We start from the raw sequence: 258,363 nt of genomic DNA, 5'->3' as shown, positions 1-258,363 counted from the left end.
GACGCTGGAAAATCTAAATCAAGACCTGGGAGGGAAACACCGCCAGATATTATTCATACACACAATTTGGCACAGATGCATGTTTGAACTTTACCCTTCTTGGTTCCATTGTAACTACTCCATTGTTTACCTCAAGTCATTTTTGCACTGCTCATATTAGCTGGTAAATCACCGACTGATGTTGGATCAGTGAGTTTTAACTTCACACATTCTCTCCAGGACGACCCGTATGGGACTGATCGGTCCCCTGCCAGGGATGTACTCCAAGTAAAACTTTTTTTATCCAAGTTTACCCAACTTACTCTTATATAACTTTGTGACATAAATATTCAGAGATGGATATGTAATTATTGATGTCTCCCTTCAATAAATCAGTCAGTTTCATCCTTTGCTGATGTGACGACGATAAAGTTCCTCTCTGACAACAGCTGCAAGTCGAGACAATGCAGAATGAAATTGTATTTTCTTTGCCCAGCTATTCATTTCATCATACGATTACGTTTCCTTCATGAATTTATTACCCTTTCTCTGTAAAGGCCAACTGTATCTCAGACACCGCCTTCAGACACCGCCTATTCAGTGTTTGTGTCTCCAAACACTGAATCGACGGGGGTGTCTGCATTTTGCAGCTGGTAATCATGAAAGAATTTCATTAGTCTGACTTTCAGTGAGAGATGTGTGGTGTCTTGTGAGCGTCTAAATGCTGTTTCAGACTGCCTGCAAGAATGAAGTGAATGCATGATTTTGTTTTAATTTGAAAAATGTTGAATTTTGGCACCATAACTCTAGGTCTAAATGACACTGCTGTCTGAACATATCAGCAGCAACAGCTTTCAAAATAAATGAAATGCATACAGCTGCAAAGATCAGTCGATTAGTCAAGTGACAGAAAATTACTTGGCAGCTACAACTTTATTTTGATAATCAAATAATTGTTTAGTAATTTTTTAAGGCAAAGAAGCCAGACATTTCCTGGTTTGTTATGTATTTCTTTGTCATACATGATGATAAACTGAATAGCTTTGGATTTTTGGACTGCTGTTTGGATAAAGCTTACTATCTGAAAATGTCACCTTTGTCTCTGCAGAATTACATGGGGCATGTTTGACTATCTTCTGGCATTTCATCGCCCAAACAAGAAATTGATGAACTGAAAGCATACATTTTATGTTTCTTGAAGTAGTCCTGTTGCAAATAACAGCATCTTTATTCGTCAGTCCATCATTTGGTAGAAACTTTATGTCCAAAGTGAGTTACAATCAGTGCATTCACCTTCAGAGAAACAAGAGCTAGATGTCAACAAAAAGATATATATAAGTGCAGAACATTTCACTAGATTTTATTTGTTTCGTAAGTACAATTTTAAGAGATTAACGACATGCAATTAGCCGTGCAATTGGCTGACAAAACTGTCTAAGGTGTAGCCCAGTGGTTTTCAAGCTTTTTGTGCCCAAGGCACACCAAAGGCCAAGCCAGAATGTCAAGGCACACCTGTATCTTTATCTTTGCACAATAGCTTCTATAACGTGTCACTCTTAAAATAGGAAAAAATAAGACAAGATAGGAATCTTTTGTGATACTGTCCACTGACAGTTCTCCTTTCTCTCGGTGGTAGGTCATCTTCATTGGTGCTTTGTTGTAATTTGCTACATAATATACAGCAATCATTGTCCCACTAACAGCTTTCTCCTTTTAATTGATAAACATTCTTACACTGGCTGCCAATCAGGGCTTTTGATGCGTGACACGCTTATAATTCCCATACGCAAATGGCGAACAGTAAGTTCCCTGTGAAGGGTTTTTTTTAATCAAATTAAATTAAATTAAATTACATTTTTAGCCTCTTTATTGGGAAATGGGCATGCAAAACATACTGATACAGTCAATTAAAAATTCATCAGTAACTTTCTATATAGGCCCAGTTGAATATTGCAATAATAAAATGTGGTTATCACAAAATCCCATGGCACACCTGGACTGACACTGCGGCATATCATTTGAGAAACACTGGTGTAGCTTACCCCACCTCATGCCCAGTATCAGTTAAGGTCAGCTCCAAACACCCACGACCCTCAAAGGATAAGCAGTGACAGATAATGGATGGATAGAGGAAGCTCAGTTTAAAAATAGTAAAAAAAATTAAATATGTTTTTTTTTAAACTTACAATGGCCCTAATACACTATTGTAAATGATAATGCTTTTGCTATTAGTATTTATTTTTTGCAAGTAGGTTTTGTTTGTAACATGATCATTTGTTGCAGGGGAAGGTTTCCCCATGTTTTGTTTCATCATGACATCACTGGCTTCAAACATTACCCTACTTGGCTGTGTAAACACAAGTAGACAACATGATAACTGTTTCCTGCCAAAGTGGTTGGAAGAGTGTAAATAAACCTAACAGCTAAAACCAAAGGTCCTCTGCTATTGATCCTGAGGGATTTATCAGGGATAATCTTTGTTGGAGGATCCACTATCCACAGATCTAATATGCCCTAATTTAGACAGACTGACTAGACGGCAGCAGAATCGTGTGCTGAGCTCGTGACCTGCGTTTGAACTGTGGTGGGAGTGCAGCGGCTGTTTGCTTCATCCTGCAACTGGCTGTGGTGACAGAGGAAGTTGGCAAGAGGAGAGGAGGAAAGAAACTCACTCTATTAATTAGATCAGGATATTGGACAGGAAGTTAATTAACACTCTCACACACATGCCCAGTGAGGTTCAAAATGGGAAGTGGTGAAGTGAGAGGAGAGTGAAAAGAGAGGAGACAAAACAGAATAAGTGGAATGTAAACGAATGGAAAGACGCAGCCTTCAAAGGAACTACAACAGACTGATAGTCTGACTTGAAGTAACCCAATATAAGCAGCTCTTAATCTCTTTTAACTAAATGGGACCGTCTGAAACCTCCTTTGATTACATCTGTACTGGTCGTCTGGTCAGAAGAAAAATGTGTTTTTGTTCTAAACTCATTACAGCCTCTGAAATAAGGTGAGTCTGAACCACATGAAAACCACATTTATCTGTCCCATCTTAACACACTTACGAAGGGTGTGTCCACATACTGTAAGGCTGGGTTCACTGTGTAAAAGCTCCTTTTTCTCTCTGTTTAAGCCCTCATTTTCTTATTTTAGAAAATTTAAATGTCGAAAAATCCGTCCCTCAGTGGGTACTTTGATTTAAAGCTTGTGAGTTTGCAAACACAAATACAAACAATACTTTCAACACCACATTATGTCAAAAATGCAAAATTTGTGTATTTATCAAGCTATACAGGGTTAACCGACCATCACTTGTACTACAAATGCTTTTGAGTCTTTGGCTTCTGGAATAAAAAAGAATAATTGCTTCTGTGTGTTTTACATGCAGGCAGTCTAAAGCACATTCTTTTCATATGGGTCATGTTGGATGTCACTGACAAAAGGCCTTCTTCTGTGGTAGTCAAACAGCTGCCTGTGAGCCAAATCTGGCCCTCCGACAAACTTTTACATGTTTTTTTTTTTTATAAATATACTATAGATAACAATTCAAACACACTGCTCATGAAAACTCTCAGGCCCGAGCCACACTGCCTGTGTGAGCAGTACATGACGGCTACCTCACTGAACTGCTGTGGCTCGAACACTTCAAGGCAGCAAGACTGACTGCTGCTATAATTACTGTATTTCCACAAGTAAAAGCCAGTAGCCTACTCCACAAATATATGGAGCCTTGCAAGCCACTCCATTGTCCACAATACAGTTGTGCAAATATTTCACAATAAAAAGCCTTGTGTTAACAAATGAGTGAAGTGCTTTTATTTTGAAACGGAAACAAGAAAGGTTGAGCTAAAAAGTTTATATTTATATTTTTCATATCTGGAAAAAATAAAAACATTAAAGTAGTATAGTCTATTTTTGCAGAAGACTATGTGCGACATGCAGAAAAAATAGATGAGACATCTATTCTCTAGGTTTGCTGCAGCTGGGCACAGCTGAGCTATGACTGAGCAATGTTGTTCACTGGGGCAGTGTTGCTGCTCCAACTTGTTAACATGGGTGCCAAAAAAAATACAAGTTGGTGTTCATGCAGGCAGTGTGGCCCAGGCATCAGGCTGCATCCACACTGATACACTTTCATTTTAAAATGCATAACTTTTCGCGCCCTCACTACTCCACGTTTTGGCACCCCTAAAATAAAGACATTTGAAAACACTGCTGACCCCATTTTAGAGAGCCTGTCACTCAAAGCAGCCCGCCCTTAATTATGCATAACATTAAGCCTTAATAGAATGTAATTGGAAGAGTATATACAAATTCAGCCCCAGTTAAGTTGTCATGAATGGGGACATTAGCTAGAGAGACCAAAACTGTTTTTTATTTCCGGGCTGTAAACATGTTTAATTGTGTAAAGGTGGGCATTTTAACATGGGGGTCTATAGAGACTGACTCACTACCGGAGCCAGCCTCAAGTGGCCGTTTAAGGAACTGCGTTTTTGGACGTGGCCTCAAATCTTGCACCTGATGAAAATGACAATTTCACTGTGTATGTCCTTCCCATGGCTTTGCAATGGCACATAAATAGAGTCTACGATATCACACACCTGTGACTTCCAGTGTCACAGAGAGAACACTCACACACATTCACAGTACATCTCCTTCCTCTCGGACATACTGGAAATTCCTTGTTGTACATCGAGGACTGACAGCAAGCAACACTGTAAACCTGATACCCTTTCAACTTGTCACACACACACACCTACACACACTCACACACTTTACATGCACACTGCAGTCATTATTGTGAGGAGGGGTCGCACGTCATCCTGTCAGTGACAGCAGTGTGTCCCCTCAGTCTGTCAGTCAGTCCATACACTGTACATGAAGGTAAAAGGTCAGCATTTACGTGTGTGTGTGTGTGTGTGTGTGTGTGTAGTCCAGGAATAGCAGCACAGGGATGCCTGCTTCCTCTGTCTTGTCTCTGCAGGGAGGAAGAATCTACCGTGACCCCCGGCTTCCATGGCAACTCTTCCAGCCGTGACCCTGAAATGAAACACTGAGCTTCATGGAAAACAGTTGCAGTCTACCTTGGAAATGTAGGCAGATTTGGCCTCTGGTCAGTGATCTCCTCAGTTCAAGACATATTTATGAGACATTTTGTTACAGAGCATTACGAAACTTTACAGACCAGCAAAGGAGAGAAACAGAGAAAAACTAAGGAGACAGCAAACACATTAAAGATGTTTCGATTTTGTGCGAATGAGGTCAGGTGTGTGTACGTATCTTTCAAACCTTTGCTCAATTAAAGACACGTTTTACTTTTATAACACAGACTAATGTATGTACACACTAATGTTGAGTTTTTCACTTAAAGATCTTTGTTGTAATATTATTGCGTATCCCTGAGATGTTGTAGATGAGATGTTGTTCTGAAGAACTCTTTGAATCCTACAGCACAAACACTTTGTGACAGTCTAATAATACCATCACTGCTTTTAGACATTCAAAGTATTGGCATGTTATCCATCTGGGCATCTCATTGTGATGACCATAATTTGCTTTTACTGTCAGTACCCTTTGCAATCCAAATGACTTCTGAAATGAAACAAACAAGATAAGAATCACAATGTCGTGATGTGTGTGTTCTCTAGTTATCACGTTAAGAACTAAGCATAACTGTAGGAGCAGTGTTGGTGTTTGCAGCATGAGGAAATATGCGTATTTGTACTGTACATTCAGATGTTCATGGAACATGTCGAATTAAAAACGCAATGGTATTATTCACAGCAGTGTTGTCACATCTTAAATGTGTCTATGGGCAACCCAATCGCCAGAATAAATGTTGACATTTAAACAAACCACAAATATGTTACATTTGTCATTATTATGTAGCAGATACATTGAAACTTTAACCACACTGTGGTTAACATGTGGTTAAGTTTAGGCATAAAAATCACTCAGTTATGGTCAGGAAAAGATTATATTTTGGCTTAAAATACCCAATTCAGGAGGCACAATACCCACTGGAAAAACGGCAATGTCTTAGTAAAAAACTTTGCTGCTTTTCATGACACTATCTCATCAGGAAATGCAAGTTTTAGTTAAAACAACTGCTTTTCTTGCTTTAAAAAATGCAACAGGTTGCTAAAAAAACACCTTTATTTCGGGACTAATAGGCCACTGGACACACAGCAACTGGTTCCTATAAAACATCCACATTCAGTGGCTAGAAAGCCAGTGGAAACACAATGACAGGTCCCCTGAAAACAGTTATAGTCAGAGGCTAGAAAGCTGGTGAAAACACAGCAGCAGGTCCCTTAAAAACACACATGTTTGAAGGCTAAAAACTGTTGGAAGAAAAGCCACAGGTCTCTAAAAAGCACACAAGGTCAGTTACCAAGAAGCCAGTGGAAACACAGCGACAGGTCCCCTAAAAAATACTCAAGTTCAGTGGTTAAAAAGCCCCTGGAAACACGCCGATGGGTCCCTTAAAAAAACACTCACTTCCTGCAGCCTGAAAAGCAACTGGAAAAACAGCCACAGGTCGCTGAAAATCACCCATGTCTGGGGGTTGAAAAGCTGCTGGAAACACAGCGACAGCTTCCTTCGAAAACACCCACATTCTCGAGCCTGAAAAGCAGCCGGAAAAACAGCCATGATTCGCTAAAAAAACCACCCATGTTCAGTGGCTAAAAGGCAGCTGTAAACACAGTGACAGACCCCCTAAAAACATCCACATTCAGTGACTGAAAAGCTGCTGGAAACATAGCTATGAGGCCTGAAAAATCACCCATGTCCTGGGGCCTGAAAAGTGGCTGGAAGAACAGCAACGTATCCCTATAAAACACCCATGTTTGAGGGCTGAAAAGCTGCTGGAAACACAGTGACAGATTCCTAAAAAACACCCACAGTGGGTGGCTAAAAAGCCCATGGAAACACAGCACCAACCTGCTCAATAATTATGACTGCTTTTATTGTTTGTTGATCCTGAACATTTGTCTGCAGTGGTCTGCAGCTTGACAGGCGTCTTGCCCTCGGTGTCACACCGTCCATCGTCTCCTTTCACCTACTGATGACAAAGTCAGCTCAAATATTTTATCACTGTAAATGTAATGTATTCATGGTTTGCAGAAATTGCACAATGCCAACATTTTCCTCTGGCGCCTGGGCTGTGGTATGAGACGGCTTTAATAATTTCAAAGCATATTCTTGGTTTCACATCTAACACTACCCCAAACTCCTTTGGTATTGTTTTTGTATAACACTCTAACCGTTTGATGTTTGAAGACAAATCATTTTTGTGTGTCACGTGCGGTGTTGACCCCGTTGGCACAATTGAAACAGCTGATTAGTCACTGAGTGTAGTAAAGCGATTTCGAAATGCCGTCCTGGGATTGTCCAAACTTTCTGGTCCTCTTTGTTTTGCTCTGTTTGCAAACCCCCACCCTCCAAGAACAATAATCCAAACAGATTACTACAAATGCTAGTGTTTTTTGTTTGTTTGTTTTTTTTCTTTTTTTTTGGAAAACCATTTTCCCAGGTCTGACTCATAATTTCAAAAAAAAAAAGAAGAAGCTGGAATTACTGATGATGTAATGCACTCTCTGCATTTTACATAAGAGGAGAGAAACAGACAAAGTGCTGTTTCACAACTACTATCATTGTGCTTTAAGAGGTCCTTAATATTCCTCCTAATATTATAATCCCAAAAAGATTGCTCTTTGGTTTCTGGTATATTCAACAGAGTATTTATAGAGACCTTATCCTAATGATGCTGTCTTTGATCCAAGCGTTAACGACAGGGTGGCTCACCGACTGCTCTTACACACAGACTCACAGAGAACACAACACCTCATTTCACTTGGGAGAAAAAATAATGAACCTTTCAATAGCTTTTCATTACATACATTTCACATTATTATCATGCAGATAGGGATTAATAATCCGTATTATGGCTCAAAGCTTTCCCTTTAAGAGCACCCATGGGCGCTCAGGTCTACTTGCTCCTAATAAGGAGGTGGTGAGCCCTGCCTTCAAGAGGAGAGGAACAGGGGCCCTGGTGCAAATTTGAGGACCAGAGTCAAGTCAGCCACATGTGAATTTACACTTCCGGTAAAGGGCTTTCAAAATTAAAGTTTTAATTACTTAAAAATCCACATTGTCAGTGTCTTTGTCATTACAGAAATATAAATTGAAAGTGATACCTGAGAAGCAGAAAGTGATAAATGAACGCTTTCTTTCTGGTTTCATTTCCATAATATCCATATTAATTCCAAGGCTTAAATTCTGAGTCATATCGTGAGGCTCTAATTCATGCCAAATGGCCCAGCCATAAAATATTCAAGATAAAATTTTAGAATATAGAATTCCTTTAGAATAAAGTTTTTATTTATTGTGGAGTTTGTTTTAATGTTGCATATGTTTGAATACATACCTTTTTTTGTCTTTTTACTTTTTTGTTTTGCATAAATCACTTGAAATTATGTCAATCTGGTGTAATTACAATACACGTTTCTCTCATCCTCTACAATCTTATTTTGTCATACACATTTAATTCGTTTGCTAGTGTAACAACCTAGTTACAGAACAACTTCCACGCACATCCCAGTCTCTTCTCTTATTTTGAAAGCAAAATCGCCCCGTTTCCGGTATGATTCGCCTTTTCTCTGTCTGGCTTGATGTTTGAAACTTCAGGAGGGAGGCCCTGTTTGTATGTGGAAAAGCTGCTCACCGCTCGAGACGCAACCAGAGAGAGCGCGAGGGGCGAGAGCAACCTGACCCAGCGGAGCCGGTGACACGGAGAAACACCGGGACAGGGAGCAGAGCCAGAGTGAGACATACACAGGGAGGAGCTATCGATAAGAGACACATTTAAATAAGACAGGTAGCACATTTGCAATCAAGTGCATCGCAAGTGAGAGTGAGAGTAATGTGACTTTTGCAGCGAAGCTGAATTACGCACAAGCGCGCCATTCCAAGGTGAACCAACTTTTACGCACGGACCTTTGGAGATGTTTCACTTGTGAGGAGAATGCTGCATTTTTGTCACTTCTAACGGCAATTTTGGAACAGCAGCTCGTGATCTGGTCTTTTTTGAGTGGAGTTTAGACCAGACACTGGATGCATCGAGCACTTTGGCACATTTTGACGAACCATTTTTAAAAATCACACATTTGGAGACATTCTTGGAATCATAGCAGGGGCTTACTGGGACTCTCTGTTACACTGCAGACTGTTATAGTAGGAACTGCGTGGCTGCAGCCTTCGTGTATTATAACACTCTGCATTACGCACCTGTCTGTCCCACACAGTACCCTTGACGTCTCCTTTTGAGAGTTTTCAAAACAGCGCTATGGACACAGTCAGACGTCTAGCCTGCGCGTGAGTCAGCGTGAGCAAACATTCGGACAAGCGGCGCTTGTAGGCAGTGACACATTTGGGGATATTTAACAGTGCGTGCTTTGCACAAGCGGCAAGCACACGACACCGGGACGAGGCTCGGTGCAGCCGGGGGATTGGACGCCGAGGTGCTAAATGCCCAGCCGGTCGCTTGCGGCTCCTCAGGCTGGGCGGCAACATGAGGTCCTGGGTCCTGCTGCTGCTGTTAGCTGCGCTCTCAGCGGCTCGTCTGCGGCTCAGCAGCGCTGAGGTAAGACCGGGAAGATGTGCTGGTAAAACATATGACCTCTAGTCGGTGAGGGGAAACTAACAGACATGGATTAGAAATTCATTTTTGCCAGTCAGTTAAATATTGATTTTTGGATAAAAGCATTATGATGTAGTGGTTAATGCAAATGTGGTGATCATTGTAAGGTAATTGATCACAATATTAATAGTTCAATATCAGAAAAAAAGCATGCTCTCTGACCTCTCTTACCTTATGTGATGGTCCATTTTGTCAGTTTTGATTTGCAGATATCTATGTCTGTCACTTCTATGATAATATATACTGAGCCTCCACTACATCCATGGTTAAGTTGGAGGAAAGATTTCAGTGTGTGTGAGACAAACTGAGAAGGAATACATGATCAGATCCTGATTTTGGACCATTTCATGTGTCCCTGTCTTAAATTCTGTGCCTAGATGCCTTCAATGAGCTTTTACTAAACTGGCAGAGATGAGTAGCTCCAAAAAAAAAAAAAACCCTCAGAAAGACTGATTTCCAAAGAACCTAACAAAAAAAGGTAGTAAGTTCATGTTCTGACTCAGATGTGTGACACAGGCACTGATCGCTACAGGACGAAGTGATTTGTCGACTGGTGAGAACTTCCTTCATTCTTAAGGAGCATTTGCCATATACTGTCCCCTGAGGTGATTCTACGAGCTGTGAGGTGGATATTTTGTGTAACAGTTTCACTAGAAGGCAAAAAACATGTGTGTGACAGCCCGTACATCAGTCTTTCCAGTTTTTCCTCTATGACTCTGCGGCTTGTACCGAATAAGGAATCTGTTTCTCTCTTTGCGGTTGCTTTTCATGTTTCATAATAGTGATTCCCCTCAAGTGTGACAAGAAAGAGTCATTCTGTCATAGGCCGAGGGAGAAAGAGAGGGTGAGGCAGGGCCTTGGCTGGTGGCCCAGCAGCAGGAGTTAACCTACAGTAACTCCTGCTGCTGCTGTTGGAATAGTGTCACTGCAGAAGACAACACCATGCTGAGGTCCTGTTGTCACTCCATTGAAATTATTCTCTGTGGGACGTATTCTTTCAGTGCTGTCTGGGCTGTTACCTTATTGTGCTCAGTGTTTCCATTCTGACACCTGTTTCTGAAGCTTGCAGCCAGCAAATAGAAGCAATATGGTTGAAAAGTCTGCACAGAACTCCAACAGAGCATCTTCTGTATGGCTAGAATTGGTCAAACTGTCTAACAGCGTTGTTTATTAATGTGTGTGAATGGTTTTGCAGCACTCATTCATCTGTCAGGTGGATACTTATCCACTTCAGAACCTCATCTTGGCAAGCAGAGCTAATGTAACACACAGTATTGTCTTTCTTTAAGACTAAAAGATGTAATTTTTTGATATATACCAATCCTGCTGTTCACACCTCAATTTGATCATCTCCAACCCTTGTCTACTAAAATCTAGCAGGCTGTCTCTCTTGTTAAGTTTCAGGAACAAATACTACACAGTTAGATACAGATCAACACTGTGTTATGGTTAAAAATGTAGACTTTTGTTAAGAGAAGGGTTATGATCCATGGTCTGTGGTGTCTTATGCTCTGTAAACCCACCCACTCCGACCTAAGACGTTTTGAGATGACATACCAACATGTTGCTTCTTTGGCTTCTGCTTCTTACTTGTGTTACTCACCACTTAAGTAGGAATCTCACAGCATCTCTTCCTCAAAGGATCAACCTCCTAAAGCTGGTGGAACCAGAGCTTTGAGAACTCTTTGACATTCACATGATAAGAGTTCACACGGTGCAAATATGATACTACAAACACTCTATGGTGCTCATCGAGCTGCAGAGGGCGGGAGCTCAGCTCCTTGCACGAGGGCACTGTGGTTGGAAACTGGCTGTCATTGGAGTTAAACCTGTGATCCTGCAGGATAATCACAGAAACTATTAGCATGCTCAGCTCAATGTGCACGGGGAGTTATGACATCTTTTGGACATCTGGCATATTTTTATAGTTAAAAGAACACTGACCCGCCATGTGACCTGAGTGAGTCCAACTGAGACTCGGTGACACGCTAATCCTCTTCTTGTCACAATGTTCAGTCCAGTGATGGAAAAAAGAGACATCTTAGTTCAGTCACATCTGTCTGTGGAAAAGACTTCAGTTTGCACAGTCTCACACACACACATGCACACACACGCACACAGATTATTCAGCAAAGTCACCGCAGGTTCACTGAGGTTGATGTAATAACTACATCCAGAAAACATTATCATAGTTTATGAGGGAAAAATCCATTTCTATTTATTGTGCAGCTGTTGTGTCAGCAAGCAATCCAATCAAACCTAACTGCTTACACAATCTGTTTACAGAAACACACACACAAGCATGACTACACACACACACACACACACACACACACACACACGCATACAGCTGATTGGTGGCTTTTGAACAGGTTGTAGTCTGACTATTGTCTCTGCAGGCGGGTTTGGATGATTCGCTGCTGCCCGGCTTGATCCATTTTACATAAGAACAACAACTAATCTGCCAGGGATTTCACAGACTTTGTGTAGCAGTGTGTGTATTTGTGTGTGTGCACACATCTGGGCGCATGGCCGGGTGTAGCTGCGCAAGTGATAGTGGACATATGTGCTTGTGTTTTTGTGTGTGTGCAGCGGGGGTGCTGTGCCTCTGTGCATGCGTGTGTCAGTGTGTGTCAGATAGAAAAGCGCAGTGGCACATAAGAGTATTTGTTTGTAAGCCTCATGTGGTGCAGTATTAGAGGAAAAATCTAGTCAGAGGCACCAGTGGACAGTTTCAAATGATATGAATAAAAATCATAAATGATAAAAGTCATGCAGATTTGTGGATCACAGTTACTTATTTTTAAAGAATAGAAAATAACTAAATCACTGGATGAAAAGGTTACAGATATGAAGTTTCAGGGCTGTGGAGAGAATGAGAAAACATGTAATCTGTGTCAGATACAACATTGCAGTGGTGAAATCAGGATAAATCAAAGATGAATGCACTGCCCGTGTTCATTTGTGTCTGTGTGTGCTTGCAATTCTTATTTTCTGTATCAACAAATAACAGTTACGATATTCTGCTGGAAGAATTGCAAATATACAATAAATTTAGAGCAGTGTTAATTAACCAGTGAGACAACACTCCGGGCTTAGTCAAACACTTCTGTGACTGGCTGCTGCTTCACAGTAAAAGTCTTCTAGTGATGCCTCCTTGCTTTCAAGCTCCCAGCAGCTGGAAGGCTTTTACTTTGAAGCAGCTGTCAGCTAGCCTGGGACGCTAACTTTGATAACAAATCAGTTTGAAAGATTGTACAGGAAGTCTAAAACAGTATAGAGAGGGTCTGAAGTACCTTCTGAATATTCCACCAACCAACCCAGAAGACCGCATAGCCTCTGAAGGACCCACAGGAGTGTTTTTAAAATGAGCGCACTTGCCAGTGGACGATAGAATAGCTCTTAAATGCCTGCTTGTGATTGCTGTTTTAAACACATAGATAACGTTGTGAAACAGTTCCAGCTGGGCCTCCACCCACATCTGGCATAAACTTGACTTATTCCGAGTACGGATACAGATAATTTAGTTGGTTGAACAGATACAGACACAGATACAGACAATGGTGTACTTGCCTATTCCTACACGTGACACATGTCAAGTGCCACATGTACGTCAACATACCATGTTACATTCATAAAATAACTAACTAACTTGTACTATGTCGCCTGACTTCCTCCTTTGCCCCCGTAATAATTATGCTGCCTTCAAATGGAACTTTTGAGCTCCACACGGGAAGCCGTGTACGCGATATGCTCAGCATTCAGGCGGTAAAAGTACTGCTGCTAGGCAACAACAACACGGACACTACTGTTGGCATCTAGAAGCCACCAAGGCTAACAATTTAGCAAGCTAGCAAGATGGTCACATGTTGCAGGAAATGCAAAAACATAATGACGGATGAAAAAGAGAGGAATATTAACATTTTCCTCTATCAAATTGCCAAGCAGTGTCGTTCATGGCCTTCACCACTTCTGAAAACGCCAACAAATTTGTCACAACTTGTGAACTCGGAGTTTTCAGAAAATTTCCACCCATGAGGTTATCAATATAACAAGATGGGAGTGTTCATATGGACTCTTCTCATGAAAATGATAAACACAACCCCATTTGAAGGCAGCATTATTACTGCCAGTAGAGATCAGCGCCTAACACAAAAACATAAATATGGATCCCAATTTCTATCTGTAAAAACCATGTGGTCATATTTTGGAGAAATTACAGTCTAAAATTTTCAGTATTCTTTCAGAACAATTCCTTGTGTTGCGTAGGGCTGGTTTGGTCTAAGAAATGTCAGAAATGAGTGTAAAATGGCCATCACGATTTCCTGAAAGCCAAGGTTATGTCATCAAATTGCTTGTTTTCCATTATTCCAAAGATATTTAGGTTATTATAAGAATAAAATAAGTAAATCATCACAGTTTAGAAGATGGAGTTGCAGGGAACATTCAGCATTTTTGCTATTTGACCAGTTGTTTCAGCTCTGGTGTTGCTGATCTGTGTCTGTGCTTATTGTGGAAATCCATATTGCCATTGTATACCTGAAGAGCTCCCTCGGGTTTTAGAGGCTTTTGGTGATCTTATGATGCACTGAGCGGGCAGAGGGGTTTACTGCCTTGCTTCAAGACTCCCAGTCTGCTCCTCTTCCTCCTCGATTATTTTCATCTCTTCTGTACTCCTCTTTCCACTTTTCTGCTCGTCTCCTCTGTTGTCTTTCCATCCATCATCTGTACCCTCATCTCTGCAGCCGGGTGGAATCTATCTGTTCTGCTGATGTGTGTGTGTGTGTGTGTGTGTATGTATGTGTGTGTGTGTGTGTGAGAGAGAGAGAGAGAGAGAGAGAGAGAGAGAGAGAGTGAGTACCCATTGAGCTCTGCGAGTCTGTCAAGTTTATGCGACAGTATGTTGGCCATGTGCCATATCTCTGATAAAAGAAGTGTGTTGTGACAGCGCGGTGTGATTGTGAGTCACTCGTCACACACTTGGATGCAGTGTTTTTCTGTGTTTCTGTTTACTTTTTCAAGTCTGCGTCTCTTGTTGATAGCATGTTTGTATATGTATGACTCTGTGTGTGTGTGTGTGTGTGTGTGTGTGTGTGCGTGCAGTCAGCTGGCCCCATAATTACATTCCATTACATTCACCTTTCTCCTCAAACATTCCGCACAATCTCTTTGCCTTCCAGGCTTCCTCCAAGGCCCCATGCTGTGTGTGTTTTTGCGTGAGTGTGTGACCTGCTTGTAGATCATGACATCCTACCAGATAGTCTTCTCGCCTCAAGAGCTTAGCTATGCACGCTCACGCAGTGTAAGATATGAAACATGCCAAACTTTCCATATTGAGCAGAGAAGGCATTTACAGGCTTCACGGAGACTAAAAACAACAAGAGAGACCTATTTTAGTGTGTGTGTGTGCGTGTGTGTGTTCGATGGCAATTGAGGAACTTGTGTCAGATTTATTCTGGGTAATTTAGCTCTTCTGCTCACACCACTATTATTAGGTTGTTGTCCAACTCTTGGCCTTTTTTAAAACCAGCAGGTTGTTGTTTTGAGGAACTATTTCCTGTCTGTGTGCTCCACTCTCTAATTTCTATGTGTGTGTGTGTGTGTGTGTGTGTGTGTGTGCGATTGGCACTGTCACTGTAATGATAGCATGTAACAGAGTGAAAACTGTCTCTGTGCGAGTGTGTGAGGCTCTCTGGACAAATTGGGCGGACAGTTAAGTGGTTAAGCATCTGTATGTGAACTGGAAAAGAGGGGGCGAGTGTGTGCGTGTGTGTGCGTGTGTGTGTGTTTGCTTAACTAGGTCAGCCAATGGCTCGTGAAAGTCATCCAGGTGTCCTGAGCCACCGCCGCCCACAAAGCAGACAGACAGAGAAAGGGAGGGAGAAGGCTCGATGAAAAATGAACGTGGAGGGAGACATAACATGAAAAAAACTTTTTCCAAATAACCTCTCTCAGAAAAAAACATCCAAAATATGAACAAAAATAAAATTAAACCTGCATATATATCAGTATCTTCCCCTTTAAAGAATGCACGTGCCATCTGTTTGATAGTATACTACAGGGTTTGACCACCAGTACTTTTATATTTGAAATATGTTACGGATGAAATCTTCTCCTTCTCTCAAAAAAATCAAAGGTACAGACACACAACACAATACACCATTAAAAACGTCCAATTTTACGATGTATATGACACAATAGTGCAAAAAGGCAGGTAGGAGCAACAAATACATCTTACAAGAATAGTCGTGTTCCCTGGTACAGTCATTCTGTGTTTATTGCCTGTATGACATGGGAAATAAAGGACCTCTTATATATGTTCCAACTGGCTGTACGGACCCATCTGAGTGGAAACACCAGAAATGAAGAAAAGAAAGAGTCAAAAGTCTTAATGCTTAGCAAAGCTGCAAAATCTAGTGTATCTATGAAAAGTTATGACATACTGTACATAAAGCATATTACATTTAAAATTGAAATTCATTTATTTACTATCCATACCCTGTTAAGGGTTGCGGGGGGTGCTGGAACCTATCCCAGCTGTCATTGGGAGAGAGGCGGATACACACTGGACAGGTTGCCAGACTATCACTACCAAGCACAACTGGAGATGGACTCACGAAGCAGACTCACAGACTCAGATGAAAGTTCAGGGTTCTTCATAAGGAAAAGATCGATACACAGGTTGTCAGTCACATGGGCAAAATGATCCAAAAAAGACAGGCAAAAAGCGTGGTCACAAGCAAAAACGGTCAAAAACACATACAGAGGGGACACTAGGGAAACGGTAAAACTCTTACTCAACTGTAAAGACGATCTGGCACCAAACGAGGGGAAGATACCGACTTAAATAAACTAAGACAAGGTAGACAATGCGCCACAGGTGAAACACATTAGGGCGGGAAACCTGACAGGACCTGGGATCTGAAACGAGATGAGACAATGAATGCATGTTCTCCCCGTGTCAGTGTGTTTTCTCTAGGTAACTTCACGGGTCTTGACAATCACAGGGCTGACACATAGAGACAGACAACCATTCACACTCACATTCACACCTACGGGCAATTTAGAGTCACCAGTTAACCTGCATGTCTTTGGACTGTGGGAGGAAGCCGGAGAAAACACAAGTTGACACTGGGAGAACATGCACAGGATGGCATCAGCCAGTCTGTGGGTTCAAACCTGGAACCCTCTTGCTGTGACGTGACCGCGCTAACCACCACTGTGCAGTATTTTATGCACTATCAAATTTAATACTACATAAAACACATAATTGACATATTTCCGTGTCATTTTCCAGATCTTTTTTTTTTTTCCCTCAGTTGATGTTTGACTAATGGTCTTTTAAATACTTCACTCGACTGGAGAATTAGCAGAGCATGGATTAAATGCAGGTGTTGCAGATCGGCCTTTTAATCTAATCTCTATCATTTAATACATTAACTAAGCTGTACTTGTATTGTATGTCCAATATAATCACCCTCATTCATATCTGGATTTTACCCCCTAAAAATAATAACATTAGCTTTAACAACGGGCTCCATAGAGTTCAGCTGAGGTTAACCGGCAGTGCAGCTCATTCTCATACTACCATTCTGGGTAAACAGTAACCACATTGTGTCTTATCAGGACAGGGTAAGTGCCTGCAGTAGAAACCTACTTTGAATCTCTCAGGAAAGGAGGTTGTGTTTGGGTTGACATTATAGATTTTGTGTTGCATCAGGTTGAAAAAAAAGTTTGACATTCAGTGAAACAAATCACACAGAGGTATCAGAAATCTTAATAAATGCAAAAAGTGCTCAGACTGTTGATGCTGCTGATAATTTTAATGGAAAGTCACGTCACTAATAGAGTTGGCACATATCAGTAATATTTTTCCATTAAAATCAATGGGAGCATCTACAGTGTGGGGACATTAGCATCCATGAATATCGTTAGCAAAACCCCAAGAGGAGAAATGGGAAAGTTCTGACAGATACTCTGATACCACAAAATGAAACTGTTAGGAAATTATTTTGCATTTAAATATATAAATCCTCTGACTAGCTGTTTGCTACATCAAGACTCGTTTAATCTCCGTCTTTGGGGGGTGAGCCCTGCGTACATCATTAGAGGCCCCGCGTGTTTACTTGTAACACACTGTAAACATGTTATATGCATAGTCATAAATTTTGTATCATGATAGAAGTGAGCAAATGAACACTTTTACTTTTCTCTCAAAGCATCTCTGAGAGTTATCCCAAAATATTTTCTCCTCGCATTCTTAACACACCCTAATTTGTTTTGGCATCTTTCTGGCATGTGACTGCATCAAGTGATATTCCAAGTACTCCGAGATAGTATCAACTTACAGCCAACCAAAGCAAAATGTGACACAGAACACTGAGTAATCTGCCTCTGATCTTGATAAAGAAACCACATGAGTCTTTCCCTAAATCCAACCACACTGGCTCCATAATGAATTACTGCCATGGCACTCATTAAAAGTTAATTAAATGTCACATCCCTTTTCTTTTATCGAGTGATAATTAAATGACTTAGATTACTTAGTGATATCGATGATTTCACAGTAAACGCAGTGCAACTTTCAATGAACAATCTCGACCAAATCTGGGTTTTAATACAAGATATTGATCTTTTCTCCATGTCTGGTGCTAAAGCGTTAAACTGAAATAACACTGAGAGAACGACTGTGCGAGACAGAGAAAGTGAGAGGCTAATTTGCCGTGTTACACCGGGAGCAACTGCGGTGTTTGTGGGTAAACAGACAGGGAGAGAGTGACAACAGCAGCAACAAACACCAATCACAACCATCATTTCCTCTGCAGGAGGAAGTGAAACTGGAGCAAGTGTTGACTGGAGATGGAGAAATGAGATATTATACATCAGCCCTGTTTCTCTGCGTCTCTCTCTCTGTTCACTAATCTCTTTTTCTCTCTCTTACACTTTTGCTTTTGATTTTTCAGAATCATAGAAAAACAGATCTTTACAAAAACTTTACAAAACAAGTTCTACAAAGATTTATAAAAATATCCTCCTGCTTATTTGACTATTAAGAGATATTTGCATATAACTCGATTCAGTGGCTGCCTTAGTGGTAAAAACAATGTGATGATGATGTTTACATGCACAAAATATTCAGGTTTTTGCCCCTGTGCCAAAGAAAGACATTCCTACTAAGCTGTTAACATGTCTAATAAGAATGAATATTTCACTAGTAATCCTGTTGAGATGCTAACATATCGATTATCATATGGAAAAGTGGAAGGGCTGGAGCTGCTCGTCCCATTTTGCTTCTTTCTTTCAAAATAGGATTTGTTCAGAGTTTTCAAGTGGCGGCGAACGCAGTCTCCCACTTTCAATTCCCTCAATCACCTTCTCGCAAACATCGGCATTGCGATATTTGTGCACATCCAAAAACCTGTTTGTGGCTGTAGTTCCTAGGCTACTTAGTTTGTGAGGTGTTTCGATTTTGACTCATGTTCCTGTTCCTTTTCCACAGCACTCATATGAGGAAGGGAAAAAGTTAAACGTGGTTTATTGAGAATACAAAAAAGAGTCCTTGCAAAATTGCATCTTGTATGGTCCACTATCGATTCAATGTCTTATTTCTATATTCTCACAAATTACTCGTTATTTCACTTCAACACTGTGTAACACGATCAAAAACTTATTACGATCCAAACCAACACAAACTTCACATCGTCTTTTATGCACAACGTTGTCCACAATCTCATTTTTGTCTGGTGTAAAATAACTTGTGCCTTTATTCTAACACATAAATAACGTAAACCTAAATTAACTGTAGCATAGTCCAGTAACATACACTGTTTAAGATATACAGAAACTGTTGCGTAATCTTCAGTTCCATCAGAACCTATATGATATGTTATATCAACCAGAAATGTGGGCTTTTATTTTAGGCATGCATCTCTACCCCAACCTTGTAACTACTGCCGAGTTGGTTTGTGTACAACATGCAGAGCTGACCAGGCTGTGTGCTGAAAACTGTGATTAAAAACCCCAACTGAGATGCATATTCCAAACATGCTACTGTATATACATGTCCAAAGAATGCTACTGAAATCTGGATGATCCTGGCACATCCCATATCTCAATTGGAATGACTATATTTGGAAAAGGCCTTATTCAGAGTATCCAAATGGAATATGCTGTGTCATGACTCGTGTCCAATTTGTTATATTTTCATATTCAGAATAATAATAGAAAATTAGTGTGCATGTAAATGTAATCATTATGATTTTATGGATTGATGGGGACCACCTAAATGCCTCATTAAACAACTGATGGTGCACAATAGATTTCAGAGTACTGAGGGCTTCAAAGCACGCTGTGCGTTGGTTGTGTTCTTGGGATTCAAGCAGGAAATGGTTGCCATTTTTTGGCTGCTCTGGACGAGTCCGTCCATTATGATGTATTTGTTCTAGAGACACAGCTATTGAATCTGTTCACTCTAATAACATCTCAAACTTTATTGGCATAGCTTGCAATAACAGTTGTTTTCAAGGTAAAGTTAAAAATGCATTACAACTGTTTGTGTGTGTGTCTGCACAGGGTGATGCGCTTCCTTCGTCGCTGGTCGACCTGGTGAGGAACTCTCCCATCTCCTCTGTGGACGACCTGAAGCTGCTGCTGCAGCAGGAGACCAATGCAATAGGTACTAATGACCACCACACACACACACACACACACACACACACACAACACGGACGTGGAGGAGGTAAGCATTTGGGTGTGTCTACAGAGGCCTGAAGAGATAGGAATGCAGTAAGGGAGAGCATCAGTGCACATGCCAGGCACCATGTTAAGGCAATATTTATCCAAGACAGCAGCAAGAATGATGAACCAGCTTGATGAGAGAGGGAGAGAGAGAGAGAGAGAGAGAGAGAGAGTGAGTGTGTGTGTGTGTGTGTGTATGTGTGTGTGTGTGTGTGTGTTGCTGTGACCTTGGTGTGTTTTGGACAAACCGAGACACAGACAGAGAGAAACTTCCAGCACAAGGTCACTGCATTGTTCTCTCGCTCTGGATTCCTCTCCATGTTGTGAAATATGGATGTGTGTGACAGAAAGAGACCACCAGCCCCTCACCCCCACCCCTCTACGCCTCCACCCCCCAAAACAGAGTCCAAACAAACAGAAACATGAAGCTAGGCGGGTGATTAAAAAATTCATTAATCTTATCCCTCTGAAGAACCAAGTCACACATACATATATTAATAGACAGCCCTTTGATCATTCCATGTGCATAAATAACACGCTGACATAACAGCGACCACAGAGAGGAACCAACAGAGGGAACGATCCTCAGAAACAGGGCACGAGGAAGTGACTCAAAGTGTGTGCTTTTATCCAGAAACTTTTTTTTTTTTTTTTGGTTTGATGATGCCTGTGAATTTCGAAGCTTTAGAAAGTCTCTCGCAGATTTGAATTGAGGCTGTAGATAAGCAGGTATTTTATGGATCTTTTTGTTTTAGTGTTCTGTTTGTGTCCAGATTTTGACACCATAAATGTTGTGTTTTTAGCCATGCTAGAAACACACATGTTGACGTTGGCATTTAAAGGTCCACTGTGTAAGATGTGGGGATTTAGTGGCATCTAGTGGTGAGGATTCCTCTCCAAAACAAACGGACCTGGTGATTTAAACCAATAAAAATACTGAGTAAAGTGGTATCATGTTACAAATCAGTGTTTCTCCGATGCTGTTTGGCATGTTGGAGAAAGACCCCTAACCGAGCACCTGCAAATGTATGATCTGTGCTCACCTTTTTTCTCCTATAACTTAAGTTCCAGATATTTATGAGGCTTTTACTGGGAGCTGAATTATCTGCAGAGGTCTCTTCCTTTCCAAGAATGTACTGTACCCAGTGATTTAAATTAGTAAAAACACCGAATAAAGTGGTTTCACATTTAAAAAAATGGTGTTTTTCCAATGCTATTGGTGGTAGGGCCTGCTAACTATAATAGTCTACTGGAAAACGTGAATGGCCCTATGTAGAGCTAGTGTTTGGCTTGTCCATTCTGGGCTACTGTAGAAACACGGTAGTGCAACTGGGCAATCTCTGTAGATGAGGACCTGCTTCCTATGTAAATATAAACAGCTCATTCTAAGGTAACAAAAACACAACAGTTCCTATTTATAGCTGATTACACACTAAAGAAAACACACTCATTATATCATATTCCATTTCTGCCAATATATCTCCCGAAATCCTACACACTGGACCTTTAACTCAAAGCACACATGAGCCTAAGTGCAGCCTTGGAGAGCTGCTAGCATGGCAGTCTCTCTTCAATTAGTAGTTTCTTCTTTTTGAGGTACGCTAAGTTTTTCCTGTGTTTTATCACCATGCAAACAAAAACGTGACCGTGCAAACTTAAAGCACACCATGAAAAGATATGATTTACTGTGAGTTGCAGTTACATCACAATTGTTATTTGCTGGCTGGCTTTAACAGAATCAAATGGGTCACATGTTAATATATGAAAGAGGAAGAAAGGATCAAGTCTTACAAAACATTCAGAAACAGATAAATACACAGATAAAATTAGAAAGTAGCTTCTGAGAACAACAAGAAAATGTTCTCTCTCTGCACCAGGCAGTTAATTAGGGCTAACAGGCAACACTTTGTGCATCTTGTACACACTCACACACACACAGTGACTAAAAGCAATCCACACCAGGGATATAATTAGGACTAAGGGGCAACAGTATGAAATAACGACATATGTAAGAGGGCAAACACACACTCACAGATCTGCACACGAGCTATATTTAACAACTCCTATCTCTCCTCAACAGTATTCTTGACAGCGTGGGGACAAATTGTGGCAGAAAATAGCCTAATTGTTTTACCGGGAGGAGAAAAAATGGCTTCCTTTGTGCAGTGAACAATGAGCTTTGCTAAAAACTGCCCTAACGGCCTCACATGCTTTCAGATTTCTGTCGTCGCTTGTGAAAGTGGTGCTTGAATGTTGCCTTGTTTTCAGATAAAAGTTGGAAGGTATTAAGTTGACTTTATTAACTCTTTGTTTGTGTTTTTGTCTCACTCTCTCCTCTCTTACCTCTCCCACTTCTAATCTCCCCTCCTCCCCCGTCTTTTCGTGCAGAAGAGGAAGAAGACGAGCATGATTTTCTCACAAACCACACCCATGGCCGATATACTAGAAGTCTTGGTAGGTTTCCGCATCTATTTGTGTCCCTTCCTGTGTCTTTTTCTGTTCGTCTGCTTCTGCCATCTGTCTCTCAACACTTCTCATGCTATTTCTACCAAAAATCCCTCTCTTATTCTCTTCCTTCTCCCTCCTCTTTTACCCTATCAGTGGAGGCGCAGCCGGCCCAGCAGGCGGCGTGTAAAGTTCGGACAGAGGTGATGGAGGTGACGAGGTCCATGCTGGACCGCCGTAATGCCAACTTCCTGTTATGGCCACCCTGCGTGGAGGTGCAGCGATGTTCGGGCTGCTGCAACACCAGGATGCTGCAGTGTGTTCCTATTCTTACCTCCAGCAGATACCTGCAGGTACACAGTTCACACAGATGCCATGAAAAAGCTTTAGAGGTGCTGTTACCATTGTTACCATTAGACAGAGCTGGGTAAGCTGTTTCCCTGTGTTTCTAGTCTTAATGCTAAGCTAACAGGCTAATGGCTTAAGCTACATATTTACCATACAGATATGAGAATAGAAAATGTTGTCATCGTGCATTTTAGGAAGACATCAAGTGTGCATTTCCCAGTACATTTTTAACATTTTATGATAACGACCATTACAAACTGGTTAATTGATAGTTAATTAAACTTCAGTTAAAGAAGTATTTCTATGCAGTCTATGCAGAAGAAAGATGCAAATACTTTTGAAATAGGCAACACAGTAACATAATATTGGTTCATGTGATCAACACTGCTTAGTGTTACCCTTGAATCTCAGTTTTTTCAGCCTCTGCTTGTACGGAGGAACCAGTACGGTGCCCATTTCTTCACAAATTCTCATATTACAGCCAAACAGTGCACTACAATATGTCACTAAAGACATTTTTATACAAAAATGCAGAAGTACAACCTCTCGTTTGAGCAGCAGTCCCATGGATGTATAAAGAGACCTGGATACAGCGTTGGAGACGGGGTCCTGTTAATTCCTATAAAGTTTATCAGGGGCACATGAAGCCAAAAACGTTTAACTACCACATATTAAATTACCTGGATGATCGGCACTGCTTCTACTCTTCTCTTCTAGACTTTTTAAAAGTTATCAGACCAAATGGATCAAATCCTGATAGTGAAACACATCATTTTATGGAGGTTGTGACACTCAAAAAAATGTATCGGCTGATTTAGACGTCTTTTTCCCAATGAAAGTCCATGGGGAAAAGTCTTTTTGGGCCCAGTTAATAACAATTAACTGAAGTTTAATTAACCATAAATTCACCATATTTTAATGATAGTATTATAAAAGGTAAAAGGGTAGTTGTTCTACAGGTATGAAGTGTTTTATTTAATATAACGCATAACAGAAACCCAGTAAATCATGATAGTGATTTTGATTGTCAGGTCACATCAACAGTAATAAGCCCTGTGTTGTCATTTTAATACCATTGCATCAAGGGATGATTTGCACACTTGGGTAGACACTGCAACATAATAAGCAGAACCTAATTCTATATATGTATACACATGATGTTGCTTTGAGAACGAGTAATCAAACACTGCTTTGTTCAGCAAATTATACAGCAGAGGTCTTGGCACAAAGCCGTCAAATTTCATGGAATTGTTAGCTTGTCTGGAAACGTCTTCAACCAGTCGTATTACTTGGCTGCTTGTTGCAACAGGCGTCACTGCACATGCACAGCCACAGTATGTTTGTTTAAATGAAAGAAGCTGATTGAAGAAATTGATTTGTAGGAGTATGCATAGTTTCTGTGGGATTTTTTTTTTCCTATCATGTCTGGACCCAAAACTACATCAGTGATTCAAACTTTATGTGGATCAGATTTTGTGTGCTAAGGTTTTTGATTTTTCTTCTTCTTTTCCAGGTGATAAAGATCCAGTATATAAACAGGAAGGCTCACTATGACAAAGCCATCATCTCAGTGGAAGACCACGTCAGCTGCAGGTGCCAACCTTCCACATCTTCCTCGTCCTCTTCGTCCTCCTCTTCCTCCTTGACTGTTCCCATCCCTCGCTCCGCCACTCAAAGCAACCCCAACCCTCCTCCACCACAGCAGCAGCCTCCCCCATCTTCCCACCTTCCGCTGCCCCACCCCCGCACCGTCCACCCTGCTCCACCAAAGACTCATGCTTCCAAGGCCGACCTCCATCGCCACGACGACCTGAAGCATAACCAGCAGCACTACCACCCTGAGGAGCGTGAGCCAGTGGCGAGGCAGTGGCAGCAGGGCAGCTACACCCAGCTGGTGCACTGGACGCAGCCCAGGGTGCACCAGGCGCCCACGCACATGCAGCCGGGGGCACACCAGCCGATTGCTGGGGTGCTCGGGTCGGTCAGCAGCTGGCCATCTGAAGCGAGGGCAGAGCATAGCATCATGGGAAGTACACCGCAGGTTGGGCATGGGAGCGGGTACGACGGGAGCAGGGAGGAAGGGGGCGTGCATGTAACAAAGAGCGGTGGGGAGGTGCATCATCCAGATCACATGCAGAGGCAGCAACAGTTGTTACAGCATCAGCAAAGACAGCAGTTTCAGCAGCAGTATCAGTATCATCATCAGCCGCATTATCCACAGCAGTTCAACCACAGAGGAGCTGAAGACCAAGAGCTGAGGACACAATATCGACTCAACACTCCCCAATCGGACAGCGCCTCTCCACCTGACAGCCCAACACAGCCACCCCAGTTAGAACAACCCCCCACCCCTCTTCTGACCACCATTCAGAAAGACTCAGTGACCAGCCAAAAAATTACAGAGGTCACAAATCACAAACAGACTGAGGCTGTAACAACCAGTCATAAAGAAGGGAAGGAGAGGGAGGAGAGTGGGTCGGCCAATAGTGGAGACTCTGGCGGGGCCGAGCTGGCCAATCAAGGGAATGAAAAAGACTCAAAACTGACCAGCACGGTCAGTCATTTAACAGAGGAGGAGAGGAGACAGAAAGTTCTGGAGATGGTACAGAGGGAACCGGATCCACAGACTCATCTTCATCCGCATCATCCTCAGCAAAGACCAAAGCCGACATCATTTAAAACAGGTACGGCTAAGCTGTGTGAGAATGGAAGTTTGTGTGGATGAAAGTTGGTTTTAAAGGTCACTGGTTATATTTGCCAAATGTATTTTTTCATCAGGTGATCCAAAAAATAAAGATTGGACCTTCAGGTTGTGAGAGAAGCAGTGCAGTATTTAGTATAATAGGTGAAAATTAAGGCAGCAGAGGTTGAGATATCCTGACTTGTAGTCCCTATAGGCCAAGATCCACTGGATCCTACATTGCCCATAATGAAAATCAGTTAGACCCTCCCTGACAGCAAAAAAATGAAGACCACAATTGAAAAAAAGAGACTCAGAGTGTACCACATTTGTAAAATTGTCATTTTTGCAGCTGTGACGCCTATACTGATTAAGGGTGCTTCGAGACCTAGAGTTGTTTTGCTTTGGTCTGAATCAGGGACTAATTTTGTTACGAAGTTGCATAATTGCCTAGAGTTGGTTCGTGTTCTCAAGGCAACATTTACAAGCAGACCAGATCAATGCTTTGCATGAGAAAGCTGCTCTCGATTGGTCAGAATTTCCACGTGGGAAAAATCCAGGAAGTAAACCAAATGTTGAAGAAGAGTACACTTGCAAGATAAATGTGACACTTTCTAATGTCACAATGGAGGGACAACTACGCAGGTTGATTTTAGCGCTGCTCATCGTGGACTATATTGCTGTCATTGTTCATTTTAGTCAAACCATACAGTTTGAAAACGAGGCACAGCTCCAACTAGAAAATATGTGCATATTAAGGCAGTACAGGAGGAGGTGCACATTAATAATCCTCCAGGACTGTAACATGCTCATGTTTAACCCAAACAATGTGTCATGTGACTGCAGTTGGTTCGGACCGAGGTCGGAACATGTTCTCGCCACAAATGAACCGCACCAGAGTTTGTTTGTAACCGAGACCACCTCTTCAAGAAGGTCTCGGTTCGGTTGTTTTGGTGCACACCTGAGTGTGATTGCTGTGTTCACACCTGGCCAAATGAGCCACAGTCAGGGGGCAACAAACTTGAGTTTGATTGAACCAAACCGAACAAGGTAGGTGTGAAAGCACCCTAAGAGTAAAGGATGAATTGTCATTTTGCTCAGTCCAGTCAAATCTGATTAAGGGTCATCAACAGATTTCCAAACAGTAGCGACAGCTGCATAATTAATCAAAATATTGTCAAAGCCACCATATGGGTAAGTGCAATAAATCCAATGCAGTTTTTTTGATAAAGGTAAGCTGTGTCACAACATACCACTATAAATGAAGTACTGTGGTGCTACACACATGTCCCGGCCTACAAATCATATTTTAGATGTAAGGTAACCTGTTTGTTTGGTATAGACCACAAAAAAACACTCATTTTTATATTTTTTTCCAAGTGAAAATGAAATGCAATATCTGTCAAAATCATCGCAGTATGATTTTTTGCATATATCGTACAGCTCTATTTTAAACTTCATGTCCCAAGTTAACAAAACATCTCAACAAAGGCTTTATATCACAAATATGATGTCCCAAGCCCAATCTGAGATGACTCTGATGACATAACTATGACATCATCAGGATCGTTTCCTCAAACTAAAGAGAGCTCCTTTCAGATGCACAGAATACATTATGCAACTGCTCTCATAAATAGGACCCTTCATTACAAGTGGCCCTTTAAAAGTACTAGCAGGAAGACCACTTTGTTTTCACAGAGCACAACTGTCTCTCCAAGATTAGAAAAAGTTTGTGCAGCACTGGATGCACGACACGGACACGCAGAGTGGCGGACTTGTATTACGATCGCTGCCCTTGTCAAATTTAATGCAAGTCAGACAGAAGAGTAACCACCTCCTCTACAGCTACGCTCCAGCAGTCACGTGTGTATTGTTAGAGCATCTCTCATAATTTTAGCTTTTTATGTATGAGAGAATCAGTGGGAGAGTTTCCCATGCAGGAAGCAGCCCCACTGTGCATGTATGACTAAACATCATGGCCACATGTGTCCTGCTATTCTTCCTCGACCCCCCGAGAGCTCTGTAGTGAGAGAGCGTGACTTCCCACTGTTTCATGTTTGACTTAAACCTGCAGGCAGTCACAGGCTTTGTTACGCAGACTTCAAGGTTATCAGCTGACCTTCGGAGTGCAGTTAGAGCCACTACAGGAGCTACGCCCCTGTGTTTATTCTTCACAGTACTACACACTGCTGTTGATGATATCAACTGTTGTTCATGTGATGCATTTGTAACTTGGTTCCTTTTTTTAAATTCATTTTATGTTATTATGCATTTTTCTGTTAGTTATTTTTGTTTTTTTCTCCTCTGTGTGTTTGTTTATGGTCCTCCAGTGACAGTATCGAGTTCTCATATCTAAATGACAAAGACACAGCAGCATTACTTGTTCAACCATGTTTGGCCTAAAGTACTTGATTAAGTAAAGATTGCCTTCATGATAAAACCAGTATTAACAGTAGCTACTCAGTGGGCCACAGAACTAAGCCCCCAGGTCAAAGTCAGATGCTTGGCGTCACACTTCCTCCTGCTTTGCTGTTTTTTTATGAGCCGTTCGTACAAATGACCAGTTTTGTGAGCTTCCTGAGGACAGTCGTATTATTCATTTGCTAATCTTTGTCACACATGACATTCTTAACACTTATCAGATTCCGGTGCTCCTTTGGGAAAGATGTGAGCTGCGTTTTAAGTTCCTCAAAAAAAAAAGACTCACTGTTAACTTTTGTATTGACAGTGTCCTCTGCCTTATTTTTGTTTCTTTCAGCCCTCTCCACGGTGGCTCCCATCCCGCCCGCACCCCGTCGGGCCCCGTTCCGTCCAGCCTCTCCTCGCCGCAGGAGGAAACACCGCAAACGCATCAGCAAAGCAGCCATCAGAGCCATGATCATGTAGAGCTGCAGGTAAGAGATTGGGCCTGAGAGATGGAGGGAGGAGTGATGATCCATATCTTGTAACCTGAGGCAGGATGGGGCATAATGAGAGAAAACAATGAGCATAGCGTTAGTTCAGGCAGGACACGATGTGAAACTCAGCTCTTGTCCCAGCTACATCAGCTGATCTCAAACAGCCCAATCAACTGATGGAGCAGCTGATTGATGGAAGGGAGTCAGCTGATAGATCACGTGATTCCTTTCTATGCAACCCATTGGCAGATCTCATTCAGGGCGTCCTATTTAAACTGCTCTGGCCTGCCTACTGTTGCTGCTTCCTCTGCAAGCTGCTTTGCAACCCACCTCCACCCCAGCTCCTCCTTTTCGATCTGACTTATCAGTGTCATTTCTGTTTGTGATTGATGCTTGCCCTGTTCTGTTCCTGGGGGGGTCTTTACTGCTGCTCTCCCTGCCTTAGGCTTTCCATGTAGGCGCATGGAAGGGCAGGGAGGTTTGCTCTCTGCCTCAGGCTTTCCTTGTTTGCACGTGGAAAGGCAGTGAAGTGTGCTCTCTCTGACTTAAAGCTTTCCGTGTAGGCTTTCTGCGTAGGCCCGAAGAAAGGCAGAGAGGCCCCAGAACAGAGCCATACTGCCAAATATAATACTGCAAATAGAAATGAAGTTGGGGACTTGGGATTATCGTCAGAGTCATTTGTGCCATCAGTCATCTGATTCCTATAGCATATAACCTGACCTCTGACCTTATTGGAGTACAGAGAAAAATGTAATTATTTATCATGAGTGAGACAGAAATCCCTTTTAAAAAATATATTTTTACTGTTATTTAAAATATTTACCTCGAAAATGGAATAGCAAACTAAGTCTGCGATTCACAAACTTTTTTTTACCACTTTACCAACAAACAATCATCATTTGCACAGAAGCATGGAGGTGAAATGAAAAATATATGTACAGAATTTGTGTTTGTGGAGGGAGAGTACCACCAGTGACAACAGTCATTTGTGACAAAGTAAGACGAATTTATTTATGAATGTATAAATTAATTGAAAATAACCTTATTATTTTCTCTTTTTCTGACAGGAAATGGTAAAGCTAACCAAAAGCCAGACACATTGCACCAAAGGAATAAGGAGAGACAAGAAACATGGGCTTCTTGAATGTGGGATGATTGACTCTGTGAACGGATGCTGAGAAATCAACAGAGGTGATGGGACAGCTTTAAAGAAAGTCACCTTTCCTGCTCCAGAGCTGCCGCAGGGCGTCCAGCTTCATGGATATAATAAAAGTGCAATCTTATGAACTCTTTGGAATGGAGGATATCTGTCACACTAAACACTGGATTTCATTTGTTTGAACAAACATTAACCTGGATCGATGGAAGCTTATCAGACGCCCAAAGCTAGACTGGTGGTCTCTTCTTGCAGTTGGCAGCCATTGATTGGCCGCTTAAACACTTTTGACTTTGAGCTCAACTACTGATTGGCCCACAAATGAAGAACTGGACTATGACTTGGACTCAGAAGTCGTAATTAGGGGCTAAATGTGGAGCTCAAGACGAAACTGGAGACGTGGAGAACTGGATTTCTACACATGGGACGATAACTGGAAACTGGAGAGTGCAGCTCAGGCCTCAATGCCAAACATTACTGTTATCCTACGATGTCTGAATCTAACTTAATCTAACACTGGAGTAGCCATACACTGATCATACTACATTTACTAGAGAAGTGCTCGACCGTGTACTGTAGCTTAATGTACTGGAAAATATCGATAACATGCTCATTTTGTACTACTGCCAGATCAAAATGGAATAACAACCGAATGCCTGCCTAGATAACATGCTATGAATATCCACATTAAAGCAAGTCTTAAAGACCTGGCTTTTAGAGATCGCTGTGAGCCAGCTATAGCCAACACTGTATGTATAAATGCTTTTAGAAAAATGATTCGGGGGGAAAAAAAAGAAAAACTTTATTTCTTAACTTATTTAAAAAAAGGAGGATATGAAGTCCTCCAGTTCTCAAGTGTAATTATTGTTGCAGACATGTTTCAGATTATAATTATTGGTTGTACAACTGTTGCTGTTATGAATGTTATTTTTAATAAAAAAATAAAAATGTTCAACAAATATAAAGTTTGTGTGTCCACCTGTTTCAGATGATGTGTACATGTTTGCATGCACATGGATGTCTGTGTGATTAAAGGTCCAGTGTGAAAGATTTTGGGGGATTTAGTGGAATCTAGTGGTAAGGACTGCAGAGTGCAACCAAATGAAACGTCTCTTGGTTAGAATTCACATTACAAATCAGTGCTTCTCTGATGCTGCTTGGGACATCGAAGGTGGCCAACTAGCCTAGCACATGCTAATATGTGGTCACATTTTTTCTTAATAACTTAAGATCTAGATGTTCAGGAAGTGTTTACTGGGAGCCAAATTAGCGGTTGGTCTCTGTTGCTTGGCATGCTGGAGAAGGGCTGCTAGCCTTGCCCATGCTATTGTATGCTGACCTTACTTATGATTAAAACGTTCAAAAGTTTTTACGGCAGAGGTCTGGTAAAAACACTGATTAAAGCAGTTTCTCGTTAAAATTATCAAAAATATCAATACTCTCCTCTCAGAGTAACTTTTAACAATGATAGCCAATGTAAAAACGCTAAACAAGAAGTGCCCTATTTAGAGCCAGCGTTCAATTTGTCCGTTCTGGCGGTGCAACATGGCGCTGTCCGTAGATGAGGACCCACTCCCTATGTAGATAAACAACCCATTCTAAGGTAACAACAACCCAACACGTCTAATTTTTCACACAATTTCATGGAAAAATATGTGTGTGTTTTTTGTGCTGATCGTTGCAGAGGGGCTTGTAACTAGAGATGCACCGATCCAGCTTTTTCAGTTTTGATACCAATCCGGATGCTGTGGCTTTGAGTATCAGCCGATACCCGATACCGATCCGATACCATGGTTGACCTAAAAAGCTATATACCTTTACATGTAGAACAGAAAAGACTAGAGGCATCAGGCACTGATGACTACACAGTTCATTACTAAGATAAAATGAAACTAGATGAAACATTAATGCAATGATGAACTATTTATTTTTAACAAAAATAAACAATTGTGAAACAGCAGTTGAAAGTGTGTGAAATACCTCCACACAGCAGATTCTCTCCTTCGCTCCATGACGTATGACGTAGCTCACGTCGCAGTAGATTTAAAGGAAAAGGATCGCCTCAGGTATAGGTTGCATTTCCCGATACCCGATCCATCTACTTTGATGATATCGGGGCCGATATTCGATCCAGATATCAGATCGGTGCATTTCTACTTCTAACTACAGTGGCCATCATGAAAATCATGAAAAAGAGCCAGTGTGGTTTGTCCCATCTGAGCTACTATAGAAACATTGCATTGCAACATGGCGCTCTCTGTGGATGAAGACCTGCTCCATATGTAGCTATAAACAGCTCATTTTAAGGTAAAGAAAACACTATGATTCTAATTTTCAGGTGATTATTCACTTGAGAAAACATACTTATTACATTTTATTCCATTTCTGACAATATGTCCCCCTAAATCTTCCACACTGGACCTTTTAATGTTAAAAGAATGTAAATGCATGCATATGACTGCATGTGCACGTGCAGTGTTTGTGTGTGTTTGGCTATGTACGTGCACTCATACAGTAGACTCCTCTGCTAGTCTTTGCCCTGTGACTGAACGCCCCTGCAGCTCTGTCACGCAAAGCAAGGCAGGGGTCAGCAGAAATGTCTGGTTGCTATAGGAACTCGCCGACGGACGTGTCAACACAGAAGTATCGTATGGTGAAAGAGAGACGAGGGAGTGGGGGGGTGTCAGTCCAGGAATGGACAGAAGATGAACGACAGAGAGGGAGAGGGAGGAAGACAGGGTGAAGGCCCAGTTAGGGGTGGAGTGAGATGAAACATCGCAGTGAAGTGAGAGGGAGAGAAAGACGGCAGGGACAGAAAAAATTAAATGGTAATAAGAGAATAAAAGAAAAAGGCTATGAAAATATGCAAAGGAGTAGCGAGTGGAAGACACAGAGGTCTGTCAGAAAGATAATTTAAGAAAGAGAGGCTGCTTAAATGTCATTCTGTTGTGTAACAGGGTTTCCCCCTGCAAAGCTAATTCGGTCAGCAGATTGTCTTCTTTAAGAGTGATGACTCAGCGTGTACTTTACCAGGCCTCAAGGTACATAAACACACAAATACACACACACTTGTAAGTCTGCCTGGATATAGCTTAAATTTGCCATGAAGATGAACTCTAAATCCAAGTCACTATTTTTGCCTGAAAACCCAAACCTGTGATTCTGGTATGATTCAATTTAAAGGGACAGTTTGACGGGACAGACATGAGGAATGTCCCCGTTTTCAATACTGTAATTGTTACTATTTTTATAGCATCACAAGTCATGCCAGAGGGTGCAGTTCGGAGTCACAGTGAAAAAGATGGCACCAGTAGGAATCTTAATGTGATCTAATGTGAAATCTACCACAAGCATAAACACCAATGCTAAAGTTACAGCTATTAATAAGGAGGAGGAAGAAATAAGACAAGACGCGACGCGACAAGATGAGACAAGATGAGACTTTATTTATTTTCCATTTACATAGACACTTGTTCTGAGTCTAATAAGCCAACAGAATAACAGAAAACACATAAAAACCATCATTTTAAGGTCATCCTCCAGCAGTAAGTCAAGGACTCTGGATGGAGAAATTAATGTTTCTGAGCAACAGATGAGGGGTTTGGATGGAGAGGTGAATATGTGCAGGCTGGCTGGATGATCTTCCAAAACGAGTGACCACTGTCATTAAGTGTTCTCCCGTCCATAATGTTCAAAAAGCAACCCATCACAGTAGAAAAATAAGAAGCAATACAAAGTTATTTGATATTTCATTACATGAAACATGAATTTTGAATTATTAATTAATTAATATATTTTGGTTTACTTGACCGCAATGCAAAATATAAAAAGTGCAATAAAGTGTACACTTAGGCACAGTGAAACAGACCATTCATAAAGTGCAGTGATGGAAACCAAGCGCATTTTCTCAAGTCTTTAACTTAAGTACTGTTTTTGAGGTAACCCTAACCCTAACCCTTTACGTGAGTATTGCCATTTGCTATGACCTAATACTTCCACTTCACTTCATTAAATTATATGAAAATATTGTTCTTTTCATTCCACTATATTTATTTGATAACTTAAAGAAGAAATTGACAGAAATTGAGTTTGAATGTAAAGGTATTAGCCTGAAGCAGAGAGCAAACATTCCTGCCCTTCCATGCGCCTACATGGAAAGCCTAACTGTGCATTCACACCAAAAGCTTCATGAGCGCCAGCGGTCGCTCAGGTTGCTGGCATCGCGCTGCCTGGCAGCTCTGGCAGGGCTTGCAGAAGGCTGCCAAGGGGTGGGGCTTTCAAGCTGCACTGCAGAAGATCTCTTTCTTTCTTTCTTTCTTTCACTGTCCCGCCTTGAGAATATTCACGGTCTGCAATTGGCTGCTGCTCGCTGCTGCTTCGGTGGCGGCGCAGCTCATTTGCATAAAGTTGAGCTTCTCTCAACGCTTTTGGTGTGAATGCACAGTAAGGCAGCAGCAAAGACCCCCTGGAACAGAACAGAGCAGCATCAATGACAAACAGAAATGACATTGATAAGTCAGACACAACATGAAAAGGAGGAGCTGGGGTGGAGGCAGGTTGCAAAGCAGCTTGCAGAGGAAGCAGCAACAGTAGGCAGGCCAGAGCAGTTTAAATAGGGCGCCCTGAATGAGATTTGCCAATTGGTTGCATAGAAAGGAATCATGTGATCTATCAGCCGACTGCCTTCCATCAGTCAGCTGCTCCATCAGTTGATTGGGCTGTTTGAGATCAGCTGATGTAGCTGGGATGTGAGCTGAGCTACACATCGTGTCCTGCCTGAACTAACGCTATGCTCAATTATTTGTACACTGTAGTATTGCTACTTTTATTTAAGTAAGTACTCTACAGTAAGTACTTCTTCTACCATAGGTATGGTACAAATTTGGACTGAAAGCTGTTGCACACCACAGTGGTTGAAGCTCAGTGTGAGGCTTTTTTGGGGTGAGAAATCGGTCATATGGCCACAGACAGATTTACTCTTTGCTTAAAGGATAATGCAGTTTATTCAGGATTTATGTTGTCGCTCTGACCTTTATTTCTATCAGTTATGATGACATTGTACTCAAAAGTAACTGCTTTGTTCCGGGAAAGCATCCCTTCGACAAAGTCCAATGAAACACAAGCAGTCAGACAATGAGACATGAATGCAAACTAGCCACCAATGCTGCCATGTTGTCAGAGTTTGGCAGTTTACTTGGTGAGTATAATGGTATCATTAGTGACAGGAATGAAAATACGATTCATGTTACAGTTGACTGGAATGATACATTAACTGTCATTGATTGGCTGCTTCTTCCCTCTCCTCTCCTCTCCTCTCCTGAGATGCTCTTTTGTGGGTTGAGAAAATTCTCCAACCAGTTTTGCTGACAAAACTCTTTCAGGCACCAAATGGACTAAATGAAAAGCACACTGTCATCAAGATAAAATCAAGACCGTTTTTCTTAGTTCCTCTAAAGTGGCCATATTTTAGGATTTCAACCAAAAATCTTTTTTTCTTCTCCTTTCTTCCCTCTTATCCAGTTATCTTTGTTGTAATTATTTTCCTTCGCTCCTCTTCTGTCCCCCTGTTTTTTCTCCTCTTTCCTAAAAATTTCCATCTTCCATGAAATTTTTCCTTCTTGAATTCTTCGTCTCTTCTCCTCTCCTCCTGTAAGTCATGACCCTGCAGTTTGGTCCACCAGCCAATAGGCATCTAGGTGTGAGGTTGTGTGGTGTAATGAACCAACAAGGGTGAGCCAAAGTTCAGACAGGTCACTGAGGCCAGACAGACTCTCTGCTACTGATGAACTCTGATGTGTGTGTGTGTGTGTGTGTGTGTGTGTGCGCATAGGCAGGAGTGGGCATGTGCAAGTGGCTGCCTGCCATACCTGTGGTGTCCCTCTGACGAGTGTGTGTGACTGTGTCCGTGTGTTGTGAAACAAATGGAGAGTGTGTCCTCTGGCACGGTGTCCCCATGTGAGCGGCTTAATGAGCTGGTAGCTGGCAGCCAATCACGGCCACCGGCAACCTCCGAGGTCGCACCATGGCGTCATGTGTAAACAGTGCGGTCGGCCCGCCTACATTTGACGCACACCTGACAAGGCGCACTCACACACTTAGTGGCGAGGTCACAGCGGTTAGGGCACAGTTTTAGCAGATAAACAGACACAGATGCTTACATGCATATATGTAGACAACAGTCACAGACACAGACACAGACACACACACACACACACACACACACACACACAGACACAGACACGGACACAGACACAGACACACAGACACACACACACACACACACACCTTCCTGACTCACCACAGTGTGTTTGTGTTTATGCGTGTGTGAGATGTCATCCCTTTCACCTGAGGGGAGACACAGTAAAGTAAAGTAAAATAATGAATGAAAAGATGTCAAAGCACAGACGCTGATTTTGTCTTTGTGCCTAATACCTTCCCAAATTTTTCACAGCTCCCATAATTGTTTCAAAATCGCAAGGGGAGTAAAATAACATTTTGGCATTTAGTAGCATTAGTTTGCTCCAAAAGACCTTGGTCAGTATTTCTGTGAAGAAATAATATACACACTCACAGTCATTCAGGTAGTTCAGCAGGTTTATTGGAGGATGAATAGGTGGGTTTCATCAGCATATAGTGGTAAACTTCTGCACTCTGCCACTTGACAAAAATCTGTTTTGTAAGAGTGAGATCACACTTTTAATTTCAATTTGATTCAAATTAAAATCATGATTGGTTGTTGTTGTTTTTTAATTACAAGTAAAGTATATCTTGTAAATAAAAAGCAACATTGACTCAGATTTAATTCATTTGTTGGTCAGACTTTCAGAAAACGCTTCATCCTGGCTTAGTCTGCCTCTTATTGTGACAGACTGTGTCAATATTATCTGTCTGTCCCAATGGGGAAGTGAATCTCCCTCACTCCGTTTGTTTCACTCTCTGGAGGAAACCCAGATGACCACCCCACCCCACCGACAACCCTCACATACACAGACACACAGTCTCCCTCGGCCACAATAGTGTTGTCATGTGGTGAGAGTGTGTTTGTATGGGCAGAGCTGGTAGTTTGGTCTCCCTGTTGTTTGCTGTGGGGGTGTTGTGGCTCCATGTGCAGCCATGTCTAAACCCCTACGCTTTGTCCTCAGTCCACTCTCTGTCACAGGACACACACATGCACACCCATGTGCATGTTATTCTGAACACACAGTTGCAAATTCGACTCGAACACCAACTGGAAAGCACATTGTGGCTTTGCTTTGGACATAAGCTGAGAAGCTGGATTTGACTGTAGGGAGCCGTTATGGTCTTAATTTCAAATCTGTACTTTTGCATTTCTGTGTTTATCAAGCTGCCCCCTGATATAGCCCTTAACTTTAACTTTAACCATTAACGCTGCCACCTGGGAACTGCCCACTGGTCCGACATCCCATTGTTCCGACCATATTAAACCCATTGTTCAGAAGTCCATTCCAAAATCATCATGATGCCCTGTGGTTAAGGTCTGGTTAGGTTTAGGCACAAAAACCACTTGGTTAGGGTCAGGAAAAGATCACGGTGTGGGTTAAAATGAAAAAGAAAGTGGCAAACACATAAGCCGTGAGCCTGCTTCGCCTCAAGCCTTTCCCAGCTGACCCAGAGCCGGTCGCGGCGCACCATCAAGGTAGAAATATGCCCGCCGGGAGCCGTTCAGCACTGCGGACCGTCGGACTAATGGCATGTCGGACCAATGGGCTGTTGGACCAATGACATGGACCCCTGCCACCCAACCCCAGTCCTTACTCTAAACTTGTCTTTTAGGTCAAAGACAAGGCAAGTTTCAAGTCAAGGTTTCAAGTTATGTCCTAAATTGCTAAGTGCATTCTTGGTCCCCTCCAGGTGTTAGCCCCATGCATTCAATTATATGTCTGCATGTGTATATCTGTCTGTTGCAGCTCATCTACTAGACCCATCAGCCTTATAATTTATGTGCACACTTATGACCGCTTACTCAAGGACCTTTCATTTATTGACTGCTCAGTTTTATACAGCCATTGACTGCTGACTCCTCACTCCTCTTAAGTGGCCATTAGGGGCTGCAAGTGATGAACAAATTCACAAGGCATTTCCAGGAATTAGCTCGGCTAAAACCAAAAAGCCTTGGCCTTTGTCATGGCTCAAAAACTGACACCCCTGGAAAAAATTCATCTTATTTTGCACTGGAGACTGATTAGTTTCATATCTGATATGTTATGATCCAGTACAGTTAGGCATGATACAAGATGAATCAATCCCTGTTTTGGTTATCTTCGTTGCCATCTTGTCTTTAGGGGAGCCAGGAGGGACAACTGAGTGAGATTCAACTCTTCTCTGTTTGGGAGGTGGAAAGGGAGGTAGGGAGGGATTTTATTAGACATTGTGTCTCGCCTGTTCTCATTCCTCAACTCATCAGATAACACTGTTTTGTCAAGGATTTCAGCGTCAAACACTGACACACAAAAAGGCACCTTTCGCAGCAGTATGATGGGCATCCGTTTATAATGCTGCCAGATGGCGTCAGTCTGAAGTACTGTAAGTATCAATGTAATAAAAGGAGTTCCTATAGGGTGGGCGTGAAGTGAAGTGGATGGGTCTAACAAACCCTATTTGCTTCCTGTGTGAATGTTGAGCCAAACCATGATGTTTTTTCCTCAACCTAATCATGTGCTTTTGTTGTGAAAGGAAATAAATACAAATACAAGGTGTTTTACCGACATTGTAAGTTTATTTTAAAAATGACTGTTTGCATGTAAGGAGCAGAAACTGCTTTTCCTGTTAAAACTGGAGTGTATTTCTAAATTACACAATGCATATAACAAGTGTAAATTGTCATGGCATCCCAGAACAATAATAACAGACAAGGGAGGAGAAGTAGTGCATAATATGCAGATGTGAAAGTCCACTGACAGAGCAGCAATATCTAACAAGTTGGGATGAGAATGCATTGTTGTGTCCGAGGTTTGTCTACATATAGTCTGTCCATTCTGGTTACATCTTGATAATGCACTCTGCATATTGTCTCCCCTTATTTCCTGTACTGTTATGCATACACAGTGGACACACAGCCTGCCCTGCACTCCACACTCACAAGTTCCCAGACACACCTGGTTGAGATCCGCACTCTACAAAGTGTGCTTTTCTTGTTTTATGTCATAATTTCAATGTTCATCTTGCCCCAGTCTACCTAATTTTGTACTATAACAGCTTTGGGAAAAACTCAGAAATCAAAAATGGCTGCTAAAAGTGTCAGATTCCTGATATTTAGAGAGTCAGGTCCCAAGTAAGTCAAGTCTCACAGAAGTCAAAGTCCGATTCAAGTCTCAAGTCAATGATTTATGTGTGACTTAAATTTGGTGAGTCCGACTCTTAAAACCAAATCTTAACCGCCTAAACATCCTTTTAAAGAAGTGAAAACCACCCAAAATGACCTCATTTGCCAAAAATGTCCAAATTCAAGAAGTACAAAAGCACACATACAAAGTCATCGCTCCATATTTGTCATCATTTTAGCTCCACACACAATAGCTTGGTACTCAGTCTTCCCGCACATCATCCTGCACAATTTCCTGTTATTATCTTACAAGAGCTGAAGTCATAATTACTGGACGGTATGTGTGTGTAAGGAAAAATCAATAGAGAGAAAGATAGCCTTCTAGTCATCTATCCGTCACACTCAGAATCAGTTTTCTCTCCCACAATCACAAGTTACACTTTCTTGCTATTTCTGCACCTTGTTGGACCTGGACCTTTTTACCTATCTATATAATGGCTACAATTGTAAAAGGTTTCATAATTAATATATTTTTGTCCAAAGGGAAATTAACTGCGCTCCACTGGTTGCTCAATTCACAGGGTCTGAACAGGGTTTTGACCATGCCCTCATCCTTGGTCTGAAAATACCTGAAGAGAATTTATTTGCTCAGGGACCCTAAGCCAGTTGTTCATTAACCCTGATTTCAGTCCTTGGAAATAAAGCTGGAGTGGCACTAGAGCCAGCAGATCCCAGGACAGCTAGAAGTATTTTAAGAACAAGTTTATTTGTCCCAGGGCTCTTGGTTACGGTAACCAGGCATTAGCTCATTTCCAGATATCCAGTGAGGTTTACAGAAGTGAAACGAGAAGTGCATGCTCCACCATTTCTTCTCCTCGTCCTTTTGTTTCACAGAGAAGTGCTAAGATCCATTTTTTCCCCTCGTATATTCCCTCTTTTTTTTCATCACGCTGTTCTCATCACGCTGCTCTGCACTTGTCCCTCACATGAAAACTGGAGGGAAACAACACAGAAAGAGGAAATGTTCTTTCTCTCTAACCAGAACTATATTTGTCCCTGGTTTCTTGCGGGGTGTGGTGTAATGTGGCGCCCCTGTTGCAACATTTTGCATGTACTCACATCCTCAAAAACACACATACACTTTTCCTGATGGTATGTTATGCAGAAGTCTCACCATTGAAAATATTTTGTGACTAAATAACCGATATTAACCTCAATTCATGTTTACATCAGTCGTTTGGTTCCTTTGCTTTCATAGAAACGTGCCTGACTTTGTGAGTGTGCATTTTAAAAACCTGAAAATTTGAAAAATTACAACCCTGAATTGTATTTATGAACGTGGACAACTAAATGTTCTTACATGCTCATATACACAATATGGCCTAAAGTGATTGGATGTCCACATACTTGGTTTTCAGGGTTTGGGTTAAACCCCTTAGTTGCAGTGATGGTAAGTCTCACGGCAACGTACATACATACAATGATAATTTAGACAACAGTGTGTTTCTAACTTTGTGCAGCAGTTTGGGGAGGACCCTTCCCACCCCAGTCTCACTCCGAAGTCGTCGAAAACTTGCGGTTGGTCAGTAACTTCTAGTGTTAGACACAGAGGAAATTTTTTCACGTTGGCATGATATGCAGCCAATCGCTGTTATGTTTAACGCCATCTGGGGGCATCAGTGGGAAACACAGAGGGAAAGCAACGAAAGTTGAGCCAGCGGCAGTCCGAGTAAGGCAGGTCCAGCAACTATCACCTTTCACCCAGGATGCCAGTGTTTGCTTCACGTAAGATTGTAAAGCCAAACCCTGTTCTTTTTAGTTTAACAGCACTCGGCGTCAGAGGGAAACACAACGGGACAAGTACGAAAGTTAAGGTGGGTGGGAGTGGTCGTGGAAAGATCCAACAATCAACGACCTTCACCCAGCAGAGAGGTGTTCACATCCCATAAGATAGTAAAGCCAAACCCTGCTCTTCTTGCCTAAACCCAACCACATGGGCCAGTTGTTGAATGAAAAAAAAGTCAATTTCCTGTGAAAATGGAAGTGTATTTTGAAAGAAGACAATGCATGTAACAGGCAGAATTTCACACGGCATTATAGAACATCAACAACCAACACACCCAAGGCATCTTGTAAGACGTATGTGGACATGGAAAGTCCATGCCCAAATGTCTATATGTGACGAGATCGGAGTGAGAATGTGTTGGACCAGAGCATCACTGCTAACTTTGAGTGAACTCCTCTGTCCTTATAGGCGAATCAACAGTGATGAGATCTCCAGTAGGTGTTTTGCAAAAGGTAATGTTATCTTAACCACCTTTGTGACAAGGGGGGACTGTGGAGGACAGCTAATGCCCTAGAGGTTTTGGAGTCTTTTTTGTGTTCTAGTGTGGACAGGGATTTGTAAAAATGAAGAGGGGAAAAATAATTGAATACCAGCTGTGGAAAGAGGGCTAAAATCATTTTCTTTTCTCTTGCCTCAATCAGAGTACCTTATCTTGAAGTAACTCCGTCGCAGGTTTGCGTCTTTAACTTTGTTTCTTCGTACCCACTCACCTTCTCGTCACTCACTCTTTGGTTTTGTTATCAGTCCTACCTCACACTCAGCACTCTCACTCTGTAATGACCCTGATCTCTCTCTCACTCTCTGTCACTCTCTAATCCGCTGTTGTCCTCACTGGCCCAGTGGTTATTATGCTGTAGCTCAGTTGCCCTGTCGTACCCTTTCCTTATAGGACGTGTGTGTGCATGTGGTGTCCCATTTTCTGTGCAAGTGTGTTTTCTCTCTGATTAAAAAGTGCTCAGTGCTGATTCAGCGTGTCTACTCGGTTAAACCATCAACAGTCGAGTCACACACTATTAAACACACAAAATTACACACACATCTGAATAACAAGAGGCTGAAGCTCTTACTACAATATAGAAGGAGTTTGTGTACACAGTGTGTGTGTGTAAAAACAAAGCTGTGTTTGTGTGTGTGTTTTACGATTTTGGTGATGTGCATTTTGTGTTTGAATGAAACTGTACATAATGTGCGTGTGCATACTGTACTTGTGTGTGTGTGTATTTGTGCCCACACTGGTGAATTTTTGGGCACGTGTCTGTGTGTGCAGTGTGCTTGTTTGTACAGCATTACTGTTTGTTCACTGTACTGTATTTGCATGTGTGTGCATGTTTGTGTGTCTCAGTGTGTGTACGTTCATGCATGTGCCTGCATATCAGTGCGAGTTCAGTGCAGTGGAAACTCTGACAGCGGAGGTGTGCCACAGCCTTGGAGGCTTTAGCTTATGTAAGACGCCAGGTGTATCTGTTTATTATACACGCCCGATGAACAAACACATATAAACACACATTAATAGGTTTATCAAACACAGTGGGTGATATGAGACAAAGACTGACAAACACCTCAGCATTTTTAATGAATGACACGTAGCTGCATGAAGTGTCGAATACAAAAACGCTACTAAGATACTGGGCCAGATGGATAAAACTCTGTAAATTCAAAACTAAAACTGTGGGTACGCACAACGGAAGAAACATGCATACACATTCTTCAGCTTTATAAAGCCATGCATACGCCTGTTTCTGTTTTATGAATCTCCATCATTGTGGCACTGGGCGCACGCACCTTTTTTCCATACCCACAGTTCCCCATAAATGGATGCAGAAATACCCTTAAACATACGTTTACATGTCGATACTTGTGCCCCTGCACCACTCATTACACCTGTCAATGAGAACTGAACAACAAAGATGGAATGCAGTTCCACATGTTGTTACGTTTAGTTTATCTAATTGACATTTATTTGTCTTGAGCATGTTCTTATTGAAATTTTTATGTGTTTTATAAAAATTAAGCATAGCGTTTGTTCAAGCAGGACACGGTGTCAAGCTCAGCTCACATCCCAGCTACATCATCTGATCTCAAACAGCTCAATCAACTGATGGAGCAGCTGATTGATGGAAGGGAGTCAGCTGACAGATCACATGATTCCTTTCTATGCAACCAATTGGCAAATCTCATTCAGGGCGCCCTATTTAAACTGCTCTGGCCTGCCTGCTGTTGCTGCTTCCTCTGCAAGCCGTTTTCCAACCTGCCTCCACCCCACCTCCTCCTTTTCATGTTGTGTCTGACTTATCAATGTCATTTCTGTTTGTCATTGCTGCTGCTCTCCCATGTAAGCGCATGGAAGGGCAGGCAGGTTTGCTCTCTCTGACTCAGGCTTTCCACATAGGCACATGAAAGGGTGGAGAGGTGTGCTCTTTCTGCCTTAGGCTTTCCACGTAGGTGCATGAAAGAGGCTTTCTGCGTAGGCCTAGGAAAAGCAGAGAGGTCCAGGAACAGGGCCATACCACAAAATATAATACTGCTAATGTAAATTAAGTTTTCTGACTACAGTAGTCCTGACTGAACTGACATTTTTATATGTGACCTATTATGAGTTATACATCTAATGGCATGTGTTGTGATGTTTAGGTGTTCACTTTGCTTATGCTCATCTTAAACACATTCTCAGTGATGTATGTGTCCTGTTTTATGTGTTGTGTGTGGACGCCAGGAGGAGTAGCTGCAACCTTAGTGGCAGCTAACCGGGATCTGCATGAAGAATAAGATCATTGCCTGTGTCGCATTAGCGAAGTTCTCCAACCTTGCCAGAGCAGTCTGTGGACATGTCTGTGTTTGTAGCGTCCATACTGCATATTCATCACATATCTGCAAACCATCACCCACTAAAATTTCAGCCATCATTATCATAAAATGTCAGAAGGATAGTCAATGACTCATTCATAGTGCTCATGTTCAAAACTGACTTTACAAAGTAGCCAGCAAAAATAATAAGACAGTCAGTGAAATTGGCAAACCTGAAAACAATGTTATTCATCTCTCACCTTAGCCTGAATTAAATCTCGTCTTTGTCATATCACCTGCAGCGATCTCAGCTAAAACTGTGTGTATGCTCAGTCTGAAGAATGTGTGATGTGCACACATTCTCACCGCACACTCTTCCATTGTAAATACCAGTTGGAATGTGGTAAAAGGCGTACACATGGGTTTTGTGCATACGTATCATTTATTCATCTGCCCCACTTTCTTTTCAAATGTTTCCAATTTTTCTCATGCTTGTCGTCAGCCCCTTCTTTCACCTGCCATCAGAAATCTTCACCAGAGGGGTGTAACACATGGGATTAAAACACAATCTACTTGTCATTTCTCATCCCAATGTATTAAAAGAGGACATTTCCTCAATCTCACAAACTTCAAACAGATCATCAGCACTTCAGTACTTCACCACTGCACTTATCAGCCCTTCTCCCTTCAGTTCTTATCTCTCTCCTTCTCACTCCTTCGATGACAGCTGAAAAAATACGACGACAGGCTTTTCAAAGAGTCACAAATCAACACTCAACATCCTCTCTTTCTTTTTAACCCCCCCTACAGCAGTACCACCACACCCCTCACTGTCTGTTTCTCTGGATGTTGACAATGGCATTTTCTGTGACCAAGTGACTAAGACTCAAAGAATGCGAGTCTGTGTGTGACTTAGTGTGTGTGTCCCCCTCTCTGTACTGTCACAGGCTGTCAGGGCCAGAGAGAGACAGAGAGATGAGTCTGACAAAATGACAGCAGGACTGTATTTCAGTCCCCCATTGTGATCAAGTCGGGGTCATGGACCTGGTGTGACTGTGAAAAAGGAGGTGGGGGGAGAGAAAACAAAGCAAGGCTACTTTGAATGCTGTAGTGTGTGAGACAGCATTTTACAAAGGATCATTCAAGAAAGTCACATCTTATTTTATATCCCTGGTTTAATTTGGTTTTTCTTGTCAAAATAAAAAATGTTGTGAAGCACCTATTTGTGTTATATTATGAAAATATTTCAGGGTTAACAGGTCTTGATTTTCCAAAGTAATATATATTTTTCTCTATTTTCATTTTTCAGCAGACAAGCGACAAGTCTTAAAAGTAAACTGCATGATTTGTCAGATTACAGCTGCAACAACTGAGTTTTCACCCCTATGGTAGCAGCATAACAATCTGATATATTAGGTTAGGTTTAAAACAATCCTCAAACATACCTACAGGAAGGCTTTGTTACAGTGAATTTGTTGTGTGCCTACTTTTTATCCTTCTTTTATCAATTTTATTATTTATTTATTTTTATCATGCACTCTACTTTATCCAGTCTTAACTCATCTTAAATGTTTTTATTGCTGTTTTCATCTCAATGGTGTATATTATTTTATTTGTCTCATAAAGCACTTTGTAATTATGTTTTGAAAAGTGCTATACAAATAAAGTTTCTTCTTCTTATCATTATTATCATTATTATTATTGTATATTTATTATCCAATCCATTCTCTCACTATGGTCTCCTGGGTGAAAGTCCTGTTTTGTTTGATCCATCCACCTCCCCTCTCTCCCATCCTACGCAGACTTGTTTCACTCTTTATACTAAGCCAGTTGCCTGGAGCATCAAGTATTGCTGTGGATGGGTTTGAAAAGTTTGATTTAGTTGAAAGCCCAGTGCACCTCAAAGAGACACTAAAGGGTGCCTTTGGTGTTGATATCACACAAATGCAGAGTTGTTTCTGTCCAGTATGATTTCTGCTTTCAGCTCTGTTTTAGGCCCAAACTCCTCCTGGAAAAAAAAAAAAGAAAGAAAAAAAGAAAATCTTGGTCTTTAGCTGCCAGATGTTCCACTCTTTTTCATAACTCTGTTTGCCATTTGGTGGTACGAAGTCAGAGCACATTGGATATGGCAAGGATTATTTGCTGAAAACAGCAGCCTTTATTGTTGAAACAGAAAAGTTGACAATACCATTCGCCTTTAGGTCATGTTACCAAAGTAGGGCTGCCACGATTAGTTGACTCATCGATGACTAATCGACTATCAAAATAAGCTGTGACTATTTTAGTAGTCAACTAATCGGTTTGAGTCATTTTTCATAGAAAAGTATTATAAAAGTACCCTAAAATACTCCTATTGCAGCTTCTTATGTTCAAATATTGGCAGCTTTACACACTCTCCCATGACGGTGAACTAAAAGCCTTTGGCGTGAGTACGAAACAAGACATTAGATGACATAATTTTGGGGTTTGGGAGAGACAGACCGACATTTTTCAACATTTTAACACATTTTTCAATAAAATGATTAGTCGACTAATCGAAGAAATAATCGACAGGTTAGTCGACAGTGAAAATAATCATTAGCTGCAGCCCTATACCAAAGACTAATTCAATATAGTTTTTCTAAAGGAGTATTTTTAGTTTAGTTACCTGGACGAAGTAATACACAACTCCATATTCCTTTTTTTATTTTTGGAATATTTTTGTGACATTTTGCCATTATGGACAGCAACAGTCTAAGTGGCAAACAAGAAACATAGGGAGAGATAGAGGGGCACGACAAACACATCTAAAAGAAAATCAGTCTACAGTCACTTTTAAAGAACCCTTTTAATCCCATTTTATCTCCTTTATCAAGTATTCTAAATTAGAGTTTAGGTCAGATAGTGTTTTTTGCAGAGGCCTGATTTTGTGGTAATTATTTTTGCGTACCACATTGGCAGAGAGAGAAATGAAGTTCAGCATAAGTTCAGTCAGGAAGACTTTCTTTGTGCATTGTCCATTCACAATCCTCTCCCTCCCACACCCACTGCTTCCTCTAATCAGCTGATTATGGGTGTTCACTCTTCTAGTTATCCAATCAAACCTTGCCACGATCTCTATCAGCCAATCAGGACGCTACTGCAAAATTTTAAATCTGCTCTCTCTTCTGCTGCTGTCAGCTGTCATGTTAGGCAGAATTGTTACACCCTCCTCCACCCCGTTCACCTCCAGCCATCGTATCCAGAGTCCAGGACGAGCTCAAAGAAGACTCATTCCTCTACTCATCCAGATCATCAGCACTTCTCCATCTTCTTCTCATTTCCACCACCTCTACCATCACAAGCATCTAGACCCCAAGGGGGTTTTGTATTTGACTATGGATTCATCACCCTCCTCAAATCATACCATCTCTATGGGGTCTAATTGCTCTAAAGACTTTTTACATTTTTCAGTCTATGTGCACATGTTAATGAATATTCTTTTTCCTAAACAAGTCTCCTCTGATTCACATATATGTACATACAATATAAGTAAATCTGTTTATAGATTACACAATATCTTGTTTGTTTACAGAGAGGTATGGTTTTCTAAAGATGTTTAAACGGAGAGAAAAAATATGTTTTAGCATGTGCATGCTATTTCATTTAACTGCCATAATACATAACACCTGCACAGTGACAGTATGTTTGTATAGTGGGCATGTGTGAATGTGTGTTTGGGTGCACGTGTGTTATGCATCAGAGCAGTGTTTTCCAGCTCCTGGGACAGGAAGTGCTACCTTAGCGACATGAGGAAAACACAGGAAGTACAAACTGCATGCCTCGAATTCCAGCAAACCCTTACAGCAGTGATGGAGCGAGAGCCAGAACCAGACAGAGAGCCAGAGAGAGACAGAGAGAACAATGAGCAGCACACAGTTTCACCAAAAAGACACAAATGTTCAAACTGGAGTCACACAGATGGCTAGACACACACAAAAGGTCAATTATGAAGCCGTGGAAAGAAAAGGCAATTATGGCAGATATGGGCGAATACGCACGTATCTCCAGAAACAGTCGCAGGAATGTTACTCCAGTCTCACAGCAAAAATAAACTCATCCACCTGTAGGCCTACAATTCAGACAGACATTTCAAACCCAGGGAAAAAACAACAACTATCCACTCAAATTATAAGAAGATCAACATTTTTTGAACAACAGCGCATCATGATCCCTGTGCAAAAAAAGAAACGTTTCATTTTGGCCTGTCAGTATCAGATTAAGTTTGTTATACTGGTGAATTTGTACATGATGGAGGACCAAGCATTATTACATAAAGAAAAAATAATGATTTTACCTTCTCTTTGTAATAGAGGTAACTTTTCATGCTTTGAAAGTGGAGAGATAAACTCTGCTGGAGTTTGACCTTTTCAGACTTTTTCACTTCTCTATGCATCTTGGAAGTAGGTTAAGTTGTGCCGGAAATCCCTACTCTGCTTCTACATCCTTTGAAGGGAACTCAGTAAATTTTTAGGAACTTTGCCCAGATGGTCAGCTTGAGTGATGAGAGTACTTATGTTAAAGTCCTCCATGTGTCCCTGGTCTATTATTTGCAGAAATCTGTGCAGTGATAGCATTCTGTGTTGGATCACTGTTCTGAGGGTGTGAGTGAAAAATTACTGCAGATGAGTCGACCCTATGACTGGATCTAATGTCAGTTTTAAAGAATCCACTATTTGCATTGATCTGTAGGTCTATTCATCTTTTAAATCAAAAAGTTAAATACAGGAATGTAAGAAAGTGTAACGATAGTAATTAAAGTAGATATAAGTAAAATGGTAATTACTGCTATTCTGCTATTTATACCACCCCTGCAAAAGTCAATGCCACACTTAGGCCACTCCACTCAAAAAAACTCTTCCCTGACCATTTGAAGTTGGATTTTTCTTCCCCATCAGCCCAATCTCACTTTGTCAAAATCAGTAGGTTGTTCAGTGACTCTTGGCGTCTGAGTCCGACACACAAGGCAACCTTTTGTGTCTGAATGAGACATACTGGGCTTTCAGCTACCCCCAATGTAAACCTATAATGATGTAGTATAAAGCATAAGAAAGTCTAAGTAGGGTGGGAAGTAGGAATGGTTGATGGGTCAAACAAACACAGGACTTTCACCCAGGACACCAGTGTTTGTGCTCTGTGTAAAACAGTGAGTTTTTTTAATCGTTACATAGCAACACATTCTCCCTCCAATCTCATCCAGATACGACGTGCAAGTTACCCTGGGTGCATTGGTTGTTGACGTTCTGGGACGTCGTGTCAAGTTCTGCCTGTTAGATGCGTTGTCTTCTTTAAAAATACACCTCTGTTTTCACAGGAAATATACTGTTTCCATACAGTCTCCTTCAGAATAAATGCACTACTTGGTACAACACCATAAACTGACTTTTTTTTTTTCCCTTCAACAGCTAATGCACATGGTTGGGTCTAGGCAACAAAAACATGTGATTGGTTTTAGGAAAAAAGAACAGGGTTTGGCTTTATCATCTTAGCGGACATGAACACCGCTCTCCCGGATGAAAGTCAGTGTTTGTTGAACCCATCCACCACCTCTCTCATCTGCCCTACTCAGACTTTTGCTCTTGTCCCACCCCTTTTCCGCCTGACACCATCGGGCAGCATTAAACTAGCAGCTGCATATCATGCCGATGTTAAAGGATGGCTTTTTGGATTGGTGTCAGACGCCGCAAGTCACTGTTCAAATGCCATATTTCTACGAGTGACACCGGGTTGTACATGCTTAACATGAAATGTGTCATTTGGCAGACGTGATTATGTAAGTTACATGACAATCGTACTTATTTTTACCCAAATAATGACCTCTTTCTAAACCTAACCTAACCTAGTTTTGTTGCCTAAACCGAACAAACCTATGTTTCCTTTGAACATGGAAGTTCTTATTGAAAAGACACTATGCATGTCACAAGAGGAAATTGACACACCCTCCCTGAGCGTCCAAATCTGATGGTAGAAAGGTACCCAGAGCATCATAGCTTGCAGCATAAGGCCACTGACTAAGCTGCCATATTTGATGAGTTGGGAGTAAGAACATGTTGTTCCCTTTAACACTTCACACTTCAGATCATTCTTACAGTATGTAGCTATCTCTGAATCTTGGCTTCCACAAGGTGAGCTTGTCCCTTCAAGGTGTTAGATCATAATTCAGCATAATCATGCTTTACTTGCTGCAAAAGTAAAATTTCCTCAACCTTGAAACTTGATTTAAGATGCTTATAGTCACCATTCGTCCACATTTTTAAAACATGTTGATCAGAATCTTTTCCTGTCTTCCTCGCTGCATGGATGCATATGCATTTCTACTTGGATATGATCCAGTGTTTCAGGGAACTTACATGTTCATACATTACACTACAAAGTGGCCACAGGCATTTCTGTCCACTTCCAAATGTGGTTTGGGTGATCTGATTCTCAGTGCGTCTTTGGTGCATTTACACCTGTATTTTTAGCTGTTTGTAATCTGATTTTAAAGGCAGGTCTAAACAGTGTCTGTGTTCATAAGTAAGCTGGCTGACATGCTGATCTCCCAAAAACCTGCTCTATTCACAAAGTCCTCTTCCCTAAAGTTCTCCCTCTTCTTCTTACAGTGCTGTGTTCCTCCTCCTCCTCCTCCTCTTCCTCCATGTGGCCTTGTATCACCTCTCTCACTTGTCTTCTGTCTCTCACTCCATTGCTCTTTCGCTTGTCCTCCTCCTCTCTCTGCTCTCTCAGCCTCGCTGTTTGTCAGCCGAGCTCGTGGGTGACGTTATTATGTTGGCATAGATTATGCCGGGCCAAACACTGGCTGGATTTACTCCTCTGCTGCTCTCGCTCAACTCCCTCTCTCCATTCTTATCCTTCCCTTCACTCTGAGCTGCCTCCCTTCCTTCCTCTGCACCTCTCTCCCCCAGTTTGTATACCTCTTTATGTCTTCTTGTCTTCCTCCCTCCTTTTCTATCTACTTCCCTCACTACACCCCCCTTGTTAGTCAGCTCTCTTTCTCCGTCATTAACTTATTCCCCCCTTGTCCCCTCTTGACCTCCTCTGTACCTGTTTTTCTATTCTTTCCTCCCTCTCTCCTGACTCCCTTCCTTTCCTCATCTCCCTTGACTCCCAAAAAACCTTTCACCTCCTTTCACCCCTCCCTCCTCTCATCTCTCTCTCAGTTTTTCCTCTGTCCTTCCATCTGCATCCTTTTCTGCACAACATGGCCAGAAGTATGTGGACACCCGAACATTACAACCATATGTGATTGTTAATTCCAACATCATGGGCATTACACTAACGGCATGGAGAAAATAAGTTGTTTTTTTTTTTTTTTAGGAAATTTTAAAGGTGGGGAATATATATATTAGAGGAACAGATGATTTTGTTCTGTCCAGTTCAACCTACAGGAGTTTCTTGTGTAATGTATTTTGCTGTCACAGAGGAAATATTCCCCATATAAGTGAAAACAAGTGGAAAGTGTCTCCTGGTGTCTTCACTGCAGAAAAGCACAGAGGACAAAATCATCCATCAAGCTGCCAAGAATTTGCAATATCTCAAAATGTCATGGACCTCAAAAAGACTGACAGGCAAATTTACAAAAATGGATTGCTGCAGCAGACAGCACCCTGAATTGTGCATCACTTGTGACCACTACCTGAGGTCCAATTTAGAGGTCTAGAGGTCCAATTTACAAAAGACACTAACGATATTACAGCCGAGTGCAATTTGCCCTTTTTGTGACTGATTGTAACAATCCATGTGGCATTATAAAAGTCGCCTTTAGGCAGAATAATGACAGAGGGAAAATGACCTACAGCTACAGGTGCTGACCAACAAGGTGCAGAGTCATTCCTTAAAACATCAGGCAAGAAATTTAAACGTGACATGGAGAAACAGTGTTTTGGATTTAATATCCCTGTCCGTCAGTGCGCTTCAGTTATCACTAACTCACATTCTCACTCCGACCTTGTCACATAGACGTTTGGTCATGGACCACATCCACATATGACGTGCAAGGTACCCTGGGTGTTGACTTGTTGGTTCTGGGACTTGTGTGTTAACGTATTAAGTTAACAAGTATTGTCTGTTTTCAAAATGCCTATGACTAACACTTTGTCGGTACAACATTGCAAACTGACGTTTTTTTCCGTCACCACGCGCACATGGTTGGGTTTAGGAAAATAAGAACAGGGTTTGGCTTTACAATCTTAGGGGATGCGATCAACGGTCTCCCAGGTGAAAGTCAGTGGTTGGTGGACCCATCCACCACCCCTCCTGCCTGCCCTATCCAAATGTTTATGCCCCCTTGACTTACACTGTTGTCCCGCCGTGTTTCCCCCAACGCCGCCAGGCATTAATACAAAATAACAGCGACCGGTCGCGTATCATGCCCATATGAAAGGACAGCTATTTTTGTCGGTGTCTGACGCCAGAAGTCCCTGCCCAAGTGCCGATATCTAGATATATCGAGTTTGGAGTGAGACCAGGTGGATTTTAATGGATACTGGGTGTGACTAGTGCCAATCTTCGTTAATCAGACTGTTTTGAAATGAGTCTCATTTGCATAGAAAGGGGACAGTTGATCCAAATGTGTGTATATTACCTAATTAGAATATGTGCAGATAACAGTTAGGGGTGCATTTCACACTTTGCAGATGCTCGGAGGATTACACAATTTCTTTTCGTTTTATTAGTGCAGGTTAGCGGCCACAAAAGCCGCCCAATCCTTTTGTGATATCACCCATGAGAATCTTTTTTTAAACATCCAGGAGAAGTCCTTCTGATCGCCTCCAACTGTCTGACAAGAGAATCTAAGTATGTGGCTGATAGACAAGCTTTAAAGAAAGTGTTTCCCACATATCCTTTTTTCCTTATCCTTCTTTCATTATCCCTCCATCTTTTTTGCTCTTCATCTCCCAGTCCCTCCCTTATCCCTGCACTGTACACTTTAAAACTCTTTGAAAAAAGTTTCGTTCCTCAGCCTTTTCTCTGTACCTGCATCCCTCTCTCCCCTGTCCTCCTCCCCTACCCCACCCCTCCCTCGCTCTCTGTCTCTCTCTGTTCTGACAGTGTGATCCATGGGGGCATTATCTTTCCATTATCTGTCCATCCCATAATCATTTCCCTCACCTCGCCCGGCGTCTCTGGAGAATATTAATCAGCTCACAGACAAGTCTAATCACTGCTCTGGGGCTATAACGGGAGCTGCAGTCCATCAGGCACTAACCACACACACACAAAGACACACATGCAAGCACCGTATCCAATTAGTCTGTTAGTCTCTCCTGCTTCCTCTCCCACTGTGTTCACGTAAATCATAAAATAAAAAGTTCAGCACATATGGATGAGGCTATTATCAAAACTGAGATATACAAGCACCTGCAATTTGTCAGGTAAACGCCCTAACTTCACACAGAATGTACATTCCAACAGGTTATATATTACCATGGTGTGTGGTAGGCAGACAAGCATTAGTAGCATCAGTTAAAACTTCAACAGGCAAAACATGTGACCTTGAAGACACTGGAGATAGCATAATGGTTGTGCTAGGCATAGCATGTTCCAAACAGCTGTCATCTTGGGCTTTTCGTGTTGCATTAAGGGTTTACCGAGAATAATGAGAAAAGCAAACAACTTAAGAATCACTTTAAGAGATGGATGAAAACTGCTTCTAGATTCGAGAAGGCAAAAAGAGAAGATTCATGCAAGCAGTCTGGTCATAACCAGGCAAAACACATTCAGATTTAACACTAAAACATTAGAATACAACATGGGGACACATATTACAGTTCACTAAACTTTGCACCATTGTGATGGTCTGTTTAGCCCACACAGTGAAACTGCAATCCCTGAAGAAATATATCAAATTTTTGGAAAAACAAAAAAGCGATTTTCAGAGATAAGCAAACAGAATGGTCTTCAATATAAGGAATATATCCAGGATGTCAGACTCACTCAACAGCAACAAAGGGCAAAAAAAAAAAAAAAAAAAAAAGACTGAAGCTAAAGCCTTACATACAGATTACAGTGAACCAAACCACCACTTCTCTTACTAAAGCAGGTTAGGTCTTCATACACTGTTCTAATCACAAGAAAAGCAAAAGCAGCATGTATACACATTCAATAGGCTGTACCCTTAGCTCACTACCTAGCTAGCGAACCCTACACTTTTCAGGGGAAAGAAACGCCTATCTTCGTACAACCTTGGTATCACTATTACACCTACCCCACAAAACCAGCATGAAAATAAAGGAAATCTATGTAGCACAGCCGTGTAGTTGTTGGGCCCTTGTCAGAGCTGGCCAATGCTACACTATGAATGGCCATTCTGCGGTCAAGGGGTGGGACTTAGCGAAAGGTCAATTGACCGATCCAAAGTCCCAGACCCCCTTACTGTTGCCTAAGTCAGATAAGCTTGACAAACAAAATGGCAGTGCCAGTTCTGTTTAGCCAGGTGCCACAGAATATGTTAGACAGTTTCTCAGCGTGAGAAGTTGGCAGCAAGGAGTGGTGATGCTAGACCTCACAATGTATGACCTCCGTACCATGTGTATACCCAAATCAGTGGTGGCTGCTGGTCTTTAAAACAGGGGAAGGTCTCTTTAAGTTTACATCATAAAATTTGTCATATTGTAGCGAGGCAGTAACATAAAAGGAACATTTAATTGAAGCTGTTTTTCAACCACACTCATGCCGTAGAACCACAGCAAAACACACCTCAAAGATTTTCAGATGGGTTTAAAACGGTGAAAATGAGCTGTATGGAAATAAGGAACTCCAGGCGGCAATCTGTCAGAAGACTCCACTCGCAAATATCCGCATGGGACTGAGCTCGAAATGTGAAGCGCTGTCAGTCACAAAGGGGTTCAGCCTTTTAGACAATTCCTTCAATCATCATGCATACACCAAGCGTCCTCTCCCGCCTACCGCTCCATCAGGTCCCAGGGAAGCTGAGCCTCCCTTGAAGTGACGATTTTGTCGCATTTATCCAATGAGCGTCTCGCTTTGCTGCATGAAAAAAACCTGCTCAGCGCTGTCTCATAGGAATGCTTGGAGGCTCCGCGTCCACCATGCTGACACGAGAATGTATGACAGGGAGGTCGCGTTTGAAAACTGGTGATAAACAGCTGATGTTTGAACATTATAGTCATGATGTGAAACGCGTCCAGTGCACGTTTAATGCAATGTAAATTCTTATTTTAATGTAAATTCAATAGTCCACATTCTTCTATGAAATTTTAGGGGAAGGTCAGCCTCCCTTGTTGTCTCAGAGCAATCGCCCCTGACCTAAATGAATAACACCAAAAGTAACTTCAGGGTGGCCTTACAGAGATAATATAAACAACGAGACATTAGTCTTGAAATTGTATTTTCTTTGACATAGACATGTCTAACACAAAGCATTTCAATGTACAACAGGAAAGGGGGAAGTTGACAGAAGTTTTGATAGGTGCTTAACCGTTACTGAAACACAGAGTGAAAAGGGGCAGCACTTAGGAGGGTTTAATTGTTGGGTCAATCATAGCTATGATTTCGGTGTCACAACTGAGTGGAGCAAGTTTGACCAAATGTGTGTTTGTTGAAATAGTCGTTATGCATGGGGTTATTAATCAAGTGTCTCGTTTTAATGATTGTACAGTAACAGTTTCCAGCTTCAACATGCTTTGTCTCGACTGAACTACAACCAAAAACAAGTCAGGTGCTGATTCTGTTAGCTAAGTACAAGAAAACCGAGTCCCTCGTTGCACAGGGGCAACAAAACTGCACTGCTGAGGAACAAAAATAAAAGTGGTCTTGTTGGACTTCTTTATCTTTATGTAGAGGGAAGGATCCGTATTTGCCACAAGCAACATAAGACAGGCCCTACTTGGTGTCAGCAGCACATGCAGTCTGATAGTTTACTGGCACAAATCATACTATGTTCTTTAATTCATAGAAAAAAAAATAAGATGGACATATCCAGGATGTTTAAGTTTTTGGCTGTATCTGAATCAAATCTATATCATGTGTTGTACAAGTAGTAGAGCTTTCTGAGACAAATACATGATGTACACTTGATGGAACAGCAGCTTAAGGAGTATATAGTTTCTAAATGGTTCCAAGGACATTACAGCAACTTTTATAGCCATTTTTCTGGTTTTATTTCAGTGTTTTTTACTGCGCCAGGATCTCAACCCCAATCAGCACCCATGGGATGAGGTAGAAAGGGTTTACAACAAGACTGTGCAGCTGTCCAATTTGTAGAAATGCATTCATTTTGCATCTGGCATCTTGTAGAATCTACGTCCGGACAAATTCATGTTTCTCTAAAGGTTTAAGGGGATGCAATACAGCCTATTAGATACAAGACAGATGTACCAAATAAACTGGCCATGCAGTTAGATACTGTAATATCAAGGATGGAGCAACGTCGGCAGTTTTTCTCTAATGGCGACCCATCTCAAACCTACTGTATTTGATTTCTCTTTTTTCTTTTAATATTTAAGTCACTGGATATCTTTGTGCACACACACTGTTAGTATTACACTGAATCCACCAAGACATCAAGCCATGTTTTATCCCATAAATCCTTCTGCAGCACATTTTAATCCAAATGGCAGAAGGAGAAAAGGGCAAAAGATGAAAGAATAGAGTGTTTTCTCCCCCCAACAGACCTCTTTTCTTCCAGAATTATCTTGATTATGAATGGCTGCCCTGAGGAGGACAAGAGGAGGAGGAGAGCAGCGAAGAGGAGGAGAGAAAGGGAGGGATGAAAGGAGGAGAAGAGTGGAAGATCAGAGGCTGAGCAATGTTCGCCATGGGAGTGCACGGGCACTAAACACACATGAAGCTACGACTGTCCACATGCATGTGCTTGCAGATATGTACCCATAAACAGGCAGAAAAGGAGTGATGCAATTAAATACCGCTCACACACATGCCATGTAAAGATGTGGTGTGCAGAGGCAACTTAAAGGCTCCAAATTCTCCCCTTTAAACAGGTTGAGAGAGGTGGAGGACGAGGTAGGGAAGGTGTAGCGTGAGGTGCGATGTTATGGAAAGATAAGGGATGAGGGGTTACGTGAGGAAGTATTTGAATGTGTGTGTATGTGTGTGTGTAGATCGGCTATAAATCCCAAGGGGGACTGCAGCAGACACAGCTGTTTCCCACCCGTCCAGATGTCAGCGGAGAAAGAGAGACGGAGGAACATAGAGAGGCAGAGAGACATGCACAGACCTATACTGTACACATCAAAGACAGTAGAGTAACACACATGCATACACAAACACACACACGTACACATTGCAGATGGTGTTAGGACTCAATGAGAGCATCAGCAAAAGCTTTGAACTCTGTGAACAAGCTTTTCTGCTTCACTGCAGTAATCGTGTTGGAGACACAAACGTCGTCTCATACATACAGTAACTGCTGATGGAAGCTGCTGGAACAAAGCAAGATGAGAGTGATGTAGGTCTGAATGGTCGGCCATGTTATAGTAGCAGCCAGGTGGCCTGGTAACGTTCGCTGTAATAACACAAAATGTTCATTCAGTTCCACATGTTAAAGGGATAGTTCGGATTTTTTTTTATGTAGAGCTGTATGAATTATTTATCCATATAGTCAGTGTGTTACCTACAGTAGATGGAGGTCAACACGCCCCCAGTTTGGAGAAGCAGGCAGGAGTACTGACATAGTAGCTAAGCAATGTACTGCTGTGGACAGGGGTTAGCAGCAAAACACATTTTAGCCACCTAAAAAAAGGCCTACCAAAAAAATCAGTACAGATTTAAATGTATCCTATATTTAGAATACCTTGCTTTACCTTGCTGTCAGACAACCCTTTCTGATGTGGAAATGAAAATGTTACATTGCTCTTTTCAAAGCCCCCAGACTTTACTGACAGAGATAGGAATTCTACCTCACTGAACACAGGAGTTGACTTAAAGCCTCATTTGCACCGAGCAGTACGGTTCAGTTCAGTTCAGTTCAGTTCAGTTCAGTTCAGTAAGCTTTTCTTCCGTTTCCACTGTGAAAAGTTGTGGATGGTACCAATGGAAGCATTTCGTACCATCCCCATTTTTGGTCCCCCCTCTGTTGAGGTACCTAGCACACAGATCTGGTACTAAAAGGTGGAGCTGTGGGGCGTTGGTGGCTTAGTGTACAGAGCAGGCGCCCCATGTACAAAGGCCTTGTTCCTGCCGCAGCGTCCCGGGCTCGACCCGGCATTGGCATATATCCCAATCCTCACTCGGAGAAAAAAGAAAGCGTCATGGAGCGTCCTTCCTATGGGCTCAGGCAACACTAAACCCCTGAGCTTGCCTTGGAAGGACTAAATACACAAACCCTGCTATTTATTAATATCCCATGGAGAGAGACTCTCACTGCAGCCTGTTCTATTTTGTTCAGAAATGTCGGCGTGCAGCCTCGTTCTGTGGACAATAAACGAGGTGCAGACTGATAAAGGAGGAAATACAGTGAGTGCTGGAAGGAGCAGTGAGTGACAACAACCCCGCCCACATTTAAGAGGACTGTTTGTGGTGGAAACGCTAGGGTCTAGGTACCATGTCTGAAGGGTTTCAAAAGGTACCATACAGAAAGTGTTTAGTGGAAACAGGGCTTAAGTGAACCCTTTAAAACATCAAAACTAACTGATGGAGGAAGTGGAAGACAAGCAGCTCCTGTGCTCCGAGAGGTCAAATTAGTATCTTTGTCAGTGGAGTCTGGTTAAGTAAGTAATAGTAATGACTTGAGCTCTACATTTGCCGGTAATATAAAGCGGTAAAAATACTACATATAGCATACACGTAGACTGACATAATTTTTTTTAGGTGGTTAAAATATGTTTTGCTGCTGCCCATGTCCACAGCAGTGCATTCATTCAGTTATTCTTGTCGGCCTTTCTAAACTGGGGGCATGCCAACCATCACCTTACACTGACTATGGATAACCTACGTTTCCTATTGCTTTGATAGTTCATATTTTTTGAAGTGGTTACTCAACTTCAAAAAGTCTCTTAACTTGCTGAGAATCAAATTTGGCTCACTATTTATCACTCGTGTGCTAAAGATGGCCAGTGGACTGTTTGACTACTAGTGATGCTTTGGAGCTCATCAATTGAGTAGAAGGTCCTTGTTTTATTTGTATTCCTTGCTCTATAAGCATGAGAAGTCACATGTAAGGACTTGAGCATGTGAATAAAATGCTACAGTGTTAAATTGGTCCTGCTTTCTTTTCAAGTTGTCATGCTATCTAATGTTTATCACAAAGTCTTGTGCAATAGAGCGTGCCTCCCTTCAGGTTTGAGCATGTGAAATGCAAATACTACCTATGAGGGACTTTTCCAGTACACACTGAAAAATAACCCTTAATGATGTGTCTTGTGCTCACATTGTGTTATCGATCACTGTTTTAAGACCAGTGCAAACTACTCAGATTACTTAGGCAATGTACTGATCTGGGACTATTAATGAATTTCCTATCTTTAATGTTTTAAGTCACTATTTGACACAAAAATGAATATATCTATAAGCAGAGTGGTGCACAGTGGATCTGCTGGTTCTGCTGGAGAAACTAAGATGTGTTGTATTTTGTGATGGCGACACATCAGCTCTATAGCAAGGTGCAACAGCTCTGTTTACTCCTACTACATTTTTTTGAACTCACTGTAAAGAAAAAAAAAAGCATGCCACCAATAATCGCACTTGAAAAAGTAAATACCTTCATGATTATTTTCAAGTGCTGGCAAGATTGCTTTTGGGATCATGATCTGCCCATGCCCACCACAGTTTCAGAAAATTAATGCAAATTCTGAAATGGAGTTTAATACACAATTTAAATCTGTTCCTCATCACATTCATCATGAGAAGAGGAGCTGGTGAACACAGATTACAGGCAACAACAACTCAAACAAGCAGCTTCGTGTGCAGTTAAGGCAAAACCGAGCAGAACAGTAAAAAAAAAACAAAAAAAAAACAAGACCTAACAAAGACTGAACTAAAACCCAGGACTTAAATACAAACTTATCTGACGAGGGGATGAAACGCAGGTGGAGAGATGGACGGGGAAGCTCAGGTGAGGGGAATGAGGTGATTAGGCAGGAGCAGGGGCAAAAAACTCGAGGCTGATTAACAGCAGGTGTGTAAATGGGCAAAGGAGGGAAATGCAGCACGGGAGGAAACACACACATACACACACAAAGGAAAACTGGGGATATGGAAGACAGGAGGAGTGGGAAATGGGATATGCTCGTATTATTCAGGTTTTAATAGCGTTCTTTGAACATGTATACAGGGCATTCAGAATATGCGTCTCTGGGGGCTTTTACCGCAGTTTTGCAACACATGGACTCTTGTCTGTTTATGTCAGCCTTGTGTGTTGGCATGGGTATACTGTACACAAATCAGAGATGCATGCCCAAAGAAAAAGCCCACATTTCTTGTCTGAAGGAGAAACACGCATACCATTTAACAATGTGAAAGATGTGGATATCAACAGGTTTTTGGATATTTTTCCAGAGGGTGGTTGAAGGAATGAATGAGGAAGGCTGTTTTCACACGGTCGAACAAGTTTGCCACAGACAGGAGCCTTTGAAAAAATCCTGGCACAAGCAACAGCCGTTTCACTTTTTCATATTTTGAATTGATAAACGACATGTTAGGGCATGTGAATCGGAGTATGCACAGCTGAACGTCAGCTGGATTATTAGTGGAATATTCATTTTCATTAGTCATGTAAACACATGAGTAGGAATATTGTCCTTTGCAGATAAGGGGAAAAAAACAAAATATTTTGTGCATGTAAACATAGTCAGTGTTGGAGGAGGACACCAGTTAAAGGGCCAGTGTGAAAATGGGTTGAAAACAGTGACATCAGTGGTCAAATTCTAGATTGCAGGGCTCACTCGCTCACCCCTCCCGTTGGGTAAATGATGGCGGGCTCGTAGGGACAAAAAGCCTTGCACACGAGTTTTTCAGGAATACGTCTATCTAGCGACGAGGTGAATGTTTATTTAGAAATCTAAACCATGTTACGATATTGTAATGAATCCCTCACGAGCAGGAGACCAGAGGAGCGTTCGGGGAAAAGGCCCGTTTATTTGAGCACTCCAAAAACTCCGGTAACACTCCACTCCATCCCAAACTCTGACTCTTCTAGCGTAACAGACACACTTCATAACTTTACACACATACTCGTTTACAATACTAAGTGGGGACCCCCCCTCCCCTCTCTGCTCTGCCAATCTCCAGCCCGCACACTGACTGACAGCGTAGCCGGTAAACAGAGCTCAGCTGTTTATTTAGCCTAGCAATATCTCCGGACTATAGTAGCTGCAATGGACGACATTGAACGTGATTTTGAAGAGTTTCTTGTAGCGGACACAGACCCAGAGCCATACCTGTTTGAGCCGGAGCACACAGATGAGGAACTCCATGTATTTGATGGTGAGCGGGCGAGAAGACAGGGTGAATGCACAGAATGGGATTCGGTGCTGCTGCTACCATCGTTGGGGAGATATATCATCAGGAGGAAAAGCGCCGCAGAGAGTGCATCACAAGGAGTGAAGTTGTGTCTTCTTCTCCTCGCAGATGACGGTTCGGGTTCATTCTCTCCTGTTGCGTGGTAAGTGTGGTCCATTCACAAACTTTATAACTAAAAAAACTTTTCACTACTCTCTATCGACGAACTACTAACACTCTCTGCTGTTTCCTCCTCCTTCTTCCTTCCTTCCGCTGTCTTCGTTGGTTTATTTATACACGCGAAACGCGTTCTCTGGCTGGCTGGATTGTCCGCTCGGGCTGCCTTACATACATGGCGGCGCAAGATGGCGACCTCTCTAAAGCAAGGCCCTTGCTATATATATATATATATATATATATATATATACAGTACAGGCCAAAAGTTTGGACACACCTTCTCATTCAATGCGTTTTCTTTATTTTCATGACTATTTACATTGTAGATTCTCACTGAAGGCATCAAAACTATGAATGAACACATGTGGAGTTATGTACTTAACAAAAAAAGGTGAAATAACTGAAAACATGTTTTATATTCTAGTTTCTTCAAAATAGCCACCCTTTGCTCTGATTACTGCTTTGCACACTCTTGGCATTCTCTCCATGAGCTTCAAGAGGTAGTCACCTGAAATGGTTTCCACTTCACAGGTGTGCCTTATCAGGGTTAATTAGTGGAATTTCTTGCTCTATCAATGGGGTTGGGACCATCAGTTGTGTTGTGCAGAAGTCAGGTTAATACACAGCCGACAGCCCTATTGGACAACTGTTAAAATTCATATTATGGCAAGAACCAATCAGCTAACTAAAGAAAAACGAGTGGCCATCATTACTTTAAGAAATGAAGGTCAGTCAGTCCGGAAAATTGCAAAAACTTTAAATGTGTCCCCAAGTGGAGTCGCAAAAACCAAGCGCTACAACGAAACTGGCACACATGAGGACCGACCCAGGAAAGGAAGACCAAGAGTCACCTCTGCTTCTGAGGATAAGTTCATCCGAGTCACCAGCCTCAGAAATGGCAAGTTAACAGCAGCTCAGATCAGAGACCAGATGAATGCCACACAGAGTTCTAGCAGCAGACCCATCTCTAGAACAACTGTTAAGAGGAGACTGCGCGAATCAGGCCTTCATGGTCAAATAGCTGCTAGGAAACCACTGCTAAGGAGAGGCAACAGGCAGAAGAGATTTGTTTGGGCCAAGAAACACAAGGAATGGACATTAGACCAGTGGAAATCTGTGCTTTGGTCTGATGAGTCCAAATTTGAGATCTTTGGTTCCAACCGCCGTGTCTTTGTGAGACGCAGAAAAGGTGAACGGATGGATTCCACATGCCTGGTTCCCACTGTGAAGCATGGAGGAGGAGGTGTGATGGTGTGGGGGTGTTTTGCTGGTGACACTGTTGGGGATTTATTCAAAATTGAAGGCACACTGAACCAGCATGGCTACCACAGCATCCTGCAGCGACATGCCATCCCATCCGGTTTGCGTTTAGTTGGACAATCATTTATTTTTCAACAGGACAATGACCCCAAACACACCTCCAGGCTGTGTAAGGGCTATGTGACCAAGAAGGAGAGTGATGGAGTGCTGCGGCAGATGACCTGGCCTCCACAGTCACCGGACCTGAACCCAATCGAGATGGTTTGGGGTGAGCTGGACCACAGAGTGAAAGCAAAGGGGCCAACAAGTGCTAAACACCTCTGGGAACTCCTTCAAGACTGTTGGAAAACCGTTTCAGGTGACTACCTCTTGAAGCTCATCGAGCAAAGCAGTAATCAGAGCAAAGGGTGGCTATTTTGAAGAAACTAGAATATAAAACATGTTTTCAGTTATTTCACCTTTTTTTTGTTAAGTACATAACTCCACATGTGTTCATTCATAGTTTTGATGCCTTCAGTGAGAATCTACAATGTAAATAGTCATGAAAATAAAGAAAACGCATTGAATGAGAAGGTGTGTCCAAACTTTTGGCCTGTGCTGTATATATATAAAAGCATAATTATAAGGCTACGAAAACCAAACGAATTTTATTTTATAGCGATTATACACTTGTATAAACACATTAATGGGTAGAATATTCAGATTCAGATTCAGATTGACAATAAAACATGCCAAATATTACACACTGGCCCTTTAACCGTCACATCTAATGTCTGTCCAACTCGTCAGTCGTCTTTTACGTGTGCAGCACCTCGTTTTTTTTTCCTGACATTTGTCAAACTGATTTCCCAGAGTACAACGTGATCACAGGTAGGACGTGACAGGTTTAAATGAGCAAACTGGCTGAAAGTCTTTGCTGAATGCTCACACCTGACAAACCATTTTGGTAATTTAACTTCCTGCAATCCTGTGTCCTCATATAAGAACATTACATTTTGTGTGTAGTGCACCTCATACTTCATTCTTCTTTGCAAAGACCTGTTGTCCTCACTTGTGGACACTTTAATGTGCCATGTGTTGGTAGCAAACGCACAATACACTAATCACTGTAAAAACAAGATGGCGGCCAACTCTGCCAAGCTAGTTTACAACTGATTCCAACACAAAAGTGGACAGGGTACAAAACCTAATCAAATTTTACAGTTGAAACTTGTTTATTTATGCTAAATAACGTGGTAGTTTGATACGGCATACAAATTTGACCAATTTTAGCAATAGCAACAAGCTAAGACGCTTTTAATTAGGAAGCTCGCTTGAGGACATTGGGAATTTATTGTTGTATTTTTTGCAGCATTTCACACGAGCCAAACAGATGTGAATGTGTGAACATTAAACAAACATTGCATTGTTTGCTATTTTGTTTTTGCACAACAATGTTCAGGCATTGAAATAAACAGTTTTATACTCTATGAAACGCTCGTGACTATTGAAATAAACCATTGTCCCCATGTGAGGACATCTTATTCTCTTCAGAAACTACTCACTATTCAAAGACAACGCTTATTTCTTTAAACTTATCAGGAGAGATATAAAAGGAGATATAAAAAATTTGATGCAGCCCTTTCACCCAGCTTTGTCATTTGGGATCTAAATTGCGACAACCATGGAAGGAAGCAGCAAACTGTGTTTGGGTTGACAGCATGATTAATCTGGTGTCAGTGAAGCCTGTCGGCCTTGCCGCGCATCGTCTGGCTATACCTGGAGACAGGCTGAAACACAGAAGTAGGGCGGATTGGTTTTAGTTCATAGATCTCAGTCTTGTTTCTCTTTCTCCGAAGACTTCACTCCAGCAGCCTCTCTGCGTGATGTTTCACTTACAGATGTGTGATACCCAGGTGATTTTTCTTATTTACTGTGAATCTGAGAAGGTATGTATTGTAAAGAAAAAGCATATGCACTGTGATTAGGCAGCATTCACAAAACAAGTAGAGAGTAGGCAATTGTACCATGATAAGGTTAACAACATAGAATAAAGATTAAACAATCACTATCAATCTATTCCTATAGACCCTGCTCCTGTGGAAAAATAAAACCAGTTTTGTCGACCCAGTGTATGCAGGGCCTACGTGTCAGTGAGTCCTAATCAAAGTGTTAAAAGCTGTGGTGGTAGTGGAAGTGGTTTGTGAGTGAAAGGGGATCCTTCTACCATCAAGTCAAGTTGATGATAGGGGATGAATGCACTTTGGCTAACTCCTATCCTCCCCACACAGTGAGGGTATCACTGAAGATCGACTGTATCTATTTCCCTCTTCAGGATGTTTTGGAAGTGAAAGTGGAGCCTTTTCTGTCTTTGTTCTTGTGTGTATATGGGTACACGAACACTCAGACACACACAAACACACCAGCATCTTAACCTGCATCTGTCGCCTCTTTAAGTGGATATGTTAATATGGCGCAAGCACAGCTGCGTGTTGATGGTTGTGGGAGAAGACACAACACAAAACACACAAAGGTGAAAGTAGAGAGTCTCCTCCCTGAACCACAACTGACATTGTTAAGGAGTGTGTAACATTTTTTATGTTTTAGATAAAAGACAGAAAGTAGTCCCTTTTGTACTGTCAAACGGTGACAGCCATTGAGCGACTGTAGTGGGGAATACGAGTCTCTCAAGCAAACCTTTCTAAAGCATGCTGCTGAGGCAGAATATTTTAGACTGCTCTTTAATGACAGCCAATGACAGCCATTTGTTTCTTTTCAACTCTTGTAGGTATACCTACGTATATGTTAAACAGGCAGGTGAAGCAAAATGCAAAACAACATAATTTCCCTCTTTCCTCTAGTGATGTTAAGCCAAGCCGATAGTTTCTAGATTAATTTCTCTAGGTTTATAGACATCCATCTCTGAGATTTTGCCTGATGTTTCAATATGATGGAGGCAAATGGTATTTCATTAATGTATCTTGTGTCAGAATCAGATTTAAAACTTGTTGCTTGACACAATGAAACTGTGCTGGGTTTGTACATTTCTGCAAACCATGGATATGTTACATTTGTACATTATTATGTAATATTCAGCTCCCACATTAATGACTTACCACAATCATGTGTTGGAGCAGGTTTTCAGATGTATGCAGATGATGCAGTCATACATGTATCTGCTAAAACTGCTTTGGCAGCTTCCTAACAGCTGTAATGTCACTTACAGTCCAAAGCAGCATGGCTTGAAAAATCACTTCTCTCACTAAATGATAGGAAATCTGTGTCAGTTTGCTTTTCTGCCAGGGCTCGGTCATCAGCAGAAGCAAATGTGTTAAATCTAAATATTAATGGATATCGAACAGGTCTCGGAGGATAAATACCACATATTAGAGTCACAGCTAAAATTCGAGAAGCATGTTAAGATGGTGAGCAGGGTTGCAAAAGCAAACTTACATACATTTAGACTTATCAGAGACTGTCTTCCATCTCACACTGCAAACAGTTTCATGCATACTATGATTTTTTTCACATTTAAATCACTGCGTAACATTCTTCACCTACAGAACTCAAGCTGGATCCTGATTTTGATCACTATACAGTCAAACTGAAACAGTTTTTGAAGAAGAATCAGTCATGCAGTCATGACTGATTTGGTGCCTCCTATTCTATGGTGCTAATTTGGTATTGCAGTTGTGTCTTGTATTATTCTGTCTGTATGTTTATTCTTGTTTGTACTTTCCTCTGTTACTTGTATTCTTGTGCTGAGTCTTCTGTATCTCAAGGCCCAACTAGGGACGTGCATTTCAAATTAGCTTAGGCTATAAATGCTGTGGTATGTGGCATTTATGTGTGCTACATACTTGTCCCTATACAAATAAACATTAAATAAATACATTTGTTAAAGCTTAACACTAACAGTGCTGTTGTTAATGTATGTACGTTTAGGCACAAAAACCACTTAGTCATAGTTTGGAAAATTATGTTTAAGCAATATCACACGAGAGGGAGTGATGTTGTGCTGTGATATCGTCACGGCTGTGATTCGGTCATAGGCACGAGGCCGCAGTGCCGAAGACAATCACAGCCGTGACGATATCACAGTACAACATCACAAGCTCGAGTGTGATATTGCTTTTATACAACAGTTCAACAGTTAAATAAGCAAGGCTGATTAAGAAATGTTGAAAATGAGGACAAAATAGATAATTTAAGCATTTTATTTGTCTTCCGCCAACAAAAATAGTTCCCGCAGGACTCCGCTGTCACCATTGCTATGTAACGCAGACATGGTGCGCCAGGCGCTTACTCTTTATACACAATTATCTGCACGTTTCCATTAATTGTGCAGCCGGTGAAATAAGTCTCTGGTGACTGCATGATGGACTGTCGCTTCACAGGCACAGCCGACTCTGCCTTCTGATCTGACAGTATGTTGCTTTTCTTCAAGTCATTGAGCTCCGCTGATGAAACACTGACAAATCTGGATGTGTGCTCAGATGGATTCAGCTTCTCCTCTCCCTCATCTTCCTCTGATGACCATTCATAGTTCAATTCAAAACTTATTTTAGAAAATAAATCCATATTTTTGGCTGTTTGACAGTGGATGAATTAATTAGCCTATAACACAACTGCTGACCTAACTGACACTAACCGTCAGTTTTGATTTGATTGTTGATTGCAATCAGCTGTGAGGCGGAGTGATACATACACAGTGAAATAACCGTGATGTTGTACTCCAATATCGTCACGGTTTTACTGTCTCTCGACCAATCAGATTGCAGGGCCGGAACTAACTGTTGTATAATTATGCTTAAAAAACATGGGTTTGGTGGAACAATCACAGGCTAAGGAAGAACTCAATGTCTCTGTAAAAAATAACGACATTTCGTGGCACAACCCCAGCTGAAAATGCAGCAATGCCTTGGTGAAAAACACCCGCTTATCGAGACACTATGCTAGCAGAAAATTATGCGATGTCTCTACTTACTTACTTACTTACTTACTTACTTTCTGTGTTATATCCGTGGTGAAAACACAGCAAAAGATCCCTAAAAAATACCAAAGTTTATTGGCTAAAAAGCAGCTGGAAAACACAAGGACAGGTCATCAAAAACACCCACATTTGGTGGCTAAAAAGCTGCTGAAAAGGCTGTGTTATAAAACAACCAGTTTTGTTGTTTTTTGGTCTCAAACAGTAGTCTGCAGCTTAGCAGGCATGTCACCCAGGTGACACCCCATCCACCATCCCCTCCATGTCCACAAAGACAAAGTCAGCTCAAATAGTGCACCACTGTAGGAACATTGATTTGATATGTATGAAATCCTAAACAGTCATCATTCAACCTGACCCACTGTCACTGGCCTGGGAGCCAAGGCTAAATGTTATATAACATGATATGATCTGTTTTATGCAAAGCGTCTCAGAGCATCAGTCCTGGACTCTTCCCATTGAGCTGAGAGAACAATGGTATTTAAATTAAAGGTCAGGGTGCAGTTTATTCCTCCCTGACAATCCAATTGTACGCTGACGATGAGATTATTTTCATGAACAAAGTTTCCACCTCAGCCTGGCTAAAGTGAAACAGGGTCAACACATACCTTTTTTGGTTATCAAATGGCAATATAAGGATTACAAAATTATTGTCTACTGCAACAAAGTGTAGATGCATGATTTCACTTGGACTGTTTTCCTTTCCTCATTATCTTATGATGTTTTTTGTACATCATGTGCAGCATGTTTTTTGTCTGTTTGGCTATTGTTATTATCTGAAAATCACTTTGCAGAAGGGGACTGCATCAGCCAGGTTTACTATTACATGATTAGTATTGTGCATGGCAGTTTACACACCAAAGAACTCCATCATAGCCTGATAAAAGAAGTTGTGGATTCAGCTGTGTCGCTGTGAGGTGAACCACAGAAACCAACTCAAACACATCGCGGTCACTGGGGCGCAGATACTCAGCCGCCCCCAAACAACACTGGAGGTGTGAGTCTCTCAGTAGTTTATCCACACAAGGCCCATCAAGGGCAGCAGCTTTTGTATGGGCAAACCCTAATTACAGTTTGGACCGTCATGAAAAAGCTTCCGCTCTGACATCAAATACAAAGTCACTGAAGTACAAAGGCTTTCATTTTTTCCTTTGTTTCAGATGCCAGCACAGCAGAAGGAGCGGAGGACCGAAGGGGAAGCGGCGGAAAGATAACGGGATTTCGAAAGAGCTGGCAGAGAAAGAGAATTGGACAGAGACAATAGCGGAGACAAAAATGGCAGAGCGAGACCAAGAGACAGACAAGAATGAACAAAAAATGGAAACATGATAAGAGTGATGGAAGCAGAGAGAAAGAACTACACACGCACACACACACACACACACACACATCAGACCATTGGGAATGCCATTAAGTTTGGATGTGAATGAAGTGCTAAGAGATGAAGCAGATCAGAACAATGAAACACAAAGAGATAATTCCCAATTCCCTTCATGAGCAAATTCTCCCAGTTTCCACTTTAGCAGAATGTATCAGTCATACAGTGTGTGTGTAATTTTTAAGGGACTTTTCCTAATTGTTCTCCTTTCTCCGTCAGCTAAGTTTAACAATGGTCTATTCTGTGTTGCAGTGGACAGGAGACTGAGACACCCACACCCATGTCTGAACCCTGTCCAAAGTGTGTGTATTGTGTGTGTGTGTGTGGGTGTGTGTGCGTGTGTGTGTGTATGTGTATGTGTGTGTGTTGGATATTTTTGGGCAGGTTATTCTGATGAAAGTCATTGTATGTGATGATGATAACAGTTTATTCTTGTGTTTGTGACAAAGAAATTTGGCGTGTGCATGTGTGTTCCTGTTTGTCAGTAGATTGGACAGACAGTTTATACTGAAGATCCTGGGGAGGTGAGGATGTGTGTGCTTTTGAGTGTGTATGTGTGAGTGTGTTTAGATAATTGCCTGTGTGTTTATGAGTGTGTTTCTGTACGTGTGCACGCTTCTTCCACATAATATCCGCCTGTACCTTTGTACTTTACCTCCAAATTTGTCTCTGTTTTGTCTTCAAAGACGGACATTTAATGGTTGAGAAAACGATGACTAATGTCTGTCTCATTGTTGTGCGTTGACATTTTCTGTTGAATCTTCATTTAAAGTAAATGTAAAAGCAAAATAAGTTTAAAGGAATACTTCACCTTCCCCAAATGGTCTTTTGTATATAAATTACTTACCCTGTGTTACATTGAATTTGTGAAGAAAACTTCTCACGTCTCTGGTAAACAAAGAATCCAGAAATGGAGAGAATGCTTAATAAATGGAAGTCGTAGGGGTCCACATTTAACAACAGCAAAACCATTTGTTCACAAGCCCGTACACAACTTGTGCGGCATCATCCAAGTCTGCTTTAGCCAGCCTTATGCTCAGTACTTTCCAAACAGACAGCCTTTTCCAGTGGGAAACTGAACAGAAAGAAAATGTATCTCTGCTCTCAAATTCAGACTCCATTGACAAATACAGTAATTTTACCTCGCTTGACATGGTAGCTGCTGGTCTGCTGCTGCCTTGATTGGTAGTTAGATTGTATCACTGTGTGACTTTGGTGTTTTAAAAGGATAGTTGGGATTCATCAATGTCACACAATTACAAAAAACAAACTAACTGATTGAGGCAGTGGTGGACCAGTACCTCCCGTGTTCATTAATGTTCCTTAATTGCTTGACCTGTTGGGGGTCGCAGGGGGGCTGGTGCCTAACCCAGCTGACACAGGTCACCGGACTATCACAGGGCTGACACATAGAGACAGACAACCATTCATGCTTACACTTACGGACAATTTAGTGTCACCTGTTAACTAAGCCTGCATGTCTTTGGACTGTGGGAGGAAGCTGGAGTACCCAGAGAGGGCCCATGCTGGAGAACATGAAAACTCCAGGTTTGAACCAGGAACTTGCTGTGAGGTGACAATGCTAACCCCTGTACCATTGTGCCGCTTGTTCCTGTGTTCTTTCTTTTTGTCAGTGGAGGTTGGCTTTATAAGGAAAATGGATAAGTTTCACTTCCAGTTCAGATCGCCGATGTAAAGAGCTGTCTGTTTGGTAGATACTGAGCATACAACTACATGAAAGTAAATTTGCAAAATACTGATACGTAGCTACTCTTGGCTTCTCCTCTGATACCCCTCGTTTCACCACAGTGTTATGCTGATGATATAGGAAGCCCCACCCAAAAAAATTGACAAGATTGGTTCTTTAGGTATGTGACAAATGAATCCCTGGCTGTCTGAATCCATGTTTCTGAGACTGTCATCGGTGCACTGCAGGTCCACGTCCTCTGCAAAATGCTCAGCCATGGGGTTATAGCATTATTAATACTGTTTAAGTATTAGACTGATGCATCTGAGTGGTATACGTCCAGCAACTGCAGATTTAAGACGTGAGACATGACTCAGTCTGGATTTGAACCTTGCAAGAGGGTTCCTGGTTCGAACCCAGGGTGGGGGGGCTCGAACCCCAGGGCACGGGAGCCCTTCTGTGCAGAGTGTGCGTGTTGTCCCTGTGTCAACGTGGGTTTTCTTTGAGTACTCCAGCTTCCTCCCACAGTCCAAAGACATGCAGGTTAATTGGTGACTCTAAATTGTCCGTAGGTGTGAACGTGAGTGTGAATGGTTGTCTGTCTCTATGTGTCAGCCCTGTGATAGTCTGAGGAACTGTCCGGGTGTACCCTGCCTCTCGCTCAATGACAGCTGTGATAGGCTCCAGCCCCCCGCGACCCCTAACAGAATAATTGGTTATAGAAAATGAATGAATGAATACTTACTTTGAGACTTGAAAGACAAAATGCTCCATTCTCAAATTTTGACCTGGTAAAATCACAGAACAATGATAAATAAAAGCAGGACAGCAACAGGTTTTCATTGAGGGAGTTCAGGGACAGTCTTTTTTTTCCATCACGTCACTACACAAATCATTCATTTGTGTAGAGTCAACTAATTCATCCAGTAATTACAATGTCAAAACACAACTATAAACTAACCATCTGACGAATTTTACAATTCCTGCAAATCAAAACATCTTCAGCTTCAAAACAAAACTCTGGGGATTAGTTGGTTTCAGTTTGGCAAATTGTAGACACTTACGTGACAAAACAAAAGCTGAGAGGGAGGAAAACAGCAATATCCCCTGTGTGGCAGGAAGCAACAAGGTTTATAGGAAATGTGGTCTTAAACTGGAGCAAAACTAAAACTAAAAACAACACTTACCTGAGCAGCAATGACCAGAATGTAATGGCACTCATTCAGAGGTTTCTCAGTGACCTGCTTATATTTTACATGTAGATCAGCCAGAACACGAATGTGAATGCGAACGTGAATGGCTAATAACCTAGAGTAAAGAGGTCAAAGGTCAGAGCCAGACTTGCCCTCACATTATGAATCTGTGATCCTCATGGATGAAGAAATGAGCAACAGGAGATATTTTTTTTTATTACTAAGTAGTTTTCCAGGATTTTAGACTTTAATCATTTTTCCTCTTTTTTGCTGTTTCATTTCTCGTCAGAGGTTGATCTTTTTATAAAGAAAAATCCCCAACAACTCTTTCCCTCATGCACACACACTCGCACACTCACACAAAATAAACAATTTGCCCGGCTTACTGTAATCCAGGAAAACAGATTTGTTACTGTAAATCTCCTGGCGCAGCCTCTTTTTATTGTTGTCTTGTTTCATCAAAAGTCTCTGTGTTGCTTTTTTAACCGTCCATCCTGTCTCGACCTCTCACTCTATTTCTTTCCATTTCTCTCCCTCCTCCCACTTGTCTCAATCACTTACCAACTTGTCTTGCCCCCTTTTCATATCTAAGAGGGAGACAGATTTAAGATTCATGCAGAGACAAAAACACACCCCCTGACACCAAAACACACACACACACACACACACACACACACACACAGTATCCTCACACCAACATCTCAGGCCAAGTTCTTGACAACAGACTCCCAGCAGTCTCTGCCTCCTCCACAGCTTCATAATTGACCTTCTGTGTGTGTCTGGCCATCTGTGTGACTCCAGCCGCCCCGTTTGAACATTTTCACTGTGAGTGCTGCTCACTGGTCCATCTCAACTTATTTTCTTTGCCCTCTCTTTCTCCTTTCCTGTCTGCCTATCCCTTCAAACCCTGCAGGCCTAAATGGAGATGACAGTATCGACCAATTCCTCCATCAAAACTCCCCTCGTCTCCTCCTCTCTCCTCTGATGGAAAATTCACTGCAGTGTTGTGCAGTTTTATCCTGTCATGCTCCTGTCCTGACTGCAAGATGTTGTCAGTCATATATATATTTTCATTTTGGTATCCAAGTAAGTATAAGAAGAAGTAGTTTCAGTTGTTTTATTACAGACAGTCATGAAGCACAGAGGAGTCTGTGATGTGTCCTGTAATTTCCTGACTGCATTTCTTTTACCAAACTCCCAGAGACCCAAATAAAGCAGTGTGCAGAGCAGTAAAGGGTAACTTTGTTTTCTTTCCTTAGAATTGAATTTGCAGGAAGCTGCTAATGTTGATGATGATAATGGTCCTGATGCTGACGACTTTGATGATGATGATGATGATGATTATGTTGATGAAGATGTAATGTGCCTTTGCAGCATGCAGTCATATGACAGCTGCAGAGAGTAGATCAACAGCGCCCCTCTGTGGAGAGGAGCAAAAAGTCAAACTGAGAGAAAACCATGCTGCAAAACGTTCTCGCCGCAGGATCCATGTATACAGTCACATATTTTGTTCTTACTTGTTTATTGTTTTAACTATTAGCAACCATCCATACATATTGATGTTGTTGGCTTCTTGAAAAATTGGATTAGTTGTACACAAGAAAGAATTCTCTCTCTGACTAATAAATAAACTAATCTATCCAATCAGAGCTCTCTTCAGTTTCTCTGGTCATTTTCTTTTAGTATAGTTGTGCTGGCCAATGAAGGTCTAGAGATGTACATCAAATATTTCAAATACCTATTTTAGATACTATTTTAAATCCAATAAAGGGCATGTAACAGTTTTCACTGTAGGACCAAGAGTTGTTCTAATCATAGTCTGACTCACTGGATGTAGACTGGGGCTATAAGACTGCCATTGGACGGCTCATTCTGGCGGGCATTCTCCCTTCTTTCCACTATCTACATGTTACTGTTTCCAAGTCCCCTTTGCTACAGGAAACAACAACAACAACTCCCAAACTAACAACTTAAGTGCTGAAAATAGCAACATTTGACAAAGATTTGGATCGTGCAAAAGGCATGCCTGCTTTGTTATTTCTGTGTATTTTTGTAAAGATCTACAATGAATAAAGCAATTTGTGAATGTGCCTTAGAAAAGCCCAGACTCCATCTCGCAGGACTCTGATGCCCGATGTTGATCCAGTTTCTGACACGGACAGTCAGAGTTGATTTGCTGCATCTTCACACTCTGGCAGCAGCATGCGCCAGTGACATTGACTTCACTAATGTACCGATTTGTTCACTTTACAGGAGCTTCTGTGATATTGTTGTAATAATATTCTGCCAGAGCCACATACAGCTGGCAAATCCTCTCTAGTTTTAGCAAGTCCAGTAAGTTCCTGCAGAAAATACAATCGGGCTTCACCTCTGGGGCACCAATTATTAAAGGGATAGTGCACCCTAAAATGAAAATTCAGCCATTATCTACTCACCCATATGCTGACGGAGGCCCTGGTGAAGTTTTAGAGTCCTCACATCCCTTGCGGAGATCGGCGGGGGGAGCGGCTAGCACAACTTATGGTAGACAGCGCCCCAGACTAACGTCCAAGAACACAAAATTGAATCCACAAAGTATCTCCATACTGCTCATCCGTAGTGATCCAAGTGTCCTGAAGCCCCGACATAAAAAGTTGTTTTGAAAAACGTCATATGAACTCTGTTTTTAGCCTCACTGTAGCCTGTAGCTCTGACTGCTTCTCTGTGCTCTGCGCTCACGTGTGTGCGCTTGCGCGAGACCAGCGAAAGCATGAGCTTTGCTCACCCGTGTTTACATCACGTGACACGTGCACCGCAGCGAGAGACAACCATAACCACATTCGCTAAAAGATAATTTGCACTGCGGTCTTTTAGCAAAGGACAGCCCAACATGTCTGAAGACTTTGAAACTGAGGAGGAACAGCATTTCTTTGTTGAGCCGTATTTGTTTGAGCCCGAGTATACGGACGCAGAACTCAGGCTACTGGATGAAGCAGCCGCTGCAGCTCATGAGCCTTAGCCAGCCGCAGAATACCGGAGTCGAGCACTGGAAACCTGGTGGTGTAGTTGTTTCAAATGCAAAGCAATGCCAACGGATGAGGAAAGTCTTTGCTGCTCAGACTGGGAGTTGGCGATGCCTGCACTTGATAATCTGGACATCAGTACTGATGAGACTGCTGCTCTTCAGAGACCGTGCATCACCGATCACCCTGAGCGCGCACATGTGAACGCGGAGCACAGAGAAGCAGTCAGAGCTACAGGCTACAGTGAGGCTAAAAACAGAGTTCATGTGACGTTTTTCGAAACAACTTTTTATGTCGGAGCTGGAGCACACTTGAATCACTATGGATGAGCAGTATGGAGATACTCTGTGGATTCAATTTTGTGTTGTTGGACGTTAGTCTGGGGCGCTGTCTACCATTAGGTGTGCTAGCCGCTCCCCCCACGATCTCCGCAAGGGATGTGAGGACTCTAAAACTTCACCAGGGCCTCCGTCGGCGTATGGGTGAGTAGATAATGGCTGAATTTTCATTTTTGGGTGCACTATCCCTTTAAATTATGTCTTTTTTTATCACTCAAAGTTGAGTCACACAGTGACATACAATAGTAATGGTTTTTGTGGCGTTTCTTTTGCAGAGACATTTTTATGACAGTGCTCACCTCCCCATGCACAATTGTTTCAACATAACAAGTTCACCCCTGACACTATTTTGCAAGCACACCGTTGCTGCATTCTGGGCCTGGTGCCACCCAAGTTGACTGTGATTGGCTTAAAGAAACAAAAACAAGCCAGAGCGTTCTTTTCCCCTATAGCAGAAAGCAAAGCAGTGACTCCAGACCATTCTCTAGCGCTGACACAGCACTCTTGTGATATCGCAATGTATTTTATGATACATGCATCAAAGATAATAACGATGAAAGTGATCATGATCCCTGTTAACCCCACATATTTGTCGCACATAGCCCAGGGCAATTAAAGCTACAGTAGGTAACTTTTTTTTTCTTTAGCATATTTGACCAAAAAAAGTTATTTTTTTATAACTGTCACTACATCCTAAAAGTTGACTCTGTCTCCTAAAAAAATGACACTTCTGTACAACTGATTTGAAACAGCAAATACATTTTAAAGCTAATTCCCTGCAAATTTCCTTTTCTATTAACATAAAGAGGAAATGTTGCTAATAATGTTTCTGGCAAGTCGCAAAAATGTTGACAAAGAACGTGTCAGTAAATGTTCACTGAAAACATAATTCAGTTGTTTTCTGCCAAAATAGGCACTCTAGCAATACAGTATCTAATTGTGGTAACTACAGCACTATTTTTGTTAATTGTTATGAATATTGTTTTTTAAAAAAACATGATCTTTTCCTAACCTTAACGAAAATACTTTTGTTGTCTAAACCTAAGACAGGAGTCTCGATGTGTACCAGATTAATCTGGTGTCACAGTCCTGCGCTTTATAGGCCCTCTATCCTCCCCAGCCACCTCCACAAAGCCTATGCAGTACATAAATGAAGTGTTTCAATACGTAAAAGAAACGTCTCTGAACATAACCCAAATAATCAATTATGTTGCCACAAGAACGTCATCGAGAAATTAGTTTAGTAACGTGTTTCGGCTCAACTGTTTTCAGCCAAGTTACAAACTTTCTAATCTAACAGCTAAATGGTACACTAAAATATGTTTCTGAAAATATATGAGGTGAGAAAAAGGCAATGCACTAACAGAGTCTTGATTCATATTAGATCAGTGCTGCCTGGTTTGTGACTGACAGCTGCTCTCTCTGAAAATGACCTGTGAGTGGTCAAAGTCTCTCATCACGGGCTAGACTTTTAAAAACCCTAAAAACAGCTGAGTCAAGCTGAGGTGCAGACGTCTGGTGTTCTCTCACAGCCTCCTTGAATTACAATATGTTCAAAGGTTATTATGGGATTTTTTGCCCAGTGACAGCAGAATTAAACTGCCCACCTGAGTTTTGAATAATGTTTCATCGTGTCGTGAATAGAAAACATCAAGCTAAGCTCACAAAGTCAATTGAGTTAAGTTTATCTGTGAAAATAATGAACCAAATATTAGAAGGACTGGATGGAAGAATTAAAAATAATCATTCAGTGACAGGATTATACTGTATGCACTATCTTGATCTCTTATTACTTCCACATGTTCTGGATACCCTCGTCTGCTCACTAACTGTTAAATGTACTCCTATTTTATATAAGCGCCAAAGCACTAGCTCATGTGTTTGTGTGCATGAGTATGTGCTCTTTGTATGACAGATCTCTACATGATCATAAATGTGGTTGGGGAGGGTGAACGTCCGCCAGCTGCAACAGAATGAGATAAAGATGGATTGAACTCATCGCCAAAAACCAGGAGCAGACGGACAGATCCATCTCTCACCAGCCTCTGTGTGTGTGTGTAGTCATACTGTACATTTCCAAATTTAGAGACCAAAAGAAAACATAATATAACCAACAGCGACTTATTTATCTTAGTTTGGGCCTCGATGTCACCGTTAACAATCATTCATCACTGTCTTCCATCAGCAGAAATACAACACTGTGCTGCTCTCCTGTAACCTGTGACATCTCACTAACATGCAATCTTGTGAACTATGAATCAGAAAAGGTTACTGCAGCAATTAACAGCCACACATACACTCTGTGCTCTCAGCTGACTCTGCAGTATCTCATCAAGTCCAATAAGTGGCAGCACTTCACAGCACTACAGCTGATCTGTGAGATGCTCAGTGCAGATGAGAAAGGAGTTATTTTTGGTCAAATTACTGAGACTCCTTATCAGATAAAAGATAAAGACAAAGACGATATACACATCTGTCACACTCTGGGCGATATCTATCAGCAGGTGATGTAACTCAGGGAGTTTCTAGACTAAATTATACGACTGGACTGAGGCTACAAGAAAAACTGGCCTCGGTATATTTCAAACGAAGAACTTGCCAGATGTATTACAAGTCTTACAACCTCTCTAACAATATTTCTAACTTTCTGAAACACACAGTCTGGCAAGTGCACCCCACTTTGCACTGCGATTGGCCATGTGTGCTGCAGAGACCCAAAGGCAAGGCGTCCTTTAAACCTCTCTCACAACATCTGTCTTTTTTTCTTTACACAACTTCTTTCATCATAACTTATGAGTAAAACACCATGAATGTCTTTGAGGGCGGACAGTCTGAAAGTGAACACCATCCTCATTTGCACAGTTCTTAGCCTCTCACCCCTCTCTATGACGGCAGGCTTTTTGCTTCTATCTTTGAGTGTGGCCATTCAGAACAGGTATAAATGCTTTAAGCTCAGTATACACTGTGTGATTTTGGGCTGTCCCAGATGAAAGATGACCATTGTGGAAAAAAAAAAACATGACAATATCTCTGGTCTTGGCTCTAAAACGGTCATCTTACATCACACAGTAAGAGAGGTTCAAAGATGGCCATTGGCATGGTCTTCCAATCAAAGACAGCCTGAGATAAAATTCTGACAGTGTCAGAAATTTGGGATGACCAGCAGACTGTAGCCCCTTTTACACTGCCAGATTTTCGGCAAATGTTGGGCCATTTTGCCAGCAAGCTGCGAGCGTTTAGACACACAGAGCCAGACTGGCGAGTTGATCCAAGGTGCCCAATTTTCTGCCTCGTAGGGTAGACATATTGGCGAAACCCTTTTGGTTTAAAAAGAACAAGGCGCCCTTCCGCAACAGGAGGGGCTGTTGAAGACTTGTGGGAGGAGCTGTTGATGACTTGTGGGAGGAGCTGTTGATGACGCCGCATGTGCGAGCCACTGACGGTGGATAAACAGGAAACAGCTGATAGCAGGAATTAGCAGGCAGCTAGTAGCAAGAGGGAAACACAAACCTGACAGACACTGTAAAGATGAGCAACTGGGGAGATGAGGAATTGCGCGCCCTCCTTGTCCTCGCAAACGAAGAGGCCATTAACCGTCAGATGACGGGGACGGTGAAGAACAGGCCGACTTATGAGAGAATTGCCGACGGACTGACCAGCCGCGGCTTCCCTCCCACATCACTGTTTACGTCACACGCTGAGCTACACGTTTTGTTACTTGCTCACGCCCCCAATAGAGTGTGCCAGTAAACCCGGAACTCCGTTAGCGCTTTTAGGACTTCCGGTTCTCTCGTCTAAAAGTCAATACATTTTTTGAATGGGATTTTGGTAAAATGCCTCAAATAAGGTCTGTGGTTAACAAAAGCTTAAGCGAGTTTCAGGTTTTGTTCTACGACATAAAACACGTCAGTAAATACCCTACTTGTGAATTTTGAAGCTTTTACGTATCGTAAAAAAGGCGGTTGCTAACAAGTTGCTCAATACGACTACAAATCCTGTTGGGGACATTAAACGTCATCACCCCCAAACAGGCGAGAGTGCTGGCAGTCCGCCATTACAGCTTCTTATTTAGCTTAAACAGTCCGATTTCCCCATTATACAATGTTTTTAAAATAGAGCGGCTGGAATCAGTTGAAAGCTTAGTGGCGGTGACGTCAAGAGTCATGCGACCCTGGAGTAGTCATGTAGTCCGTTAAAGCCTAACGTTAGCTTTTTACTTCTGGTGATCGCATTTAAGCTTCAAATGCGGTATGAAAGGTGTTCATATGTGAAGATTATCTCGCTGAACAAAACCTGTAAGTATCATAAACTTGTGTTAGCCACAGAGCTTATTTTCTGACATAATCCAAAACGCAATGCAAAAATCACATTCACTTTCTCTTCCGGGAACCAGTGCGATGCTAAACTTCCGGGTTTTGACGTCAGCCCTGGCACACTCTATTGCCCCGAAAAAGGTGCATTCTGTATAAACAAAAGTAGGGAGGCGGCATTTTGCTGCACTCCCCGATTTTGTTTTTATACTGCCAATGCTGAAAGAAGACTGACTGGGCTTTCCTGCAAATTTGCACAATTCCTATTTAAAAAGGGCTTATGTGACTGCTGTTACGACCTACATCTACTAACGAACCAATAGAAATACAACATGAAATGGCGCACTGGCACTAAACCCAAACAAACAGACAGATAGCAGCTCAATATGGAGGCAAAACGTGCTAAAAGAAATGTGTGGGATTCCAGCAAAGAGGAAAACCTTAAGGAGTTGTGGCAGCGAAGGCCTTGCCTGTACGATGTGTCCTCTAGCTCTTACCATGGTTGCGTGAAGAAAGACGAAGCATGGAAGGAAATAGCTGCGGAGTTGCAGCTGCCAGGTGAGCAACCTAGCAGCTAGCAAACACCCACACAGACACACTGCAGTATATAGTGCCCGCAAAACTGTGGGTTATTTAATAACTTGACCCTATGTTGTGCTTCACAGTTGGAGAAGTAATAACCCGTGCAGCATCCTTGCACACTCAGTATGGGAAACTATTGCCTCGTTGTAGCCTTCAATTCAGTAGGTGCTCTCATTGTACAGTCTGTATACATCACATTTAATGTTGTACCCAAGTTTATTAGATCCATGTCGCACAGTGTAGCTGTACTGAACTTATAAGACTGCTACAATCTCTAGTGGTTTTTATCCCCCTTTCTCAAACTATGCAGTGTTGGGTTCTTGAATTTTTACAGAATTTGGCCTAAAATGTCCTTGAAATGTCCTTGAATTTGTTTTTTGAGTAAGTGTGGGAACCCTGTCCAGACACCCCTCCAGAAATTCATTTTTCTCATAGACATGTCTGTAGGAGGCTATAGATGTGTTTGGACTGAATGTTGTACAATCCACTTCTTTTGTAGCATACTCAGACCTTTAAGGGGTACTTTAGCAATTTACGTAGTATTGCACTTAATAAAGTTGATGCATCTATGAAAGGCAGATTGATAAAACAAAGGTCAAAATCAGTGACGTTTAGGCCACAGCCAAACTAATACGTTTTAATTTGAAAACGTTTTCAAACAAAAATAATCTCGTATACACAAGCATTTTAGCATTTCAGAATTTATCTCAGTTACAGAAAATACTACGAAGACAATGTAAAGTATGACCAGAGATTTCTTTGCTTGGACCGATGAGGAGGTGGAACTGTTCCTGAAAGTAACACATGAATATACAGTAAGGTGGTCAAGATGGCAGATAACAGATAACAGGGAGTCACAGCACAGAAAATACAATGGCATATTAGAGCAGTCCAGGGGGCATTATCCATCGCCGGAGGAAGTCATAGCAATGGGTGAGGAATACCCACACAAGAAGAATAAAATCACAAAAGATCTGAAGACCTAGCTATAATAATTTGGCTTGACAAGCTGTGACTGATAAGACCCTAATGATAAGTGAATGTGGCTGTCTGCAGCTCTGTTTCCATCCGTCCATACTAAAACACAACCCCAGAGTTTTCAAACTAAAATAGAATTGGCAGTGTTTTTAAAGGCTTCTGTTTCACAATTTCCAAAACACCAGAATAGACACTTGGCGTAAACTTAGCAAGAGTTATGCACTTTAAAAGGAAAACGGATAAGTGTTGATGTAGTCTCAATCAGTAGTAGTGATTAAGCCTCAAACACAAGACCAGTGGTTCCGAACTGGTCCAGCCGAAGGGTCCAGATTTCTCCTTGGTCATTTGCTCAAGGTCCACACATTCCAATGTATTCAGCGGCATACTTGCGTTTGGCCATGTCATTGAGCTAGTTTGTTGTCTCTTTCAAGTAGCTGTCAGTTTTTCACTCACTCCACAGCTGGAAACAACACTTCAAAATAAAACCTCAATGTTAGAAATTCACTGACTTTTTTTTACAAAATTGACACGTTAGTGAGTCACTTGCGGTCTACTCAGAATGGACCTGCTACCCACCAGTTAGGAAACACTGCACAGACCGTACCAGTCACCAGAAAAGAATGTTGGCACTTTGCATTTCTGCAGACTGCTGCACACCACTGCAGCCAATTGTTTAAGACCAACCTTTTTTTTTTGGTCAGACATTGCTGCGTTTCCTGTCGGGACAATGCCACAAAAAGCAACTGGTGTTTAGCGAAACACCGGCAGCATCACCCTCTGTAATTGTGGCACAAAAACCAGGTATTTTAAGCCAAAACATGACATTTTCCACGCCATAACCAAGTGGTTTTTGTGCCTAAACATAACCACATGTTAACCACAGAGCTGTTGAAGCATAAAGAAATGTAAAGTTTCAACATACCTGCTACATAATACTGTACAAATGTTATATATCCATGGTCTGCAGAAATGTATATCACCAACATTTATTCAAGTTGTTGGGTTGTTCCCCAAGTCCAACCTCAATAGCACTCAAATTTTGTTAGACCCTCCCCCGTAAATGCCTACATCTTTAAGTTTCAAGTACTTGACAGGTAGTAGTGTAGGCTTTATGTCAAAATTTTGAAGTCTCCAACCCCAGGCTGAGATTACATCATTTTATACAACTGTATTCACAGGTTGTGCTCCTGATGATGAGTAAAGTGAACCTGATGTGTAAAATTGGTGTGGTGCCCCTGTAAGTGCTTCAAAATGTTTGTGGGCTGTGGGCATCTTCATCAAACCTGATCAAGTCATATTAGAGTTGTTACAGCTACATATTGTATGAAAGCATGAACCTTATTAGTGTTTTCAGGGCACTATGATGTCAGTGAGTGTAAGAAGTCAGTCTATCATTTTGTACCAACAGAAATTGATGCACAAATAGACCCACCATTAATCAAACTGTGGCTGTGTCTGAAATCACTCCCTTTATCCGCCACATAGTGCCCTCAAAAATGTCCCACAACGGAACAAAAGGACGCACTTTCTTCTGACAATCCCACAGTGCAATGCTCTTGATTTTATAGACACAAAATTACCATTGTGCAACTCAACCACTGTCAGTGATAACATAAAATGATGATTCATAAGCGTCTGAAATCTCACTGCTCACTATGGAGTAAAGCATAGTGTCAATAGGGAGTAGTGAATGAGTAAATGAGGGAGTGATTTTGGACACAGCTTGAGATCTTAGTGCCAGCTGCCAATTTTAACCTTTTACAAATAGCAAACAAAAAAAATCCCTCTGGATTCATTGCCTCTTGTAATTTATTTTCAGAGCTGTTGCTGGAGCCATCATTCCACCGTTCTAGATACGTACCGCCCAAGTATCCATCAACAAAGCACTCAAATGAAAGCGATTCTTCAAGTATGCTGGCATTTTAGTTTTGCCCTTTATCCCACTAATACTCGAAGCATGCTTAAAACAATCAGCTACTCATGTGGGACAAAGCTAAACACTTATGAAACATGCCTCTGTAAAGGTACATGTTTAACAAATGTTTAGCCCACCTTCTACGAAAAGGTCCAGAAAACTATTTTAAAAAACGACATGACTCAAACTAATGGCGAGATTTACCTTATCAGGAAACTTCAAATGGATATTCTCCTCTCTGCAAAGCTCTTCCAAAAGCAATTTGGATGGGAGAATAATGTGATTTTGAAGAAGGCAATCTCCCAAAACAACTGCGGTGAAAAACAGCCAGAGCAGGAGCAGTAACTTATCAGAATGTGATTTAACTACCCTTTGTGCTATTCTGAGTGGGTACAAACTGTAAGTGGAAAACTGTTATTCCACCAAGTGAAGATTTATATTTGTAGAGTTGCAAAATGGGAGATATAAGTGAGAGAGAAGGAGAGATGGTGAAAGGAAGGTCACGGAGGTAAAGGAGACACAGACAAAATGGAGGGAGTCAGAAGGCGCACAGGAACCAGTGTGGGGAAATTAACACCGTTCACCAACCACATGTTGGTAAATTTAGGTCGAGTCTGTTACATTTGTCTATTTCACCAGTCACTTCAGAAGGTGAACAACCACTTTAAAAGGTCAACAAGATGAATTTTCCCCTTCAGGCTTATTGGGTTTGACACAAAATAGTGTCAGTTGCTGTGTTCAAGGGGGGTATACAGAAGACCTACATTCCCTGAGCCAGATCGTCTATGTCGCCATTTGAGCATATTCTTCACTCCTGTTGTCTGGCGCTCATTAGTCTCTAACCTGGCTGAAACATTTACTCATTTGGCAGATGCTTTTGTTCAGAACGACATACAAATGAGATCCAATCCAAGCCACAAGAGATCAAGAAAAAGAACAACTGTAAGTCCCAAAATGTTCAGTTTCTAATTCATCCTGACACAAGTGCCACAAGGTCACCAGTGCATACAAAAACAGAGAAGCATGTGCACGTTACTGTGTAGCAGATACATAATTATTGTGTGGATTGACGGCTAGTGTATGGAGAATGTGTTTTTTTACTGTCAGCACCTTGCAGGAGAAGCACTCCTAATTTTGTTGTGATCTTTAATGATACAATGACAATAAAAAGCGTTCCGATTCTGATTTTGACACTGTATGTTTCAACAACACTGTGGTCAATGTGTGGTTATGTTTGGGCACAACACCACTTGGCTATGGTTAGGAAAAGATCACGTTTTGGGTTAAAATGCCCAGTTTTTGGGGCACAATCACAGCTGGAAATGCTGCCAATATTTCGCTACAAAACAGTTGCTTTTCGTGGAACTGTCCCAGCAGGAAACACAGCAATGTCTCAGTAAAAACAGCGGCTTCTCCTGGCACTATCCCAGCTGGATAAACAGTAACAGTAGCTACAAAATATCCACATTTTCTGTCTAAAAATCTACTGGAAAAACAGAGATGGTTTGCTGAAAAATGCCAACATATGTCCTTAAAAAACAGCTAGGAAGACGAGAAAACTAGTTGTGATTTAGCGAGTCATCCCTGTTGGTTTTGAACAGTGGTCTGCAGCTTGGTGAGTGTCTCCCCTCAGTGACACACCATCCATTATCACCTCCACCTCTTGGTTGGTAGAATCAGAATACATATATTTACTTCTGGAGACTGGGCTGACTCACCAGAGTGTAGAACTGACATATAGATAGAAATGCTTTTAGATTATTTTGGTGTCCAGTTAAATGAATTGTAGGTATAATATTGGAAAATGTGGCAGTTCTTTATTTTTTTTGATATTCACATAAAAAAATCATCTTAAACTTGACCTTTGACCCTTTAAGGTACTCTGCCTTTACATTGTCATTGCAAAAATAATGAGGTGTTATACCAAGGCAAAAGGCGCTAACTTCCATTTGTTCTCTCACTTTGTTGTTGATCACAGTAAGAAATATACTGTATGATAAAAACTGATTTAGATAGAATCTTGCAAGATATCATGAAACTATCCATTGAATATAATATGAATAAGCCAGCAACAATGGTGGGTTACTTTAAGCGCAATGAAACAAAGCCAGAAAACTTAAGTGAAGTTTAGGGATTTTGCCTTGGTTTCTCCAGAAGTTTTCATAGTTAAGACAACACAATCCAACAATGGCAAAAACTCATTTTTGACCAAAGTGAAGTTAAGAGTTTTTTCCTTTGTGGGACCACACAGGAGAAGAGTTTGGACTGAGATTTCCTGCCTTGGTAGGACTAACCTTTGTAACCTTTTGTCCTGTTGCCTGCCTGTTATTTCCTGCTGTCCTGCCTCGGATTTGTTTCACTTCTGCCTTCTGTTGCTGACTATTAGCCTGTTTGTTTTACAAAACAGACCCAGTGTGGGCACAGAAGACATGACAGTACAGCAGCTCTCACACCACTCCAGCTGGTGTCCTTTGAACCCTGGTTTCTTTCTGGGCTCGCAGAGATTATGACTTGTCTTCCAGTTCCTGGTGGTGATTTCCAGTATTTTCTCATCAGCTAGCCCTCTGCCAGTTTCCTGATCTACACGCTACCCCTTTGCCACATCTCTTCTGGCTTTTCTCCTTGGTGGCACCTCCGCTGGATAGCATCCCATCAGATTCACTTTCAGCCCACCTCTTTGCTTCCTCACAACCTCTGCAGTCTTTTTTTACAGAATCTTGAACCCTGCAGCTTCCTGAGTTTCTTCGGTCCACTATCAGCCAGCTGCTCAACTAGCCTTCAATGAACCAGTCAAACATCCTGAGTACCAGCACATATCATTAATGGGTTTTCAGCTTGTCATCTTGTACTTCATCTTGACTTCAACGTGCATGGTCCAATTGTGTCACATTACCAACAGCCAATATCCACCCATCTACTTTACAGAGCTCCACTGATATCTTAAATAATATATGCATGTCCCTGCCATGCCTACATTACAGTATACACTTACTTATTGAAAATACAAATTGAATTTCATTACCTTATTTCGAGCTTTCTCCTGCTTGCGCATGTGCCCCACGTTTCATTGGCGGTTCATGGTACATGGCGAGTTCGTGGGCTGACATGACTTTGGCCCTAATGACATTCATTATGAGCTTAATTAGATGTACAACAGGCCATCGTGGCAGCAAAGATGAATGCTGATAATTAAATTCCGGGCAAAGGTTGACTGGAGAACATGCTATGTAGATAGAGTCTGCCTTTTCTTACTGATTAGGTTATGAGGCATAGAGACAGTGAGGATGACAGACAGTGAGTTATACAGAGCGTGAAAGTGACAGAATGTCAAACAGACAGACTGGGTCAGACTGACGGACAATACACAGACATGCATAGATAAAAAGTTCTTCAACAGATAATCAGTCACCTTCAGTAATAAGATGAATCATTTCTCAAGGTGCGGTGTCAGCAGTGATGTGGGTGGTACGACAGACTGTTGTGGAAAGGAGAGAGCTGATTCAAAAGGTCGAGCTCTCAATTTACCAGTCAATCTACACTTTGACTCTCATCTATTGTCATGAGCTTTGGGTACTGACCGAAAGAAAAAGATTGCAGATACAAGCGTCCAGAACGAGTTTCCTCCATAGGGTGACTGGGCTCAGCCTTAGAGATAGAGTGAGGGGCTGGGATATCCAGAGGGAGTTCGGAGTAAAGCCGCTGCTCCTTGGCGTTGAAAGGGGCCAGTTGAGGTGGTTCAGGCATCTGATCAGGATGCCTCCTGGGCGCCTCCTGTGAGAGGTTTTATGGGCACGTCCAACTAATAGGGGGCCCAGGGATAGATCCAGAACACACTGGACGGATTAAATACGTCATCTGACTTGGGAATGCCTCTGGATCTCTCAGGAGGAGCTGGAAAACGTTGCAGGGGGGGAGGGATATCTAGAGTACCTTGCTTGCTTTGCGACCCTGCCTTGAATAAGCGGATGAAAATAGATGGATGAACAGATGAACAGACAGATGGATCGACGGAAGTTTATTTTTGCAGTTGTGTGTTTTCAAAGTTTAAAATGTGATTTGAGAATTTCAATCAGACCAATCAGTTTATGTTAATGCCAGAACACAAAGCTAAATCATAGCATGCCTCCAAGTCTACCTATTCAGGCCAGAAGATACTACTGATGCCCATTAATGCAATTTACCTATAAATCCAAGTTAGCACGTTAGCCTAGCGGACTTGCAGGTTCGAAGCTTAAAGCTTACAACTGACTAGCTCCCTAACCTGATGAATTGAATAACTGCCACCTTGGCTATTTATTTAGGCACTTATTTAAACACTGATATGGTATAATATCTTTTGCCTGATAGAAGTGGCGGTTTTAAAAATGATCTACCAAGACTTATATGAAATATGAAGCTAGAATATGAAGCTACCTCCAATAGCTAATTATCTTAGCTTAGCAAAAAGAAAGTAAACATGGGGAACCAGCTAGCCTAGATTTGTCTAAAGGTCCCAAAATCTACACATCAAAATCTCACTGATCAACATGTTTTATCTCAGTTGTGTAATCTGCACAACATGGACGTATAAATACAGGCAAGTGGTTTTAAAGGGGGGTTGTGTGCAGATTACTCCTTGACAGAGCACAGTGACTTCCTGGAGTCTCCCACAGTCTCTGGACAGAGCTAGGCTAGCTGTTGCTGGATGCTAAACTAAGCTAACTGGCTGCTGGCAGCTTCTTTTTACCGAATGCCAATTTATTTTCCTAGGATAGCGAATGCATGACCCACCCTACTCTTCCTCTAATTGGCTAGCGCATGTTGCCTTTGCTGGTTGGATTGGTTAGGTTTAGGCATGAGGTGTGACATTATTTAGGATAAGAGTAAAAATATCAGGTTAAGCCAATCAGAGTAAGGCAGAGTGGGGTGGGTCATGCCTTTGCCATACTAGTAAAAAAAAAAAAAAAACTCGCTTACCGTATGGACATTAGCAGTAACTCCTGACAAGAAGGATATTTTCCAAATTGTTGAACGATTCTTGTGACGGATAATTTCACCAAAAGATGGACTGAAGAAACCTCTTGAATGAGAGGTGAAACGTCTTCAAGAAACTCAAGCAAGTCCAGTTGCCTACGAGATAGCAGTTAAGATAACCATGACCTGGATGACTGAGAATCTAAAGAATGAATCAAAAAGATGATACCAACATAGTGAGGTTTGATCTTTGCATTGATGTTTTGCAGCAATAACTTTTTTTTTTGCTTGTGATGTGATCATGTAAACATTGCCAAACTCAACTGACATTTCTCGGTAGCAGAGTATGAAGAACATTTCCAATCACAGCTCCACTTAAAATTAATAATAACAGTTACACTAATTATGTTTCAATAAATAACATCAATCCTAATCCTTATAGGCTTGACCCAAACAAAGGGATTGTTTTTGACTCCAGAGAAACCCCATAGTGACAACTCCAATCCGCCACATTACCCATCAGTATGCCGTGTCCTTGAACAGGACCTGAGGCCTCGCATCCTCACTCAGTGCTAAGTTGCCATGGATGAAAGCATCAGCTAAATGTAAGTGGAAAATGTGACAACAGGTTAGCTCCACGGTGGCGGTGATGGGCTCTTTCTTTTAGCACAACAAAAACAACGCAGTGACTGAAAGCGATCACAAAGCCTCATGCAGCAAAAGCATTAACACATGCAGTAATAAGTGATTGGCTGCCTTCTGAGTGGCATCACAAAGTGCAGTTCTTGTTTTACTCCAGCTTTGCCAAGGTTAAACCAAAGTCACTGTGCTTGTGGATCACTAGGAACAGGGGAATCTCACTCGCTCTTCAGAGATGAAAAAGGCAATAGATGTAATTGGAAACAGAGTAATGTGTTCATGAAGTCATAAGCAATACGAACAAACTGGTTTAACAAGGACATGTCCCCTTTTGTCCATTTAATTCCCCCTGGACTTCAGCTTACACTCTGATAAATCAAAGTGTGTGTTCACTTGTGTGCCTTACATGAGTGTGTGTACTGTATGGTGCTTATGTCAGGGTTTGCTTCTTCTCTTTCTAATGCCCACAAACATCAGTACAATCTCAACACTTTTTGCACAAAGTATATAAACATAACAATTGGGTAAGAGTGAATTTTAGTGATGTGCATCCCTGTCAGCACGCCATCAATAAAAAACCCATTAACACCTGAAAAAAACACCATTTACACCAACATGTGTCCAGGGATCCCTGCTGTATTTTAAGATAGAGAATAGACCATGCTGTTCCAAAACAAGTGTTGCTTTGGAAGTTGGATTTCTCCCCAAACTGACAATAAAATGTCTCAAACAAAAATTTTGTGGTATGAAAAGCATAAAAATATGTAAATTTGCTGTCAACTCCAGTCCATCACCGAATCAACACACGTATTCATCTTCTGGATTTGTCATTTTTCCGATAATGCTTACTCCTAGAAAAACAACAAAATGCACACCTGAATGCTCAATAGAATAAAGGTGTTTACACTTAAGTATGGGCAAGTATCAGTCGCCCCTAGTGCGATAAGCAACTTTTAAAGATGCATAACTTCCACAGTGCCTGGGAGAGGTTGTTAAAAAGGAATATGAGGGGAATAACTTTGCATTAAAGATGAGGAAAAACTGTCCTGCCAGCAAAGGCAATATCGTTTCTGAATTTCCTGAGGCGAGTGTGAATGAAATGCAGACACATGGATAAAATGAGAATGCAGGGTGTGAGCAGGATGGAGCCGTGGAAGATACAGTCGTGCTATTTGAAACACACAAATGAACACATATGAAAACTTAACACACTTTTTCATGACCACTAAAAGCGCCCGTTTTTAATGTTTCCAATGTAGCAGCAAATTAACACGAAATATCTGTAGCCTGTTGACAAGGTTGAATAGTTCTCAGTGTTTTTATTTTATTTTATTTTTTTGAAAACTCATATTTGGAATCCTGTTCGTGTCGTGAAAGGTGTACAGAATGAGCTGGCAAGAAGCAGCTTGACAGTTTTGTTAAAACGTGATGTTAGCTTTAACCAAAAAAGAGAAGATGCTGATGGGATGCTTCAAATAATGTGGAGAATAGTTTGAGGATCTGTCAGGAAAGTGGTTAAAAGATAAGTATTTACACCAAAGATCTAGAGTGACAGCACAAGTTCCTCAAGTTCACTTCAGGTACTCCTGTTTTTGCTCTTTTTCCACTTTTTCCACACTGTGAGATCTGTAAATGGGGTTTATCTCCCTGAGTTGAGGCTCCCAGGCTAAGACTGTCTGTGACTACATTTAAAAGTGTAAAATATACCAGTTTTTGCCCTTAACCTGAAAATAATTCTAAGCTGTTTATGTGGCTAATGAAAGGAATTTTCCTGTAATATTCCAGTATACATGCAGCCATACATACTCAGATTAAGGTGCCTTAACATGATGTTTATCACATCAAAATATGGATAAGTGGAACAGCGGGAGCTGGAGGTTTCCAGCAGTGGTGAACTGGTGGGCTCTCTTTCATTCCTTCAACCACCCTCTTGAAAATTCAGTACTGCAAAAATTTGCTCATATCCAAAATCCTGTTTGTATACAAGTCTGTCATAACGTTTTAAAGTAGGGGTGCTACTCTGTGGGCTTTTCTTTTGGCCACATCTCCACCCACAGCCGTGAAAACTGTTGGTTTGTGTACAACACATTCATAACGCGCAACATACACAAAAACAGACAGTGTGTGGTAAACTGCGGTGAAAATCCAGACTAACACAAATGTTCCAAATGAGCTGCATACATGTCCAAAGAATTCTCCTAAAACCCAAATGTCAGCATATTTCACGTCTTAATCGGAAAATGCCTTATTTGGAATATTCAAACAGAATACATTGTTTACATGACCCGTATCAAATTCAGAATGTTGTCATATTCAGAATAATGCTGAAATATTGGTGTGCATGTAAGCGTAGTCACTGCATACAAAGCTGTGTATGTTACAATCAACAACGTGAAACCAAACGCAGAACACAGACTCAGAAAGAGAGTGGTAAAAAAATTTTATCCTGGGTTTTATTGCCAGGATAATGAATGTGGCTGTAGGGGAGAATCCAGGGGACGGAAGCTGATGGCAGGGTTTGGCAGGGTTTGGCAGGCAGGTAAGAAGGAAGGTGGTGATCCAATGACAGAGGAAAACACAGGGTACGTATCCACAAGAAAAACACAAGCAAAAGTCTAAGTTGAATTTCCAGTTCAACAGAGGCCTGAAGCATGACTGTACCACAGTGACAGACACAACAATCTTGCGAGAATTGAAGAAGAGAGCTGGTGTTTTATACTGCAGGATTACTGGATGGTTCTCAGGTGAGCAGCAGGGAGCAGGTGAGTTGAATCAGAGACAGATGGGGGGAGGGGAAACAGAGGACAAGGAAAAACACAGGGAAACTATTGACACAGCCAGGACCATGACAGTGTACGGCTATACTTCTCCAGTGTACAGCGACTGACAGCAACAACTTCCAACAAGAAGAAAAAAATCAATGCATGCAAAACATAAAACTTATTAAATTAGTTTATTACTAAGTGAAATGTATCAGCCATAAACTTGAACAGCAACAATATTTGTAACATGAATGAGGCTTTGAATGAAGAGAAAAGACAAACTACACACAGGCTGTATCAGCAACAATATTTGCTTGGTCAAGTTCATTGTTCTGATATAGGAATACTAAATATCTCCTCCGCTTCCCGTGACCTTCACTCTCTCAGGCCTCGGTGCTGTAAACAGAAAGGTCAGAGGCCAAGGTCACGTGCAGCTCCCACGGAAACTGATTGACAGGTCGCTTGACTTTCCCCTGCTGACCTCTGCCCTCCCTGATCATCAGCTGGACGTCCTCATCGTCGAGGATGCGGATGAGGTCGCCCTCGGGGTCGCGGTAGTTCAAGGCGATGTCGTCCACTTTGAAGACGTTTCTGAAGAGAGACAAGGACAGGAAGAGAAGGACTTGAGATGTTTTAAAACCCCAGACATGTTTCCCTTTTTGCTTTTACTCATTTGTGTATAACACATCACAGGGGTTTAAACCAAAACAATCTTTCCGAGATTGAGGAATTCTGAAAATATCTCCAAATGGCAAAGAAGAGGCGGTTAAAGTTGCTAGTTGTAGCTTCAATAAACAACCATCTGTTGTACTAATCATAACATGTTGTAAATAAATTAGACTTAAGTTTCTTCATGACTTCATGACATGTTAGATCATAGTACAAAAATAATGGATGTAGCCATCATGACTTCACACATTGGTTTGTGGACTCCTGCTTGAGTTTGGCATTTTCCATCTTGCATTTCTGAAGAAGTGACCAAGAGGGTGTTTTAACAAGGGGGGCTACGGGGATTGACTCGCTTTTGGAGCCAGCCTCAAGTGGCCACGAGAGGAACTGCAGTTTTTGGCACTTATGCATTGGCTTAATTTTTTTAGCTCCAAAGGTTGCTGCCTTAGTTAGATATACTAAAGCCTGAGAGTTCAGTTAAAATGTAGCTTTCAGCATATTTAAATATCTTTACAAACACACATACAGAAATACGGACAGAAGGACACAAGCAGCAAAAACCTCTGTACTTTGAAAAATACCTCATGCTCATTTAAAGCGACACTTACCTTTCTGGAAATTTTGCACTTTTCTTTGTTTAGGTTAAAATGCTATTAATAAGATGATGGCACACTAAAATGTAAGTGAATTCCACCAGAAATAAAAACTTATAATTATACCATTCTCATATGGTTCTAAGAAAACTCCGACCATGATTGGCCGAGCGTCCTGTCTGTCTTCCTCACCTGGAGGCCTCTGACTGACGAAACTGACCGTAATCTCGCGTTAGTTTGCCTCTAATGTAACATAGGCTATAACATTATATATGACAACACAGCATCCAGTTGCTAACGTTTAGCCTACTGTAGCCTAATGTAACCTGAGTCTCTATCTTCCTTGTTTGTTGCCAGTCACCAGTACTATCTAACGTTAGTGTTTACATTATATTATAAAACTATAAATCCGAGGTCACTGATGACTGATCACTGACCTCGGATAAGTTTCAAAACTCCGGGGTTGCGTTTGACTGTGCAGGACAGGTAACGTTATGTTTAGTTTGCTTCTAATATAACATATAACGTTATATATGACAACACAGCATCCAGTTGCTAATGGCTAACGTTAGCCTACTGTAGAACATGAACATTATCTTCCTTGTGCGTTTCCACTTTGGAGGAAGGCGGGAGTTGTGGAAGTTCAAATTTTTTCTCAGTGCTGTGTGAAATGCAAGAAAGGTAAGAGTAGCTTTAAGATGGAGGTTTGCGAATGTTCGAACCAAAAAAAAAAACCCTAACAACTTTGAACATATTGTATTTGTGATTCAGAAGCTCATTCAGCTGTCTCAGGACAATGAAAGATACACGACCCAGGACATACCGAGAGGTGAAGCGCTGTATTCCTTTTTTTCCTTTTCTATTTCTATTTCTTTTATTAGGATTTGTATTTTACTTTTACTTTATCATTCTTCTGTGGGGATTCTTATTCAGACTATGAGAATAAATATGCTTTTATAGGTTTCGTTCATATTAAGTGGTTGTTTACTTTAATGTTAAAAGCAATTACGTTTTTTTTTAATGAAGACATTACAAGAAAACCCTGCACCATTGTTCCAGTGAAGGAAATGACTGCCCCCACATGGCTTTTGTTGATATATTACAGTTTAATTAAATTTTTGCTGTGGGAATTATCACCAAGAAAAAACATGTGCTGGACCAAAGGAAATGGGTAATAAGTGCAGATAGGAAGTTACCACCTTCGCTATATTCACTTCTCTTTGCATGGGCAGTAATGATGGTGTCCAGGAATTAAAAAGAGAGACACTGTGTATGAGGCTTTGTACAGGATTCCTGAAGGCACAACATGATGGAGTATTATATCTAATGAAGGACATGCAAAGAGACATTCAAAGTCACTTCCTGCCACCAGCAATGAAAAGATAAGTGGCATTTTGTCTTTAAAGGACACACATTCCCAGTCTGAGTCTGTAAATATATAAATTAATACGCTCTCTCTCTTTCAGTAGTATTACGATCACGATGTAAATTACACACTATACACGCTCACATATAAGAATAGTATCGTGGCGTGGGTAGTATCACCAGCAGCAGCAGCAGCAGCAGCAGCAGCATTGCTGTAGTCTCTCTCTGCTTGAATCAGCTGATATAACACTGGTAGTGTGAGTGTGATGAAACGTGTTAGAACATGTTGATGATAATCCTGCAATCTTAAAATCACACAACAAACAAAATCGGCAATAATCACAAGTTAATGTGATGTGACAGCTTATTAAATTCACTGGTTGTATTCCATTTTAGACTCATTTGTACCTGAGGTAAGTTATTATATTTTATTTTATTTTATTTTATTTCATTAATCAGGAGTTTAGCAACATGTTCAGTTGCCACAGTCCTTCCTTAATGTTTCTTTAATTCTTCCTCTTTTTTGTTAAACACAATGAAATTCTTCCTCTTCTCTTTTCCTCTTTACTATCTCACCATACCTCCACCACCACCCTCTCCTCCCCTCACTCTCTTCATTCTCCCCCTCCCTTTATCAGTGCCAAGCCATATTAAAACTCAAGACCAGGGTCTCATCCATCCTTCTCCAGGGCACAATAGGCCTGAACACAGAAAAACAATAATGAGCAGATAAGCGGAAGAAATGAACTGATTATGAATGGGGAGGGCTAATCATCGTAGCGCTCACCTATCTAAATTACCAGATAATGAGAGATAGAGGGAGAGGGAGAATGAAAGAGAAAAAGACAGAGAAGAACAGATATGATAGTGTAATGAGCATATGCATCCGGTGATGGTGGTGCTGTGGGAGGGGAGGTGGTGCTGTGGGAGGGGGGGCAGTCGGCGGTCCCGCGGGAAGTAATTTGACGTGTGGCGATGATGGGCAACTGGCAATTTGCAGGTTTGCGGTGCAGAACAGTTAAATATGCTGCCCCTCAGGGCGGGCCGGTGGATTAATGGACTTTTACTCAACCTTGTTTGTTCTGGAATTAACACGCAAAAAGTACTGAGGGACTGAAATGGAGAAAGTGTGGTCACAAAGGTCAGCAATCACACAGGTTCATCAGTACATCTCTGAGAAAAACACTCAATATGCAGGAGTCAAAATGACACGTGCATATGCACTGTAGAGCATGTAAAATTTCAGCTGTGCATGTCATTCTGAGCTCTGCATGCACCGGTGCACGTAACATGGTAAGCTGCCAACTCATGCATTGGAAGTAAGTAGACTTGCAATTGCCACTTTTCAATCTATGCACGCCACACATCTATTATCTCATAAGTGGAAAAAAAAACAAAAAAAACATTTATAACTGGTAACATTGTGTGCACAGACAGACGAGAGAGAGCAGAGCAACAGCACAAAAGCAGCATCGTAAAACACAGCGGTCAAGCCAGCCACAGCTGCCACACTACAGTGAAGTTAGTTTTAAGTTTGATAGTTGACAGACAAAAAAGGCAGTGTGGTGCGCCCAATGTTCTGTCTTCTTACTCGGTTTCACCCGATGCTGGCAATAGGAGGATGGATAGCTCATCTTCCAGCCTTCCGTTTAACTGCTGATGTTTTGTCAATACTTTCATGGGGCGTCACACTTGTCTATGTTATTGCCAATAAAAATTATAAATGAAAAATTATACTGAGTTTGTCTCATGTGGCACAACTTTTTTTTTATTGTTCATTTTTAATGTGTTTTTCTTTTTTTTAAAAACAAAAAAAATTAAAAAGGATTTCTTTCACTAACTTCTTTCTTTCTTTCTTTTTAAATCATGACTTTTTTCAATGACTCCCAGTGTCACTTTTAGTTTCATTTCTATTTACAAACAGCATTAAAAGCTGTTGTAAACATGTAGTTGGTATAGCTAGAGGTAAAGGTTAATATTCAGTAAGTAATATTTATCTATTTATCAATATGAATAAATATTCATATAAAAAAAGAAAAGAAGTCATCAATTAAGTCTTAATATAACTTTTTAAAAAAGGTTTCCACATGAGAAGCTGTGCAAAATGTTCCTATGACCAAAGTCTGGAGTAGTTTTAATGTACATTATTGTACTTTTGGTCAGATCCGGCTCTGGATGTGGCGGAAGTGCTGATAAAAAAGGACAAATACACCAAAAAATTCAGTAAAGCAAATTTTGGTGAAGGTAAAACCAAAATGTGGTGCATCTAATTTAAAATTACATGTACAAAAAAAAAAGTATTTCAAGCCCTGCTCATGACATCTGCTCTACTTTAATAAAATGCGCTTCATAAATGCTTTACAAAGCAAGGCAGCAATCAAATACTTTTCCACTGATGTAATTCTGGTAAGAAAGTCATGGTATGAGTTGGCCAGCTGGGAAAGCCTTATAAAAGATTGTAAATGTAATTATGATGAAAATTTGAAGATTTTCATGCGAAAACAGTGTAATCGTCACACGCTTCACTGCCTCCACATCAGACTCTCATTGAATATGTCAGTTTAATGTTCCATTATCACATTCTTTGGAAGCTGCTGTAATTCACTGGCAGGTGTGAGGTTGTGTACAATCATTTTCCCCTCTACAGTTAAACAACAGCCGGCTCTTAACACCCACAAAATTGATCCTCACGTTTCTCTCAGTCACCGTTTCACACATGGGTGTAAATGAAATAAAAACATGACATTAAACACACACTTTTAAATGTCCATCAAATCCTTTGTTTCTACCTAAAAACAGCCCCGGTGCTACACAAACAACAAAAGCAAATTACAAAAGGATATAGAATTTGGTACCTCATACGAGACAGTAGGTCCTTGTACGTCGGCTGGATAGTGAGGTCCTCTTGTACACACACATCTCTGTGAAAAGGAACACACAATCAGCTTATAAAATCAGACTGACTGCTATTTCAAAGCTTGAAACGTTCACTCCTAAAGGTATAACTACCAGATATGAAACTCAAATAAATTCAACAAGCACACAAGTAGAAAGCTTTCATAAGAACATCTTCACACAGTTGCATTGTTCTTTTATAAACATCAACTACTGAGGACATAAATATGACCTGATGTGGAATGGTATTTCTATGGGATTAAAGAACATTCAAACTTTTAGAGGCCTTTTAGTGCCAGTTTAGACAAACATTGAACCATACAGTGCCCTCCAAAAGTATTGGAACAGTGAGGCCAATTCCTTTATTTTTGTTGTAGACTGAAAATATTTGGGTTTGACATTAAAAGATGAATATGGGACAAGAGATCAACATTTCAGCTTTCATTTCCAGGTATTTACATCTGGATCTGATACACAACTTAGAAGATAGCACCTTTTGTTTGAACCCACCCATTTTTCATGAGAGCAAAAGTATTGGAACATGTGACTGACAGGTGTGTTTTGTTGCCCAGGTGTCTCCCAATTACATTGATTATTCAAACAATAAATAGCACTGAATGTCTGAGCTCAGTTTCAGATTGGGTACGATAGGTTTTGCCTGTGTAGACTGCATTTAGAGGTGGAACCAACATGAAAACCAGAGAGCTGTCTATGGGTGAAAAAGAAGCAATTGTGAATCTGAGAGAAGATGGACAATCAATCAGAGCCATTGCACAAACATTGGCCATAGCCAGTACAACCATTTGGAATGTCCTGAAGAAGAAAGAAACCACTGGTGTACTAAGCAACAGACGTCGAACAGGTAGACCAAGGAAAACATCAGCAGTTGATGACAGAAACATTGTGAGAGCTGTAAAGAAAGACCCTAAAACAACTGTTAGTGACATCAGCAACAACCTCCAGAGGGCAGGAGTGAAGGTATCACAATCTACTGTTCGCAGAAGACTTCATGAACAAAAGTACAGAGGCTACACCAGAAGATGCAAACCACTCATTAGCAAGAAGAATAGGAAGGCCAGGCTGGAATTTGCCAAAAGGTACAGAGATGAGCCTCAAAAATTCTGGGAAAAAGTTTTATGGACTGATGAGACAAAGATTAACTTTTTCCAAAGTGATGGAAAGGCGAAAGTTTGGGGAAAGAAAGGATCTGCTCATGATCCCAAACATACAAGCTCATCTGTGAAACACGGTGGAGGGAATGTCATGGCTTGGGCTTGCATGGCTTCTTCTGGGACGGGCTCTTTCATCTTCATTGATGATGTAACACATGATGGCAGCAGCAAAATCAACTCAGAAGTCTACAGAAACATTTTGTCTGCTAATTTAAAGAAAGATGCAACCAAACTGATTGGGAGATCCTTCATCATGCAGCAAGATAACGACCCAAAACACACTGCCAAAACAACAAAGGAGTTCATCAGGGGCAGGTGGAAGGTTTTAGACTGGCCAAGTCAGTCTCCAGACTTAAACCCAATAGAGCATGCATTTTACCTGCTGAAGAGGAGACTGAAGGGAGTAACCCCCCAAAACAAACAACAACTGAAAGAGGCTGCGGTGAAAGCCTGGAACAGCATCACAAAAGAAGAATGCAAAAGTTTGGTGATGTCAATGGGTCACGGGCTTGATGCAGTTATTGAAAGCAAAGGATTTGCAACTAAATATTAAGTCTCATTCACTTTAATCTATTTAAGTTTATATGTTCCAATACTTTTGCTCACCTAAAAATTGTTCTATTACAAATAATGCTATCTTCTAAGTTGTGTATCAGATCCAGATGTAAATACCTGGAAATAAAAGCTGAAATGTTCTGATCTCTTGTCTCATATTCATCTTTTGATGTCAAACCCAAATGTTTTCAGTCTACAACAAAAGTAAACGAATTGGACTCACTGTTCCAATACTTTTGGAGGGCACTGTATCTCTAACTTTAAACTACATCTTTTTCTGTTGAAATTCCCATGGCGCCAAACAATGTGTCACCGTTGAACAGTGGCAGAAAGATAATGGCAAGCAACCAATAAAAAGACAATGAGGATATTTACTCCCCTCTCAGGGATAGATGAGTAGTGGTTTGGGAGGAAAGAAAGGGTAAAAAAAACTAAGCACACCTCATATGCAAACAATGCCGTTAAGAGATAAAATACTCAGAAATACTTTTAGACAAGCGTGAAAAAGAAAGGGGTGGCAGCTCCTTCTGTAAGCGACTGTATCAATATAATATACAAGTGGGGTCACTGTAACTATGGTTACCCAAAAGCTAAGCATAACATTTGGGTCTGTTGTAATCAGCTTACCAAAGGACATATTACACAAAGCTGACACTCAAAACAGCTTTTGACCTTTAAAAAAATGAAGTCCCATTCCCACCAAACAAACCAAAAAAAAAAAACGCTAACACCCGCTGACATCTGGCTTTGTATTTAAAGGGAAAGGCTACAATCTGCTTTCATTCACAGGTCAAATCACTCTGCAGCAGAGCATTTATTGGCTTTAACTTCAATCAGCAGAGATGGAAATATGACACCCGCACGGACGCACTATTTTCTGGCACAATGCATTTTGAATCGTTTGAAAGGGAGGCTAATTACGTAAAAGATTAAGAAAGAAGTAACCACCATAACATTTTCACTGGCCTCCATGCTGCTTTCCACTGTTTACTAACCTGTTTTTTTTAACCTGTTTTTTTGTGTGTGTTTGTGACACCAAAGATGACACATTGGTAAAACAGAAAAAAAGGACCATGCTTGTCCAATGCAGAGCCATGAGGACACTGCTCTGGTCTGCTGACAATGGGAAAAGGAGTTTTTCACCTGTTAGTAGTAGTGGTGTTTTCTCCCAGAGGCCAAGGGAAGCCAAGCTTCCTCTGTTTTTCAGACTGTAATTGTCATTTTAATAAAAACACTTTGTTTACAGTTTCAGTAATTCTTCTGCGCTGTTGCTGTCATCTCTTCTCTGAGTATTTTACAATGAGTGAAACAGCGCCCCTCTAAATGAATGTGTGGTGAAACACAGTATTGCACTTTATATTGCACTCCGGTAGACTGTCTTGTCTGTGGGGAAGCCAGGCCAAGTTGGCATCCCTTGGTGAAAAAAAAAAATGAAATATTAACCAATCAGATGAGGTTATCGTCATGCCAATGTCAAACTGTGATTAGTCAGGACTATGCCAAGGGAAGCCAGCCGCCCTTTGGCTTCACACCAATCAAATAGCACGTTATCAACATCACTGAAATCAAATAACGCCGGGAGGTAACCAAGGTAACCGTTAGCAACTTTACTGCAGTCATGGAGGGTGGCGATTTGGAGTTTTTGGTAAAAAACAACTTTGTGAAACTTCCTTTACAGCAGCAACTTAAAATTAAATCAGACGGCAGACCAAAATCAAAACTAGAGCTGCGGACGGAGAGGAAAAAAGGGACTCAGACTTTCAATGAGGAAAATTACGTTTGCACCGAGTGGCTAGCTGGTAGCGCTAACCTTCAGCGGCTATTTTGCTGGCCCTGTCTTCTTTCTGACAAGGATACATGCTCGCTGAACAGTCCTTGGGTCACTACAGGATTCATCGACCTTGCCATTAAGGCCAGTGGGAAATTCTACGACATAGTTACTGATCACAAGAAAGACAAGGGAATGGCCTTCCTCTTCAAATAGGGTGAGTTAAATGCACACTCCCTCTCTCTGTGACTTTACTGTTGATTGAACAGCCTATGTAGCTATGTGTGCATTTTTTGATGTGGTTATTAGCTTATTGTGCCTTGCTTGCCTGGATTTAGCTGTATGTGTTGTCAGTCCACTGAAGTAGTTGTTTTATTGCGGTTGTTTACATACATAAAATTTACTGTAAGCACCCCGGACAGCGCCCACAGGGCCATGTTACCCGAATAGATGAGGTTGTTTATAGCCTCTTTTGACATTATAAACATTATCAAGCACATACATCGGGGTTTGTAAGTCATGTGCAGCTTATTGATACTTCATAATGTGAACATAAAACTTGAAACATCTCCCTGATTGAGTTTATGAATGAATGATTTTTTTATTCATTATTAAATTTGTGCTGTGTATTAAGCGGCCGGTCATGCATTTGGGTAGCGGAGTTTCATGGATTAGTAAGTTTTTTTGGAGGACCGTGTGTGTGTGAGTGTGAGTGAGAGAGAGAGAGAGAGAGAGAGAGAGAGAGAGAGAGAGAGAGAGAGAGAGAGAGAGAGAGCTTGTGTATCGGTAAACGCAAGTGATGTGTGTGCGTGCAAGCGCGCGTGTGTTGAAATGTCTGTTAGATAACAGGCATGTGCATAGATTAGAGGTCTTGTCTCTTGGCCTCCTCAAAATTTTCCCCACGCCACGCCACTGGTTATAAGCAGGTTATCCCGTGTGTAAAATACACACACATATGAGCAAATTTTGGCGGGAAAAGGTTCTAACTGTCAAATTTCAACAACTTCTTCTACAATTTTTATGATAGAATGAGAACCATCTTGTAATCACTCTCATACACACACACTCACTCAGTTAGTGTGTGGGAGTAACTAGCAACTAGTTACTAGTGAAATGTAGCTAGTTTAATGTAATCAAATTACAAAATAATTGTAACAGTAAGTTACAGCTACTGAAAAAAATATGTCATTTAATTACAGTTACGGATCAGAATGTTTGTAATTACATGTGGTTAAATCAAAAAACCTCATATGTAGAATAGAGCATTTATTCTGTTGCTTTGCAGGAACGCCTTCTTTTGTTGTAGCCTATTTCCGGATATTTCAAGTTATCAAAAGTAATCAAGTTACATTACTTTTAAGAAGTTATTAAAATAGTTACACTTCCTATCACATTTTTAGCGGGGTAACTAGTGATCCATAACCAATTCCATTTCAAAAGTAACCTTCCCAACACCAGGCAGCTGTGGCTCAGAGGTCGAGCGTGGTCATCCACTAATGAGAAGATCGGCGGTTCAATCCCCAGCTCCTCCAGTCCGCATTGCCGTGTGTCCTAGGGTAAGATGCTGAACCCCACATTGCTCCCAATCGTTCCATCAGTGTGTGTGTGAGCGAATGGTTACCTTGGTATACTGAGGTACCTTGTGTTAGCCTTAGTGTTTGAATGTGACACAGGGTTAAAGCTATACAGTACTGCACACAGACCTGGTTTGGACTCCAGATGGGGTGAGCAGGAAGCAGTGCAGACAGCTGTAGGTGGAGTCTCCACCCTCACCTTCTGAGTCACTCTCTGGGAGGGGCTTGATGATCTTCACAAAGGATTGTGGGAAAATACCTGTTTGATCGTTCACTGTGCCCTGAGGGGAAGACAGAAGGACAGAAAACAGAGGAGAGGAGAAGGATAAAGATGTGATGAGAAATAGCAAATGAGCAGCGAGGATGGAGTGATACGAGCGTGATGATGAGATGAGTTGATGATTGAAAGGAGAGAAACACAATGAAGCAGGAGGGACGTGCATCTAGAGAGAAGTTTCCTGGAATAATTAGCCTGTTCATAATATGCTGCAAGCACTCAGCGCAACCATACAGCCTTTTTACTGCGCCTCTGGTGTGTGAGTGTGTGTGTGTATCTGTATAGACACACACACAGACACAACAACGCAAGGCAACAGTGTTATGTAAAAACAGATCCACGTGATCAGGCAGCAGTCAAACATATTTTAATTTGGGAATTAAAGGTCCAGTGTGTAGGATTTAGGGGGATATATTGTCAGAAAGGAAATATAATAAGTATGTTTTCTTTAGTTTATAATCACCTGGAAATAAGAATCGTTGTGTTTTTGTTACCCAAGAATAAGCTTTTATATCTACATAGGGAGCTAGTCCTTATCTACGGAGATCACAATGCTGCACTGCCATGTTTCTGCAGTAGCCCAGAATGGCTCTAGATGGGGCCATTTGTGTTTTCGTGTCTGCTACTAAGTTTGCAACCACTCCACAATGAGAGTGTCAGAAATTGTTTTTAGATTTAGATTTTATTTTTTTTAACATGAAATTACTTTTTCAATGTTTTTAGTGGTTGAAATCACCGGCTCTGTTTGTTCTGGAGAGGGAGAGACCCCTGCGGTAATTTGGCTCCCAGGAAAACTCCTAACCATCTGCATCTTAAGTTATCAGAGGAAAAAGTGAGCACAGATTAGCAAGTGCTAGGCTAGCGACCTGTCTCCAACATGCCAGACAACATGAGAGAAACACTGCTTTATTCAGTGTTTTTACCAGTCTGCATTACCTTGTCCATTTGTTTTGGAGAGGACGACGCCTCTGTGGGTAATGTGGCTCATGGTAACACCTGCTGAATGTCTGGAACTAAATTAGGTGAGGACACATTAGCAGGTGCTGGGCTATAGCGCCCCATCTGCGACGTTGCGAACAGCGTCAGAGAAACTCAAATGTGTAACGTGAAACTTTTTCATTCAGTGTTTTTACTGTTTTTTACTGACCATTAGTTTTTGAGAGGTAGAGACCTCTGTGGATAATCCAGCTCCCAGTAAACACGTCCTGGACAATAAACACTGAAGGAATTCTAACCAGGAGAAGTTCCAGGTGCTTGCTATCTGCAATCCTCGCTGCTAGATGCCACTACATCGCACTAAATCCTACACACTGGACCTTTAAATAACAAGAAATTATGATTCTTACTGAGGGTGCTTTCACACCCGCCCTGTTTGGTTCGGTTCAGTTGAACTCAAGTTCGTTTGCCCCCTAAGTGCGATTGGTTTGGGCAGGTGTGAACACAGCAATTGCACTCGGGTGCACACCACTGAGACCATCTTGAAGAGGTGCTGCAATATCTTATGTGGCCACTGGTAGAAATTGGCTGCAAGGCTGAGCAGCGTTCCTCGGGGCCTGGTTGTCAGTTAGGTCTGAGTTTAAAACTATACCTTTTTAGGGAGAGAACCCCATCACTAGCCACCCTCTTGCCCTGCCCCTGAGCCTCACAGAAGATGCTCATCAAATTGAAAGTATTTCTCATTTTCTCCGGGAGCCCTGAAACTGTTCAGGTTTCTCTCCACTGGTGTGTTTAAAACATTCACCTTGATGCACCAGTCTGCCAGCTGGATTTGTCACGTTTTCCACCCACAGCCGCTCTGTCCACTGACTAAATCAAAGGCACTCAGTCAACTTTTCACAAGTTCTAAGTGTTGCATTAACCTCACCCACCCCCAAAAAACAAAACGCTTACTACAAGCATGGATGCAAAGTTGCCAAAAAAGAACAAGGAGCTTGTGTTTTGCAGTGTTGCAAAAAGGATTAATAGATTATCAGTGTTTTCTGTTACAATTTTTGGATCTCTGTAGAAAGCCAGAGGCAAGATAAGTGCACCGTCCTCCTCCTCCATGTTGATTCTCACTCTCTCTCCCTCTCTCCCACCATATCAGCTTCCACCTCCTCCCTCGCTCTCCCACTCACCCACTCTCTGCTTCTCTCTCACACTCTATCTCAACACCTTACACATTTTTTCATCAGGCACATTTCCTGATCTTTTTTAACTATTTGCCGGCACCAGTGTTCCAGTGTTGCATTTCTTTGTTGAGCGGCTAATTAAAATGTCCCATATCCCATTTTTGGACGACGGCGACTTACACGTGATGCTCGCAGTGTGTAATCAGGACATTTTGTTCATTAAGTAATTGTTCCTCAAAAGGAAACTAGAGCAGGGCACCTCCAGTCACATCTGTGCAGATACTTTGTGGTCACTGTACTCAGCTGCCGCCGTGTCGTGACACTATTTTTAATCTTCCCTCTGACTTAAAGTTTTATTATGTTCTGTAATTAACTTTTTGATTGCTGCAACTTGTGAAGGGACTGTTTTGTGTATTTCCTTACATCGCTTGGCAAGATAACCAAAAACAAATCATTAAATAAAGCAAAGTGGAAATATACCCTCCATGGCCAAAAATATGTGGACACCCACACAAAGTATGTGGATACATCATGAGATTTTTTTAGATATGTCATCCCAAAACCATTGGCACTCATCTGCTGCTCAGCCTCCACTCTTCTGGGAAGGATTTCTACAAGATTTGGGGACCTGTCTGGGATTTGCACACATTAAAGTTCCTATGAAATGAAAAATATATTTTCACAGTTCAAATCCTGCGTCCCTGTGTTAATCGATTATCTCGTTATATGCCAAACGTGTCAGAAAATCTGTATCAGAGTATTTTTACATAAAAACTCCTGTCCTTTCTCTTCCAGGTAAAACCAAGTAAAGTGATTTCAAATGTCTGATGACTCACCCTGCATTCAAGGGCGACGACTAGCTAGCCGCACCAGTTGTATAGCACCGCAGCTAGTTAACGGAGCAATATGGAGAGACAGGAGGCTGTTAACATGTTTATTTCCAGTGTAAAGTTGGGCATATTAACATGGGGGTCTATGGGGATTAGAGCCCAAGCCCGAGCATGTTCTGTCCAAACCTGGCCCGGCCAGTCCCTTTAACTGTAATCAATAGCCCTAACATTTGTTTTAAGGATACGAACGTGGACATTGAAGGCTGACTCACGTCTTTCTTTCCATGGCAAGCTTTGTCTCGAGGTCCCCGTCGTTTTGCTGCACTTGGTACACTCGATGAAGCCGACACACACGTTGTCACCGTCGACAACTCACATGTGCACAGCCAGTGGTGCCGTCAAGGGAGGGCCGGCCCACGGGTCCGGATCGCGTTCGGGCTCGGGCAGAGAATCTAAGCTCTAATGGGGATTGACTGGCTTCTGGAGCCAGCCTCAAGTGGCCATTCAAAGAACTGCAGTTTTTAGCTTCATTTTATAGCTCTTGAGGTTGCAGCTTGGTGCAGACCAGTACAAGTTCTTCCAAACTACACTGGGACAATCTTTATAACCCCATAACCTTTCTGTTTATGTTTATACTACAGTGGGCGTCAGATGTGTTCATGCATGTGGCTGCACAGACGCAAAAGCTGTCAATTGGAAATCAACTATCTTTGTGCATATACTTAAAGGGTTTTCATTGAGCGGTGACTCTGCAACTTTTGTGCATATTTCAAGCAAACTCAGACCCCTCTGAAGTGAAGCGTACTCAGACCATCCCAGGAGGTAGTCTGAGTTCGGTTCGCTTCAAGTCCATGCGAAGGTTCACTTAACCTGTGCAGTGTGAACACAAAGCACTCAAGGTTCGCTTTGCTCTTTGCCTTTGTATTTGGCCCTCTAGATCACATGCTATTGCACTGGAACGCTTGAAAAAAACAGATGAAACACTGGCCTGTAATGTGTGCAAGGATGCAGGATGAGGAGTAGTTTGGTCCACGGAAGATACTGCTTTCTCCAGATGTGGAATGTAGAATACACCAAACAGCAAAAGTCTACAGCACAGAAACACTAAGGTTTTCCTTCAATTTTAAGTTCATCTGAAAGTGAGGGGGCTTCATAACCATGCTGCAGTGCCACTTCTAAAAAAAACTGAAATGTACTGACAATGTGAACGTAAAAGGAATGGAGTCCCTTTTCCGTTGGTCCACTTCTTGGTCCACGTTAAAAGGACTGGGTTTGGTTTGTTAAAAGAGAACTATATGTGAAAACACCCTTATATGCAATCTGTAGACATGGAGGAGGAGGTGGTTGTGCATCCACTCATTCAGGTAGCAACAAGATCTCCCCCTATTCTCCTCATGCTTTCTATTTCTGCTTTCATTCAGCCTCTATTACTTTATCCTCTCACTTTCCATCTCTCTGTTTCCCTCCATCTCTCTCGTATTTCATTCTGCATCTCTCCTCTTTCTCTCCCCATCTCTTTATCAGAATATGTCCCTCTCCCCTTCTTTCCCATCTGTTTTCATCCCTCTTTGCTTCCCTATCATTTTCTCCATCTCTTGCCATTACTTGGTCTCTTCGTCCATCACTTTTTTTCCCTCCTCCGTTCTTTCTCCTTATTCCTCTCCTCCACCGTCCCAATAAAGAAGCCTCCTTCTCTCTCTTCTTGGCTTATATCTTCTCTCCCCCTCCACCTCCTCTATATATCTTTCCCATCCCTCTCATCTGTCTTTCACTGCCTTCCACTCTCCCACTCTTTCTCTCCATCTCTCCCTCCTTCCCTCCCTCCCCCACTTTTTCTCTTACTCTCCCCCCTCCCTCTCACACTCTCTCTTTCTCTCTCTCTCTCTTACCTCCAGCCAGTCTGCGTTGACTCGTTGCAGCAGGAAGATCACATCTCCCTTCTTCAGGTTCAACTCCGCCTTGCCGTTGCCACGAAAGTCAAACATCACCTGGGACACGCACGCATACACACACACAGAGAAGAAGCCGCACACACACACACACACACATACACACACAAGTCAGTGAGAGGAGAGAGGAACGAGAGAGGAGGGAGACGGACACATTCAACACAAAGAGAGAAGAGACGGTGAGAGCGGACAGGTAAAAGACACTTTTTGCTGATGGAGAGTAACGTGAGTGTGTAAGTTAGAGAAAGACGGAGAGGCAGGCAGAGAGAGAGAAGAGATGCTGTGTATTTTTAGTTTGACAAAGTTAAGACTTTGAATTAGAGAACTGATGCACAAAAGGAGTGAAGTTTGGAATGTGAGAAGACCCGTGTGCTTGCACGTGTGTGCTAATGAGGGAGAGTGAAGAGATGCGAGAGAAGACAAAGATGAATTTATCCACTTGACGAAGTAAAGATTTGTGGGGGAGAGAACTGATACGCAAAGGAACGATCCCGTGAGATGTGAGTGTGAGAGTGTGTGAATGAGAGGGAACGACAGCCAGACAATGAGAAAGATGGGATGCTAGAGAAGAATCACTTCATGTGCTCAGTTAAGCAGCTGTTCTTTCTGTGTGTTTGTGTGGAGCAGAAACTGTCTTTGCAAGTTGTTACAGTTTTTAATAGTATTTGGGAATTAAATGTAGGTGTTTGAAAGTGTGTGTCAGGGCCGCTATTTTCATTATCAATGGATGTGTAGATTATTTTATAAACTTTGTGAAAAATGCCCATCACAGTCGCCCACGGTGACATCCTCAAATTTCTCGTTTGGCTCGACCAGCAGCCCAAAACCCAAATATGTTAAGTTTAAAATGATATAAAACAGGGCAAGCAACCATTTCATACATTTGAGAAGCTGTAAAGAGTTAAGCATGTTTGTTTAATTAATGACTTAAATGATTAATGAATTATCGATCACTCTTGACTTAGCGTATGCAGCACTTTTGTTCATATGTGCAAAATGTACTGCTGGTAATAGCTTTGCCTTTGTGCACCTGTGTAAGTGTGTGAGTGAGTGTAAGTCTGTGGGAGATGAAGTAAAAAGTATGTACTGTAACAAGGAGTTTGCAAAGGTGGTACAGCCAAAGAGCTGCCCCGCTGCAGTGCAAGGGCGTGTGTGTGTGAGTGTGCGTGCGTCCGTGTGATTGGGAGGCGTTGGATGCTCGACCGTCCTGGTTAGCATCAGTGCGTCTGGACTAAAAGCCTGCCAAAGTTGAATTTGCATTTAAAGTAGAACTCAGTAGAGTCATTACTGATGCTTTAAACCTGCTCCTGTCCTTTTGCAAAAGAGACTCCTCGAACAGACGGATGATAAAGTAGCCTATTACAAACACACACACACACACACACACACACACACAAGTTTTTTTTTCACAAATGCACAACCACACACACACACAAAAGCTACAATAATCTCTTCACTGTAATAGCACTTGTACCCTGCATGCTCCTGCCGGTATTCACCCACACACACACACACACACACACACACACAAGTAAGCAGCTTTTGTGTTATCAATATCAACTGAAGCATACAAAGAGAGCCGTACATACAATGCTGACAAGAAAGAGAGAGAAAGAAAGAAAGACAGAAAGAAAGAGAGAACAGGAAAAGAAGAGCGATTATATCGGACTGAGAAATTGAGGCGAGGATTACAACCACAGTAGGAGAGAAATCGCTAGAGACGCTGAAACTAAAAGAGAGTTGGAGAATCAGGAGAGGTACAGCGAGACCAAAAAAAGAACGAGGAGCGGTTAAAGCAGTGGGAGGGAGGTGAAGAAGAGGAGGAGGAAGAGGAGGAGGAGGGGGAGGAGGAGGTGGTGGAGGAGGAGATAAGAAAAGTGAAAGTTAAACAGAGGTGCAGGGCTGCAGAGGGCTGATAGATCATTGCAGTTTTCATGTGGTGGTTTTGTATAAAGAGACTCTGTGTGATAAACCTCGCAGGATAATCAGTGAGTGACTGAGTGACTGTGTGACTGTGTGAATGCTTTCTGGTACCATGAATGAAGAGAGATAAGACAGATAAACTTGCTCAACCGTCGCTCATGATCATGTATAGTGTTAAACATTCACAGTAGCCACACACAGTCATGATTCCCACAGTTCCTCTCAGCTCTATGAAGTGTTTTAGAGACATTTATCTCATTATTTTGGTTTTACACCCCCCAGCTTTGCTGTGTGGTTCAGCCTTGTCACTTCCATCAACACCGTTTCCAAACACAGCAGGCAGCACAGCAGTTCTCAGCAAAAAAAGCTCTGGTAAACGTACTGTGCACCACCCTCCCAGCACACAATGACATAAGACAAAGTTAACCACTATCTGTTGAACGTAGAGCACTCAGAGGGTAACTGAGACCAAAATGGAGCTCAAAGGAAAATAAATATTGGACTTACGTTCACTAGATAGATGCAAACACGTTGTGTGCTCTGTCTCTGCTGGTTGTGTAAATAGGCTGTTTGTTAACATGTTGGCTATAAAAACGTTACAGCTTGTTGCACTGCCCCAGGTGGCCAAAAACGAATTAATGCATGTTTAAAAAATCAGTCCGGATGCATTTAGTTGTGTAGTGATCTCTTTAAAGACAAATCAGCATATGTATGCAGAATCTGTAGGCGACCGGACTAGGGATGCACCGATCTGATATCTGGATCGAATATCGGCCCCAATATCATCAAAATAGATGGATCGGGTATCGGAAAATGCAACCTATACCTGAGGCGATCCTTTTGCGACGCAAGCTACGTCATACGTCATGGAGCAAAGGAGAGAATCTGCTGTGTGGAGGTATTTCACACACTTTCAACTGCTGTTGCACAATTGTTCATTTTTGTTAGAAATGAATAGTTCATCATTGCATTCATCTGTTTCATCTTGTTTCATTTTATCTTAGGAAAGAACTGTGTAGTCATCAATACCTGATGCCTCTAGTCTTTTCTGTTCTACATGTAAAGGTATATAGCTTTTTAGGTCAACCATGGAATCGGATCGGTATCGTCTGATACTCACAGCCACAGCATCGGGATCGGTATTGAAACTGAAAAAGCTGGATCGGTGCATCTCTAAACCGGACAATATTTAGGTATTGGAAGTGTTCTTGTTGCCGTTTGTAATCCAAGAAGTATCATATTTGAGTGGCAGGTATACAGTCCACATTGAGAGGTGGAACAAATCGGTCAAGATGCAATCTCAGAACCCATATTCAGATATCTGTTTAAAGAGATTAGCCAAAATGATTGGTGCGTAATATCTGCTGGCTACACTGGCATCTTGAACAAATTGGTCGTGGCCCCCAGATCTTATCATCGTCAGACCATCAGCCTGTGGGTTACGAGACTGATACTGTGTAACAGCAAGTGTTCTTCAATAATACAGGTGTGTGTCAACCACTGCAGGCAGCAGCAAACACACTTTGAACAGCTACTCACAAATGTCAAGAGCAACTCGGACATCCATTTACAATGCATCAAACACTGTTTTGACAAAAAACAGACAGTTGACAAAAGCTGAAGTTCCCCTTCAGAACACATCAGGCATACAACCTGACCTTTGTGTGTGGATACGCAACTTGAATCCTGCACGGGAACGGATAGACTCAGCTCTTAACAATTAAAGTTGGGTACCGTTCACATTTGAAGTTATACTGGTACCCAAACAAACCATCATCTTTTTTCCTAATCCTAACCATGAAAGGGCTTTCTGGCAGACAGCCCTGAGGGCAAACTTCTCCCAACATCTGTCTCTGTCTGTCCATCTGTCCATCTGTCTGCTCCTCTCTCTCGTTCCTTATTTAGACACAACTGACAAATATGTGGTAAGTAAATGGAAAACAGACTGCACTTGTATAGCACCTTTCTAGTCTTCCAACCAATCAAAGCACGTTTACACTACAGGTCACATTCACCCATTCACACACATATTCACACATTGGTGGCCGAGGCTACCGTACATGGTGCCACCTGTCTTTAGTAAGCATTCACACGCACTCACACACCAATGGCACAGCCGTCAGGAGCAATTCTTGGGTTCAGTATCTTGCCCAAGGATACTTCATGTGGACTGGAGGAGCCGAGGATCGAACAGCCGATCTTTCGATTGGTGGACGACCCACTCCACCTCTGTGTGTTTGTGTAACTTACGTAAAAACTCAGTGACACACAGCAGTGACAGCAGGATATTTCTGACATAAAACAGAAAATAAAATAGACAAGATGGCAAAACTATCATCGCAGGTCACCAGCTGGGAGCAGAGCTGTTTTGCGGAGCCGAGCTCTCACACAGATGTTTTCTCAGGTACTGGAATTTGGCACCAACTGATTAAATGTGAATCAGTACTCGATAGTGCTGAAGTAATTCTATCAGTACCCTTAAATGTAATGAGATTGGCACCCAACCCTAAATCTGAGAGACAAGTAATGACGGAATGGCTATGAGTTTGATGTGTTGAAAATTTAAAGGATTATACCTTTAAAGTATACGTACAAATGTGTGTGTGTGTGTGTGTGTGTGTGTGTGTGTGTGTACAAGAATGAATGACTGCATGTGAGAGTGTGTGTGTGTGTGTGTGTGTGTCCACAGAAAATGAGACAGAGGCTGGTGGCAGATTAATGAAACTGGGGAGTGAGGGAGCTGGCTGGATTAACAATCCATTGAGATTATCCTGACCCTGAGGACACACACACTCCACAAATGCCAGCACGCGTACACACACACTCTTTGAATTTGGGGCTGCTATTTTTAATGCATTATTCCAGACGCTGTTTTATTATAGCGTTGACCCGCCGCTGGCAGTAATTTATAGATGATGTGAAAATGTGTTGGAGGCGATAAGCTGCGATCTCCGACACAAACACCAAATATGATGTGACAAAGCAATTCCCCTTCCCTCTATACCTCCTTTCATCTCTCCTCGCTATCATTGTTCCACCTCTTCATCCCTTTACTTTGACTTGTCGTTTTCCCTTTGTATCTATTTCAGTCTGTTTCTTTCCTATAATTTGTTCTTTTTTCCTCTCCATCCATCTCTGTGTCTACGAACAGTTTAGCCAACTAATTAAGTAGTTGACCTGAAGAGCAAAGTATTAAAACTCAGTGCTGTGGGCAGTACAGGAGCTGATTGTGTGAGTGTATGTCATTTAAAGGGACAGTTCACCCCAAAACCAAACATAAATATATTTTTCTTTCTTTTACCTTTTGTGCTATTTATCAGTCTAGATTGTTTTGTTGTGAGTTATTGAGGGTTGGAGATATCAGCCGTAGCAAAGTCTGCCTTCTCTCCAATATAATGCAACTAGATGGCACTCGGCTTGTGGTGCAAAAGTGCTAAAAAAAAAAAAAAAAAACACTTTTGAAAAATGTAACAGCAATGTCTCTTTCCAGAATTCATGACCCATAACTCAAGATAATCCACAGACTTTGTTGTGAGCAGTTTCATGCAGGAACTATGTTCTTTCCACCGAACTACACACACTTACCGCATCACCATGCAGAAGGAAGTGGGCATCTACTCATGGATGAGAGGCTCGTGCTTTTGGCAGAGCATCATTAATGGTGTCCTCCTTGCGTGACACGTCAATGCATGCTTCTCTCTGTGCGGTGTCGTTCAGTAGAAAGAAAATAGTTCCTATATGAAACTGCTCACAACAAGGTCTGTGGATTATCTTAAAGGAACAGGTCATGATTTCTGAAAAGAGACATTGCAGTCGTTCAAATGTATTGTACATTGAGCACTGCAAGATGAGTGCCATCTTGTTCCATTATATTCAAGAGCAGGCCGACATCTCTATGACCGATATCTTCAACACTCTGCAACTCACACTAAAAAAATCAACATCGATAAATAGCACAAAGGTTAAGAGGAAAATATGCATTTTTGATTTAGGGGTGAACTGTCCCAAATAAGGTCAAAGAATCCAAACCAGCAGAGATTACTACTGCGCAGACTCTTGCTCTGAATGACATCACCAGAGCAAGATGGCAGTGGCGATATCCAGGATATTTTAGCATCACTTCTGTACAGTAGGGGTAAAGGGAGGCACGTCGTCCATCTTTATATACAGTCTATGCTTTAGACTGACTGGCCCTTGTAGGATATGAGTGTCCGGAACACACTGAAAATGCCCAGTAAAATAATCTGAATATAGACCTTGTAACATCTTGTTTAACTGCTGAGTTCTACTATCAACAAGGAGCCACTTCAACTCTTTAAGATGGGCTAGTTTGCATTCTTGGAGTGGGTGTGACATAAGATGTCAGGATCTGTTGTGTTTGACAGATTGACAAAGAGAGCAATTTTTTTTTGTAACACTACCCGCCAGTCATATAGGATTAAATCTGTCACAGACAAAACAACCAGACTATACACAGCAGCATCAATAGACCAGAATGCAATGCAGCCACAGCTGTACAGTCTGTACAAATCAGTCTTACATAATGTGTGAAATACAATGGCCTCCTCAATGATAGTTTTGTAATTTGACCAGCCATGCAAAGCAAAGAATTAGATCCGTCTCCTATAGGGACTTCGTGTTGGTGTACTTCATGTGCCTAGTAAAGAGCTGGCCTCTAAATGTAGTCGCACAACCCTTGGGTTCAGCCAGCCCCGGGAGCAATCATCCGGTACAATTAGACTCGCACCGACCCCGCCTTAATGAGCTTGTTAAACCCTCAGCTCGTTAGTCTGGCAATAGGGAGGTGGAGATGAGAATTGAGTTTTTTTTTTCTCTCCCTGACGTTTAATGAAAGTGTATTTCTTTTTAAGTAGATGGCCCACTTCCTAGAAGGCCTGGAGTGAAGGATTATAGGAGGATACGCATGTGTATGCATATCAGAACAAGAACAGGTTGCAGAGGTTGTGTGTGTACGTACATCTGTCTGGGTCAATTCTGCTTCTCAGCTGTCATGCAGAGAAACTAGTGTGTGTTTGGACAGTAGCAAATCCAAAATCCTGCATTAATCAAAAACGTATTTAATTTCAAAACTTGGGAGTACGAGAAGCTGACGGACACAAAGCCTGAACACGTTATCAGACACATTCAGAAAGTATTTATGGTTAACATGGTGGTAAGGATACATTCAGTAAACACGGAGCAGGATTAGCTTTTGTATGAAGTCATATTTCTGGGGACCTGATGCATGTCATTCCAACATTTACTCCTCTTTTGGCTCTGAAAAAATATCTAGGTCCTTAGCTGCTAAATGGTCCACCATGTTCCCCAGCTAGTCGCTATCTTTGTCTGTCTGCTGTGAGGTGCCTGGCAGGCACGGTGCAGTGGGTTTATCGGAGCCATTCTGCTTTAGACAGCTTCTTGGCTAATGGGAGAGGTGAGAGTTTACCAAACAGTTAATGCGCTGTGAGACTAAAACAGTGAGCTGAAACAGGCTAAAAAGCTCAGTGGAGCTGCAGAGTTCGGTGTAATTCTCTGCGGTTTCATCACTGTGACTCACCCGGGAGCGCACACACAAAGACACACTTAACCTGCTGTGATATCAATGTGTCATCTTAACCTTTATATTCACTGTGTTTATATATATACAGTATATTCAGGGAGGTGAACTGGTAGTAAGCAATGCAACTACAATGCGAGTCGTCTATCAAAAGTTAAATCAAAAGTTATTTCATCACAATGGCTCATATGCACATGCACCAATGAACCCTCTACTGCAATATTTCACTTCATAATACAGATTAAAAGTGAACATCTGAGTTTTATGGTCATATTTCTTCCTGGCGAGATTAAGTATAAGCGTACCTGCATATCAGCTTTTTTGCTGAAGGAAATTTATCTAAAATAGGATCTAATTTCTGCTCTAATGGCTCTCTGCAAAAAGAAAGGCTGAGTCTCGGTCGATTGGGACCTGCATGATTTTCAATTTTCTAATTTTATGGGTTTTTTTCTTGCATTTTTGCTCTTTATCTTTTTCCCTCTCTGACATACTCTCAGCCTCTTTTCTCTCCTTTATCTATCCCTGCTTTTTTGTCCCCACTTTTGTGACATTAGACAAAACCAGCCCTCCTGCTTGTGCATCTTTACACTCACGCTAACCGAAAACAGCCTGTCCCATTGACCTTGAGTGAAGCTCGTAGTGCTACAGCCGACAACAATTACTTATTATGCTGCTTGGGGCTGAGCCTGAGCTAATACTAAGCGGAGTGGAGTGAAGTGTTGTAGTGTAAACGCTAATGTTTTGCACCAGCTCTACTGTGACAAATGCCTGCGCTCTCCTCTTATCCATCAGGCTCAGACCAGCCATTGATCATTGTTTGGATGTAGTTTAACAGCCACTTCCCTGCGCTGAAAAAAACACACTGCCGGACGCACAAACACACAGAAAAGCACTCGTTTTGCTCAGAGAGAAAGAGCGAGAGCTAAAATAAATGTTGAGTAGGCTGGCTGGAGAGAGAGAAAGAGAGAAGAGACTACAGTGTGCAGAAAGGTACAGAGTGTGTGTGTGTGTGTGTGAGAGAGAGAGAGAGGGAGGGACAGAGAGAGAGAGAGAGAGAGAGAGAGAGAGAGAGAGAGACGGAAAGCTACACCTTTTTCTGTGTAGTGCAAGGTTAGGAAAAGTTAAACGCTTTTGCAGGGGGAATAAAGCACACGTAGTTCAAGAGCTGCAGCAACACACTTCACCTGCAGACATGTTGCTGTATACAGCGTGGACACAGTCACTTACACAGCTGAGCAAAGGTGCATCAAACACACAAACACTCACACTGCAAGAAAATGTTCAACTTATCGAGCCACTTCTATGTAAAGTTGAATCCACAAAACCTATTTTAGTAAAACAAGTGAAAAAATCTGTCACTACAGTATAACTTTTCATGATAATTTAATCTGCTTATTATTTTGTTAATCAATTAAGCGTTTAGTTTACAAAACATCAGACAACAGTGATAAACATCCATCTCAGTTTCCAAGGTCCACAGTACAGTAATGGCTGCCATCCATCAGTCTGACTGCACTATCAACATTATTACTCCTACACAAACAGTATTACACAGTTTCTGCAAGGCACTATTGGTGTATTTTAAAAATAGACATTTATGAAGTGTTCTTGTACTTCTATCTTTGTGAGGACCAATTTCATTTTTAGGAGTTAGGAGTTTGAGGACATTTTTGGCCACTTCTCACTTCTTCAAAGGGTTGTTTGAAGATTTAGGGTCCTGTCTTACACCCGGCGCACAGTGGTGCACAGCACAGCTCAACTGCCAGTTGCACAGCCAGTGCCGATGTTGTGTAAGTAGCAAATGCACTTGCACCCATTTGTGCACCCACTGGTGTGTGGGTCTTAAAATGAGACGTGGTCAGGAGCATTGTTGCCGTATTGCTGTTTTGAGGCAGCAAAAAGTGACTGCACCATTGATCGACACAAACCTGGTGAAAAGTCAAAATGGTGCACTCTTTTTCTGCTATTCAAAGGGTGCATTATACAGAAATTAAGAAACATCTACAACGCGTGTACACATACAGGGACGTGCGGATGTGTTGCAAGTAGGTGAAATGAAACATCACTAACAAGAAAAATATTGATTACATTCTCTGAAAAGTGAACACAGCAGAGAGCAGAGCAGAGCTGCCGTTAGACTCCCCATTAAGAGAGACGCTGTGTACATTTCTGCACGAGCAGCAGCGTACCTTCATTGACTATTTCAGCAGCTAAAAGTTTAGTTCTGTTTCCTCTGTCAAGTTCATAACTACAGTTCTTATTTTGCTGCTTAAATGTGCCAACGAAATTTGCTGCAGTGACACTGCTGCTCTAACTGCACTACGCTCGCTTCTCCAATTTGCAGAATCCACCATGTACATAGTGGTGCAGCAGGTGCGGCTGGGGATTTTAGGGAACGGGAGATGACACTTTGATTGGTTAAATTCATGTTAGCCTAAAACCCTTCTACGATTATTTAAGGAACTAAATACAACCCCTTTGCCCCTTGTGCCTTACTTTGTGCCCAGATAACGCGCCATTCAACGAGCAAAGGTGGCTGGACACGTCCCAAATGCACTTGCACCATGCACTATAAATTGCTTAAATAGGGCCCTTAGACTTTGGGATTAAGGTTAGATTTACGGTCAGGCTAACGTTGGAGTCAGGCATTTATTTGTGATGGGTAAAGTCAATGTTGGGAAGCATTGTGTCTGTAACAGTCCCCACAAGTATAGAAGTAGAAACATGTGTGTGTGTGTGTTTAAAGGTCAGTCCAGGACTGTGCTGATCGTCTAAAGGATAAAAGCTATTTTTTGCCTCCTTGGAGAATGTAATTGGCAGGTCATTACCACTTTAACCTCTGACCTAACTGCAGTCCCTTCCTGCACACCTGCACCTGAACAACTCCAGCTACACAGCCTCACAAACACACACCTTCTGAACCGACCACAGAATACAAACACTGTTTCTCTTCTCTTTTTTTATGGTGTCAGGGTAGAGGGTGTGAACGGAATAAAAATAAGAGGATGTGAAGGAGAAGAGGAGGAGGGGGAAAGAGGGTTGAAAGACGGTTGTAACCTTGGAAAGAGACAGAGGGAGGGGAGAGGAAAAAGAAAGGAGGACAAACTTAAGGGTTGTTTAAGGGGAGAGGTGGGGCAGGGAGGGAATAGGGAGGAGGAGATAAAGCGAGGAGGGAGAGGGAGGCTAATACGAAAAGAGAGATGGATACAGAAATTAAAATAGGAAGTGAAGCAAGGCGGGAACTACTGATGAGGTCAACAGAGTCACAGACAAGAGGGAGGAGAAAAAGTGTGACAACATTTGACGAATGAAGTCATCCTTATTGATTGGTCACATCGGTCAATATGTTTGTGTATGTTGTTTCTCAAAGTAATGCAGTGCTATGAGAAGGAGCACTGTCATGAGATGCAGTCACGCCAAGGGTGCTGACAGGATCACATGGTATTTCTCGGGGTGATGCAGTGCATTCTGCGTGGTTGTTTGACTAAAAAAGTTGTTACTTTGTGGGTGGCCATGGAGATTGTAACCAAAGCAACAACAACTTCAAAAATGTTGCTACACATACCTCGGCCCTGGGGGAGGAGAAGAGGTCCATCTTTGGTTTGACTGTCTTCCTAAAAGACAAAGATGGACAGGGATTAGACAACAGTGAACATTTTGTCTCCCAGAAATGCTGCAGGTGTGAACACTTTACCCCTTGACGTAAGATCAAAATCTGACCATTCAATGCCTTTTGTGACGTCTACTTAAAGTCCTTACGAAACCCAATCTGTGTATTCTTAGGCTGTAATGAGACAGAGTGTGTATTAGCAGACGAGGACAGCTTTTTGAAATTGTTTTCAGTGGGAGTGAAGCACTTTGCTAACTGCTTTTGCATTGCTGAACGCCTTGTATGTGCCTCTCGTTTTTACAGAAGTGCCTTAAATGCCTCAAGTGGAAAAAAAACTTCAACTCAGAGCAGAAAGGCAGCCCACAGCCTTGGCGTTTTTTCCTATTGTCCAATCAAATAAACAGAAAGACTAACCTTGTGTGGTGGTGAAGACAACAAGTGGTAGTGTTAAGTGTTAAGCTAACATTAGCTCACTTTTATCGTCGACCAACTGGGCAAGCTGCAAGACATATCTAAACAAACTGTAACCTCAACTATTTTCTAACATTTTACTAACACTAATTAGACCCCACCACTGACAGCAGTTTGTCAAACTGTCCTTATCTCATCCTAAAACAAGCCTCTAATCAACCATTATCTCGGCGAAGCTCCTGGACCAGTTGATGGTACTTTTTGTGATCTCTCCTCTTTATGATTTCCATTCCCCTGTGTTCAGTCCCCAAGTGCCCGTCGCCTGTCCATTTTAAAATACAATTCTGTGAGTTTACTTTACAGCAAAATAACTGTTAAGTCAAGGCAAAGGGATTCGGGGTCACCTAGCAACAAGCAAGATTTAAAATGTGCTCTGTCTGATCAGGACCTTAGCCCTGCTACCAGCGTAGCTCTAAGGATAGTTAGAAATAGTGATAGACAATTTTTGAAGTGACATTCATGGTCCACAGAGGATGAATCCTTCTGACTTTGGTGATTCCCTCACTTTTCATCTAGCAAAATCATGTTGTTGACTTTTTGGAGTCAGCGTGAACTGAAACATCCGAACAACTGCTGGATAGATTAACATGCATGTTCACGTTCCCCACTGGATTGACTATAACAACTATGGTGATCCTCTGAGTTCTCAATCCCAGAACCCATTGGGTCTTGGTGCAATGGGGTCCGAAGACAATAAGCCTTTGGGGACCACTGCCAATATTTCAGGGAAACCAGTGTAGCCAGTGGATATCCAGGCCAAGACTTCCTCTTCCATGCACTGCCCTGATCTCTACAAACAGACATATGAAAAATGTAAATTAAAAAGGCTCATGGGGCATCGGTAGTGTAGTGGATAGTGCCGGCGCCCCATGTACAGAGGCAATGCCTCGCTGCAGCGGTCGCAGGTTCGACTCCAGCTTGCAACCCTTTGCTGCATGTCAACCCCCACTCTCTCTCTCTCTCACCCCATTTCAACCTGTCCTGTCCATTAAAGGCAAAAAAAAAAATCTTTAAAAAAAAAAAAAAAAAATTAAAAAGGCTCATAAAAAGATTAACTGTCTTCAGATGATAGCTGAGGGATGCCGAGATTGCATTTTAGCCAACGTGTTCTGCCTCTCCACATGGACTATCTACCTGCCCCTCAAACATGATTGGTCAATATTATTCACACTACAAATGGAAACCAGAATGCTGTGTTCCAACATCTTATATTGTTGCCTACAGATTCTGCATATATATGCAGTTATCTGTTTATAGAGATTAATGAGTTTGCATCTAGGGCCATCACCCCCCTTTAAAATTTAAATGTGTCCAATACTTTGATTAATGACTTAATACCTGCAAGTCATCAGCCCCATCAGTCTCAGCTGTGTTGTGTTTAGGCTGACTAGCAAATGTTAGCATGCAAAACCAAGATGGTGAACATGAGACATTATACTGCTAAGCATTGTCATTGTGAGCATGTTAGCATGCTGATGTAGTATTTAGCTCAAAGCACAGGTGTACCTACTAGGTCCAGCCTTACAAAGCTGATAGCATGGCTGCAGATCTAAATACCCAAGAAGCAAAATGCATCATCCTCACATATTTAAAAAACATAAAAACAGTGGTGTCTGAGATATTACATTTTAGTTTAAAAACACTGAACACTAATGTGATTTTTCTTATGTACACAACACAAAATGTACGAACTGGACCTATTTAATGTCAAAACTTTAAAATCATTTTGTAAAGAAAGAATAAAACTCAATAGCCATAATATACAGCCAGGAGTTTAATGGTGCACAAAAACTCTTGCCAAGGTTGAATAAAGCTCATCATTAAAAAGCTAAATGTTCTCTGTAAAATACTGAAACTATGCAATAAAATGCATCTAGTTTTGAGGACAATGAGGACAATCAAATATGTAGCAACATCTGAAAGAGGAAATGTCACAGTTCCTTGTGTTCTAACACGAATATAAATGTCCATATAAATGAAGGCAGGTCAGATGTGAGAGCAGAGGAAGTAATATGAGTCTACCTTTGCATCATTTCCTGTTGAGAGAGTCCCAATTTACCACATCTCCTGCTGGGGTAATCCGACCACAGGGACATGTGCCAATCAGAAGCCTGAACAGCCGTTATGAATGAGGAAGTAGACTGTAAAAAGGGTAATACGTCTCTGTGGAGTTTCAGTGTTTTCCTCAAATTTATGCATCCTTGCCTCCGTCGCTTCCTCACTACTAAACTGCATTCATTTATGATGTAAGAGAGATTCAGGGATAAGATGGGAGGAATCAAGGCCGCACTTTTTTGCCAAATGGGACATCATAACCAAGGACAGCCTTGTTTACTGATTTGAAGTGAAATATTTATCACTTGTTGTGCGAGGTGCTGTCTCTCCAGATGCTTTGTCGTATTATCTTACTCATACACAAAAAACTGCTGCTTATTAAGTACTTTTTGAGTAAAGATTAAAAATGAATTTTGCACTCTGGAGTTTTCATACAGGCCTATATTTAAAATATCAGCAAAGTAATATAGATTTCTGTCAGTCGGTAACATAAACTTTCATAGGCTCTGTACGAATCATCAGCTGCCATTTAGCCAAGTTCGTTAAAGGAATACTTCACTCTCCAAATGATCATTTGTATGTCAGTTACTCACCCTGTGTTACAATTAATTCAAATAGAAAACCTTGTCTTTCTCACATTCCTCCACAGTGATTTAAGAATCCTTAAAAAGCAAACATTCATGATGAACTGAAGACATAGGGGTCCACGTTTAACAACAGCAAAAATATATCACAACTACGGCTGCCCTCGACTAAGAATTTTCCCAGCTGACAAATAGTCATCATTTAGGGCCATTAGTCGCCTTGTCGCCTGCATGTTTACGATATTAATTTAATTATTTAATTATATATTGTGCGGGGCAACACAATGGTTTGAGTTGAAGGTGTGAGAAAGAATAGTATCAGTAACATTGTTAACACTGTGCTACATTACAGAGAAATACAAAACCGTACTAATGAACCTTCATTAATATAGGCCTATATTTTATCTCCAAGTGCACGTCACACACTGAGCGAGCCGCCTGTTAATGACGCTGTGGGCTAATGGGCATGTAGCTACTTCCATGTTTCAGATGATACGTCATGTTTGTAGTCGACCAATGAAGATGAGTTTACATATCACCTTGGGTTCGTCCTTCACCTTCTCAAAATGATCCCACATTTTGGATTTCCTGCCCGACATGTTATTAACTAGCCTGTGGAATAACCGCAGGTACCAGCCCTGGAAATTAACCAGACTCCTGTCTGACTGCTGAGCGTGGACACTTCCTGTGTCTGTCCTTTCAAATTAAATTCAAAGTTTTTGATTTATTTTGACAATGCGCAGCTCCTAAAAGAGTTTCTTTTTCTTCTGCGACTGAGCAACCAATGAAATCTTGCCAACTAGTGATTGGTCTACTAACATTTGGTCGACCACTAGGGGGCAGCCTTAATCACAACATCTGTTTACAAACTCTCAGTTTTGTGCACAGACAAGTAGTGCAGCTGCTCTGTTAATGCAGTAGTGTTTTAAGTATTACATTTGTTTGGGAAGTACTGAGCATACGACTGGATAAATTATCTACTTAGGAAACTCAGTGGCCTCGGTGTGTTTTAACTTTTCACCTAACTTTTCACCTTCCTGCCTGGTACGGTCACCTCAAGTGTACATCCAAGAACAAACCCCCCACGACTGTGACACTGGCAAGTTAAACAGTTGGCAAGCCACAAAAGCCCTTGACCCAACTCTGTACAGAAAGGAAGAGGAAGAAAGCGAGGTGTATCTTAGCAGATAGCTCCCATCCTCTCTTCAGTTTGAGCTCTTGAGCTCTGGGAGGCAGTATAGAGTCCCTCTGGCAACCAAAAATCTATTTAAGAAGTCCTTCATCCCAAAAGTGATTGATGACTTCTAAACCACAGACAGACAATGTGCTGATTTAATGTATTAAGAGTTTTGTAGTGACTCTGTATGGTTGTCTTACTATTTGTCTGCTTTTTTACAATGTTGTCTTTTGTGTTTGGTAAGCTGAAGACAAGACGAGTTGTGTAAGAGTTTGTGAATGGATGTCTTGGTGTAGTTTTGCTGTTGTTAAACATGGACTCCTTTTATTTCAATTCATCAAGCACTGTCTTTGTGTTTTGGATTCTTAGTTAACCGTGAAGACATACAAGAAAAACAACAGTCTTCCCAAATACAACACAACAAAGGATGAGATTTGGGGGATGGAGTATTCCTTTAACACATCTCAAGGCCACTGATGCTCTCATTCATCGATTTTGTGGTTTGATTGCATCTAAACATAAATATCTTTTGGCTTATTTCCAAAAGTAGTGGTTATAAAACTTTAATTAGCAGCCATTTGTTCTGATAAAAGACTTGGGGAGCATTGTGTTAAATCTGGCATTGCACTGAAGTCGTGCTTACGATACCTGACTGGAATAAGCTGCTTTATGCAAGCCTGGCAGTGCCTCGGCCATCCGCTGTTTGGCTACAAGCTTTACATCCACGCAGGTTTAACTGGTGGCTGTTATAACCTGACACTTCTAACTGATTACTCAGCTCTTACGGTCATGCCAACACAGTTTGTTGCAGCAGCTCCCACCACCATCCAAACCTTCTCCTTATGAGCTAAGCTTTTTTTGTTTCTGGTACTCTATTAAGGTATAATAACCATGTATGATTTGTTCTGGGGGATTAGCTCTCCCAGTAGAGTCCTGATGAAGCCCAATAACCAGACAATCAAGTGCTCAATTTGACGGCTAATGCATCCCTCAAAAGCAATGTTTCCTGGAAAAAATACTTTTCAGTAAGTTGCGAACTGGGTGTAGGCTTTATGCCTCCTGTTCTGGAGGATGTATATGCCTGTGCAAGCACACACCAACACATAACCAAGCGTTCTTGTCGTGAATACTGAACAATTAGTGGGTCAAGGCAAAGTTTCTGGGACACCTATGTCTCTTATATAGCAATGGATCAATCCTAACACCTACCACTAATCCCTGCTTATATAAACTGTTTTATTTTGATACTTCAACATCAGATGCTGCACACACACCCAACTTGACTTTAAAACTAAAGGTACATCAGCAACATTTTAAACTGTGATACACAATCTTGCAAACTTGCTTCCATTTAGTTTCTTCTGTGCAACTGAATTTTCAGTCTAAATGACCTCCATTAATCAACAGACAGACTTAATAGCACTCATCTAGATGGAAAGCTCTGTAATAAAAGATGCATGGATGTTAAGTCTGACAAAGTTTTCTCTTTTGTCTCATGAAGATTTACAAAGGTCAAGATCTTGAGGCCTCATTGACACGACAACAACATATACACCTGCATATACATATTTAAATGAAGGAGTTAAATCCAATATCTAAGGAGTTTATTGAAATTACTGTAAGTCAGTGATTATCAGTTTATCAGAGGCTGTCATTACATACCGAGTGTTGTAAAATTCAGTGTCACTATTTTACATTTCAGATAATGTCAATGAAGTTAACAATTTAAAATACGAAGGTTGTGGATTTGTTGTCTATGTATTTCTCTGGTTATGTAGTGTTTTATTTGTTTACTTGTTTGGTTGAATAAATGTGGCTGTTTCTGTCATTTTTGTTTGTCCTCTTTCAGTTTCCACATATCTTACCAATCAAACTCAAATTCATTTGCACCCTCAGTGCGGTTCGTTTGAGCAGGTGTGAACACAGCAATCACATTTGGGTGTGCACCAAAACAACCAGACCGAGACCTTCTTGAAGAGGTGGTCCGGTTATAAACGCACTCTGGTGCGGTTCATTTGTGGTGAGAACGAGTTCCGACCTGGATGTGAACCAACTGCAGTCACATGACACATTGTTTGGGTTAAACATGAGCATGTTACAGTCCTGGAGGATTATTAATGTGCACCTCCTCCTGTACTGCCTTAATATGCACATTCAGCACATCCAATGCATCAAAACATTGTATTCTAGTTGGAGCCGCGCCTCGTTTTCAAACTGTATGGTTTGACTAAAATGAACAATGACAGCAATATAGTCCACGATGAGCAGCGCTAAAATCAACCTGCGTAGTTGTCCCTCCACTGTGACATTAGAAAGTGTCACATTTATCTTGCAAGTGTAGCCTGGTTCCAGACCATAGACCCCGCCCACTCAACTGAGTAGGCTTGCATTACTGGTCTGGCATACTTCAATGAATTTGCGATTTATCTCGTCCAAACGATGGACGGACCAATGAACGCCGGGGGTCTAGCAATTAGCCAATCAGCGCCATGCTGATGTCAAGCTGTATGCCGGTGGGTAACTGGTGAGGATAGCAACAATGGCGACCGCTACAGATCCTACAGACCACATTAACGATGCTATCGAGGTATTTCGCCACTACTTGCGTTAATGGAGGACCAAATTAAGGAAGCTGCTAAACTGGATTTAACGGCGATGCAGCTGGGCGTGCACGACGATGGAGACATTTTAAATGGGCAATGCTCGCTTGTTTTCGGCACGCCGAGGCATGGATACTAATGACGTCAGATTCTGGGTGAGTTGTTGATCTCTATTGATTGGTTAGGGAAAATTCAAATTCCCTCCCCCTTGTAAATCACCTTCAATGGAAGCCATGTCAGACTGAAGGTTCTGGGAGTTTCAGTCTGACACTCAGGCTACTGCAAGTGTACTCTTCTTCAACATTTGGTTTACTTCCTGGTTTTTTCCCGCATGAAAATTCTTACCAATCAAGAGCAGCTTTCTCACACAAGGCATTTGATCTGGTCCGCTTGTAAATGCTGCCGTGACACGAACCAACTCTAGGCAATTATGCAACTTATGGAACAAAATGAGTCCCTGATTCAGACCAAAGCAAGACAACTCTAGGTCTGGAAGCACCCTTAAATGCTAACACACTCAAGCTATCAGTTAAATTACTAATATAAATCCAATAGTCGAATCCAGTGTGTCTCAAACTGTGTGGCGCACCCCACCTAGTGGGCACACAGGCATGCAACGTATTCTCATACAAAGGTCCGTATGATATTCTACGTTCTGAATGTAAAGTTCTGTACTTAACATAAAGTTACTGCAGTTCGGTTTAGGAAAAGAAGCATGGTTGGGCGCCTTTAGGTTCAGGCAAGTTGAGTTACTATACTTATGTTCAGGGAAAGAAACATGTTGACGGAGTACCTCAAAATGACTCACACAGTTCTGAGCATCGTTCACCTCAGGAAAGTCCTGGGGAGAGTTCTGTGTTTCGTGACCCATCCACCACCCCAACCTGCCTCCTTACTCCCTCAGTGCATTGGTCACATGATTGCTGCCTTCCCATACACATGGGTTATACACAGATTACTGGCTCATGATTATGTGGGATACTGACAAACATTGGTGCATTATTCTTTGTAGGAAAATGTAGGAACAGTGCATGAGAACAGCCTGAGGCAGGACAGGTAGGGTGCACATGTCCAGCAGGAAAAGGAAATGCAATGCAGAACTGTATTTTTGAGGAACTACTGTATTGGCGCTGGAATATTTTAATGTTGATTGGTAAACTAATTGTGATTTCACAATAGCAATGGTTTTCATTTGCAGATAGTGTGTAGGTTTACAGAATGGACAGGGACGATAAGTACAACAGGAAATCATCAACTTTTTCCTTCCTCCACAGAGGGGCATGACAGAAAAAAAGTCTGAGAACTACTGGTGTAAGCTTTTTTATAGTTTGTGCTTTTAGAGAAAAGCCCATTACCTACCATCCTTTACCTCTTTTTCGGGGCCTGTCATGTAGTCGATCTCACTTATCCTCCACATTAAAACAAGACCAGAAACCCATCTCCTCCAACTACTTTAATTTTAAAACATAATTTGATTCATTCATGTATATTCATCATTTCAAGGGATGAAAATTGCTCTTAAAAAGCCTAATGGCACTAGATTGATACTAATTATGGTAACTTTTGAGAGATAAAGGAGGCACTTTCATATCCTGGTGATAGAAAAAATGCCTCTAATAATTCACGGTTACATTTTGAGGGCCTCAGTTGCTTTTACTAAGACCCTGCAGGACTTCATGTTCACAAATAACTTTATGCAAATCAATTTAGGGCACAAACAAGCCCTCAAGTGGGAACAAATAACCCCCTTCATCATTAATTGCAGGTGCTTCAGTTTTAAACCTGATTCACCGAGGCTGGCACCTTTGTACCCTCGTACACTTTGTATAATTGGAGTATCGTCTCTACTGATCTGAGGGTCTGATGAAAAATAAAAAACAATTTTCAAAGGTCTCACATGCACTACAACACTTTGGGACAGTTGGTGTTGAAAACCGCTAGTTAGTTCGGTTGCATCTTTTCTTTTGTGCACAGTTTAAGGATTCTTTGTCTGAATGCAGATAGACACATTTCCCCTGCAAGTGAATCGGGGTGAAGTGGGGACTACGTCTTCATATTTAGCCACATCTGGCCTGGCTGTCTAAGGTATTCAGCTAGCTGATGCTACAACTATGACAGCTACAGCTATGACTCTGTTTGTGCTTGTTAGCATTGTGAGCAGTGGGGCTTACACTTTGCGAGTAGGTGGGCGGAGACGCCTGAGGGCTCGCGGTTGGTGCTGGCTGTCCTTGTCCGTCTGGTAGAAAAACATCCTGAGAGCCTCATCGAGCAGCAACCATGTTGGCAGACCGAGCAACCTCTGGGAGAAAGGAGAGACAGGGAGAATAAGGCAAGAGAGATGGAAAGGGGGTTGGATAACAAGAAAGGAGAGAGTTAAAAAAAAGATAAAAAGAAAGATAATGAGGCAGTGTTTGAGGTGGAAGAAGGGAGAGACAGGTGGAGACAGATGGAAAAAAAGGGAAGTCAGGGTGGAGGGTTAGAGAGGTCAGTGGAGACAGAGTAGGAGTTTGATGGAAGAGGAGCAGGAGAAGTAGGGTGATGGGAGATTTGAGTGAGAAGGGTGGAAGGAGTGGATGGAAAGAGAGGAGATGAAGCGAGAAAGATTACAAGTGCAAGGCGAGCGAAGGCGAGAGAGTGTGGCAAAGTGAGAACCACGTAGGTTGCTGGGAAAAAAAGAGTAAAGCAGAAAAGAGAAGTGAGTGAGTGGGAGAAAGAGAACCTGATCGCGTTTTTAGCGATGGAGCAACACTGAAACATGTCAAAAGTCCCACAACTACAGTCAGTCAGACGTGATGTGGGCACAGGGCAGAGCAAAGAGAAGAGAGCAGCAACGCCTACATGTTGAGCTCCATCTGCAAACTACTGCTGAAATACCCGAGTCAGTGCTTATCCACCTACAGCATCGTTCAGCCCACTAAGTTGTAGGCTTCTGCACCGCACGCTGCAGAAGATACCAAGCATGCCAGCAACTCTGTCCTTTGTACGAAATAAAAGACTGCACTGTGCATAAAATTAAATGTGATTACCTTCATGTACGTGTTGAGTTCAGAGATTCTGCTCTCTGCAATCTCTCTCTTGTTGCCGATGAAGACTTTTCCTGGAAAGAAACGTGTTCACAATGAAGAAGATGCAGGGAAAAAATCACCAGGGGTCAGATGCATCATCAAGGCCTACATCATTTCCCACGCATACTGTAATCTGGTATTTATGGAAGAAGAGCATGCAGAGTGCGCTCACCACATGCATACTGTACTTCATTTTTTTAGAGTGAGTTCAGTGTGCAAGTAGAAATGGAAAACTAAAGTGACAGACTAAATCTAATATGGAATGCTATTCTGTTAGGCTTCAAATCAATTCCACTGACTGCACAGGATGATTTTTACAGGGACATACATGCAAATCTGCTTTGCAAATGCTTTTTGCAAGAAGGAAGTGCATTTAAATCATGCGTTCGCCCGAAAGGATACACACAATGTTACGTTTTTTATTTATTCTGCTTTTGCGGTTTTCCATTGTTTTGTCGTTTCCTATTAATGTCCTTTTCAGTTTATCATTTCTTGTGAAGCTAATTGTAAAGCTGAACCTTGCAAAACATGGTAGCATTCACACTCAGCAATAAAAGTCCCGCCCCCAGACACAGACTGGCCAACCACAACGTAGCATCAGGCCGGCTCAGACCAGGGTTTAACAACAACACAGCTGTGCTCCACTGACTCTAATGCATTTGTTTCAGATTGTCCTCATTTTCAGGCTGGTTACCTGGAGAGGTTGGAAAAAGATATACGTTTCTTCCCTGTTCCAAAACCAAAATCAAACCCTGAAAAGTGCAGGCTTAGCTAGCTAGCTACTGAAGATATAGCCTACTGAATGAATACACATGCTGCTTTTGTTTTGTAATGATTATAACAGTGAAACAAAGACCGACCCTGCTGTACAGGAACCAGTGAAGGGAAGCAGGGAAACTTTGCTCATATTCAACCAGCTGTGTGTCATCACAGTGTGCGCAGACGAATGTTGTTTGACTTCCCCCGGAGATGTCCTTTCTGCAGTGGAGGTCCAAGTGTTGGCAGCGGCATGTGGGCGAAGCCAAACACCGTTCATCTGCACACACTGCGATGCCACACAGCTGGTTCAAACACAGTCTGTAGACCCCTCTGTCTGCTTCTCTCTGGAATCACTGTTTCATTTTTCCAAAAATATGATAATAGTTCTTCAGGCAGTGCAGTTAGTTACAGTGTGGGCTCCATGCTTACTCTAACAGCTTGTCGGACCATCACAAAGGGGCAGGGCTCGGGGCGTCAGTGGCTTAGTAGTAGAGCAGGTGCCCCATGTACAAGGCTGTTGCCGCAGCGGCCCGGGTTTGACTCCAGCCTGTGGCCCTTTGCTGCATGTCACTCCCTCTCGCTCTCCCCCTTTCACACTTGTCTGTCCTATCCATTAAAGGCTAAAAATGCCCCCAAAAATATCTTTAAGAAAAAAAAAAAAAAAAAATGGGCGGGGCTTAGCAAAAGGTCAATTTGATGCATTGCAGCAGTTGATTCAAGGCACATCTACCAGCCCAGTCGCCAGAAGTAAATGTTGGCATTGTACATTATTGCAAACCACAAATACGTCACATTTGTATGTTTCATATATATTACATCAACATTTCTAAAGCAATGTAGTATATAAGCTGACTTTGTCACTGGGAGATGGAGGGGATAGTGGATGGTGTGTCACCTTGGCGAGACACCTGTCAAGCTGCAGATGACTATTTGAGACCAAAAAACAACACAACCAGTTGTTTTTTAGCGAGTCAATGTTGTGTTTCCAGCTGCTTTTAAGGCATCAGACGTGGGGGTTTTTTTAGTGACCTGTTGCTGTTTTTCCGGCAGTGATGTTGTCATGAAAAGCGGTTGTGTTTAACAAGACATAGTTGCATTTCTGGCGGGGACTGTGACCCCCAAATCAGGCCTTTTGTCCCTGAACCAAACCACATTTAACCACAACTTTGTTGAAATGTAAAATTTCAACCTATCTGCTACATTATTATGTGCAAATGTAACACACATGTTTTGCAGAAACATTCAATGCCAGCATTTTTTTCTGACAACTGGGCTGCAACTCCTGTATGTCCAAGGCTGACTGGGGAAGTGGGACTCAGCACAATTTTCGGCTGTGGCTCAGAGGAAGTGTGGGTTGTCCACTAATCGGAAGATCAGTGGCTCAATCCCCGGCTCCTCCAGCCCAAATGTCCAAGTGTCCTTGAGCAAGATACTGAACCAGAATTGGTCCCGTGGCTGTTCCATCGGTGTGTGAGCAGTAGCAGGTGGCACCTTGTATGGTAGCTTCTGCCACCAGTGTATGAATGTGTGTGTGAATGGGTGATTGTGACTCGTAGTGTAAAAAGTACTTGTTGGTCGGACAACTAGAAAGGCGCTGCACAAGAGCAGGTCCATTTTATTTTGAGTGAGATATATCAAACAGATTCATATGTCTTTATAAATCTGACAAAGAGTGTGTGTATGCGTATTTGTGCTTACAAAGAGTTGTAGTCTTGCACCGACACAGAGATCTACGCCTCTGGCACCAAGAGTCAGTTCCTTTGAAGTGAAATTTCAAAAGAGAACCCCAATCATTGTAGCAGTGTGTGTAGTTATTGGTGTATTTTAAATCAAAGCCACATTTATTTTGGCCCGAGCTCAACAAATGCTCCCCCAGAAAACACATCCTTCTTGAGAGTGTAGACATATTACCCTTCATCCCTAATATCACACAAGTCCGGTCAAAAATTATGAGGCACAGCGCAGACTCCTAATGCTCTAAATCAGGCCGCTCAACAATTCATCCAAAGCCATCTAACAGCTCTGTTAAATCAAATTTAGCACAGTCTTAATGACCCTCAGCCACAATATTCAGCCCTCTCTCCTCTCTCAATTTCTCTCGTCTCATTCACTCCGCAGCGCGATAACTCACTCCATCACTCGCAGACACAAATTCACTCATTTACTCACTTACTGATGAATCATTCACTCATCTGCTCACCTCTCACCATCTGCTCGGGCCTCACTGAACAAGATTATCTGTTGACCTTGAATCTATTGTAGAATATTTTATATTTCTATCATAATATCTGTGTTGCATTTAGCCCAAAGGGGAAGAGGAGAAATTCTTTGATTTCAAGATAGCAGCCAATATGTTTAGATCAGTATGATGGAAATAGACTAAACTGATTTTCATCATTTACATTTTATGTGCTGAAATTTTCAAATATATTGTATAAATTTAAAAAATGAAAACAAAGGGGGAAAATTAAAATGGGATTCTGTTAAAGAAAAACAAAGAGAGAGAGAAAGGGAAGGAACAAAAGAGAGTCTGGCATTGAGATATTTTTTCTGTAATTAATTTTCACTAATCAAAACACTTTCAGTTTGACCAAACGGACCTGTGTCGCTTTTCCATTATTTCTTTTTTGCTCTTTACCATCACCCATCCTCCCCTCTGTCTCCCTCCTCTCTCCCTGCCGTCTTTCCTATTCCCTTCTCATCCTGATGAGATCTGGCACTGCAATTAAACCCATCAGATCTAATATTATCCAGCAGACTCCTCAGTGGCAGATGCTAAATCAGAGTTTGTAGAAAAGTAGAACTTAACCAATATAGAAAGTGACACTGTGAGATACTTCCCTTAAAGTCTTAAAAGAATTTATATAGTTAAATTTATTGATTTAAAGAAGTTAAATCAAACATGTCACTGGAATTAATACAGGCCTATCTGTGGTTACTTTGAATAAACTACACTAAAAGGTATATAACAGTCTGAACATGTCACAGTGGTGCATATGTAAAAAGTATCTGTACTACAAAGAGCCACATGCTTTGCTGCCTTATCTTTGACTGATGTTCAATCGCTCTCTTTTTAGGAGAATATTAAAGTGTGTAGGGCTTAGTGGGATACATTGGCAGAAATGGATTATAATATCAATAACTATGTTTTCATTCGTCTATAATCACCTAAAACTAACAATCATTGTGTTTTCATTATCTTACAATGAGCCATTTATATCAATCTATATCTAGTCATGTTGTTACAGTGGCCCAGAATGGACAAACCAAACACTGGTGCTGGATCAGTGCTTCCCAACCTTTACTCTTTTGGGATCCCTTTGATTAAACTGGTGACCCCTAACTAAGTGACATATTCTATGGATATTTCATATCTTATTCATCGCATGACAATAACAATGCAGAACAACTGATAAACTGCATTAAAAACTCAAATTGTGAATGCAATTTGTGTTACACAAGTAATTTCAATGAATTTTGAACAAATTATTTCTTGTAAATATATAACCAGAAATGAGTTTTCCTGATATTTTAAAGAACTTATTACACATTTCTCTGTCTGCATTATGTGTTTTAATTTTTTTTTTTTTTTTTACAACCATACATACTTAACAGGCTTCTTTTTTCACAGATTCAGTGTTTTGTTTTCCCTGACTCTTGGCCATCGTTCTGTTACCTCTTTGGTCTTTAACTGCGTACTTGTCTGATGCAGATCAAGTCTATTTAGCAGAGAGTAAAAGGCTCTGTTAATACAACTCATGCTCAGGTCTTCACTGTGCCCTTATCCTGTGAGTTTATATCTTGAATAATAATCTAAACTTTAAAGATAACAAATTAATTTACTCTTCTTCACAGAAATGAGGGTCCACTATATATTATTTTAAAAAGTTTAAAACAACCCTTAAAATCAATCTTTACACCTGTGGTTTTTCCTCTGTGTCGGTGAAGGTTCTCAGGCATTCAGGTCATGGTAATCTTAAGTGCTGTATCGTAGGCAACTGGACTTGCTTGAGTTTCTTGAAGACGTTTCACCTCTAAAAGAGAACTGAAGAAGCCTCTTGGATGAGAAGTGAAACATCTTCAAGAATGATATAGCACTTAAGATTTTTCTACTGTGACACATCATAATGTCTCCCGTGAAAAAGGCCTATGTGCAGCCTCACCGCTACATGCCATTAAATCCTACACACTGATCCTTAAACTGTAAATAAATACCAATATCTTTTTTACCCTCCAAGAACAAGCAGAGGTATTGAAATACTTCTTTCAGCCTTAGGAAGTGTGTGCAGGTCTTCAGTCTCTCCTTTCAGTCTCCATAAGGCCCCAACAACCCTCAGCGATATGCCAAGGCAGGCTGTCGATATCAAACCTCAGGGCGAAAAAGGTCTGTAAGCACTGACTATTTCAGATAGAGTATGATATGGACAAACAGCTCTCACAATCTTTAAAAAAGTCAACTTCTCAACTTTGACTTGCATTCCTAAAACTGCTGAAACTCTGGCACACACACACCCTATGTGGCAAACCCCACTCATGCGCTCCTCTAAGCAGGTTAAAACAAATGCCAAGAATAAGAATCATCTGTACCTTTAGCCCCTGTTTGGCACACAACACATGCAGTAAACATCAAGGGAAGGAAGAGGCACTTAGGGGAGGACAGAGAGGAGCTGAGAAAACAGCAAAGAGATCAGAGAACAGCAGAAGCCTTGTTTTAATGGTCTGGATTGGATGCAGTTCTGGCCAAGCTCCAGCAATGAGACAACACCACAGGTGCACCGGGGAGATCACACAGATGATGTTACTGTGAAAATGTAAAATGTAGAATACAGTACTACATCAGTATATACTGTCCACTGGTTCATAACATCGGTAAATGCAATCTGACTGATGTTAACGTAGAAATGGAGCATCTTAAAATGCAGTCAATATTTTTTTGTATCTGAAACTTGACTAGATGTAATGATGCAGAGTCAGCATGTTCTTGTAATCAGAATACTGCGCATCTATGCTTTGAATATAGCACATGCAGTAAATGTGACATTGAATATTAAACCAAATATAATCTTCCATTTGTTTAACACGGGTCACAAGTCGATAGGTAAACCAAAGCCTTTTGAGTTCGAACTGAAATAAATCTGTATAAAACTAAAGTGTGATTACAGTGCAGAGCGGTGTAACCTGATTCACCATCTACGCGCACACACACACACACACCTCACTCTGTCCTCATCTCTCCTAAATCGATGGTGCGAGCCACCCATTCAAAGCCCTCAAGCTTTTATTGGTGCAGATGTTGGTTTCCAGCCTCCGATAATCAATGCAGACACTCACGGCGGCTCCCAGACAGACAGACTTATGGAAAAAAACAATGAGCTGCAGAATAAAACTGGAGTGTCGGAGCAGATGAGGACAAGAGGACAAACAGAGGCATACTGCAGCACATCAACAACTGAGGCCTAAATATATGTTGCAAAGAGATGTTGTGCAGTCTATATTTTATCTTAATTTAAAATATTAGTCTGCAGACTTTAAAGAAACCATTCAAAAAAAACCTGTATAAACTTTGGTATAATTACTGCTTTTAGCATATTGGCGAGTTTGAGACTGGATTCTGGTCTTATATTTGCAGGCCTCTGTCTACTCAGCCTGACTTTAAGCTTTAAACTGCACCCTTCAGTCTGTGGCTATTGCATCAGGTGACTCTTTCTAATTTAAACTTTGATTGTGGCCAGTCCAGGTGCTTCCTCCCAGCACTTTATCTTCTTTAGCAACAGCTTACTTGCATGGGCCAATGACTTCCTGATTATTTAATGTCACAATATGCTCTGTTGGGCGTACCGGTGGCTTTAGAGGTCAGAATTCACACCCACATCACCTTTTTTCTTAAGCAAAAACAGGCATTCAAAGCAGCACTGTTATCTATAAATGGCCTCTCCTTAAACCTTTAAGTGTCCCCGTAGCTCAATGGAAGCCATGAAGCATGACAGAGAGTTGTAGCATAAGACAAAAGTTACAACTGTGAACAACAGGTGTTACAAATCAGTCACACCGAAGTGAGCCCCATGCTGCTCTGCAGTGTGTTAAACAGCTGCTCTGGTGTTAAAAACGCTGCAACTTGTAATGTATGTAGGATCGTTCACACTCTATAAAGCTATGTCACCTCCGTAGTTTCCCTGTGGGCAGGAGGGAATGTAAAACACAGAGAGCATTAATAAAGAAATCAAAAATCGCTTTGCAAAAACTATCTGGGGTCCTCTTGTCACAATTCATTTTCATAAAGCAAATTCAGTGGCTGGTTAGCTTCTGTACGCAGGTAAACATGGTGGTGGAGGAAAGGGACACCATAGTTTTTAGAGAGTTCGATGAGAAGACCAAACTGAAACACCACCATCACTGCCACCCACCAAATATCTTGAGACCTGACTAGGTGTTAAGTTCTGATCTTTAAAGGGACAGTTGAACCCCAAATTAAAAATGTGTATTTTTCTTCTTACCTGTAGTGCTATTTGTCAATCTTGATTGCTCTACAGTGAGTTGCAGAGTGTTGGAGATATCTGCTGTAGAGATGTCTGCCTTCTCTTTATTATAATGGAACTAGATTGCACTCAACTTGTGGTGCTCTAAGTGCCAAAAAAATACATGTGAAAAACTAAATAGCAATGTCTCTTTCTAGAAAGCATGTCCCGGTTATACAGGTAGTAAGAAAATAGTACCTACATGCTATGAGCACCACAAGCCGAATGCTATCTAGCTCCCGCTGTATTAGAGAGAAGGCACACATCTCTATGGCCGATATCTCCACCACTCTGGAACTCACACCAAAACAATCTAGACTGATTAACAGCACTACAGGTAAGAGGAAAAATATGTATTTTGATTTCAAGGTGAACTGTCCCTAAGTAGGTGCTTGGAGAATGATACACAAGGCAATGCCAGCCACGTTTTATCTGCTGGTGTTTTTGTATGGGTGTATGGGTTCTTTGCTCATTTTGTCGCCATCGATAAGCCACTTGAAAGCTGATAGATGGATGAATCTCTCTCTTTCATCTCTCCCAAACCCTTACCCTTCAACACGGCTGTTTTTCCACACAGTTTGTCTCTGTATTTCCCCTGCAGCAGTCATCTGTCCTTCTATCCATCTGCTCTTTTCTGACTATTCTGAATGTCAGTCCATGGATTATACCTACTTATTACATTCTTCTGATGTAAGATCTTAAACTGACCTTGTAGGATATACTCCTCAATGGCGCTATGATGACTTAATATCGATGCAGACTTTCTGACTTTTAGGTAAATGTGACATTTTGCTGCAGGCATATCTAAATAGAAGAGTTTTAGTTCAAAGTGCTTTAAAAGACCTTTTGAGGTGAGAAATTACATTCAGTTCATTTGGTTCAATGGAAGGAAGTTTGTAAAGATGGTAACATTTTGTCTATCTGGGACTTTAATCACTCATGATTAGAGATGATCTGCGGGACATATCGGGGCTGATCTGGGCATATTTTAATGGACTGGTATCAGCTTAAAGGTCCAGTGTGTAGAAATTTGAGGGGTTAATGGGAAGAAATGGAATATGATATTCGTAGCGGTTTAAAATAATGTCCAATCACCTGAATATCCTCCTGAGACCTGAACTTTTATTTGGTATGCATTTTAATTTCTCCAAGCTATCTGGGATCAGTGGGACCCGAGAAGTGTAAAAAACTAAATATTCAGTGATAATTAAGTCCTAATGTCCTCAAACAAGATGATAGTAAAGTCCCAATGTCCTCAAATGCGTACTTCCTAATTAACAGCGTCTTAGCATGTTACTGTTGATAAAACTGGTCAAATTTGTTGCCATATCAAACTACAAACATTATTTATAATAAATAAACAAGTTTCAACCATAAAATGTGATCAAGTTTTGGACCTTGTCCACTTTTATGTGGGGATCAACTGCAGACTGGCTTGGCAGAGATGGCTGCCATCTTGGTTTTACATGAATTAGTGTATTGTGCTATTACTACCACTAGATGGCACAAGAAAGTGCCAATGAACAAGGACAATAGGTCTAAGTTAAGTAGAACATAGTATAAGGTCAAGTAAACCCAAACTGTATGTCCGCCATGTTTCTACAGTAGCCCAGAATGGATAAACCATACACGGGCTCTGGAAAGGTCCATGTGCATTTCATGTCTGCCACTGTAGTTCTCCTACACGCTTGGCACACTGGAGAAGTTTCAGTTATGCAACCTCACCACTAGTTGCCACTAAATCCTACACACTAGACCTTTAAATACAGCGGATCATATTCTGAACCTTTTTTTACTGTACTCCCTTTCATCACTCTGATGTTACGAAATTCTTTATCTTTCTTTCGCTAGGTGTATCATAGTTACCAGAACACCAACAGAGAGAAATGTCTTCTCTCTAGCTGATCACACCAAATGAATTTCAGTAGTCACATTCTCCTAGTTCACACCATATCAATAATTTACACTTATAAACTTAGTTTTGAACCAGAGCTTTCAGTATTCAGATCAAGACGCCCATGGAAATAAGGTGTGTCAAATTTAGAGGGCTACAGCCGTTATGTCTATTTGTCAGGTACAAATTTATTCAACATTAAGGTCAATATACAGTAGGTATCAGACTGAACTTAGTAGCAGCAAATCCGGAATATTAAGGCCTCAGATCAGAAGCCAAAGAAATTACTACTACTCATTATGCTTTACAAAGTACCCTGGACTAATTTTAATTCTACTGAATAAATATTTGGAGAGTAGGTGTTAGATATCTCACTGGAGAACTACTGTTGTACGGCAGCATTTTCAGTGCTCAACTTCACATCATTATGCAGCATCTTGTGCCTGAAATACGCTGCCACTATACCCTTGTGACTTGAACAGAATTGGATTTATAAAAAAGCAAGTTTACACAAAACTGCGGCTAAATTGTGATCAAATCTCTGAGGGCCACAACAGTAATTATTCTTCACTACTCTTCCTTAATTTCATCTGCAACCGATGTGTTTTTAAATTCGTCAAGCAAATCCAATCATGGCTCTATCCACTCTGGACACTTAGGGACGAAACAGGAGGTATACAGGTGTATATTTGATTGATTGTATCTGACATGATAAATTTACACGTGTTGCAGTTCACTTTTAAAACCATGCTCAGATGGGTTTCAGTTCCTCCAGCCACAGCATAAAATTCAGCCAGCTGTCACCCGAAACCCAGTCTGCTCTTCTCCATATGCATGAAGCAGAGCAGAATGAGTGTGCACTTGAAGGTGAAGGTTACATAGTGACAAGGCAGAAAGGATGCAGTAAAATATAGTGATCCCTTTGCATTTAGTCAGCAGAAAAGCCCCGACACAGCAAAATCACCGTCATCACTCTGAAACTGGAAATTATAGTTGGCCTGCGCTCTGTACTGTGTTCTATATATAGATATACTCTCGACTCAGTTCTCACTCAACAAGATTGACAATGCAGTGACGTAAATGGAATAAATAATTCAAGAGAACAAAAAGGTTGCTTTTAGAGTGTCATCTGTGCATTTTATGAAATGATGCAACCTGCCCTGTCACAAATGTCACTAGAATTTAGATCAGAAGCTCTGGTTTTGAAATAGAGTTTGTGTTAAAGTCGTATCATACTTTACTGTAGAGCCATGGCAGTGACAGGTTGTCCAACTGTCAATGACTGACTCAAACAAATACACATACAGTCAGTCAGAATTTTGAGGGGGGACGAAGGGAACGCCATCCCCCTTGTTAGCAACATGACCAAAATGTGTCCCCCTTCGTTAACCTGCCATCCCTCTCCATCGCCCCAGTCTGGACCCAGACACTGTGTCTTCAAGACCCAGACCAGGGGCGTAAATATAGACAGCGCAGGCAGTGTGGTTGCACTGGGACCCATGGGATGGAGGGGCCTGAATGCCACCTTGAAATACGCTCGTGTTCAAAGAAGAACTCACATGAAATCATAAATGGTGCGACTTTCTATATATGCCCTCAAAAAGACAACCCCATCTCCATCATAGTTTTCTGATTTTGTAAAATACTATCCATCTACAAGAAAATTATATTATTTAGTTAAACCAATAATTTCCTATTTTCTTTGGTAGTTTTTGTCATGTATAGATATGCAATGATGATTGCTAGGTAATATTTATGTTGATGTTGTCCAATATCGAGTCTCTGTTAAATCATGTAACGAAAAGATACGATTTACAGCCGCTAGTTTAGGGCGAAAATCTCTCAAGACTGACAAACTAGGCACATCTTCGAGTGGATGTAACATAAAAGCAGTACTACACTGTTCGTAAAATCTACGTATATATATACACACCTAAAACTTTCAAACACCATAACTAGTATGGGGCTCATCATAATAGCCTGTAAAGGGGCCTATTGTAACTACTGAACGCCACTAACCTACACCTATAACCAATAAGTTATTGACAATGACAACAGTTTGACGGACATTTCTATTTTAACACTTGTTAAACACCAGCACAGGAGTGTAACAGTGGTTTAACAACCAGGCAACGCAGAGACTAATTTGAATGCATTAAACTATCTCACATGACGCAACTTAGCCAGTCAAATCTGAATGATGAGCATCAGTCGGGAGAGTTAAGAAGAGAGACAACAGTTGGAGAAATAAGAGAGTTAAAGAGTAATTTCACATGGTGTGTTCTGAAGAGAGGAAAGTAGACGGTGAAAACAGCTTTTCGTCAAGAATGGACAGACTTTTACATGTGCATTCTTGCCTCGGACAGGTCAAAACCAGCATGTTTCATCCTATATTAAGAGACTGTGGCGAATATTAACAGTTAAGACATTAAGTGCCATCAGGAGACAAAACACAGAGCATCTTTTACGCAAACATACCCACTGAAATCTGAACTGAGGGCACAGAAAAATATATATTTTAAATCAATCTATTATATAATTTGTCACATGAAATACAAGATACAACTCCATTGCCTGATATCAGGCAAAACTGTCAACTTATTACAATCCCTTTCTGACTTCACTCTGACATTGTGTCCACTCTATCTACTTTCCATGGGGGACGGAAACTAGATTTTCTCTAACCAGTCACTAGAGACCAATGTATCCGCCTGAATCGAATGTAATTCTGAGTTGACACAGATGCATAGCCATGCCAACATACTTGTTTTATAGCAAACTACAATGTTGAGACATGTAGATTTAGAAAAGCCTCAATAGCAGCATCTACCTTGGTTCCACCACACCATTTGACAACAGCTTGACAACAACAACAGTACCATGTTGCTAACTGGCTAATCGTTTGTTCTTCCATGGTGCTCACTGGATCATTCTTCATTTTAACCAAGAAACTGCTGTTTCATGTCACAGTACCAGATGAGTCACTCAACTTAGTGGAGTGGATGGATTACAAAGTCCCAACACCTCCAATGAATTGACACTTAATCACTCAATCATAAAGCTAATTAGACATTAGCAAAACGCCTACTGTGTACAGTAGCTAAAAATGACCAATATGTTCACAACAACTTTTGATACAGCTTTTACCAAAGCACCACTAGCTCTACGACAACATTCTGCACTGCTGACATGTGCTGATCCCACACTCAGGTCAAGTGACATTAGCTGGCGTGTAGAGCTGGCGTGTAGAGCAAAAATATCAGTGCAATTAAAATAAATCACATCCTGCGTTGATCTGAGGGCATGTCGCGGGTAGCAAAACGAATGAAAAATAATCAAATAAGAACAGAAAGTCCAGTTTGACTGATACATCCATGAGTTTGAAGGCTTTTTACACACCAGAACACTGCAGTGTGGTTTAATATTACACCACACACAGGACAAAGTAATCCAGCAGTTTGCACATAATCTGTTGGCCAACACAGATCGTTGATGGATGCCGTCACATAGTGCTGCAGCAGAATTTGACCCAGGTTTAACTTATTTGCGACACTCCGTTGTCTCATTGAAATGAATGCAGAGCCTCTGACAGTACCTTCATGGTGGCTCACCCGTCAGTATTTACTGTGAGGTCATGTGTGTCGGGATGAAGACACATGTTGTTGCTTAAGATTTTATGTTTTCTTGTTGTCTTACACCTTTGCCCTTGCGAAAACCTGAGGTGGTACTCTCAACATAAAAAGTTAAACTTATATCGGGTTCAAGTCAGATGTATTTTGGGCCTTCAGTCCTTTTTGTCTTTCTCAGACATTTATAGAGTAGCTTTCGCTTTGTTTAACCTACTGAAGCCTTTATGTGGACACAGTCTAGCATGGTAGCGGAAGGCACAATTAGTCTTCCCAGAAAAGCAATATAACCATATTAGAGGGCTTAATAATTTGTCTGTTGAGGTGTGGGCCTGTGACAGATATGTATTTGAACAATGCGAAACCTGACACCGCTGTAGTTATCAGTGCTGTGAACACACACACTCACCTGGGAGGGTAGGCAAGACGCAGGTGTTGGGACCAGGCCTCTCTAGGTCTTCAGGAGAGTATCTGAACTCGAGGACCTGGTGGAGGTTGAAAAATTCTCTGTACCTCCTGTAGATGAAATACTTACTCCCTCCTTTAGTCTTCACCTCAATCACAAACAGCTGAGAAACAGACGTACATGAAGGAGAGAAACTCATTTGTTGCCACATTTCTCATCAAGGTTAAGAGATTGTTGTAATTTTTTTACACTTACAAAGTAGTCAATGAAGCCTTTCTTCTCCTCGATATCAGCGATGGTGGCGCTGATAGGGATGTTGTGAGGCAGCTGATCAAAGTCGCTGAGTCAAAGAAATAATCTGGTTAGATAAATTTAGACACTTAAACCCCAACAGCTCTGTAATCCCACTTCATGAAGGCAATTTTATTTTTCAAAGTTTCAACATTTTTATTTGTTGCATACACTTTGCTGCATGAGTTTTATCTATGACAGCAGCAAAATAATAAAACATAATCTATTAATGAAATAACAACACATTTCTTTTCATGATAAGCAAAAAAGGAAATCAAACACAAAACTTATGCAAACATGAATTGAGCCTGTAGTTTCATTATCCTGTTATATATATTTTCTTTCACAGGAGTGAAAGAAAAAGTGATAACATATCGTGATATTAAATCCAGTCGGTCATTTATAGTTTTCTACCCACTTTATTGTCAGTTATAAGTGCTGTAAACCCGCGCTATCCACACTCACCTTTCGTCTCGTAACTGCTGCGGCAGCGACATGATGGTGCGCACAGCTTCGATCCGCAGACGCACGGAGACACTTGTGTTGCAGGCAGAGGCGCTTCTTACAGAGGAGTTTGTTGAAGTCTACTCACTCGCACACACACTGCGGACTGCACTGACTGCGTGTCAAACTGTCTGCAGAGGCAACTGTGCGGAAACATGCAACAGGAAGCGAGAGTTCCTTAAAAAGACCAGAGGATGGTGCGTTTATTTGGACGCCCCCGGTGTGCCGAAGTTACAGGAAGGGCGGGGAGTGTCTTAGATGGAGTGGTGGCACGTGAGACGGCAGGTAGGCCCATAATAACTCTATATCAGATGGAACAGCAGCAGGTCGAGTAGCACCACTTGTAGCAACTCTGGATGATGATGAGTTGAAGTAATCAGGTATGACTACAATAAAGGGGCGGTTCATTCAAATCACAAAAAGTATATATATAATTTTCCTCACTAATGCCTGTCTTTGCATAAACATAGTGAGGGTTGACATACTGTGAGTTTGATATATCCACCTCTAAAACGTTAGTTGCTTCAAAACAACAAGGGAGGGATTTTTTGTTTGTTCGTTTTTTATTTTTGAATGCTCAGAACACTAAAAAAAATAATTTGGAGAACTTAAAAGAAACTTGAATTTCAAAATGTAAAAGAAATGTCCTGGTGACTCGTTACCCCAACACGTTCTCACTCCGATTACGTCACATATTGACGTTTGGTCATGGACTTTCCACGTCCAGATACGATGTGAAATGTACCCTGGGTGCGTTGGTTGTTGACGTTCTATGCTTCTTCTTCTTCTTTCAAAAAACATTCCGTCCCACCCACCCTACTCGGACCTCCACCGCCTTAACTTTCATCGTTGTCCTGCTGCGCTTCCCCCTGACGCTGCCAAGTGCCGTTAAACTCAGGGGCATCAGTGTCTGACGCCGCAAGTCACTGCCCAAGCTTCCGATTTCAATGACTTCCACCTGGGGTTTGTGCACGTGTCTGCCTAAACCTCCACATGACAAAGTCAGCCCATATAATACGTAAATTTAGAAATGTTGATAAAATGTGCAAATGTAACATATTCTTTGTTTGCAGAAATGTACAGCTGCCAACATTACCACTGCCACTGAGCTGAATTGGACAGCTTGTAAGAGCTGTCTATCCTTTGAATTTGGATTCAGCCATGCCAAGCCTTTATCAGGATGTGTTTACAGTCTCTGTTGTTTGCACTGCTGTTGGTACATGTTGCTTTTATTTACTTGTCACAGTAGCTGTGATTTGGCAGAAGCACCACAGGCCATAAGATTACATAAATCTTCATTTATCCAAAGGGAAATTGCTGGATGTTGTGTGCTAAATTGAAACATAATGAAAAGCATGCCCATCTGGTACAAACTGGCAATGTGCCACTTTTGAACAGTTTCACTGGGATTGGCCGCAGGTGTGTCCACTTTAAGGTATTAAAAACGAAGATGCTCAAACCCACCCTCCTGTCACCTATGATAATGCTCCTTTGTGTCATGAGATGAAGTTTCTGGTGCAGGTATTTATATTTGCACAGGTGAAGGTGGGCGCACATCTCTATTATACTCACCACTGTGTTTGTGATTCCCTTTGGTAACAGCCGCCAAACTCAACAAGCTTCTTTACTTTCAGCAGTGTGAGGCAGATTCACCTGGAAATAAACACAAAAGGAGTTACAGGAATTAACACTTACTAAATACCTGTTTTTGCACACCAAGTGATGTAATATAACAGGCATCAAATCTCTATATAGTATCAATATGCAGTAACAGCCACCGTATTAGTGGCTCTTATTTTAGGTGAAAAATAATGGATATAAATACGCTGCTCAAAAAATTAAGACAACACTTACATCACACATCTCCTCCCAGACCTGGCTCAGGGCATCAGTCAGCTCCTGGACAGTCTGTGGTGGTACATGGCGGTGTCAGATACACTGATACATATCACATCGCACATGAGGCCGGGCATTGTCCTGCACCAGGAGGAACCCAGGGCCCACTGTGCCACATCTCACAATTGCTCTGAGGATTTCATCCCGATACCTAACAGCAGTCAGGGTACCGTTGGCTATGACATAGACGTCTGTGCGACTCTCCAAGGATGAAACTGCTCTCATCTGTGATGAGAACAGAGCGCCAGGGGCAGACCTGCCAATTCTGGTGTTCTCTGGTGAATGCCAATCAAGCTGCACAGTGCTGGGCTGTGAGCACAGGTCCAACTGGAAGACGTTACGCCTTCATGCCACCCTCATGGAGTCTGTTTCTGACAGTGTGGTCAGAAACATGCACACCAGTAACCTGCTGCAGGTCATTTTGTAGGGCTCTGGCAGTGCTCCTCCTGTTCCTCCTAGTGTAATGGAGTTAATATACAGTATGTATGATCCCACTTGCCATGGCTCACACTGCTTTATTTTGATTACTTTCGTTGAAACGGATTTATTTTATGGTCGGTGAACGCAACACCCCTGCAGACTAGGGTCGCAACAATTTGGCTGCGCTGTCTCCCTGTGTGAGAGCACATGTGTGTAAATGAGGCCAAGACTGACTGTACAAATATTTCCTCTGCCAGATGCCTTTCTTTTTTCTTTTTTCTTTTTTAATTTCCCCCTTATTTTAGAGGACACCAAAATCACCGACTGTAAATGAGGTTTGAAAAGCAGATTTAAAATTAGAAACCTTTGGGTCACCTCATGCCCTGGGAGTCCCCAAGCACTTCTCAGGAAGTGGCCTTTCACTGATTATTCTTACAGTTAATTCCTCTGTTACATTCGAGAGTTCACAGTCACACTTCCTGCAGAGCCTGTGCCCACCAGCAGTGCCACATGCACCGTCTTCAACATCAATAAATCACTCCCACGTTCAATTTGACTGATTAGTGTAAATACTGTGAACAGGCAACATGGTTGTTGATTATTGGCAGCCTCTTCCAGCCTCCCACACTGTATCACACAATGGAGGACTGTTCATTTACGTCACACAAACTAATGGTTACATGTTTCCATCAAGTTCCTCTGTTGTCCTGATTTATTGCCAAGCAGAATAAACAGTAAGTTAACAACATACTGTAGAGCTCAGTTTTACTCTATATTTAGTGGGATACAGTTAAGGATGGTGTCAGGATACTGGAATTTCCAAAGTTGATACAATGCTTTGAAAAATACTGATATTTGAACCACTGATCTCCCGGTTAATGAACAACCTGCTCTACCTCATGGCCCTCATTTTTCAAAACCTTAGCTGACTGGAATATCTGAATGGAGACAAATGTTACACACTCGACTAAGTTGACTCATGAAGTCTAGTTTGTTCACATTCTACGATATTCTGCAGCAGACTGTTACACCGGCTAAGTGTAAGTTAAATATTACATTAGTTTGAATGTTATGTAGCCATCACGCTATGGTAAAAACAGTTTGCACTGTACAAGTTAGTTGCAGTAATAAAGAGTTAAGATATAGCTTAAAGTTGACACTTCCCCCGAGTAGGTGAAAATCATTTCTTACTCAACTGTTGTCACACAGAGATGAGAGATGAATGACAGAAGAGCCAGGAGAAAATTTCAACTTCAAACTTCAATATTTACGCCAGGAGCACAGTGATTGTGTCAGACAGCACCTCTTTGAATTCATAATGACATTGACAAGTACACTTTGTGCTGTTCAGTGACGACTACTTGGCACAAATGGGATTTTATGCTGCATTCACCTGAGATGGGAGTTGCACAAACACTGGAAAGTTGTAACCTGCAACTCAGTTGGTCAAATCGCCGTCGGCTGGTTTTAGAACGTAAAGCACATCACATGTTTCGACAGCCATTCATCCCTGCAGAGCCCTCTGTTTCTGTCCTCATGGTGTGCAAATGTTGGGTGGTGAGTTGCTGCTGCTGCTCTCTGTGTGTACTTGTGTTCAGGTTTCATTGCTGCTACATCACTTATGCTACAAGATCAAATGGCCCCACACACAGTTATGACGTCCACCCTCTTGCTAGCTGCTCCCCAGCATGCTCGCTAGTCAGGTTAGCGGTTGTGTTGGTCCAGCTGGAGGTATCAATGTCAGCAGAATTCAACACATGTCCAACGATGAATGGTCATGCAACATTTTGTCCAACTCATGAACTGTGCAAGTTATAGAGCATAATCACCAAAAATAAGCACTTCTACTGATGATGTAATACTTGCCATGGACAAATTGGGGCGCATTAGGATTCGGATTACCTGAGGCGCATGTTAATCTGGACATAAACAGGGCTCGGTCCTTTGGCAAGCGCTTTGCATAGTTGCTCGCTGCCACTGGTGTATGAGTTTTACCCCTTCGACTGTCATGGGCTGGCTTGGCTTGGGTCGGTTTGGTTTGGGCCGTGAGCCCAGCCTGGCAGGGATTTGCATTTCCATTGCAACAGGGCTACCCACTTGAAGGTGTGTCTTTAACTGATGAAGGCTTGTCTTAAGTGATGATGTTTAATACATAGCAATGGGCTGATCTGTGGCTACAGTCCCTGTTATTTTTGCTGCATGTGTTTTTCCATCACACAGCAGGGCAGGTAAAAGAAGTTTACCTGTAGGATACAGCTCTTCATCCAACGCCTCACTGTGGCTATTTCTGCTTTCACTTTCCTCCCTATGGTATTATTAGACTTGTCTTTATTGAAGAGAAGCAGCTAACAAAGGTCCATCTCTGGTGCAGCTCAGCGTGGCATGGGGCATCTTAACTGATAAAGGAAACACAAATTGTCACGGCATAGCTCGACTCAGCGCGGTCAAAAGTGAGAGTAGAAAAGGCCCATTTGTGTGTGTGTGTGTGTGTGTGTGTGTCTGAATGGGCAAATGAGAGGCAAAATGTCTAAAATATAAAGCACTTATATTCAAAGTACTTAAGGCTATATAAATGCAGCCCTTTGCAATAATTACCATATTATCACCTTATTAAGTTTTGGCAATTATGCTAGCAAACACTCGCCTATTTACACATCCACCAGACACAGAGCAACATTAGCATTCATTTAGAGACATGTTTCAGACAACCTAATTATTTTAATTCTGTCTTACTCTCCTCTTAGCTCCATTTTGGTTTCCATTTCTTCAGCATGTTACTTTATGCCTCATCTGTTCTCTGCTGCCTTCAAATAATTTAAGGTGTCAAACCACAGAGAAGTCTTTTGTTAAGACCAGATTAATTCATAATAAATGCATAATAGAATAAAATGTGCTTAGTTAAAACCTGTTATCAAGCTTCATACTATTAGTGGGATCAAAATGTTCATGTGCATTATCCTCCACCCAGTAGGTCAACTCTTCTCATGCCAACATTCCTCCTTTCTTCTCTCACTTCTTATCTCACCCAAGCCAGAAAGTACACATTCTCTAAATTACTAGGTATACATAAACACTCACAAGCCCTTGTTGTTGACCTCTCACCTGTCTTTTGCAGTAAGTAAATACAGATGAGGGTTGGTGAAATTAATCTGAGGGGGGAATAACTGGAGTAAAATCTAAGGTGATGAGAGTTTATAACACTAGATGTCAGTAAAGTTGTGCGGTTTGTGTGTGAGTGGGAGAGAGATGGCAACCATGATTTATTGTCTAATCTAAAATGGTTTCTTAAATGCTTGGGATTAAATGTAGGTAACTGATTGTGGTTATAATTTCTAATCAATCTTGATCCATCTGATCTCTCTTTGTGACGTCAGTTCTACGTCAGGCTCTGAGCACTGGCAACAAGGGGGGAGAATTCATTCATACTGTGTCACAACACACAACACCCAGTATCTAGGCACAGAAATCCACCTGCGTATCGTTGCAATTGACGCATAAAGACAAAACTTCCAAGGCCACTTAAAGCTTCAGTACTGCATCACTGCTTGTTGTTTGCCTTGTAACTACAACGCCCGAATCACTGCATCAGTAGCTACATGCACACTGACAGAGCTGAAAGAAAAAAGAGATTACAGAAGTTACATGCCTCAGTAAATCAAACAAGGTGTGCTGAAGGCGTTTTCCTTCAGTTATGTTCACTGTGATTCTTACCTGTGTTTACACAAATGTTTCAGTAATGACTTGGACAGGTTATACTCAAGTTATTAGTTCGCAAACAGTGAAAATCTAGTCAACTTTGGAGAGAGAGAATGTGGGAGTGTGTATGAGGAAAAACTGTGTAGGTGTGAATATTTGCTTGTCTGTGAAACTGAGTGTAAGTGACTGTGTACGAAAAAGACAGAAACAGAGTGCAGTGGAGTGTGACAGTGCATAGAGCAGTGTGTGTGTGTGTGTGTGTGTGTGTGTGTGTCACATATTGACTGCATATCTATTTTCATGCAGCCTGAGATGGAGCCTTTGAAACTCTGCTCGTATAACAGACCATCGCCAGCCATGAATTGCAGAAACATTGTTCAAGGGTGTATTTATCTTCAAGGTCAGGCCAGCTGCTTGTGTGTGTTGTGCTTGTGTGTGTGTGCAAGAGAGAATTTGTGGATTGTGAATGTGTATATGTGCGAAAGAAGGTCGGCGTGTGTGTTTAACAGAGTGTGCAGTAGCTGTGTTTGTATATAGTTTATTGGATGCTCGTCTTGGAATATATAACTCTGAAACAGAAGTACACTGTAAAAAAAGTCTGCTGTTGACATATAATAAGCCATTAGGCTGACAGACAAATAGGTACCAAAACACACACACACACATATACATAGGCAGGGAAACAGAAGAAGTGAGACTGACAGAAAGTCTCAACAAACACAGGGCCTGTGTTTACCATACTGACAGCTGGTTACCGTAGAGACATCATCAGGGAAGTAGAAAGAGGAAGAGGTGACACAGGGCTAATCTAAACAAGGAGACTTTGTGTCAGAGCACACAAAGTCAACTCAATCTGAAACTAAAATATTGGTGGTAGAACTTTAAAGTTTTTATAAAAAAATCTTGTATCCACTTCTTAAAAAAACAACTTTTTTTTGTTTTTCTACATTTTTAAAAGACAGCAGCTTACACCCCTTCTCCACCAAAATTAGCGCTCGCAGGTTTTTTAAACACTGGAAAACATGCTTAAACTAAAGGATCCTTTCTCATTTCTAGTTGTCATGTTCCAGGCCAGGAAAACAGGTTAGTAAACAGTAGAAAGCAGCATGGAGGCCAGTGAAATGTTACGCTGGTTACTCATTTTTTAATATATTTTACTTATTCAGTCTCTCGCTTTCAAATTTCTTGCTGACTAAGGCCCAGATCACACAAAAAGCATTTTGCAGGTTGCAAAACGCAAGGTACACTACACTACCTTTTTTTAATTGAATGCAGCTAGTAAAAACAAACCCTTGCTGCACCTTTTTATTGTTGCCAGGCAACCACCCTGTCACCTCCTTGCCCTAACCTTCACCTGTAATCAATCTACCATTTATTAGTTGTTGTTGTTTTTTAAATATTTGTCATTTTATTTATTTCACAGTAATTAGTATCTAGTTCCTGACATGTTGAGGCAGAGGGTACTTGCTGTAGCTCTGGTTGAGGGTGAGAAGCTGTCAGTAAATAATGTGTTGGGCACAGGGAAAAAGAGATGTGTGTGGGTACATGAGACCCTAAAAAAGAGGGTGGATCATGGGGAGTACAACCAGTTGGTCATGGAGCTTCTCCTCCATGATGGCTGTTTCCAGGTATAATTAAGGATGACTTAGGGGCAGTTTGACAATCTGCTGTCTATCGTCGGGCTGTATAGCTCTGGGTATCCAGCAGCTACTACCACCAGTTTCTCCTCCATTGTTTAGCAACTGTAAACTTGCCCATCACAGGAGGCCCGCTGCTCCAATTGGACAATGGGAATCAACATGACGAAAGAAAAGAGATGACTTGAGGCTTTTTTCAACTCACAGATTAGAATGCTCCAGCAAAAACACCGGGTGCCGACAGCACAGAAATGCGAGGCACGTCACAATGCAAAAAACGTGAGCGAAAAGCTTCATTCTCATTAAAAACAACTACAAAAAGCTGCCTCCAGCTGCTAAAATGCTTTCTGTGTGATCAAGGCCTACATCTGGAGCAATGTTCGAGCACTTCCTGGGCGGAGCCGGACAGTATTTTGTGGTGGCCTTTCATTGCATTACGCCAGCAAAGAGGCTACAATCAGTGCGTCCACCCGGTGGAGTATTTCCATCACTACCGATCAGAGCCAATCAGAGCTGGAGCTGATAAACACCTGAGACTATGGAGGAGTAATTTCACCCAGGAGTGAATGCTGATTGTAACTTTTCCAATTGAATAAAAAAGCCAGATGTTAGTATTGCTGTTTTTTTGTTGGTTTTATTGTGCAGTGGGAAAGGGCTTCATAGAGGAGCATGATTGTTACTATATGGCAGTAATTAGGAAATAATACTGTGAGAGAAATTATTTTTTAAGAGTGCTCTAAGTTGCTTGTGGTTGAGAAATTGATGACAAATGGAAGAAAATTGCAAAAGAAGAAAAAGTGTCATTGCTGTTGGTAACCTGAGACGTTGAAGAACATTACATAGTGTTTGTTAGACAACTGTACCGAACACGAAGGGAGTCGAGGAACAAACAGAATTAGAAGCTGAGAAACATTATCATTACCTGCAAGTAATAAAACATTACATATTATATGTAATAGTCCCCAAAATGGATATAATGCATTATGACCAGCAGGAGTAAGCACTGATTTGGTGAGGGTTAGGGTTAGGGCTGCCCAACTTTGACTTGAGCAGAGGTCTGTTTAATCAGAATAACTGAAAACCCCATTGAGGGTTTGCAGGGCCTTTAATATTTGTGGTATCTAAAACAGACAAACATATTTTGTCTATAGCAACAGTATGAGTAATAAGGAGCTGGACTGCAGTGCCACGGACAGTTAAGGTACACCTCTAGTGTCTTTTTGTAGCCAAACATAATTAAAATGTATTTATAATTTAGGATGGAGGCTGTAACCGTGAGCTCTTACTGCTAAGAATCAGGGTTAAGTTTAAATACATTAATTTCTAATTTTCTCTCTGTGGAGATAATGCTAGTCACCCACCGTTCCTAAACATAGTGCATACAAAACAATCAGTATGACTAACTGGAATTTACCAGGGAAATGTGGAAGATCTGGTGTCTCATTACTTAACATGTTGGCTGCGTAACAAGCCAAACTCCCAACAACTTGGTGCATTCCTTTAAAAACTCACCATCTCCCACACACACCCACACACACCAGCCGTAATATTAGCACTAAATATATCACTGTAACCAGTGCCTGCGGTGCAGTCATGCACATTTGGCAAAGAGAGGGGCTTCCTTCTCCCACTCTTCTGTACATGTTGGCCTGAACTGAACTCATGGGGTTGTGAGGGGCACTGCAGTCAAATCTCCAACCCATATGAGAACAAACTGAGAACTGCAAAGTCATTATTACTTCACTAATTAATCAATGGCAAAAGCAATTAATTACAAAAGTAGTTTCATTACTCAGCACAGTACTTTTGTTACTCAGTCAAAGTTTTCTTAAAACAACTCCAAAGCCACCACTCCTACACATCACATCCTCTGCTTTTACATTTATTTCTGTATCTGACTGCAGCACTTGTCCCGTCCACACAGTGAAGCCACCGGGTTCACACACTCTCAGACTTGGAACAATATGAGGTGATTCCCGAATGTTCAAGCTGGCTAAAAACACATAACATGTGAATAAGCTGACTTTGGAGGTACTACGAATTAAGCATAGCGTTAGTTCAGGCAGGACACAATGTCAAGCTCAGCTCACATCCCAGCTACATCAGCTGCAACCTAATCAAATGATGGAGCAGCTGACTGATGGAAGGGAGTCAGCTGATAGATCACATGATTCCTTTCTATGCAACCAATTGGCAAATCTCATTCAGAGCACCCTATTTAAACTGCTCTGGCCTGCCTACTGTTGCTGCTTCCTCTGCAAGCTGCTTTGCAACCTACCTCCACCCCAGCTCCTCCTTTTCATGATGTGTCTGACTTCAGTGTCATTTCTGTTTGTAATTGCAGCTCTGTTCTGTTCCTGGGGGGGTCTTTGCTGCTGCCTTAGGATTTCCATGTAGGCGCGTGGAAGGGCAGGGAGGTTTGTTCTCTCTGCTTTAAGGCTTTCCACATAGGTGCGAGGAAGAGGCTTTCTGCATAGGCCCAAGGAAAGGCAGAGAGGCCCCAGAACAGAGCCATATCTCCAAATATAATACTGCAAATGGAAATAAAGTTTTTTTGACTAAAGTGTTCCTGACTGAAGTTGCATATCTCCTCTTATTGTAGAGGCTGACTGCCCTCCTGCACCTTCAGCCCCTAGCATGGAGCTAACACATCTTGTCATTCTTGAACACACAAAGACAAGACTGACATCAACCTCCATCAAAACTTTCATTACAACAGCAAAGATGCTGACCCACAAAATACCAAAGTATGACCAAGTACGAATTAAGGGTTACACTAAAAAGTTGTGAACTTAGGAGTCCTCACTGTACACGCACACATCTGATATCCTAATGCACTACAGAGGCTCCTGTCAGTACAGTGACTGGGTTCCCTCAAGTTTATTTTTAGGGTCTATATTTGCTGATCTTTGGGTGAGTAGACAAGGGATACCCCAGTGATATCAGTACACACACACACACAGCTGCTTGTATCTACCCCTGCCATGATTTAATGCTCCACCTGTTGCTGAATAGCAAGACGGTCATTAAATACACATTTAATTTGTCTCTCTCTCTTTCTCTGTCTGTCACTTCCTTTACCCCTCTATTTTCAATTTGACCTGTGTAAAACTCAGTGTATGTTATATCTATTAATGCATCTATTGTCTCTTTTTCCATTTAAGGGTTACTTTGTTATTTTACACTTTAGTATGTCTGCTTATACCATGAGCACAAAAGCAATATAAGGCTTTAAGATTCCCTCTGTCCCCTCCACCTTGCACTTTGTTTACTCTGCTCTCCAGTGTTAATATCATCGTTACCCCGTCATTATCCCCATTATTTCTCCGCCAGTCTCCAGTCTTGTCCTTGACAAACTCTTGGCCTTCTTCATCTCGTTTATTGCCTCATTTACATTAACCCATCCATATGTATGTCTGCTTCTCTCCATCTTCCTCTCTTGACCCTTTCGCACCACTACAAATTTCTTCAGAGTGTTGTCCTCAGCACCACGCCCCACCCCTCCCTCATCCTTCTACAATGCTGAAAGGTGATGATGATTGGTAATTCAGTAGAGAGGAGAAAGCCAAGAGTCTCAGGGCAGAGAACAGAGGGTCAGCACAGGATATGAAGAGACAGACAGATAAGTATTGTTTATGCATAAGGCAGTTGAGCACTGTTCAAAGACAGTATAATAGGGACATGATCTCTGAAAAGTGGTCAACCCTAAATGCCAGAATAAATGTTGGTGCAGTGGTTTAGAATTGTTGCTTCACAGCAAGAGGGTTCCTGGTTCAAACCCAGGATGGGAATTTGGTCAATAGAAAACAGTAAGGGCGCCTGGTGGTCTAATGGTCAAGATGCATAATACATAATGGGCACGTCCACACATTTGTTCCAGCCTGGGACCTTTGTTGCACATCATACTCCTCTCTTTCCCAATTTCTCTTTTCTCACTTTCAACTGTCAAACAAAAGACAAAATGCAAGCTGTAGCTAAAAGCCTAATTCAAAGGATTATTAGCTCATACTAACTTAAAGGCTTCAAATAATATCAGTATCAACATACAAAAGCTCTTCTCACAACAAAAAGTCTACTTAAGGATAAACTGCCCGCTTGTTTAACTGGCTGCGGCTTTGTAACAGCTCAAGAGGCTCTCATACATGCAGCTACCATAAATGAATTCCTCTCTTTGCCTTGACTGGCAGAAGGGAAGGAGATGGCCTCTTACATCACTCAATAAAAGATAAGCAAATGAGAGAGAGGAGGGAAGAAAGAGAGAGGAAGAGACAGAGGAGTCACACAAGCTGTCAGGATCCTGACTGAATACAGATTGATAAGTGATAAGGAGATATGGATGCAGAGAAAGAGCAGCAAATTTGTTGTTTGATACGGGGAGAGGAAAGTGGAAGGGAAGGAGATGTGAAGGAGAGATTAGGAAAGTAATGGACAGAGCTGAGCAAAGAGATGACAGGAGAGATACTGGGAGAAAGGAATTAGAGAGTGGAGGTTGTTTGGGGTAAAAGGGAGATGGGGACATAAAACTTTAGCATGGCTTTCTTTGAGGGGAGTCAGAATCCCAGCCCATGTGGTGAAAGTACTTTGCTCCCTTAAGCTGTTCAAGTTCAAGATCGGGTAAGAGTAAGAAATCCGACTTTTGTAAAAGGGCTGAAGATGTGTGAGTTAGGCTCTTGGTATGTGGGATTTTTGTGTGCTACAGAATGATCTCTCATGTAAAACTGCAGCAGGTTTTTTTGACCACATGGGGGCAGAACACCACTACAGCCTAAAACTTAGACTGTGAGTTTATCACTACAAGTTTATGACACATTTCATCCATTGCTCATATCAGAAAATTGATTAATGGAGCTTTAAGCAAAAGGAAGCATTGTTACCCACAATTTTAGAACACCAATATCAGTTCTTACATAAACGTGTTGCTTTTTTAATTCAAAGGCTAGAATGAAAACTAATTGTTAATGTTCCCCATGTATTCCTTATTTATATTTCCTCATCATCTATAATTCTTTTGATTTTATACAATTTATCCAATGAGTTCTTGTCATGTATTAGTTTAGGAGTAGTCTCACTCACTAGACCAAAGGTCTGGCTGGGCCGACTCTCACTTTAAGATTGGAGAAAAAAAAAAAAACGCCCCGACTGCTTGTATTTCTTTCAACCAATCACAATCGTTCTGGGCAGTGCCACAGCAACGGTGCGCTTGCAAAAATATTGCCGGGGGGAAACAGGTTTTGGTGTAACACGCCCACAAAAATATCGCCTACAGGATGCGAACCATGGCAGAAAAATGGCTACATGCCCACAAGATCAAACACCACAAAAGTTAGTAAAGGACGTGTTGAAAACGGTTGAAAACTGCTACACAACCGGAGGTGGTAGGGCGGGACTTCAGTGGGTGGCTCGTTCCGCCCAATCAGAGGCTGATCTATGCAGCAAACTTCCGCCCATTCAGACTAGTTTAGGAGGGACCCAAATGCAGAGCAGCAGGCAGGTTGGAGATTTCACAAAAAGCAAGCATTAATAAAGCTGATAAAAAAAAATAAAATCCAAAACAGGCAGATAACTGAAAGTGCAAAAGAAAGAAGAACCAAAGCTAAACTGAACTGGTATAATATGACAAACTCAGGGAAGAAACCCAAACAGAAGACAAGGCACCAGGCTGGAAACCGAGCAGGGAACGAGACCAAGAACACAGGGATGAACACAGACGAACTAACAAGGAACGAAGGGAAACACACAGGTATATATACACAGAAAACTAATCACAAGAACGAGACACAGCTGGAGTAGGAGGACACGCGCAAAAGGAGGGAAATGGAGATTGGCTTACAACAAGGGTGTGGTGGGAACACTAGGGTGGAGCAAACAAGACTAACACAAAACAGGTGTGAAGGAAAGACTCTGGGAACAGGGACGGACTAACGAGACTGGTGGAAGACAGACAGGTGTGATAGAAAGCAGGCGGGAAAACACACAAAGACAGGAAGTAAAACCAGACACGACTCATTAGGAGAGAATACCAAAATAACACAGGAAACAGATTAAACATGAATTAATAACATAAAATAAGGAAGAACACAAACAGAAAACCCCAAAACAAAGTCCACAAGATAACAAAAACCAGGATCATGACAGTTTTAGGAGGAGACTCCACCTCTCATGGACATGTATAGACATGCATGTATATGTATGTTAATCTCTACAATATATTTTGATGTGCAAACAAAAAAATCTAAAAATAAAAAAGGTTAAATTCTTATAAAGCATATTTTTCATCTCCTTATTTGTTAATAATTGGGCAGGAAAAGTAGCAGAACAAGACTGCAACGACAGCACAGCACTGTCTGCAACTTCAATATTTCCCCCTCATTTTTAAACTTCTACAAAACAGTGGCAGCTGTGGCAGTGTGAGGACCCGTGCTTTATAACAAGATGATAAATCAAAGCAGATAGGAGTAAAAGTGATAGATGTGTGTGGACACAAAAGAGGGTCACGCAGGGAGAGAGAGAAGACCTGGGTGGAGATAAGTTCTGGGGGAACAGTCAGATAAAGTGGTATTATAAATAGGTCTGTGTGTGATTTGTAAGCGCTGCAGAGAAAGCGATCGCACTCCAGGGCCAACGGTGTGTGCCTTGTGTCTTGACAACCAACCCGCCTTTCTCAAAATAGAGAGAATACTGAGTGGTGGGGATGTGGTGGGTGCGGGGGTGTATGAAGTAAGTGTGTATTATGTTTGGAGGCAGCTATAAAAGTGTCCTCCCTCCCAACTTCTTACCTCCATCTCCAACCCTTGTCTCTTGTCTCTTCTCTCTCCATCACCTCTCCTCTTGCCCTCTCTCTGTCTCTCAGGTGCACTCATCCACCCCTTCATTCAGGTAAGAGATAACACAAATATTAAATGTTGCAGCAGTGAATAGTTATTTGAAAAGAGACCCAATAGAAATCAGAGGCGCTTTCATCACTGGCAACAATGAGCCATAAGCTATTGTGAACAGAAAAATGAAATACAATGATTACTGACGTTATCTGTGACAAGCAGGTATGCTGCAAGTGAATGAAATACCTACCTTTGGTAGTTGTATGAATAATTAAGTCGGAGAGAAACACGATAATAAAATATTTTGTAGCTGTAGAGTTTGTAGCAGGAGTGCCTCTGGATATACCTTTGAGTTAATGCTCTGCTTGAAGCAAAACTGACTCAGAAAATCCATCAGAGGCATTGTGAATGTAAGTTCAGCCAGGATTATAAAAACATGGGTTGGATAAAACTGTAATTAATAAAATACTGAAAATAACTATTAAAAAACATTACAAGTGTCACAACTTCATAAAATATTGGAGTGCCACCATTCTTAAGTGTTTGGTTTAGACTATTTCTTTACTTCCCAATATACTATATAACTTAACGAGACAGTTACAATCAAAAATACATATTTTTCCTCATACCTGTAGTACTGTTCATCAGTCTAGATTGTTTTGGGGTGAGTTGCAGAGTGTTGGAGATATCAGCCGTAGAGATGTCTACCTTCTCTCCGATAAAATAAAACTAGATGGCACTCAACTTGTGGTACTTAAAGCGCCAAAAAATATATTTGAAAAACTCTACAGCAATGTCTCTTTCCAGAAATCATGACCTAGCCTGGTTACTCAAGATGATCCACGGACCTTGCTGTGAGCAGTTTTATGTAGAAACTACTGTCTTTTCCTGAACCACCCCCGCCAACCATATCACCGTGCATATGCTCATGACAGTGCTGGATGTAATGATTAAGGGGGTCATCCTCTGCTGATGTTAGCTAGCTCAGTGGTGCTAGGTGAGCTAACAGTAGATGCATGCTTTCTTCCTCACAGTGATACTGTTGGCCAGCCTATTGTCACTCCAAACTCGTTGAATACTGCCACTTTGTCAATGATGTTGGCGTCAGATACAAAGAGGCAACTTTCGCACAGTATGACACACACCGGATGTGTTACGTTCAGAGGCAGTGGGCAACAACCCAACTCCTCAAATAATGGTGCTTTGTCAGTTAACATTGGCATCAGACACAGACGACACAGAGGCCCCCTTCTAGGTGGCAGCAGTTTGTAACACCACCAGCAACTAGTGAAATCTAAAGAACCAGAAAGTCTGTATTGAGCAGGAAGAAGGAGAGATGGATGCGTCCAACAAAGTCCAGACTTTCAACCAGGAGCTCACTGTTTGTTTCCCTTGTGAATTTTAATCCAAGGAAATAAACCTAAAAGCAAAGTGTTGGCTCTAAGTTTATTTTCAAAAAGACTCTATGCATGTATTGAGCAGAAACTGTACATTTGCTGTAAACATGGAAGTGTGTTTTGAAAAGACAAGATGTATGTAATGGGCGTAAATTGACACGCCATCCCTGAACATCCCAAACAGACGCAGGAAGGTACCTTGCACATCATATTTGGACGTATGGGTCAACAAACAAAGCAGCAGTAGCCTTTTTGATGAGTATTTGATTGGCAGGAGTAGTTCTGTAAAAATGAAAATAGTTCCTACATAAAACTGTTCACAATATGGTCTGTGGATTATCTTGAGTAACCGCTTCATCATTTTTGGAAAGAGAGACATCACTGTTGAGTTTTTCAAAGGTATTTCTTTGGCACTTTGAGCACTACAAAGCCAAGTGCTTTCTGGTTCCATTATATAGAAGAGAAGGCAGACATCTCTACAGCAGATTATCTCCAACACTCAGCAACTCAAACTAAAACAATTTAGACTGATAAACAGCTCTACTTTTTATTTGTGGATGAAGTGTCCGATTAAAGAAAGAGACGACAACCCACGTAAATGCAGTGTCAAAATGAACGTGACAACTTCCAAAGTCGTCAATAGTGGCAGCTAAATACTTTCCTGATATCTGTTCAAAATAGTTTCAGCCTGTCTGTTTGGCCAGTCAGAGCCGCTCTTTGATTTTCTACATGATCAGAGTTCTCGTACATACTTCTTTTCTAGTGTAACCAAGCCCTTGGTGCCTAAAAAACATGGATGTTCTGTCTGTTTTGGTTTGCTGTTTATCTTTCACGTCTCATATCCCCTGCACATGGCAATGTGTTACTTCCGTTTTGTTTTGTTTTTTCTGCAGACGCCTGTATCAAATGAACGGTAATGTCAGGAGCAGGTGTTGATCTAATGGGGGCTTTCTTGGCTCATGTGTCACCTTGAACAGGTGTTTATGTTCAGTGCCATGGCACAGTAGCCAGGATTGTAAGTACAGTAGTTAATAGTGATGCATATTCTGGACATTTGTCATTGTTGTTACTATTTTGGCTGGGCCCCTCTTGGAAAAAGGGCCTAGATGCTAAATGAGACATAAAATATACTTTATAAATTATACATTTACTGTGTCATGACACACTGCTGACTGAGTTGTCACAAATCTTTTAAGCACAGAGATTGTCCTGTGCTGGTGTTCTCAAATACAGTTGACCAGCTCTTGTTGCAAATGTTGCAAATGCAGAACTTAAGTTTACAAGTGACATGTAATTTGTGTTGTTTCTTTACGGCACACTAACAGCCAATAACTGACTTTAAATCTCCAGTGAAAGTAATGTGATCTATGAACATGCTATGGTGTTAAAATAAAACCTCACTCATCGATCCCAACAGTCATATTTGTTCACTGCAGGACAGATCGTGTCTGCACTGTAACTTTTTACAATTTAAGCTACACTGAGATAAAAGGGATGGGTTCAAGGACACTTAGGACTCAGCTGCAGTAAAGGGTGTAAAGTGAAGCTTTGGCCTTTTGATCACAGCACAGTTTCTTTCACCACAGCAATTAAATGCATTCTCAAAGTCGAAGCAGTTGAGAAAGAACGTGTGAACTATACAATTTACATTTGGCTGAAGGAATGATGTCAGACACACCAGAGCTCTCTGTCAAGGTTTGTTATTGATGGATAAAAGTTGAGATTATGTGTCCAAACACCCTTTCAAAAACCAATCTGAAACATATTTAGCGGGTGACTTCAAGGCTTTATATTTAAGACATTATCTAACAGATGGAACAAACACATGACAGGAGAGCAAGTTGAGAAGAACTCAGTTTGACAGAATGGAGGAGGATGGCTCTGTCCGTTGGTCAAGGAGGGTAAAACATTTTATGGGGGTCAGACAGCTCAACCTGCAGAGGGACTATCAAAACTACTCCAGTGGGGCTCTGTAGGTCTCATGTCCTCACCACGGCACTGTGTGGCAGCAGAAACGCAGACACGAGGTCTCACAAAGATAACATACACAAGGGAGCCCAGTTCTCTTATAGGCACAAACACACTGATCAAACATTTGTCTTGACAACTTGACACTAGTTGCCAGTGCTCTCAACTGACAAACCCCAAGGGCCTTCAGCTCAGGTCTGACACCTACTGGTACCTAAAGAGTACTGCAGTGTACTGCAACTGAGGGACATAATGACAACTTTTCCATCCTTTGGGGAAACATGACTTGGCAGAGCTTTAAAAACATAGTAGTCGCACACATCCAAAAACCCTTTAAGGCAGGTGCTAGACAAAAAGGTTTCAAGCTGAATGCTCTTCTTCAGACAGAGCCTTTACACTCTTTTTAGCAACATCCAGCTTTACGTTTATGCTACGCACATAGCCCAGACCCCCACTGTGAACACTGTCCCCTCAGTGTCACCCTTGACCCATACACATTTCATCCTATTTAAAATTAAATTATCTGTGCACCATAGTGCACCATAACCCTACTGGATAATTTGCATTTCATTTTGCACTACTTGCACTTTGTCTACCTACATGAATATATAATATCTACAGTATAAAAAGGTCCAACATTTTTATTTAAGTTATTGATTATAAGTAATGTATATTGTTGGTAAGTATTATTTCTTGGTGTTTATCTCCTCTTAAATGCTCTTAGCTACTCTAAATGAAAAATTTCCCCCTAGGATTAATAAAGTGCTCTATATTAGGGGTTAACTGTCCTAACGTCTTGTGTTTTCTTTCCATCATACAATGCATAATTGACATAGAATATACATAAAAATCAGGAAAACTTCCACATATGACAAGCAAAGTTACGTGTTATACATACAGTACATACTGAGTACTCAGGAGTCAAAAATTTGCACTATTCAGTGCGCATTTGAATGTGATACCACATAGTTTAATGAGACATTTAACATTCATGCTGCAGTTTGCATATTAATATTAATGTGGCTGGACATACAAATTTGATGTCATCCATGTCTGTGTGATTCTATTGCTTTACATGATGTTCTTGTCTCTAATGTTTCATGTGCTCATGTTATACAGCCTCTTACAGCATAGGTGAAGTCAGCTGTTCCCTGTATTTCCAAAACACTGCATTTCCCATTTGTAAGTTGGAGGCAAAGACCAGTTACAGCCCGGCAAGTTGTGAAACCCTCCAGTCAAATGTGCTAATGTCTTGTGTTAATGTATAAATAGGACAGTGTCTGTCCAACAGTCAGATGCAAGGAGGCAGAAAGTAAAAGAAGTTTAAGGATCTATGATTACATCTAAAAAGTTTTTAAACAGGAGAATTCACATGAATAAAGACGTAAATTATTTGTGTGCTTGTGTGTTTGTGTATAATGTAGTGGTGTGTATGTGTACAATTGAGATATCTATGTTCCCTTAGTGTATGCCAGACTGTTTTTATGCTCACGTCTTAAATTCTAGACTATGGCCTTGGGTTGTCTCTCCAGTTTTGCCAAGCTCCACTCCACAAAATCCTCTTTGTGTGTGTTTGTGTGTATGTCCTCTCCAACTAACAGACTATATTCACTCCCTATCATCTATTCCTTGAGTGTCGCTGTGCTATTCTTTTAGCTCATTTTCTAACAGCTAATATGTTCTCAGACACTTGCACACAGTGTTGACAGTTTTAGCTGCTCGACTCTTGAGCTCCCATTTTGGCGGATGTCTGCAGTTAACCCTTTGAAAAATTGTTCTTTTATTTCTCACCTGTTATGTGCTCACTGTCCCTCTCTTTCTCTTTATCTCTCTGTCCCTCTCTCCAGCTGACAAAATGTCGATGACAGATCTGTTGAAAGCTGAGGAGATCAAGAAAGCTCTTGAAGCCTTTGCAGGTCCGTAACAGTCGTGGAGCCGACATGATATTCTCAGCAGAAACAGGCCTACAAAGTTCAAGAAGTTAGCTTTGGATACCAACAAATGCACACACATTTTTATCTTTTCAAACTAGTATCTAGACGACTGGCTGTGTGTGTTTGCAAAATATTTCAAACTGGTTAATGTAAAAGTGGAATTTTAAGAGCTGTTAGATGTTCAGTCTCTACCTTCTGTCTTGCCTTTTGTAGCAGAAACATTTGACCCTAAAAAGTTCTTTGAAATGGTGGGAATGAGGGCCATGTCAGCTGAAAATGTCAAGAAGGTCTTCAAGGTTCTGGATGTGGATGGTAGTGGCTTCATAGAAGAGGAGGAGCTCAAGTGAGAAAGTCACACAGACACAATAACACATAATACACAAAACAGCCCAGTCGCCAGACAAAAATGTTGGCATTGTATGTTTCTGGAAACCATGAAGATGTTACATTTGCACACATCAACATTTTTAAAGCTGACTTTGTCATCAGAAGGGGAAGGAGATGGTGAATGGTGTGTACCCTAAGCGTGATGCATCCCAAGCTGCAGGCCGCTATTAAAGACCAACAAAACCAGTTGTGTTTCAGCGAGTCATAGACTCTAAACGTAGGTGTTTTGTAGTGACCTGTCACTGTGTTTTCATCGGCTTTTGAGACTCCAGATGTGGGTGTTTTGCAGTGACCAGCCGGTGTGTTTCTATCAGCTTTTTAGACTCCAGACGTGGGTGTTTTATAGCGACCCCTCACTATGTTTCTATCGGCTTTTTAGACTCCAGACGTGGGTGTTTTATAGTGACCTGTCACTGTGTTTTTATCAGTCTGTTATGCTCCAGACATGGGTGTTTCATAGCGACCTGTCGCTATGTTTCAATCGGCTTTTTAGGCTCCAGACGTGGGTGTTTTATAGCGACCTGTCATTGTGTTTCTAGTTTCTATCAGCTTTTTAGGCTTCAGACGTGGGTGTTTTATAGCCACCTGTCGGTGAGGATAGTGCCACAAAAAGCAGTTGTTGTTTTTTTTTAACCAACACATTGCTGCTTTTCCTGCCAGGACTATGCCCCTAATATATCTGTGGTTTGCAGAAATGTACAATGCCAACATTTTTTCTTGGCTTACACAAAAAGAAAGCTGCTTTCCCAATGGTTGTAATTGTTCATTAATAGTTCTACTTTTCTGCTACATTCTGTACTTTCCTCAGGTTTGTACTGAAGGGCTTTTCCGCGGAGGGCAGAGATCTGACCGACTCTGAGACATCAGCATTCCTCAAAGCCGCAGACAAAGATGGAGACGGCAAGATCGGCATTGATGGTGAGAAAACAGAGGAACACTGTGAAGTATTCTAAAGTTTATTATAAAATATAAAAGCGTAGAAGGTAGAGGAGGTAGAGATTGACGAGTGTACAAGTTAGCATGGAGGCTAAAGGCGGGTTACTGTAGCGCTTCACATCCTGCCTCAGTGAGAAATCCGACCCAGTCTTATCCGTTAAGATGTAGGTCAGTAGAGCTTATCTCATCACTTATGCAAGTGTTTTCTTTTTTTCCAGAGTTTGAGGCCATGGTGCATGAGTAGGGGATAGATGAACACCCCCCTTCTTCTTCCTCCTCCTCTTTGTCCCTGCATTCATATTTTGTAACTGCCACCTTCAAACTCCTCTCACCTTCGTCGAGACCCCACACATGGAGTCAGACCAGGCCTGCTCTCTACAAACTACTGCAGAGGCAGGCCAACAGGGCGTTACCATGAGGAGAAACATACAGGCATAACAGGCACCAGTTTCATCTTTTCATTTTTTATATATATATTTAATCGCACATGCTGTATGGGTTTCTGAATCATTCATAATGATTTCATGAAGATAGTTTGTGGTCTAAAACAGGTGGTGGTACTTTAGTGCTGTAGATGGTGTAGATGTTATAAAGACTTCTTAAATCTTAATTTCCTTCCTTTGTGTATTTCAGGTTGTGCATTTTGTCTGATTGATTTTACTTCTAGATGTTCACATATCAGTGCACTTTCCTCCCACTCCTCTTCCTCATCCACCTTCCTTCACCTCACCTCCTCTCCTCTATCCCCTTCTCCTCCTCCACACTCCCTGCCTCCAATCAGATGATGTAGTGAATAAAATGATATATAAGGAGAGCTGTGAAGACAGAAAAGATATGAGTAAGAAATGATAATAAAAAACTTGAGTAATAACTGTCTCTTTACTTATTGTTACTCACAGTGGACACAAAACTTTAAACTCACAAAACATAACATTGCAAAACATGTCAATCACAGGGTAGTTAAGAGGATTACAAATTTACAATCATAGGCAAGAAGCTGTGGCCTAAGTTATGATAGATAGATATAGATCTGATATGTATCATACTGTATTTAGGATAAATTACAAAAATAACCCAAGTCAGATTTAAAAAGGATGTTCAGATCTGTGAAATCAGATCTGTATCATATTCAGTGTTGCGCATGTTCACACTTAACAAGAGCTAGCTTAAAGTTCACACAGATTAGTTCACAGACAAAAAGAACAGACTAGTTTCAGGTCATGTCTTTCGTTCTTTTAAATAACATAAAATCTTGTGATCATCATTCACTGGTATATACTTCCCAAGACTGGTCGAATGCTTCAACTCAATGTGTGGTTTCAAATTTGTTGCCAACATGGCCGACATTCAGACTTTTTTTGCAGACATAATTGGCATATAAATGTGGGATGTTTTCCGTTGGAAGTACTGGCAACTGCGCTATGCATGTCCGAAGCATTATTAGCACTAGCCATGTGAGTTGTGTCAGCAAACAGGGTAACGTAAATCCTCAGGTGCTATAAAACAAGCATTGTAAACTGCCGTGAGAGTGAACAAAGCTCACACTCAAGTTCATAAGTTGCAAAATGATGCATTCTGTTCACCAAAATGTGAGCACATTCAATGTACAGCACAACACTGATCACATGAACAAAATATTCTGATTCGGACACATTTGCTGATAAAATACATAGCATGAGAGCGAGACAAATTAAAGTTTCAGAAAAAAAAACTAGTTCAAGGAAAAGATTAACATTTTGGGAAATACAGTTAATTGCTTTTCTTGCACAGATTCAGATGACAAGATCAATACCACTTCCATGTCTGTTGCTAAATATGCTGCTAGAGCCAGCAGCCAGGTAGCTCAGCTTAGCGTTGGATAACTATCCACAAGTATAAACACAAAATATGCTGGTAGGCTGATTTTTAGCCGTTTCCTCCAGTTTACACTCTTAATGTTTAGCTACCCAGCTGCTGGCTGTGGTTTTATATTTAGCAGACAGATATATGAGTGATATCGATGTTTTAACTCTGAGCCAGCGGGTAAGCATATTTCCAAAATTGTCAAGAACATTTTTACTGTAACAGACAAACAGATCTATCTACATAAAAACTTAAGTACTGTACACAGAGTTGATAAAACAACTACTTCAAAACTGTACGGTTGTTTGATATTAAACTACTAAGATGTATAACTTTTGCTTTTGGTACAAGAAAAACCTCATCTTATCTAACATTGTACAAAAAAAAAAAAAATCACCAAACCTTCCTCTGCCTCTCTGGCTCAAGGCCTTCACACTTCAGAGATGCCATTACATTCTCCTGAAACAAAAAATTGTGCATCCTGCCTCCACAACCTGATCTGGCAGCCTCGGTTACAAACCCAGCCTGCAAGAGCGCTGACGGCTCAGTGGATCTGTGGAGCGGATCTGTCATTGGTCGTCGTGGGGCGAAGCTTTACAGTGGCGAATGGGTTTGTGCCTCTGAAACAAGAGGATGACGAACAATGTTACACAATACCTCACACGCTGAACTGCTCTCCACCAACACAAATAAACCACATACACACACACATGCGCACACTCCAGGTTGGGAAACTAACACCAGACCTCAGCCAGAAGATGGAAAATTTTGACTGTGGATAGAGAGTGTGCTAATGAGCAAGCTGCAGAGATAATGTGTGTAACTAATGTGCATCTACAAAATACATGTACCTGCAATTTAAACATGAGCCTTTTGGATTGTGCATCATCCAATATCTAAGGTCTATGATTTGATCATTTTTCATATCAAAAAATATTCTCATTTCTCTCTGCTCAACAGTTTTCTTATTGATGTGGAAAATCTTCTGAAACAGCACATAAACTAATACCTAAAGTGTCTGTTGAAACCCAGACAACTGCTACAAGCACAGATCTAATACTCCTAAGGTTCCTGGTACATGATCATGCATACTCGTGTGGAATCAAGTCACTGTGTTTCATTAGAATCACTTCAGACAAATTATATCCCAGACACAACACTGACTAGCAAATAGATAATCCTGAATAAATTATTTAAAAAGGTAATGGAATTCATTAGACACTGAATCCAGGGAAACATTTTCCTGTCAACCCATACACTCTGAAAATTACCTGGGAAACAGCGGGTTTTCAGGCGGCCCGTGGGGCGATAATGCCTACGAAAAGAGAGGATTGCACAAAACAAGTGAAGTCGGATAACTGTATCATGGTTTATATGGACACGAAAAAAACATGTTGTCATCCTTTGAAAGTGAATTCTTTTCAGAAGGTACCTGGACATCAGATGCTGATTCACCCTTCCTCTCAGGGAGGGGAGAGATTGGTCGAAAATCTACAGAGCCCCTTCGAAGGTTCTGACTTGAGAGAGGAGGAGGCGGTGGGGGAGGAGGTGGAGGTGGGTGTTCGTTGTAGCTCTTCGTTTGACTTTGCTTTGTCTCCAAGGCCGACTCCAGCTTCTTCTCAGGGAGAGGAGAGATTGGCCGGAAGTCTACAGAGGCTCTGCGGTTGGGTGTGGCTGGCGGCGGGACATCACCGTAGTTCTTGCTCTCTGATTGGTCAGTGTAGGTGTCAGTAGGGTCCAGCAGATTGTTCATACTGTGGCTTCTTACAGAACCACCACTGAAAGGTAAAATGCACAAATATAGGAACTTTAAGTGATTCATAGCAGGAGAGTGACCTGGAATATTTTGGTATATATTACGTCTTACAGAGCAGCCAACTACTAATGCATTGTAGGTATAAGTAGTCATTCTGTTGTGTAATCGCTGTAGGACAACAATCTTTTCTATTGGTGTTCAGGCTTAAGTTTATTAATAGACAGTGTAGACCCTGGGCCAAATCCGGTTCATGATAGGGTGCCAGGTGGCCCGCCAACCATTTTCTGATTCAAAATGAAAATAAACTGATTCATACTGTGATTTTTTTTATCACTTTGAATGTAAATAAGGAGCTAGAGTGTATAAAAAGCATCAAATCGGGCCCAGAAAGGATCCTTGGATACCCCAACAGAGCAAACATTGTAAGGCTGCTAACAGGAAATTAATTTATAATACTGACAAATATTATTAAAGTTTGTTTATTAACTGGCCATTGGCCTCTTGTCATTTTGCAAAAGTCCCCCCCCCGGCAAAGCAAGTTGAGCATCCCTGGTTTAGTATCTGCAACATAACAATGCTCCAACATTCTGTCTCTTGCTGGAGGACACTTTAGCAGATCGTACACTGGCTAGCATCTGGGAGCAGGAACATTTTGAATGTCTAGTTGTCTACTTTGAATGTAAAAAAGGAGCCATAAAGAATAAAGAAGCATCAAATAGGACTTGTTTATCAAATAAGTGTCCAGGAAGGATCCCCCTGATCCCCCAGACAGAGACCTGGGATAAGCCCTAAATGTTCTGAAAGCCTAGAAACATCCCTACGTACATCTGAATTGTGTGTGGCTGCTACCACTGGATTTGCCTTTTGGCAAAGATGAGTGAGCAGAGCAAACATTGAAAGACTTCTAACAGGCAATTCATTTATAATACTGACAAATATTATCAAAGTATGTTTATTAACTAGCCATTGGCCTCTTATCATTTTGCAAAAATGCACAAAGCAAAGCAAGTTGAGCATCCCTACTTTAGGTTCTGCAACATAACACTGCCCAAATAAATGTTACATATTCTGTCTCTCGCTCGAGGACACTTTAGCAGGTCATACGCTGGCCAACATCTATTTTTTAAGGTGAGGGTCTCTCTACATCTAAGGTCAGCTTATCACACTCAAATCTGCCACCCTATCTCTTGTACATTGTCTGAGGCAGAAATGTTGGCCACTATACTACAGGGTGAACTGTTTTCAACATCTAAAATCCTCTGCTGACATGTGCCGTGCAGATTTAAAGTGATTCCTACCTTGTTGCTAAAGTGTTGGAGAAATCTTCAACAGGGGCCACATAAGCAGCAGGGAACCAGCCCTGACTGGAGGAGATGAGACAGACACAGATGAGGAAAAAACAAACTTCATCAACTCTCTTGTCCCTTTACCAGGAGTATGTGCAGTCAAACAGTCTATCAGAAAATACATACACATAGAGTTTTTTAGACGTGAAATCAATGTACAAGTTTAGAGTGTCTGTAAACATAAAAGTCAGCTTTCACACTATTTTTCTGCTCTACTTTATCAAACTCTGGTTATACAGTGCTCTTTGTTCTCTTGTCAAATGGAAACCTACACAAAGCACCATTTACATTTCATCTTATAATTTATTGATGTTCAAAGTGAATAGCTTTACCATTTTATCGCACAAAATGACAATTGCTCCTCTGTGTTGCTTTGTTGAGTTGCTGATCAGTAACCATGACTCAACTCTTCTACAGTAAGTTGCTGAGATTTCTCTTTTCAAAACTCTCGGCCTATTCTTCATGCTCCAAGGCTATCAACCTACTTCCTATACTTGCGACTAATGAGCACTGTGAGACATTTTGCTCTGATGATAAAGGAACAAATGACAGTATTGTTATCATTTTCATTCACTTCTCTTTTGTATCCTGAATAACTGGCTTGTGATCTCATCTCTCTTGTGACAATGTAATTTCAGTTTATATGATACAAGGAGGAGTGGGGAGGATAAGTAGCAACGATGGTGCTCGAGCAGTTGCAATTTCTTCTGGTTGCTAAAACTCACAGACCCTCATGTAAACTATTCTGTGGCTCCTTCACCTGCATGCATACATCTTCTATCTCAGCTACCCACCGCAGGCTGCTGTCAGTGCGCCCATACAGCCAGCCGTTGCGTGGCTCTTGGACGAGTACGGTGACAGTCTCTCCCCTGTTGAAAGGCAGAAGCTTTGGGTTGGATGAGGAGGGATGAGATACCAGGGCTCTCATGGCTTTCCCTCCACCAAGACCCAGAGATTCCCCAACTGAGCTAGAGCGGGAGCGGCTGGGGAGGGGGGACGGTGCTGTTGAGCGAGTAGATGAACAGAGAGCGTAACAGAGAGAGTTAGACATAAAACAGGAAAAACTTTTCTGGCTCATGCTTGACACACCACTATTTTGCATGAATTAATGCATAAGCAAAAATAAAAGGATAACTAATTAACTCAAACTTTAATGTACAACTCTATTGTGTTAATTTACACACTGCTAATGTACAAAACATTATTTTTTGGTTGTGTAATTAATCTAATGCTGGAGAGATAAATACTGCTGCTGCTGCGTGACTTCAAACATTGTCTCATATTTATTAACAACGATGGCGTCCATGAAGTACAGTCCTCCTTCCCACCTCTAGAGGGCACTCTGCCCAGCGCCTGCTGCTCCCTCCTGGCCCAGGACATGTCTTCATCTCTGGCTACTGTTTGCAGCAGGGAGCTCACTGAACCTCGCAACTGGTAAGACACAACATACACAGGGAAATAAACTGCATTTCTATTTTTATTACAGATTTAGCACACTTTTTACTGCAGTGGATAGAACATAAAGAAGCTGGATTGAGGGTGTTTTCACACTTGGTCCTTTTCAGCCCTCTAAACAAACAGAGCGGTGACTCACCATTTTTTAAGTATTTGTGAGCACACCAAGAGAACTCAGACCCCTCTGAAGCGCTTCAAGTCCACATTGCGGTTTGCTTGACCTGTGCATTGTGAACACAAAGTGCTCCAGGTTTGCTTTGCTCTTTGCCATTGTGTTTAGCCCTCTAGATCACATGCTATTGCACTGGGACGTTTGAAAAAACAGAAGCAATCACGTTGGCCTGTAATGCTTGCAAAGGAACAGGACGATACCGCACGTCTCAAGATGTGGGATGTAGTCTAACAGTCTACAGCACAGAAACACTAAGGTTTTCCTCCAATTTTATGTTCATCTGAAAGTGAGGGGTCTTATAACCGCACTGCAGTGCCACATCAAAGTAAAAAAAAAAAAACGTGCACTTTAAGGGGACTGAGTTTGGTTTGTTTAAAAAGGACTGTATGTGAAAACACCCTTAGTTGGAGCATCTGTGCAGGGCCACACTGAGGCATTTTTATAAGTCACAGAGTAAATAATGGTGACCCTTTCCTATAAATTCAACACGTCATGCAGATGATTTAGAGTCAAACCTGAACATTATTATCTCAGTAAAGAAAGAAAGGCTGAGCCGTCGTACTGGATGGCATTGGGATTTTACAGGTGCATTTTATCAAGTGGCCAATGAATGCACAATAAAAAATTTTCAATGCAGTGAAAAGTTAAGGACTCTGAACCACTGAAGGCAAGTGCCAGAGCAGATAAAATAAAGTCCCATTCTCTCTTCAGTTGATCATAGCAAAGGCCCTGGGTGTGAAGGTTTACATAAACCATGTTACTAAGGCTATACACAGACACTGGTGCAGCATCCCGAGCCAGTACAGCTTCTTTTCACCCTGTCTGGTGCTTGGAATGCTAATTAACTGAGTATAATGTTCATGTTGGATCAAAATAATTGACTAAACCACATAACACCTTGGTACCTGCGCATCTTGATCCAAATGGGTGGGAGTTCGAGGTCTGGACCCTCTGGTCTCGTTCACCTTCTCCTTCCATCCATCTGCCTTCTGCTGGAGAGAAGCACCGGTCTGAAAACAGATGAGAGGTGAGCACCTCATTAAATCTCAGGCAGCAATAAAATGAACAGAAATGCTTTTGTAAATGAGCCAACGGACACTGATACGTGCATTTCATATAATCAAGCAATTAACATGCTACCACGTGGGTGGAATAAAAATGCCGTGCAGCCCAGTGTCTCCTGTGTGTGTACACCTTGTTTATAAGGAAGAGCAGTGACTGAGTGAGGCCACAGTGTTTCTCAGCCAAGAAGCGATACCTCCTCTCCTCCTCCTTCTGGATCTCCTGCTGGCTCTGCCTCAGGTACAGCATGTACTCACTATTCTCCTAAAAACACACACAGAGAAGCATGCACACACACACACACATTAGAAATGACATAATTGTGAAGAAGTATTGCTGGACTGTGTGGATGTTGATGTACCCATCAGGGATGAAAAAGGTGGAGGTGTTAGCTCGGAAAAATTTATGATTTATGTGGTATTTGCTCTTTGCAACTGCTGTTTGGTCAGTTATTAGACAGGCCTTAGATATGCCATTTATTTATGTATTTCAGAACCACGGCAACTAATAGAAAAACTAAAAGTTAATTTCAATTCAGCAGTTATTTTTCAGGGATAATGGCATTTGCCCCCTCCTCAAGCAACATAATTAGGCAACTGTAACAAGTGTTCACTTTAAATACATCACAAGCAACATAGGTCCATTTTATCTTAATGTACACCGTTGTCTCGTGGATTAATCTCATGTTTCATAACAATTCTAAAAGCAAACTGTTTAATCATATCAAGATTAAGACATGTATTAGCCTTACTAATATTATCTTAGCATAAAGACAATGCAAACCATCAGGGGATGCCGTTAATATTTAGTTAGTTGGCACTTTGGCTGAGCTTAACTTATGTTGTCATCGCCTGCATAATGGTAATGTTAGTAAAGTTAAACAGAGTAGTCTCAGAGTGCTAATGTCTTTGTTAGACAAGTTGAATTTGGAAAAACAACTAGCTAATTTTAGGCTCCATTAAACAATGTTAAAACCTAACGTTACATAAAAATTGTGATGGCTAGCTTTTGCTTAATCAGATAATTAACAATCCCAAGCTGGACATGTCGTCATTTAAGCCAATTAAGGTCATCCTAATACTACTGTAAGAGATTTTGGATGGATGGATGGATGGATAGGTAGATAATTAATTATCCGCTGCAAGTTCTTCCTGTCTGCAGCGGCACACCTAGAGTACCAGACTGTACAGCAGTGTGTCAGGATACTATCAATGGTGAAGCAGCAGAAGCTGATCAACAGTGTTTGAGGGAGTCTGTTGCGCCTCAGAGTCCACATGAAAAAACAGGCACCGCTGGGCCTTCAGGCACCGCTGGGCCTTCTTTTAGTGTTAGTATAGGTGTAAAACTGCTAACAGTTGGAGAGCGCCAGACTGCTGTGTCTGTGCGCACCACCATCTTAGATCATGTTTATGTATGTGTGTGTATGTTTGTTTAAGTACCAGAGAGTCCCTGTAGGCTCCTCGTCTGAGCTGTTTCTCCAAAGCCTCTGCCTGGTTCCTCACCTCCAGCTCATACACTCTGCGACTACCCTGAAGTACAGGAAACAGTTTGATTTGAGAAGCTCTGATGTGATGATGAAAAGTTTTCCTGAGACTAACTACCTCTCAGCTGATTGTGGTCTTGACTGACTTAACCTCACAGATGAATTCAGACTCAGATGGGTACTGGAAGTTCTCAGAAGAGGTTTATGCAATTAGAAATGCAATAAATGTGGCTAAAGTGACCAGATGCATGTAAGATATTCTTATAAAGCCGTAAAAAACTGTCTGCAACTCATTACCAAAAAGTAAAGTTATTGGTCAATTACAGTGTTCACTTGTCTTATTGGAGGATATGCAAATATTAATTACATATCAAGACTACCAAAAATGTAGGTACATTTCAGATCATTAGGAGAACTGCAACAAATGCGAACTCCTAAGTAAACTATACACACATGTAGCTTACATTTGTTGAGCCATAAAGTAGGAATAAACTACAGTCCTAAAATTGATTTAGTCCACTAAGCATTTATTTGCAAAAACCGTACTAACGAATATCTTGCTCAGAATTTTCTCTTTCTATTTAGTCAACAACTTAATAAGCATTTATGAATTTAGACAATGAATCCACAAATGATTGCAATGCAGACCTCCCACTGAATATAATGAGAGTAGCTTACTCATTGTTTCCATAAACTACACTCCTAGTCCAGTAAGTTCCCCAAAATTCTCAACACAACCCAGCCCTCAGAGGAGTAGATATACAAACACGTTCCCCCTCAGTGAATTCACCTCAATGTACTCCTCATCCAACTTAACATTCTTCTCCATTGCTTGCAACACCTCTACCTGGAACCATCGAAACTGCAACAGAAAGAACAACAATGTTGCGGTGATGCAGCCAAGTCATTATGGAAACTTCCCCCTTGTTCAAACAGTAGATTGTTTTGTGTGACTAAATCTATATGCAAATGTGATCCATCCTCAGGCCAACTTTTTAATCAGAGGCCATGTTTTGCTTATTCACATCACTGAAAGCCACGGCAATCAAGCGTAAGGGTTCGAGTGGCGCTATGAATTTTAAACAAGCAGTGAAATGCAAGCAGGAACTCATTTCCTGAGAGCTTTCTGTAGAGCTCAACTGTGGTCCACCAGTTTGTAACAAGTCAGCACTCTGCACAAACTTTCTTCGTTAACAAAAGGGCATTACTCACTTATCATAAAATCAAATGGATTTAATAAAATCACAACCTTTTTAAGGAAGATGCCATTTCACTAACTGTGGTTATTATTTATTCACATATGACCTGATCACCACCATTACTACGAAATAGTTCGAGATATTTGTACTTTCAGTAGAAACTTTTCAAGACACTTAAAAGATTTAGCCAGCTTTTCTGAGACTGCTGGGATCCAGTGTTTTGGTTTGAATAACATGAGTATTGACTGAATGCTTGCACTGACCACTCCTTCCATTTCTGCGGTGAGTCTTCTCTGTGTTTCTGATATTTGGATCAGAACATCCCCTGTTTTAAACAAACAGAAAGAGAAATCAGAGACTTGACTGACCATCACCATATCATACTGTTATATTGTTCGTTATATCATAATGTATTTCATATGTTTTATATACTTGCAACAAAATGTTCTTTGGGTGCAAGTACCAGGGTTCCCATACATTTTAACCAGTGAATTTTCAAAACTTTTCCATAATATTTCACCCCACTTCCACGACTTTATTTAACTGTTGGGACTATATAGTAATACAGCCATACATAATTAAACACGCACTTCCATGCATTTGCAAAGTAGCAAACTTCTAGAGCTTGCTAACTTTATTCGCTCGTTAGACGACTAGCTGCATATGCTAATAGACCAGAGCACAGTACTTTACTTACTACGAAATGTCAAGGTTACACCTGTTTTTGAGGGATAGAAAATCAAAGATCCTGCAGATGTCAATGCAGTTTGACACATGTTTAGATTATAATTTTGACAAGGCTGTGTGCATTTATTTTTTATTTAACAAAACTTTGTATATTTGAATGTTTCTCAAAGCCTTTGAGAAGAACTGGGAACCGAACCTACTAGTTGCTGTCCTAGGTGCCATGAGTGCCTTACCTTTGGCAGACAAGTATGAAATTCAGGCCACTTCATTTGGTATGGTTGTGGCAAGGAAACTTATTCTACTTATGTGGAGGTCAGAGTGTGCACCAACATATGATATGTGGATAAGAGAGTTGATGAATGTAGTGCACTTAGAAAGGTTAAGGTTCTCTAGTAAGAATAAGACTCAAATATTTGTCAGAATTTAGAGCCCCGTACTAGACTACTTCAAGAGTAGTGGATTGTAATGGTCTGACAGTGTAACAGTAAATCCTCTAACGCTGTGTATATGTATTTTATTTTACTAGTAATGTTGGAGTCCTAGGACTTGTTTTTTGTTTTTCTACCTGTGAAGATATTTGTGACTGAGTTATCAACATGACATACTGAGCGTTTGTTGTATATTGAAAATCCTAAAATAAAGGTTTGTTTCATGGACATGTGTGATAATTGCTTTGCAGCCTTGCCTAAAACCTGAGCCTAGGTGATAACTTAATAAGTTCAGGTTGATCGCCATCACGTCCCTTAAGTTGTTTCAACTGTAATGCAGTGTAACACTAGATTTTGAATTAACAATAAAAGGAATGTCATTACTTTTCCAGGAATTTCCCTGAAGACCAAAAACACAGCCATTTTAAGACAGAACATATGAAATCCTCCATTTCTAGAATACAGGAGATCCAGAGACATTTTGAAATACTACTGATCTACTGCTATCACTCATTTTGTGTTTATGTTCATTACAAAAGAAAGGCACAATACTCTAGCGGGAATATCAGTCATTTGATATATGACTTTAACACAATTCAACACTGCTCAAGTCATCATGCTAAGATGGTGGAAAGCTAGCCAAGCCCTTTATGTTATGGGTGCCTCTGGTGTTGTCTATTGTCATGGATTGTGGTTGAGCTAATGAATTGAGTGCAGCTGAAAGACTGTCCCCATTTATAATTTAGAGGCTGTCACTCAATAGGGCCCATAGTCACGCTGTGGCTCCCTGACCTTCTCAGTTAGCCGACCCAGCAGAACCACGTGTGTCACACTGTGCTAGCACTGATGCACGAGCCCACACACTCTCAATGGGGGATGAGTTAGCATTATGCTAATTACCACTAACAATGCTACAGTATCGCACATCCCCTGGGTCGGAGTGAAAGTGAAGCTTGTGGAAAATATGCACTCATGCATGCACTCAGGACATGCACACACACAACTACACACATGAGCACACATACAGAGACAAGAGAGGATGAGAAAGAGCAGTATAAGGATGCAGTTTTAAGGTTACTGAGGGTGTGTGGTATTTTACAGTCTGGGATGCGTCAGTATGAATGGGCTTGACATTAACTTGATAGAGCACTTAGCCATCTCCAGAGGACAATTATGTCTCTGTAATGAATGCAATAAATTAAGGGTGAAACCTGTTATGGAGAGATTGAGTAATCAATCATGCATAAAAACACACACACACTCACAGATACACACACTTACCAAGAGAGCGAGATGAGAGCGTGTGAAGGGCCTGGTCGCCCATCTTAGCCACAGCGCTGAAGTAGGCCTCACTGCAAACAGCTAAGGCTGCAGAGCGCACACACACACACACACACACACACACACACACACACAAATACACAAATACACAATAAACTACAAGATTTTCAAAAACTTAACATTATAAACTTATAAGCTTTGGAGTAACATCACAGCGAGTTAAACTGCTCTTAACTGGATCAATAAATTCTGCCTTTAGTCGTTATAAACATAACCCCGCAGTACTGCTGATATGTGATATGTGATTTTGGTTTAGGAATAGCCCCATGCCAGTGGGTATAAATTTACCATGCTGCCTTGTTGCACTGTGACTGACGGCCTGTTCCTTTTTTTATCAGGCAGAGAGGTACATTAATGATACATGCTCACCCAATTACCAGCACAACAAACAGGCTAAAGATTGGAGAAGCACAGACAGAAAGAATTACTGAGGTCAGACAGCACAATGGGGAAACAAAAGGCCAGGACCTTTTTCTAAATTTTGGTACCTCATGTTTTGAGGAAAGCAGCTTTAAATTCTGCTTCATGTTTATTTTCTATGTATTATTTTTTACAAACTATAAGTATAAACCTTATTTTGGCTCACTACTACAACACCCCGTACAAGCCCAGTGACTCCTGCCTGTTGGGAAAAGTTGTATATATCCCACATAATAATGAGTCAGCAATTCGTGTATAATCCACAATGGGCTGATGGGAGTAATGAGGTGAGCAGTCCCGAGCAGTCTAGTTAGGAGGCAGGTTGGGGTGGTGGATCGGTTACAAAACACAGGACTTTTCCCCAGGATTTTCCCCAGGAGACTGGCGTACCTGACAATTTGAACTCTGAGTCATTTTAGGGTACATCATCACCATGTTTCTTTTCCTTAGTCTAACCACAGTAACTTTACTTGCCGAAACCTATCTTCTATAACTTTACCTTATTACATAATTTATAGGATATCATACAAACCATTGTATGAGGATACGTTAGGTTCTTTACAAACACTATATAAACTGTACTGTATATGTCAAACATTTAATATAGTTGCATTTATTTCTGTCATGCCAAACATTTGTTCCTCCTCATGTGAGATAACAAGACGCTATTGTTTATCAAACATAAAAAGCATGACATATCTCTTCTTGTAAAACATGAAAACCCAAAAGAAAGAAAAAATGTTGGTTATTTATGTGCATAAATTGGTTATTAAAAATGAAAAGTGTAAATGTAAATAATAAAAATAACTATTAGAAAATGTCTCTCTGTCTGTCTCATGCATGAAAGCACACAAACACAAACACACTTCAATCTTCAATTCAATCTCCCGCATATCTAGTCATCAGTCACTCACAAACCCACTCACCTTGAAAAGCTTTGACGTAGCTGTTTCCTAAAGCAACAAGCTTCTGGAGACCGGGATTGAAATGCTCCATCAGATTCTACAGTAACACATACACAGACACATAAACATAAAGAGACACACAAACCAACACACCAAAAGAAACAGTGGTTACTTAAGCTGTCACTAAACACACTGGAATTTTAAATCTGATAAATACTCACCTAAGTCACTCCAGCCAGGCCAAGTTTAAATATACATAATAGTTTTCCCCTTACATTTGAAAATACCACATTAAAGCCCACTTTTATTAACAGGAACCAAAGGTAGAGAACAAAGAGACAATATATACTCACCAAATATACAGATAAAGTTGATCTATGCAGCTGGTCACTGGTGGCTCCAGACATAGTGACCAATTTCAAAGACGATAAGAATTTAAAAGAAAGAAAATGCCTAAAAAAATGAACGTCAGAGACAGAACAAACTTCTGTAAAGAGTCTGTATTCCCATTCAGACTTCTGAAGTTTCTTCAGGAGTTTTTTTGTCCTTTGTGTATCGGCGTCTTAAGGCAGTTAAAGTCACCTTGACTGCAGTCCCACTGTACCTATCTGATAGAAGGATAGTACTTTTCTCCCTCTCTCCCTTTTTCTGTCATCTGTTAACGAGCTCTTTTACCCCCTCGTCAGCAACAGTTTTCATGGAAAGAGCGAGCAAACGAGTGAGGGGAAGAGAAAAGGGAGTAGGTGCCATCGATATGAGCGGGCCAGGTAAATTATTGATTGAAGCCCTGAAAGGAAAGGAGGAGGACAGCCAGCTGCCCAATTAGCTGTGACGTAGACTCACACCTAAGGGAGGACCTCAACTCTGGTGAAACAACTTACTGCCTTTAAAAAGTTATGTATTAAGTACGCATTTACTGTGAGATATAAAGATACCATCAATAAGAAATACAGATAAATCTGCGTCATAAGACTTACATATTAAACATCTATGAGGTACAATATATACTGTATACTGATCACCTTCTCTGTCCATCAACAGACCAACATATTAAATCCAGTTGCCAAGAGGAGAGGCAAGTTGAAGTATTGAAACAACTCACATATATATAAAAGAATAACAAGGTGCAATTCAATATTTAGAGGGATCTTCTGATGTTTTGTACTTTATAGTTGAACCTCACTACTCCGTCCACTCCACTAGAAGCTCTTAACATTATTCCTCTGCAACAGGCATCCTAACACTGGCTCTAGAGAGGGCCTTTAGTGTTTTTCAATGAAGTGAAGGGCACCGTAAGTTCTCCTCCACACTTGGAAAAGGAGGGGTAAGTTGCCAGATCTTTGAACCTGGTCAGTCCACCAAGTTGGCTGATTAGTCTGGCATCATGACATTTTCTTGGTTGAAAAAAGAAATTGATCTAATGAGCACCACAGGGGCACTAACACCATTATAAGGCTGTATGCTGGAACCAGCGAGGAGTAATAACAATGGCCAACACTGTAGACAAGATAGACGCTGCTATTGAGGCCATTGTAAATCAACACATTCTCAATATCGCCCTACATCGTAGTTTGTTTTTTCTTCACTTCACCCTTAAAACCAGTACGTGGGAATGGCTATGCATCAGTTTCGACTTAAAATGCTGTGAGCTTTAAGGGTGTACATTGGTCTCTAGTGACTGGTTAGGTCAAATCAAATCCCCCTACCCTATGGTAGTGGAGTGTAACAAGTTGACAATTCTGTCTGAAATCAGGCAAAGAGGTGGGGGGAGGGTATTCAGTTCATTGCAATCTGCAATGTCACCACTAGATGGCATTAAATTCTACACACTGGTCTTTTAAATATTAAAAGGACAAAGGAATCATGAGGATAATACCAAGTTATGCTGTATACTGTGTATAGGGCTGTTCATTTGCATTAAAAAAACCTACTAAACAGCAGGATTGGCAAAAATGTTAATTTTACTGAAAACATTTCCCTTACAACAGAGCAGTCCAGGTCAAGACAGTCAATGTATTATGTCAAAGTGGAATACCACCTAAATTAAGAATTCTGGTATATTATTTCATGCTCTAGGAAAGTTTAATCAATATGTATGAACATGAGCTGCTCTCCCTCAAAGACAGAAACCAGAGAAGTCTCATACTTGTGATGTCATCAAGTAAACAGTCTGAAGCTGCAATGACAATGAATAGAAGCCAGATTTTGTGGATCCACAGAATGTTTGTTCTCTTTTTTATACCCAAAAGAGCTTAATTGTACTGTAGGGTTTTCAGTTCTGAAACAGAAAATGTCCCTGTATACTTAGAACATTCCCCTGGATGCTCTCAGTGTCATTTAGATCATCTCTCCCAATTCATTGTCTGTGGAGCAGCTTTATACTTTATACCCTATGACATCACAAATTCAAATTTTAACACTGAAGTTTTTCTATTTGGAAGAGAATTTTTCATGTTTACTAATATATTTGGGATATCCAAGATCAAAAGAATAAAGTATGAACTGATTGAAAACAACTATCAAAGCTAAAGTAAAATTCTTCGTCAGCAGCTAAACTAACCTGGATTAAACATAGTCAAAAATCGCACAAATATTTAACCTGTAACAGACCAGTTTTGTTGTCATCACATTTGAAAGCTCCAACTTTTCAAGTTAATGAAAGTTTTTTTTTGTTTTTCCAATACTGAATTTTCAATACTTTATAATAATCACAATACTTCCTAGGAAATGGTGCAAGTGTTGTAAAAGTCTTAAAATTGCCTTAAATATTTGACCGACAGTCCTTTCCATTGTTGCTTCTCATCATTGTTCTCATCAGTGTGACCTGTAATCATACATATTGATGAAATAACATACAGGAGGTACAGCCCTACCCAGCAGGTGTGACCATGTCCTTCAAGTTGGCCATGTCATCATAGAAGACCTCATCATCACCACCATGTCTCTTCTGGCAACGACTTACAGTCTCCAGCACAGTTTTCAGGCGGCGATCGAGAGCAGTGAGGTGGGGCTCTGACAGCAATGGAGCTACGCTGTGAAGGGGATCATGGGAGAGCGACTCCCTCATGACATCACTGAGACGATACTGTGGCAAAGACAGTAGACGCAGGCGGAGCCAAGTGGAGCGCCGGATTCTAGAGAAAGAGCAAAATGACAGAGAGGAGTTGGAGAGAAAGAAGGACAGGACAGGATGATAAGGGCAGGAAGAAATAACGGAGAGGAAAATAGGAACCTTATTGTGCTGAATTAAATACTACTCTAACTGAATTTAACTGAAGACAAGAAAGTAAATAACTACAGAGTTATCATATTCTTGTTTTTACCTGCAACACTGTTCTAGAGGAACTAGGATCGAAGGCTCATCTTTGGAGTGACGTCCAAATCTGCAATGAGTCAGTCAAGCTGCATCACAGTCACAACCCCAGACTATGTAAAAGTAATTTACATAAGCACACACACACACACACACACACACACACACACACACACTGATGCACCACAGATACTCACGCTCTGCCATTGTCAAGGTGTAGTAGGAAGGTATTGTTGCCAAACTTCTCAAAAGTTTCATAATGGTGTCTGTCCATGTTACCTAGAGGAGGGGAGAAGGAATTTGGTTACTTGCAAATGTCAAAGCATACCTCCTTTTCACAGCTTTCTGTTCTAAATATCCTTTGATACACCCCTGACCTGAGGATAACTGCAAATATATTTGAGGGTATTTTATGTGCGTTCATACATGTGGGTGCAAAATAATTGTGTATATACATAAACATTTTCACAGATTTCAAATGAACACCAAGTTAATATAGAACTGTACTACGGGGTATATTAGTACATCATGACAACACTGTTGGGTGTGGTTACAGGTGCAACACCTCTGACCACACCCAACAGTGATGCCGGTTGAATCAGTTGGATTAAATAAAATACTACAAATTACCGTTATGACACTGCTTGAAGTTTTTAATGAGAAACCAAAATTCAAAACATTACAAAAAAACTGTCCTAATGATAAATACAGGATTTCTCATGTAGAAATATGTAGCTGCATTTTATCCGAGCATCAGTCTGGTGCACCCCAGCTGACAAAACCAGGGTGGTTTAGTCCGAGCATACTCACTAGCCTCACCCTCCTCAAACTACACAACACAGGATTTAGCTTGGCCTGAAGGGGAAGCGTAGTGATAATGTTAACATCTGCCAGTCCCCAGTTTCCACTCTCCTGCTCTCCATCAAGATAGAGCGGGCAGTGATAGAGTGGTAGCTGTGGGGCGGTCGGTGGAGAAGCATGTGTGACCTTGACATTGCCGCCATTGTTTAACTGTGAACTTTCACAAGAGAAGGTGTCTTTTGTGCTCCTGACTTGAGCTGTGACACAAATAAGGGGCAGTGAGCATGGCTGTGGAGAGACTGTGTCCTGTACGGCTCCTAGCTGTGTATCCCATGATGCCCCTCTCAGCTCCAGGCCACACAAATACACAGCGTCCAGGGGAAGTGAGGCTGGGTAAGTACTATCACTCAGAACCTGTAATGAAGAGATCAATATGAGTAATTGACCTGCAGGAGTAATGGCAGGGAATTAACTATTTTCATCCACTGGGTTCTAACTTTTAAAAAGCATTTCAGCATGATTTGATTATTTGTATGCTTTACCTGAAAATGCAGAGCTACATCGCTGATATATTTGCGATTTAGTTGAGCAGCCTCTCCCATCACTGTCACCAGAAAGCCTCTGGCGTTTCTGAAGGCAGATAGTCGGTATGCTCCGGGAGGATCTGAAGTGTTGTGGTGCCAGAGATAAGCACTGAGCAACTCTGCTCTCCTCTCCAAGCGAGACAAGTCAGTGAGCTCGAGGAGGGACGCAAAGGTCGGCGAGCTGTATTGAACGGGCTGTTGGAGCTGTGAGAGGAGTGAAGACACCAAATCAATGAGATCATACCACTCAGCCTGGAGGAAGTCACACAGGTGACTGCGAGAAACAGCTCCTGCATTTCTAACTCTGCTGTCACTCCTGTGTGTGAGGTAATTCTTCAGAGCCTGCAGTCTGTCTCTAGCATGGCTATGAGCTGGCAATGTAGTGGGCTGGTTTAGCTGTGTGTAGAAACTCCTCACTGTTCCTAGAGGAGTTTGGGAGGCCTGCAGGAGTGTGTTCAGATTGTGGCTATTGATCTTGATGATCTCAGCTGCCACATCTGCACCGAAGCCCAGCACACGGGGGTCATTAATGTTTTCTGAATCCTGAAGACTCTCTTCCAAAATCTGCAGTAGTTCTGACAAATCTGAGGAAATAAAACATAGTAACAATCAATACATTGTTCTGACACACAAACACCCACTGTGGCTCTAATGCTTGGACTCCTTGCTGCTTGTTGTTTGTAATAATGATTTACAACTGTAGCCTTACATTAAAGTGGCAATTGTAATACTTGTTCTACATACAGGCTTCAGATAAATGTTTTAAATGTAAGAGTAAACCCAGCAAACATTGAGACATTGAATGACCATTGTTTGAATGTGCAATCAAGACGTCCTTTATGGCTCAAAAATAGTTCCAAAATGAAAGTTGTACCAATGTCCACAAGATTACCTGGCTGTCAGCAGGTCCTCCTTCTGAAGTGCCCTAGCAAAGTCGAAACAGGATAATAAACTACGTTTGACCTACATGGGACTCAGACTGTGGTCTTCTGGGTGAAAGTCTATTCATACACCACAACTTTCTATGTACATGGATTTAATATTACTATCTACTGTTTATACTAAAGTCCTGAATGGTAATTCTCTCATGTCCGATCAAAGACAGCTTTGGGCTCTTGCAAACACCACAGGCTTAGAATAATGGGACAGAAATACATTTTACATGTAGATATAAATATAAATAAAGGGCATGAACATCTATTTTAAATTTGTAAAAATGGGCATCAAGTAATACTACTCTTTGGACGTGGAGTGATCATCATCTGATCATATCCATTTCACAACCAAATTGTTGATAAAATGTCTGTGTTTAAAAATGAAAAAGATACATGCATTTGCTTTTTTCATGGCAGTAATATGATCAATATTTCCTGGCTTACAAAAAAAGGGTCTGAATGGATCATGATCAGACATGGAAACAATGTCGTCATCTAGCTGTTTGCCTCATAATCGCATTGCAGATTTTGCATCCGACCAGTACCACTTGTAGCCAGGGACACAACGTCTCCGTCCAACCAGTGTTTGCTGGGAAGAAAAGATCTTTCCAGGATCTATTTCCTCCAGTTAACTGTGCCATCAGCTAGCTAGTATGATGTTTACTTAAGCACAATATAGTACTATGAGAAAGTTATTGGTTACCAAAGCGGCCAGGAATCCTGGTAATATTCGAGAGGATGTGTGGTCCACTGCTCCAGAGAGGTGATTCTCTACTGAAGCAGGTCTCTGCAACGCTGTCCACCGCCTTCAAATCTGCAGAGTCTAGTACATGGCCACCATGCACTAGATTAACTACGAATGAAAAGTACAACAAGGTTAAAGCGTACAGTAACTGATTTAGAGGGACGGTTTTATCTGTAAATGCTGCCTCACCTGCTATATATTTCAAAGCCTTAGTCTTGTCATGGCAGAGACTACCAATCCAAATGTGTGCATCCATCAAAACCAGAAGGTCTTCCTGACTCCTTCAAAACAGAAACAACCCACATGCACAACATAAACTCTTAATCCATCCTGAAAAATCCACCATTTGAAGAATGTGCCTTGGCTTTAAAATACAGAGACATCAGTTCAGGTCATACAGTATTGAGTTTCATTCATAATGGATATCACAGGGAAATATACAGATAACTACAGTATACAGTAGGGCAATGGCCTCACCATTCGTAGATTCTCCCTTGGCCTAAGTATTTATAGGTCTGTCTCTGCAGTAACACAGAGTGGAAGATGGCACAGCGCAGGAGGAGCTCCATGTTGTCAGCTGTGACACCCGACAGTGATTGACACTGTATGACTGACACCACCTGTCGCAAGGAACAACTCAGCTCCTCCTTCAGATCCCAGGGAGAGTCACAGACCAGAGGCAGGGCACACAGTCGCACTGCCGCTGTTTAATAACAACAACCATCATCATTAAAATTAATATCATTATTACAGCCTGAGCGTAATAATTTTTGTTTGTGGAGGGTTGCGATTAGGCTGACAATATAGTGAGCAGTATTTATAATGTAATCTGTTAGGCAGTGGTAGTGGTGGCGAAAAAGAGAAGACTCCTTCATCCCTTGATTTGAAGCTATGGTGACTGACCTTGAAAGGAAGGCTATGATAGAACAATAATGGAAATGTAATAGATCTACCTGGTATGGAGCGTGATGCATATTCTTTCGTTATGAACCACAATCGGAAGCTTGGGTGAATCAGACGTAGCTCCTCTGTGAAACATGTTGGTAGGCAGACAAGATGGCAGATAGGTAGATAGATGAGTTGTAATTGATAATGAGTGAAATACAACTTAAATTGATTCTATATGGTCCACCTACCTCTGAAAGAGGACATCAACTGACTGAGTTGAGCTACTACTGTATCTTCCCATTGTTCCAGCAGGTGACAGTTGTTAAAAACCAACCAGTGGCCCTTGTTAACAGCTTTGTCCAGTGTTGAGAGAATGACCTCTGTGTCACACTGGGCCCCAAAAGAAATGACTTTCACCTGAATCTAAGACATAATTATTAAGAAAAGAATCAAGCACTGCATTTGTGTGCATTAGTTGCAAATATTAACTTGAAACAAGATGAAATGGTGTGTTACCTTCTTTGTTTCTGCTGCACAGTGGGCCAATTTGTTTATTAAGCACAGAGGCTGAATGCTTGTCCACTTATCTCCTCTTTGACTCGGCAATGTAAGCACAATGGGTCCCGCATGTTTGACAAAATACCCTAAGAGGGTGTCTGGGTTCCCACTGTGAGGGGCCTCCATACCTGCAATTTGTCCAGGCAGGTAGAGGTGGTCGGTCATGGCCTTAACTAGCCCCTCCTGGCATTCGGGGAGCATGGTCTTCCAGAGGAGAGCCCGCTGTAGCAGGGATAGATGGGAGTGAGAGGGACAGGGAACAGCCCCTGCTACAGTGGAAGACGGGAAGCGCAGGTATTCCTGCCACTGACTGGGCCAAGTGGAGAGAGAGGCAATCAACCCTTTGAAGACTGGGATCTTCTCCAAGCAGAGGAGCTCTGGGTGGATATGAGGGGGTATCCAGCTGGGTAAACCACTGGTGGACTGAGAGACAGTAGGAGGATGGGAACAGGGTTTCACTTCAGTGACAGGATGCTCTATGTCTTGAAGACCCTTGACTAAAGCCACCCTCTCAGCCTCAGAGCACAGCTGGTTGTGTTGGAGAAGAGCCACAGACAGCAGCAGCTCCAGAACAGCGACGTGGCTCTTGAAGAGACAAGGCCTGTATTGAGCCAGCAGCTGGACTGCCATCCGCTTTGTGACCTCTGGTATTATACCCCCTGACACTTTCCCAGTGGTACATGACACTAATGGCCTGTCCTTCATAGTTAAGGCCTCTTGCATAACTGTGATGAAGCCACACAGGGAAAAGTAGTAGGCAGGGGAAAGACGGGACACCTCCTGCAGAGACCGGTAAAAAGCAGCAGCCAGGTTCATTAATTGTCTGACCACAGCCAGCAGGAGGTCATGGTGCTCAAGCTCCTTACGTAGCTGCTGCATCTCTGCCTGCAGTTTCTTCATTGCATCTTGACAAGCAGCCACGCGGGGTAGAAAAGCAGAGTCCTCTAGCAGTGAGGTGTTAGACTGCAGGATGTAGTCCATCAGAGCATCCTAAGACAAGAATTACATTATCAACTAAAGGGAATTCACTAGGCTTTAGTTTAACTTAAAGAAAATAACTTTTTTCATTCACTGATCACAACCACAGTGGCAGCTTGATTAACAAATATATAAACTACTCCCAAAAGCCCAGTCCATGATTGTGAGCCGTATCCTCACTACAACCAACACATCATGTTCGGTCTGCATTGACACCATTACACCTTGAGCACAGTTAATAAGGTTTCCATAGTTCACAGTCTAATGTAGATAATGTGGACATGCAAAGCCAAACTACAGCTTGTTGGCACAACATGCACTGTAAGATTCAAGCCTGGAAAATTATTAACTGATAATCATTTGAGCCTGACGCTTATCAAGTTCACCCCAAAATCAAAATTACACGTGGTGCTATTTATCAGTCTGGATTGTTTTGGTGTTAGTTGCTAAGTGTTGGAGGTATCAGCCATAAAGATGTCTGCCTTGGACATAAGTGAACTAGATGGCACACCAGTAGTCTCGCCACCAAACAATCAGAGATCTCCGCCTTCTGATAGTCTGGGGACACTCCTTTCTAAAGCGTGTTTAACACACCGGAGAAAACGGCCGGCCGGCAACAAAGCAACTCCTCTTGCATTTTTTAAAAGCACACACCCTCCCAGAAATGTGCGCTCCCCCTTTTCTCATCCACAAGGAAACAAACACACAGAGAGCTTGAAAATGGATGCCGAGAGATTTAACTCCGTTTTATCAAATGTGTGCTCAGTCCACAAGATTGTGGAAATGAAGGACTTACAGTGACTTTGTTTAAAACTTTTAACGCAGTCAGACTATGTTTACAAGCACAAGAGTTCAGCGAGCCACCCAAGGACCGCCCTGCGGATTTACTATTGGTTCTGCAACGTAGGGAGTTTTTCTAAACTCTGAAATTGTATCCGCCCATCTAAACACAAAATCAGGGAGAAAGACATCAGTCTTTAGTTAAGCAAAGAGTCTAAAGACTGACTGAGTCTAGCATGCTAGCATCTACTGTGAGCTCACCTAGCACCACTGAGCTTGCTCATGTCACAGCCCAGCCAGGGAGGACGCATTAATGTTTACATTTTATGCTATCACAAGCATGAGCCTCTCGTCCACAGTGATACAGTTGGCGAGTGTCATTTGGTAGAAAGAAAAAAGTTCCTACATGAAACTGCTCAGGTCTGTGGATTATCTTAAGTAACCAGGTTATGATTTCTGGAAAGAGACACTGCTGTTGAGTTTTTCAAATGTAAGTCAGGCGCCTTCCAGTTCCATCTTTACAGCTGATATATATCCAACACGTGGCTAGTCATGTCAAACCAAGACTGATGAATAGCACTACAGGTAAAATGAAAATATGTATTTTAGAAATAAAATATGGAATCTTGCAACTACATGGGCTCCAATTCACAAACTGATTTTGATGCATAGTTACAAAGAATACTGACAATGACAGCTGCCATAGAAAAAAAAGACTAATGCAACTGTCACTCATCTATTGTAAAGCCCACTTGAAAGGATGTAAATTCCGAACAAATGCCTGCCGGCCATGTTAATGCCATAATGAACCATACCATTTTGTTCAATAGAAATGTCCCACACTGATTTCATCCTAATTTACTGAATCATATGAGACAACAGAAACCATATTTGCTTGATATGATAGTAAATGGTGCTCTCGTCACCTCTTCTGAGATCAGTTTCTCCTGCAGCAACTGCTTGTCATTCTGGAACTGCAAGTGTTGAGTCAGCAGGTTTTTACACTCAGACTGCAGCAGCTGTGTCAGCATGAGCTCCTGGATCTCTTCTGAGCTCAGAGAGAGGTCAACGACACGTACCTGAGTCAAGATGGACGGATGGATCTCTAAGGAACAAAAGCAAGAATACCTAGTTAGCCACTGCTTTCAGATGAGTTAGAGGAGCCTTTTTCCAAAGTGTCAATTTCATCACTTTCTTTATTTAAATGTAACTTTTTATGAGCAGAGTAATGCAAACAGTACAGAGCAGTATGCTGTCCTAATACTGAGGGTCATCATGATCTGTAAAAAGTTATCAGTATATCTCTGTATCAGTTACAGCTTTGACCAATCACCAAGACAAACCCCTGTTCAATTTCTGTACTGGGATGATGAATGAATTTGAAAGTCCTGCACTACTCTTGCAAGAAAAAGCCAAGTAAGCAACTTTAACAGAGACTACTCCTTGACAGTTATATTGACAAATCCTTCTTACCACTGTTAAGCAGTTGGACAGACAGATGGGTGCTGAGGAAGAGGCAGAATTCAGGGTGGGTCTGCTGAACATGCTGTTTTAACCCTGGAGGGTAACATCCAGCAGGGCGCGCCAATCTGGCCAGAAACTGTGGACTGGGAATTACACGTTCCACGTGAGTTATCAGGACTCTTACACCTAAAAAACAAGAGGTTAGAATGAGTTAAGGCTGGAAAGGGACACTGTGACTTAGATACTGCATAAAGTGATAATCAGTAATATTTTTAATCCCCTAATTACCTTTCTCTGCTGCCTGGTCCAGCTTGTCAAGCAGCTCTGGATCGTCAGCGCAAACCACCATTCCACAGTCAGTCTCCTTCTCAAGCTTGGCATTCTCTCCTGCAGAGAAAACTTTCATTGTACTGGTTGTGGTGATTTTCTATACAAATTGGTTAAAACTGTGTGATATATACAGCATTTTGTTCAGGAAAGTTGTAATGAGCATAACTTCTTGTATTTTAGAATAAAAGGTAAATTGATTAAATAAGCCTAGGATTTCCGGCGGGAGATGATACAGAATGCAACATATGGCACGGATGTTTTGTTCATTTAAGGGCCTACCTGTAATGAAACAGCTTTGTGAGCTTATATCGAGATGCTGCTGAGTGTCTGCCAGTAGAGGCCAGCGCTGAACCCCGGCAGTCCTGCAGCCCCACAGCAACAGCTTTACCACCATTCTGGCAGATGGAGCGTCCTGGTGCATACCTAATGCACAGCCCAGAGGCAGCTGCAGCCTCTCAGACACAGGGATGGGAAAACCGAGAAGGGGGTAAGAAGGTGCAGTGTCAGGGTGAGTAAACAGGGAAGCTCTGGGGTCCTTGGGGTTTATGTTGATGCTTCCTGTCTGACAAAGCTCCATCCACTTGCTCAGCAGTTCTGTGCGTATATCAGGTCCAAAGGGGCCTAAATAAGAGATGATTGCAGCAAGGATAAGGGCGTCTCCTGGTAAGGTTTGTTTATTCAACTCTGCCTCCTGAGGGGAAAAGAGAGAAAAATCATAATTTGAAATCAAAGTGATGTTAAAAAATAATACCAAAGTATGAAATGAAATGGCATGTTTAAGAGACATGTAGAGTGTATTTGCAAATTCTGTGTTACCTGAGCGGCTGCCCTCCAGTCTTTGACATGTATCTCCAGCTGCCCTACAGCTATAGAAGCTTTTCTTTCTGAGATCTCAGCTTTGTGCAGCTCCAGCAGTTCCTCCTCCAGTTCTTTTTGTACCAACTGCAGCTGAAGCCTGACATTCTCTTGACGATGGTACGCGTCCTCCTTGTGCTGCTTGGCCAGGTGCAGTTGACCTCGTGCCTCTTTGGCCAGCATTTCCAATTGCTGCTTGATCAACACTTGGTGTTGCATACAGCAGCACTCATACATAGCCTGAACCCATCGACACAGGGACTCACAGGCTTTGCTCACCTCTTGCACAGACTCTGGTACAAACTGGGGACTGTGAACTATTTGGCCAAGCTGCTGCAGCTGTTCATTTGTCAGATTGTAGCGGTCAAAAAATTCCAACTCCTACAAGAGAATCAGCATATTAGCAACAAAGTAGTCTCTTATGCCACTGTATGCAGAGCAATGAGACCATTCTTAACTTATTCATGACACCACTGTAGTAATTCTATTATTAAAGAAAGGTATTTTCCAATATAAATGTTTTTTCCACACACCTGGAAGAAGTTGGATTGTCCAAGAAGCTGTTTAGCGCTCTCCCATCCTGGTGGACGATTAAAGAGCAAACAAATGGCGTCCATGATTTTCACCACTCCATCAGGTGGGTCTCTGTAGTGGCGTACCTCCTCCAGGTCAGATGGATTCAGACAGTTAATAATCTTGAGGCCTGACAGGAACACATGTCTCATCTAGGACAAAAAAAACAAAACAATTTAAAACGTTCAGTTCATTTCTTGTGACACTTCTACAGAATTTCAACTCCCAACAATCTGAGATGGTATGATGAAAAAGCAAATTAGATGACCTTTAGGATGTGATCTGTTCACAAATATTTTGGGCTTCTTCTAAGTATATATTAAATAATTCATACGTTTTGGATGCTGATATTAATAAAACATGAAATCTGTTCACCTGCTCCTGAGCGTGACTAATTTGCTCTTCCAGATGATGCAGCTTGTTCTCTGCTTCAACACATCTCTCCTGGGCTTCTGTGATCATCCTCCTCTGATAATCTAAAGCTTTGAGAAGTTCTTTCTCAAGCTAAAGGATGGAGAAATAGGGGTATGTGGGGTTACTTTTACATTATATCTCCTTTAATATTAGATGCAAAACTGTTCAGAGTTTCTCAGTTTGAATTTAATAAACAATATTCCCTGGTTCACTTTATTTACTTCAGCCTCCATGGGACGCTGGAGTGCACTGAATATATTGCTTACAAGGTTGTTTAAATCATTTTTGACTGTGGTACAAAAAAAATCTCTTGTGGTATAGAAAATGTGGCAGTCAATAATGCTACAGCCTTACATAGAATATTGATCCCACTTGAATTGCATATGCTGAATTGCTCTACATTACCTGCTGTGTCTCAGCAACCTTCTCCTGCAGACTTATTAAGTGCTGTTTGTACTGCACAGCTGTGTTGTTCAGAGCATCCAAATGAGACAGAACAGTGGCGAGTCTGGAAAAATACAATCGTTATTGCAGACCAGTATGTGTATTTTTTGTTGAAAAACACATAATATTGTGTCAAGAAAATTTCATTTAGACCTGTACTGCAATTCAATTCAACAGCTCTGCAACAAGAACTGCCTCTGTGAAGGTTACCATGTTGGAGTTTTGTTGAAGCTTTGTCAGGTACAGTATAGGGTGACATTATCAAATAAAACTAGCTCAAGGTAGTATTATCATAAATGTTTTGGTATGCACAACAGCAAATGAAATACTGGAGACACAGAGAGAAAAAGAGTAAAAAAGAACAACTACCTGTTGGCTTGGCTCTGCTGTTGCATGTGCAGATGGTTGCATAGGTAACCATAATTAGCAATGAACTCCAAATAAGTCTGAGGGTTGAAAGGCTGATCTCTCAGGAGGACTGAAGCATACTGGCATGCAGATTGGTGCATTCCTGCCATAGCCACTGTCAGGCTGGCCTCTGAGCCTTCTGTCTCCACTAAGTAAAAAGAAAAAGAAAACTAAAAGTGATATGTCGTAGTACAGCCTGGAAAAACTAAAAAGTGGAAAAATAAAGCGAGTAAAGACTAACTTTGGTGGAGTCACTCACATTTGTGGGGACCAGTTTTCAGGCACTGAGCAGCAGCCTCAATTAAAGACTGCTTGGACCAGGGCTGGTATACTTCCACACAGCAACTGAAGCTCAGGGCCTTGGTCAGCTGTGCCTTAATCACAAAGGATAACAAGTAACTTATTTAGGTCTGCTGTTTAAAGGTTGTGTCATTATGTATGTGGAATTTCTAATAATATTTTAATCAGTTTAAAGAGCCCTTTCCATCCCAAAAATAACAACAAAGTAGAGTCCACATGGTCCGCATTCAATTGAAGACTGTGTATTCTAGGGGTTAACCAATAATGGATTTTGAAAGGCCAATTTAATAACAATATTTTGGAACAGGAAAAGGCCGATAGTTGATTAATTGGCTGATATAATCCCTGCACTAAATTTGACAATTTTTGACTTTATTAGAAACTATTTAACTGTTGTACTGAACCTCTAAGTCAAAGTGATAAATGTCTACAAAAATAAATAAACTGGAACTGAAGATCACACTAACCGTAAAATGTCTTGGTGGGAGTGATTTTTATTTTTTGAGCTATTCATTTTCCTCAATGTCGACTTGAGATTCTCAGGTACACAGTGACATCACCTTGACCTCCATGTGACTGATGGAGACTGCACAGGCAGCGGCAACCATTGGAGGCAGGTTTAGCCGATAAAATAGGTTTGTAATACATCTTATCGCTGCCAATGAATCAGCCACACAGAAAAATCTCATGTGTATACTCAATGATACGGGATACATTTAGAATGTGGACCACAGTGACTCGACTGTAATGTGACAGTTGGGGCACAAAGTGTGCTGCACCCTAATCAAGAGTATCAAACGTAAAGGGACAAGTTTAAATGTTTGTGCCTGGACTGATCTCTGTTTTGTTATTGGATACAGGTATAGAGGTTCAATGACAGGTGCAGTATTTCAAAGAAAATACTTATTTACATTCCATCTGTGGGTCCCAGTGTTGGCAGGTGTCTCACTGCTGTCTGACATGGCGAAGGGAAGCAACAGGAACACATGCACATTTCTGTGGATTTGGCTCAAGAACCTTTGTGAAAAGAATCAGAACAAATATGGCTTACAATTACAATGTGCTCATATTTTCATTTTCAAAATCTTACTGTAAGTAGTGGATTTATCTATTAGCCCACTCCTGTAAATGATCTTACATTACCATCATTGTCACTACTACCACAATATAAATTAATGTAGTGATAAATGCCAACATCACAAGAACATTAGCATTACAAATACTTATTTCAACACAGAACTAAGTTAGATCTAAACAATGTAGCTAACTAGCATGAGCACTATTAGATTAATTGGATATTTTCCTCTTACTTCTCAAACGTCCAACTGTCCATGAGGTATTGTCTTGAGTTTTTCATATCAGTCACTCTGGAAACAAGGTTTCTCAGCTCCTCATCTGTGTAGAGCCCTGGGTAGGTTCTGTGAGCCATTGCCACCAACATTTCTTCTCTCACAGTCTGGCTTATTTCCTCATGGACCAGTATGATAACATTAACTCCATCCACTCTGGTCTGATTCCCAGCGTCTTTTAGGATTTCATGCAATATATTCTCATTACCAGGGTGCACCTCAATCAAATGGCAGCCTGTTACATAGGCAGCTAATCGCACAGTGGTTTTACGGCCTGTGCCTTTGTCTGAGCCAATCAGCACTCCGTGGCCTCCAGGTATGAGAAGAGCCCTGAGGATATGTAACAGCTGCCTCACCCTCTGTCTGTGTACTATGTATTTGGTAGTAATGCTGTAGTCATTACCAGCCTTTTCTCGTTTGTCTTTTCTGTCGATGCATGCACACAGCTCCTGCAGTAGTACGTCAAGGTCTCTGTGCTGATAAGAAGAGCTACATTTCACATTGTGTTGCTGATTTGCTGAGGCCTCAGGGAACTCAGGGCCATATACAAGCTGAGCCATTATGTCTTCCATATGCTGAAGAATCATGGGTTGCAGAGGCTGAGGTTTTAGGCTTGCCTCTTCTGAGCAAATGTTTTCAGACAGAAGGGAAGGTTCAGTCAACATATGGTATTTCCTCAGGTCTGACTGGCCAGCTGGTGTTGGCTCTTCAGGAAGATTTACTGTCTCTAAACTCTGACCTACAGGCTTACAAGTGCCTGCAGGGTCCATGGGTAGTGTGTGACTAGGAAGGCTTGTGACAGTGGGTGGATCATCTGAACAGACAGGCTGAGTTTCATCAATCAGTCTAATTCCATAGTGGGTTGTTGCTGTCTTGGCTATGAGTGACACAAGAGTTTTGCTTTCATCCTCTGAGCATAACCTGTCACGGAAAGTACGCATGCACTCATGCATCCAGAGATGTGCTATGTTAAGAATTAATGCAGGCCCTGGCAGGAGTGGAGGAAAGCCTGGTAGTGAATGCTCATTTTTCTGCATTGTCCCTGTGGTTGGGATGTTAGGTTGGCACAGACACATCCCTCTAAACACCTTCTGAAGGTCATGATGGGAAAACATGAAATGGGGCCTCTGTGCAGTAGGCTGGAATTGCTCACATACTGCATGATACAGATCTTTAGTTGCAGTGATGATACAACATGCCATGTCTTCACCACTCTGCTTCAGTGGCATTTCTTTGAGCCAGATTTTCAGCCGAGGAGAATGGATTGACAATATAACCTCCATAGATAGGCTGGGGAGCACAAAGATAGTGAACAGGCGTGAGAGCCTGGAGGATATCACATTACTGTGGTGACTGCCCATTCCAAAGACACAACAGGTAGCCATGTATCTCATGGTTCCAGCACTCAATGACTTTAAGTGATAGGCATCAAATGTTAGAATTTCTCCCTTCGAAATACTCTGTCGTAGTGTTTCTAAAGCCGCTGACATCTTCCCAGAGACATCTATCAACAGAACGGATAGAAACATTAACCTTAGAAAGCTTCTCACAGTGCAACATCACATTCAAATTAAACTATATTAGTTCTCCTCAGGTAAATTTTCTTACTCACCACAAGAGGCCTCGTGCAGATCATCCACAAAAAGAAGCAATCCAGGCTGTTTAGTCATGGAATTCAAAGTATCTTTACAGATCTTCTGGCAGCTAATGCTATTCAGTATAGAGCGCAGGTCCCTGGAGCTGAGGAGTGGACTGCCAGGAAGGCTAATATGTGGTTTGTCAAAACTCAGCAAAGATTTGCACAGAGTGGTTTTCCCAGAACCCGGCTCTCCTGCAAGCAACACTGGCTGGTTTGCCTCCAACATGATGTTCAGGAGATGGGTATATTTCACATACTGTATAAAGAGATTTAAGAAACTTGTTGGATAAAATGTTTAAATGCATGGAACATTACATTCATGTACGTTCACTATACTACGGAGAATGTTTAGGACAAACCTGGGAGGTGATAGAATTTGTCAGCAGTGTGCTCCTGGGGCATATTTTGCTGTCGATGTTAAAAAAGTGTTCAAACACACTCTCCTCATCAGGAACCACAATTTTGTACCGACAATTAAACAGCACTTGACGGGCTAGTAAGTCGAACTGTGGCCAGTGGCTGAAATATAAACAAGAAGTATACAAAGAAAATCTGTGACAAATATTTAGTTTTTAAGAAAAAAGTGATTAAATATGCGTATAGAAATAATATACATATTAAATTACTTGCATAAATAATTGACACTACAAAACACGTCCAAAAGATTCTCTTACCGAGGATGAAGATATCCACCAAATCCCCAAATATAAGCCACCAGAAAAAGGTTCCTGGCGAGCAGATCTTGTTTCATGTGGGGATCTGTGCCTGCTGTTCCAGTTCTGTGTAGAGGTATATCTGGTGGGAGAATAAGTGATGCAGTATTAAAAAAGTCAATACCTTAACTAGTCTGTATGATTTCGAGGTTACATGTTAATGAGCAATGGTTATACCTTTTTTGTCTGTTTGTGGTATTGCCTCAGCTTCTTTCACATCCTTTTCAAAATACTGCAGTAGGGCGCGTAGGATCCGAACAAAGGACATGATTTCTTGCACTCCATTCACATGGTTTTTAAATGATTCGCCATCATTATGGATTGCAGAGGTTAAAGCCTGTTGCCTGAGAAGACTAAGAGTGCTGGAGAAAAGATCTGCAGCCAGTCGATTCCACATTTTCAAGGTTACTTCATTCAGTTTGTGCTCAGAAGATAGAGCATCCATTTCACTCTTCCACACAGCCTTCCACACATCAATACCTGTGAAATAAACAAGGCTGCAACGGGTCACTGCAGACGGACTTGCATCACGTAGGTCAGTGATCTCCATGAGCAGCTTAACGTGCGACTGGGATAGCAGTGTTTCACCTGATGGCAGGCACAGAAAGGGGTCCTTAGGAATGCATAGTGTGGTTAAGTAATCTAACCAGCAGGGATGCTCAACAGGATTCCCATCCATTACCAGCCATGTTTGTATCTGATCACTTTTCTTTTTATTGATGCAGACTGAGGAACATGTTGGTTCATGTCGCTGTGAATCTCTCAGCACCTTTGCAACAGCTCCGTCCTGCCATCCTCTCTTTTCACAGAAGCAGCCAAATACCTCTTCATGAGACATGGCATTAGGAAATAAGACCACAGTGTCAACAGGGTTCCAGATTGAAGCAGACATCTGTGGCTCTGCCTGTGGGGTATCTCCCTCAATCATATTTCCATTTTCAAACACATCTGCCTTGGCAGCCAGATGATTTAGTGCCCCAGCTAGAGCACAGTAACTGGTCGTCTTTCCACTACCTGAAGGGCCTATAAGGATAACTGCCTGAGAAAATGTCATGGTCTGGTAGAGTGTAAGAGCACTGCTAATTATTTCTGTGTCAGGGTGAAACAGTTTTCTTTGTAATGCTTCTGTAACTGCTTCTTTAAGTGGAATCTTTTCATCTTCCTCAATGTACTGCTGGAAAAGAGGAAACTGACATGCAATAGGGAATGTGTCCTTGAAAATGATGTAGAACTGTGAGGCTTTCTTGTGCTCATAAAGAACAGGTAAGAAGACAGAAAAAACAGCTTTGACTATGGCTGCCTCCTCCATTATTCCCCGTATAATTGACAAATGAGAACTGCACAACCGAGATGGTTTTTCAGTTTCTTTTATATCCTTTCCAACAACTCCGGCAGTCACATTTTGTGCAGTTGCACGCTCAGTTTGTTCTACAGCCACTCCTTTAGCTTCATCTGAAATTTCTCGTTGCCTTACACTTTGTTGTAGGTGTATTTCAGAGGTGAAAATGATCTTTTGCAAGACAACAAGATAGCAGCTCTGGTCATCAGTGATAAAATCGGGCAGACAGAGGGAATCCTTAGCCAGGCTGATGAGGCACACTAGACGTCGACTTAAAGAAGTGGCCTCTGAGAAACCAATGGACGTCAGCATTACTTCAGCAATGATCCCGTAATCTGGATGGGTTAATGCAATAGGTCTGATTGCCCATCGCAGACTCTCTGGAATCTCAGATGTATATCCCTTCAATGAGATAAGAACACATCCATAGTTTAGGCTGGCAGCAATGCTTTTCCCTGCAAGTACCAGGTGGCATTTTGAATCAACAATGTTTTTGCAGTCTGTGACCTCATCTGCAGTTCTGCCTTTTGGCTCCTCATTCCATCTTTGATTCTTACTTCCTGTTAACTCTGAGAAGGATTGATAGATGTCTCCGAGATGTTGCCCCAGTAATGACAAGACCCCTTGTGTTAGTAAGTCTACAGAGTCCAGCAGAAGCCATGCTCCAGTCTGTAGAGCACCCCACAGCAACCGCTGAACAACACCAGGTCTCATGCTTGGACAACACTGCATTGTGACAATCTGTCGCCCCAGAGCTTTTCCTAACTGGGCCACGGTTGTATTCTTTCCAGACATGCAAGGTCCACTCACAAACCCACATCTGTAGCTTGTCAGAGCAAGGAGGACTCCCAGTATCGCCCGATCTGTGGATGGAGTATGAACCATCACCCAATCTTCTGGACCAATATACTCATGATTATATTTGAGTCGATGGCCCAAAATAGCCACATAACATGCTGGGTCATCATTGCCTTTCAGACTCTGATCTTCTGAGTTAATGTGATACTTCATCACACTGAGCCACTCAAAAGATGATTCCAGCACACACTGTACCTCCATGAGTCGAGACAGCTGCTGTATATGCTTCATTGTGAGAAGCACCAAAGCACGTAGATACATCATCATGTATTTAGAAACCAAAGATTCACATTTGGCCCCTGTGACTCCATCTCTTATGGAGCTGCCAAGGCTTTTCAGTTTTGCAGAGTGGTATGCTTTTATGTTGCTCAACGTCACTGGGCTCGATTTTTGGAAAGCTTGTAGAACAGCCCTGCACCAAACTGCCTCCTCAACGACCAGCAGACACTGGAGAGGATATTCGGAGAGCAAATCCAGTAAGGGTACTACAATTTTTTTCCTTCCAGCAATGTGGAACAGGGGGTCTCCAACTTGCTTACCACAGGCCAAATCTTGACTGGATGGTTCAAGCTGGTTTCGCACAATAGCACATTGTTTCAGTAGCTTTACCATGGTCAACTTTAATTGTTTCTCAAAGACACGAAGCCAAACCAAGGCATCCAGATTTGGTTCCAAAGGAGATGGAAAGGTAATGTGCTCCTGGAGGCTGCCAAAAAACCCCAGCACCTTTGTCCGTCTGTGGCTTTGAGATGGTTTTTCACAATCCACTTCGAGCCAGCGTATCCCTTTAAAGCATTTGCGTACAAAGGGTTGCAGAATGAAAGGCGTTGGATGAAAGGAGAGTAGTTGTATCACTTCCCTTTCACTCAAGAACCAAAGTCTTGGAAACTGTTCACAGAGGGTCTCCAGGAGATCCACCATCTGGTTGGAAATGGCCTCCATTGTAGACAGACCATCGATGAGGATCTGGCAAAGGCTTTTACCATGGAATCTGTCATTTGTCTTTTTAGAATAAACCAAGCTCAACACGTGAAGGTCACTTGATATAGAGTGCATAACTTCCTTAAATGTCTCATCAACTGGTTGGAATCGCTCCAACTATGAAAAAAAAACAAAAAAACATGTGAACTTAAAGCAAATGGTGGAAAATGTATCAGTTTTACAGAGGAATAAAATGACATGTGTTGGTTTGTAATGACACAGGTAAAGGTACATACCAGGTCCTTCCTCTGAACACTAAAGGATGTTTCATGGAACATCCTGGTCAAGAAGGCCCATGCTTGCTGATATCTTTCAAATAAAGAGAGCAGCTTCCCTGTTAATATAAAAAGCAAAAGACAAACAATGTTTATATGGTTTTTGCACCTTGTGGCAAATTTTCAAAACTTTTAATTTTTCCCAATATCCACTAGGGCTGCTCAATTATGGCAAAAATAATAATCATGATTATTCTGATTTATATTGAAGGGAGTCTGGTGACTGTGGAAAAGAGCAGCAAAATTAGCAGTATTTTAGTCACATAAAAATAGGACCACCTAAAAAAATCAACACCACTTTAAATATATGCTGTATTTAGCATATTTTCACCACTTTACTTTGCTGTCAGACAGCCGTCTACAATGGGAAACTGTCACCGTTACACTCCACTGGCAGAAAAAGTAATCTTTACCTCACACAACACAATGAGTAGCTGGTCTTCTGCTGCCCCTCGATCGGGTTGTTAAGTTTGTGTTATTGTGACTTTGGGAAACGACTTAACTGTGCCAGTTCTCTTGTGTGCCTGTCCAAACTGGTAGCATAAGATCGAGAACACAAAATTCTAAATGAAGGCTCAGTCACGAAGGACACTCCCTGCCACTCACCCTATGCCTGCCTCAGACCCAGCTGGTGCCTGCGCAGTGTTGCTGCACAAATGAAGTGAGGGGAAGAGACTCAGCAGAGGAGCCGTAGACTGTGCTTATTCTGCACAGCATGCATGGAAATTAAAAACAATATAGTATATCTTATTACATTTCTTGCCTTTACCCTAATGGGGTGAAATCGCTAAATTGCTTTTGAGAAATAAAGTCACTAAAAAAGTTATTAAGTCTAGCAAGAAAGTCGACAAGTTGGCAACACTGTTTGGGGGGGAAGGGCCGAGCACATGTGCTGGGAAGGGGTGTGCTTGATTTACAAAATTAAAACAAAATGGGAGCAACGTGGGAAGGCTCATCATGCAGCACAAATTCATTTTATCTCAATTAATTTGTTTTGAAAATCGAGAGAAGCCAAAATCGTAACTGAACATAAAACCAGATTAATCGCCCAGCCCTAATATCCACCTTACCAAGATCTTGTAGTGATTGCACCCAATCCTCCATCTGCACCCGGCACTCAACACTGTGTGGAGACTCCAACATGATGGACAGAGCCATCAAATCATTCTCTATCTCAGCAAAGTGCATTTCCAGACCTGAGTGAACAAACACATGGAACATCCCAGCAGTTTGTTCAGTGAATATTTTTACACACTTTCTCTTGCAACAGAGCCAAAGCAGTAACTCATTACACTGACTACATCTGCATTACTAATTTGCTAGTTTGGTATTCAGTCTCACCAATGATGAATCTTGCATCATTACAGGAGTGTTGACTGGCAGCTTGGAGATTTGAAACAGTGCTCTCTGTGGGCTCTTCTGTCTCTATTAATCCATGTTGTGACTCAGGATGCTGCCAAACAGGCAGAGTGAATTTGTCCAGCTGGAAGAGTCTGGTTTTCCATCCCTGTTGAAGCTTTTGGAGGGTTTGCTCCATGTGGCACTCTGCTTGTGCATCTCTGCATATCTGACAGGACAAAAATGTCCCATTAGAAAAATTAATCAAGAAATGTGTTAATGGCATTTAATTGTTTGTTGGTGTTGTCACCTTGGTAAGTAGTTTCTCATCAACTTTAAGTTGTTGAGATGTCAGTTCAGCAATAGTCACCTCCCTCTCTGGGACATACACTAGGCCCATTCCTGCCAGAGGAAATTTATTTTGATCAGTTTAGATATGCTGTGGTTGCATGCATGCATGTATTACAAAATGAGTTAAGTGTCTGACCTTCAAAAATAGCTTTCCGATGTCTATGTTTGAGTGTGGGGCTCTGCAGCTTGGCCATGACTGACAGCTGATGGCTTAAGCTTTCCAGGGTTCCTAAAGTCTCCTGCAGCACTGCATCATGGGTTGGTATGATACTTGTTAGAGAAAGCGCTTGCTCTGTCCACGTGGCAATTTTCCCCTGAGCTTGTGACACCACAACCTGACAGAAACATATTTCAGAGGAATACTGAAATGTTTTAATTCACACAACACTCAACACACAAAATACTGTGATGTTATATTGTGAGATAGGCTTTGCTTACCATTACTCCAATTTTTAACATTAGAATACTTGTTCTCAAAATAAATTAAAGGAGCAGTGTGTAAAATTTAGGGGGATTAGGGGGGATTTAGTGGCATCTAGCAGTGAGGACTGCAAATTGCAACTAGCTTAAACTTCCTTTACTGTTCGTTGATCAGGAGGTTTTTAGTGGGAGCTTAATTATCTGCAGAGGTCTCTTCCTCTCCAAAACAAATGAACACAGTGATGAAACCAGTAAAAACACTCAATAAAGCAGTTTTATGTTACACATCAGTGTTTCTCCAAAGCTGTTTGGCATGTCAAAGACAGGCCGCTAGCTCAGCACCTGCTAATATGTGCTCACCTTTTTTGTCAGATAACTTAAGATCTGGATGTTTAGGGGATTTTTACGAGGAGCCAGATTATCTGCAGAGGTCTCTTCCTTCCCAAAACAAACAGACCTGGTGCTTGATACTGGCAAAAACAACTAATAAAGCAGTTTAACATAGAAAAATCTGACTCTGCTCATTGCAGAGGAGCTGCTAACTACTGTGGCTGACACACAAACGTAACTAGCCCTATCTAGAGCCTATTTTAGGTTTGTCCATTCTGAGCAGCTGTAGAAACATGGCAGTGCAACATGGCAGACTACGTGGATGAGGATCCACTCCCTATGTAGATATAGACAGCTCATTCTAAGGCAATGAAAACACAACAATTCTTCTTTTTTTGATGACAATCCACTAAAGGAAACATTTATTATTTTTAATTTCTGCCAATATATCCCCCTAAATCTTACACGCAGAACCTTTAAAGACAGACAGAGAAAGCTAATTTGAGTTGTATATTTTAAACAAATCACAATGAATGCATTCAAATAATGATCTCCTTGCCAAACATGTTTAACCATCTTGTCAGTAAGTACAAAGAGGAACACTGACATGTTACCTCAGTGAAAAGCAGCTGTTTCCATTCCTCCATCCATGCTGTGTACACAGCAATCAGCTCCCACAGCTCTTTACGGGCTTTAATCATCTGAACATGTGTTGTCAAAACGGTCAAATCCATTGGATGTTCTAATGGGAGGCAATAGAACATAACAGTCTGATTAGATTAGGATTTTGTAAATACATAACATGATAACATTTTTACCATGTTTAGAGCAAAACCACCAAGTTTTTTTTTTTTCTTGTTAAACATGCATATTTAATCTACCAGTGGTCAAAGCACGAGTTCAAAAAATAATGTTTTCCAGTCTGGAAACAATTTATATCCATAATTTATACCATCTCACCTTGCAGGTTTTGACTGTTTCTGCTGAGCTGCTCCATCTTTGAGCTGAGATTCTGCACATGCACATACATGTGGGTCAGTTTGGGGACCATCTCTTTTGCATTCTGGGTTGGGTCAAGGAAGGCTCCCGATGTAGCTTCAGAGACCATGTTTTGAAGGTCACAGGCCAGAAATGAGAACATGGTGTCCAATGCATTAGCAACTGAAGGAAGACGTTGGCACACAATGCTATCTGCTTGATTTAAGTGGGCAATAAAGCCATCCCAGGTGGCCAGCATCTGAATATAGAAAACAAAAGCAATTACCCTACAGTGTTTCGTAATGATGCATGAAACTAAGTTGTACAACTATTATATGATTATTAATGCGATCATTTCTTTTTTTTGCCTGCACACCTTTTCTTTCAAAGTCACCTCCTGTTCGGTCATCATCCTATAGTTCATGCTAATAGTGTCCTGGAGGGAGTGAATGTACTCCACACGTTTCTTCATGTCAGCCAACATTTTCACAGACTCCCTTTTCTGAAATGAAAAGACACATTTAGCATTATTATCAGTTTTATATGTTTATCATGGCTAACATACAGTGTTACATCAGTGATGTAAAATGTGTCTCCTGGTCCACAGGTAAGATCAGAAACCATGTAACTTCAAATCTGCAGACTGCTGTTTTAAATTTGAATTTTAAGATGAAAATTCTTAAATAATATAAAGTGAAAGACATCACTGTAACTTTTATTCTTCTATTTTATATCTGTCTTAGTCTCCAGCTCTTTACTGGCGCCATGGTGTATTTCTTTTGCACTTAGTCTTGATGCTTTTGATGCTTTACGTAAAGCACTTTGAATTGCCTTGTTGCAGAAATGTGCTATATAAAAAAATTTACCTTTTCTTTCTTTTCTTTTGCAAAAACAAGGTGTTTGTCAAACAATAGTGATATGTTGCTTTTGGGTTCCGAAATCATCAAAATATGTGATATCAGATGGCTAAAATCTTATTATGTTACAGAGCATTAAATATTAGTTGAAAGTTGACATGTTGAAAAGTATTTGAAGTCTAATGTCCAAAGGTGAGGGTTATGGTTAGCTAAAATACAATCTACATCACACAACGTCTCACTCTGACTTGAAACTGCTTTTTGAGAGTGTTAAATAAGTCATCATTACAAAAGTTCACTGGACTACTTACTCCTGCCAGTTATAAAAGGATGCACCGGTGTTCCTTCAAATAACATCACTGACGACCTTAATGCACTATGCATCACCTGATCATTCTTGGATAATGGAATCTAAATTCAGAACACTGACAAGACAGAGCCCTTGGGATGAATAATTAAATTAAAGTGAATGTGTGACCAAAAGAGGAGTCTCACAGGATCTGAATCTTCCATCTACCAACTTTGTAAAGGTAAAACTAGGAAAACTAGAGTGTTGTCTTCATACCCTTTGGGTTATTTTAATCTCTTCTGCAAACCTGGTTATGTATTTCCCTTTACATCCCATTTTCTGCTTTTACTTTTTTATTTTTCATGCAAGTATGTAAAGTTTAGAGAGCTTCTTTACCGTAAGAGCGTATTGTGAGAGGTCATGTAAGTCTCCTGGTTCTGCCTTGAGGTCAGCAGAAGCACTCTCCAGGTCTGATATGAGGCTTTCTGTGTGTAGCTTTATCTGCTCAGCAAGGTGCTGTAGCACTCCCTCCTCAATGACCCTTAGCTGTTGTCCTTGAAAAACAAAGGCAAAAAAAATATTAGAGCTTTCAGGGCATTCACCATGAAGAAGAAAGAGAGAGAAAGCAATTTCTCAACCCATCAACTGGCCATACAGTTTACTTTTGGGGCAATGCTGATTTGAAAAGTTCTTGTAGAGGAATCTGTACTCCAGTATTAAAAAAGACATACCTAGATGTTCCTTCATGCGAGTGCACTCAATGATAAACAGCTGGTTTGAGGTGGAGACTGATGAGGGAACTGTGTAGATTCTCTCCATCCAGTCACGCACCTTCTTTATGTACTCCTCATACTGTACAGCAGGCTGATCCTTCATGGATTCCAAAGAGGCTTGACTCCATTGGCTAACGAACAAATGGATGTCCACCAACCATGAGTAGCTCTCGCACAGCTGCTGGATTTCTAGTGCGGCTTTCTGTCCAGAGAACAGGAAGAATTACTAAAAGGTGTGAGCAGGTTTGTAAATTCTTCGACACGACTGTTATTATTATGCTTTAACACTTGCTAGTAATTGATTTGAAAATGACAGTCTTGCCTTCATGATCTCGGCGTGCTCTTTCTCAACTTGTTTTGCAATGTCATTGATGCTGATGTGCCACTCTAGCTGTCCCTTGGGGAGGGGATAGTAGCAGCCATGCACCCTGTCGCCTTGCACCATTAGCGTGGTCTGTTGAGACAGCGCCAGCCATCGAGCTGACAGGTCTCTGAGCAGTCGATCGCAGCATAACTTTCTGCGACCAGTCATTCCATCGTTGTTCTTATTGTCCCCTGAGAATTAAAACAATGGATACTCAATGAATTATGTCTGTCAAATGACAAATAATATACCATAGTTAATCTGATTTTGGAACCGTTTCATACAGCAACAGGAATGACAACTCTGTGCCAGCTTCAGTCAAATTTTTATATGAATGCTGCAGGTTAACACAATCAACTGAAATCAGAAGAGTGAAATTTGAAGACCAGCAACAACCTCAACACAAAGATCCGTACCTGTAACAGTCAGATGTTCAATACAACTGAAGTCAGATGTTAAATCCGAGGTTAAGACACTGTCACTTATCTCCAGGAAGAATCCACAAGTGTCACACATCTACCAGAGAAGAAAGGTGTTAAAAGGCTGGTGATAAATTAATGATCGAAATGCTGTTCAAAATTACAAAAACACTGCTTGAATAAACAGATACAATAAACATAAAACATTAAATATAATGGAAGTATTAATGCTACATAACTGTTGTATATAACTCTCTAAAAATGATTATGTCATTGCTGTAGAGCAAATTTAATGTTATTTGTAATAAGTACATCCAAGGCCGTACATCTGTGCAAATAAACCCTTTGGAGATATTCATACTGTCATTTTTTTTAATGTGTTTTGGTAACTGAGTCATTCCACTGGTGCAAACACTTTTCTGTTTATGTGGTGCCTCAGATTATGAACTATAAAAGTGAAATATTACGTTGTAATTTCTTTTCTCCATTACCAATTGTCACAAATATGAGGCACATTTCCAGTAACACCCAGTAACAACTGAACAATATAATATAATGTAGGTGTAGCTTTGTTTTTAACTGTGGAAATTTGTAATTACCTGGATTATGGAGTTGCCAACAGTCAGAAGTGCTTCACTCACTGTTTCTTGGAACAGATGTATTGGCGGGTCCACACTCAGCTGACTACTGGCACTGAAACACAGCTCAGTGTGGAAGAGAGAGCGCTGCTGAGACTTCTTCCTCTGACAAACAAAAATACATCAACAGCATTAATTTAATTACATTTTAATCCAATTCATTCTCTTTTTTTATCTGATGCTTCCTACATTATTTCATAGTAATAAAAAATGTGTATCTAAATCTCTCCTGGTTAAAGCTCCAGAGCAGGTTGCAAAAGTGCTCTATCTGAAAATGTTGTTTATTCAAAGCAAAAATGACAAGGCTATTATGTTTTTAATTAACATTTTTTCAGTAGCAGTAAGGCTTGTGTCCTTGTAGTTAGACACTGCTACATAAATAGAGTGATGAAGAATGCTCTCATTACCCTCAAAACATTGTTGAGGAAATAAACAACATCTTGTCGGGTGATCGTGACGAGACTCTGCACAGTCATTTGATTGACGAGATCAGCAAAGTTGCCCAATTTCTGCAAGATGCTTTCAGACCGAGCCAACTCTCTCTTGAGCTCCTGCTGGTGAGCCAGATGGAGGTGAATGGGTTCATAGCGTTTATTTGGCTTTTTTGCGTATTCCATGTGCAGCTGAAGCTCGTTGTGTGCCTTGTAACTGTCCTCTTTTACCTGGGGGATTAAAAAAAAACATCACTGCAATAAAAAATGTAAGTGATAACATTTTAAAGATGCATTTTGTAAAAAAAAAAAAAAAGTGCTTCCTAGAAAACTGCCCAGATTTTGGAAATGGGCAAACTTCTTTCTCAGATGAAACTGTCTGTAATGTTTGCTCCATCATTAAAGCTATTCTTCACACCTTAACACATTTGAGTTTTGTATTGTTTTGTTTTACTTCAGAAAATTGTGTTACCACGTTTAGGATGCCAGCACGACACTGTGATAACTTCTCCAATATCTGCAGACACTCTTTATTCATGGTTATCAGTGCATTCTTGAATTCCAGCAACGTGAAGGTTTTAGACACTTCCTGGGGCAGCCAGTGAGTCCTTTTCAGCTCTTCAATAATTCTGTAAAAAGATACAGTATCATTACCACGCAATATGAGCAACTAATGATAAATCTTACCATCTATAACTTTTTAAAGTTAAAGGTCACATCCAGAAGGTCAATGGGATTCACCTGGTGAGCAGATAAAGAGCATTTCTGAACTGAGGCACAGCTATAACCAGAATATCCTGCAGATTCTCGCACCTGCGCTGGAAAAAGATCTTGCGCACATTTCTATGCCACCTGGAACAAACAAAAAAACAAGACAAAGCGTTAAGATAAAACAAAAAAGAGACAGAAAGTCCTGCTTTTTATGTACTTACCAGGTGAAAGCTTTCCGCAGCCTAAACTCCCTGAAATATGGGATTTCCTGCAAAGAATTCCACAACATAAACTCCCTGTACCACTCTCCCAGACTGACAAGTCCACCAGAACCCCGCTCTGTCACATGTAGCACAGTATTAGGGGTGAAGATGTAGTGCTCAGAACCAGCGTCACTGGGATGGACCACTTGCAGGTCATAGGGTCTAAAAACAAAGAGGGAATATCACTGTGTATTCAGTGATTAATTGTGTGCATCCCAGCAGAATTAAAATACTACATGATAACATCTATGGGAGTGTGAAATTAAAGGTGGGTAGATAACCTGATTACAGTGTACCTGTAAAAGTCCCCATCCACTTCTTTCAGGTAATAAAGCTCCAGTCCTCCCAGGTCTCTTTTCTTGGCAAAGATATCAACTACCTTTGTGCCAGTGAGAGGAACTTTATTTGGTTTGGCTGTGTTCCCATTTTTCACAGTCATTATCTTTTTATTCTTACATGTTGTGACTTTTATTGATTCATCTTTCTCTGTGAGACTGAAACAATAAAAACTGAGTGTAAACAACAAAGCATTTATCAGACAAGTTTGGGGAGTGAATTTTTACAGCTAAATCTGATAGCTCTTATTCTCACAGTGTAACAGATTTCCAAAAAACACACTGGGATAAAACTGTGTCTCGAAAATATCTATTTCTAGCGGTGTGTTTCAGAATACCAAAGGCCTACCAATCCTATCGCATTCTATGATCAACATTACATATTTCATCATAATGTTTCCTAGTGTGAAGTAGTGTGATAATAGTATTGTATCTCATAAATTAGCATCTCATGTAAGCTAAATGAGCAATGAGCTCATACCCACAACTTTTAAAATTGCATCAGAACAAATGGGTGTATTAAAATCAAAATCAAATCTCTTATTATCCCATGTACCTCTGTGCTGTCAACTCATCAGCAGTTCTGAAGGGGATTTCAGTCCCTAATGCTGAGGCCATTAATCGAGGTCCTTCTGTCCATTTTGTGTCATCTATGGCTCTCCCAGATCCCACTTGGGCTATAAGATGAGGGAGTTCTACCACTGATAAAGGTCTGTCAGAGGAGACTTGTTTGAGGGTTGGGGTACGACTGAACAGAGCCCTGCCCACAATGGCTGCTGAGAAGGAAGGTGGCCCTGGGCACAGAGGTGGTAAAGTCACTTCAGGAGAGCTGGCCTTTTTCTTAACCTTGGATCCAAGCCTAGCATTGTCTTTACCACAGGTCGGAGAAGCTCCGTCGTGGGATTTTGCTGCTGCAGCAAACATGCTGCTGACCTCTCTTTAAATACCATCAGCAGGTTAAGGTACCACAAAGTTTGTCTTGCCAGTGTCTGTTAAGACTTTACTCTGGAGTTTCTGTAAAAAAAAAAATAAATAAAAAAATAAACATAAACTTGGAGCATGAATCACTTGAATACTTATTCTATACCTGTCCTGCAATGTTAACAAGCCACATACTACAAAAACGTACATGAAATAAGCATAGTCTCTATTATATGTAATATCATTTACTAAACACAGATTTATCAGTCTAATGGCATAAAAAAAACTCTACTGAAAAAAATGTTATGGAAATGAAGACTTTTTCTAATTATTTGTTGTCTAGATAAGCAACATATATTATCATCCCTCACGTATCTGACAACACATCCTGAAAAAAATACCATCTATACCTTTGTGTAAAACTCTGGGATTAATCAGAAATAATACTAGAAAAAAGATCCTTACTTAGAGCTAAAAACGTACATGAAATTAGCATATCCTTTCCAATTATTTGCTGTCTATAAGCAATATATATTATTATCCTGCGACTATATAACTTTGTGTGAAGCTTTGGGATTAATCAGGATAAATCGCCACAGACTAGAAACAAGATCTAGATCTAGGTCTAGATACGCAATATATAATCCCTCGGCTATGCTATAGCCTATATCTGACCAGGAGTCCTAAAAAAGTTTACAATCTTGGTGCATAACCAGTGTTGGGGAGTTTCTAGTTAGATGTAACAAGTCACATGTGAAAAATAACTGTAATTGTAATCAGATACAGTTATTGAGAAAAAGGTGATTAAATTACAGATGCTAATTAAAATGTTGCTGATCACAAAGAGGTTACAATGAATATATTCTTTTAGGTAAAAAGTGTAGAGTTGCTTTGCATCTTTTTGCCTTATTTTCTGGACATTATTCAGCTTTAATGCCCAGTTTGAAACATATTTTGAAAAGTTATTAAAAAGTTATCACATTTGATGAGTAAAATTATTCTGATGGAGTAATTAAAATAGTAACATTACTTATTTCATTTTTAACAGGGTAACTAGTTTGCAACCTATTACATTTCAAAAGTAACCTTCCCAACACTGTGTAACTGTCTTATTTACATACTTTTCCCCTAGGGCTGATTAAAATTTGACAAAACTGAGACTGAAATTCACCAAGAAATACAACCTGCAGGTAAAATCTTGATGATAGCACACACAAGCGCATGTAGACGTTAGCTTACATTTATCAACAATTACTAATTATTTCGACTGAAGAACCTTAGTACAATATCCTTCACGTGCTTTTAAAAATTACTGAAACAACTTTAATGGGTTCACGTTATCCACTATTAAATTACAGCACAAAGTCTACGAGCTAAGCAGTGTTTGCTAGTTATCGTTAGCTAGTTATGCTAACCTTGTTATAACAGCTAAAGTTAACTACGTCACTAGTAAAGTTACAGTAAACCAAATATGTTGATTTACACTTGCCGTAGTTCAATAACGTTACCTGCTCTTAACAGAGCTGAAGTTCAGGTGCCAAGGGAATAAGAAAGCAGAACATGGCGTTTCTAAAGTTAATTAAGTACTTTAAAACAACTTATTTACTAGCTAACAACATGAGGACCAAACAAAGTTGTGTTACTTTCTTACCTGGCTGTGAGGAAGTTGTCTGCGCAACCACGGCGACGGCTCGTTGCCACGGTAACGCACAGTAACTTCAGTTGGGCTGTTGGAGCCGGTGAAGGTCAAATGTGTTTAAACAGCTTTAACCTGTTCATAGACAGTTTAATCCTAGATCTTTTTTTAATCCAGTGTAGCTCGTCAAGAATACAGAGAGAGATAACAAGAAATCACAGCAAATCATTCCAGTACCTTTTATGTTCAATGTGAATTGTATGGTTTTTCATGTTAGTTGAAAACTCAAACAAAATTTGTCCTAATGCTACTACTTTATTTTTCAGAGCACGGGGGTGGCTGCGATGTGACTTTGTATTATTATTAATATTATTATTGTTATTATGACCCTCCCTGACACTACAAATACTTTTTCTCTGAGCCTCCCTGAGTGACTGGCAGAAAATGCATGACCCTTCCTCCACCATAAATTAGTGATTATATTTTTAAAGCATACCTATTGGTGTTTAAAAGTTAAAAGCTGAAGACAAAATTCTGCAGCTGAAAACAGCCTCAGTTTTTCCACTCTTGTCGTGCACGATGGCTAGTTGGTGCAAATGGTTTATATTTGGCAAGTGATTTAAGTGATTTTGATGAAATGCTACAATTTTAAGCTCAGAGTTGGTTATGTTGTTTTTTCTGACAGACATATTTGTCACACATGATGTGCCCAAGGATGGAATTTGAAAATCCAGCAATAGCTTCTGTTTTTACAGGTTCTGCTGATGATAAATGGTTTAACTTGGGCGATTTTTAAAGAATGAAATGCTCAGTATGTTTTTTTTTTTAAATCTGCACTAAAATAAATACAAAACTGCAACCATTTAAAGTTGTATACCCCTCTCTTAAGCTAAACACGTCCCTTTTTGCACCTCAGTACCAAACAGCCCCTACTCTGATTGATTTCCTACTATGACATTTTAAAAGTATCTGCTGTGATCAATCTATTACCAAGAAGCCAAACCTGTGCCAGACTTCTCTGCTGTGCATCCAGCTGACCAACAACAACCCCTTTAACTCTTCCATGACCTGTTTATAGTTTAAATTTTCATGCTGATCTCTTAAAATACCATATACACCTACTCATCAAGAAGTCCAGAATGGCCATGTCTATGAAGTCCACAAGTCTTGTGCCTTTATTGTACGGCGCAGTCTTTGTCACAGTTGAACAGTAGTCTGGCTCCGTCTCCCACCTGAAACGGACACACATCATTGGCATCATTAGCTTAAGCAATGGCACCTGTGCTTAATACGCCTGGCATCCTCTGTTAATGCTGATTTCTTTCCAAATTAACTTGAAACTCCTTGTATTCCCATTGCTTTATTGCGTAAAACATAAGTGTTTTCTGTTTAATTCTGTTGAAAACAGTGGACAGAAATCTTTCACTCATTCTATGGAGCTCAAGTTTTGTTAATGCTGAGCACAAATCAGTCCTACTCTTGTATTTTGTCATGAAGTAATCCAGCAATATTTTTTTTCCTGCAAAATCTGACTCACACATGCAGTATAAATGCTAGAGGTGAGACCAAGTCACTGTTTTGCAAATCACAAGTCTCAAACCAAACGTAATGCCTTTTTAACATTTATTAAATTTAAAACAATCATGAGTGCTTATAAAAGTTTGAACTTGTGTGTTTAAACTGTTATAAATTGTTGCATCCCTGTCTGTAATTTTTTGACCCACACATTTTGCATATTGCAATGACTTATCTTTGTATCTTTTTTTTTCCAACTGGCACTTAGTAACATAACGTTAGCTCTTCATAGCTTTCCTGCAACTTGATTGGATGCTGTCAAATTGGTTCAAACAATAGAAATCTTGGGAATTGGGTGTCAACTTGCTGGGAATAGTATTAACCATAGTGGATTCAGGAAATGAAGAGAAAAGAATTTAGTCATGGCACACTTTTTCAGTCGCATATTTTTTAATCTCAGGGCTTGAGGGAAGGTGTCAAGTATTTTCAAGTCTAAAGTCAGGTCATTGGTTTTAAAGTCTATGTATATACTATATAGTATATAATAACCTGGAATTACAAATTATTGTGTTTCCATTACCTCGGACTGAACTGTTTATATATACACAGGAAGTGGGTCCACATCTATAGAGTTCACCAGGTTGCACCACCATGTTTCTACAGTATCCCAGAACGGACAAACTAAACACTGGCTCTATATAGGGCAATTCACGTTTTTGTGTCAAACACTGTATTTAGAAGCCCCTCTGGGACAAGCAGTATCGCATTTGAAACTGCTTTATTCAGTGTTTTTACTGGTTTAAATCACCTGATTTGTTTGTCTGGCAGAGGTACAGACCTCTGGATAATTTGGCTCCCGGTAACAACCTGCTGAATAACAAACATTGAAGGGAATTCTAACCGGGAGAAGTTTCAGCTGGATGAAATCTGCAATCCTCACCACCAGACGCCACTACATCTCCCTAAATCTTACATACTGTTCCTTTAATTAATGATGATTAATCAGTAAAATTTAAATGGTATACAAATGTAGCCTTAATTTAAAAAATGATGACGCAATTAGAAAATTAATCAAAATTTGGTTGATCATAAGAATTAGGAGCCTCACAGAAGGGCTTCATGTTTTGGGGGCACACTGAGGAGATATGTTGAATCACCTTGTATCATCCAGCACACTCACTTCTCTGTGACTCAAGACCCTACACCCACTAACTTTGCCAGCTTGCTGCGGCTGTAAGAGCGTCTCCAGGGGGATCTCCAGCTCCTGCGGACAGCCAGGGAGAGATCTGGCAGCATGACAGCCAGGGAGGCCTCCAGGTCTCTGGGGCGGCCACACACAGCGTGCTCTGTTGAACAGTAGTAGCTGCACTGGCCGTAGAAACACAGATTACCCACTAGGGGGAGCCAGAGGTGCACAGAGAGAGGAGAGGAGAAGCGATAACATGACAAAGGAAAAATTGGGATAAAAGAGGTTGTGGGTGGTTGTGACCAGAGAGAATTAGAAGAAAGGAAAAACATTCAAAGAGAATCATAATCAGTTGACATACAAGGGCATTTTAAACAGTGTAAATGAATAATGGAGGATTGTGTGAGCTGTACCAGGGGACGTAAAAAAGGTTCGGGCCAGCTTGCGGTCGGTAGTGACATCTTTGATCTCCTTGACAACATCAACCAGCCTCCCAACCACTGGTGGCACTCGCCTGTAACCCAAAATCCTGCAGGGAGAGTGGAGGAGAATGTGAGATGAGGACAAAAACAAGTGGGGCGGACAGAGAGACAGGCAGAAAGAGAAAACCAGAGAGGGAGAAGAGAAGAGGAGAAAATACAACTCTTTGTTTTATAACATGTTAATTATGTGGCCATTTTATCCACTATTTCACTCATTGTGCAAAGTTGGGAGGGGGAAACAGATGTGGTACCTGTCCAGGTGAAAAGCAGCGATTTCTGCATTGTGTCTCTCAAAGTCTGAGAAGTAATACAGGTTGTAATTGGTTTCTTCATCTCTCTCCTGCCTGCCAGGGAGAGGCAAAGTCAAACAGCAGTACATGATATATTCATTAACTACATATTGACATTAATTAAATGGATAGTTCGGATTTTTTCGATGTGGGGCCATATGAGGTACTTACATATAGTCAGTGTATTACATACAGTAGATGGCGGTCAAGCAGATAGGAGTACCATCACATAAGCTCAGAAATACACTGCTGTGGATGGGGGGTAGCAGCTAATCATATTTTAGCCACTTAATAAAAGGCCTACCTGTAAAATTCAATATAAGCGGACGCTACATTTAGAATATTTTCACCGCTTTACCTTGCCATTACAGCCCTATCCTTTGCACTACATTTTCTCAGCCTTACAACTTCCATACGCATAAGCACAACTGTGCCATGCAGCTGTTTGGGTCAGACTTTTGGTGGTTTATGGAGGAGACAACAGATACGGGGAAATAACAAAAATAGTCATTATGACAGCAATGACAAAATGCTCGTCACTGTGGAGACAAAAGGAAACCTTTGTGAACCAGACTATAGAGAAGAAGAACTTTTACATGGGATGAAGAAAGAAGGTAAACAGATGTGGACACTAGAGGCCCAGAAAGAGTTCAAGCTAACTGTGTAGGGCTGCACCTTAATAGCCGACCAAACGTTAGCCAACCATAAAGGTCATTAGTCAGCAAGATTTCATTGGTCGCTGAAACTCTATTAGGAGCTGCACCTTGTCAAATTAAATCAAAACCTATATGACTAGACTATGTGGGAATGTTATTTGAAAGGACAGACACAGGAAGTGTCCACGCTCAGCAGTCAGACAGGAGTCAGGTTAATTTCCAGGGCTGGTACCTGCGGTTATTCCACAGGCTAGTTAATAACAAGTCGGGCAGGAAATCCAAAGTGTGGGATCATTTTGAGAAGGTGAAGGACAAACCCAAGGTGATATGTAAACTCATCTTCATTGGTCGACTACAAACATGACGTATCATCTGAAACATGGAAGTAGCTACATGCCCATTAGCCCACAGCGTCAGTAACAGGCGGCTCGCTCAGTGTGTGACGTGCACTTGGAGATAAAATATAGGCCTATATTAATGAAGGTTCATTAGTACGGTTTTATATTTCTCTGTAATGTAGCACAGTGTTAACAATGTTACTGATACTATTCTTTCTCACACCTTCAACTCAAACCATTGTGTTGCCCCGCACAAAAATATATGATTTAATAATTACATTAAAATCGTAAACATGCTAGTCGACCAATGACTCTAAATGACCACTATTGGTTGGCTAGAAAAATTCTTAGTTGGGGGCAGCCCTACTATGAACGTGTGCCTGTGGACCCAGAAGGCTGCCGATATGAGTGGGGCTTGGTTACAACACAACCTCAGCATCTTTCTCATCAGAAGTTGCCAGTGCTTCAAACTTTACCAGTTGTTTGGTAAGTCGTTTCATTTATTTGTACGTCTTTGATGTAATTTTACTTGGTGGTTCAGTACAGCAGTGCTCTTTAGAAAGTATCTCTCTCGCTTATTCGGCAATGGTTTTACACAGTCCTTTTGAGAGACATGAGTTGTCTCAATCTAGCAGAATGCTGATATCCATACTCAGTGTAACTAGCCACAGCTGTTTTCATTACTTTCTTTGAATAGCTCGGAGAAACACAAGAACTCACAATCTTTAAAATCTCAAGAAAACTGTAGTTTAGTTCCAGTTTTATCATATGTACATAGCACTTTCTGACTGGAACGGCTGGCCTGCTTATCAGTGGTTCAAATATGTTTTGCTTCTAACCCCCATCCACAGCAATGTATTGCTTAGCTCCAGTGGTAGTACTCCTGCCTGCTTCTCCAAACTGGGACCCTGCCAACTAACATCTATAGTTGGGCAGCAGTAGCTCAGTCCATAGGGACTTGAGTTGGGAACCAGAGGGTCGGCAGCTCAAATACCCATCCACACCAAATATGGAAAGTGGACTAGTAGCTGGAGAGGTGTCGGTTCGCCTCCTGGGCACTGTGGTGGTGCCCTTGAGAAAGGCACTGAATTCCCACGGGCCCGTGGACAGGCAGTTGAATTTCCCCTTATGGATTAATAAAGTATATCTTCTTCGAAAACAATGACTTTGGATATAGTCCCACTTCAAAGAAAATCCAAACTATCCCTTTAAAGCTTCTTTTGTTTGCTCGCTTGCTTGAACGAGCACATACAAGCTGTAGAAGTTTCTGTTAGCCATACAATGTACCATTTTTACCAGATGTATTTGATCCATTTCAAGACAACTGAAGGTTGTAAAGGATGTAATCCTTCTTGGACTTCATACATTCTCTGTAACATGCACAATGTGTTGGATTTGCCACCTGCGACTCACTTCATGGGTTTAAACATGGCTTGTCCATAGTTAGGAAATGACATCACCAGCTTCAGTTGCGTCCCCCCAGACTTCTGCACTGAAAAACAGCACAGAGAAGGTTTCCATAGCAACAAAGCACACAGCGAACACACACACACACACATACAACACACGCCATGCTGTGACAGAACACATTGTCCATTAATGGAGGCACAAACACACACACACATAAGACACACAAAATGTAACAGAAAATACGTGCGTCATCGCCATGATATAACATGGTTCAAACAGTTTGTGGACACACACAGCGCCGTGTCATCTCTCTGACACACATAGACACACATGGCTTTTAAGTGGGATAATTTATAACTTGCATTCATTCTCATGAATGCCACCCAGCCTTGACTATATAATGTGATACAATATATTATCAGAAGCATTAGATACAGTGAGTCAGACTGATTTATCTTTAATGTTTCTAAATGTCTGATTCATTTATATATATTTTTAACACATACATTCAATATACATCTTTTTTTTTAAGTGTTTTTTCTATTCTGGTCTTCTGTCTTTATCTTTATATCCCAGGAGTGAATAAGTTAGTTGGATAAAGCCACAATCTCTTAACAAGCAGAACTTTTTTGTGCACACGGTCACTATCCTAAACTTTCTGAAAGGTTACTCTGGGGTTCACTGTCAAATAGTTAGAATTAATATGAGTGATGCTGAACCAAACTGACACTGCCACATGTGTAGTAAAAGAAACTACTGGAACTTATTAATTCCACTGTTTTGTATGTATAATTGGAATCTTGAAATTATTTACACTGACAAAATACAAGACCTTATGCTTATAAATTATTTATCGTTTGTCAAGGTTGAGTGAAGATTCAACCACATGCCACATCCCAAATAAGGTAACGAAAAGCCCTTCAGGTATTTATGCTACTGCTGCTTGTTGAAGCAAGGCTATGTCTCTATGACTAAATAACACATTCCCCCTCCCCTACAAATAATACCAAAATTATTTCTTTTGAAAAGATGGACATTGCTGTTAGACTGAAATCACTCAGTCAGTTCTCTATCTTTATTACTATTATCTGCTTGTGGTGGTCTTTTAACATTAAAGGGACAGTTCACCAAAAAATCTTTTCCTGTAGTGTTTATCAATCTACATTATTTTGTGCGAGTTGGCAAGTGTGGACATTGGCCGTAGAGATGTCTGCCTTTTCAACCTAGTCTCACCCCAAAGTCGTCAAAAAACAGCGCCTGGTCAGTGACTTCTGGTGCCAGACACCCACAAATAAAAAAGCTGTCTTTTCAAGTCGACATGAGTCGGCCAGTCGCAGTTATTGTGGTTCAGCACAAGATGCAAACATTAATAGTGTTTTCTTGGCTGACCTGTAAAATTAGCTTGCAAGAAAAATCTTTTTTTTTAATTTTATATTTTTTTCAATTTTTTTCTTTTTTTCAATTAATTTACTTTACTTTACTTTATTTTACTAAACTTAACTTAACTTAACCTAACTTAATTTAATTTAACTTAACTTAACTTTATTTTATTTTATTTTATTTTATTTTTTGGTGCATTGAGCACCACAAGCCAAGTGCTATCTAGCCTCATTATATTCTAGAAAGGGTAGACATCTCTGTGGCTGATATCTCCAACACTCGGCAACTCACATCAAAACAAGCAAGATTGATAAACAGCACTACAGGCAACAGGAAAAATATGTATTTTCGTTTTTTGGAATGAACTGCCCCTTTAATTTTAATCCAGTAATTTTCATTTGAGGCCACAGAAGCTGTTTTTTTTCCAGAATAAAGTTACATAGTTTCATCAGGAGAAGTCAGATTTTCTAACCCAAACCCAATTTCTAACCATTAAACCTTGAAATATCACTTTTCACTTTGAAGGCCAGGCAGAGTGTCCTACCAAACCAAAATGTCCTCACAACAACAGCAGACTGCCAGAGGTCAGTCCTCACAAGTTTAACTAAACCAGACCACATACAGAAACGCACTGAAAGGCACCAAACTCAAAGTGAAAAAGTTAGAGTGGAGAAACATGCATGATTGATTGACACCGAAATGTTTGCTATATGGCCAGTGGCTCATATATTCCCAATCCATCGTCTGCTGAGCCTCCAAGGCCCTTCAAAGCTTCACTGTAGCTTTCATTTCAGGGGACTTCAAAGTGGATCTACATTTGAAAGTCCAACCCTAAACCTCAGCTGTCACACAATCACAACAACCCTCCCCTTCATCTTCACTCTCCCACCCTGAAGCTCATGCACCCACCTTTACCATGACAGGCTTGGACGAGGAGGTAAAATTAGCTGAGGTAATGATGATAGATCTATTGCTTTTTAAGAGACCACGTTGTTCTTGTGCTGCTGCAGTCCTACAGAAGTCCTTTCATTCACTTATCTATTCAAGAGGTTAATTAAGTTTGAGAGAACTGCCTCGGATCCTCCTGTCCTCTACTTGAAAAACATCTCGCCTTTGCATGTCTTACACCTCCTCTATCGTTCAAGATTAGTGTGTTCTTGGTTTCAGGCTCTGTGCAGTCTACTGAACATACTGTGGCGGAGTAAAACTGTTGAACAAATTCAAAAAGGAAACAATGCACAGACATATATCACGCAGCTGAAAACACAGCTCTGAAGTTCTGTGTCACACCTGCGCTGACGATGGGGTGCGTGGCGAGCTGCTGGGTCAGCTGCTCCATGTTGGGGTCACGATGGGGATACAGCTGCCAGCGGGAGATGCCCAGGTGGAAGCGCAGCCAAGGAGGGTGGCTGGTACTGTTGCTGTTCCACTGAGTATCCTCGTAACCTTCCTGGCTAGCACTCACCCTGTAAAAGAAGGAAGAAGTAGAGAATGATGGGGCGGGAGGTTGAGGAGGGAAAAGAGACAAAGGAGGTTGTGTTAGCTTGATGTTATCGTCTCAGAGACAGAAACTTAAATGGTTTTGCTAGACAAATAACTGATGATTTGTCCAGCAGCATTACTAAGACAGTTACATAAAAAACAGAAACGTTGTCAATTAATATATTCATTGATAAACAAAAAATAATCAGCAACAATTTTGATCGCTAAGTCCCATGCCCAGACGCAGACTGGCCAATCATAACGTAGCATCGGGCTGGCTCAGACCAGGGTCCGACAACAGCGCAGCTGTGCTAATGCAATCGTTCGGATTTCTTTCATTTTCAGGCTGGTTTTTTGGATTTGGAGCTAAATGTTGTGCCTGGGGCACGCCGTGTAATTCTTCCCCATTCCAAAACCAAAATCAAACCCTGAAATGTGTAGGGTTAGCTAGCTAGTAGTCTCTATATACAGACTCTACATTCAGTGAATGTAGAGTCTGTAGGCAAACCCAGGAGATCCTGCCTCCGGAAGAAGAGCGGAAGAGCCCTGGTTTCCGGTTGTAGGCTGTTTGTAGTCTGCGTGATTTTGACCAATCACATTTGAGCCGACTGCAGTTGTTGCCAGATTAAACGGTCCGTGCGGTGAACTAACGAGGCGGAACATAATTGGCGTCACTGCAAACTCTGAATCCATCGCAATGGTTCAGCATATTTACTTAAATATAAACAGAAGTCGGAAACGGAAGTTCGCCTCCTCCGCCCAAATCAAACCGGTTTGCCCCCAGAGGCTGTATCGCCATCTGCCGGAAGTCAGACGCTGAATACAGCTGATGGGTTCCGAGAATGGAGTCATGTCGTGTAATTCTTCCCCATTCCAAAACCAAAATCAAACCCTGTAAAGTGTAGGGTTAGCTAGCTAGCTACTGAAGATATAGCCTGCTGAATGTATACACAAGCCTTTTGGTTTTACACAGGACACAAACCCCATTCTCCTGTGTGAAAGTCCTGTGGACTTCCTCTCTCTTTATACTAACATTATGTCAGCTGACTTCCACTGTCGCCACATAATAATAAATAAGGCATTGTGATAACTTCTCACTATTTTCTGACATTTTACAGATGAAACAATAATCAATTAATTAAAGAATAAATTGATAATGGAAGCAACTGTTAGTTGCTGCTATACTAGAAACAGTGGATGGCTGTAGAGACCATGGCACTTGCTAAGAAGGGGAAAGCCACCTGAAAGATGCCACAAAAAATACCAAGGAGGCCACTTTGTGTCTACAAAGGCTGTGTGGCCGAATGGTCTAATTGTGTTGAGACTTTTGAGGACATAACATTTACGGACAACATACAGGAGATCTGTACATTCCTGCAGAGACACCACAGAAACCTATAGCGGCAGCAGCATTATGACAAGTATGAACCAGCCCTGACAACAGGAGATCATGTCTATTCCCTGCAGTTGACCCATCTGCTGAAAATCTTCCATGCACTGATGATGTATTTGCATTCCATAGGGATATGCAAAGAAGCCAAGTGTAATAATACCAGGAATTACCCAGCCTGGTCATCAGAAGAAAATGGCACTGTCCTATTCTGCAAACCATGAATATGCTAAATTTGTACATTTCATACGTATCATATCAGCGTTTCTAAAGTGGCGTAGCATATGAGCTGACTTTGTAATCAGGAAGTGGAGGGCATGGTGGATGGCATGGTATCTAGGGGAGACGCTTGCCAAGCTGCAGAACACTGTTTAAGACCAACAAACAACAAAACTGGTTGTGTTGTAGCGACCCGGTGGCTTTCTAACCACCAAACATCCTGTCGCTGATTTTACTGATTGAAACATAAACACACATAATGACTTCCAAATGTAATGTACCTGTGGTTTGCAGACACGTACAATGCCAGCATTTATTCTTGTGATTGGGTTGCATCATAACACAAAGCTGTCTATACAGTGTTCAGAGATAAGGTTGTATTTAATCGGCTGAAAGATGCTGAAAGAAGTAAAATAAAGCAAATACAACAAGTATGTTTCGTTAAGGGAAGTGGTTATGGGGAGGTAGTAAGGAGAGTAACTGACCACATCTGGGAGCTCTTCTCACTAGCCTTGATCTGTGGTTTCACTTTCAACAGCCAGTCACCCTCAGGGATAGGAGGGCTGGGCATATTGTAAAGGGGATGGTCAAACAGCAACTCCAGTTTTGATAGCCCAGACTCCACAGGTTCAGCTTGATTGATGCCGTAGCGACCCACATTGACTGGCGTGTCCATTGAAGTGTATGTTCGTTCCGTCACTGATAGGCCCACGTCAGAAAGTGTTTGCACATGACCTTTGGCATCCTTACTGGCACCTTTATCGGAATAATCTATTTGTCTGGTATCTGTCAGGGGCTCAGCTGGATGACGAATCCCCATGGAGGTGTAGTCAGTGTGTGCCAGGTCTCTCAGGATGTGTGTCCTGGGTAGCAGTGGGGGGTCACAGGGCTGGTGGTAGATGGGAAGAGAGACAAATGCCAGGAGGAGGTGGAGGAAAATGGTGATGAAGGCCAAGGACAGACAGATTGTCCTGGAGCGACAGCGCATACGCCACATCATTCCTCCTGAGAGGAGGGTCAGGAGAGTTGAACACATGAATGGAAGAAGAGAGAAAGAAAATGTCGTGTGAAAGATCTTGAAAAACATGTTGGGGGAACATGAGAAAAGCCATATGATGTAGAGCGCTAAAAATAAATTAAAGACACAGCATCAAGCAAGCCATAGCAGAACATGCCATTGACAAAGGCAATAAAGTAGCTTTTTACAATCAAAGTTACAATCAAGTTTTTTTGCAATCAAAAAAACTGAATGCTAGTCTACTCCTACCTGCTCCCATTCTCACATGACCTAACTGAAGTCACTGCACAAATCCTCTTACATGTTGAGAGAAACAAAAGGCAACTTACCAAAGCTTCCTTCCTTCTGCAATGCTTTCTGACACCCTGCTGCTGTTGTTATTTCCCAGTGGAATGAGATGGTACTCTATTCAGTATCCAGTCAGCCTTTACACAGTTGTTTGTACTTTTCTCCATTTCTGCTACCAGCCTCAGGTTGGGAGGGGTGCCAGGTTAAAGTGATCTAGACACAGATCAATGTGTTTACTCTCTCTTTTAAAGGTCATGTGTGTAGGATTTACTGTAGGGGGATATAGTGGCAAGTATATTTTCTTTAGTGTATAATCACCTCAAAATAAGAATCATTGCATTTTCCTTACTTTAGAATAAGCCTTTATTTCTACATAAGGAGCAGGTCTTCATTTATGGAGATTGCCATGCTGCACCACTATGCTCAGGATGGGCAAACCAAACACTGGCTCTAGATAGGGCCATTCACATTTTCTCGTCACATAAGCACACACTAAGTTATCAGAGAAAACAGATAAGCACACATTAGCAGGTGCTGGGCAAGCAGGCCATCCTCGGTGTGCTGAACAGCGTGAGATACACTGATTTGTAACATGAAACAGCTTTAATCAGGGTTTTTAACCGGTTTTAATCACTTGGTCCATTTGTTTTTGAGAGAAAGAGACCTCCACAGGTAAAAACCTCCTGAGGAATGAACACTGAAGGAATTCTAACTGGAAGAAGTTTCAGCTGGTTGCAAGTCTGCAATCCTCACTGCTAAATGCCACTAAATTCCTCTACATTTTACACACTTGATCTTTAAAGTCCTTTTCTGCTGGTTTATTTGTCTTGTGTGTCCTTCTGTCAGCGCATTAGACCTTTCAAAATCCTACTTTTTAATTTGCACAGTGTGTCTGATGATCTAAAAATTTAACCCTATTCTCCTGATTCCCTTGAAAGTCACTTCAAAAGACAGTTTGATTTAAAATAGAAATAGGTTTTCACATAAAGGAATTTCCTTTAGTCTTTTGGTGCATGGGTGACAAAAATAGAAAATAGCTAACATTAGAGTAGAATATCAAAAAATAGTATTTAAAATATGTCCAATATAAGTGTTTAAAATGAAAGAACTGGGCAGGAATGTGCAAAGGTTCAAAGAATAAAAAGAATATGCAATGAACAGAGATGATAGTTCAAAAAAAGGTGCATTAATATAACACATATAGACAGATGTGAAGATCTTGATGTTAATGTTTTGTGCAGCGTCTATGGGAGATGTTAAGAGCACTCATAAGACTTTGATGCTAATCAGTCGGTATTGGAATGGCAATCTGACTGCGTAGACTGCATTAACACATCCAGTCAGGACTTCAGTACACACACATTGACAAACTTGAACATTGCAGCAAGATCTGTACTCTGCATTGATGGTCTGACATTTGAAATGCTGTGAAATGATGTGTCTTTGATGTGGAGCATCGGTTACAATATAAAAGAGCATTTAACAATCTCTGAATTAAGATCTGAATCTGCTTCAATGAGCAGGAAATCCCTTTTGTACTCCTGCTTTGAGCTGAAACCTTAAATTTCTGTTGCACGTCTGACAACAATGTAGAGATGGAGACATATTCTTACTCACGCACTAACTCACACTGTTAAAGGAGCTATATGTAAGAAATCTAAAGCAAATAGTCATAAAATCCTCCTAATATGTCACAGAGACTAAGGAATAATGTTAATATAACATACTGATCTCACCGACAACAATAACCAGCCAGAATATTTGCAATTTTTTAAAAAAAAATTACGGTCCGCAAATCATGTTCATGTTATGAATTTGTGTTTTGGCCTGTCGCCATCTACCAGTCACACAGTCAGTAGAGTTTCAGCATCCGGGTTGCCAGTAGTTATGACTGAGCTACAATGGCTGACAGTGTGACTAAACCCAAACGCCCTCATTATGATTCCCAAAAACGCCAAGACAAAACTCGAGGCAAAGCGAGGATCTATATAGGAGATGCTTTTGAACAGTGGAGTTGAAAGCGGAGAAGAATCTGAAATCGGATGTCGAAGTGGCTACTCTTCTCCTCGACAGGTAAGCTTTAGCCAAAGTTGCTTAACTAGCATCATAGCTAAACGGGGATGGACATTTCGAATACTTTCAACTGTTATTCATTTTCGATCATACATTGTAGCCCATGTGCAGGTGGGTCATCGACCCGAGTGATTTTTTTGAAAAACAAACGTTAGCAGCACGGCAAGCAGCATTAGCAGTGTCCTCTGCTGCTCTATCCTGGCAGCAGCGTTAGCAGCAGAGAAGCCGGACTTGCTCAAACAGGGGGCGGACACAACTTGCGGCAGTATTTTGAATTTGAGTGCAGTAACCGTTTTGGCCACATTCTTACATACGGCGCCTTTAAAGGTTCATTGTGTAGGATTTAGGGCGGATATATTTGCAGAAATGGAATATATTATAATAACGTTTAGATTCAGTATCAGACAACTTTATTAATCCCACCAGGGCAATTTTCCTTGCACACATGGTATAACATAACATACAGTAACATGTAGACACATAAATAAATGAGTAATAAAATAAAAAACAGAAATAAAAACTATGCCAATGAGTTCAGTGGAATAAAGGAATCTATAAATAATATAAAACTAATAGACTGATTATCATAAAAGAGATTAAAAAACAATTCAAAAAAAGTATGTTTTCTTTAAAATATGAATGGTAGTGTTTTTGTTCCCCTGGATTGAGCTGTTTATATCTACATAGGGAGCAGTTCCTCATCTACAGAGATCGCCATATTGCATCGCTATGTTTCTGCAGTAGCCCAGGATGGACAAACCAAACACTGGCTCTAGATGGGGCCATTATCATATTCGCATCAGTCACCGCATTTTGCAGCCCCTCCGCGAAAAGAAGCGTTGGAAAAGCACTGATGTTTTTTACACAAATCTGTTTTATTCAGTGCTTTTACCGGCTTAAATCTAATTTATAAACACTGCATATGCACAAAACGAGGCCCAAAAGAGGCGTATGCCACTTCCCACGCAAAAGTTGTGATCTATAAAAGAAAAAACAGACTTGATGGGAGAAACTTTGACCCATGCTTATGAACATTTTGGAAACATGACATGGGCGACGCAGATGGTGAGGTGGAAGCCTGATTGTAGAAACTGTTGAGTGTTTTTTTGGCACACACCATTTTTGGCTTTTGTTGGTATGTACATTTTTAGTACGGATCCTACGCACTGTTTTATAAATGAGACCCCTGATCTGTTGAGTTTGGAGAGGAGGAGATCTCTGCGGATAATTCGGCTCCCAGTAAAACCTCCTGACCATTGAACACTGAAGAGTTCGAGAGTTCACACTTGGGAGAAGTTCAGCTGGTTGCAATCTGCAGTCCTCACTGCTAGATGCATCTGAATCCTAAACACTGCTCTTTTAACATCTGTCAAAAACTTACCACGGAAGTCCATGAGTAATCTCTGATTTTTATTGGCATCAATCTGCAGCTTGTATACTGTACAACATCAGTTTAAAAAAACACTACCTCCAACAACATAGAAATTAAGCCCCATTTCCACCAAACACTTTCGGTATGGTACCTTTGGAAACAAAAGTGAGCCTTCAGACATGGAGCCTAGACCCTAGGTCCATTAAGCATTTCCACTGCAAACAGTTATCACTCACTGCTCCGTCCAGCACTCACTGTATTTCTCTTTACCAGTGACATAAATAGAAGTCTGCAACTTGTTTATCCTCCACAGAACGAGGCTGCATGGCGACATTTTCTGAACAAAATAAAACAGGCTGCAGTGAGTCTCTCTCATGGGATATTTAAAAATAGCAAGTTTGTGCATTTAGTCCTTTGCATTTTTTGCAGGCCCACAGGAGTGACGCTCCACAACAGTATGGATTTCAATATATGCTGTCCAAGAAAAATTAATATGTTTAAATGCTTGAAGACCCACTCATTACTAAAAGTGTATGTCACATAAAAACGTAAGTAGTGGTCAGTGTTGTCACAGTGAAATTTAAGGTGTGCTGATGGATTCACGTTATCAGCTCACACACTGAGTAACATAACAAGTTAATGTTCCACCTTAAAAGTTGCCTGCCCAGTGAATTAAGTTATTTTCTCCGTCTCCAGCTGCTGCAAGAGGCAGAGGCAGCAAAACATCCTTTCATTTTATAGTTACAGTTTACTAATAAACTCTCCACAGTATGAACAGTGGTTACATGAGCCTCAAAACCAGCCACAACTCAGCCCTGAGCAGAGTGGCCATCCTCTACTGACCAATCAGACTGCAGTGTTCACAGCTCCCCCTTTTAGTACCAGATCTGTGTGCTAGGTACCCCAAAAGAGGGGGGACCAAAAATGGGGATGGTGCAGAAAAGTTCTATTGGTACGATCCACAACTTTTCACAGTGGAAACAGAAAAGTGTACCTAACTGAACTGAACTGTACTGGACTGGACTGCTTGATGGAAACGGGGTTTTAGTTAGCATTTTAGCTCTCCCGGTTCCCTCATCTCAAAGTCAGTGGGTTTTTTGAATGGGCTTTTGATTAGATGCCTGAAATACTGTAAGTCTGTAGTTAACACAAGCTTAAGAGATTTTTACTTGTTGTTCTAACAACCCACTCATAAATTTTGAAGCTTTAACGTGTCTCAAAAACGCTACAAGTGGCCAAATGAGACTGCGGAACGTCATCACACCTAACATGGATTTACATGTGGTGGCGATGTTAAAGTCATGCAACTATAATACAGTTCATTTATAGCCTAACGTTAGCTTCTTACTTCTGGCGATCAAAAATCATAAAAGTTCATTTGTGGAGATTATCTTGCTGAGCAAAATGTGTGAGTAACATAAACTTTTATTTGCTTCAGAGCTTATTTTCTGCAATTATCCAAAATCCAATGGATAAATCTCATTAGCTTTTTTATTGAGGGAACCAGGGCGATGTTAACTTTTGGATTGGCATGCAAAAAGCATCATGCCCCACTCTATTATTAATTGCACTATTTGAATCACTGAGAAAAATAGGATATGTGGGCAGCAACTCAGAAGTCTAGAAGCAGACTGAATTCCCTCAGACAGGATGATTCAAAGTTTTGGTTTGGTCAGATAAATCTCTCCCACATTTTTGGCTTTGAAACAGTGTTTCCTGCAGATCTAACATCGCACTGCGAGGGGAAAAAAAAGGAAAATAGAGAGGCAGCATTAGTCAGTAGTTATTGGAAAATGTGTGTGTAAATATACTGCGTGAACATAAATAGTAAATTATCTGCAGTCTGTCAGAGGATTCGTCAGCGTAAGACTTCATAACCAGGCAGTGGGCGAGACAGATGTTTCATATTCTGTGTGTGTGTGTGTGTGTGTGTGTTTGACTTTGATTCAAGCACCTCAGACCTCATGGAGTGTCCCGCAGGATACACTGTTTCTGTGAAGTATGGCTCTTTAAAGTCGGTGTGTGTGCATGTATCTACATGTTGTATATGAGTGCGTTCATGCAGAGCGATCCACGTGAAAGATCTGAGAGAGTTTAATCAAAATGCATGTGTCATACCCACATGACTATCTCTATGATGTATATCGACTGTACATAAAAAGGATCTCCCACCTCAAAATGACTATCTGTCAGTTTAATAGAGGGCATTGAACAGATTTAGTGCAGGGTTTTTTTCCCTGTATTCAGGCAGGTGGTCATATTCATGTATTATTCATCAGCACTCATTAAACATGGATGTTTCAGATTACAATATGAGCAACATGCAAATGAAGCAAAGGAATTGAACATTATGAAAACCACAGTGGCAGTGAAAGCTGCTGGAGACAGAAGGAAGATTATTATGTTTGTGTGTGTAATGTGTTTATCATCTATAAGGATGAGTTCCTCTTAATGAGTGAGTATCAGTCTACAACGTTCTTTGACTAAAGAGCACACACAGATGTAAGCGGACTCTGTTGTCTCTCTGGATTCAGAGGATTTAAATTCAAAGACTAGGACACATCTGAAAGGATGTCAGTCAATGAGAAGATGAAAGTTCGTCGTTGGTTTTAGATGAATGTTTTTAAGGGGCGTGTCTAGGGAGAGGGATTAATAACTGCACTGTAGACATGCTTTGTGATCTATAGATTGGTGACATATGAAAACACATTCTCACTCCGACCTCGTCACATATCGAAGTTTGGTCATTTCCACGTTGAGATGCAACATGCAAGGTACCCTGGGTGCATCGGTTGTTGACGTTCTAGGAGACTGTGTCAAGTTCTGTCTGTTGCATGCATTGTGTTCTTTGAAAATACACTTCTGTTTTCACAGGAAATATATTATACTGTCTCTTTCAAAATAAACACTCTACGTTGGTACAACACCACAACTGATGTTTTTGTCCTTTAACTACAAATGTGCATGGTTATGTTTAGCCAACACACGCACCTAGCTGGGTTTAGGAAATAAAAAACGGGGTTTGGCTTTGCTATCTTATGGGGAGCAAACACCAACCTCTTGGGTGAAAGTTTGTCAGACCCATCCACCACTCCTCCCGCCCGCCCTAGTCGGAGTTTCGCAGCCTTAACTTTCGTGTTATCCTCCCGTGTTTCCCCTGTCGCCACCAGGCGCCATTAAACAATAACAGTGACCAGCTGCATATTATGCCAACGTGAAAGGACAGCTTTTTTTGTCAGTGTCTGACGCCAGAAGTCACTGACCAAGCGCCAGATTTCTACGAATTCAAAGTGAGATATGAAAGTGCATATGAAATAAACAAGACAAACAGCAATGCCAGTGGCTCAGCAAGACTGCACTCCTGTTCCGATAGCTCATCTTATCTTAAGTTAACACGCAGTGTTAGCATGCTAACAGCTGCTAATCCACACTATAACACAAAGTACATTTTAGGCTGTGTAATGATCTAGTACAAAACTGGAACTCAGTTGCAGAGGAAAACACAAAACACCAAGAACATTTTTTAAAATCCAGATCTTTATTTAGGAGGTCAGAGTTCAAACACATGAAAGCAGTCAGCGGAGGCAGAAAAGTCCGTTCAGGGAGACCACACAAAAAGCAAAGTCCATAAATCCAAGCAGAGGCAAAAACCAAGGAGCCAAACACGAGATAAAGGCTGGAGAGCATGAACACACTCAGGCAACAGTGACAATCTGGCAATTAAATGAGGAAAACACTGGGCTTTAAATACACAAGATTTGATTACTAACGACACACAGGTGAGTGGAACAAGACACAGGTGAAACACATGAGGTAATTAACAAAGGTGGGGAAACTCAATAAACCCAATGAGAACACATTTCAAAATAAAACAGGAAGTGGACACAAGCACATGAGCATAAACTTGTGGTGCTGGCGTCAGTCACAATACTCATCCTCAGTTTGATTATCCTTACATTTGTCCAGACCTCCACCGAAAAAACTGCTGTAATTCAGAGCCTTTCCTGGGAAACATAGCTTGAAAATTTTGTGGATGCTACCGCACTACAAAATCAATCAGCTTCATTACTGAAAAGCTATTTGACTCAGAAAGTAGTGACATTAAAACCATTTATTTTTTATTTAGTCTTTATTTAACCAGGAAGAGTTTTACAAGAGAGACCGAGGTAGCAGCCAATCAAAACAAATACAACATGCAATACAATCCACAATAAAACAACAACTATTCAGACATAGTGGCCTCTCAAGAAAAACAAGCACGTCTCTGTCACCACATTCTTTATGATGCCCTTAAATTCATCAATGGATATAAGTGTTTCTAATTTTGGATCTTTTTGACGATACTAGAAATGTAGGCCTACTTAAAGGGGCAATAAGTGGAAATTCATCATTTCTAGATTGAAGGAATTAAAAAATTGCTACGTGAAGTACTAGAGGTGTAATTTCATCTGGAGTATAGCATGACGTAACACACCCTATCTCTGTGTTGATCTCCAGCCCCTTGTTTACAAGCCGGTCCAGCTGCGCGTTCATGTACAGTACAGGCCAAAAGTTTGGACACACCTTCTCATTCAATGCGTTTTCTTTATTTTCATGACTATTTACATTGTAGATTCTCACTGAAGGCATCAAAACTATGAATGAACACATGTGGAGTTATGTACTTAACAAAAAAAGGTGAAATAACTGAAAACATGTTTTATATTTTAGTTTCTTCAAAATAGCCACCCTTTGCTCTGATTACTGCTTTGCACACTCTTGGCATTCTCTCGATGAGCTTCAAGAGGTAGTCACCTGAAATGGTTTTCCAACAGTCTTGAAGGAGTTCCCAGAGGTGTTTAGCACGTGTTGGCCCCTTTGCCTTCACTCTGCGGTCCAGCTCACCCCAAACCATCTCGATTGGGTTCAGGTCCGGTGACTGTGGAGGCCAGGTCATCTGCCGCAGCACTCCATCACTCTCCTTCTTGGTCAAATAGCCCTTACACAGCCTGGAGGTGTGTTTGGGGTCATTGTCCTGTTGAAAAATAAATGATCGTCCAACTAAACGCAAACCGGATGGGATGGCATGTCGCTGCAGGATGCTGTGGTAGCCATGCTGGTTCAGTGTGCCTTCAATTTTGAATAAATCCCCAACAGTGTCACCAGCAAAACACCCCCACACCATCACACCTCCTCCTCCATGCTTCACAGTGGGAACCAGGCATGTGGAATCCATCCGTTCACCTTTTCTGCGTCTCACAAAGACACGGCGGTTGGAACCAAAGATCTCAAATTTGGACTCATCAGACCAAAGCACAGATTTCCACTGGTCTAATGTCCATTCCTTGTGTTTCTTGGCCCAAACAAATCTCTTCTGCTTGTTGTCTCTCCTTAGCAGTGGTTTCCTAGCAGCTATTTGACCATGAAGGCCTGATTCGCGCAGTCTCCTCTTAACAGTTGTTCTAAAGATGGGTCTGCTGCTAGAACTCTGTGTGGCATTCATCTGGTCTCTGATCTGAGCTGCTGTTAACTTGCCATTTCTGAGGCTGGTGACTCGGATGAACTTATCCTCAGAAGCAGAGGTGACTCTTGGTCTTCCTTTCCTGGGTCGGTCCTCATGTGTGCCAGTTTTGTTGTAGCGCTTGATGGTTTTTGCGACTCCACTTGGGGACACATTTAAAGTTTTTGCAATTTTCCGGACTGACTGACCTTCATTTCTTAAAGTAATGATGGCCACTCGTTTTTCTTTAGTTAGCTGATTGGTTCTTGCCATAATATGAATTTTAACAGTTGTCCAATAGGGCTGTCGGCTGTGTATTAACCTGACTTCTGCACAACACAACTGATGGTCCCAACCCCATTGATAAAGCAAGAAATTCCACTAATTAACCCTGATAAGGCACACCTGTGAAGTGGAAACCATTTCAGGTGACTACCTCTTGAAGCTCATGGAGAGAATGCCAAGAGTGTGCAAAGCAGTAATCAGAGCAAAGGGTGGCTATTTTGAAGAAACTAGAATATAAAATATGTTTTCAGTTATTTCACCTTTTTTTGTTAAGTACATAACTCCACATGTGTTCATTCATAGTTTTGATGCCTTCAGTGAGAATCTACAATGTAAATAGTCATGAAAATAAAGAAAACGCATTGAATGAGAAGGTGTGTCCAAACTTTTGGCCTGTACTGTACGTTCCTGTGAATCGCCGCCTCCTCCCTCCTCTCGGAGCCCTTGGCCCTCCCTCCCTATAAAAGGCCACAGCTAGTGAGCAATGGCAGCGCGTATTTTTGAAGCGAAACAGTGGAGAGCGGAACGAAACGTTCACCTGAAGACGACCAGGATCCGACATTACCTCTAAAGAAACAACGGTCGCTGGCGAAGAAGTTGTCGGATAAAGAAAGGGACAGAACCTGGATTAACATTGGCCTTGCATTTCCAAGGTGGAGAGCACTGCAAGAGCTAAACAGGCTAAAATTTGACTGGGAGCTAGCTCTTCTTCTCCTGGACAGGTAACAGTTCAGTAACAACATAAAGTCAAATGTCTGTTTTAATTAGTGTTACAGTAACGTTAGGCACATGTCGCTATGTCGATTCAATTAAATTTAATGTTACAATCGTAGCATGGGTTAATGTCCGGAGCTTGAGTTATTAGCAGCTTGGTCCCAGCAATGGGTCAGGCGTTATGGTTGTGTTAGGTGAGTAGCCCGGCAGCCCAGCTAACATTTGCAATTAGCATTGTAAAATGTAGCCCGGACTCGCAGGCTGCCTGCCAGGCTAAAACGTTGCTCTAACGGAGAAGAGTCGGAACGTTAGCATTAGCTCCTGGTATTAGCACAAGCCGGGATCCGGCGATGGCTCTAGCCGAGTCGGCTGCCACAGGCTACTGGAGTAACTTAACAGCTATGGAGCGCTTCTACCAGCTCTTCTAGTCACTGAGCCTCGCCTCCATTTCAGCAAATATGTTACATTTATTACAGGTACCATCATCATTGAAGTAGGCAGGGGAATAGCTAAACACAGCAGAGACTGAGAGTGAGTGAAAGACATCGCTAACTGCTAAACTAAGTTCAGACAAGGCGAGTGGGGGGGTGGGTGTGGAGAGCAGAGGTAGAGGAAGGAGTGGCTCATGACACACTTTGTTTTGGTCTACAGGCAGTGCACAACAGCAAACCTAGCGGTGAAACGATTTCACTTTTTGCCCCTTTAAGTTTGTAAAGTCGTTACTTGTAGTGCCGCCACTGCCCAACACTTTATCCAACATATTATAGGCAAAGATAAATTTGTCTATTCTTAAAACACACACACAACATTAATTGTAGGTTAACTCACAAAACTTTTGTATAGCATCTGTCTTTAACTTAGGTTGAACTAGTTAGCTAACATTTTTGTACTATTAAAATACATTGCCCAATTAGTTGTATTAATATTCCAAGTGTACAAACATTCTTGTCTTTGTCTTTTCGAGCAAGACATTTTGACACATCGTCCACCTAAGAAACCACCAGTGAAAGAGCACAGAGTGAAGCTAATGCCCCTCGCCATGCTGCTGACTTAAGCAGCTACAGACAAGAAAAAAAAATAAAAGACATAAAAATAATCAGAATTATCTCAAATGCAATTCAATTTCATACAATATATGTAGTCAGGAGCTCCTACTCTGTCTCTCTTTGAGCTAATGGGTCCTTGGCCTGAAAAACCCTGATCTTGAGGATGTGTATTTTGTTTGGAGGTCTTATTGTATGATTCACGTTATTTTCACATTCATCAAACCACTCAGTAACCCCTTGTGCCCTGAATGGAATCATCCAGATTCATGGTTTTGCTTCAATCTGTTGCCTTTGTCTGTTTGCCCTCAGGGCCACAGCCACCATTGATGACGAACAAGGAATCTGTAGTTAAAATTATAAAAGTGATGGTAACTCCAATTTGAAGTGCCTCTCACAAAATCCAAGGATGCCTTAAATGAAGGAAACAAAAAGTCCACCCGGAGCTTTTCTTGGTGCAGAGAGCTTTGTCACTGTAAGTCATTTTGCTGCATTTGCATTATGCTGATCGAGGAGCTGTGACTTTAAATTGAAATTAGTGTGTGCTTGAACTCGTTGGCCCTCGTGCTTATTTAATTGTTGTTGCATCCTTGCTCAGCATCGTGGCTCGTGGAGGTCTTTTATATTTTATGGTTTTCAAGGTTGTCAGCACAATTTAGAATTAAAGTGTACATATTTTGCGGCCCCTCTGAGTCATTTTTCAAAAAGAGGCTTTTTTTTACTTTCTCACTTTAGTTGACAAATTTTATGGGTGAAGCAAAAAGTTCTCAAGGATATCTTCAGCCTTCGGCGATGTGACGAGAGAAATCAATCAGAAGATAGGTTGCAAACAGCACCACAACTGTCATCTTCACATCTTTCCCTCCAATGTTTTGATTTGTTTTTCTTACTTCAGCTCACCTACCAGCCCTCTGGGCCTTTTGTCTCTTTCTTGCTAAGTATCTCTCTCTTTGCCTATGCACACTCTCTGTCTCTATCCCTCACTGATTTATTATAAACAAGCTGTTTCAAGCTTTATCTTCACACCATTCATCTTTCATCCCCCTCTGCCTCTTTACTCTCGCATCATTTCACCACCCTCCTCCATTTCCCCAAAACTTAGGACCCCCTTTTATCTCCGTCTGGATGTGAGCTAATGAAACACACAGCCACTGATGGTCAAAGCGGGAGCTGCCTTGTGCACACGCTTGCAAAAGGACACACAAGCACACTCATATTAATATTGGATTGTTTCTCATTTCTCAATAAAAAAAAGCCCACGAGCGATGTTCAGATGAAAAATTTATCCCCACTCTCTTTTGCCGTCCTCTGTCGCTCTCCGTCTCTAACTGCTGCCTCCTCGCTCCACTCCTCCTCTGCATCTTTGAGTGACTGTTGAAATCTGTGAAATTTCAATCTCTAAACTCTTAAAAAAAACATTTTCTCTCTATCGCGAAGTCTCTTTTTTCAGTACCAACTACTGAATTGTGTGAGTTGTCAGTCACTGCATTTTCAACCCCCAACAGATCCGTCTATGCCTTCTATGTCTTTCTCAATCACACACACACACGCGCGCACACATAGGGAGGCTCCAACCTTCCACCCATCATTGCAGGTGGTACAGAGGTTGCTAAGATACAGCACTGAGCTTTTCCAACACAGAGATGCTTGGAATGAGGACACAGTGTGACGGCACAAAACTATCTTTGAACTTCAACATCTACAGCTAATGTGCTAATAAAAGGTATTTTCACATTAATAAAAGTCTACTTTTCTATTTCCTGTGGCTGTAACACACTGTTGCAGTCCCGGCAGCTTGCTTCCACTGTTATATTTTTTATATTTCTGTTCATCTAAAAACAGTTGTGTGTCCCAGAGTTTCCCTACATGAAGGTAAAAAGGCAGTATTCTGAGAGCTTTCTCCTCTCTGCCAGTGATTAAATTTCATTGAGGAGTATTGTTAAATTATTTAATTATTTGTTATGCAATGGAGTTTTTTGTGGGGTCCTGAAAAAAAGTCTATTTTAATGGCACTGGGTCTAAAAAATATGGGTTCTGCTCTTGGAACTTTATTGTGCGTACTAACTCTAAACCAACTTTGAACTATAAAATGTAAACTTCACTTCGGGTCCAAAACTTCACAAAAAAATAACAACAGAGGACATGACTTCTGCTTTCTCAGTGGGAGCTAAATCCCTACCAGCTGCAGCAACTTTGGGTTTTAGAATAAGAAGAAAAGAAGAACTTAAAGCTGCAGTAAACAATAATTTCATTTGGACATTAGATCAAATGACCATGAAAAGGGTGGCACGGTGCTGCAGTGGTTAGCATTGTCGCCTCGCAGCAAGAGGGTTCCTGATCTGAGCCCAGGGTGGGGGAGCCCCTCAGCTGCATGTTCTCCTCAGTCAGTGTGGGTTTTCTCCAGGTCATAAGTAAGTGAACATAGAGATTCATGATACGACACGTTACGTCACTCTGTCACAATAATATTTTTCTCTTATTCAAACCTATCAGGTTCAAAGTCTGTTGAAACATAATTCCAGCTGGCTGGCACACATGGAAGGAGATGGAACCATAGATTTATAGATTAGATTAGAAAGCTTTATTAATCCCAAAAGGGAAACTGGTTTGCCACCAGGTCGAACCATACAGCCAACAAACAGCACAAACATGACACACAACAGATGATACAGGAGACCATCAAAGCGTGATTAAGAGCCACTGAGACATGATGAAGGCCAATCAAGACATAATCAATAACATAATAGCATGATGATACATAAATAAACAAATGAATACATAAAAACCCGCAGCGGGACAGTTAACAGTGTTCATTAAAATATCTGACTGCTGCAGGAACAAAAGACCTTCTCAGTCGCTCAGTTGAGCACCGAGCACCACTGTGGAGTGGGTGGCCTTTAAAGAGCAGAACCATTTTGACTTTTGACCTCATTCTCTTCTCCACAGTGACCTTGAGTGAGTCTGGGGTAAGACCGATAACTGAGCCAGCTCTCTTGACCAACTTGTTGATCCTATTTTTGTCATCCAGAGATATGCTGGCCCCCCAGCAAAGTACAGTATAAAAGAGAACAGTAGCCAAGATACCGTGATAAAAGACATTTAAGAGTTTTGTGCTGAGGTCAAAGGATCTAAGTTTTCGCAAAAAGAAAAGTCTAGACTGAGCTTTCTTGATTAGGACATTAGGACAGTGTTGTCTTTCCAGTTGAGTTTACTGTCCAAATGGATACCAAGGTACTTATAAGACCTGACAATTTCGATCTCCTGACCATTAATTGTCACTGGAAGGACCTCCTCTCTTTTCTTTCTAAAATCAATCACTAACTCCTTAGTCTTCCCTACGTTTAACTTTAAGAAGTTAGAGTCAAACCTACTGTAGATACTGGACATCAAGATGGTGCTAATTCAGTCCAATGTAGTTGCTCACCTGGCAAATACTCCAAAGAAAGTTTACAGCTTCCTGGTTTGCTTCCACAGTATGTGGCTGAACATGCACAGTGCTATTTCTCCTGATGGGTCCATCAGGAGAAATAGCACTGTGTTACCACTTGGCTGACAGACTTTACATTGTGATGATGTCACACTGTTTTAAATGGCTTTTCTCGGCTTGAGGAAATAATAAAACCCTCAGGGCGCCCAGTAGCTCAGTGGGTAGAGCAGGCACCCATGTATAAAGGCAGTGTCCTTGCCACGGTCATGGCTCGCCTCTAGCTCGTGGCCCTTTGCTGCATGTCGTTACCCATCTCTCCCCCTTTCAAGCTACAGTCTGTGTTGTCATTAAAGGCAAAAAAAACCCTCCATGGACCAAAAAGTCATAACAGAAAGAGTCATAATTGACCTTGTTTGCGGTTCAGCAGTTTTACAGACATGTTCTTTTTTACAGTGGTGGCCTACAGAGAATTGCTTTTCTGGCCTGCAAGGGGTTTTTTACTGTAATACTGCGAGTGGCCACTGGAAAAAATCGGAAGCAAGGCTGAGCGGCTTTCCTGAGAGGCAGGGAACACCCTGGACAGGTGGCGAGGCTATCACAGGGCTGACACATAGAGTCAGACAACCATTCTGCTCACATTCACACCTATGAGCAATTTAGAGTCACCAGTCACCAACCTAAACTGCATGTCTTTGGACTGAGGAAGCCAGAGAATGCTGATGCAGGGAGTACATGCAAACTTCGCACAGAAGGGATCCCAGAGCGGGAGCTTAGAATATTAGATTGTGAAATTCCATCAGTTTTCCAGATTTTCCGTGAACATAGGAACCCTGTGCATTGGCTCACTCTCTCCGATCTTATTAACTCTATTTCAAGCTGCAGCAGGCAGCAAAAAATCTCTTATGATTGGCTGTATGCTACCAGCTCAGCACCCACCGGCAGACAGACAAAGGTAGCGACAAGCTGGTGGACATGGTAGAACATTTAGCAGCTGAAGAACAAGGTAGTTGAGTTGATCAGACAGGAACATTACCCCAAATTAATGTTAATGTTGACCCGAGTCTGCTGGGTATGACAGCAGCTGTTTGCTGACACATCCTCCCCAAGCACTTATGAAATAATACTACTTCAACGTTGTGTTTAAAGCTTGCTAACAAGTACAGTGTTTGTTCCTGTCACTGTCTAGTTTACAAGTTGACAAAGGAGCAAATGCAGCATTGCTTAACAGAATATCCAGTAAAAATGCGCCCTGTGTTTGATTCATACATAATCTCTGAGTAGATGCAACACCACGGCAATAACCTCTTAACACCAGCGGGAGAAAACAGTAGCAGCTCGCCCATGTGTGAATAAGGAGACGCAAGCGTGACATTTAAAATCTTCCTCTTGTGGTACTGTGTCCCCAACTTCAATAAAAGTTCCAGCAAGCCTCTTGCTTGGATAATGAGCCTTCTTTTGTGCCCTGGGGAGAGAAATTCAGTGTTGAGACAGAGCAAGCTAGCGGAGCCTTTAGTGTGACTCTGTGGCTCTTTGTATGAATATTTAACAACGTGGAGGAGACACAGGGAGAGGGAGGAGATATATAAAGAGCGTCTGGTGTGAATAATGAATGAGATGCATCGCAGGGTGGAGCCATGTTTACTGACACAAGACCCATCGGATTAATCTGAGGGTTGTTAGAATAATTGCAGAATGTGCAGGCTCCTCCACATAAAATAAGCCAACCAGGTGAATCCGGGCGAAAGTTATCAGCATATTATACTGGCACAAATCCAGATGTAGTCCTGTCAAATCCATTTTGATCATAGATGTTCATAGATAGAGAAACGCCTGTTGCTCTAAAACCTTGACTGTTTCACAATATCAAAAATGGCATGAATGGATTTGTGTTGTTGACAGGGACTTCCTTGCCAGAACATCTGCTGAGGACTCTGGCAGCATCACAAGGACGGAAATCGCATTCGTCAGTGTTGAAGACATTGTGTTTAAAGGCCATGCCATTTTAGCTGTTTACTCATGACATTGCAAAGCTGGAAAAGCTTTCTCTAACTTTCAAAGACAGTCAGATAAAGAATAATAACTTGTGGTGACAAATCATTGAGTTGCTGCTCTGGTAAATTCTTTGAGTTGTTTTTCAGACAGAGACACACTAAAACAGGATGCACTGAAATAAAGATACTAAAAAGATAAACTCTTCTGATGAGCAACTTATCAGAACAGAAAAGAACAAGTGATGAACAGCTCTGATCCTTGGGCCTCAGCAGAGGGGAGAGTTTCTGATGACGTGGCTACATCGAGGACCTTAAAGGGACAGTTCACTCCAAATTCTAAAATACATATTCCTCCTCTTACCTGTAGTGCAATTGATCAGTCTAGATTGTTTCGGTGTGACTTGCCGAGTGTTGGAGATATCGGCCGTGGAGATGTCTACCTTCTCTCCAATATAATGGAACTAGATGGCACTCGGCTTGTGGTGCTCGTAGCGGCAAAAAAAAAAACTCAACTGCAATGTCTCTTTCCAGAAATCATGACCTGGTTACTCCTTGTTGTGAGCAGTTTCATGTAGGAACTATTTTCATTTTAAAGAACTACACCTGCCTACAATATCACTGCACAAGCTCGTGCTTTGACAGTGCTAATGCTAACAGTGCTAACAGTGTTAATGGCGTCCTTTTTGGCCGAGCTGTAACATTAGGGACTGTTCTTTACTTATCAAAGGAGGGGGGTGGCTTGGTTGTGACTTTTTTTTTTTGGTTTGTTTGTTTGTTTTTACCATCACCGAAGCCATTTTTCCTTGAGCCTCCCTGAGACAAATGACTCTCCCTCCACCACAAATTAGTTATTTGGTTTTTCATGCATGTTGGTTAGTTCATGCAAACAGTTTATTTTTAGCCAATGAGATGTAAACATCTGTGATTTTGATTAAATATCTGTATTCTTTTGTTTTGTCTTCTGACAGAAGCGTTTGTCGCACATGATGTATCCAAGGTGAGGCTAACTTGTCTCAAGACGGTCTAAACCCTGCACATGTTCCCTGTTAGTGGGTGAACAATCCAGTGCTTGGTGAATTCTGCTCCACAATGATTGATCAACGACAACGAAGGATCAAAAAGTGACATCGCGATGAACGCTTGGCCGCCATAAGCCACTTATCCCTGTGGTAACTTTCACTAACTTTTGTGACACCTTCTGCTTAAAACCCAAAAAGGCAGAAGCCTTTGATTGGGGGATTTTTAAAGATAACATGGCAAAAAATCTTCTGTAAAATGAAAAAATACAACCATTTAAATTTGTATGCCACTCTCCTTAGCTGAAATAAAAAACATAAGTCCCTCCTCGGTGCTTAAAAAATATTTGACATGCCTCCCCTTTTTTGTACCATCCCCTCAACCTCATAAATAACAAACAGTCACTAAGCTAGCTCAGGGGTGCTAGCTACCTACAACATGCTCACGACAAGTTCTGTGGATTTTCTTGAGTAAACAGATCATGATTTCTGGATGGAGACTGTTGAGTTTTTCAAATGTATTTTTGGCACTTTGAGCACCACAAGCTGAGTGACATCTAGTTCCATTGTACTGGAGAGAAGGCAGATACTCTATGACCGATATCTCCAACACTTGACAACTCACACCAAAACAATCTAGACTGATAAATAACACTACAGGTAAGAGGAACAGATATCTATATTTGATTTGTGGTGAACTGTCCCCTCATTAACTAGAGGATTATGATCTACTGTTAAAGCTTTGAGACTTGCTAAACTCATTTCAAGTCGTTTCGGGACTCAGACCAAAAAACTCAACAGAGGGAGATGCTGCTCGTTATGTTTCAAACATCCACAGGCACCAGTCAGATTCACAGATACAGTATAACTAATAGACAGAATATATTCATATAAAATACCTTTTTTTAATGTGGATATCTTAATGTGGGGCTTAACCTTCATCTGACGAACAAGCAAAGATCATGTCACTGACTATTTCTGCACAGAAAGTTTGGTGGCAAACTAAAAGTGCTGGCAACAAGAGTGTGAAAAGAGAAGAACTGGTGAGAGAGCGGGTTGACATGAGTCACCGAATCTGTGAAGCCAGGGTGCAGTGTGACCGGATTTAGGGTCATGGGGTTTGGGTACACAAATACTGAGGTGAAAGTTGCGAGATTCAGCTTTTGTCAACAATAGCGGCCTCCCTCCCTCCACTGTCAGGTCGAAATGTCCTCTGCACTGGTGCAACAGGGAGACTTCATTACATCACATAATAGATATTTATCTGCAGGTGCCACATCTTTTTTTCTCAAATCTGCAGTGCCAATATTAAGAACTGAGCTGTGAACTATTCTATTAAGAATAAGCTCTTAATATACCATCTCTGCACGTCAGGGACAGCGCTACACCGGGGCTAGGGGGTGCTATAGCCCCGTCAAAAATCTGTGTAGCCCCAGTTAAGCCCCTCAAGCATTATATTTTATAATATATATTTTTAAGTTAAAAAACATTAAAAAGTTCACAAGTAGCCATTCTGTTCCAATGCAATCCTCGCTTGCATGTTTGTGCTGCGCCTGTACCCCACTGATTGGTGTACCATAACTTGTGTGTGTGTGTGTGTGTGTGTGTGTGAGAGAGAGAGGGGAAGGAGGGGAGGGGCGGGGGGAGTCCTATGTTTATACTCGCGCTGTCCGGTGCTGAATCTGTCACCTTTGCACGTGAAACATTTTTGCCATTGCCTTGTGGTCACTTGTATTAGGCTTAACTATTTTGTTTGACATTCTTTGGCCAAATTCAGTTAAAACCACTTTTATATCGAACATGCTTGTGCTGTGTATCATAGCTGCTTTTACTGAAAAAACAAGAACCTCCTTATAAAGTAACTGAAGTCATGAAAATCAATTATTTTCTTAGCACCCCCACGTATCGGTCAGGCTCCCCCTTAGCCCCGGGAGAGAAAAAATTCTGGCGCCGTGCCTGCTGCATGTGCTTTAAAACCGTCATTTTCTCTTGATTTGCTACATATCAGCAGTTTTGACTCAACAGTTAGTCTATGAGGCTTAACGACAGTGTTACATGACTTTATAGCTATTGAATGTCATGACTGTGTTTATTTTAGTCCTGATTTATGAGACTAGCACCAGGTGAGTTGATTGACACAGCTGCTGCTGGTTTGTTCTGATTACATCTCTCCCTTTTGCATGCAGTAGTATGCCGGCCCTCTGATGACTGCAGCTCAGACCAAGGAGAAGGACACTGCCTGAGTTTTTGATTTAAGACTGAATGGACTGCTGGGGAACTTACAGGAGATGGCAGATGGCAGATGACACATGACAGATGGCTAAACGGTCACTGTGCGATTCAGCTTTCTGTAATTAAAAAAGACAAACGTAATTTGATAATTGGTGCCCTAGAGGTGAAGCATGACTTGACGTTATCTCTAGACGAACTCACTGGATGGTCTGGACCCATTAAAGTCCCAGATGATTTTCTGGCTGTATGTGACTCTTGCAGAATGAAGCTCCATGTAGGTTCAATCAGGAAGACTTTATTTATGCTATATCCATTTACAGCCCTCTCTCTATCCCACTCCCACCAATGGATGTTCCTGCTCCTGGTTAGCCAATCCAACTTTGCAACAATCTTCTTCAGCCATTCATGTTGCTGCTGCCAAACTTTTAATCTGTTCTCCTCTCTGCTCCTGTCAGCTGTCATTTTTGGCAGATTTCTCCTCCATCCCATTCACCTTATCCAGAGCCCAGAATGAGCTCATCACAGCCCACTCCTCTTCACATCCAGATCCTCAGCTCCCTCTTCATCTCATCACCACCACCAGCGTCTTGACTCCATATGGGGGTTACCCAATCTACTACACCTTTACCACCTTCCTGAAATATCATACTTATGTGCACATGTAAATAATATTCTTTTCTCTCAGAAAGAGTCTCTCCTGACTGAAGTACTATTATAATATCACAGAAGCTTGTGTGAAGTGGAGCCGGTCGGTACATTGGTGAGGTCAATGTCACTGGCACATGCTGCTGCTAGAGTTTAAAGATGTGGCAAATGAACTCCCGACTGGCCATGTCACGAAACGGATCAGCAGCAGGCATTAGAGTCCTGTGAGACGGAGTGTGGGCTTTCCTGAGGTGTTCATAAGTCGTTTTATTCGTTGTAGATCTTTACAACAGTTCACCGACACCACACATCAGGCATGCCTTATTTCATGATCCAAATCTTTGTCAGCGTGCAAGTTGTTAGCTCAGAGGTTGTCGTTGTTTCCTGTAGCAAAGGGGTTTGGAAACGGTAACACACAGACAACAGAAGCAAGGGTGAGAATAGCAGTTTTATAGTCACAGTCTTCATCCTGTGAGTCAAGCGGTGTCCAATGAGTTTACACATTTTTATATGTAGCCTATAAATGCTGCAAATAGTTAAGTGATAATCACAGACTTGTCCTTTTGTTATCTAATAGCTGGGTATTAAGTTTAACGACTCAAAAAGGAATAAAGGCGATTTCACAGGCTCATATTTTGTTTAAATCCATCTGTGAGTCTCACGTCGTTGACTAATTGTAATTGTACGTGGGTGCAAATGGTCCTTCAACTCCTTTGGCACCAAACTGATGAGTCACTTACTTAGTATATATTACCTCTCATTATTTCTCCATCTCTCTGTGATCTAATCTTTAATTTGCTGATTTTACACATCATGAATTGCCTCAGAAATGTTTAATGTGCCAGAGGTTATTTTGATATTTTGCTTACCATGTCTTCTCCCACGCAGCCCTGCAGAAGGGTGTGCCAAGACTATTTTTTCACTGCTGTGTTGATGCATTTAAGATGTACTGCGAGAACTGGAGCACGTCTCACTGAAACCACCAAGCAGAAACTAGCTGAGCGTAATTGTGCTTGTTGGTTTCAATGAAGAACTCTACAAAGACAGAAAGCAAAACTAGGAGTTTGAGAAACTTTCCCCCCAAAATGTGTCAATTTGCTTTAGAGGAAAATAGCATTTAAATTGTGAGGCGACATCTTCTCAGCACAACTCTCTCCAGTGTCTCGGGGAAAACCTGCCTAATGCAGTCTGACAGGTCCCTGACACGCCATCATTTATCTTTTTCCTTATGAAAATAAACCCTTGTCAGATACTTTTTGGAGGCATCTTTGTTAGTCTCCTCCTCTGTTTACGTCTCATTCAAAAGCAGCTGCTGGCATCTTATTCCTCTGTGTGAAGCACATAACTTTTCTCTTTTCTAACACTGCAATCTACTGATGTGTGAGAGAAATGTGTTGTTTGACTCTGAGCATTGCTGGTGCAGTCACTATTGTCTGTATGACTGAATAATTGTACCCTTCCTACCCATTCTGAGTTGCTCTCTCTTGCCTCTGCAGCTTTATTTTTCCTGCCGTGATCATAAAAAATTAATTTGTTTATGATACATTTAACCTAAAATGAATGTCTGTCACTCTTCAACCACTGGTGAATGTTGTGAGAAACAAAAGGCGACAGTTTAAGTTCCTATTTCACCACATTTCAGAGTTTATTGTACAATCAGGTCAATTCACACAAAATGGTCCATTGCCTTGGATCATTAAAACTGGCATCAACATGAAAACAATCACATTTCTAATATCACCCAGCTGAGTGATATCATCAGGGATTATTACAAACGCCTTTACAGGGAGAAAAGGTGGATCAGGTTTAGTGTTGCTCGGCTCGGGAGATTCAGAGCCTTCAGTTGTAAGAAGATGACACTGGTCTTTAAAAAGAAGTTCTTCAAGTCGCATCAAAATATATACACATAAAAAATATTACAAATTTTATTGAAAGACTAGTGCGGTTGGAGAGGAAGAGATAGAGAAAGTTAAAGATGGTGTGGACAGTTTGTCTGTTGTAGAAACTGCTGAGGAAGGTGACAATGAAATGCTATATCAAAAAACGATGTGTGTGTCCCGCACACACAAACATATAAACTCACTCACGCACACACGCGCTCCCTGAAGAGGAATGAGGATAAAGGACTTTGGAGACCCTGGCTGGCTGTAGTTTGTAAAAGTTGAACTTACTAGCACGTGCACGCTCACAAATGTTCAGAACCATGGATACAGCTTCAGAGAAGGATGGAGGGTTGGAAAAAAAAAAGAAAATGAAAAGTGACAGACAAGGCAGAAAGCTATTTTTACGCCTTTCAGCCAAAGTGACTGCCGCACTCAAGATTCCCTTTCAACTGTTTTCCCTGCCAACTACATTTCGAAAGTGGACGAGATCTCCAAATGATGGTTTATTATCTGCCACAGTGGCTGGTAGTGTGGACAAACTGACCTGCCGCAACACAAATGTAACCAGCGTCTGGCTGGTAGCTGGTGTTCAGTCCCAGCCCAGTGACCATGTCAGAGGGGGAGGAGGGACGGTGAGGAGGTGCTACGAACACTTCCACACGCACACGGCCAGACTCCCTCCAAAGAACATGTAGAGCAGGTTCTTTACTTCGTGCGTGACCTCAAAGCCAAAGCCCTCACCGATCACCACGTGCCACGAGCTGCCGAATTTCTTGTCCATGGACTCTTTGATCATCTTCGCTGCGCTCTGGAAAACAGAGCAAGAAACAAAAGATCAAAAAATTAATATAAATCAATGAAGAATATAAACTTAATACGGGGAATTACATCTTATACTCTCAAGCCCAGGTCAGACCAAAGATTTGCGACAAGACGAAACCATTGCTGAGACAAGTTGCAGTGAGTGAACTGGCCAGTCTGAGCTCGACTCAAGCTGGCTGATTGTGTCACCTGCAACTCAGCTGGTCAAATTGCTGGCAGCTGGTTTTAGAACATAAAGCATGTCACTTGTTTCTACAGCAATCAGCTTGTAGTGAAGTCTGCTGGTCATGTCAAAATGGCTGCAGACGTCGCGTTCTCTTGCTGTGACAGGTAGCCCAAACCCCCGCCAAGCCCTGTCTCCATCCTCACTGTCTGCCGGTGTCGGACAGTGGGTCACTGCTGCCGCTCGCTGTGTGTACTGTACTGTACTGTGTGACATTGAAGTCGAGATGAAATGGAAAAAGCCTCTCTAACCCTTTTAGATCACGCCCTCTGTCATATTTTACACATATTCAACAATATATACCAAGAGAATACATTTCTTCACATCCTTAAATCAAAAAGCTTCAACCAGTGATATCATGACATCCCGCTCATCAATCAATCTGCAACTTTTCACCACATAGAGCAAAGATTAGTTATGAGTCAGCTCGGTAGCAACAGCATGTCTTCAGCTGTTCGCCACCACAAACCCTGTTCAGTTTCCCCAAAATATTATGGTTAATGACCCTCTGGCTTGAATTAATTCACTTTGAGGAAAGTGCTAACTGTGAAACTCCAGATTATGCCCAAGGCATTTTAAAGTGGACTGCTTCAGCTACTACACGGAGTATAGGATGGGCTCCATCTCTCTCCCAGAGGGATACTGCTATCCAGTCGGGGTACATTTTTATATTTTTTTTATATTTTTATATTTAACCTTTATTTAACCAGGCAAGCTGGGTCTTTCTATGTCTGATATAACACGGCCACTTTTCCACATCAAATCAAATTCCTCCCAACATTATATGGCGCTAATCAAGGCCATGGAATTATATGTCCCGCCTGCCTGTCCTGTTCCACAATAAATACAGATACAATACATCCATTAAGTCAAGTATGTGATTAAATTACCTCACAGAAGCTATTAGCTATAGAAACAGCATGGTAAGTATTCATTCCTGACAATATACACTTACCTCATTGTTGGTGGCAAACTTTTCGCAGGCTGTAACACAAAGCTCCATTGTCTCAACCCTCATTTCCTCTGGCATATCTGTATGCTACAGAAAAAAACAGCTGTTAAGTGTCTGCACTTTCCCGTCTGAATCTGTCTGTTCTCTGACATACAATATGTGAGTGATCTACAGACAAACAAGTATCAAACATTCTGACTTAAGATATTTCTTTGTCTAAAAGAACAGTATAAAGGCAAAAAAGTTTTCTGTATGCTGCAATCACAAGTGTGAAGTGTAACAAACATAAGCTGCGTTGCGTCACTTGATAACTGCAGCATGCAATGCACCATACAGACTAGGGCCTGACTTTAAGTCTCATATCACGTACGTGTCAAACAGTGGCTTAATGTTCTCCTTCAGGAGGCAAAGGTGATTAACTGCTGCCTTTCTGATGCATGTTGATGCTGTGAAACAGGACAGTGGCGTGTCTTGACCAGTTGGCGTGAGTCACCATGTGACAATGCTTGTCATGACAGCGTAGGTGTGTGTCACCATTAAGATGGGTCTTTCATCTTGACTGTTAAGCTGCCGGTATGCCTCTACAGAACTGCTTGTAGGATGGTCAAATGCTGTAGCCTCAGTAACCACCTGCCCCTGACAGCTTTCCAACATCACAATTTCTGTACCTTCTGAAAGCAACAATTAGCCTGACCGTTTTCATTCTTCGCCAAACGATTTAAATCACTTTTCACGTCAAGGGGTGATTGCAACACTAAATGCTTTCCAAAGACGGCAGTCTAAACCGCACGCCGTCATCACCATATTTAAATTGTTTCACATCTCCTTCCCTCTTTAAGACAAGCACCTTTTCACTCCGGCAACACTCCGAACGAGCAAGTTTTGTTTGAGCATAACGCAACCCTCATGACAAAGTGTAAAAAAATGGTATGTGATTATCAGCATGGTTTAAAGACCTACGCTGTCATCCAAAGCATGATGTGACTAACCAAATGTGCAGCAGACACAATAGTGGAAAGAGTAGCAAAGGTGCTTACAGTCACACACTTCTGCTTGGTTTTGCTGATGTTCAAGTACATAATACCTAATGTTGGATCTATTTAAGCCAGAGATTTTTATGTTGTGTGTCATCTGTTGTCTGCATAATATGTACACTTTAAAATACCACACTGGGTCAGTCTTCTGAATCAGCATACAGTATGTGTCCTTTTGTTGTTTGTTTACAGGAGAGGGAGAAGTCAACGGTAAAATAAAATAAGCTTCTATGGATCTTAAATCTTAATACGTGAGGATACATTCAAAGAATCACTTGTGTGTCTGTCTGTGATCTAACCCATAGCTTTAACTATGATCAATCTCATGAATTTAAACTACAGATTAGTCACTATTGCATTTGCACATGAACTTGTATGTGTTTCTGTGACTAAGTCGACACACAATGTAGCAGTATGTGTCACTGTGAAGTTTTCTTACATCTCCAAACAGCCCAACAGTTACGTAAAAGTGACACAGACAGTGACACTTGCCCAAACACATAGAAGTTCATGTGCAAATGCAACAGTCAACATCAAAATCACATTTTGATGTTGTCACTGCAGCATGGGTCACCCTCAGCAGCATTTAGGATATTCTTGTCTTGTACCCAGAGGCACTGTGCTGCTTCTTTCTTACCCTGATGAGAGGGAAGCTGTGCAGTCTCTTGTAGTCGGCCTCCTCTTTCTTCCCCTCGCCAGTCCCAGCCATTCCGACTCCTGCATAAAGGACATTATGTACATGTTAAAACAACAAGCCTGCCAGTTAGAAGGGGTGACAGAAAAGCATAAACTCCGACAGTCCAGTATTACAGAGCTGTAGCTGAGAACACTCTGTAACATGACCCAGCTGGGGACGAGGTGAACTTGCTAAAACCACTTAGCCACTGCTAGCTAGCTACAACAAGTATGTCATCATAGTTTACACCAAGATAGACGGTTTGTCCGTTAGTTGGTATCAACAGATAATGGTTTGTTTGTAAAACGGGACCCGGGTTGCTCAACTTAGTAACCGTAACGAGCGTAACAGTTTTTACTAGCTAGCTAATTAGCTTAGCTCGTTTGATAGCAAACAGCTGATGCTACCGGCTGATGTTTTCTACCCCGGAAAATTTAAATCCCCCGTCGGAATATTACGAGTTACAGTGTGTTGTCGACAGTGACTAAATACAGAGCGACATAAAGGTGAATGAATAACTAGGTTTGAGTTACTTACGAGGCGTTTCTCCACAGAAAACTTCTGCTGTTTGACTCCCAGTTCGGTTGTTAAGGAGACATTTTAAACAACGGATGTCCGTGTAGGGGAAGCCCCGCCTACTACAGCCAAGCTTCATTGCTATTGGCCCAGAGTCTGTCAATCAACTGAGAGTCAACACAGTAGCTGAAGGCTGCCCCATATCTATCTATCTATCTATCTATCTATCTATCTATCATTAATTCATTAGTAACAACAAAAGTACTCTTACTTTTATCATATTATTATATCATTAGATCATATCATTATTGTATTGTTATATTATGTATATATTGCTGTTGATCAAGGTGAAGCTGGTTTTAACTGCTTCTAATATAATTCTAATCTACAATAATGCAGCAGATTTTATAATTATTTGTGTATAAAATCTTTAGTCTGTGCAGTTTTTGTACCTTCACATTTTAAATTAGCTACATGTAGGCTTCATATCTCCATTACTGTCAGAAATATAAATCTAGACATGCTCTATACACTTTATATAGACATGTATACATACACTCACCAGTCACTTTTTAAGGTACACCCTGCTAGTACTGGGTTGGACCCCTTTTGCTTTCAGAGCTGCCTTAATTCTTGGTGGCACAGATTCAACAAGGTGCTGGAAACATCCCTCAGAGATTCTGGTCCATATTGCCATGATAGCATCACACAGTTGCTGCAGATTTGTCAGCTTTACTGTACATCCATGATGTGAATCTCCCGTTCCAAGATGCTCTATTGGGATTGAGATCTGGTGACTGTGGAGGCCATTGGAGTACAGTGAACTCATTGTCATGTTCAAGAAACCAGTTTGAGATGATGTGAGCTTTGTGACATGGTGAGTTATCCTGCTGGAAGTAGCCATCAGAAGATGGGTACAGTGGTGGCAAAACAACTATTTAATGAACAGTTTAAAGAAAAAGTCTTCACACGTCGGCTGACTTTCTTGAGTTTTAATAAGAATTCATGAATGGAGTCGCTCACACATACAACCGTATGAACAGTCAGTCAGTGAGTGAGTGCCTAGCAAGTCCTCTAGCCCTGCTATTTTTATAGTTCCCATAACACATGCACATCAACAGTCAAAATATGTGGCGCCTTGACATTCCTAAGACACAACATTTCTTGAGACTAACAAGGACACTTGTTGTCTGAGCTTCCCTGGCTCGTAACCTTGGTGTCTCTCACTGCTGTCACAGTAGGGTTAAATGAGCAACACACATCATACATCATAGCAATACCAAATACCAGAATTTTCCATCACAGTACACTGTGGTCATAAAGGGATGGACATGGTCAGCAACAATACTCAGGTAGGCTGTGGTGTTTAAACCATGATCAATTGGTCCTAAGGGGTCAAAAGTGTGCCAAGAAAGTATCCCCCACACCATGTCACCACCACCAGCCTGAATCGTTGATACAAGGCTGTGTGAATTGTAGCCTCAGTTTCCTGTTGTTAGCTGACAGGGGTGGCACCTGGTGTGGTCTTCTGCTGCTGTAGCCCATCTGCTTCAAGCTTCAATGTGTAGTTCGTTCAGAGATGGTCCTTTGCAGACCGTGGTTGCAACGACTGGTTACAACATTAACTGCTCATTGCAGCGCTCTTTTAACTCTACTGTTAACAGTTTACATCAAGAGTTTGACTTGTATGTATTTACAAAATCGTCATGCTTGTTATAATGTAAATAATAGATAGTTATATGTCAGGATTGTTGCCCTTGCTTTTAGCTGGATGTCTATTTCTATCTTTCATGGAAACTGTTCTTAAACTGTGTGCAAATGCATCAAGAGCAACTTAAAGGTCCAGTGTGTAAGATTTAGGAGGATTTGGTGGCATCAAGCGGTGAGAATTGCAGATCGAGCCAGCTAAAACTTCTCCTGGTTAGAATTCCTTCAGTGTTTATTGTTTAAGAAGTTTTTACCGGGAGCCAAATTATCTGCTGAGGTCTCATCCCGTCCAAAGCAAACAAACCTTGTGATCCAAACAACAAATAAAGCAGTTTCTCCAATGCTGTTTGGCATGTCAAAGATGGGTTGCTATCCTAACACCTGCTAATGAATGCTCACCATTTTCTCTGATAACTTAAAATCCAGATGCTCAGACGGTTTTGACCTGGAGCCGAATTATCCACAGAGGTCTCTTCCTCTCAAAAAAAATCCAGACCCGTTGATTTAAACCAGCAAAAACACAGAAAAAACATTTTAATAAATCAGTGTTTTTCCGACACTGCTCACTGCGAAGGGGCTTCCACAGTGGCTGATGTGCAAATGTCAAAATGTAAATGACCCTATCTAGAGTCAGCTTTTGGTTTGTCTATTCTGGGTTACTGTAGAAACATGGTGGTGCAACATGGCAATCTCCATCGACAAGTACCCGCTCCCTATGTAAATGCGAACGGCTCATTCTAAGGTAACAAAAACAAGGCAATTCTTATTTTCAGGTGATTATACACAAAAGAAAACATACTTATTATATTATTTCACATTCTGCTAATATATCCGCCTAATCTGATACACTGAACATTTAAAACCGGAGTAAAATTACTCATTAACCTGATTTTGGCAATGTATAAATTGCATATATTTTGGATTTGCACTTTTATTTTTAACGTTAAAGTTATTGCTGGCAGGTTAAATCTGCACTTTTTATATTTGCACTCATCCCACTTTTTACTGCAACTGCAGCAGAGCAATTTCCCTCAGGATAAATACAGCTTTATCTTATCTCTTATCTTGTATGAGTAGACAAGAAGCTGATTCTGATTCTGAAGAAGTGCCAATATTTGTCTCAAATGTTTGTCTCAGAATTGTAGTGGATAGAAGTAAAAAGTAGGACGAAAATGAAGTCAAGTGAAGTGAAAATATGTCCTAATTGTATCTATACAGTACTTGAGTAAATGTACTCAGTTTCTTTCCACCAACGTTTGTCTGTGTGTTCTAAAATTACACCACCGTCCATCAAGCTGTGTGTGAGTAAAACCTTTTTTCTATCCTTTGTAATCAGCCATCTTACTGCATCTGACCCACATTCAGCTGGAAACATCTGGGTGGAATCCCCAGGTGGAGAGTTTTGACCCAGAATAGTCAGCCTGCTCTACACACACACACACACACGCACACACACACACACACACACCCGCATAATAATCCACAAAGCCTTGAAATGGATTCTCTGTGTGAGAGTTGTGTCTGTTAACCTGAGTTGTGCATTTTGCCTCACAAGCCTGCTGGAATAACCCAGTTTGAAATGTCACCATGAGCGTCAGGATTCATTTGGTTTCTGAAAGAATGGCTCTCCACTGGATTACAGTGGATTATCAGTCCTTGGAAAGGCAGACAAACAACTACCAGATGACAGTCTTTCTCTCTTCTGTCCTCTTTATGCAACCAAGGGAATCTTTTTGTTATTTCATTTTTTAATGGTATACATAAAGATATAGATATAGATAGATATAGATCTACCAGCTGTTGTTTTCTTTTTAAGAATGGCTCTTATCTGTTATTATTAATGACCTCTGTTGAAATGGGAGCCAAGTAGCTGTTATGATTTAACCCCTAGTACTACTGAGATGTCCTTGTCTTTTCCTTGTCTAGTATATTCTTTGTATTCTTTTAAAAACATTTTTGATCAGTTGAACCGAAGATGTTGCAGTTATTGGGTTTATGCCTTAATGGTCCAGTGTGTAAGATTCATAGTGGCATCTCGTAGTGAGGATGGCAGATTGCAACCAGCTGAGTCGTCTCCTGGTTAGAATCAGGCTGTTCTCATGCACTGATCATACATTTTCCTATGAAAAATAATGCACCAAAATCGGTACGTAGCCCACATAATGATGAGCCAGTAATTCATGCATAATGCACTTATTTTGGAAAGCTGTGATCATGTGACAAATGCAGTATTGGAGTAAAGAAGGAAGCTGAAGCGGTCCCAGGCAGTGCCCGTAAGGAGGCAGGTTGGGGTGTTGAATGGGTCACAAAATACAGGACTTTCACCAGGAGACCAGCGTTTCGGAATTGTGTGAACTTTGAGGTACGTTGTCACCATGTTTCTTTTCCTAAACATAACCACAGTACCTTTACTTGCCTAAACCCAACCTTCATAACTTACCATTAATTGCATAGCTTTACATGAAGGACATGACATCATCCATGGGGTCCTAATTTGTAGGAAATCATATGAACTGTTGTATGAGGACACATTGTTGGAGTTCTTTTAGTGTTCATTGCTCACAAGGTTTTTACCAGGAGTGGAATTTTCTGCAGATTCATTCATAACCCACGCATTTTGGAAGACTGCCATTGTGTGGCTAATGCACTGATGGGAGTAAAGATGGTAGCGGTCCCAGGCAGTGCCCGTAAGAAGGCAGGTTGGGGTGTTGGATGGGTCACAAAACACAGGACTTTCCCCAGGAGACCAGTGTTCCGAATTGTGTGAACTTTAAGTCATTTTGAGGCACGTCATCACCATGTTTCTTTTCCTAAACCTAACCACAATAACTTTACTTGCGTAAACCCAACCTCCATAACTTACCGTTAAATACGTAACGTTATGTTTAAGGACATAGGGTCGTCAATGGGGCACAAATTTGTAGGATATCATACAAACCATTGTAGAAGTATATGTTGTTGGAATTCCTTCAGTGTTCAATGCTCAGAAGGTTTTTACTGAGAGCCAGATTATCTGCAGGTTCGTTCATAATCGACGCATTTTGGAAGGCTGATATCATGTGGCTATGCATTAATGGGAATAAAAAAGGAAGCGGTCCTGAGCAGTCCCCGTAAGGAGGCAGATTGGTGTGTTGGATGGGTCACAAAACACAGGACTTTCCCCAGGAGACCAGTGTTCCGAACTGTGTGAGCCTTGAGTCATTTTGAGGCACATCATCACCATGTTTCTTTTCCTAAACCTAACCACAATAACTGGAAGGCTGATATCATGTGGCTAATGCATTAATGGGAGTAAAAAAGGAAGCGGTCCTGAGCAGTCCCCGTAAAGGCCCGAACATACTCGGGCGTACTATAAGCAGAGCGGACTCTGCGAGGAATGTCCGCAGTCATTCAGGCTTCCATAGTCGAGCGCACTTCCGCGTTGTAGTTTACTGTAAAAATGTCCGTGGAACACACTACATTACCCACAATTCTTGCGCGTCGATGTGAAAAATACATGCCGAGCAGTCACTGGTGCGCAGAGTGGAGTCCGCGCGGTCGTAAAATCTGAGCTTTGCGCGCACAGGGCTTGCGGACGTCTGCTTTTGGTCCACGCGGACCTCCACAGAGTCCGCTCCGCGTACGTTCTGCCCGAGTATGTTCGGGCCTTAAGGAGGCAGGTTGGCGTGTTGGATGGGTCACAAAACACAGGACTTTCCCCAGGAGACCACTGTTCCGAACTGTGTGAGCCTTGAGTCATTTTGAGGTACATCATCACCATGTTTCTTTTCTTAACCCTAACCACAATAACTTTACTTGCGTAAACCCAACCTCCATAACTTACCGTTAAATACGTAACTTTATGTTTAAGGACATAGGGTCGTCAATGGGGCACAAATTTGTAGGATATCATACAAACCATTGTAGAAGGATATGTTGGAATTTCTTCAGGTTTCATGGCTCAGAAGGTTTTTACTGAGAGCCAGATTATCTGCAGAGGTCTCTGCCTCTCTAAAACAAACAGACCAAGTGATTGAGACTGGTAGAAATACTGAATAAAACAGTTAAACATTACAAATCAGTGTTTCTTCAACACTGTTTAGCATGTTGCAGACAGGCCTCTCGCCCAGTGCCTGATCATGTGTGCTCACCTTTCTTCTACTCCGAGAGCCAAGTTATCCTAAGAGGTCTCTTTCCTTCTAAAACAAACAAACCTGGTGATTTAAACCAGTACAAACACCACATAAAGCAGTTTCACGTTAAAAAAAAAAAAAGTGTTTTTCCATTACCGCTCATTGTGAAGGGGTAGCGCTCCCCAAGTAGATATAAACAACTCATTTTAAGGTAAAGAAAAAAAAAAAAAAACCTTTCCTATTTTCAGGTGATTTTCCACTGAAGAGAACATAGTTATATTATATTCCATTTCTGCCAATATATCCCCCTAAATCCTACACACTCAGCCTTTAAGTATATGCTTTTTTACCAATTAAAACAAGAGAAATGACAGTGATTCTAACAACTTGCACATGTGGATTTCGCTCTCATATCAAGAGGGAAACATCTTAAAATACTCTGAGAGTGAGAGAGAGGAAGCATTAAATACCCAGGTGAGACTCACAAAGAAAAGTGCCAGAGGGCAGGAAGGTATGAGCTGAAATAAGGATGTCAAAACAAAGCAGAAGGATGGAGGGAAGGAGATAGAGGTGTTTTTGACAGAAGGTGCAGTGAAAAGATGCCAACTGGTGATGTGAGGTGGATGAAAGAGAGGAGGAGGAGGAGGAGGAGGAGGAGGTGATGGTATAAAGACCTTGAGGAAAGTATTCATCATGAGGGGAGAATATTCTGTAAACATTTCGTGGTAAATAGGAGCCCTGAACAAAAAAACAGAAAATGCTGCTGCATATTGGTGAAGGAGATGGACAAAAGGCTTTGGGAAAGAATCAGTTGGAGGTGAAGGACTGATCAGCAGTGAAATCACAGAATGTAGATATGGAGGATGTGTAAGAACTGCTCGACTGGAGAGGTTGCAGCATTGAAGCGACGCGTTGCAAAGGGAATAAAAAAACATTTGTAATGTGTTTCTGTAGTCACGAGGAAGACTGACACCCGCTGAGAGCGTCTGTGCGGCAGGGGATGAGAAAAAGTTGAGAAAGATTATGAAAGGGATGAAGATTTGCTGTGAAAATTAATATTTGAGTTGGTGTATTTGTGTCTCTGTGTGTGTGTGACAGAAAGTGTGGCGGTGGGTCATATCAGGATTTCCATAATATCTGCCTGCCTCCAAGAGAGGTAATTAAGGTGTATCTATAATTCAGCAGCGGAGGAAGCAGATTGTTGGGGAGGGGGAGGAAGACCCCATGTGACTCCGTTAACAAGCTGTGACAGAGTTCAGCAGAGAGAATCATAACAGCGAAATAAATATATTCACTGACTGCAACGATGACTCACCGACTGTCTGATTATCTAATTGACTGAGTGGTTGTTGACTCCCTGACTGACTCACCAGCTCATTCACCCACTGGTACATTGATTGATATTGTAATTGATGAACGGCTACAGGCAGCCAAAACCGTGCAGGGTGCATTTATCATCTCAAAGGCATTTTTTATGCATTCGCCAAATTTGCTGCATCCCAATTTATTTATTCTTGTTAGCCATAAATGACTGTTTGAAATGAGTTGCTGCTGCACTACACACACACATACACACACACATTTGGGTTGTAAATGTTCTCTAAATCCTCGGGAGCTGTATCACTGATGAACAACACCAAGGCTTGACACAGCCAGACCAAATCTGTTATGCAGATTGATTTCAGAAAGTTTGGACAGCAAAATAACCCTAACATGTTCTCAACGCTTGGTCAGTGGCCATACATATTAACATATGGCGCTCTACGTACCCTCCACCCAGCCAACATTCGTATGTGGGGCCCATGTGGGTACAAAATGGGCTGAAAAATGGGCCCTCTATGGGATTGTCCATGGGCTCCATATTGACCCCATGCCAACTGCCCACATAGGTAGGTATACCCAAGTGGGCACATAGGTAGGTCTACCCAAGTGGGCTCCACATTGGTTATGCTAGGGCTACCTGGGCAGCAACTGTGATGGGTCCAAAATGGGAACCTTATCTGGTGCTCACTTGGCTAAGGTTGAAAAACCACATGAAATGCAATTTTTGCAAATCAGATCCAAACCTCATTTGGGGGGTTGTTTGAAATAAGATCATTGGATATTTATTAGCAGGTGCTAGGATAGCAGCCCATCTTTGACATGCCAAACAGCTCTGGAGAAACTGCTTCATTCTGTGTTTTAATCACCAGATTTGTTTGTTTTTGAGAGGAAGAGACCTCTGCAGATAATTTGGCTACCGGTAAAAACGTCTTGAACAATGAACATTGAAGGAATTCTAACCAGGAGAAGTTTCAGCTAGTTGCAATCTGCAATCCTCACCGCTTGATGCTACTAAATCCCCCCTCTATGTGTCTCAGTCTAGATGATCTGGCTGCTCAAACCGGGTTTCAAAGTGTCTTTAGCGTCACTCTAAACACGACACACAATGACGTCCAATCCAGAGTGACAGAGTAGAATCCATGCTGCTACTAGCAGAGCGCTATGGAGGACAGCATGCTGAAACAAATGTCAGCTGGTAGGCTACTTTGGAGGGAGGCCTCTGTACATGCAAAGCGTAAGGAGACAAGGACTTTGCTTTTCGTGCTTCTGCATTGGAAAGGCATGTAACCAGCATGGTTACGTATTAACTGAAGCCTTCATTGTCACCGCAGCAAAACATGCAGATAGGTTGATGTCTGGACAGACAGATCCAATTTGATTACCTCCAAATAACAGTGCTGATGGTGTGTCTTTAAGATCTGATTTGAGAAGCAAGAGAAACAAATCTGATTTGCTTGCAGTCTGAATGCAGCCCACAAGTCTGCAGCCTTGGCTGTACTGAGGCACAGCAGTGCTTTCAGCTAGATGCTAACATTAGCATTCAAACATGCTGACAATGACAGTTCTAACATGGTGATGCTGAGTAGGTATAATGTTTACAATGTACGCCATCTTAGTTAAGCACATCAGCATGCTAACACTTACAATAAGCACTAAACACAAATTACACCTGAAGCTGATAGCAATGTAAGAATTAAAATTTGACAAACAGCAAAAAATCAATTAAAACAGTCGATTTAAATAAAAAATCTAGGTAAGTGTTTTGTGTATTAAGAGGTTGTTGTTTTTTTGCATTCACACATTGAGCTAAACAGCTCCATCAGGACAGTGGGGGTGCAGTTTGATCAGATTTGACTGGCAGAAACCAAACAACCCACAAACTGATTGTGATTCAAATGATGCTTAACTCTATGCATTGCGGATTTCCAACACAGCACGCCCACTTCAAACCTGCAAGAAATACAGAAATCTGTCATTCAAAATAACTGAAACTGCTCTAACATTAGCAGAGAGTTCATGTCAGACCCCATCAATAATAATGACTGAGAAAATGGGTTTTCAGGGCCTTTAATAACTTTATTACTCAAGTTAAGCCATACCAAAATGTTGCATGATCCTGAATTCAATGGTTAAACTGTTTACTTGAAGATGGCATACACAAGGGAGAGATGGTGAGTAGGTGTGAGTAAGTGAAGGCCCGAGCTTTTTTTTGATGTAGGTAAATAAGTCGTTGATGCAGCGGAGGAGACGGTAACTTAACACTGAAAAGCCGGCTTTTGAATGTCCTTTAAAATGTAAGTCATCTCAAGGTCAGAGTCACTTCAATGACTTTATACTGCACAAGCAATGTATTAAAGATCCTGATCTGAAAACATGCCCACACAGAGCAGATGGGAACATCGTCCCACAATGACAAAGATCTGTTTTCGACCATTAGTGAAGCAAATGAAACAAAGATGATAAGGAGATTTAAAATGCTTTTTAAAAATCTTAAATTAAGTAATGAGTGTAGAAATCAAATTGGAACTTTAAGATTTAAGTGTAGTAATCGAGTTACTCCAACAGCACTGGATTTAGTGTTGTTCATCAGCAACAGTAATGGTGCTGTGATTTTTATGAGTAGCTGCAGTGACAGAAAAAAAAAATACTAGAACTTTAATCATATTTCTTTGGTCATAAAAACAAAGATTGTGTGCCCCAAAAAGAAGACAGGAAATCAAGCACAAGTCAGACAAATAACATTATGAAATTTTAGCAGTGGGAGGTTACACATCAGATCACAGTTCAGCCGAGCCGAACGCCAAGAAACGTGTGCGTGGGCAGCTCGGCAGTCACGAATCACCACAGTCTTCTTTAAAATTGTGAGTAATCTATTATGTCTACATCAAAGATCAGACTTTTCTGTGGGGTCCCTGCTGAATACTGGCTTCTCCATCTGCATGTTAACACACACACACACACACACACACACACATGGATCAAAGCCAAATTCATCTGACAAAAAAGATGCAGCTAATCTAATCTGTCTACAACACACACACAGGTATGCAGCATAATCTCATTAACAGGTTTACAGTGTACCTGCAGATGATTAGTTGAGGTGTAATCCAGATGATCTGACAAGTGTAAAGAGATCTGTCACAATAACACACACACACACACACACACACACGGAACACACACACACGGA

General features: G+C 41.4%; 7 protein-coding genes across 8 annotated transcripts; 2 read left to right on the top strand and 5 right to left on the bottom strand.

Moving 5' to 3' along the window:
- The first annotated feature begins 8,722 nt into the window (after positions 1 to 8,722).
- Positions 8,723 to 30,909, top strand: pdgfba (platelet-derived growth factor beta polypeptide a). Its single transcript, XM_033624948.2, has 7 exons — positions 8,723 to 9,624; positions 20,254 to 20,356; positions 22,807 to 22,872; positions 23,020 to 23,216; positions 24,725 to 25,895; positions 28,650 to 28,785; positions 29,856 to 30,909. The coding sequence occupies exons 1-6, from the start codon at positions 9,553 to 9,555 to the stop codon at positions 28,775 to 28,777; spliced, it is 1,737 nt and encodes a 578-aa protein (XP_033480839.1). The 5' UTR covers positions 8,723 to 9,552; the 3' UTR covers positions 28,778 to 28,785; positions 29,856 to 30,909.
- A 60,700-nt stretch (positions 30,910 to 91,609) lies between these two features.
- Positions 91,610 to 142,369, bottom strand: ncf4 (neutrophil cytosolic factor 4). The gene is made up of 10 exons (XM_033624058.2): positions 142,193 to 142,369; positions 141,692 to 141,776; positions 141,440 to 141,599; positions 128,198 to 128,268; positions 127,343 to 127,470; positions 118,240 to 118,288; positions 107,135 to 107,233; positions 102,157 to 102,308; positions 96,919 to 96,984; positions 91,610 to 92,027 (listed from the first exon to the last, which is right to left on the bottom strand). The coding sequence occupies exons 1-10, from the start codon at positions 142,222 to 142,224 to the stop codon at positions 91,820 to 91,822; spliced, it is 1,050 nt and encodes a 349-aa protein (XP_033479949.1). The 5' UTR covers positions 142,225 to 142,369; the 3' UTR covers positions 91,610 to 91,819.
- Positions 107,227 to 164,191, top strand: pvalb7 (parvalbumin 7). Of its 2 annotated transcripts, XM_033624057.2 has the most exons (6): positions 107,227 to 107,387; positions 156,731 to 156,756; positions 161,911 to 161,979; positions 162,211 to 162,340; positions 163,193 to 163,302; positions 163,539 to 164,191. In XM_033624057.2, the coding sequence occupies exons 3-6, from the start codon at positions 161,919 to 161,921 to the stop codon at positions 163,562 to 163,564; spliced, it is 327 nt and encodes a 108-aa protein (XP_033479948.1). In that variant the 5' UTR covers positions 107,227 to 107,387; positions 156,731 to 156,756; positions 161,911 to 161,918; the 3' UTR covers positions 163,565 to 164,191. The 2 variants fall into 2 exon arrangements, with proteins under 2 accessions (XP_033479948.1, XP_033479947.1); XM_033624056.2 differs by lacking the exon at positions 156,731 to 156,756.
- Positions 164,187 to 178,142, bottom strand: baiap2l2b (BAR/IMD domain containing adaptor protein 2 like 2b). Its single transcript, XM_033624059.2, has 14 exons — positions 177,770 to 178,142; positions 177,438 to 177,513; positions 176,032 to 176,118; positions 173,899 to 173,960; positions 173,227 to 173,298; positions 172,393 to 172,482; positions 171,086 to 171,217; positions 170,797 to 170,901; positions 169,593 to 169,695; positions 169,059 to 169,266; positions 168,217 to 168,282; positions 166,595 to 166,940; positions 166,434 to 166,477; positions 164,187 to 165,782 (listed from the first exon to the last, which is right to left on the bottom strand). Exons 1-14 carry the CDS (start codon positions 177,821 to 177,823, stop codon positions 165,707 to 165,709), a joined length of 1,521 nt encoding a protein of 506 aa, XP_033479950.1. The 5' UTR covers positions 177,824 to 178,142; the 3' UTR covers positions 164,187 to 165,706.
- Positions 178,143 to 178,993: 851 nt separating this feature from the next.
- LOC117254929 (extracellular serine/threonine protein kinase FAM20C) lies at positions 178,994 to 221,781 on the bottom strand. The gene is made up of 11 exons (XM_078166387.1): positions 221,690 to 221,781; positions 220,828 to 221,347; positions 218,542 to 218,717; positions 215,875 to 215,953; positions 213,429 to 213,521; positions 213,109 to 213,224; positions 212,723 to 212,903; positions 211,117 to 211,226; positions 180,927 to 181,008; positions 180,740 to 180,799; positions 178,994 to 180,550 (listed from the first exon to the last, which is right to left on the bottom strand). The coding sequence occupies exons 2-11, from the start codon at positions 221,340 to 221,342 to the stop codon at positions 180,286 to 180,288; spliced, it is 1,677 nt and encodes a 558-aa protein (XP_078022513.1). The 5' UTR covers positions 221,343 to 221,347; positions 221,690 to 221,781; the 3' UTR covers positions 178,994 to 180,285.
- On the bottom strand, positions 181,019 to 208,472 carry dnhd1 (dynein heavy chain domain 1). The gene is made up of 43 exons (XM_033623389.2): positions 207,994 to 208,472; positions 207,399 to 207,596; positions 207,061 to 207,264; positions 206,870 to 206,980; positions 206,601 to 206,757; positions 206,105 to 206,359; positions 205,659 to 205,802; positions 205,057 to 205,156; positions 204,599 to 204,831; positions 204,235 to 204,478; positions 203,900 to 204,057; positions 202,734 to 202,859; positions 202,340 to 202,616; positions 201,994 to 202,121; positions 200,766 to 200,964; positions 200,589 to 200,680; positions 200,282 to 200,507; positions 200,011 to 200,136; positions 198,902 to 198,999; positions 195,665 to 198,782; positions 195,449 to 195,569; positions 195,134 to 195,293; positions 194,748 to 195,030; positions 193,097 to 194,639; positions 192,698 to 192,803; positions 191,746 to 191,860; positions 191,448 to 191,634; positions 191,040 to 191,142; positions 190,596 to 190,724; positions 190,181 to 190,372; positions 189,609 to 190,028; positions 189,072 to 189,483; positions 188,751 to 188,849; positions 188,472 to 188,648; positions 187,925 to 188,103; positions 185,199 to 186,230; positions 184,931 to 185,105; positions 184,748 to 184,822; positions 184,272 to 184,497; positions 183,984 to 184,075; positions 183,753 to 183,902; positions 182,073 to 182,698; positions 181,019 to 181,944 (listed from the first exon to the last, which is right to left on the bottom strand). The coding sequence occupies exons 1-43, from the start codon at positions 208,359 to 208,361 to the stop codon at positions 181,483 to 181,485; spliced, it is 13,626 nt and encodes a 4,541-aa protein (XP_033479280.2). The 5' UTR covers positions 208,362 to 208,472; the 3' UTR covers positions 181,019 to 181,482.
- Positions 221,782 to 243,545: 21,764 nt separating the features above from the next.
- Positions 243,546 to 248,137, bottom strand: LOC117254997 (dynein axonemal light chain 4). The gene is made up of 4 exons (XM_033623525.2): positions 248,053 to 248,137; positions 247,477 to 247,556; positions 245,809 to 245,892; positions 243,546 to 244,616 (listed from the first exon to the last, which is right to left on the bottom strand). The coding sequence occupies exons 2-4, from the start codon at positions 247,546 to 247,548 to the stop codon at positions 244,452 to 244,454; spliced, it is 321 nt and encodes a 106-aa protein (XP_033479416.1). The 5' UTR covers positions 247,549 to 247,556; positions 248,053 to 248,137; the 3' UTR covers positions 243,546 to 244,451.
- Between the last annotated feature and the right edge of the window lie 10,226 nt (positions 248,138 to 258,363).

This window comes from Epinephelus lanceolatus, chromosome 3, assembly GCF_041903045.1.
Source record: "Epinephelus lanceolatus isolate andai-2023 chromosome 3, ASM4190304v1, whole genome shotgun sequence".
Lineage (NCBI taxonomy): Eukaryota > Metazoa > Chordata > Actinopteri > Perciformes > Serranidae > Epinephelus > Epinephelus lanceolatus.
The sequence above is the reverse complement of the archived record's forward strand: the minus strand, read 5'-3'. Positions and strand labels throughout refer to the sequence as shown.

Excerpts from the sequence above, each read along its gene's own strand:
- ncf4 (XM_033624058.2), bottom strand. The coding sequence starts at position 142,224 with ATGTCGCTGCCGCAGCAGTTACGAGACGAAAG. Across the intron at positions 141,777-142,192 it reads CAGCAGTTACGAGACGAAAG|CGACTTTGATCAGCTGCCTC; the intron begins GTGAGTGTGGAT and ends TCTTTGACTCAG. Across the intron at positions 128,269-141,439 it reads CGTCTTGCCTACCCTCCCAG|GAAAAGTCTTCATCGGCAAC; the intron begins GTGAGTGTGTGT and ends GTTTCTTTCCAG.
- baiap2l2b (XM_033624059.2), bottom strand. The coding sequence starts at position 177,823 with ATGTCTGGAGCCACCAGTGACCAGCTGCATAGATCAACTTTATCTGTA. Across the intron at positions 169,696-170,796 it reads ATTTGGATCAAGATGCGCAG|TTGCGAGGTTCAGTGAGCTC; the intron begins GTACCAAGGTGT and ends GTGTCTTACCAG. Across the intron at positions 165,783-166,433 it reads GAAAACCCGCTGTTTCCCAG|AGGCACAAACCCATTCGCCA; the intron begins GTAATTTTCAGA and ends CTCTTGTTTCAG.
- LOC117254929 (XM_078166387.1), bottom strand. The coding sequence starts at position 221,342 with ATGATGTGGCGTATGCGCTGTCGCTCCAGGACAATCTGTCTGTCCTTG. Across the intron at positions 213,522-215,874 it reads GCCATGTTTAAACCCATGAA|GCAGGAGAGAGATGAAGAAA; the intron begins GTGAGTCGCAGG and ends TCTCCCTGGCAG. Across the intron at positions 212,904-213,108 it reads AACCTTTTTTACGTCCCCTG|TGGGTAATCTGTGTTTCTAC; the intron begins GTACAGCTCACA and ends GGCTCCCCCTAG.
- LOC117254997 (XM_033623525.2), bottom strand. The coding sequence starts at position 247,548 with ATGGCTGGGACTGGCGAGGGGAAGAAAGAGGAGGCCGACTACAAGAGA. Across the intron at positions 245,893-247,476 it reads ACAGCTTCCCTCTCATCAGG|CATACAGATATGCCAGAGGA; the intron begins GTAAGAAAGAAG and ends TTTTTTCTGTAG. Across the intron at positions 244,617-245,808 it reads AGTTTGCCACCAACAATGAG|AGCGCAGCGAAGATGATCAA; the intron begins GTAAGTGTATAT and ends TCTGTTTTCCAG.
- pvalb7 (XM_033624056.2), top strand. The coding sequence starts at position 161,919 with ATGTCGATGACAGATCTGTTGAAAGCTGAGGAGATCAAGAAAGCTCTT. Across the intron at positions 161,980-162,210 it reads AGCTCTTGAAGCCTTTGCAG|CAGAAACATTTGACCCTAAA; the intron begins GTCCGTAACAGT and ends TGCCTTTTGTAG. Across the intron at positions 162,341-163,192 it reads ATAGAAGAGGAGGAGCTCAA|GTTTGTACTGAAGGGCTTTT; the intron begins GTGAGAAAGTCA and ends TACTTTCCTCAG.
- pdgfba (XM_033624948.2), top strand. The coding sequence starts at position 9,553 with ATGAGGTCCTGGGTCCTGCTGCTGCTGTTAGCTGCGCTCTCAGCGGCT. Across the intron at positions 20,357-22,806 it reads GCAGGAGACCAATGCAATAG|AAGAGGAAGAAGACGAGCAT; the intron begins GTACTAATGACC and ends CTTTTCGTGCAG. Across the intron at positions 23,217-24,724 it reads CCTCCAGCAGATACCTGCAG|GTGATAAAGATCCAGTATAT; the intron begins GTACACAGTTCA and ends CTTCTTTTCCAG.
- dnhd1 (XM_033623389.2), bottom strand. The coding sequence starts at position 208,361 with ATGTTTGCTGCAGCAGCAAAATCCCACGACGGAGCTTCTCCGACCTGT. Across the intron at positions 190,373-190,595 it reads TTAGTCACGCTCAGGAGCAG|ATGAGACATGTGTTCCTGTC; the intron begins GTGAACAGATTT and ends TTTTTGTCCTAG. Across the intron at positions 184,076-184,271 it reads CAAGGGAGAATCTACGAATG|GAGTCAGGAAGACCTTCTGG; the intron begins GTGAGGCCATTG and ends TCTGTTTTGAAG.